At 41.2% G+C, this 245,525-nt stretch overlaps 1 protein-coding gene, 4 long non-coding RNA genes and 2 pseudogenes across 7 annotated transcripts, besides 11 other annotated features; 3 read left to right on the plus strand and 4 right to left on the minus strand.

Annotated features, from left to right (window-relative positions):
- Positions 1-6,272: 6,272 nt before the first annotated feature.
- FRG1-DT (FRG1 divergent transcript) lies at positions 6,273-182,615 on the minus strand. Of its 2 annotated transcripts, NR_149039.1 has the most exons (4): positions 181,541-182,615; positions 179,079-179,215; positions 106,475-106,668; positions 6,273-7,629 (listed from the first exon to the last, which is right to left on the minus strand). It is a non-coding gene; the product is annotated as an FRG1 divergent transcript (long non-coding RNA). The 2 variants fall into 2 exon arrangements; NR_149038.1 differs by lacking the exon at positions 6,273-7,629 and having other exon boundaries at positions 105,341-106,668.
- LOC124900882 (uncharacterized) lies at positions 21,201-29,487 on the minus strand. Its single transcript, XR_007058516.1, has 2 exons — positions 29,423-29,487; positions 21,201-28,903 (listed from the first exon to the last, which is right to left on the minus strand). It is a non-coding gene; the product is annotated as an uncharacterized LOC124900882 (long non-coding RNA).
- On the plus strand, positions 56,827-62,027 carry LOC105377619 (uncharacterized). Its single transcript, XR_001741969.2, has 4 exons — positions 56,827-56,912; positions 59,398-59,509; positions 59,586-59,749; positions 61,948-62,027. It is a non-coding gene; the product is annotated as an uncharacterized LOC105377619 (long non-coding RNA).
- Positions 70,050-70,549: an enhancer, noted in NCBI's record as "H3K4me1 hESC enhancer chr4:190749322-190749822 (GRCh37/hg19 assembly coordinates)". NCBI's record gives its function as "activates a minimal SCP1, AML or CMV promoter by ChIP-STARR-seq in primed H9 embryonic stem cells {active_cell/tissue: H9 hESC(primed)}" and the evidence as "EXISTENCE:reporter gene assay evidence [ECO:0000049][PMID:30033119]".
- Positions 70,550-71,050: an enhancer, noted in NCBI's record as "H3K4me1 hESC enhancer chr4:190749823-190750323 (GRCh37/hg19 assembly coordinates)". NCBI's record gives its function as "activates a minimal SCP1, AML or CMV promoter by ChIP-STARR-seq in primed H9 embryonic stem cells {active_cell/tissue: H9 hESC(primed)}" and the evidence as "EXISTENCE:reporter gene assay evidence [ECO:0000049][PMID:30033119]".
- Positions 87,920-88,633: an enhancer, noted in NCBI's record as "H3K27ac-H3K4me1 hESC enhancer chr4:190767193-190767906 (GRCh37/hg19 assembly coordinates)". NCBI's record gives its function as "activates a minimal SCP1, AML or CMV promoter by ChIP-STARR-seq in naive H9 embryonic stem cells {active_cell/tissue: H9 hESC(naive)}" and the evidence as "EXISTENCE:reporter gene assay evidence [ECO:0000049][PMID:30033119]".
- Positions 88,634-89,347: an enhancer, noted in NCBI's record as "H3K27ac-H3K4me1 hESC enhancer chr4:190767907-190768620 (GRCh37/hg19 assembly coordinates)". NCBI's record gives its function as "activates a minimal SCP1, AML or CMV promoter by ChIP-STARR-seq in naive H9 embryonic stem cells {active_cell/tissue: H9 hESC(naive)}" and the evidence as "EXISTENCE:reporter gene assay evidence [ECO:0000049][PMID:30033119]".
- Positions 122,781-123,289: an enhancer, noted in NCBI's record as "H3K27ac hESC enhancer chr4:190802054-190802562 (GRCh37/hg19 assembly coordinates)". NCBI's record gives its function as "activates a minimal SCP1, AML or CMV promoter by ChIP-STARR-seq in primed H9 embryonic stem cells {active_cell/tissue: H9 hESC(primed)}" and the evidence as "EXISTENCE:reporter gene assay evidence [ECO:0000049][PMID:30033119]".
- Positions 122,781-124,110: a biological region, named in NCBI's record as "BRD4-independent group 4 enhancer GRCh37_chr4:190802184-190803383".
- Positions 122,911-124,110: an enhancer, noted in NCBI's record as "BRD4-independent group 4 enhancer chr4:190802184-190803383 (GRCh37/hg19 assembly coordinates)". NCBI's record gives its function as "activates an origin of replication core promoter dependent on BRD2, P300/CBP, MED14 and CDK7 cofactors, and independent of BRD4, by STARR-seq in HCT116 cells {active_cell/tissue: HCT116}" and the evidence as "EXISTENCE:reporter gene assay evidence [ECO:0000049][PMID:35650434]".
- Positions 123,290-123,798: an enhancer, noted in NCBI's record as "H3K27ac hESC enhancer chr4:190802563-190803071 (GRCh37/hg19 assembly coordinates)". NCBI's record gives its function as "activates a minimal SCP1, AML or CMV promoter by ChIP-STARR-seq in primed H9 embryonic stem cells {active_cell/tissue: H9 hESC(primed)}" and the evidence as "EXISTENCE:reporter gene assay evidence [ECO:0000049][PMID:30033119]".
- Positions 123,397-126,750, plus strand: LINC01596 (long intergenic non-protein coding RNA 1596). The gene is made up of 2 exons (NR_132380.1): positions 123,397-123,779; positions 126,542-126,750. It is a non-coding gene; the product is annotated as a long intergenic non-protein coding RNA 1596 (long non-coding RNA).
- Positions 182,754-205,074, plus strand: FRG1 (FSHD region gene 1). Of its 2 annotated transcripts, NM_004477.3 has the most exons (9): positions 182,754-182,953; positions 185,084-185,154; positions 194,044-194,169; positions 194,950-195,007; positions 196,919-197,033; positions 199,280-199,384; positions 202,630-202,721; positions 203,704-203,814; positions 204,975-205,074. In NM_004477.3, the coding sequence occupies exons 1-9, from the start codon at positions 182,892-182,894 to the stop codon at positions 205,009-205,011; spliced, it is 777 nt and encodes a 258-aa protein (NP_004468.1). In that variant the 5' UTR covers positions 182,754-182,891; the 3' UTR covers positions 205,012-205,074. The 2 variants fall into 2 exon arrangements, with proteins under 2 accessions (NP_004468.1, XP_016863447.1); XM_017007958.2 differs by lacking the exons at positions 182,754-182,953; positions 185,084-185,154; positions 194,950-195,007; positions 196,919-197,033 and having other exon boundaries at positions 194,096-194,169.
- Positions 183,060-183,559: an enhancer, noted in NCBI's record as "H3K27ac hESC enhancer chr4:190862333-190862832 (GRCh37/hg19 assembly coordinates)". NCBI's record gives its function as "activates a minimal SCP1, AML or CMV promoter by ChIP-STARR-seq in naive H9 embryonic stem cells {active_cell/tissue: H9 hESC(naive)}" and the evidence as "EXISTENCE:reporter gene assay evidence [ECO:0000049][PMID:30033119]".
- MLLT10P2 (MLLT10 pseudogene 2) lies at positions 215,481-215,729 on the minus strand (annotated as a pseudogene).
- Positions 217,108-217,278: a silencer, noted in NCBI's record as "fragment chr4:190896381-190896551 (GRCh37/hg19 assembly coordinates)". NCBI's record gives its function as "represses an EF-1alpha promoter that drives an FKBP-Casp9 reporter gene in an ReSE screen in phorbol 12-myristate 13-acetate-treated (for megakaryocytic differentiation) K562 erythroleukemia cells {active_cell/tissue: K562(+PMA)}" and the evidence as "EXISTENCE:reporter gene assay evidence [ECO:0000049][PMID:32094911]".
- On the minus strand, positions 224,217-226,811 carry TUBB7P (tubulin beta 7 pseudogene; annotated as a pseudogene).
- Positions 230,056-230,350: a silencer, noted in NCBI's record as "tiled region #15710; HepG2 Repressive non-DNase unmatched - State 25:Art". NCBI's record gives its function as "represses a minimal TATA promoter and a strong SV40 promoter by Sharpr-MPRA in HepG2 cells {active_cell/tissue: HepG2}" and the evidence as "EXISTENCE:reporter gene assay evidence [ECO:0000049][PMID:27701403]".

Consider the following 245,525-nt stretch of genomic DNA (forward strand, 5'->3'; position numbering starts at 1 on the left):
TTATAACCATATATAAATATCCCAATTAAAACAAACAAATGACTAAAACAGGTGGCAGTGTTAATTGCCGATCTCTCTGTGGTCCACATTCTGTTTCATTCCTTTAGAACGTCACTACCTACCCCTCGATCTGCAATGCTAGTAAAAGGACTTTCATGTCTGTGCACTTTAAGCGTTTTGGGGATGGCATCACAGGAGCAGAAGAGGCCATGGGAAAAGAAACTTTGAATGCAGGGAGCATACTGAGGTAGTCAGTGTGTTCTGCTGCTTGATCCTGACATCGGGCTATTGAAATTGAAGATGGAAAACCCGTATTGAGTCATTTGGCTCTTTCCCTTGAGGGCAGTAGATTATGCTGGACAGTATTTTATTTAGCACCCTGTCCATTTCTATTTTAACTTGCTCTTCCTTGGAGGCCTATTAACTCAAACCCAGCAAGGATTTTATTACAAATGGAAGGCATTCTACTAGTTGGTCATTTCTTCCACAAAACACACATTCTCCTGCTGAGATATTAAAAAACAAAATTTACCAAACAACATGAAAACAGTGCTGGATTGTAGAAGGAGCAATAAGCGGATTGTCGCAAAGTGGCTCCAGACGCTCACTCTGACTTGCCTGAAACACATGCTCACTGAGAATCCTCAACACTGGGTCCCTGGAAATAGGGACCATGTGACACTAAGCGACCTGTAGCACTGATATCCTCATAGCCCCTTTTCCCCACAGGTCCCACGATACCCAGGTTCTGGGCAGTTAGTGTTCCCAGGCAATTCTCATAAACAGCTACACCACATGCAGACTGCTTGGTACTGAGGAAATCTCATTCAACATCGACAAGTTTGCTTTCAGGCTTGCCCTTTGTAAAAGTCAGAGTGGCCCCAGTGGAATGCAAGTCCATGCTACTGGTCAGAAAAATATCTTGGTCCTCGTGTTTTCTCTATGGCAAAGATGAGAGGATGAGGGACACTGGGCTTTTCTCCTCCCGGGTTCTGTAAGCTTCTGCCTTCCTAAAAAGGCTGATTCCCTAACTCATGCCATTCTCCAACCTGGTGCATGAAAGACAGTGTCCCAGATGGCATCTTCCTTGAACAACGAAGAACGAGGACTTCTGGAGCCAAAAGCTGGGTTAAATATGTGCTCTGATGTTCATTCGCTACAGGAGCCTCGGGTTCCGCATCTGTCAACTAGAAATAACACCCTTGCCTTAGGCAGGGGCTGTGGTAACGTGCTGTGGGTACATAGTGACGGTCAGAACAGTAAAGAAATGCAATCAGTGGTAGCTACTACTGTTGGCATAATTACGAACAGCAGGAGGATGAACAGACACCCCCTGAAAACTTAGGAACATTATTTTTAAATCACATGTAGTGTGAAAAGTACACAGTTTGGTTTGTTATACAGAAACAAGAGGTTTAAATCCATGGAGTAGAAGATAACGATAATGCACTGATTGCTGGTTATGAAAGTCAGGAAGAAAATAACCAAGTTCAGTGCTCATCTTGATCTAAGACCATTCATGGCCTGACCTCTCTAATGCGCAGAGGATAAAACACGGGAGTGCATGATGCTCACCAAGGATCAGTCAGAATTTCTCCAAGGATCAGCTCCCAAATCAACCAAAACTTCTCCAAGGTTCAGCTCCCAAATCAACCAGAACTTCTCTAAGGATCAGCTCCCAAATCAACCAGAACTTCTCCAAGGTTCAGCTCCCAAATCAACCAGAACTTCTCCAGGGATCAGCTCCCAAATCAACCAGAAATTTTCCAAGGATCAGCTCCCAAATTAGCCAGAACTTCTCCAGGGATCAGCCCCCAAATCAACCAAAACTTCTCCAAGGATCAGCCCCAAATCAACCAAAATTTCTCCAAGGATCAGCTCCCGAATCAACCAAAACTTCTCCAAGGATCAGCCACCAAATCAACCAGAACTTCTCCAAGGTTCAGCTCCCAAATCAACCAGAACTTCTCCAAGGATCAGCCCCCAAATCAGCCAGAACTTCTCCAGGGATCAGCCCCCAAATCAGTCAGAACTTCTCCAAGGATCAGCTTCCAAATCAACCAGAACTTCTCCAAGGATCAGCTCCCAAATCAACCAGAACTTCTCCAAGGTTCAGCTTCCAAATCAACCAGAACTTCTCCAAGGATCAGCCCCCAAATCAGCCAGAACTTCTCCAGGGATCAGCCCCCAAATCACCCAGAACTTCTCCAAGGATCAGCTCCCAAATTAGTCAGAACTTCTCCAAGGATCAGCTTCCAAATCAACCACAACTTCTTCAGGGATCAGCCCCCAAATCAGCCAGAACTTCTCCAAGGATCAGCTACCAAATCAGTCAGAACTTCTCCAGGGATCAGCTCCCAAATCAGCCAGAACTTCTCCAAGGATCAGCTCCCAAATCAACCAGAACTTCTCCAAGGATCAGCTCCCAAATCAACCAGAACTTCTCCATGCATCGGCTCCCAAATTAATCAGAACTTCTCCAAGGATCAGCCCCCAAATCAACCAGAACTTCTCCAGGGATCAGCCCCCAAATCAGCCAGCACTTCTCCAGGGATCAGCTCCCAAATCAACCAGAACTTCTCCAAGGATTAGCTCCCAAATCAACCAGAACTTCTCCAAGATTCAGCTCCCAAATCAGTCAGAACTTCTCCGAGAATCAGCTCCCAAATCAACCAGAACTTCTCCAAGATTCAGCTCCCAAATCAGTCAGAACTTCTCCAAGGATCAGCTCCCAAATCAGTCAGAACTTCTCCAAGGATGAGCCCCCAAATCAACCAGAACTTCTCCAAGGTTCAGCTCCCACATCAGTCAGAACTTCTCCAAGGTTCAGCCCCCAAGTCACCCGGAACTTCTCCAAGTTTCAGCTCCCAAATCAGTCAGAACTTCTCCAAGGATCAGCCCCCAAATCAACCAGAACTTCTCCAAGTTTCAGCTCCCAAATCAGTCAGAACTTCTCCAAGGATCAGCCCCCAAATCAACCAGAACTTCTCCAAGGATCAGCTCCCAAATCAACCAGAACTTCTCCAAGTTTCAGCTCCCAAATCAGTCAGAACTTCTCCAAGGATCAGCCCCCAAATCACCTGGAACTTCTCCAAGGATCAGCCCCCAAATCAACCAGAACTTCTCCAAGGTTCAGCTCCCAAATCAGCCAGAACTTCCCCAAGGTTCAGCCCCCAATTCACCCAGAACTTCTCCAATGATCAGCCCCCAAATCAACCAGAACTTCTCCAAGGTTCAGCTCCCAAATCAACCAGAACTTCTCCAAGGTTCAGCTCCCACATCAGTCAGAACTTCTCCAAGGTTCAGCCCCCAAGTCACCCGGAACTTCTCCAAGGATCAGCCCCCAAATCAACCAGAACTTCTCCAAGTTTCAGCTCCCAAATCAGTCAGAACTTCTCCAAGGATCAGCCCCCAAATCACCCGGAACTTCTCCAAGGATCAGCCCCCAAGTCAACCAGAACTTCTCCAAGGTTCAGCTCCCAAATCAGCCAGAACTTCCCCAAGGTTCAGCCCCCAAATCACCCAGAACTTCTCCAATGATCAGCCCCCAAATCAACCAGAACTTCTCCAAGTTTCAGCTCCCAAATCAACCAGAACTTCTCCAAGGATCAGCTCCCAAATCAACCAGAACTTCTCCAAGGATCAGCTCGCAAATCAGCCAGAACTTCTCCAAGGATCAGCTCCCAAGTCAGCCAGAACTTCTCCAAGGATCAGCCCCCAAATCAGCCAGAACTTCTCCAAGGTTCAGCTCCCAAATCATTCAGAACTTCTCCAAGGATCAGCTCCCAAATCAACCAGACCTTCTCCAGGGATCAGTTCCCAAATCAGCCAGAAATTCTCCAGGGATCAGCTCCCAAATCAGCCAGAACTTCTCCCAGGGTGGGAGATCTTTTGATCTCATGCAGTCCCTTCATAGTGCTCAGCATTTTACCCAGAAAAGCATCAGTCACCCGTAAAGGCTAAGTTTTAAACACTGTAAAACCAGAAAATGTTATATACACGACTGTGTGAGGCGTGAACGTGGGGAAGTGAGTGTGAAAGTGCATGAATGTGAGCATTCAAGAAGGCATGAGTGTGCGAGGGAACCCCACCAACAAAGCAAGCAAGAGGACCTGGCCTCTTTCTATTTGCGACAACCCTTAATGGGGCTCAGAGATTTCCCACTGCGTTCCTTACCCTCTTAGTGCTGCACACCGGCCTCTACAAAGCCATAAGCAAGGAAAAGAAATAGAGGATCGTGAGTTTAAACAGTTCAGAATAAATTGGTATTGGGTGTTAAGGGCTTAAATTCCACTATCTATGTTTACCGTATCTTAAGTTGAATCAAAACAAAATCCAACAACACAATGTTACAAGATGTTGCTGCCTAGAAACAACCGAAAGCTGGATTAGAGGGTCATAAATTAAGGATTGGGTACATTGTAACTAATTAAATACATACAAAAGAAAAGCAGATTTGGTAATATCATTTCAGGCTATGTAGTATTTAAAGTCTCTTATTGAGTTAAAAGAGCATCGTATTATTTTAAATTGGTAAGCTAATAATAAAGATATGACATGAATAAACTTTAATATACCAAATAAAAAAGCCCAAAAGTATATATATATAAAACAAAAAACAGACAGACGTATGGCTGCAGCTGATAAATTTTTAACTCACCATTATCAACATACAGCAGATACCATATTCAAAAATGAAACAAAATAAGAACTGAAAAAAATAAGTAATAAAATTAATGTGGTGGAACTAATAGAATATGCCAAACTTTTTATCTGAAAGTTAGAAATCTCATCCTCTTTCATACCTTCTGTCCATATACAATCACCAACTGTGAAAACAAAATTATCATCCTATTTCCAGAAATTATTAAGACAAAAAGCTGATAAAAATATTTAGCCAAACGAAGCATTAGAATACCAAATTATAGGGATGTGCGTGATGACTTAACTGTTTCTTGCACGTTTTGCTGGGCGCTGTAATTCAGATAGTTTGTGTTTTAACTTTTACAATCTTCTAGTCTGCAATAATAATTTTATAGTTTGCTGTGGAACTGCACCAAATCCATAAAATCTGCAAAAGTCCTCAAAATTCCACATATGTGGGTTGTCATTGGCCCTAATAATTGTGCTCCAAGTTTTGCACTAAATTCTTCCACAAATTAGAAATGAAAACACCATGTGTTTCAGAGGAATGAATGAAAAACACCTACCAGGACACGGCTGAGCTAACACTCAGCACCTTCCAAAATTCTGCACTTGAGTCTTTTGTAAACAACCCTGCCTTTCAGTTCCTCAGTCAACACATTAAATACACATCCTTTTCAGAAATTATTGTCTATATAGCTTATGAATCTAAAACCAGAACCATTTCACCAGGTTGGTGGGGATCTTTTCCATGTTTGCTGTGAATGGCAAAACCACATAACTCAATGGAACCACAGATGTGCAAATCTGGGTGGACAGCAGGGATGGCAGCCACCCTCAGTATGCAGATAGAGACCATGAAACTAATGTGGCTGTTAACTTGTCCCAGAAAGCAAACTCAAGGGGTTAGCAGCTGTTTTTGTTTCCTCTCTTTCTCTCTCTTCTTTTGTTGCTGACATTTGAAACATATATCTCACCATTGCTGACACCATCCCCCTCACCCCCACCAGTAGGAGTCAGTTCATTGCATGGACTGAGAGAGAGACATCTTGCCACCGGTTTCTTCTCTATCCAGATGTGATTTTTGCAGAGTAGCAGAGCACCGGAAGCTGGCTTCACCATAAAGGCTACTCTGCAGACTATTATCTTCCAGCATACATGAGGGATAGCATATGGTATGAGGGTGGGCGTTCTAATGAGACAAATCAAAGACACCAATGGTTCACAGACTTCTCTAGGAGCAAAGTATTGCCCTATAGGACACAAAGGAATTGATTTAAGAAACCCTTCAGAAAACTGGTATTGCTTTTATTTTCACTACAAAATAAATATTGAAGTAAATACAAAAAGATGTTCTCCATAATGATGTATGAGAACCTGCATGAAGTCAAGCCTGCATTCTGTGGCCACCACAAATTCAAGGCAAGCAGGACGCCACAAACTTCACCCTCCCACTCCCAAGTTTCTGCCAAATTAAGCCCCAAAGTTTAGGGACAGAAAGCAAAATATCCTAGATTCCTGTAACTCCTGGTTTGTTTTTTTTTTTTTTTTTTTTTTTGAGACGGAGTCTTGCTCTCTTGCTCTCTCACCAGGCTGGAGTGCAGTCGCGTGACAGCAACCTCCACCTCCCAGGTTCAAGCTATTCTCCCGCCTCAGCCTCCTGAGTAGCTGGGACTACAGGCATGTGCCACCATGCCTGGCTAATTTTTGTATTTTTAGTAGAGACAGGGTTTCACCATGTTGGCCAGGATGGTCTCAATGTCTTGACCTCATGATCCACCCACCTTGGCCTCCCAAAGTGCTGGGATTACAGGTGTGAACCACTGTGCCCAGCCCCTTTAACTCATTTTGAAATGATTCTCACATAACATATTCACATCAATATTTTCATAACCTAAGAAATTTCCATTGACCTAGTTTCCTTAATTAACTTGTGAGAAAAATTCTTATCATTGGATTTCTTTTAATTTTCAAAATATATAAATTGATGTGCAGATCGATACAAAATAACAATTTATGCTTGTTATAAACCCATCTCTGCTCAGAGTCCTGGAAAGGACATCACAGTGGAAGGCCAAGTGGGCTGCAGGTGGCAGACACAGTTCCTCAGCCTGGACGTCACAGTGGAAGGCCAAGTGGGCTGCAGGCAGTGGACAGAGTTCCTCAGCCTGGTCAGTTGCTCCTGGGATGGTGGGTGAGTCAGAACATGTGTCTTTATTTGTCAAGTGGGGGTTAAGCCAGGCATTGTCTAAGGTGCCTCACAGAGTTAATATTCTTTGCTGTGAACTTGCTGCCAAATAGTTCATAGGACAGTTTTTATGTTCAGCCAATGGGTAGAAATGTAGCCCAAAGACCTACAACATGGGGCAGGGAATCAGGGCAGGGGACCAGGGCAGGGATCCAGGGCAGGGAACCTGCTCTCCCTTGCTGATGGTCTTCACTGTCCTCCTCTCCTTCCTCCCACGTGTCGGGATCAGTGATGAAGTGGAGGCACCTTTCAGAGAATGTATCCAGGATCTCCTTCTCCTCTCCTTCAAAAAACAGAAAGCTCGATGTTGTCTTTTATCACATCTGGTATTTGAAAATTTATGTTCTGATGAGGCACTGTGCGCAGAAGCAGAACCCGCTGCATCCAATGGTATGCTGCTATGCTGACCTCGAAGTCACTCGCCTTGGACACAGGCCGTTAACTTGACATGGTGATTTATTCGCCAATAAGCACATCTCCCATATCACAGATCAGCGAGTGGAGTGTGCTGCAAATGGTGTGGTGGCCTTGAACCCCTGAGATATCCTAGAGACATGATGGATGGGCTGGCCTGGCCTGTTGTGACTGTGGTGAAGGCAAGGGAGGCAGGGGTCTGCACCTGCCCCTGGTACAACCTGCTGCCCCACAAGCACCCAAAGCCTGCTGCCGGCATCGTCTTCCTTTGCTCTGAATCTTAGTTGTTAAGCTTTCCCCCAGAGTAACAGGAGAGTTGCAGCCTGCGGGAAAAGGACAAGATGTGAATTCTGTTTCAGGAATTTGGCCTTAAAAACAATGATGCTTATTTGTGTAGCCCAAGAGAGGAGCTCATTGAACATAAGTCAGATGCCAGGGCTGATGTGGCCTCAGATAGTAATTCTTACCTCACTGCTGTTTCAGGCAGCCAGTTCTTACATTTGCATCCATTAGTGGGAAGAGCGTCTCATCTTTCATAGAAAAGGTCGAGTGACAGCACACAGTCAACCAGGCATTGCCTCAAGAGCTGTGAGACGGTGCTCTAGGGGCACTGAGCCTCGGTGACCTGCCTGGGAGCCTCATGTAGTCCTGGAAAATCACCAGCTCTGCAAATCTCAACCCAAACAGGAAACTCTCTGCCCCGAAGTAGCACAGACATAACTCTCGATACATACGTCGATTTATCTCCACATTATTATTATTATTTAATTTTTTGTAATACAGCCTTGTTTTGACTTACAACTCCCAGAGACATCCTTTCAAGGTAATATAATTCTAGCTTTATTGCAGTTCAGATGAACATTCTTTTTTAAAGCTAAAATAATGTAAGTTGTATCAAGTACTAACACCATTCTTAGGGCTGACATGAATAATCAGATTTTCATTTTGTCCTACAATTTCATACATCCCTAGTCCATGCAAACACTTTAAAGCAACCATTTTCTAGACATAAATGTGCTGCTATATGATGATGAGACTCTGCATGATTTCTGTCTTATTCTTTATGCTTTTCTGTATTTTCCCAGTTTTCTAAAATATTAACAAAATTTGTTGTTAAAATTGTAACAACCTTTTGAAAGAACATGCATTTAAAAACAAAATTATAAATGGGACATTTATAATTATGTGGTACATTGTGATAAAGATGGTAGGCTCAGCTGGCCCTGTGTTTCTATGTTGTACATTCGAAGCACTCACAAGGTGCCCAGAGCGTCGCAAGGGCTCTGAGGCCCCTCAGACAGCAGCCAAGTAAGAAAGTTTAATTCACTAATTACAGTAGGAAAAGCTGAATTACAGAACAAGTGATGATCTGCCTGAGATGCTCATGTAATAACCTAGAACATTCCTGGGGAAAGCTGGGCCTGACTCCCACTATTCTGCTCTCTCCACACATTCCTCCAAGACCTTCTACAGACCCTTTGAGAGCGTGGAAGTTTGGAGTGTGAAGCCACGCTGAAGACGCCTTAACGTCCCAACAGTTTTGCTTCTTAATAAATTGAAGACTTACTTCAACATAATCATGCAACCAACTGAAAGACTTTTAAAAAGTTTTTTACAAAAAGAATTACTACATTTATCCTCGAGACACCAAACAAGAGCCTAACTAACATTTTCATTGAATTGGCGATTGGCTTGAGTTGTTTCCAAATTGACTTTATTTGTCCTTTGGAATCACATAGACACAACCTTAATCTAAAAGTCATTAGCAACTAAATTTAAGATTATTGACTTAGCTGCATAGAAAACCAAAAACTTGACATCCTGATGGAAAAGTTGCATTCAATTTTATAAGAAGAGCTAATATTTAAGGAGAACTTAGTATATGCCAGTGGTATTCCAAGCACCATACCCGTATTAACTTAATTCCTGTAACAACCCTAGGAAGAAGGCTACATTATTATTCTAATCTTAAAGAGGAATAAACTGAGATACCGAGCCATTGAATAACAGTGAATAAGTAAAGAAGCAAAGGATTGATCAGAGGTAATCTCACCTGGATCCTCTTACCCACTGAGCTAGGACTGCATTCTCACCCCACAAATGGTGATGTGGTCAGGGCTACATAGTGGAGTGATCTAGACCACAGGCCTGGTGTCAAACACACTCAGGTTTTCATGCTCAGCCTGCCACTTACTAGCTGAGTATACTTAGGCAAAGCACTTTATTAAATATATCATTTTGCCTCAGTTTTCTTAATCTAGTCCCTAACTTGCATGATTGTCATAAGGCTTAAATTAGAGAATGTTTACAAGTTGGTTAGCTAGTGTCATAACATACTAAGGCTCCTTTAAATGGTACCTACTAGGATTATATCAACTTTCTAACATCTATTTTATCCTCCACAATAGTAGGATGCATTTAGAATGTTTGCAGTCACATGAGAAATTTATAAGGAGGAAGGCAGACAGCCTTATTTCAGAACTGAACAAGACTCAGAAGCCAACGTTTAGCTGTGTTTAGAAAGTTTTGCAGATCTCAAGTGAGTAGCACTTTCATCTAGTGATTCTTTTATTCAAGATCATAGGAAATATCCATTTGGAGCCTTTAAAACTCTTTTATGCCGCGAAAATGCAGACACACAAACAACGCACTATGGGTAATCCTGGCCTCAAGAGATCTGTGAACAAAATAAAGCAACAAAGAACTGGCACAGAGCACTGTGCTGGCTCCGTTCATTTCCACACTGCTCTTGGAGCTGGGAGTGGAAAGGAGCAGGTAATTTCTTCCATGGGAGCAGCCAATGCATATTATTCTGGTGAAAGTACTTAAATACACAGAATAGAGACAGAATATGAAAAAGAGCAAACTGCTTTAAGGAAAAAAATTCACTCCTAAGGGAAAAGAATCATCTAGTTTTGTTTTATACCTGCAGAACAGAGATCAATGCTGAGACCTCGGTGTCTAGCACACAGCCCAGTATGTAACAGGTAAGAAAGTCAATTAACATTTCCTAGATGATTGATAGAAAAACACCTGAAAACTTTCTACCCAACAACCAAAACCATCTTCCAGGAAAGACACCTATTTGCCTGGATTCAGTCCTGAACATATGTACCACCCAACTGTAGTCACAAAGAGGAATTCTGTTTATAGAAAACTATTGTTAATATTTTTAAACCATTTGCTACATTACTATATTTTAAAAGCTTAAAATTTCACAGAGAAAAATAATTTTACCTTTTGGAATTACTACATTTTGGAATTACAAAATTTTGCCGAAAAATTCTTAAGACAGCTGAGTCTGCAGGGTTGAAAGACCAGCGGAGATGATGGTTACAAAGTATGCCAGATGGCTTTTGTCCCATAACACACCATCTTAAACTTGGTCGTTGCAAGGGGCGATTTTGTGCCAACTTGGCTAGGCCATGAACCCAGATATTAGGTCAAACACTCAGTGTAAATATTGCTGTGAAGGTATTTGTTAGATGAGATTAACATTGAAATCAGTGGATATTTAGTGAAGAGGGTTACCCCCATAATGTGAGTGGACTTCACCTAAATGGTTGAAGGCCTTAAGAGAAAGAAAGACAGAGGTCCCGGAGGGAAAGGGAATCCTGCCTCCAGGTGGTCTCTGGGCTCCAGATTCAGCATCATCTCTTCTCTTTTCTTCATCTCTTCTCTGGCTCTCCAGCCTGCAGCCTGCCAGTCCCCACAATCGTGTGGGCCAATTCATTATAATACATCTCTCCCTCTCATGTATCGTATCTTACTTCTTTCTCCGGAGAACCCCGACGACCATAATGGCTTATACAACAACCTTTATTTCACTTACAATTTCCGGGCTCGCAGTTTGAGCTGTCTTCACTGGGGCAGGCCTGATCTTCTGGGCCGGACTCAGCTGATCTGGACTGGGCTCATTTGTGCAATTTGAGCTGGCTTCATTGGGGCAGGCCTGATCTTCTGGGCCAGACTCAGCTGATCTGGACTGGGCTCATTCACACATCTGTAACTGTCATTTGTTAGTCAAACATTTAAACGATTTGCAAAAATGTGAAACAATTTCCCTTTTCTCACCAATTTTTGAGGGGTTTGGAAAATATAATTATTTTTCATAAAATGTTATTTACATTAAAATGTGTTGGTCTTAATATTATTTTAAATGAGTTGATAAATATTTTTTTACATTTCCCATTTTGGTATTCAATAAAGTAAATATAGATAGACATGACCCATGTGAATAAAAGCTGTTAAGTGTCCTCAATAATTTGAACTGTGTAAAGGGGTCCTAAGAATGAAAAGTTTGTGAATCACTGCTCAATACATGTCATCTGGAAGCAGCTAGTGTAGGATCCAGCCTAAATCTCCACGGCGTGAGGAAAGCCATGGCCATCCGGGCCTCCTTTAGCAGTGATCAATGTCATCCATTACGTAAAACCTATTGAGGGTTTGCTATGTGCCAGAAAGGCGAGGTTTGCTGTGTATGCAGGAGCCAGGTCATGGGAAGATTTGCAAACTTCACTAGGGCTTCAGCTTCACTTAGAAAGAAAAAAAAGTGACTGAAGTATTTTAACGAAGAGAATGATGTGTCTCGATTTATATTTTAGGAAGGTGATTACGAGGCTGTGTCTTTGATGGAATGAAGCCAATAAGGCTGCAGCCAAGAAGATCAGTTGGAGCTTTTAGCTGAAATCCAGGTGAGAAGAGATTAAGGCCTCCTAAATTAAGGCAGGAACAGAAGGAAAAGAAAGAAGAGCTTCCAGGAGCGATAAATGAGATAGATCTACTACACTGGGTGACTAAATGGGCACAAAAAAATGAACGGCATTTCCTTTCTCCAAAGGCAATTTTCCTCAAATTATTGACATTATCCGAAAGACATAAACAGGTATTTTTCAAAGGAAGATATACAAATAATCAATGAACATACTAAAATGTGTTCAGAAATCACTAGAATAAAAAAATGCAAGTATAAGCAATAAAATAAATTGTCTTTAACCAAATGGCAGTTTTTTTTTTAGCAACACCTGTTTTCAAAGATAGGAAAAGAGATATGCAAACATGTTTGACAGAAAACTGAATCAGTACAACCATTCTGAAAAGCATTTTAGAAGAATGTTTCAGGACTCTTCTAGGAATTTATCTTAAGAGAACACAGTTCATGTCATTTACCACGTTCTAATATACTATCTAACGGGCTTCTCTATGTTTACTGTAAGTCTCACCTACTGGAATATAAATACTGCAAGAACAAAGATGGAATCCCAAGCACATAGAAGAGTGCACAACACGCTGTAAGTGCTTCCTAACCCCACTGTAAGTGCTTCCTAACCCCACTGTAAGTGCTTCCTAAACCCCACTGTAAGCGTTTCCTAACCGCTTCCTAAATAAATAAAAGATGTAAGTACTTCCTAACCCCTTTCTAAATAAATAAAAGATGTCCACTAGGATTTACTTACCAAAGTGGTCACTATAGCATTACTTACAATGGCTAAACTGGATAAATCTAAATGTTCATCAACGGGATACTGGTTAACAAAATAATGATGCCACTGCCATAGGAGGCAAAATCACATAATCATTAGAAAGCAAGTCATTAAGGATGTTTAAGGCTATGAGAAAACATTCCCAATTTATTAATTGGGTAGAGAAGAATTAAAAAGTGTATATAGAGTAACATAGTAACCGTATTCAGAAATAGTAATAACACTAAAATGTTAACCATGATTACCTCTGGCTAGTGTGTTTATAGTCATTTTTATTTTCTTTTCTATGCTTTCCATATTTTCTATAACCAGGTAAATAAAATTTTGAACCATCCCCATATGCCACAAAACTCCCTGAGTATATTTTATCACACAGCATGGTGTAATAATAATGTTTACAATAATAACATACAGTTATTTTAAAAATATTACATTGTATTCAATATCCTCAATTTATAAAGAAGGAAAATCTCTGTGGTGGAAACATGGGTTTGATTAATCTCTATTTTTCCGTGTTCTTATTTCTAAATTCAGGAAGTGGGCAATGAACTCTTTAATGCTTTCCATCCTGGCAAGTTAAAATTTTAAAATGTTGAAGTTCTCTAAAGGTAACCTTCAATTACTTGTAAAAGTCATGTTTATGAAATACCTAGGTCTCCAATATTGCTGGTTAAATGAAACATTATTGCACATATTACAGAGGAAAAGGTATTTGTTTGACCTTTCGCAGTTTCAACACTGCAATTTAATATTGTATTTCACATACCATTCCAGCTGATCATATATTTTTAAAAATCGCAGTATTTTGAAAAGTCTATCCTGCATTAGTATCCATTTATTGCATCAATTAGCATCAATGCATTATACGCAATACCTGAAAGTTTTATAAATATTTTAATAGTCTTACAACAGGGTTCCAAAATACATTATGAGAGAAAGAGGCTGGGAGTTTGCATGGCTGGCTCAGGCTTGCATAAGGGAGCATGCCCACACTGACACATCCAATGAAAGAAACCGCAGTGCCAAAACCACAAGGCAGGCTCATAACGGTCTGACTGCATGCTGAACTACGTGTTTCTTCATCAATACACTCTGCTGACTAGCTTTTTGTTAAGTTCATGAGAAGTGACAACATTTAATCCTACCATTTCGAGGAAGAGAAGCCATGTCTACCCGTTGATCTTTTAGTTGTCATGAAGGAAATTGAACTTCAGAGCTTCCATCTTGCCTTCATCATGGCTCTTACCACACAGATGCACCTGTGTGAGATGTCTTGAGCCGCAGAGACCAAGACATGCTCAGAATTCAGCCAGAAGCTGACATTATAAACGGCAGTAGACTCAGTCGCTTGATACAGTTGTTAAATTCAGATTTTGACCATCTGGTTCTTTTATTTTACCAGTCTGCGTGTGCTTAAGATATTATTCTACTATTAAATTGAAGGAATACCAGGTTCACAATAAATAATCCAAATAAATTTGTCCATAATGTGTATATTTGGCTCTGTCTGCTGAGCATAGTACTTTGGCCCCGCTGATGCATCATCCAGGCATGTTTTTTGAATGTATTTTCTCCCCGTTTTCCCAGGCATCATGTTGTTCGCTAGCTCAAGGTGCATACCTTATTCTTTTGGTAAGATAATTACAAAGAACCAGTCCTAACTCCTATTTCTGCATGTATGATGACCTACATAGGCAGATTGAAAGTAAAGGTAGACATGGAATACCATGTTTTTAAATCTTTCAAAAATGCATTGATACTCTGGCAAGAAAGTAAGAAATATTAAGAATTATGAATCTAAATCAAGCCAGAAACCTGAAAAGGTAAGCAGAGCACTAAACCTATTTGTCATCATTGGGCATGTGGGAACTTGAGGAGTTTCAGCAACAACTTTTGTGGTCTGATGGGTGGGTGGTGACAAACAAAGACAAAAGCTCAGGCCAGCCCATTAGCCCACCCAGCTCTTCAAAAAGTGGGAAGCCTGAGGTCAGAGCAAAGATTAATCATTGTTTTCTTTCTTTTTTAAAAAAAGTTTAGAGTCAGGGTCACCCTGTTGCCCAGGCTGGAGTGCAGTGGTGCGATCACATCTTACTGCAGCCTCAAACTCCTGGGATCAAGCGATCCTACTGCCTCAGCCTCCTGAGTATCTGGGACTACGGGCACACACCACAACTGCCTATTTTTATGTATTTAGATAAGGGGTCTCAAACTCCTGGCCTCAAGCAATTCTTCGATCTTAGCCCCCTGAATAGCTGGCATTACAGGCATGAGCCACCAGGCCCAGCCATCCAAAAAAAAAGGTACCCACATTTGCTATTTAGAACATTCCAGAGGCCAAATGAAAGGAGACATCTCAACTCTGCTCCCAGGAAGCTAGGGCAGAGGCTTGACCAATCAGAGCTCTGGCCAGCTGTAGAACCTTGGCCAATCAGAGCACTGGCCAGCTCTAGGATCTTGGACAATCAGAGCTCTGGCCAGCTCTAGGATCTTGGCCAATCAGAGCTCTGGCCAGCTCTAGGATCTTGGCCAATCAGTGCTCTGGCCAGCTGTAGGATCTTGGCCAATCAGAGCTCTGGCCAGCTCTAGGATCTTGGCCAATCAGTGCTCTGGCCAGCTCTAGGATCTTGGCCAATCAGAGCTCTGGCCAGCTCTAGGATCTTGGCCAATCAGAGCTCTCGCCAGCTCTAGGCTCTTTGCCAATCAGAGCTCTAGCCAGTTCTAGGATCTTGAGAAAGCAATGCCAAGCTCTGAGGAAAGTAGCGACTGTGTAAAGTCCATGCAGCAGTGGAGTTAAAGCACAGCAGGATCAGGCCAGCGATTGTCCACTAGCAGTGGTGCTAACCATGCGTTCTCAGCTGCCTAATTTCACTTAGTTTCCACACATTTTTTGAGTATGGATCTCCAGACGCGTGATTGATTCTTCCAAATATAGTTCTAATAAATATTGCTTCTTCTGAATTTCTTACTTAAATTAGCCAGACTTTATTTCTGTTGTTTGCAACTGAGCACCTCGCTGATACAGTCTTCCCCCAAACTCTGAAATCTTCCATAACCAAGCCAAAGAATTCCATCGGGGGAGACGTCACCCAGGGAAGCTTAAATCTAAATAAAAGATAATAATCTGGAAGAAAGCTTTCTCACAATTACAGCTGTTATGCACCAGGGACCTATCCAGGGTCCTGACCTTCCTTACAACTCATGGTCTCGAAAGCCTTGTGCTCCTCCACCTCCTGTCACGTATCTTCTTAAATCCTCATCCACACGACTGTGACTCATGACCACTGCAATAACTCATCTTAAACCTTCATGGTCCACTCATACCCTGAGTAATTCACACCAGGAAGAATTATCATGCTCATTTTCCAAATCATAAAGCCAAAATTACTTTAGTGGGTTGACAGTTGACAATGAAGAATGCATCCTAGGAGTTCACAATTAACTTTGTGAAACTGGTAATTTGTTTCACTTTTTTGTCATAGTAGTATCCTCATTCTTTTTTAAAATAAATATATATTAAGCACGTACAGTGATCCCAGCACATTGCTAGGTGCTCTAATTGGCCTGAAGAAGTGGTCCTTGCATCAGGCGGTTCTGTAGTAGAACAAAGGTCTTAATTTGAGATCTAATTGATCCAGTTAATATGTGTGAGTTCAGACAACTCCCTTAATGCTTTAAGGCTCAGCTTCCTCATCTATAAATTAGCGTGATACTCATCTTCCCTGTCTGCCTAAGGGTTGTTGTAAAGATCAAATAATGATTGTTGCCAGTAAAATCATAAAATGTTCTTCCAAGCACTTGGAAGGAAGAAACTTAAGATTACTCTTGAATAATTAGATTGTGAAATCAAGACATAAAGACTCAGAACCAAGCTAGGTAATGTCTCCTTAAGAAAACAGAATGAATTGCACCCAGATCAGCAAAAATGAACAATAATCTCATTAATCACATGAAAAGACCTAATAATTGGATGTGCCAATAGTAAAATGGATTGTCAAAAAGTAAAAATAAAAAAGTCAGAAATGCAAACATTGGAAGAATTCTAGAGAGCTTTAGCTGAATGGCTTCAATAGAATGGTGACCTTAGTAAGGCCATCTGCATTACAGAGATGAAAACTTAGTAATGTTTTTAGCCTTATCTTTGCAAAGCAATCACCTAGAAATTTTTAGACTTCTAAAAAGTTCTGTCTACAGTGTGATGTTCAAATGGAAATTTTGCCAATGTGAGCATTGTGGGTTCACACTGGAAAATCTGTAATTTAAAATTAGTCTTGTAAGCTCAGCTTCTTTGAGCCCAATACTGAGAATGATTTTTTAACAAAATCAGATTTCTGAGCCTACGAGATTGAGAGGAAGACTTAGGAGAGGAAGACTTAGGCAAGGAAGACTTAGGAAAAGAAGCCAACACTCTAAGTCTGACATTTCAGGGCCAACTAATTCCTTATGTGACAACTCTTTTCTTTTGCACACTGAACCTAAACTTGACTTTTTTTTCTTTTGAGACAGGGTCCCACTCTGTCATCCAGGCTGGAGGTCACTGGGGTGGGGCAATCACAGCTCACTGCAGCCTTGATCTCCCAGGCTCAAGTGATCATCCCATCTCAGCCTCCTGAGTAGCTGGGACAATAGCTGAGCTTGACTTTTAAGAGTAGTTAATATTTGGATAAAAGGAGAACATGATAAGTGCAAAGTTATGTCATTGGTAAGCAAATGGAGATAAGAATCTGCTCAATGCATACAAGATTCAAAGAACAGACAACTCTGGCTTTTGCAAAGGAGTCAAAATGATGGAACTAGAAAGTCAGGGTGAGACCAAGTTCTGGAACACCTTAAATAGCAAGAGAAGGTGTTTGAAGTTAATTCAGTAGGTAATAAAAGTGACTGAAAGTTTTAAGCAAAGAATATCGTAATGTAATGGGTCTGGAGAGGTTATTAATATGGCACTGATGGGCAGGAGATGAGAATAACTCAAGGACAAAAGGCCAGTGAAGACATTACTGGAAAAAATCCAGCTGCAAACTTACTTAGGATTTGACTGGGCGTGTTTGTTATTTCTGACCAGTGCCCCATTTTTCCTATGGGAAGAATGCTTTCCTTTATGTGGACACTGCTTCTTCTCACTCTCCAACTGCATCTCCAACCCCATCCCTAGCTTCTGCTCATTGGTCAAAGATTAGACTCATGATCTCCACCAATGCCATCAAAGTCCTCCAGTGAGATTTTTCCATTGATTCCTGTCTAAAAGTGAAGCCAGTCACCTTCTAGTCATACTTGAATGGTGCAGCTTAATTGTATGGAAAACTTATTCCAATACTATTGCAAAATGCTAGTCGCCTACTTTAGGAGCTGTTGTTGCTCCACTAGCTGCTTCGTTCTGCACATCATCCTACAATTTCCTTCTCTTCTCCTCATCCCAATCCAAGGACTCCCAATTATTTCCAATTCTCAACTAGCAGGTCACAACTTGCAACTTTTTATCCATGCTCATTTGAGACATTTTAGTTCAAAACATTGTTTTTCAATTTTATTGTTTTTCAGATGGAGTCTTGTTCTGTTGCCCAGCCTGGAGTGCAGTGGTGCGATCTCGACTCACTGCAGCCTCGGCTTCCCGGGTTCAAGTGATTCTCCTGCCTCAGCCTCCTGAGTAGCTGGGACTACAGCCGCCCACCACCACACCTAGCTAATTTTTGTATTTTTAGTAGAGATGGGGTTTCACCATGTTGGCCAGGCTGGTCTCGAACTCCTGAGCTCGTGATCCACCTGTCTCAGCCTCCCAAAGTGCTGGAATTACAAGCATGAGCCACCATGCCTGGCCTGTTTTTGAATTTTAATTAAGTCTGATACAAATTAATATTCTATTCTAAAATCTCATCAGTGGCAAAATAGTCTAATTACTATACCAAAGGAAAGTGATGAATTAGAATAAGCTTGTTATTAATGCCTTCAAATTCCTTCCTTTTAATTTTCATATTTCTTACTTATTCCCTGCTGCACCTGCAGTCACAGCCATCTTCCTTAATGTTTGTTTTATGTAATAATAGAAAGCTGTTTTCAGCTACTGGGGAGGCAGAGGCCAGGAGATCGCCTGAGCCCAGGAGTTTGAGACTGCAGTGAGCTACAATCACACCACTGCATTCCTGCCTGGGCGACAAAGCAAGATCCTGTCTCTAAAAAGAATTATAAATAAATAAATAAATGTGAGAAAGCTGTTTTAGCAAAACTTCTCTCTCCAACTACATTTGGAGAAGTACGTGCATAGAGGTATTCCCAGGACTTCAATATTCTCAATGCCAGCATTCTCCACAGGCAATTCTTGAATGCCTGACAAATTACAATGAGGAAGGAATCTATTCACCACCTAGATCAGTGGCTGCCAAATACTTGACTCTCAGGACCCCATTAGGCTCAAAAAGTATCCTGGACTTCAAAAAGTTTTGTTGATTTGATTTATATTTATACTTATTAATATTTATCATAGAAAAAACACAAACTAACAATCTAAAAATATTTAGTGATTTATTTTAAAATAGTAATAATAAACCTATTACATGTTAATTAAATAACATTTTTATTTAAAATCTATTTTTTTTTTTTTTTCAGATGGAGTTTTGCTCTTGTTGCCCAGGCTGGAGTGCAATGGCCCGATCTCAGCTCACCTCAACCTCCGCCTCCCGGGTTCAAGCGATTCTCCTGCCTTAGCCTCCCGAGTAGCTGGGATTACAGGCATCCGCCCAGCTAATTTTTGTATTTTTAGTAGTAGCTAGTCTCCAAATGTGATCTGGAGAATAAGACCACATTTGGAGACTGGTTAACCTACAATATGTGTAGACAACACAATCCCAAATTCTTAAGTGGATACAATTTTCTCACTTATTTCTATTCTTTTCTTTTGCTCTTAAAATGCCTAGTGCCCAGGGTCTTCATTCCCCCTTCCGGTTGTGCAAAACCCTTTCCCCACCGTGACACCAGTGTGGGACTGACCTGTCCGTAGTGCCACCCTTTCCCCGCCATGACACCAGAGTGGGGCCGACCTGTCCGTAGTGTCACTTGTTCTCAGTGTGCTAATTTCTGTAAGTCAAAATATATCTATTTTCTGATGGTCCCCTGAGGATCCAAATAAGTAACATGCTAGTTTAATGAACTTGGCTGTTAATTGGTGATAATCATTTAATGGCTCCTCCATTCTTCATACAATATTGTATTTAAACAAATCTTCAGTGTCTCCACCCAGACAAATTACTTATATGTAAATGTACCCAGTGAGAGGACTTTCGTGTCACTTTCCCCAGATGACATCTCTTCTCTCTGTGCAGAGTCCTGACCCTATGCACAAGTGTGCAATGAATATCGTCATGTATAATGCATATATAAGACATTTGAATAAATGCTTAGATTATTTTGGATTCCTTAGTAAATGCCAGTTTTGATCATGAAAAGTAGACAGAACCTAGACAAAAAAAAAAAAATACTGGCAGAAAAACCAAACAGCAACAATACTACAAACTCAGATGCACTGACATCTGAGTAACAATGATAGCCTCAGTTCCTTAAAACCTCAATATAGGCTTAACTTTTTTTTTTGAGACAGAGTTTTGCTTTGTTGTCCACGCTGGGATGCAGTGGCGCAAATTTGGCTCATTGCAACCTCTGCCTTCCAGGTTCAAGCAATTCTTGTGCCTCAGCCTCCTGAGTAGCTGGATTACAGGCACTCACCACCATGCCCAGCTGATTTTTTGTGTTTTAGTGGAGACGGGGTTTCATCATCTTGCCCAGGCTGGTCTCGAACTCCTGAGCTCAGGGAATCCACCTGTCTCGGCCTCCCAGAGTGTTAGGATTACAGGCATGAGCCACCATGCCCGGCCAACTTTTTTTAATAATCGAAAATTAATAGCATTTTTTGGCTGGGCACAGTGGCTCACACCTGTAATCCCAGCACTTTGGGAGGCCGAGGCAGGCAGATCACTTGAGCTCAGGAGTTCAAGACCAGCCTGGACAACATAGCCCCCATCTCAAAAAATAAAATTAATGGCATTTAAAAAATATTTACAATAGAAGAGCTTTTAAAACTATAAGCAGATTCTGGGCATTGGTTGTGAGCATCTTGTCCATCCAAAAAGAGCAGAAAATGGATCTGGGTTGACTTCACTGAGTCGCTTGAAACTCACAGAAAGATGACATGGAGCTACTGAGCCATGGTGTTAATGAGCATCACTTTCCACAGTTGCCTCTAGACAATGAGGCCAGATGCTCGTGGTGCAGGATGGGTAATTAATGCCTCCAGTTGTCCCGTGTTTCCTGAGGAAACAATGTTTAAGAACTGCCACAAACTGCGCCTCACAGATTGGAGTAGCTAAGGAAGAAAACCTCAGAAGATTTTACGTCACTTTTTTTTTTTGAAAAGACACAGACCAATCTATTTAGAAAAATATTTTTATTATATGGGAAGCAAAATATTTTTTTTTCTAAAGCACCAAATGTACAGCATCCACTCAAGGGGAACAAAAGGTCTCCCAAACTCTCCAGCCTCACACTGGGGCTCAGCTCTCCGGTAACTTGATCCATTTGTAACTCCAGGCTCTTTCCACGAGTTGTCCTCTAATTCTATAAAATCCAGTTGTACAGCCAGAGGAAAACTCAGAACAGGCACACAAATTTTTGTACTTTGGTTACTGAAAGGGATTTTGTCTTGTTAATCTTGAAGGATTGGCAGAGCAATTTTATCACATTTTCTGAAAAAAATCTATACAGATTTAAGGTCGCATTCTGGATTTAATTGAAGTAACCTTTTGTACAATCTAGCTTTAATGAAGTGCAATGAAGTTAAACTCCGTGGGGGCCATTAATCTGAAACACTCCATTTAAGAACTACAAGGGGAGTTTTTAATAAACAGTGTGAACTAATGCCCATGTGGAAAGGTAATTGAGAGGGAGCTGGTGTCTGGGCCAGATTGTTATTAAACCCTTATCACAGGTAAAGCTGAAACCCCAATGGCAAGCTGCTCTGTGATTTATCGTGCCCTTCTCATCCTAACTTTAAAGAAAAGGCTACGTTTAATAATGAAAAAATCCTGTGACTAAGCTATAAAATAACTGAGCAATTACTTAGAATAATTTATACAGTGCAATACATTGACCTTGCTTTAAGCATAAAATCTACAAAATAACTTTGGCCATAAAACTGTGAACTACTAAAAGTACTAAAGGTTTTAACCATTTTTATTGGGTGGTGCCTGGGGGGACCATAAATACGTGTTACACTCTAATCACAGGGCTTAAGAAAATTCATAATTTTTTATCTTAAAATGGCTTTTTGAGAAAAGTTTTCTCAATTTGGCCAATTGCAAATCACGAAGTCTAATGCCGTTACTTTAAAAGGATTATATATAACGTCCACAATATTATTTCCCCATGTGTGAGTTCTGCCTCACTCTCTCTTTTGACTCCCAGCCATGGCTGATGAAGGAAAAATGGCAATAACTTTTCTGTATTACCTATTTAAATATTTACTCTTTTGAAAAAAGAAGGCAGTGGGATCTGTTGCAACAGAAAGGATTGATACTATCTCCCAGCCCACTGAGACAAGGATGCGTCTATTTCTGGGTAAGTAAATACATTCCTCCCCTCAGCAACGCACAGTCAATGTTTCCACTTTCCACAGTGGCTTTCAACAGCAAAGTTCAGCCTTTACTCCAAACTGGCATCAGAGCAGGACATAACCAAGCATAACATATGACTCTCATTGCCTTCAATTTTTCAATCACTGCAGCTGAGCAAACACGTTTTCCCTGAAGGCTTTGAATCATGGAATTATCCCCACAGATCGTCTTCCAGTTGACTTTAATTCCACTAAATCCAGTCGATTTCTGCAAGATTGGAATATCAGCACATTGACACCCTGTGGAAACAAATTTTCAAGGCAGCAACTTTTGACACAAAACTATTTATTCCTAAGGTTTATCTTGCTTCACCCCTGATAAAATGAGCCAGTTTAGCTCCCAAAGGAAAACAAAGCCACAGGATGTTGTCCCTGGGTTGGCTAAACAGAGATACTTGCGGGAAACCTCACAGACAAAAATACTGCCTGAATATACCATCTTTGTTACTCGTAGAGCTACAGGCATCAGAAAGTTACTGCATGGAAGCAAAAAGGTTTTATGGTATAATGCAGTAATCCATGATTAAATCTCTTAAATATATCATCTGAAGGTTCATTAAAAGACTGGGGCACAGGATGGGACATAGGAGATGATCTGGGAGTTCCAGTCCCGGTGATGCCCTTCAGAAAATGAGCCCCAGGGACCTCAGGGAGGTGTGGCCTCCATTCAGGTTATCTGAGCTAGGGACTGGCTAGAGTTGCATGCGGTCACAGAAATGGAGGATAGTGTACTGCAAAAAGGAAAAGACAGCACCATTGTTCAGAACATGGCCCTGTTGCTGGGTCTCCAGAAGGCAAAATGAGCTTCAGAGGAACAACACAGCCATGAATAAAAGCCTGATTTTTCACCAGCCCACAGACCAGCCAATCTCCAGCTGGAGCCCAATTCATACAGGAGAAAGCAGCCTTTCTGGTGAGGGACCATGTAGCTGTCTTCTTCTAGGAATGGGGAATTGCCTTAGGAAAGAGACTAAAATTTCAACATTTAGCTCTACACACCCTCACAGAACTCCACTAACACACCATAAAAGTAATTTTTTTAGGTCCTAGACCTGTAAGGATATGGAGAAAGATCAAAGAAACCATAATTAGAAGGCAGAAAGGCAGGTGGTAACTGACTTGGTGGACCAAAGAAAGATGACTCCTCACTCAACCAGCAGTAAGGAAGCCAGTGGCCAGTTGGATTTGAGCCATGAGATTCCCAGAGGTTCAGCAGGGAACCCTGAGGTGCTGGAAGTAGAATGAAGGTGAAGGACGGCTTGGTAGCCACTTTAAAAACAGATAGACTTCCAGATCCACACTCTAGCAAGAAAATGGAAGGCTAGTCATTTGAGAAGATAAATGTAAATGTTCAAGATGTCGTCAGAGATGGTTATGTTGAAAAGGGAAGATGAAGTGAAACTGGATCCTGGATGCTGAGGCCCTCCTTCGACCCCAGCAATCTTCTTCCCTTTAGTTCCCAGATCATTGCTAGACGTTCACCCTCTGCAGAAGATTGTAAGGTTTTCTCTGAGGACTCTGTTCCGCCCAAGAGAAGAGACAAAAGTCACTAACATCAAGGATTCCCCAGTACAACCAGTATAACCAGTATAACCATCAAGGATTCCCCAGTACAATGGCTCAACCAGATCATCCTACATCAGAGCCCATATAGCAACCCACAAATGTGCTCAGGGCTTCCAATCAGCTTCTTCATCTTCTACTTTTAAATACGACCAGAGATACAAGGAAATCTAACCATCTGAAAAAAACATCACTGACCTGAAGGAAAGAAAAAATAAACACAAAAGCATGCTAAACACATTTTGGAGGATACTATAGAAAAACTATTTAGAGAGAATACAATGTTTCCCTCAAAAAGATTATTACTATGCTCAGAAAAGTAAGAGGAAATAGTGCAATCATGAAACAAGAACAAGATGTTATTAAAAATGAACATTGAGAGGACTGAAGCAAGCTCTTGGAAATGTAAAATACGATAGTAAAATGTTGCCTCCCCACAAGAAACTATAGAAGTTTAGAAAAAAGAACTGAATAAACCTCACAGGAAATAGGGCAAAATTTCTAAATTATATAAAATAAAGAAGAAAAGGCCATCAGTGCAGGATGATCATTGTCTGGTAGGAGTTCCAAAATGAGCAAAATGAGAAAATTCCCGCAAGACCAATGTGGGTTGATTGCTACCTTCAAATATATTTTTGTCTGCAGATCCCAGTAACTGCTTCCTTCCCATGACCCCAAACCTAGGTATGGAAAAAGACTTTTGCTCGTACTGGCCCCAAGTTTCTTCAGCCTTCCACATCTTTGTAAACCATCCCTTTATTAAATGCTTCTTGAAGTTTCTTACTAGAGCTTGCCCTCTGAATCCTGACAGATAGAGTCCCATGCATTCTGTACCAGCAAGCTCCTGGAGGAGGTGCATCCCCAAAACAAGGAGGTATTCGAAATCAGAGGAAGGCTCAAGCAAGGAAACAGAGGAGCAAAGTGAGAAGGGAATCCCTACAGTGATGGTGGAGGGAAAGTCCAGGAACATACAGCTGAGCGTGGGGCCTGAAAGCAAGAACCCTGCATTGAATCAGGCCCAAAGTTTCTGGAAAAGGTTTACTCAAGAAGACAGAAGTCTCAGAACACCTAATGTCTGGGAAATTTGAGAAAGGAGATTTGGACAACTAGCAGGGAGTTTGGAGTTAAATTAGTAATCAAAACATACAGACATAAACAATGAAAAAAACAGCTATTAGTCCAGAAAAGACAAAAAGTCATATAGGAAAGGAAAAGCAATCATAATTTGCCACAGGCTCAGCACTGAGTGACAGTTACAAAAGTCAAAATAAATGAAAACAATGAATATTGATCTAACCAAAAGTGTAACCAATGGGGAGGATGCTTGTGGCAGAGGGAGGAGGAAAGAAAGGAAAGCCCTCGCTTCCATAAATAATGCCTGAAATTGAAAATTTCTTGAAAAGTAGCAATAAAAGCACGCTATTTTAAAATATAGAGGCAAACACCAAAAAAAAGAAAAAAAAGGCAGTAAAGTTTAAAGCTATTATATTTCCTCTGGAAAAGATGTAATGGAAGAGGAGGATAGCAGATTACTATTCTGCACAACAGACCCTATGGAATTATTTAATTCTTCACACTATACATATGCAACTTTAAAAAAAAAAAGAATTAAAACTAAATGGAGGTCAGAAGAAAAAGGGTAAGGAAGAGAAGAAAGGGAGAGAAGGAGGAAGAAGATAGGGAGGGAGACTTAGTTGAAAAAAAATTAAACTGGCTCAAATAAAAATGGTAGGGCACAGACAGCAGAATGTGGAGCCACCTCAGCTTCCAGAGCCCGCCTCGCTGCAGCTTCCAGAGCCCGCCTCCCTGCAGCTTCCAGAGTCCGCCTCACTGCTCCCTGGCCCTCTCTCCTGCTGGCTGGCCACATGCACCAAAACTTGCTGTTCAACGGGATATGCTCATAGCTATGGTTTCCAGCAGTCTCTCCTGCCCTCAGCTAAGCCTGGTCCTGGCAACTCCCCACCACACCCCACTGTGCCCGACTGCAATTCTTGGGCACTAAATCCTCCCTGTCTCCTGAAAACACTCATCTGTTCTCCAACAAGGAGCACACAGCACCTGGAACTTTGTGGAGATTCTCCCTGAATTTCATACCACAGTTCTCCACCTTCAACCTTCCCTCCTCTAGGACCCGTGGTTGGTTTTTTAACACTTATGGGGGTGTCTGTTTTATGCAAGTTACTTCCACTGAGCTTAGATTTTGCATATTCAGAAATAGACGTTTAAAAATGAAAATAAACAAAAATAACTTCTAAAAAATATGTGCTAATTGCTTAGCTTGTGCAATTGAACTACTGAACTTACCACTGACATGCACTGTGGAGAAAGAACCATCCTCTCGGCATTGAGCATCAGCTTATCCAAGCCAGCAACGAACCCACACAGCTGTGCCCACCTTGTTCTGTTATACAAGATCCCCACAATGGGAGTTACCTTTCACATTTCATCCAGTATTTTCATCCTCAGCTGGATTTGCAATCATAGATATCAGCTCATTTGACCTTCTGGCAGAATCTCTTTTCTACCTCTCAAGATCTAAGTTGACATTGAATCAAATATCTTATTAACATATGCAGACAAAACTATGGGCCCAACTGAAATAATTTCTCATTTGCCATGCTATAAGTTCACTTGTGCACCTAACAGAGAGAGTCTACATTAGACAGGATGCCAGGTGTGGTATCTGCAGAACAATTGGACCTTAATCTCCCCATTGTCAGACTGACTGATTGCATCATATCCAGGTCCCATCACATAGTTACTGGGCTCACCAATACCACTATTGATAGTCAAATCTCCCTCCTGTAGTCAACCTGAGAAAAATCTATTAAGTGAGACACAGGAAAATCCCTAGACACACCTTACAAGGACTAAGAGTCCTCATAGCATGAGCTGATAAATGAGGAAGCCTAGGAAAGTTCTAGCAAGTGGGGAATCCAATGAGACTGTACAGCTAAGGAGTGTGACCTACCTGCCTTGGAAAATCAGAAAAGATTGCCTCAGAAAAGTCCTTTAGCTTTCCATAGACTTAAATATCAAGGTTATCAAGGTTATGTTGTAAAAAGCAGAAATTACTGCCTACCCTGCAGAAGGGAGTGTAAAGATTGGGTGCTAATGACACTGAAAGGAGGAGTGACCTCTGGGCTGAGTCTCCAGGAAGGACCCCCAGCAACCCTGCAGAGCCATCCAGAGGGATGGCCCAGTCAGGAAGGCAGGAATCCAGAGACAACTGCCTTCTATACCCACCCAAGCTGGTGGCCAGACACTGCACAGGGCTACAGAAAGACCCTCCTTCCCCACCGCAGAGCCTGCCAGCAGGAGGACACCTCCTTCTCTGTTCTGACTTGCAGTCCGTACCTAAGAGAATCTGATTGGTGAGGCCAATTTGCATCCAGAAACTCAGGCAGAAGGGTATCTGGGAAACGTAGTTTTCGGCTCTGCAGCCGCTACAGTCCAGGAAGATGCAACCAAAGGAGGAAACAGGTGCTCAGCCTTCATCTACCACAGATTAGGTAATTAATCTAATGCACCTGATTTACCACACAGGCCTCAAAGCACGGCTTTCCCAACAGCCTCTACCTGTAGTCATATTTCGGGAAGACTTCCTCACCTCTGTCAGCTGAGACATGGAACTGCACCCACAGCTGTTGGTGCAATAAATACAATAGCTGAAACTACTGTGTGTTTGCTTTTACACTACTGTGTGCCCACTTTAAAGTTTAAGAAGCTGAGGAACAGAGAGGTAAAATAGCATGCCCAAGGGCACAGTCACAAGTGGTTGGAGAAAACTGGCTCCGTAATTTCTGATCTTACTCTCTAAACTATATAAACGAAAACCATATAAAAATTTACAGTCCAGACTATCTAGCCTGAGAGATGTAGGAGGCAGGCCTCGGGCTTTTACCAATGGCCCTGTGCCATCTAACTTCAATGATCTGATATCTCACTGAGCCCATATCTTAATCTCCTGCCTGGGGGGACCTAGATGGAAAGAGGAAAAGGGCTTGCTGCCACTGTCCTCTCTCCTTGTTCCCAGAAAGCATTAGACCGCAGAAGGTGGAATGCTAAAGAGAGAGGCAACTGCAGGATCAGCTCCCGAGGAGCCGCAGTTTCACAAGCGGTGTGGTCATCCCCACAGACAATGAATAATGCACCATAAATAAAGACTTGGACACTCCCACAAGATCTAGAGTTGTGCCTTTTTCTATGCCTGGCCCTTTCAAAAGTCCCATCTCAGAAATAGAGGGGTGGAGGAAGACGTGAGCTCCCCACAGTAACAGGGCAGCAGGAGCTCCTGTTCCCACAAGGGAGCCTCAGACCTCCACACCCAGAGCTTGACTCCAAGCTCCACCAGGCTCAACCTCTACCCATTGCTCCGCAAAAACTCTGGTCCCATAGACCTCCGTCCAGAAATCCTGCCTATCCAGACTCATGCTGACTAGATCCTGCCTTTGCCCGACCCCACCCTGACACCAGTGTATTTAATTCAATCTGTGTTCACACTGTTGCCCTTCCAAACCTGCCACAGCCCCTCAAGAACAGGATGTGGGAACGTACAACAGAATTTCTCTCCCCTCTCAATTCTCAGTGTTCAATTCTTGCAGCTTCTATAACTGCAAAGATAGGCGTGCAGACCCTTTAGTGAGCAAAGAAATACAGTTCCCAAGAAGAAATTGATCTTAAAGTGTTTGAGTTAGTTTTCCTCAACAAATGTAATGTTAAAATTTCAGAAAAAACTTTAAGACTTTTCAAAGGCTCATTGGACATCAAATAGTTCTCACATAACTGGCTACAGTGTAAATTAATCAAAATTACATACCTTTAATGTCCCTTAAAATGCAGTATTTCATATTTTTTAGGGGTCCATTGAACCTTCAGAATAAATCTGGGGAGGGAGAACTAAGAAAGGACAAATTAAGGGGATAGAGATTTGGGGAAGAGTGAAGACGGCAATTATGGGGAGAACATAATACAGGGAGAGAACGGAAGAACTTGAATAGTGAGAAGAGGGAATGGAAGCAGAGAGTAAGGATGTGTAAGGAGAGTAAGGAGAGTAAGGCAGGAGGCAGTGAGAAAGGAATGGACAACAAAAGACACTTGCTCACCACCGATCCCCAACACACACACACTCACACACTCCCACACTCACACACTCACACACACTCACACACTCACACGCACTCACACACTCCCACAGACTCACACACTCACACTCTCACACACTCCACACACACACACCCACACACGCTCACGCATACACTCACACACTCACATGCACACTTGCTTGCACACACTTACACGCACACACAATTACACACACTTGCAAACACACACATGCTCGCACGTGCACACACACACACGCACAATCTCACTTTGCCTGTTTCCAAACTTAACGTTTTCCAGCCAGTGGGTCCTCACCGGTTAAGTTAATGTGGAAAAGACTATTCTGTCATCCAGAGAACCCACAGCTCAGTGCCTGTTCTGAGGACACAGGCATGTGACTTTCAGCAAGTTGCTGACAATTTCATCATCTCATCTCTATGTAATCAGGGTGATAGGTTTCCAGACATGAGAGTACTGGGACTCCATGAACAAAGAGAAGAAGACACTGAGGCAGAAAATAAGAACCAAAGTACAAGAAGTGAAGATTAAAGTTCATCTCGCTCATTCAGAATCCTGGCCTCGAGAGAACTGCAGATGGAGTCCAAGGGGCTCCACCACTAGAGTAAGAGTTAACGTTTCTGTTTCCATTAGGAACGGCAGGCTGATGCCCGGGCAGATCATTCTGAGGAGAACACTCGCTACTCTCCTCCAAAAGAAGCCGCCCAAAAAAAGGGGGAGGCAGGAGGCTGACGAGGTCCTGGGTGTCTTCCTCTCCCCCAAGTCTTCTGAACTGCTTTCACCCGTGCCCAGCGGCCTCTTCTTCTGGTCTCCCCTCCAGGTCCTAACTGTTGCTAGCAATCCCCTGCTATGATGGTGAACTCAAAAAACAAAACAAAACAAAACAAAAACAATGTCTGAGACGGGTGTGAATCCATTTAGAGGCTTACTTTGCCAAGGTTGAGGACGTGCCTGGGGAAAAGAGACACAAGTCACAACTGGTCTGTGGCCAGCACTTTTTTTCAAAGAGGATTTTGAGGGCTTCAGTATTTAAAGGGATAAAGTAGGCAGGCGGCAAAGAAGGGAAAAAAAGAGAGGGAAGGTATAGTCACATTTTTTGAGGCTTCGATTAGCAGTCAGTGAACCTACATGTCACACGTGACAAGGAGGAGGTAGAGGAACAATCGATTATGTATTCACCTCGTGCTGAGTAAATCTGCACTTTATGTGAGATAAAATAAACACGGAGTAGAGGAAGAAGACAAATATGCATTCATCTCAGGTGGGCGGAGGGACTGTGCCTCGTCTCCTCTTGTCCAGTACCATGAAGATAAGCTGTTAGTTTACTTTGTCAAGGTGAGGGAGGCCCCCTGGGGAGACACGTGGCCTTCTTTCTCTAGCTGTCTGTTTAGGAACAAAAGGAAAGGCGGGGTTTTTTTTTACATGACTCAGTTTCCAAGTTCAACTTTTCCCTTCAGCATAGTGAGTTTAGGGTCCTGAGATTTTCTTTTCTTTTCACAATAGAGGTCATCATAGGTGATCCTCGGTGATGATGAGGATGATACAATGATGGCGATGACAACCCAAAACTGTAATAACTAGGAGAGAAAAGAGAAAAGGGGACAGAAAAGAGAAGGGAGAAAAGAAGGAAGAATAAGGAGGAGCAGGAAAGAAGATGCTACGCCCCACTAGCAGTGCTGGCTGCTTCGTTTCTTCTTCTTTCCCAAATATTTGTGTCATGCCTGCCTTCCACTTAGCTTCTTGACAGTGGGGTCAAGGCCAACATGACGCGCCCCCCCACCCAGGGAGTTTACAGAGTAGGAAGGATTCCAACACCTCCTGATGCACCGTGGCAGGTGCCGTGATAAAAACGCAGTTACACAGATACACCCGGCCAGGGATGGTGGTCAGGGACCTCACCACATTTGTGTGCTACAACTATGAGTGGATCAGAGGGGAATGAGGTTGTGGAGGCAGGATGACCATGAACAGATTATCATAAGAAACAAGGCGAGAATGTTGGTGGCCCGGGCTGGGGCAGAAAAGGTGAGGAGTTGGTGCTGTACTGATGGAATTTCGTGGTTAAAGAGGTGTGGAGGGCACAGCGGAGGAGGAAGTCAAGGACAAACTCCAAGTGTGTGGATTGGCCTGCCGGGTGGATGGTGATTTCATTTACTAACTTTCAGGGCACACAAGAAATGGTACGTGCTGAGGATGAGTTCAACTTTGGACAGATGAGTTTTAAATACATAGGTGTCAACTGATTGTAAACAACCAACGGGTAAGTGAGCATATAAGGCTGCTGTTGTGAATGGAAAGAGATGCTATCAAGGAAACAGGATTTCTGTGCAGCCTGGAGGGCTCAGGTGCAGTCGGAGATCATAATAGTGGCTCCAGTCTTCACAATGGCCTACATTGTCTCTTCTGATTCTTTTTCAATGCTGGGTGGTATGTATCTTTATCCTCGTTATTAAGAGGAGAAAAGGCTCAGAAAGCTTAAGTAGTGTGCTTCAATTCTCACAGCTTGTCTAGACCGGACTCAAATGCAGATCCGTCACAGCCTAAAGCTGAGGTTCCAGCCACCACACCGAGCTGTCTTCAGTCAAGAGTTAACTCATCTCTCCCCAGAGCCATTGTCCTGAAGATGCGAATATAATGATGATGAAATGTGTCCCTCTCCTTCAAGAAAATCAGAGTCTAGTGGACAGGGAAGGACATATAAGTAGCTACTAACTTGTGATGTGCTGAAAATAAAATAGCGTCATTATAAATAAACAAAATCCTCAACACTACAGCGGAGTGGAGTCCAGGGAGCAGAGAGAAAACTGAGCTGGGATGGATTATTTGAATTGAACTTAAAGAATGAACGGGCCTCGCATATAACCTGGATGATAATTATTTTTTTCACATTTACAAATGAGGTGAAAAGGCTAAACCAAAAACCCCTGCCAACCAACACATGTCTTTCCATAAAGTCCCCAACTGCTGGCTTCAAGAGCAGCCCCACTGGAAGCTTATTTCGGGACGTAACCCACGGTCACTGGTGCTTTGCTTCTTTGGGGCAACACCACGTGGATGGTCACAAGCCAGCTGACTCGGTGAAGTCACACCATCTGAGGCTTGCTGTGCACAACCTTCCCGGGTGAAGGTGCCTTCTGCAAACCTAGTGAGACCATTTGTACATCGAAGGGATGCTCCCCTGAACATTCACCATCATCCTGTTGGAATAACCATCTCTTGCTTCAAACTGAGGTTCTCCCATATTCCATATAGGTCTATTCATTACTTGTTAATGGTTGTCATTTATTACCCCCTTGTTTATTACTGAAATTATGATTCATTAAGTAATAAAAATCTGCTTGGAACATGCAAAAGGAATAAGCTCCTCATTGTTTCAAAGCGTCTTTGCGGATTTTATTGTGCTCTTTTAGGAATAATTTTTTTCTCTTCTATTGAAAAAGAACCATCTCTATGAAACCATGTGGACCAATAAATTATTCATGTATATCCATCATTTTAGGTTAAAAAATAGCTGATTTAGAAGCATTTGTATTGTCAAATTCTATTGCTTTGCAGTTCTGTTCAGTTTCCGTCACCCCCGGCAACTCACACTGCATCACAGCCAAGCTCATCACCTGGAACACTGCCTTTGTGCCGTGCTCCTCCTCACACGGCTCCCTGTTGCTGCCACATCTCATCCAGGCTCCTCCCTGATTACCTTGATGGCAACACCCATCAGCTGCCACACACTCACTTCTGCTACTCTCCACACCAACTCCCTTCTCCAGTCAGCAGGATTTCTTACCAAGCCACATCTCCTCTCCACCCTACACCTACAGGCAAATGCCAGGCTCATCTCCAGCACTTGGCCTCTGCTCCTTTACTCAGCCAGTATTTACTGCCTTGCGACTATTGCCCAGGCCCGGTGAAGGCTGTTCACATATGTAAGACAGGCTCCCTGCTTCTCAATAGCTTATTCCTCTAACAGGCAAGACAGGATACCCAGGTAAATAATTTCCAGAGTATGACAGGTGTTCCAACAGGCATAGGCAAGCTCTACTTCAGCGTCCAAGGAGAACTCTAGCCTGAGTAATACGCCATCTTACCCCTTCTTAGGACTTTCACGTGGGCTGGCATCATCTCCCCATTACATTGCACAATTCAAGGGCAAGGACTCTGTCTCCCAGTTTCTTTGTTTACCTCGCTATACCTAGCATGCTAGGAAATGATTAGACATGTATATTGTATCTAAACTTGTAGTATAATACACCCATTTTATAAAGATTTGAGTTCAGTTTTCTCTCTGTCTTCTTTTTCTGGAGACAGGGTCTCACTCTGTTGCCCAAGATACAGAGCAGTCCTGCAACCATGACTCACTGCAGCCTCGTCCTCCTGTGCTCAAGCCATCCTCCTGCCTCAGCCTCCCCTGTAGGTGAGACTCCAGGCATGTGCCACCATGCCTGGAAAATTTGTAAAGTTTTTTCTAGAGAGGCTTTCTCACTGTTTCCCAGGCTGGTCTCGAATATCTTGCCTCAAGTGATTCTTCCACCTCTGCCTCCCAAAATGTTGGGATTACAGACATGAGTCACCATACCCACATAATTTCTTAAAGAGTAGTACAAATAATAAATAGAATAAAATACATTTTTTAATAAAAATTTCAGTTTTTAATGGGAAAATATGGATTATATGTATCTAATAAAAATAATCTTCAGTTGATACGGTCCTAATTTTTAAAACATGACTATGTGCTTCATTCATTCATTCATTCATGCTCTCAACAATCGTATACTGAAGACTCACTATGATCTAAGTGCTGGCACTTTCTCTACAAGGACAACAAAATGGCCAACTCTGAGGAGCTTCTGTTCTGAGAACTCTCCAAGAGGAACACAATTCTGAACCTTGACCTCCAAGGGCTTTCTGATGTCCCAGAGCCACTGCATCACTAAGTTGGGGCCACCATGCACAGCAGGTTATTCCAAGCATTTCCAAGCTATGGATATATATTTTGTCCATTGTATTTTTTTCTCCCTTTACTTAAAAAAAAATTTGATGTGGTCTGCAATGTGACTGCCCACTGGTCAGCTCCAGCACGGACCACAAACAGCAGGGGGCTTAGAGCACAAACTAAATGGGGTCCACCACACCCTGCTTTCATCTCCCAATATTTTTCATGACTTTTCCCAAAGAGATATAAGCATTAGTGGTTCTGAACTACTATGCCCATAGCATTTTATTACAGTTTGCCCATATAAAGAGTTTTTGTGGCCCGTATAAAGCAGCAACCTCTTTGATAAGTGACATACAGCATTTCCATCCACCCAGATCCAGGGCTGACCTAGAACACAAAGAGAATTCACCAAAGGCTTTCACCAAAATTCTCTATTTTTCTTTCTGCCTTTCGAGAACTAATTTCTCTTAAAAGAAAGAAAATTATCCGTGGTTTCCACTTAAGCCAAACGGCCAGACAGCTCCCAGGAAAAATCTAGAGAGAGGAGGATGATTGGAGAGGCGGAAAGAGAGGACATATACCTCCTTCCTTCTTATCAAGTCCCAATACTCTGCTGCTCAAGGGAATATGGAATCTCAGAAGTACTTGATATGAAAATGACAAAATTCATTTATTGACAGTTGGGTAAAATTGTATCCTAACACAATCACAGAGAGTGCTGTCGTTACTTGAACAAAATAAAGCAACACAAAAACATTTGGCCAATGAGGTTCACAGGACGCAAGAGACTACAAGCTGGTGAGTGACAGGCATACGTTCAAGCCTTGCACTGTCACGGTATGGGGTCAGATCTTCAGAGAAGTTTTGACAAAGGATTTCACTGCCCTCACAATACATTTTATGCCTCTCCTAAGAAACGCTTAATGTCTGCAATTATGTGTCAGCCACCCAAGAGCCTCAGAACGCTATGCAACCGCAGCATGCAAAAGCAAACGTGTCAGAAAGGAAAACTGGGACGCTACTGCCCTCTGCTGGACACACAGGCGAAGGGCGATTCCTGCACCGTCTTTACCGCACCTGGGAGGAGTTCTGGGCATAGCTGCGTGCAGCTGGCGACACTTTACTCAATACAAGAGGTCTTGAGTGCGCAAGGCCTCATCTGGGTCATGGACCCTGCATGACTCTTGTGACTGCTTAGATAAACTACATCTCACCAAGGATGACTCAAAGCAAGGAGTGATATTGAAATATTTTAATTGTTCTTTTTCAGTAGCTGTTATATATTGAAGAAAACGCTTTTGTCAATGTGAAAAATGCCTATTAACGTTTATTCATAACAGTAAACAATTACCACTGCGGTATGTCAAAAGAGATGGGGATGCCAGTATGAACAGGAAAGAGCTGTCCTATCTCACAGGTCAGCGACGTTACACAGTCCAGTGAGGACACGTATGTATGTCTCTTGTGTGTAGATTTGTTTTGTTTTTGAAACCAATACCTTCTTCAAATGTTGCCTTGAAGTACACATTGCAATGGGGTTGACTTAGTTTGAAAATCACTTTGTATTTGGCAAATGCCCAGTCAGGGACCGCAGCCTAGACACACAGAATGCAGCCATGTGAAGGCCATCCAAGTTCAAACACAAACGAAAAAATTAGTGTGTCCAGTTTCCAGTCGTAATAACTTTACCTTACAGACAAGCCGCTGATTCTCGGGAAGTCTGCTTCCCTCCAAATCCAGCTCATTTGGAAGGGAGGAAAACAACATTTAATGAGCCCCTCTCTGTCCTACGCGTCAGCCCATGCAGCCTCACAACTGCACCTTGGGGTACCCAGGATTACGGACATTTTACAGGTGAGATCACGCTCAGAACGCACGTGCAGAAGAGGCAACTGGCAGTCACACATGGCCCACCATGTCTTAGACTTGGAGACATAATCTCACCTGCACATCAGACTCTCTCGACAAGACCCTTCTAAGCTAGGTGGAAAGAGGTAAGTCAAGGAGAGAACACCCAGAGTCTTAGCCCTGATGCTGCACTGACATATCCACGGTCGGGGACACATCCTAATGCTTCCATGCCTCAGCAGCTACATCTGTACAAGGGGACACTCAGTCTCAAACTTGCCTCACTTCATCGTCAGTCAAATGACTCTTTTTTACCCTTGGGTTCTTGGTACTGAGAAGTATTTAAATTAGTCTTTTTTTAAAGTGGTTGCGTGAGCCAGGTGCAGTGGCTCACACCTGTAATCCCAGCACTTTGGGAGGCTGAGGCAGGTGAATCACCTGACGTCAGGAGTTCAAGACCAGGCTGGCCAACATGGTGAAACCCCATCTCTACTAAAAATACAAGTTAGCCAGGTGTGGTGGCAGGCCCCTCTAATCCCAGCTACTTGGGAGGCTGAGGCAGGAGAATCACTAAAACCCGGGAGGCGGAGGCTGCAGTGAGCTGAGATTGAGTCACTGCACTCCAGCCTGGGTGACTGAGAGAGACTCCGTCTCCAAAAATAATTATAATAAAGCAGTTGTGTAGACCAGAGTGAAGAGCTCTGACTCTAGAAGTCCACAAGGCTGGGTGCAAATCCAGGCACTGCCACTCACCAGCTCCACAACCTGTGAAACTCCAAGCCCAAGTTCCCTGCCATCACCCACAAGAGTAACCGGCCTCCTGCAGTGTTGTTCTACGAATCCCAGTAGCCTGCCCCATGGCCAATGCTCAACAAATGCTCATTCATTTCTCTCCCCAGTTACCTTCAAATGTGATGAGTTCTTTATGTAACTTGAGAATTTAAATCCATCTGGGGAAAGAAACTAGATGATTCTCAGGGCCCTTCCAGTCCTGTACTTCTTAAAGTATTACTATGCAAAGTTTTTCTAAGTACTTCTGTAATCCTCGCATGATTACAGAAGCCAGAAGCAGCTTAAAAGGTACCCAGTTCTGTTCTCTTACTTTAGAAATAAATTTTGACCTAATGGGCTCACCCAAGAAGAAACCAAGACTAGAATGTAGCCCAGTGGGCTCCAAAAGACATGATAATGCTGCTTTAACCTACCCCTAACCAGAATGTTCTAGAGCACACACGGCTGCACCCTCTGAGCTATGTGGGGTTGGTAGGGTGAGCCTCACCTCAAATCCCAAAAGGCAGGATGGAAAGCAGGTAGCGCGCCTGATTAGAGAGCTCCTGCAAACCAGCATCATGAGAGGGACTTTTTAATAATCTGGGTAGAAATAAGCCTATAGTCTTAAACACATTTTTAAAAATATGCAGGATTTATCTTGTGTTGGGAATGTGAATAGATTAGCAAAAGCTTCAGCTGAGCACAGTAATGTAAAACCAGCCAACTAAATAAAACCAGAAGGTCTGAAGGAAAGGGAATTACCTGGGCAGAGCTGGGAATTGGAAGATGTTTAACCACAGACATGCCCCACCCCTTGGCTTCCTGTGCTCTGCAACCCCCACCTTTGGGGGACATTTGAGGCAGTGCTCATCCAGTCATAGCGTAGGCCTTTTGCCTCATTTCATTCCTTCCTGAATTCATTATGGTGTTAAACAGGCCTGCCTGTGACCTCGAAAGCGGTGTGACCACAGCTTGGTCCTTGCCCACATCCAGCATCCTCAGCATCCCGTCTCCTGGAATATATCACAAAGATACTTCACTCTCAACTTAGTTTGTCTTTCAGAAATGAATACAAATAGCACCTTGTTTGATGTAATTAGACTGGGCCGGAGCTTGGGTCTGTCTCCCAGGTTTAACAACAGATGACCTGTTATGTGTCACTTCTGTGGCCCTTCCCAGCAGGGACCCCCACCCACCAGGTCTAATTTCACAGGCTTCCTAATTACTTCTTTGTGGTGTGTTTGTTTCCTTGGGTGATTAGTTTTGCAGAATCCCTGCCTGAAGAATGATTGTGGATGTGCTAGCACTGATGTATTCACTTGCCAATGCTCCCACAGCAGTACCAGGCATTTGCATTCACAAGCAGAAGTTATTACAATTTTGTCTTTGGTGTCATGCATGCACATACATATAATTATGAATGAAGATAAATAGCCTTTTAAAAAATCTCTGACAATATTTTTGTAGCACTTGCGTTCATGTGCTGTCTGAACAAATATTAATATAACGCATGACTCTTTTTGGAGTATTGACTTGTCAATATAGCACTGCACAAATCCAGAATTTTAAATACTAACCAAACAAATGTTAAGAAGAAATATTCTACCACAGAGAATCATATATAAATACAAATCTCAGCTTTCCTTTTATCTACCTGACTTAACATATATATACTAGGCATATCGTCTCTTAATTTGTAAAACCAGAAGTCAATTCTACTGGAGAAGTTCATAAACACACAGGCAACCTTCCTGCATGACATATAGCTTAATGGCATATGCATTTGCGTATTTATCTGCATTAGACAAAGATTAACTTTCAAGTCTCCATTAATGCCTAGAAGCAGAAAAATATAGATGTGTCAACCCAAGACTTTTATACAAAGAGGCTCATAGTGCCTTGCTAGTCTCAAAATCTATTCGAAAGACCACCTTAGAGAGGAGGCCCCTTTAATAAAACAGTCACTCAGCCCTTTGGATGGGCTCCCAGGGAAGGTCTCTCAAGCCTCACATTTCACAGCATAGCAAACTTGCTAAATTGGAATACATTTACATCTGTATCTTCTCTTGGTAAGATGGAAAGCCTGGGAAATGGTCTTTGGACTAGCCTCCAGTAGGAAGAAAGCTAGCTTTTCTCCTTCACTTATTTTTAAGCCTATTAAACCTCAATGTGTTGTAGAAATATGGAAATAGTCCATCTTGAATTAATTTTTGTATAAGGTGTAAGGAAGGGATCCAGTTTCAGCTTTCTACATATGGCTAGCCAGTTTTCCCAGCACCATTTATTAAATAGGGAATCCTTTACCCATTGCTTGTTTTTGTCAGGTTTATCAAAGATCAGATGGTTGTAGATATGCGGCATTATTCCTGAGTTCTCTGTTCTGTTCAATTGGTCTATATCTCTGTTTTGGTACCAGTACCATGCTGTTTTGGTTACTGTAGCCTTGTAGTATAGTTTGAAGTCAGGTAGCATGATGCCTCCAGCTTTGTTCTTTTGGCTTAGGATTGACTTGGTGATGCGGGTTCTTTTTTGGTTCCATATGAACTTTAAAGTATTTTTTTCCAATTCTGTGAAGAAACTCGTTGGTAGCTTGATGGGGATGGCATTGAATCTATAAATTACCTTGGGCAGTATGGCCATTTTCACGATATTGATTCTTCCTACCCATGAGCATGGAATGTTCTTCCATTTCTTTGTATCCTCTTTTATTTCATTGAGCAGTGGTTTGTAGTTCTCCTTGAAGAGGTCCTTCACATCCCTTGTAAGTTGGATTCCTAGGTATTTTATTCTCTTTGAAGCAATTGTGAATGGGAGTTCATGCATGATTTGGCTCTCTGTTTGTTACGGTGTATAAGAATGCTTGTGATTTTTGCACATTGATTTTGTATCCTGAGACTTTGCTGAAGTTGCTTATCAGCTTAAGGAGATTTTGGGCTGAGATGATGGGGTTTTCTAGATATACAATCATGTCATCTGCAAACAGGGACAATTTGGCTTCCTCTTTTCCTAATTGAATGCTCTTTATTTCCTTCTCCTGCCTGATTGCCCTGGCCAGAACTTCCAACACTATGTTGAATAGGAGTGGTGAGAGAGGGCATCCCTGTCTTGTGCCAGTTTTCAAAGGGAATGCTTCCAGTTTTTGTCCATTCAGTATGATATTGGCTGTGGGTTTGTCATAGATAGCTCTTATTATTTTGAGATACATCCCATCAATACCTAATTTATTGAGAGTTTTTAGCATGAAGGGTTGTTGAATTTTGTCAAAGGCCTTTTCTGCATCTATTGAGATAATCATGTGGTTTTTGTCTTTGGTTCTGTTTATATGTTGGATTGCGTTACATGTTAGACCTAAAACCATAAAAACCCTAGAAGAAAACCTAGGCAATACCATTCAGGACATAGGCATGGGTAAGGACTTCATGTCTAAAACACCAAAAGCAATGGCAACAAAAGCCAAAATTGACAAATGGGATCTAATTAAACTAAAGAGCTTCCGCACAGCAAAAGAAACCACCATCAGAGTGAACAGGCAACCTACAGAATGGGAGAAAATTTTTGCAACCTACTCATCTGACAAAGGGCTAATATCCAGAATCTACAATGAACTCAAACAAATTTACAAGAAAAAAACAAACAACCCCATCAAAAAGTGGGCAAAGGATATGAACAGACACTTCTCAAAAGAAGACATTTATGCAGCCAAAAAACACATGAAAAAATGCTCATCATCACTGGCCATCAGAGAAATGCAAATCAAAACCACAATGAGATACCATCTCACACCAGTTAGAATGGTGATCATTAAAAAGTCAGGAAACAACAGGTGCTGGAGAGGATGTGGAGAAAGAGGAACACTTTTACACTGTTGGTGGGACTGTAAACTAGTTCAACCATTGTGGAAGTCAGTGTGGTGATTCCTCAGGGATCTAGAACTAGAAATACCATTTGACCCAGCCATCCCATTACTGGGTATATACCCAAAGGATTATAAATCATGCTGCTATAAAGACACATGCACACGTATGTTTATTGCGGTACTATTCACAATAGCAAAGACTTGGAACCAACCCAAATGTCCAACAATGATAGACTGGATTAAGAAAATGTGGCACATATACACCATGGAATACTATGCAGCCATAAAAATGATGAGTTCATGTCCTTTGTAGGGACATGGATGAAGCTGGAAACCATAATTCTCAGCAAACTATCACAAGGACAAAAAACCAAACACTGCATGTTCTCACTCATAGGTGGGAATTGAACAATGAGAACACATGGACACAGGAAGGGGAACATCACACACTGGGGACTGTTGTGGGGTGGGGGGGAGGGGAGAGGGATAGCATTAGGAGATACACCTAATGCTAAACGACGAGTTAGTGAGTGCAGCACACCAACATGGCACATGTATACATATGTAACAAACCTGCACGTTGTGCACATGTACCCTAAAACTTAAAGTATAATAATAATAAAATTAAAAAAAATAAATAAATAAAATTCAAAATTCAAATATTAATGTTATCAAAGGTTTCCGCCATCTATAATTCAAAACTATTAATACTAAACTTTTAGTATATTTGTCTTCTTTTACTTAAAGAAATAAAAGGTGTCAGAGAAAAAAAAGAAATATGATAACAGTCTGGAAAATAAATTATAAGAAGCAGAACTGATGAATCATTTCAACATACTTACCTGAAGAGTATGAATTTTGTCACATTTAAAAATAGATTGGATGGGCCAGGCACAGTGGCTCACATCCCCAAATATCATGGGGAGTTAATTTGCTCTCACAAGAAAACATGGCTTTTCATGGCTTAAGACAATAAAGATGGATTTCTCCCTCAATCGGTCGGGTCAGTAGGGGTTCGGCTCCACCTGGTTATTCAGGATCCCAAGTGATGGACACTGACCTCTCAGCAAGCGGCCCCATTGCCAAGGCGGGGGAACAGCAGAAGTGCAGAACTTCGCCGGGCGCGGGGGCTCACGCCTGGAATCGCAGCACTTTGGGAGGCCGAGGCGGGCGGATCACGAGGTCAGGAGATCGAGACCATCCTGGCTAACACGGTGAAACCCCGTCTCTACTGAAAATACAAAAAAATTAGCTGTGCTTGGTGGCGAAGCCTGTACTTCCAGCTACTGGGGAGGCTGAGGCGGGAGAATGCCGTGAACCCGGGAGGCGGAGCTTGCAGTGAGCCGAGATCGCGCGGCTGAACTCCAGCCTGGGCGACAGTGAGACTCCGTCAAAAAAAAAAAAAAAAAAAAACAGTGCAGAACTTCCAGCCACTGTTCTATGCTTTACCCCAGAGCTCCCACAAATCACACATTCCCCCTCAGCCCCTACAAATGGCTCCTGTCTGACTAGACACAAGCTGTGGCATGTGGGTGAGCACACGGGTATTCAGAGAGCATTAAATGTCTCTGAAACATCTGGAATCCTTTTTCGGAAGGTCAGAAATGCTCACACTGCACTCACTCAAAGTCCGGCTCCAGTTTTAGAGAGAAGACGTACCCTAAGAACCTTGCTCCTCCTACCTACTTCCTGGCTTTAGAATTGAAAGCCATTCATCAAATGTTCTTGTTTTTAAAGAAAAATAGAAGGTAATATTTGATTTCTCATTAAAGAGACATTGATGAGAATAGAAAGAGCTCTTGCTTTAGAATAAACAGAACGATCTGACTCTAGCTCTAACCTTTATTGCCCATGATACTGAACATTTCTGTATTTTGGGATTTTTTTTACATATTAATGAAAAATCAGCTTGTTAGGAAAATTTTCCTAACTAAATTATAATCTCCTTGAAAGCAGAATCCTCAGCCTAATGCATCTCAAGACCTCCTGAAACACCTAGCATGGCCTCCTTCATGAGCCGAGCTGAGTTACAGCTGCGTCAGGAGTCCTTTCTCCTGCTGGGTGTAGCATGTATTTGTTCTCATCAGGGAAAAGAGACAGCATCTGTCTGGTGCTGATTCATATCAAACTGCAGGTTGTAATCATAGTTTTCGACATTTGAGCTTTAGTATTTCTGATTCTGTCAAGTGGCTTCTGGATCAAACAAACTCTTACCTAGATTAGGGCATGAGGCTTTCATTATTAGCATGTTGGTCTGAAAGCTCTCCCACATTAACACTCTCAGAGGATCACTTTGACTGGTGTATTTGATCTTCGGCTTCTTAAAAAGGAGATAAAATGTTCCGTTCATTGTACTTCACACATTATCTCTGAAAATGTAAACCAAGTCTTATTTTCTTATCCAATCACACCCAACTTTCTTCACTTGGCTTTGAGACATTATTTAATCTGTCCTTTCCTTATTTCTCTATCTCCATGTGGTCCAAAGCTTGCAAAGACCTGTATGAAGGGGTAACATGGTTTGGATTAAACATGCTTGTCCTCTCAAGGAAATAATAACTTTTAGAAGTTTTTGCAACACTGCCCACATTGCCCTAACATGTATTGTCATTTTTTCCATCGGGAGGTGGGGTCTGTTCCGCCACCACGACCATCCTGCGAAACTTGACTCTGGAAAGGATTGTGACTGCTTAGACCCATGCATGTGGCAGATGTGGCCTGGGTGACTCCCAAGCTGGGTCATAAAAGAGGATCTGACTTTTGCTTGTACCCTGGAACATTCATGCTTGGTGTCATAAGCCGCCATACAGGAAAGACAATTGCTCCAAAGACACCAAGCTGTGAGGAAACCAAGCCACATGGAAAGGCCACATGTAGGCCCTCCTGGCAGCAGACCTAGTCTTTGCATCATTCCAGCCCAGACCTGGGAGTAAGTGAGACCATTCTATCCAACTATCAGGTCTTTCCAGCTAATGACCCAGATATCATGGATTAGAGATAAGCCATCATCCCTGTGTCCCTTCTGAATGCTACACTTACGGAATCAATGAAGATAACAAAATGATTGTTCTACACCTTGAAGTTTTAGGGACATTTATTGCAAAGCAAAGTAACTGGAACAGAAATCCATGCCTGTAGGCCCTGTATTGATTTGCTGGGGCTACTGTGGAAAAGTACTACAACTGGGCAGCTTACACAACACGAATATACTGTCTCACAGGTCTGAGGCCAGAAGTCCAAAATCGAGGTGTCGACAGGGTTGGTGCCTTCCAAGTGCTGTAAAGAAAAGACCTGTTTCAGGCCTCTCTCCTCAGCTCACTGGTGTCTGTCTTCTCCCTGTGTGTTTACATCACCCTTGCTCTGTATCCGCCTGCATCTACATTTTTTCCTTATTTCTCTGTCTCCAAATGCAGTCACATTCTGAGCTACTGGAGGTTAAGATTTCAAGATGTGAATTATTGGAGAGCACAATTCAACTTGAACAGGTCCCAAAGCAACTTTCATATGGTGTGGTGTCTCTGGTACCATGAAAGAAATTGTTTAAAATGATTGCATGATTTTGGGGCCAAGTTCTATCTTTCGAGTGTACACAGATACGTATATGTATTTCCGACATATGTCTATATACATGTACGTGTGTGTGTATACCTTGAAGATTTTGTGACTATTCTTCTCCTAGGAGCAGTGATGCAAAAGAATCACCCTGGATCTAGGGCGGATGAGTTCACTGTGGGCTACTCTCCACAGATTTGGGAACAGGGACAGTCAGAGCTAAGGAACCTAGATTCAAGGGTGCCTAACACCGAGCTAGCCCCTATTCTGCAGCCATTTTGGAGGGGGTTTGGCCCCTGTTCCCTTGCAATGGAGAGTCAAATTCTGTAATACTCAGACCACCTCATGAGAGGCTGTGAAAGTAAGATTTAGGAAAGTGTCAGACTCAGCTGAGCAGAATCAGACCCAGAAGACTTAATGATAAAGCAAAATTTTCTCCTCAGGAAGAAAAACGAGGAAGAATGAAGAGATCCCTGCAGAAATTCCATCAGTCAGCACCCCCCCTTGAAGCAGCAGCTGGGAACAGCACTCTGCAGGCTGGTGGTCATGACAGAGAAGCCCTCTCAGATGTAGCCAAGTAGACATCTGTTATCAACGCATTTGCAGGATTTTAGGGGCTATAAATTTCAAGAGGCACCTTCCATAGGATGATGAGAGCAAAATGGGCCCCTGGGGCCAAGAAACTGTGTGGACTGGGGAGTGGGCTGACTGTAACAGGAACAGCAAGACTTGTGAGAAAGGAACTTGTACTAGAACCCTGAGTGGATGACGCAAGAACGAGACTCCTGACCACACCTTCTGCCAGAGCTGGTCTGGTTTCCCCGCACAGTTGTGGCAACCTGACCTCCCCACAGGCTCATCCCCAGTCTGGTCTTTCCTAGACTTAATGCTGACCTTAGATAGAAAGTACTGAAGGCGGCTTTGGCCAATATCCTTGGGTTGGGCAGCACTGCCTCCTATTGTCCAGCACAGATATGGCACCGTAGGTTTCACATCTGGGCTTATGCTTCATTCCCAAGATTTATTATTAAGCTTTCACATCACTTGTGTTACCCAGAATCCAAGTCTCTCATTTGGAAACATGTCTCTCTCCTCTAGGCTGAGGTCCTGTCTCTCAGAACTTGGGTACCAGCCCCTGACTTCCCTGGGTGCCAAAACCTTGAGTCTCTCATTCGGAAACATGTCTCTCTCCTTTAGCCTGAGGTCCTGTCTCTCAGAGCTTGGGTACCAACCCCTGACCACCCTGGGTGCCAAAACCCTGAGAAGCGCTGCAAGCCCCCGGCCTGGACGTATTTCTCAACAGAGCCCTTGCTGGGCTTCAATCCTCCTCCACGTCACCTCCATTACTCTGGCAAAACACCTTCCCCTCAGCCACCTCCCACCTAACTCACTGTTCTTGCTCCTTGTCTTCCAGACACTGAGTTCCTCCTGTCAGCCCAGACTCTCGATATGAACATGTAACCAGTATCTGCCCCGTCCTTGTAAGGGGATTTGTCTCTGTTTTAACAGACTCTGGATGTGAACATAGAACCAGTATCTGCCCCGTCCTTGTAAGGGGATTTGTCTCTGTTTTAACAGACTCTGGATGTGAACATAGAACCAGTATCTGCCCCGTCCTTGTAACCGGATTTGTCTCTGTTTTAACAGACTCTGGATGTGAACATATAACGAGTATCTGCCCTGTTCTTGTAAGGGGATTTGTCTGTTTTAAAATGTAGGCTTTATGATTATTCAGATGTGGTGAGGCCAGCAGGTCAGAAGACAATACGACTGAAAAGATGGTTTGTTACTCACAGGTCGCAGGACAAGTGGGCTCTGCACACCAGAGGCCCACATGGAAAAGCACTGGGGTCACTCAGGAGGCAGAGGGAGTGAGAGAAAGACACAGGCAAGAGTCTTCATTACAGTTCCCACAGGAAGGTACATGAGGCAGGATAAGCAGGTTTAGGATTGGCTAGTTTGAATAACCTTGATGGCCCCTGGGGCTGTTCCTAGTTGTCCAGGACCTGGCCTTGAGCAATCAGGGCAGCAGAACAGTGGCCCTGAGTCTGAGAGCTCCTAAAGAAGTGGGTTGGGGGTATGGCTCTGGGTTGGTTGGTTTGCATTTGAAAGACACACTTGAAGGTGAACCCTTTACTATCTCTAGGAATTGGCTAACTCTGGGAGCGGCAGGCAAGATCGCAGATATCAAAGCATCGGAAAGAAAGACCTGGTTAATAAAGCCTCCAAAAGTCTGAGCCACATCCTGCCATGGTGAACTAGGTATACCCTGACCCATCCCAAGAAATTGTTCCTTCTGTCTTATCTGGAATAAAGGCACTAGTGCACCTCTGCAAGGAAGGGCACCAGCAAGTCTATGTATGGCCCTGATGAGGCAGGTCTGATATTGGCCTAAAAGCCCAGGTGAGGGTTTAGGCACCAAACCATCAAAAGTGTGCATTTGTTGCCTGTGTTTTGCCGCTGGAGTTATACTAATTCCTGTCGCTTTCAGTCGCTGCTCTAGCTAGGCTGGTCTCCATGTGCCACAAAACTATCATAATCACTGCTAAATCCAGGCACTTCACTTCTACTTTTTCCTCTTCTAGAGTTCTTTCCTGTCTTCTCTCTGCCTATGCAAAAGCTACCATTTTTTATAATTGGGGTTTCAGAAGAAAAAACAAAAATTAAATTCTAATGGCTCATATCCCTTCTATAAGCTGAGAACTATATGAAGGTCTTCATATATTATTTCCTTTAGTTCCGTTGGCAAGCCTGAAGGTCGAACATCATCGGCACTTTATCCACTAGGACACAGAGGTGTGAAGCCATTTAACTGACATGCTACACCAGGCAAGAGGCAAAGCTGGGAGCTGGCATCTGCCCAGTCTGACAGCAAAGCCCCCGCCCTTTGCATTCAGCAATGCAGACTCCAAGCCTCACCTCCTCCTGGCAGTTGACCTCAGTCGTCACTCCCTTCCTGGAAATCATTCAACTGTTCTTGGCAGGTCACACATTTTAGATTTTAACTATGGGTTTACTAGAAACTATTTGCCATTTAGACCACAAGCTCTTGGGAAGTAGGCATAATGTCCAACATGACTTCTGTTTCCCACAAAGTATCTTAGCGGTTCTTCCTAGATGCCTAAATGATTGACTTTTACATCTGGGACAGTTCAGTTACAATAGTCGCACTATTTTCCTTCCATTAAATGGGCAAATTGAAGACCATAAATTAAGAGATAAAAACAAACTAACCGTTCCGACTTCCGATCTGTGATGTTGAGATCTAGAAAATGCATTGCTCCGGGATCAACTAGAGCTGAGGAGGAGAAACACTCATGAAGGTCACGCCTCTGTGAACCAAGGACGGAGGTGGAGACCGAGGCTGGGTCAGAACAGCAGAGGATGTGTCCAGCACGGTTCCCTGCACTAACAAGCTTCCAGCGTGAGCAGCAAGGTGCCACGGAGCACTGCGGGGAGCAAGGTGCAACACTGCTGGGAGCAAGGTGCCGCGGGCACTGAGGAGCGAGCTATAAGAGACCGGCGCTCTCCACCGCACAGCACAGAGGGAAGGCCCAAAGCTGAGAGTGGAGCAGACTTTGAGAAACACTTTGGGGAACTGTCCCCACATCAAATACACAGGATTGCTAGAGGAATCTGAAGACTGTGGATCATGGAGGATAATTATAGGAACTACAAATCTCAAACCCTTCCCAACTCCTCACTAGATGAACACAAATGCCCACACTAAAGGCCTCGCAGATCACCCACTTCCACACACAAAAACTATCTAGCTTTGTCTCTACTGTCCTGAACAAGATGTCTGACTTTCCAACAAAAAATTACAAGGCATGTGAAAAGACAGAAAAAAAACAATGCGCTGCCAAGAGACAAAGAAATCTGCAGCCAGGTGCCATGGCTCATGCCTGTAATCCCAGCACTTTGGGAGGCTGAGGCGGGTGGATCACCTGAGGTCAGGAGTTTGGGAACACCCTGGCCAACATGGTGAAACCCCGTCTCTACTAAAAATACAACAAAATTAGCTAGGCGTGGTGGTGCATGCCTGTAATCCCAGCAACTTGGGAGGCTGAGGCAGGAGAATCGCTTGAACCCAGGAGGCGGAAGTTGCACTGTGCCCGGAATTGGTGGGTTCTTGGTCTCGCTGACTTCAAGAATGAAGCTGCGGACCCGTGGACCCTGGCGGTGGACCCTCGCGGTGAGTGTTACAGTTCCTGAAGATGGTGTGTCCGGAGTTTGTTCCTTCAGATGTTCAGATGGGTCCAGAGTTTCTTCCTGCTGGTGGGTTCATGGTCTGGCTGACTTCAGGAGTGAAGCTGCAGACCTTTGCGGTGACTGTTACAGCTCAAAAAGGCAGCATGGACCCAAAGAGTGAGCAGCACCAAGATTTACTGCGAACAGCGGAAGAACAAAACTTCCACAGCCTGGAAAGGGACCAGAGCGGGTTGCCACTGGTGGCCCCACCCACATCCTACTGATTGGTCCATTTTACAGAGAGCTGATTGGTCCATTTTATAGAGAGCTGATTGGTCCATTTTACAGAGAGCTGATTGGCCCATTTTGACAAAGCGCTGATTGGTGCTTTTACAAAACTTTAGCTAGACGTAAAAGTTCTCCAAGTCCCCACCAGATGAGCTAGACACAGAGTGCTGATCAGTGTGTTTACAAACCTCTAGCTAGACAGAGTGCTGACTGGTGTGTTTATAAACCTCTAGCTAGACACAGAGTGTTGATTGGTGCATTTACAAAGCTCTAGCTGGACACAGAGTGCTGATTGGTGTGTTTACAATCCTTTAGCTAAACAGAAAATTTCTCCGAGTTCCCACCCTACCCGGAAGCCCAGCTGGCTTCACCTCTCAATGGCACTGGCCATGGGACTTTTCGGCACCCAGCCCGGGCACTCTGGCAGCCCAGAGGGAGCTCGTCCCCGTATCAAGCCCGGTCAAGCCCAGCAGGTGCCGGCCGGCCTCGCGGAGTGCGGGGCCTGCAGAGCCGCGCCCACCTGGAACCCGCGCCCCGCGCCGGCCCGCCAGCAATGCGTGCAGCCCGGGCTCGGCCTGCGCCTCTCCCTCCACACCTCCCCGCGAACAGAGGGAGCCGGCTCCAGCCTCAGCCAGCCCCAGAGAGGGGTCCCCACAGCGCAGCGGCCGGCTGAAGGGCTCCTGGAGCGCGGCCAGAGAGGACACTGAGGCCGAGGAGGCGCCCAGAGCGAGCAAGGGCTGCTAGCACGTTGTCACCTCTCAGCACCATTGCACTCCAGCCTGGGAGACAGGGCGAAACTCCATCTCGAAAAAAAAAATAAAAGGGAATCTGCATAACTAGACTCAGGTGCGACACAGATGTTGGAGCTATCTGATAAAGAGCTTAAAATAATTATGATTAATAAGTTAAAGCCTTCAATAAAGAGGTGGATGATGTTTAAGATCAGACAGATTATTTCAGCATAGAGATGGAAACTGTAACAAATAATGTAGTTCAAATCCCAGAAATAACAGACAGTAATAGAGATGAAAGCATCTTCTACAGCCCCATTGGAAGACTTAACCGAGAAAATAATCAGTAAACTTAAAGACAGGTCCATAGAAAGTACCTAGGCTAAGACACAAATAAAAAAGACTGTACAGCAGCAGACACGGAATAATGCACCCAAGCACCGTGAGAGACTATCAAATGATCTAACACACGTATACGTGGAATCTCTAAAGAGAGAGAGGAGGAGAATAGGACAAAAGAAATAATAGCCAAGAGTGTCACAAACAGACAACAATGACAGACAACAAATCTCTGAGCCAAATAGCTCACAATACCATACAGGAGTAAGTACCAACACACACACACACACACACACACACACACACACACATACATACACACACACACAGACACACACAGAGACACATGCATACTCACAAGACACACAGAGACAAACACACATACACACATACATACACACACACACACAAGCGCATGCGCATGCATGAACGCCTATATATTTTGTATTCAAACTGAAAACAAAACACAAACAGGTAATCCTGAAGTCAGCCAATGAAACACACATTTCTGTTGGGAGCCAGCTTTCCACAGCTCTCTCCTGTTCCCGAACATCTTACAAAGTGTGTCACTGATTGCTCGTTGTCATTTGTTTGTTGTCTCCTGTCTTCTACCAGCTTCTATGAAACTACAGCAGGCTAAATTTTTAGCTTAAAAGTAGAATAAAAGTTCAGACGCTTTATAGCTCTTACAAATTGTATAACAAGGAGCACAGAAAAATTACAGTAGATCTCACATCAGAAATCACGCAATACAGAATGCAATGGGGTGACATCTTGAAAGCGCTGAAAGAAAAAAAAATATCAACTCAGTGTTTTATTCCCTGTGAGAAAATGAAGGAGAAATAAAGACTTTCTCAGACAAATAAAAACGGAGAGAAATCATTGCCAACAGACCTACATGTAAGAAATGTTAAAGGGAGTTCTCTGGGAGGAAGACATATGACACCAGACAGCAACTTGGATTTATACAAAGCAATGAACAGTGTTAGAAACAGAATAAATGAATATTGGATCTCTAGGTCATCAATACCTGTCCCAACCATCCCTAAATTTGGTCACTTGATAGCCAGCCCCCCAAGTGGTATTGAGAAGAGAGGAACAGTCCTACCACCAGGATGAGGAACCAAGACAGTGCATTAATAGTATTGAGGCCAACTGCATCATACAGTTTTAAATGCCTTGACAATAAATAGCACAAAGAATATTCAGAGTTGAAGTAATTCAAATGCAGACATGTTTCTGAGGGCATCAATTCTTGGGGCTACTGCTACTGCAAAAGTTATCCAGACTCTACCTAGAGAGGTGAGCAACATTCCTTTGGCTGAAATGAATGGAATAAGAGAAAATTGGAAAAATGGAAAAGAAAATTCTATGAAAGGGACAATTTATTTAGGGAAACTTCAACACTCTATAGAAATGAGAAATCACAATGGGAGGTGTTTTGCTTTGTTAGTTTGTATAGGTGGCAGCAGACTTAGGGTTTTTTTCTGTTCACTTGGAGCACAGACCATTTGGACTATGCCGGTTTCTGGGAAGCATGATTGGACAACATGCCATTACCAGTGTTCAGCAATATCCAGCTCTCTTCTTCTTTCTGGGCAGATGGGAGACTATGCTTCCCAGACGCTTGCAGTTAGGCAGAGCCATATAACAACTTCTGGCCCAGGAAACGGGAGCAGAAGCAATATGTGTCACTTTCAGGCCAAAGCCGCGAAAAGTCTCTCCACAGCATCTGAGCTTCTCATTCTCTTTGTCAAAGAACCAGGTCTGGTGTGGAGTTGGTAGAGCAACAGGCTAAAGCTGTATGAATTGCTGGATCATTGCATGGAGGACAGCTGCCCTGGAGAGCTGCCTGGACCCACAGAGGATTCCTATACATTTTTTTCACATTAAGCCACTGAAGAAAAAAAATACCACAGGAAATTAACAATTTTCAAAACTGTTCTTTTACCTAAAGCTCTTTTCATATCTTCAGAATATTTTCTTAGACACAACAGAAAAGAAAATTAGGAGGCAAGAATAAAAAAAAACTTCAAGACGGAAAATATTTTTAAAATTTTCATTCAGATTTTTTTTTTACTTTTAATATATCGGCAAGCATAAGGCTATCTTTGGTTTCCATGCAACTGGCATTGATCATGTTCGTGAATATAGCTAGGATACCAGGGCCAAACCGTGTGTGCTCACTTGTTTTCCTGTCTCAGAACAACATGATACTGAAAAGCGGAGTCCCTCGTGTGATGAAAACGTCTCCAGTTCGCAATCAGTTGAAAATGCAGTGGGCCCACAGCCAGAAAGCATTCCTGTGCCGGATCTTTTTTTCAGCACCCTAAATTAACCAGCTGGAATTCCCTTTTAAGTGCCAACCTACTCAGTTTTTCAGAATGCAGAACTTTTCTTTTAATGGGATCTGTCTCTCATCATAAAGGTGGAACCGTGCATTCTTGATGTCTCTCAAAAGCAGTCTTTTTTATACAGTAAGCTCAGGGAGGGTAAACACAGACGCCAGAGCACTGGTTTGAGACGGGGATGTAGCCGCTGTGCAGAGACTCGGGTAGGGCACCGGCTATCGCGGAGTGAAACCCTCAGCACAGTATCCAGGACTGCCTTGTGCAGAACAGGTCAAGATAAAAGAGGCTATTGTAAATAAATATTTAAATTAATTAAATCTATTGATGAGGAAGAGCTCCATGATGTAGGAGCAGAAGAACTGATGCAATATTTCAAAACTGAGGCTGGGCGTATTCCCGCAGTGTTCCAGGCTGAGGCTGGGCGTGTTCCCGCGGTGTCCCGGGCTGAGGCCGGGCGTGTTCTTCCGGTGTTCTTCCGGTGTTCCGAGCTGAGGCCGGGCGTGTTCCCGCGGTGTCCCGGGCTGAGGCCGGGCGTGTTCCCGCGGTGTCCCGGGCTGAGGCCGGGCGTGTTCCCGCGGTGTCCCGGGCTGAGGCCGGGCGTGTTCTTCAGGTGTTCCGGGCTGAGGCCGGGCGTGTTCCCGCGGTGTCCCGGGCTGAGGCCGGGCGTGTTCCCGCGGTGTCCCGGGCTGAGGCCGGGCGTGTTCTTCCGGTGTTCCGGGCTGAGGCCGGGCGTGTTCCCGCGGTGTCCCGGGCTGAGGCCGGGCGTGTTCCCGCGGTGTCCCGGGCTGAGGCCGGGCGTGTTCTTCCGGTGTTCCGGGCTGAGGCCGGGCGTGTTCTTCCGGTGTTCCAGGCTGAGGCCGGGCTTATTCTTCCGGTGTCCCAGGCTGAGGCCGGGCGTATTCCCGCGGTGTTTCGGGCTGAGGCTGGGCGTATTCTTCCGGTGTTTCTCACATTCTTGTTTGGGAAACTATAACGCGCTGCTCAAAGATCATCTTAATTCTGAAATACCCAAAATCAAAACGCAAGATAGTGAAGGCTATAAAACTCTCACCGTATAAAGATTAACTGATGTAATAGAGGCTTTCCATTTATCTATTCAAAACAGATTACTTGCACATCTGTTAGATGCCAGGTCATGGACTCACCTACCTCATTTATGCAGTGCATGGTATCTTGAGATACTAATACTTTGTCCTCCCTGGATTTTTTCTTCTCCCCAGTGTAGCAGAGTGGGGCATGGGCTATGGAGTCAGCCCGCTATGGCATGTTCTACCACTATACCCTCTCCAGCTATTTCACCTGAATGTTACTTAATCTCTTCCTGCTTGAATTTCCTCATCTATAAAATGAAAATCATATCAGTGAGCATTAAAGACTTAAGACATAGAAAGCATTTAGAAAAGTGACATCACAGACCTCAGTGCGACTCATTATGATTTGCTATTATTATTCTCTTCTTAGCCCTGATTCAAACTGATAGCACTTTCTTGTCTTGGAGAAAGTGTATGACAGAGGAGAAAGCGGAAGTGTTTAGGAAAGTCACTCTGAGGTAAGGGGATCATGCACACCAGTGGAAGGCTCTGAGAACATAGCTTGCCAGTGGCTCTGAACCCTCCCAGAAGCCGCCTCCTGCCACAGCCCTGTCCTTGACCAGGAAGGGAACTCTTGCTAAATACCTCATAGGCCCTGGGTTTCCTCAGCCTGCTCTCAGGGGTCTTCCCTCAAAAGCACAGCTTGTTATTCATGCTATCTCTTCCCCAGGCAACCAGAACCAGGGCCCTGTCCTGCTCTCCCTTGGATCAGGCCCCCTAGGCCACCAGGTGCTTGACTCAGCCTTAGACAGCCTCAGCTAGTTCTGGTGCAGAGCAGGTCTTTGACCTGTTCCATAAAGTCCACCGCTTTGCATAAAGTCATTCTCTGTGATCCTACACTCATTTCCCTTCCCGTTACAGGACACGTCCTCACCTGTCAGGAGTAAGCTAGAGCTGGCTTGCACTGGCTAGGGAAGTTGACTATACTAATGCCTTCTAAACTCTGCTCAGTAATGAGATGCTGATAGCTTAAAACTGGCCATGGAGGGAGTATTTACACCTCAGAAATGCAACAGATGTACATTAGAACTTTTTTACCCAGCTACCACTCTGCCTCAGACCTAGAGGCATAGAATTCCCCCACCCTCACTATCTCTGGACCCCTTGGTGTAGACCAGAATCCTGGGCCTTTTGCTTAGTTGGAAAGAAAGGTGGATAATATTCTCCTTAAATGGTCTCCCATGTAATTCCAATTTCTTCTCCACACTGTTGCCAAAGTTTTCTTTATAAAACACATACTCTAATATGCACAGTTTAAACTTTAACATGATATTCACAGTCCTTCTAATCTGGCCCTAACCTTTCTTTTTACTGCTTTTATCTTAACACATATTTATACATTCTCTTCTTGATCCCAGTGATCACTTGCTATTCCCCAAAGATTACCTGCACTTTCAGGCCTCCATGCCTTTACCTACCCATGGGATGCCCAGCCTTTACCTACCCATGGGATGCCCAGTCTTTACCTATCCATGGGATGCTCAGCCTTTACCTATCCATGGGATGCCCAGCCTTTTAGCCTTCTTAGGCCACATTGGAAGAAAAATAATTATCTTGGGCCACACATAAAATATACCAACACTAGTGATAGCAGATAAGCTAAAAGAAAAAGAAATCACACACAAAGAAATCTCATAATGTTTTAAGAAACTTTACCAATTTGTATTGGACTGCATTCAAAGCCATCCTAGGCCCCATGTGGCCTGGGGGCTACGGGCTAGAACAGCTTGACCAATACTGTTTCCTTGTCCTAGAAGGTGCCCTGTTTGAAACTGACCTCTGAGGCCATCTTCCTGCCTGTGGAGAACAGCCCTGGTACATTCCTTCTTCATCCCTTCAGTAGAACATTAGCAACACCTAATTTTAGATGGCTGTGCTCATGTTTCCTCTTCCCTGCTAAGTTTTCTGCTCCCAAATGGGCATCTGTATCTTACCTTTATATCTACTAGACCAAGATAGACCTCAGTAAAATATCCATGCTCAAAACAACATTTGTGACTAAATTAATGAAGGACTGGAAAAGCCATTGAAAGAAAACAATGGAAACAAAAATTCTTCTTTCTCTTCCCTTCCTGAACAATTCATTCCAAAGGCCATTGAGTGGGTTTGGGCAGGAAAGACAACTATGCCACCTATGAGCAGATGGGGACAGAATGAGGTGACCCCCAGCACAGTGGCAGAGCCTGGGTGGGAAAGGAGGGCAACCAAGAGGGGGCCAGGCAGGAAAGATGCCGGTGTCAGAGCCCAAGCAGGGTAAGAAGGGCACCCACACAGAACTATGTCAAAAGATACCAAGCCACCTGAAAGAGGCTCCCATAGCAAAAGCCAGAAAACAAAATCACCATTAAATAAGTAATGGTAACAGGATAAAATTTATTGAATAAAATAGAAAACCACAAATCGTCATGATGTAAATAAATATATGAATCAATTGGAGTTTGATGAGGAACCTCATGTTTTTATAGTCTCAACATACTTCCCACCAAGTATGTGCTAATTGCAAAGGAAAATAAATAACTTTAATGAATAACTTTAACTTTAGTATATTACATACTAGACAATGTTTGTGCAATAGTTTATGAACACAAAGTACTATTATTATGGCAGCACTAAATACTCCATCTGCCTGTGGAGTACACTGGTAGATATTATTTTAATCAAGTGATCCAACTACACATTATCAGTAATGGGACATATCAAAGTTGGGCACCTCCTCTTATGATGCAGTGAGAGAAGAAAGCAAAGTGTCTCTTTTTCACGGTGTTTCCACCATGTTTTTAGTGGCATTTCTACCAGCGATGCGTATCTTGTATATAATCATGAGGAAACATCAAACAAATCCAAATTAATGGGCATTCCACAGGCATTGGCCTGTCCTTTTCAAAGTTGTCAAGATAATGAAGGTCAAGGAGAAAATGAGGCACTTTTCCAGAGTGAAGGAAATGAGAAGGCTGCGGTACTCCCTTGACATGTGGGGATTACAATTTGAGATGAGATTCGGGTGGGGACACAGAGCCAGACCACACCAACATTTAAGTGCAACAGGGGATTCTGAACTTGATACGTTTGCTATGAAGAATAATATTGTTAGGACAATTAGCAAATTTGAATTGACTCTGCAAATTAAATAGTAGAAACATATCAATATTAATTATCTAATGTTGATGATTATATTGAGTACATGTAGGAATATTCTTGCTTATAGGAAACACAGCACAGAATAGAACGATGGCGTATTAGATCAGTAATTTGTTCTCAAAAGGATGACGAAAAATCATTATTTTCATTGTGCTTATAACTTTTAGAATAAAAACTATAAAAATTGTGTTAATGTATAAATTATTTCTAGTAACTGATAATTAGTCTTTTCTGGAGAACCAACTATACTGATTCTCTGTGTAAACTACTTTTACTAAGTATTAGCAATAAGACCTTTTGATTTTCTTTCTTTTTCTCTTGGCATATTTGGTGCATGTTTTTAATTGTAAAAAATCAAATATATGTTTACTTCATAAATATTGTATTTTTTTAAACTTCTGAGTATGAGTATAGAATTTTTATGCTAAGAAAAATAATTGCGTTTTGGTTTGGTTTCAGTGCTTTTTTTAAAAAAATACTAGTAGTAATAGCAAAAATTAATTTCTTTAACAATCTCTTTTCCTAGATCCACATTTGGTTTTCGGATGTTTGTGAATGGATAAAAGTAGTTTGGTCCCTGTTGCCTCAGGGTGTTTTAAAACCGAAATGGAATATATCAAAGCAGTCAACCACAAACACATACACCTGTGCCCTCAGAAGAGGCACATGGAGCTAAGTGATGACCCTACGCCATGCAGGTACAAACCTGACCTCCCAGCTCCTTTGTCCAGCCCATCATCTTCCTGGGAAGCAACATGACTACTTGGGTTTCAGTTGCCCTCTTTTCCTTGATTCTGAGATTTTATGTCTTCATATTTTAACATTTCTGAAATAAAGAGTAATTTTAAAATCTATGTTCAAAGAAATATGATTGCCCGTACATGTATGAGCATAGCTAAATATGTTGGAATAGGTGACAAAATTTTTAGAGCAAGGGGAGGTAAACCCATGAAGAACCATAAGACAGGCTCAAAAATACTATCTATCAACAGCATCAAGCAGTTGACCTCTCAGAGATCCATGAGTCAAACAAGGAAGGCATGAAACAACAAGTGCAGACACAGCTTTTTCGATGTGCATGGAAAGCATAGAAGCCAGTCACTGTCCTAGTGCTGAGGAGGCCTGAGCAGGAACATGGGTTGTAAGATGCAGAAGTCATTGCAATATTGCCATCATGGCAGATACTAGAAAATGATTCAGGAAAAACCTTAGACGTAGGACATGACAAAGGTTTAGACTCAAACTTCAGAACATAGCATAAATTGGCATAAGTAAACAAATGCTATGGTCAGCATTAAAATTTGTCTACATTTCATGCATTTTTAATGCATAAAAGCTGTATATCTTAAAAATGAGGGTGTCATATATTTTTTAAAAAAACACCAATTCCATAGAGTTTTCACTGACACAATGACTAAAATGGCCAATCATTCTTCCTTTTCAAAAGCTAACGATAACATGAACAAGGATGGAGAAATATGGGATTTGAATTCCTAATTCCTTAATGTCTTGAATTAGGACTTAAATCTCCATAAGGAAAGGGTAGCTGAAGCATTTTCTCAAGGCAATGAGCCTGGGAAAACATGGCACTGTGCAAATAGCATGATGTCATCATCAGATGGCTTCATTCTTCAGTTTACGACTTCTCTTTCACTTCCTAATTATTCTCTTCTGTGTGTGCCAGTGGAAGACTAGGTAGGGTTTTCTAATAATGTTGTTATTAGATCTAATTATTAGATCTAATAATGTTGGCATAGAGTCGGCCCTCAATAAATATTTGCTGAGGGCCAACTAAATAGCTGCTAAATAAATATTTGTTTATTCATACTGACTATTTGAATAAAGCAATTGATTGAGTAGAATTAGTTCAACCACACAGAAAAGAGTGTTACTATCCCCTCTGCCCTACACGGCTTCTAACATGGAAAATGTTCTGAGCTCCATTTTCATTCTGTTTATGAGAACTTTAAGTGTCTTACTGTGGGACTGCTGAAGTTCTGTGAAAAAAATACATCTTACAGATCATATTCAACTACAAAAGAAACTTGTCAGAGAGTTTTATTCTTAAAAATGCCAAAACACCTGTTTTGAAAGCTAACCTATAAACCTTTTCCTTTGTAGATTATATTTCATTATGCTGTTTTGATTAGAACTCTGTTTTACTACACCCTAGGGTGTCAGCATGAAGAGTGAGGCTGAGATAAAATTCTGATTCATGGACTAATGAAAGTCTTGATACTTCACTTCCAAGATGACCTTTATCTTCACTCTGGAGCTCTCACTCAAAGAGCTAAAAGGTCTTGCTGGGCTCAGGCATTCTATATTGTCTCTTTCTTCCACAGTCTAGATGCCAACGTTTGTAATTGTGCAGCAGATGGATATCAAAAACATACAAATTAGATACAAATGGGGTCATATTTGGCCTCTCCAACTTGGCCTATTCTTTTTTCATCAACAGCAAAGGTGCCCCGTTTCAGCATACACTTCCCATTTGTCAGTCACTGGCTTCTCTGGTTTTGGTGTCCTCTTTAATAAGGGGGGACAAGCAATCGAATCCGATAAGAAAGGTTTTGGCCCTTATTTTCTCCTGCTGATGAAATTTCCACAAATATTAAAAGAAATATTTTGGCTGTGTGGACACAACACAAAAATGCAGACTTCTTTTTTTTTTTTTTTTTTTTGAAGGACTGTATCTGGTCAAAGTCCACAGGATTGTTTTAACCTAGTCCTTGGATTAGAGAAATCATAAAACTCATACAGGACTCTTAGGTGTTTACTTCATAGTATCATTTGAAATCAGTAAGCATTAAGTCAGAAACGATGGGCGAGGTAAGGTATTATATTAAATTAAGTGGTAAAAACAGCACAGAATGTGGAATTCGAAGATCTGTTCTTGATTTTCAAGCACTGTCCATCAGTTAAAATTAATTAGATGTGTGACTTTTTCAGAAATTTGGCCTCTTCATCCTTAAAACTGAGAATATGTATTTATACCTAATAATATCGAGAACAACATAATCACTATATTTACTTCACAAGATTATTTAGAAATTCAAAGAAGATAAGATTTGTGCAATAATTTATGACCACAGAGTACTATTATTATGGCAGCACTAACTCATAAACAAGAAGCCATCACGTTTGTTGACCCTACAAAAGCACTGTACCTTCCAATAATTCTAGATACCTGGGAACGTGGCATGATTTCAGTATCCATGCTGCAGGATCATACACCAGGGAATGCATACGATCCAAGAAGACATTCTCTTCAGTAGCAAATTCATCATGGTCAGAGGTAAAGCCACTGTTAGAAGCCAACATAGTCATGTGTAACACCATAATTAGATTGCTTGAAACTGACCTATGTCCAGTGCCAATATTTCCTAGGTTCTTTTAGGATTGTCCGTAGTTGATTGCAAATTTGAGAATATGGAATGAAGATAATATGTACCGTACACAACTTATGGGAAATGTAAACCCACAACATGGTACATTTGCTGTGAAGTCGGTCTGGATCACTTTCAAGGACTCAGAGGTGGGTAAGCCTACACAAGCCTATTCTGCATAAGTGAAAACTAACTTCAAGGAGCACCTGGTGAAGTGAGGAAGGCCTAGGGCTTGGGAGTGTTTAAACAGAAACTAAATAACCCTTGGTAAGAAATGTTACAGGAGGGGCTTAATCTTTTGGTAGGAGGTTGGGCCACCTTTGAGGGTTTCGAGTCAGTCTCTGTGACTCAGTGACGTTGCGTGTTTGATCAGTTTGTGTAACTGGACACTGCAACTAATGAAGTAAATAACACATATAAATTTAACTGAAAATTTTTCCAAGATTCAGATGTCAAATTTTATACTGTATAACTTCTCTTAGACCACTTCTGTTGACATTTCTGTAATCTAAAGACAGTATCTGCCTAAATCTTCCCCAAAAACAATAATTCTAAAGTTTGATATCCAAAGTTTAAAAAGATGTAGCAATTATTCTCATGCACTCTTAATATTGGAGGGAAATTAGGAGGCTTGAAAAATGCTCATTCCTTTTTGGCTCGGTACCTCTGGTAATTCTTCTAGGAACTTATTCTAAAAATGGTCAAAACATACACAAAGTTTATATATAAAGATACTCAATTGGGAGTTATATATACTGGTTAAAATGTTTTGTTTTGTTTTGAGATGGAGTTTCACTCTTGTTGCCCAGACTGGAGTGCAATGGCACGATCTTGATTCACTGCAACCTCTGCCTCTGCCTCCTGGGTTCAAGCTATTCTCCCGCCTCAGCCTCCCAAGTAGCTGGGATTACAGGCACCCACCACCACACCTGGCTAATTTTTGAATTTTTAGTAGAGATGGGGTTTCACCATGTTGGTCAGGCTGGTCTCAAACTCCTGACCTCAGGTGATCCACCCACCTCGGCCTCCTAAAATTCTGGGATTACAGGCAGGAGCCACTGCACCCAGCCTAAAATTTTAAAATAACCTTAATGACCAAAAATAAGGGATTAGTTAAATTATGCACATTTATATAATGAAATAATCTGCAGCCCATTAAAAATCATGTTTTATAAAACTTTATTAACAAAAAGAAATGCTCATGATATAAATTTTAAGAATATGTCTAAAAGCAATGTATATTGTGAGATCTCATTTTTGTTTTATATTTGTATAAAAAAATGGCATTTCCTCTGGCTTTTTCTTTGTGTACACACACACATACACACAGATACACACACACACACACACACACACACACACACACAGGCTAGAGAAAATATGCCAAAATATTAGTAGTAATTGCTATCTCTGAATGATAGAATTAGGCATGATTGTTCTTTTATTCCTTATGTTTCCCAGAATTTTCCAATTTTCTACTATGAACAAATACTTTTGTAATAGGGAAAATCATAAGTGTTATTTCTCTTTTAAAGCTCTTCAAATAAGTTCTTCTGAATTCCATGGCTACCATTTAATTCAATAAACACATTCTGAGGATTAAGTTGGGCCAGTGTTTTATCATTACTATCAAAATAAGAGAGACTGATGGAGACAAAAAACTTCATATGATACACTTTGATGTGTTACATAATATATAATATTTAAATATAATTATATTATTAAACATAATATAATACTTAGAATAATTAAATATATAATTATTGCTGAGTTGCTCTGTTTTATTGATTGATTGATTGATTGATTGATTGAGACAGGTCTCACTCTGTTGCCCAGGCTGGAGTGCAGTGGCACAGTCATGGCTCACTGCAGCCTCAATCTCCAGGGCTCAAGTGATCCTCCTTCCTCAGCCTCCCACGTAGCTGGGACTGAAGCCGTGAGCCATCATGCCTGGCTAATTTTTGTACATTTTGTAGAGACAGGGTTTTGCCATGTTGCCCAGGCTAGTCCTGAATTCCTGGGCTCAAGTGATCCACCTGCCTTGGCCTCCCAAAGTGCTGGGATTACAGGCATGAGCCATGACATCAAGGGGCTCTGTTTAATTTATAGTCACAATTTAAAGATTTATACTATGCGATATGTAATAAGGTACTTGTATTGTTTCCCATCATATTCTATTCTTTGTACATAATCAACGTTCAATATTTCTTAAGGAAAGAAAAAAGGAAGGGAAAGAGTAACGATTAAATGTATTCCTTATAAAAATGAGTATAGTTCCCTACTATGCTATTTCTATGAAAAACTTAAATTTGACATCGCTATTTTAGCATTTGTCCTATTTTTTCAGAATATATCCCACAGAACAAGACCGAAAAAAAATGGTGATTCTCCAAAGGCCACCAGTGAAGCAGTGATGGAAGTTTGTAGATATCACCCCAAACACACTTAGGCTCCAGGAGGCCACCTCAACAAATCCTGTGTTCAGTTTGGAGATGGAGACTTTCTTCACCATCCTGACTTGCTCAGTGCGACCTTGGGAAAAGAGAAGGATGCAGCTGAGCTGCTGGTCCTGAGGTGCCTCAACTGCCTGGCCACTGCATGCAAGGATGCGGCTGAGCTGCTGGTCCTGAGGTCCCTCACCTGCCTGGCCACTGCATGCAAGGATGCGGCTGAGCTGCTGGTCCTGAGGTCCCTCACCTGCCTGGCCACTGCATGCAAGGATGCGGCTGAGCTGCTGGTCCTGAGGTCCCTCACCTGCCTGGCCACTGCATGCAAGGATGCGGCTGAGCTGCTGGTCCTGAGGTCCCTCACCTGCCTGGCCACTGCATGCAAGGATGCGGCTGAGCTGCTGGTCCTGAGGTCCCTCACCTGCCTGGCCACTGCATGCAAGGATGCGGCTGAGCTGCTGGTCCTGAGGTCCCTCACCTGCCTGGCCACTGCATGCAAGGATGCGGCTGAGCTGCTGGTCCTGAGGTCCCTCACCTGCCTGGCCACTGCATTCCTCCCGCTGCCTCCCTTGTCTCTGTGGACCCGTCAGACTGCTGCCTCTGCTGATTAGTGACACAAGACCAACAGTGGTTCTGGAGAGACAAACTACCAAATTACACAGATTTAGCACATACGTGTGGAAAACAAAAAATTCAGGGCAGAGTTTGGTTTAGGCAGACTTTTGTTAAACAAATACAGTCAAATCTGTTTCGGATGATTATCTACAGAGTTGGACGCCATGAGAAAGTCAATCCTTTCATAAAAAACATGACTCAAAAGCTCATTAACTATTTTGGAAAAGAAAAACTCAGTAAACTCATAAACTTTAATGAAAAAATTAACATATTAGGTTTTTTTAATTTAATAATATAATGTCCCTGAAGTTCCATGATATTTCTGAAGAAATTGCCTTGTATGAAGTCACACTGTTGGGGCTCAAGCTAAAAGCCATCAGCCAACCTCCATGGAAATCAAACACTGGTTTGAGTGGTGGCTTGGGAGAAATACACACCAACAATCAACATGTCCTGTCTCGGTGTGATGTACCTGAGCGTCCTGTCTCAGTATGATGTACCTGAGTGTTTGTCTCAGTATCATGTACCTGAGTGTCCTGTCTCAGTATGATGTACCTGAGCGTCCTGTCTCAGTCTGATGTACCTGAGTGACCTGAATCTTTAAGAGGCAAGAAGCAACTTAGTATGTGGTTCATGTTTTTAAGGAGAAGGGATGGTTTCTCTCCAGGGCTGACAACAGTTAACAGGCTGAAGATAACACAGAAAATAGGAAAAGCCGCCCTTCTCCTAAATGTTCCATTAAAAGTGAAAAGCTTCATTGCTATATGCAATTGGTTTTGAAATCTCCATGACTGGAAGTCAGAAATGTTAGAAGTTAATACACTGTTCGGGGACCAAGTGGACTTCTGATGTTCAGAGGGGATGTTTTCAAGGTGAATCCAAAGCCTATAAACAAACAAAAAAAAACACTCCATCAGCTATATCAGAAACTTTTTCCATTATCAGAAAACTTATCCGTATAAATTCTTCATTGCTTAAAATGACAGACTGAAAGCAAAGCCACATGTTGCTTGCTTCATTGCCTGTTGTGGCAGCTTTTAAATCCCTGCCTTCCTAGGAAGTGACCTCATAAGAAAATCTTATAAGACTGTCCTGTGGGGAAATCCTCATAACATTTGGGTTAATGCGCTTACACTGCAGGAGAGGTCACCAGGAACATCCAATCATCAGAAAGTCCTACAGGGACGTGATGTTACCTGGGTCATGGAAGGATCTCTCTCAACACACATCTGGGGTGTTTTGTGGCATATTCTATAGCAGGCCATGTGGCTTAATAGTTAAAATATGGGGCTGAAAGTTACGAGGGTTGGGGGATCATATGGCAGCTGAGCTATTGCCTGACACGCTGACCCTACACAACTCATGAGTTCGTGGTACTTCAGTCAGCTTAGCTGTAAAATTGGGCACAAAGGCCAGACTTTACCAAAACCAGATGTTGGACTCCAGCTCTGTTCCTCAACTAATATCTTTTTTTAATGTGGCTGTCAAGTCTCAATTTGTGTGTGTGTATGTGTAGCAATATATATAGAAAGGCAAAGGGAAACTGGAGCTTACTCTCCGAGTAAGACTGGCAGGGATGAGCAAGGTCCAAGAATGCTGGCCCTGACCCATTCCATATCCTAGCCTCTCCCACCTGGCCAGGCTCATGTGTGTCACAGAAGTTGCAGCAGCTTGTGCACATTCAGAGCCTACTGTTTGGAGTAAGTTAATTATAACTAGAGTCATTTTTACGTATCCCTAAGAGAGGCCCTTAATGGGTATGAGTCACGGAAGAGCCACAAATCCCAGCATATAGATTCATACTGACCCTCCTTAGCTCACTACTTTTCTAGGCTGTGGGTCCCTACCACAAAAATAGTTGGTAGACATCAGTTTCCTCCTCTTGAGAACAGTAGAAACTCTTTTAGCTGACTTTCTCTGAGGCCAGCTCCCCCAGTTAGCCAAGCTCCCACTTCCTCTGCAAAGCATGCTGAATAATGCTGCTTCTGGGTCCCAAGCACCCCAGGATACGTGCTCCCCTCTCCCCTCCCAGGTGCTGTTTGGGTACCATGAGTCAGTACCAAGCCCATTTAGGACAGTTGCCATCGTAATTATCTAAAGAACTATTACTGAAACTCGAGTAAGAGTGCACAAAGAAATTTATTGTTTCCTATTCATTAAAAAACCGAAGTGATTATTTTGAAATAGCTCAGAAGGGTGAGTTCCTATTAAAAATAGTTACAAAATTACGTAAAACTCCATAAGGGTTTTGCCTTCAGGACACTCTGCAAGTATCTTTAAATTCTCACTCCATTTGAAAGAAATGGATAATGCATTAGAGTTGTGCTTTCTGGAAGGAAGACAATTAGGATTACAATCAGCCATCCCACCATGACAGAAAAGGCCTTGGCTCCATGTGAAAAGTTAGCAACAATCTATTGTATGTTTCTAATGAGCTGGAAGAGACGACTTGAGATGTTCCTAACACATAGAAATGATAAATATTCAAGGTGGTGGATGCTCTAAATACCCAGACTTGACCATTGCACATTCCATGCATGTAGCAAAATGTCCCAGGTGCCCCATAAATACGTACAAATGTTACATATTAATTTAAAAGATTGGCAAACCAATATATGTGTACACTTTTAAAGTTCAAATAATGGATGTGTATAATAGGTATTTACATGCATAAATATGTATGCCTATATTTATATATATATACATACACACACTAGCACCTACATTTTACGTATCAAGTGACTGTTGATTAATCAACAAATAATCCTAATCTTGTCAATCAAGATAACTTTTGCACTATTTCATTATTTTCCTAATTAGTATTCTCCAATTACTAGTGAAGAAGCAAGTCTGTCGTTTCTGACTTTCTTTCTTTCAAGTGTCTCTGTCATTGGCCCATGCAGATTTCACTTGGGCTGTGAACTGAGGTTTTCAGCCCTCACTGGAGCCAGATGGCAGAAAGATTGTTGGTAGGGCTCTAAGCCAGGCAGAAGGCACCCTGCTCTGAGGCACAGCTTTGTTTAATACAACAGCTCCCCTGTGCCCAACACTCATACTGCCCCAGGAAGTCATGCCAAAGCCCAATCCTGCCAACATTCATGATGCAGAGAAGGAAGCCACAGACTAATCCAACTGGACCAAGCACCCATCTCTCCTTCACTGACTAAAGCAAATCAAGGGCCAACTGTAACATTCAAAACCAGACGGTCGACAATCCTGTCAACTGGAACAGCATATTTTAATAGAAAATATAGTTGATTCCAAAATCCAAGAGCTACCCATCTGTACTCTCAATGAGAAATATAAATAAACAAAAGGATCATGCATTTTATTAATCTTTTTGAAAACTACTGACTCTTGGCTGATGGTGGGTAAGGACTCATATTTTGTCAGTAGTGGCCAAAAAATGACAATATTTTAATAGTAAAAAACTCAGCCTGAGATGTTGTTAGGGAAAGAAAAAGATTGTCTCCCAGTTCTAGTGATCTGTAGGATCCCAGATCTAGTGATCCTATAGGAACGTCTAAGACAGTGAAACATGAAGAGTTAATGGTCACTCTTCATAAGAGGACACACAAGGAAGAAATTCTACAGACAACAGCAAAAAGAAATGCTCTTGTGGGGTGAAACTACACTGTCCATGGACTTTTACCACTGCTTTGTGGAGAATTGTTGTGAAAATATAGAATAAGTAGCTGCAGGAATTCTCTCATCAGACACTATTATGCCACCTCCCAAGTAACATTAGTGTACAGTGCAAAATTTGGAACTAAAGGAAAAAAACACTTATTTGAGAAAACATTGACATTTACAGGTAGTTACATTACATTTAGCAGCTTGTTGTTCCTTTGATCATCTATGAGCTGCCTAAAGCAGTTTGCTGCCGTATGGAAAAATCTAGACCCAGAGAACCAAAGATATTGTAACATGAGCCAGAATGACATTATCACTGAGAACGCAGCAACATGCAATGAGAGGAGTCGGCCTGCCTGAGAAACTCAAGATCTCCTTGGAAATGCCTTCTTTTTCTTTAGACATAGTCACTGACTCTTTCTAGCTTGTCTCAAGGTGAGACTTCATCCCAGGTATTTCCTGTGAAGTAAGATTGTTTCACCAGAACCTGAAACATTTTTCCATCACACATTGCCTCACAGTATGTGACAATAAAATGGACTTCAGTCATGTTATTTACATGGAAGAACTGGGCTTGGCAAATTTGCTATGTTCTGTATGAAACCAAGTATACCTTTTAAACTGCCTAAGAGTTTGATCTATTACAAATATAACAGGACAAACTCTTTTGACCCATGGTTAAACAAGCTCTCCAAGACTGGAATTTAAAAGGACATGGCATAAATTCTGTGGTGAGTTGAGACCTCTAGGTATCAAGTCTCAGCAAAGTCAGGTGTCCTTCTCATTGCCTCCCAGGTGGAGATTCAAGAATGAACATGTTGGCTGGGCACGGTGGCTCATGCCTGTAATCCCAGCACTCTGGGAGGCTGAGATGGGTAGATCACCTGAGGTCAGGAGTTCCAGACCAGCCTGGTCAACATGGTGAAACCCCATCTCTACTAAAAATACAAAAATTCACTGAGTGTGGTGGGGGCAGCACCTGTAATCCCAGCTACCCGGGAGGCTGAGTCAGGAGAATCACTTGAAACCGGGAGGTGGAGGTTGCAGTGAACCAAGATTGTGCCATTGCACTCAAGCCTGGGCAACAAGAGTGAAACTCTGTCTCAAAAAAAAAAAAAAAAAAAAAAAAAGAATGAACATGTTGAGATGACACATTCTAGCATGGACCTCCCATTATGGTAGGTTATTCAATCCAGCTTAGCAACTTATTTTATCCCAGGAACAAGGGACTGAATTCTATGTGGGTCACATTTGTACAGCTAAAACCCCCCGTGATCACTGGATAATAATGCAGCCTTATGTTCTGCACGGTCTAGCTGTATATAGTGGGGACACGTGATCACCTTCTCAGGCTTGGTTTTTTTTCTGTCTAGCCAATGGACTTCAGACTGTCAGAGAGTCTTCACTTTAGACTGACTACAAATCACCTGCAGAGTTTCGTATACATACAGCTGCAGTAGGTCTAGGATGGAGACCAGATCTCCTGTGTTAAAGAATCTTCCAGGCGGTTTGGACACCAACGGGGTGTAAACCACACTGTTGAACCAGAGAGAGACGATGACTTTGAACTCTGAAGGACCATCTCAGTTCTAAAGCATCTAGCACCAGAGTCAGCCCCCAGCAAATTGAGAAACTAGACTTTGGGCTCAGGAAATACCTCCCTGGGTCAAAGTAAACCAAGTTAAGGTGGCAAATTTCCCCCCAAAGTTCTTGTTATTGTCAGCAGCATCAATAGGAATAGGGTATTTGTTCAGCAGCCCTGTTACATTCCCAAAGGCAGATTGCAAAGATCACGTGGCTGTGTCATTTAAATTTCAGAAATACAAGAGACTTGGAGCCATTTATATTAGAGTCAGTTTTGTCAAAACAATTTATGGTACATCTCACACCCTGCATGTTTCATAAAACCCTTTCTATAGAAAGGGAGATTATTGTGGACCAACCTACCACAGCATTGCCTACTACCAGTGACTGCATTTTGTGATATATTAAGTTATCCTGGTTGGAATTCTACTGTTGATTGTCTAGTGCTATATCCAGTAACAAATCACATGTATGTTATAAGACATCCAGACTGATGTGGGCTCAGAAGGCACCTGCATAAAGTTTTTCAAAAGAACAGTCATAAGTTTTACTAGATGTGACAAACCTTATAAAAGTTAAATAATGTCACGCTTTATAAGCATTTCATTTAATACAACTGAACACATGGAGGGCATTGAGGATAATATTTAATTTTTTCCATATGTGGATTTAATACCACATAGAAGTTCTAGTCCCAGATTGCTAATTTTCCACCATGTGGTAGCCATTTAGTTGTATTTTTTAAAATACTTACCAAATTACAGAGTCGAGTTTCAGAGGCAGCAGCTATGAGGAGGTTTAGGGTGCATGGTATCCCTTTGGCTTAGCCCTGGGTCTCATGAGGAGGCAGTAAATCGTGACAGTATTTTCATGGCAGCACTGACTGCTTTTCATAAGAATGAAGGTGAGTTTGCAAAGCCACATGCTAATGCACTTCTAAAAATAGATTTGATGAATGGGACTCCTTCAAATTCTGACCAGTTTTAGCCACCTATTGGAATGCAGACCAGCACGGAAGATTCAGCTTTTTCAGACGTGTCTATGAATTATAAGGCTTTCAAAAAAATTTTTACTCTGGAAAAGTGAGCTGGACCCAGAGTTTTAATTGCTCATTCTTCAAAGTGAGACTTCAGATATGTCATTTAGCCTCTTCTTTGCTTGTGTATATTTATATCTTTAATTGGGACAATAATATTTTCCTTCATTTTCATAGCAAAGAAAAGAACAGTCTTAGATAGTCAGGTTAGAGGAACAGCACCTCCCAATACCAGCTACAGTTTATCTTCTATGACCATAAACAGGGAATTGAATCTTCTAGACAAGAAAGACCAAACGTCTCTCTATTTATTCATTTTCTGTCTTATTCTAAAATAGCTTTGAGTAGCTGAATCAGCTACTCAAAGAATTTGAAGAAATTCTTAGAAAGAGACAAAACCCTATTGGCAGGGTGTTTGGGTCGGCAGGTGAAGGCACATATCATTCATGCCCAGCACCACCATCTAATGTGATCAATGCACAAGAAGGTGCCGTGAAACTTTAACGCTCCATCCAAATGTTAGTAATTATTATTAACCCAGTGAGACTGAGCAGAAACCTGGAACCACTGGTCAGAGCCGACATCTGGATTCGATGGTCAGAAATAAGGACACCACGCTGTATACCTATTTGATGATTCATGTCTGTCTGGCCCAGGATAAGAAATACCCTTTCAAAATCATCAACCCCTGGGCAGACATGTTTTATCTCCCTGAACCAATTACAGTTAATTCTCCCGGGTTCACATAGTTTGGGACCAAGTCTATTTCACACAAAACTGAATACTCCAGACAACGTACCTGGGAAAACTTAAAAATGCATACATGGGACTCTCCACGGAGCCTCGTAACACAGCGTGGGCGATGGGCATAACTGTATGACTTTCGGGTTTGCAAAACTAGCGGGCGCAGCCATCAGAGCCCCAGAGTAGGAGACTGTCCAGTGAGAGAGACTGCCTGCCAGAATTCTGGAGTGATCTCTCGGCCAAAGAGTATTTAATGGAATCAAAAGTCATACACACTTTTACTCAGGCAAAGAAAAAGTGGCATCTCGTTTTCTATGACTAATTGACCCTCTCACCCAGCCTCACGGGGCTGGCTACCAGAGGGAGTTGGAGTGAAACCCTTTCAACTTTCCATTTAATGGTGTCTCATTCTCTTACACTTCAAAAAGTCTCGTAGCAACTGGCTGTGTCTCTTGGGGTAAACATTCTGACTTTCAGGTATCCACAGCAATGGCCCAGGCAACAGGCATATGTGATGTGAGGAAGAGGCTTTGAGTCTGCATGGGTCCTTTGAGTCTTCACTAATTTCTGCTGCAGAGCCACCAGCTGGCCACGTTTCCTGGGACCTGGAAGATTCTGCTAAGGCATGCCTGGTGAGGTTGTCTTTACTTTATTTTCTGGGACAGTGCCTTGTGCGGCTGTGGGCCCTTTCCCCACCACCTCACCCCAGATCTCTTCTGTGGCCATGTCTGTCTCCTGGAGGGCTGTTTGTGGTGTGACCTTTGCAGCAGGGTCACACCCATTTACCACGGTGGCCCCTGCAAGAAAGGCCTCAGCTCCCAGCAGAGCTGGTGACCGGGGACCTCCCCTGTGCCCTCAGGGCCCCAGCAGGCTAACCAGGCTCCCTCTGCCCTGCCATAGCACATTCCCTCTGTGATCACGGCCCCATCCCACCAACGTTCAAAACAGTGCACAGGAGAACAGGCCTCCTGCCACGCGCTGTCCCTCAGCCTCGCCTCCTCTGTGAGATTTCAGCCGGGAGTGGGAGCCACGATGCTCATCCGCTGTCTACCTGCCTCTCTCTACCTTACCTGCTGCATCTACCTGCCTCTCTCTCCCTTACCATGCTGCGATGCCTGGCTGTGTCTACCTGCCTCTCTCTCCCTTACCTGCTGCGATGCCTGGCTGTGTCTACCTGCCTCTCTCTCCCTTACCTGCTGCATCTACCTGCTTCTCTCTCCCTTACCTGCTGCGATGCCTGGCTGTGTCTACCTGCCTTTCTCTCCCTTACCCGGCTGCGATGCTTGTCTGTGTCTACCTGTCTCTCTCTCCCTTACCTGCTGCAATGCCTGGCCATGATGTAAGGGTTCTCCACCTCCTCTGCAGCAGGGAAAGGACTTCCCTAAGATCGGACTCTGGTTCCCTCCATCCTATGACTCACAATACCCCTCTGTGATCCAGGCTGGTCACAGATATGCTAATAAAGTGAAAGAAATTTAGAAAACTCATTTCCACCTCTCTAGCCCCTGGCTTTTCAGCCTGAGGTAGATTCCAAAGCAGGGGCACGTCATGCAGACTCAGGAGGCAGCTGAAAGGTGCTCCTGCAGGCCCAATAGGGGATAATTTGAACACCAAAATAATTAAGGACAGTAACAAATTACAGACCATTTACAAGATCTTGTTAATGAGTCCATGCCAATAATCAATAGGTAAACAAATCAGTGCAGGGAAAAGAAGGATCTCACTAATAGTAGAACGCTAAGCGTCAACTGGGAAACGTGAAGAAGCAACTGTCACTTCGCAGCCACCACGGTAAACTTCAGTTCAGTAACCAACAGAGGCCAAATCTAGGGGGAGATTTTCGTGTGATTTGCATGGTCTCCCAGAGATTAAAGTGATTCAAGTTACCATCAACATTGAAGAACAGATGGACATCCCGTGCCCCTAGAGAAAAACACACATCACTTCTGGCCCAGAATGAGGAGCCTGAATCTAACCACGCAGAGCCGTCGGACAAACACAAACCACGCAGACCCGTCGGACAAACACAAACCACGCAGAGCCGTCGGACAAACACAAACCAGGCAGAGCCGTCGGACAAACACAAACCACGCAGACCCGTCGGACAAACACAAACCATGCAGAGCCGTCGGACAAACACAAACCAGGCAGACCCGTTGGACAAATTCAAAATGAGAAACCGTCTCTCTTTCTGAAACGGACTGTATTCTTCAAAGTGTCCACGTCATAAAAGGCAAAAATAGGCTTCTGAAATGTTCCAGGAGGCTAGAAAAACGCATGACAATCTCTTCCTAGACTGGATCATGTACTGGAGGAAGAAAAAAGGCTGGGAAGGACTTTATGGGGTCAGTTGACAAAAATGGAACGCTGATGGTAGTTGGACAGGATCACTGTAGCAACATTAACTGTTCTAAAGAGATATCCTTATTCTTCAAAAATACACACTGAAGTTTTAGGGCCATGATGAATGCAATTTACTCTGAAATAGTACAGGACAAAAATATCAAGAAAAAATTAAAATATGCATAAAACATACATAAAAATAGAGAGGGCAAAAGTAAAAAGAGAGAGAAAAAAGCAAATAAGAGAGAAAAAGGAAAATAATGCTAAAAGTAGATTAATCTGGGTAATCAGGTGTCCTATGTACTATTCTTATTTTAGTAATTTTTCTTTAAATGTGAAACTATTTCCAAATCAAAGTTGTTGTTGTTGTTTTTAATTTCTGTCTTTCCCTTACATGTGTTGTATAATTTGGTGGTTTTATCGCAACCTGTAATTTCTGAAAATATTAGAGTGGTCTATGAATAAATAAAATAAATTTTATGATGCTTTCAAATAATCTTTAACAAGAAAAAAATACAGGTAAGGAGCAAATTAAACATTTGAAAAATAAACTACAGATTTACATATAAAAGCATGATCACCGATTTGATCAGGAAAAAAGCTAAATAGAACTGTGAAAAATGCAATATTTTTGTCAGTTTAAAATATAAAGGAATATTTTCTTTAGCTAAAATTATGCACAGAGTGAGATTATAAAACATATTTTCACATCATATTTTTTCAAAATTGTGTTTTTAATTCACAGATATTTCTAGACTGTCAAAATAGAACAAAATTTATTTCTATAGAGGATAAAGTTTCTAGCGTAAACACAACACACGATTTTTTTAGGCAGTGGGAATGCTATTGTTTTCTCTGAATTCATAGGCAAGTTATAATAACCTCCTCTTTTCAATTCTATGAAGTTTTAGAGTTTTGTTTCAGGAACTTAAAACTTCTTTTCAGATTTTTGGTGAACCTTTTACTTTCTCTCTTCAGATACCTGGTATCTTTATGTATTTTCAAAAGGGAAGCTGAAGATGTACTGAATTTAATGTTTAAATAAAGAAAATGTCTTACTATTCTAAATCTTGTGTTCTAGCAGGATAAACACTTTAAAGAAATGCAATGGAACTCTTTCAACAGAATTTCCGGGTCCAAAAGGTAGGTGGTGATTATTTTGGGGAGAGGTTTCTTGCAACCTGAAATTATGCCAGGTAAAGCCTACCCCCAATTTCTTAAGGGCTGTCCTGTGGTTATTGCTGTCAGACAGCTGACAAATAAACTGGCTTAAAAGAAAAAACCTAAAATAAAATATGTCAAAAAGCTAAAATATAACATAAACACATAAAATGTAAAACTAACACAAAGCACAAGTTTATAAGTAGCTTTTGGACAAAGCCTGCATTTCTTTGCCACATGAAATAGAACATGAAAGCAGGATAATTCCTGCTTAAACAAAGATCGAGTTTCCTTTAGATCTCTGTGACAAAATCTCACCCACTGTCACTTCCACAAGCAACACCGTTTTCTGCGGAACTGAGGAGATGCCTCCATCTGAGCAACAATGTCTACCTTCTGACCTTCCGCACTTGAACCTCCCTGGCGCCATGTCTCCCTGAGCTGTCAACAGCACAGCACACTCCCAGTCACCCACCAAAAATGCAAAAATCTCTTTTAAAGAAAAATAGGAAGGCACAAGCTCACTGTGAGCTGGTAAACTTTAGATACATAGAATCCTTATCTGGTGACATAACTTGTAACCTGATTTGCTCGAACACCGAGAGCCATGACCAGTCTACAAGGGCCCTTCAGGGAATGAGAAAAGGTTCTCTTTAGAGAGAAGCAATCCTCCAGCACCTTCTCCAATTCTGTGGGTTCTGCTCCATGTGATAGCATCTGAAGCTGTGGTTGTCTGGGGTTCAACTGGGCTGAAATACGCGAAATGCTTCACTCATGTGATTGGCATTGGTGCTGGCCATCAGCTGTGAGCTCATCCAGGGCATCTAAGGGAGCATTTCCATTCGCTTCTACATGGCCTCTCCCTGCGTCTTGGACTTCTTACAGTATGGAGACAGGTTCCCAAGACTGAGGATCTCAAGAGCAAGCATTCCAAGAGAAATGAAGTGGCTGTCACTTAAGGCTTAGGCTTAGGAGCTCCAAATGCCATCTCTGTCACATTCTATCCTAAAGCAGTCACAAGGCCAGCTTGGATTCTAGTGACGGGAAATCTGTTCTGTCTTTTGACAGGATGGGCAGGAAGCATATGCGGAGAGAGGTGGAATGTTGTGGACCGTCTCAGGAGACAAGCTACCACACTGCACAGCTGACATTGGGCAGCCCTGCCCGAGCCCAGCGGCCTTGCTGATACCCATGTCCTCGGATGATCTGTTTTTGGTTTTGCTTTTGTTATTTTTGCTAGGTTCACAGTCAAATCAGGATAAGTCCGAACTGTCCCAAATCACCCGATCCTCAACCTCATTGTTCTGGCAGTCTAAAAAGTAATCATGGTCTGCCTACTCACATTTAAATACACATTTTAAAAATAATTCTTTCCTTAAAGCCGATCTTTAAATCAATCATCCTTCTGCATTTTAGCTGTCTGGATGCCAGTCTTATCTTTCCCCTATGGTCTTCTCATTTCCCAGTCATTATAAATTAGTGTGTCAAAAATTCACGTTGATGTAGCACAACATCATATCCATAATATAATTCATGCCTTCAATGAAAGAGTTTTGCTTCAAAGGTAGACGTCATTAGTAAGTGGTGAAATTTCACATGTGGTTAAAACTTCTTTTTGCCGGTAAAAATAAAACACTCACAAGTAATACTTTAGAGCCATTTTTAACCTCTTATAAAATACAAAAAGTAAGGCAGAAAAGGAGGAAACGATGTTTCCAATCTCTGTTTAATTTATTCCCACTGCGGGCAAATCACTTTTCCTTAGATTTACAAGTTTTCCTATAAATGTGTGACACTGCCTTTGAGTAATTGCTACCTAATAAATAGCTCTAGCTTCCTCCATGTTTTATTACTGAGAGACAAAACCTTCACCAAATAGACTCATTTCTAGTTGGGAGTCATCCTCATGGTGTCTGTGAGGACTTTGCTGGGTGCCAGGTCAGAAATGAATGAGCTTTGGCAGAGACTCTGCAGGTGGCCTAATCTAGTCCGCACGATGCTCCAGGGAAAGACGAAACCCTCTTACAAAGCAACCGTCTGTTCCAGAAAGGGGGACTATCCCCCAGGGTGGCCATGCCAGACACCTAGTGGGCTCGGATGCTCAGAGAGTAATTGGATGTCAACTGCCTGTTTAAGCACCGTCTGCCTCTGACCACCAGATATGACAAGCTGTAATATATTATTCAAAAACTGTAGAGTTAAGAGGGTGATAAGTAGAGAAACAACTACAAAAGGAATATTCTTATAGACAGACCAAGTTCTAAGAAGAGTCACATGGGAAAAAAGACATGGTTGAAGTTAGAAGGTGTCCGTAGAAGTGTAATTAACACAGTCCTGCAATAATTTTTAACATCAGAAGTGGACTATATATGTTGTCATGTTCCTTGTCCTATAGAACGCTCATATACTTCACTCTCTTTAAAGTAAGTCTGAATCTGTGTATTAATTTCATTTTTAAAGCATTTTCATATTTCCATGCAGCCCTGAGAAGACATGAGGACAGGAATTACTACTCCCATTTTACAACGAAGAAAGCTAAAACCAAAAGTCTTCTTAGATTCTGACCTCTAACATTAGCTTCTCCAAATATTCCCTTAAAGGACCAAGTCTAAGCAATTTCACAAGAAAATGAGTTTGCACAGATATTAAATTTGCTTTTTGACTGTTTTATTAAATACTCAAAACAGAATGGAAAAAGACATCTTGAAACAAATTAAAATACGGTCAGCCCTCCCTATGCATGGGTTTCTCATCCTTGGATAGAAACTCACAGACATGGAGGGTCAACTGTACTATTTTCCATCTGGCTTCAACCACCTGCAGATGGGGAGCCTGTGGACACAGAGAGCTGCCTGTATATTTGCCTCATGTGGACACTGGGAACCAGACCTCCTCCCACGTTGAAAGGAAATTATTCCATTTAAGAAGAAAACAGTGTCTTTTAAAATAAATGTAACTATTGAAAAGCACAAGGTGTCATAATTACCAGTAACATCCTTTTATGAGATAAAATGTCTTAACAGGCATCAAGAACGTAGATCAATGTCCAGCTCTCAGTGACTGCAATTATATTCAGTGACAAGATTAAGTGAAGTAACTAATCATTTACTGTATTTAAAATGCTGGCATCACAATTCGGATAATGTATTTTTAAAGGGGGATAATGCACTTTTAAGTTCTAAATTAATATTTGCAAAGAACTTAGAGACCCCTGTGATGTGCAAGTTGGATTTATACAAATGATCTGAAGGACAACGTCCACCCAGCCAAATGAGGGTAACCCTAGGGAAGGAAAGGGGTGCGAGATCGTCCTACGATACAGGGCACCAAACTGATTACTTTTGCTTGATTTTCAGGCAATCTGAATATACCAGCAGGATCCAAACTGCTCTGAAATGTGGTCTCACTGAAACAAATTGGTTTTGCCAGCAAGGTGGAAATGAATTCATCAAGTCTGTGTCACGAGCAGCCACACAGTGTGAAAACAGCCAACACTTCTCCTGTTGACTGACATCACTTCGCGGATTTAACTTCTGTGCTTCCAAGCCCAACCTCTTATATCCTCTCTCCAGGCATTTTACATTTCACTTGCCACTCTCTACTCTCTAAAAGCAGAGAAGCAGCTTTGCGAGAAGTAGTAAAATTATGAGAATAAGCTGGAAGAAATGTTTTGGATAAAGAGCTGGTAACATTTAAGGCAAATTGCTCTGGTATAAATTCAGTCCTGTACTAGCACCATCTCATAGATCACAGAGTAGCCGGTGGGTGAAGTTGATGGGATATTGATTCCAGCAGGAAAATAAAGGGCTATAAAACAAAAGATGATTAACACGAAATCCTTGAGTAAAGCAAAGTCTTAATAGACTGGGAGCTGTTAAATCAAAGAGTGGGTGAGAGGACTGGGCTTTCAGATCACTTACAACTGAATTCTTTTCATTGTGTATTAAAATTCTCCTGTGTGTTTTTACTTTCCTGTATATTATCAATCCATATTCCTCCAGTGAAAAACATCTGAAATTGCATGTGGGGAAAAGGAACCAAATCCGGGACACATCATCAATCAGAAAGAAGGAAACTCACAAAGCAATGGCAATCAGGGCCTTAAAAACCTATAAATACTGTCAGAAAATGAATATTTTTCTATTTCTTTCATTTCATTAAGTCCCACTAATGTTTCTCTACATACCACGTGCACCTCTCTTTTAATAAATTCTGCTGCAATGCACGTTACAGGTTGATTTGTTGCTTAAAATATGCAGTACTCAATGCACAGATGTACTTCTAAAATATTCTTCTAGCAAGTTTCCAGAGCCAAGTAGTTTTTTAGTCAAAATTACTCTACAAAGGAAATGCACCCCTGATTCCCTCCACCCTCTATCAACACACACACACCACCACCACCACATCACCAATACCACAAGCACACACATCACCACCACCACATCACCACTGCACTAGCACACACACCACCATCATCACATCACCACTGCACTAGCACACACACCACCACCACCACATCACCACTGCACTAGTACACACACCACCACCATCACATCACCACTGCACTAGTACACACACCATCACCATCACATCACCACTGCACTAGTACACACACCATCACCACATCACCACTGCACCAGCACACACACCATCACCAACACATCACCACTGCACTAGTACACACACCATCACCACCACATCACCACTGCACTAGTACACACACCATCACCACATCACCACTGCACTAGTACACACACCATCACCACCACATCACCACTGCACCAGTACACACACCATCACCACCACATCACCACTGCACTAGTACACACACCATCACCACCACATCACCACTGCACTAGTACACACACCACCATCACCACATCACCACTGCACTAATACACACACCATCACCACATCACCACTGCACTAGCACACACACCACCATCACCACATCACCACTGCACTAGTACACACACCATCACCATCACATCACCACTGCACTAGTACACACACCATCACCACATCACCACTGCACCAGCACACACACCATCACCAACACATCACCACTGCACTAGTACACACACCATCACCACCACATCACCACTGCACTAGTACACACACCATCACCACATCACCACTGCACTAGTACACACACCATCACCACCACATCACCACTGCACTAGTACACACACCATCACCACATCACCACTGCACTAGTACACACACCATCACCACCACATCACCACTGCACCAGTACACACACCATCACCACCACATCACCACTGCACTAGTACACACACCATCACCACCACATCACCACTGCACTAGTACACACACCACCATCACCACATCACCACTGCACTAATACACACACCATCACCACATCACCACTGCACTAGCACACACACCACCATCACCACATCACCACTGCACTAGTACACACACCACCACCACCACATCACCACTGCACCAGTACACACACCACCACCACATCACCACTGCACTAGCACACACACCATCACCACATCACCACTGCACTAGCACACACACACCATCACCACATCACCACTGCACTAGTACACACACCATCACATCACCACTGCACTAGTACACACACCATCACCACCACATCACCACTGCACTAGCACACACACACCATCACCACATCACCACTGCACTAGTACACACACCATCACATCACCACTGCACTAGTACACACACCATCACCACATCACCACTGCACTAGTACACACACCACCACCACATCACCACTGCACTAGTACACACACCACCATCACCACATCACCACTGCACTAATACACACACCATCACCACATCACCACTGCACTAGCACACACACCACCATCACCACATCACCACTGCACTAGTACACACACCACCACCACCACATCACCACTGCACCAGTACACACACCACCACCACATCACCACTGCACTAGCACACACACCATCACCACCACATCACCACTGCACTAGCACACACACACCATCACCACATCACCACTGCACTAGTACACACACCATCACATCACCACTGCACTAGTACACACACCATCACCACCACATCACCACTGCACTAGCACACACACACCATCACCACATCACCACTGCACTAGTACACACACCATCACATCACCACTGCACTAGTACACACACCATCACCACATCACCACTGCACTAGTACACACACCACCACCACCACATCACCACTGCCGCTAGCACTGCCACTACCTCAATCCCACTAAATATTATTACTCCGGAAGCTCCTTTACCCAGGAAATCAGGCATTCTTCAAGACTTCATGGTTTCATTACACAAGGAAAGAGGCAGCTTTTGTGAAACAGAGTCAGAACTATTAGGGAAGTAACTACAGAGCTTACTGTGTCCAGTCAGCCATGCAGAACTGAGAGTTAAAGGGACAGCATTACGAGTCCATGTGCCTGCGTTCCAGAGCAGAAACGCTCATCACAACTGAAAATTGCAAGTTCCTACTGATGGAAGGACTTTTTTCCATAAGACCTCAAAGGCCCTGCAGTACCCTCAGATAAAAATTAAACATTTGGAAATATTAAAACTAGGTTTGCATTGAGTCTTACCTTGGGGGAGCTTCAGCGGAACTATTGATAAAGACAAAATAATTCTTGCAATGACTCTAATCGTTACCATTCTACACAAAATATCAATGACCGAAAACACCGTTTGACATGGGCAAGATTGTATGAAAAGACTAATTATACAAAGCAAGTCGATTCAACTATTTACTTTCCCAATGTTTCTCTTCTACCCATTTCACGGGAGTTTTCCCTTGACCTCTGTGGAATATCATGAAACGCCAAATCCAAGTTTCGTTCTTTGGACATACACCTCTCTAATTTAATGCAGGGCTGCCCGACACAGCAAATAAAATCATAGACACCTCATTAAATTCTAATTTCAAAAAACAATGAAAAATACTTTAGTGTAAGTATGTCCCATGCAGTATTTAGTAAATACTTACAACTTTTAAAATTATGTGTTGTTTACCTGAAAATCAATTTATCTGATGTTTTGGGTTTTACCTGGTAACTTTAATTTTACTCTCTGATGATTTACATTGTATTTTAGAACTTGCTCCATCATTAAAGAAAATAAAACAGCTGTCAGGGATAGAACAGCTGGAGAAATCACAATTTGTGAATGAGAAAAAGTACATGAAGGCCCTTTACAGCCTTATATGTGTAATACCAGTAATTCCCAATGGGTCATGGCAAAAAAGAGGGAGGGGAGAATTAGAATCATTGAGGAACGTTTACCTGAGACTAAAACCACTGCATTGTACAAATATTATGCAGGTCTTTCCCATTTTTATTTTCATCTTGGAGGGCGGTGGTTATAGGCACCAGCTTTGGAGTGAGACTGACCTGTTGAACCATGGCTCTGCCTCTTCCTAGCTGTTCGATCCTAGACCAGGCATTTAACCTCCCTAAGCCTCTACTTTTTCATATTTAAAATGAAAGCGGTGATACCCATCTCATGTGGTAAGAGAAAGCACTGATAGCGGTAGTCCTCTTTCTAAAGCACTGGAACATGACCCGGCTTAAGGTGAGCCCTCTCTAATCGAATGCTGTCATTCTTGTCATATTGTGCAAATGTTTTCACCATGCCTGTTAGCAACAGATAAAGTTCCCTGGCAATAATCGTCACATAAAATGTTCCACCTACTTTATCTAGGAGTCAGCTGGGGTGCAAATGAGAAGGGCAAGCAGCCACTTGTAACTTGCAGAATATCAGGCTCTACAGGAGCATTTATTCTGAAAAAAGTCAGGACTCCAGGGAAAGTCAAGCTCCATTCACAGCCGTTTCTCTCCTCATCTGTCCTCGTGCTGACTCTCTTTAGAATCTCTCTGGATGGAATTCCTTCCCAACTCCAATGGACAGAAGCAGTGAGTCCGTCCAGTCGGTAAGTCAAACAGTCCTTCGATGACTCCACTCCAGGGTGTGCTCTGTGTGATCAGAACAAGTGCTTCAGCCTAACACACCTACACATTCGAAAAGGTTTCACACAGCCTCGTTCTGCTCTTAGACGCCAACACTCCCCACACCCAATCTACCACAAAATAGAACAACAGAATCAGCCAAACGCCCTCTCCACGGAGGCGAAGGACACAGGGTCAGCCAAACCCCCTCTCCACCGAGGAGAAGGACACAGGATCAGCCAAACCCCCTCTCCACCGAGGAGAAGGACACAGGATCAGCCAAACCCCCTCTCCAGCGAGGAGAAGGACACAGGATCAGCCAAACCCCCTCTCCAGCGAGGAGAAGGACACAGGATCAGCCAAACCCCCTCTCCACAGAGACAAAGGACACAGAATCAGCCAAACTCTCTCTCCACGGAGGCGAAGGACACAGAATCAGCCAAACTCCCTCTCCACGGAGGCGAAGGACACAGAATCAGCCAAACTCCCTCTCCACAGAGACAAAGGACACAGAATCAGCCACATCCCCTCTCCGTGGAGGCGAAGGACACAGAATCAGCCAAACTCCCTCTCCGTGGAGGCGAAGGAGCTGCTGCAACTGACGGAGGGACCGTCCAATTGCTTGGAGGGTCCGTTCAGCCTGTGTGGGCCAAACCTCTCTAATCATTGACCCTGGAGGCTTATATTGCATTTTCAGGCATATTACCTTATTAGAGGAAACAGGACAGCTGCTTCCCTGAAAGAAATACGGGCAAAGCTCAATTTGTGAAGTGTGTTTCATTTCAAAGGCTGTAGCTTACAGGCAACATGGATTTTGCAGGACCAACTTGTAATGCAGTTTCAAACCCACCCAAAATCTGGAGTTTCTCTTGAAGATTTTTACCTTTCTAACATACTTAAGGAAGTGAAGAATTACTCATAATATTCTTTGCTACCTACAGTGCCGGCAGGTGCCAGCACTGTTAAAACTGCTGTAGGTGGCGGGTGCTTTGCCCCCTGTGCCCCAACACCACATGAATATTTTCCAGCTGATCACTTTTAAACTTTTAACAGACACCTAGAATTATGCCGCTGAAGAGCAAATAGATAAGTACACAACCTCTTGAGGTTTCTTACAGAAAGAAAAAATGTTTTCCTAGGACTTAGTAGTGAAAACACTTTTGCAAAAATTTTGACAATGAGAGGACTCTGACACAGAAACATTACGACGCAAAACAAATCTGACCTAATCGGGTCCATCTTGCCTCTAGCCTCCAAGCTGCCCTTGCTCATCCTCGAGTGTAAGCCACACTAACTATGGGATCGAGTCCATCTTGCCTCTAGCCTCCAAGCTGCCCTTGCTCATCCTTGAGTGTAAGCCATGCTAACTTTGGGAGGAATTTAGGTAATAGTTTAACTTTGAAACAAAGATGATAACAGCCTTCCCTGAAACAACCCCCTCCTTGCCTGGGGACCAGATGACCTTTGGAAAATTAACAAATTAGCCACAAGATTAGAAATTATGGCTCAGGAATCATGCAACCGGAGGCCACAAAATCACGGACCTCTCCAGTTGTTCCTGTGGATAACATTACTATTGTAACCCTAAGATTGGTGTTCAAGGTGTTTTCAGACGCTGAATTTTGATGGACCAGCTGGCACCACGTAGAAGGGTAAACTGGCTCATCTGGTATTGTGGCCCCCACCCAGGAACCAACTCAGCACAAGAGGGCAGCTTCAACTCCCTGTCATTTCTTCTCCAACCCAGCCAATCAGCACTCCCCATTCCCTAGCTCCCACCCCACCAAACCAGCTTTCAAAAATCCTAGCCTCTGAATTTTCAGGGAAGTTGATCTGAGTCATAAGAAAGCTCCAGTCTCCCTTTTAGCTGGCTCTACGTGTATTAGACTCTTTCCCAGTTGCAATCCCCCAGTCTTGACAAATGGGCTCTATCTTGGCAGTGGGCAAAAAGAACCCCTTGGGTGGTTACAGTGGTCTGTTTGTTTCAAAGGCACTCTCATTTCCAAACTCACTAGTAGAGAACACCCACACATGGACAGATGCACACCCTTTGTTTTCATGGCATTCCTAAGATGCTCTTTCAGAAACCATCCTTTCCCCTGGTGTTTATGCAGAGAAGGAGATGACTAGATGGTAGACATATTACACCTGCACCTTAGTGGTACCCATCCTTCCATCCTCCACATTCCCCTCCAGAGTGCTCCCTTCCTGGTCCTCTCACTAGTCCTATATTCAATACAGAAACAGGGAGAACTAAGGGTGATGGCAATTCTTGTCCTGTGAATTCTGCCCTCTAGCCCTCTGTCAATGTATCCAGCAGCAATGCTCAGAATGTCTAGGGGACTAATCTATCACCCCTTCAAGTGCACAGGTTAGGAGTTGGATAATAATACTTGTATCCCTTAAAAATTATCAATAATTTTGATTATCTTCAAAATTTAAGGTCAAGAATGCTAAGATCAGAAGGATCTCCCAGGCCCACCACTAGGCAGTGGTGCAGGGCTTTAAATAACATGATCAAGATCCTTGCTCATGAGGCACAGGCACTCCATGTATAAAATGTCTGAATTTTAGATTTTCAAGGTGTGTAAACATGTTAAACCACATACAGGTATTTTTTGGTATGGTGCAATTGAGATTGTAAAATGCCTAATATTTGCTGATTACTTCTTTATATTTAGTGTATCATGCCTTTTAGATGAATGCTGAAATTTAAAAGAATACTTTTGACCAGAGATGGGCAGTGACGCATCTTAAGTAGCATAGAATATCCCTGAATTTAGAAACAAGTAGAGGTGGCTTGTAGCAAGGTCATGTTTTAAAAACAGTGAGGAGCAACAGTCCTTAACCTCTCTGATCAGAAATACAGGTCTTATGTGAAAAGAAAAAAGGAAAACAAAAGGTAAAATCTCCAGAAAGAAGGAAGACGCCGAGAGCATCTGGGACTGCCTTGTTAACACAGCCTTGGGAACGCTGTGATGTACTTTATTGCAGGGATGGCACAGACATCGAATACATCTAACTATAATCACATAGCTACTGGCTCTTTAAGTTCATAGTGGGTAATATTAAAAAGAAAAAACACTCTTCCAAGGAGGTCATTGGCTACAAAGTAGATATTTTATATCCTCCTCAAAAATCAATTCTCCTTCAAAGCAAATTTGTCCACCCAACCCTCTGATCACGTAGTTGGCTCTCCTGGCAACCAGCCCCATTCTGAAGCTATCTAGGGACCCATCAAGGGTCCTTACTGTAAACTCAGGCACGGTTGTCAGTGGTTTATTATGAACAGCAAAAGATGGTCCTCCCACCCCGTCTCCCAGAAAATTACAAGGGCTGTGGGAACTCTGTGCAAAGAACCTGGGACAAAGGTCAAACACATATTTCTTAGGATGCCGCAGATCACACCACCGTTGAGCACTACGGCGACTCGAAGCAAGAAGCTTTCGTCTGAGCCTACTAGGAATGAACACACCTTGTCACGACATTGAGATTCAGGCACCATGTTTAGCCTACGGTGGGAAACGAGAAACTTGGGACCTAAAAGATTGGGTTTCTTTTTATCCTATCCTAACAACAGGCAATCACAGAGTCAGTATGCTGGGCACTGCAATGGCATAACATCAAACAAAACTCGCGTACTCAAGGACCCTGTTCTACTCTGTGGATCAACAGTTGTGGTAAGCAGAAGTACAACAAATTGTAACTTTTTTTTTTTTAGATGGAGTCTCGTTCTTGTTGCCCAGGCTGGAGTGCAGCGGTGCAATCTCGGCTCACTGCAACCTCTGCCTCCCCATTTCAATAGTGCTCCCACCTCAGCCTCCCGAGTAGCGTACACGTCACCACACCTGGCTAATTTTTGTATTTTTAGTAGAGACAGGGTTTCACCATGTTGGCCAGGCTGGTCTCAAACTCCTGGCCTCAAGTGATCCGCCCACCTCAGCCTCCCAAAGTGCTGAGATTACAAGCATCAGCCACCGCACCCAGCCCAAATTTTCTTGATAGATCTAATCTGTCAGTCAGAAAGAGAGTTGTTGAATACTGAACCCACCTTAAACACTAGCAGGGTGGACAACTGTGAGATTCATGTGTTCATTGCTCACATACTCTGAAGTGCCTACGCTGTGTCGCCTACTAGGTGGTGCGTTCTGAAGGGTGGCAACAAAGTCTCCCCTGCAGCCTGGCAATAGCTTGTAGATCCTATACCCAGCCCCAGCTGCAGGAAGCTGTTAAATCCTAGGCCCAGCCGCAGCTGCTGGAAGGTGTCTCACTGCATTTTTCAACATTTGGGCTGCGTCAGCCACCTCCAGCCACACACCCACCAGCACTCACATGTGCAGTCACCTGGAAATCAGAAAAGTATTCTCACTCAGTCCCTGAAACAATTTAAAACTGCGTGACTTGTCTCCAGCGTCGGCCATAATCAAACGGCTAAGTTGGCAGCGTGGTTGTACTTTGTCATGTTTTCCCTTGTCCTCCAGCCTGACCCCCTCCTACCCCACATCACTCCTCCCAAGCTGACCACCAGGGGCCCTGCCAGGTGCAACTATGCCCCCACCTTTTAATATTGTTTTTTGAGACAGGATCTCACTCTGTCGCTCGTGCTGACTTTACATTTTTTAAAACTCTTTCCCTTGCTCATTTCCCTTCTTCCCTCCACTGCATCTGAAACCTGCCCAAGGTAACAGCTAGTTAATTTCAGATGAGATTGAGGAATTCTGCTTGACTTCTTCAGGTCGTATATTTGCATTTGCTGAATGCATTCTCAGCAAACAAGCCTTATGCAGTTTGCTTTAGGTGGTGCCTGTTCCAGCACACACAAGCCATGAGAAGTTCAGAAAGCAAGTGGGGTGGAGGCGGCATGGTCAGCAGTTAGGAGCACCAGCTCCAGAAGCAGGTGATTTGGGTTAGAATCTGCCCCACAGCTTACTAGTTTAGCAATTTCCCCTCTCTGTGCTCAGTCTCTCATCTGCAATTGAGAGCCATAACACCTAACTCAGAGGATTGTTACAAATATTAGATGAACTGATACAGGTAAGAAGCTTAAAACAGTTCCTGCTAAGAACACAATCAATGTCACTTATTATGTTACTATCAGTAAGACGGACGACATAATTTGCGAGGCCCAGTACAAAATGAAAATGCAAGGCCCCTTGTTCAAACTTCGTTAAGAATTTCAAGACCAAAGCCACAAACCATTAAATCAGGTGCAGGGTCCTGCTAAGCATAGAGCACTTTTGAGCGCACGGCCACACATTCACAGCACCAATCCTGCCTCCCAGCTTTAGAACAAAAGCACCTTATTGCCCTAAGATCCAGGGAGTCTTCTGGGTGATCATTGAGAAAAAAATCCTGGAAACGCATCTTTTGTTTGCCTCTGGGAGAGTGGGGACTGGCAGGAAAACATAGGTAGCACTTTCCAAAAATACAAATAAAATTGGCCCAGTGCAGTGGCTTAGGTCTGTAATCCCATCACTTTGGGAGGCCAAGGTGGGTGGATCACCTGAGGTCAGGAGTTCAAGACCAGCCTGGCCAACATGGCGAAACCCCGTCTCTACTAAAAATACAAAAATTAGCCGGGCGTGGTGGCGGGCATCTGTAATCCCAGCTACTTGGGAGGCTGAGGCAGGAGAATGGCGTGAACCCGGGAGGCGGAGCTTGCAGTGAGCTGAGATGGCGCCACTGCACTCCAGCCTGGGCGACAGAGCGAGACTCCGTCTCAAAATAAATAAATTAATTAATTTAATTAAATGTAAAACCCCCCAACCCCCAAAACATCCCACAGTAGGTTCTGCAAGTGGCTATCTCTTGCACAGCTTTTTGATGGAAGATCAGGAACAAAAATCACTTCGCATATTTCACTAAAACTGCTCCTTCAGTGATGAAATCTTACAAGAAATCCATGTTGGTCATTCACCATAACCTCCTGCAAACAAAAGCTTTTACTACATAAAAGGAATGTTGGGACAAGAAAGTAGATTTGTAATAAGTTTGCATTGCATGTGAGATTAAAAGAAAAGATGGCTCTTTAGATTAATTTATTGCTAAAGGCATAACCTTTACTGTTTAATGTTGTGTTTCAATTGCCTGTCAAACTGTCAGAAAATAGAGCCTGAGTCCACAGCTACATAAACCAGTTTTACTTTCACCAGCAATTACAGTTTTTTAATCTTTTTTACCAGTTCATTTTCAACCTCTTTTTATTTTATCACTTGCAGTCAAATCTCAGCAATTTACTAATACAAATGTGATCAAATGCCTTCCATTTATCTTAAAGATCTAAATTCTGATGAAATAAGACTATGTGATCAATACGAATAGCATCCTGTATCCAGTCCCAGACCCTTGGTTGTAAATCATGATAGGACAGTGTCTTCCCAGAGGCTGAATCACCGGAACCAGTTCACATTGCTTAGTACCAGATCACAAAATCTTCATGAGTCATATTACTTTTTCCTTTTTTCTTCACTTCACATCTTAGTAAAAACACATTCATTTTCCAAACTCATCATTTCCAGCAGCATTCATTTCAACCATAATTTCCTGGACAATCTATTCATTCAGGTCCCTTTTTTGGAGTTTGTATTTGACTACGCTGCACTAAAGCCTGCCTTTTTTTAGAACTGTGCTCATCGGCTACATAACCCCTGAGAAAAGGTTAATATATCCCCTTAAACATTCTTAAGTGCCAAATCTCTCCTATTCCATGAGCTTAAAACCATATCAGGTAATTTCAGATCACTTGAACTATGGTTCCGTGCTGTGTCCCTCGGCTCTCTCCCATTCTCCTTGCCGTGTCTCTCGGCTCTCTCCTATTCTCCGTGCCGTGTCCCTCGGCTCTCTCCCATTCTCCGTGCCGTGTCCCTCGGCTCTCTCCCATTCTCCTTGCGTGTCTCTCGGCTCTCTCCCATTCTCCGTGCCCTGTCCCTCGGCTCTCTCCCATTCTCCGTGCCGTGTCCCTCGGCTCTCGCCCATTCTCCGTGCCGTGTCCCTCGGCTCTCTCCCATTCTCCTTGCGTGTCCCTCGGCTCTCTCCCATTCTCCGTGCCCTGTCCCTCGGCTCTCTCCCATTCTCCGTGCCGTGTCCCTCGGCTCTCTCCTATTCTCTGTGCCGTGTCCCTCGGCTCTCTCCTATTCTCCGTGCCGTGTCCCTCGGCTCTCTCCCATTCTCCGTGCCGTGTCCCTCGGCTCTCTCCTATTCTCCGTGCCCTGTCCCTCGGCTCTCTCCCATTCTCTGTGCCCTGTCCCTCGGCTCTCTCCTATTCTCCGTGCCCTGTCCCTCGGCTCTCTCCCATTCTCCGTGCCGTGTCCCTCGGCTCTCTCCCATTCTCCGTGCCGTGTCCCTCGGCTCTCTCCTATTCTCCTTGCGTGTCCCTCGGCTCTCTCCCATTCTCCGTGCCGTGTCCCTCGGCTCTCTCCTATTCTCTGTGCCGTGTCCCTCGGCTCTCTCCCATTCTCCGTGCCCTGTCCCTCGGCTCTCTCCTATTCTCTGTGCCCTGTCCCTCGGCTCTCTCCCATTCTCCGTGCCGTGTCCCTCGGCTCTCTCCCATTCTCCGTGCCCTGTCCCTCGGCTCTCTCCCATTCTCCGTGCCCTGTCCCTCGGCTCTCTCCCATTCTCTGTGCCGTGTCCCTCGGCTCTCTCCTATTCTCTGTGCCGTGTCCCTCGGCTCTCTCCCATTCTCCGTGCCCTGTCCCTCGGCTCTCTCCCATTCTCCGTGCCGTGTCCCTCGGCTCTCTCCCATTCTCCGTGCCGTGTCCCTCGGCTCTCTCCCATTCTCCGTGCCGTGTCCCTCGGCTCTCTCCCATTCTCTGTGCCGTGTCCCTCGGCTCTCTCCCATTCTCCGTGCCGTGTCCCTCGGCTCTCTCCCATTCTCCGTGCCGTGTCCCTCGGCTCTCTCCCATTCTCTGTGCCGTGTCCCTCGGCTCTCTCCTATTCTCCTTGCATGTCCCTCGGTTCTCTCCTATTTTCATATTCTCCATCCTGTGTCCCTCAGCTCTTTCATGTTTTCCATGCTGTGTCCCTCAGCTCTCTCCTATTTTGGTTGACAAGAATAGCATTAGATTAATTTTCAGCTTTCAAAAAAAAGAGACAAACTTAAAATTTTTTAATATACCTCTTATAATTCTCAAAAACTACATTTTTTAAAAAATGTGCCTCTGGAATCAAATGATTTAAAAGTCTAATTTTTACACTTTTAGTAAATAAAACTAGTAAAGAAATGTACTCTTCTGTGGTCTTTAAAACTCCTCTTAGCAAGCTATTTTTATAAATAGGCTGTCCTGACTAATGATTCTTGGGCTATAAGGTGGCGTGCCCACCTCCCTCCCATTCAGTTCTTGGGCACCTTGTCTCTGATGAGAAGATCAATAATAATTAGGAGATGATTTTTAAGTTTACTTAAGTGCACTGCAATTCCTCTGGCTTCTTTACATAACTGTGAATGATGGTGACCCTGAGACAGGACGCTGGGGTTCACTAGGAGAAGTGACACCTGCCGTATAGTCACACATGCCCGCCCTACCCCAGTTTCATGCAGTGCTATCACAATGGCTGTGAGGGGGTGTATATCCTTAATTCCAGACCACAACTACTAGCAAAGCGACTGGGGGTCCACAGTCATGCAGGGGAAAGCACAGGACTTGGAGAAGTGGTGGCCAAATGACTAACTCAAGGCTGGTGGCCCACAAATCTGTCTTCAAATCCATGACAGGGACCCTTAAGGGGAATAGAAAAGACAATTGTCAATGAGAGTTGTATGCCTATCCCCCAGCACCCTGTGGACTTGCTGAGAACAAGGGCCTTGTTTTCCTCGCCCTTTGTGGCTGACACGGTGCTGGACACAGCTGCAGCCTATAACTTAGGGTGATTCGATCAACGATCTTGTCTAGAGTGGGAGATAGCTGGGAGCAGTGGTGAAATAAGAACATGAAAACGAAGGTTTTGTTAGCAGAGAAAGGTATGGAAGACAGGCCTTAATGGGAATAACAACAGGAGATTGCTGATATCTGAGGGATTGATGGGAGTGACAAGAAAAAAGAAGTAAACAAGCGGAGTCATGGGAAAGGCACCAAGGACAGGTTTCTTAAAAAGAGCTCTGAAGCTCACCAGTAGCAACAAAATGGTGGCATATTAAAAGCTGAGACAGTTTCAACCAAGGGGGTGTTTAATCATCATATATGGGAAGTGCTAGAATAGTTTCTGGTGGGGAATCCATTTTTTAGTTCAAAATTGATGTTGACCTCTGAACATCTAGTCCCAATCAACAACCCTTGAAGCTTCAGCAGACACTATGTCAAAGGCTGCTTAGAGAAGACATCCAGGAGACACTATGTCAGAGGCTGTTCAGAGGAGACACCCAGCAGACACTATGTCAGAGGCTGTTCAGAGGAGACACCCAGCAGACACTATGTCAGAGGCTGCTCAGAGAAGACACCCAGCAGACACTACGTCAGAGGCTGCTCAGAGGAGACACCCAGCAGACACTACGTCAGAGCCTGTTCAGAGGAGACACCCAGCAGACACTATGTCAGAGGCTGCTCAGAGAAGACACCCAGCAGACACTATGTCAGAGGCTGCTCAGAGGAGACACCCAGCAGACACTATGTCAGAGGCTGCTCAGAGAAGGGACCCAGCAGACACTATGTCAGAGGCTGCTCAGAGAAGGGACCCAGCAGACACTATGTCAGAGGCTGCTCAGAGAAGACACCCAGCAGACACTACGTCAGAGGCTGTTCAGAGGAGACACCCAGCAGACCCTATGTCAGAGGCTGCTCAGAGAAGAGACCTAGCAGACACTATGTCAGAGGCTGCTCAGAGAAGAGACCCAGAAGACACTATGTCAGAGGCTGCTCAGAGAAGGGACCCAGCAGACGCTATGTCAGAAGCTGCTCAGAGAAGAGACCCAGAAGACACTATGTCAGAGGTTGCTTAGAGAAGGGACCCAGCAGACGCTATGTCAGAGGCTGTTCAGAGGAGACACCCAGCAGACACCATGTCAGAGGCTGTTTAGAGAAGACACCCAGCAGACACTATGTCAGAGGCTGTTCAGAGGAGACACCCAGCAGACACCATGTCAGAGGCTGTTTAGAGAAGACACCCAGCAGACACTATGTCAGAGGCTGCTTAGGCAAGAGACCCAGCAGACACTATTTCAGAGGATGTGTAGGGAAGACACGCAGCCAGAAGGGTTTGGTTATTGACAAGATAAAATGACCAACCTGTGTTTTTAGGATGCATTGTATGAAATCACCTTCCTTAGAAATATTTGATAAAATATGCCATCTTTTATGCTGAGCAAAAGATATCAGACACAAATGAATACATATTGTGTGATTCCACTTATATGAAGTTTGAAAACCAGCAAAACCAATCTATAGGGACACAGAGCAATTGGTGGTTTTCTGGGGCTGAAAAATTACTGGTGAAGACTGACTGACAAGGGGCAAGAGGGAACTTCTAGAGTTACAGAAATGTTCTACACCTTGGGTACACCAACACATACATTTGTCAAAACACACTGTACTTGATCTTTAAAATGTAGGCCTTTTGTTGTATATAAATTATATACCTCTTAAGTTGATTTTAAAAAAAACTGTCTTTACTTAAATTTAGACTTTGAAACCCTTCAGAAAGTCCTAAAAATTCTGTACAATTAGTATTGAACACTAGGATACACATGGGCAACCAATCCTAGACAGCTCAGCACAGGACAAACAGAAAGGTCATCCTGCAACATGCAATCTAGATGACGAAGAAAGATAACTCAAATGAGACACCTCAGAGACCTCTGTTCTCCAGTTCTGGCTCTGATTTTCATGAATTACAAAGTAAGGAAGATTCAGAGTTAATAGCATAGCCACAATGTAAAATATATTTAGTTTGTTGAATATTAACATTTTACCATAACTATAATGTACATTTAGTTTGTTGATCATTAATGTTTGTTTCCTGTATGAAAAAAATGTATGCATATATAATTCTCGTTCTACATCTAGGTTCATTCATTCTATCTACTAATCCTTTTATGGCCTTTTAAAAGCTGGTTAAGGAATTTATAAGATGACTGTCTAGACCAGAGGAACTCAACTGACAATGGAAGTGATGATTCTGGCAGCTAAGCTGGGTAGATCTTACTCTTTACAGACTGGTGTTTCAAAAGGTCTTGCTCCTGTCGAGGGGTGAGTTACTTCACCTCTAGTACAAGCCCAAGGTATCCTAAACCAAACAGCACTAACAGGGCCCACCCGTCTCTGGGCAGCAAAATATTTTTGTTTGTTGGTGTTGCTATTTTTGTTTATAAATGTGTCGATTTTGTCTAATCTGTAGACCATTCTTTACTGAACATGAGGAACAAGGCATCTTTCAGATGTAGCAGAGTTCAGTGCAAAAGCACTGAGCTGACTAATAATTTGGAGACTTGGGTTCCAATACTGGTTCATCATTAACCAGAGGCATTGCTTCAGGCAAGTCAAGGGACCTCTTTAGATCTAATCTATAAACTAGGGGAAAAAGAATAAATGAAATATAAGAAAAGATTCCTTTAGCTATAAAAGTTTATGATTCTATATGTCAAAACCACCAGAAAATCTTAGACCTCACCTGGAACTTTAAAGACCAGAGTTCCCTACGAAGGGATTCAGGACCCTTCAGGACACATATAAACTCACAACAATGGACCTCATATGCCTGGAGGCTTAATTGACCTAGGTTGTTGCAAACGACCAAGCTTCTTTCTCTTATAAGGCTGAATAGAATTTCATTGTATGTGTATAGACCATGTTTTATTTATCCAATCATCTGATGGTCACTTAAGTTGATACCGTAACTTGGCTATTGTGAACAGAGCTGCAATGAACACGGGAGTGCAGACATCTCTCTGGCATAGATATGGGTTTTGTGTCAATACACACAAGCGGGATTGCCAGGTCATATGGTAATTCTATTTTTAGTTTTTTGAGGAACCTCCATACAGTTTTCCATAAAAGTTGTACTAATTTACATTCCCAAGAACAGAGTACAAAAGTTCTCTTTTCTCCACATTCTCACCAAAACTTTTTAATCCCTTCTCTCTTTTTTTTTAAATAGCCATGTTGAGAGGTGTGAGGTGCTGTCTCATTGTGGTTTTAACTTGCATTTCCCTAATGATTAGTGATATTGAGTTTTTTCTTTTTACATATATTTGTAGGTAATTTGTATATCTTCTCCTGAAAAATGTTTATTCAGGTCCTATGCCCATTTTTTAAATTAGTCTTATTTGTTTTCTAGAGTTGTTTGAGTTCCGCATGCATTTTGGATATTAGCTTCTTATCAGATATGTGGCTTGCAAATATTTTCTCCTAATTTGTAGGTTGTTTCTGTTGTTTCCTTTGTTATACAGAAGCTTTCATATTTCATGAAATCCCATTCATCTCTTTTTGCTTTTGTTGCCTGTGGTTGTAGAGTAAAATTGAAAATGTAATTGCCCAAACCAATTTCATGTAGTTTTCTCCCTATGTTTTTTTCTAGTAGTTTTACAGTTTCAGATTTTATGCTTAAGTCTTCGACCCATTTTGAGTTAATTTTTTCACATGATATGAGAAAAGGTTTCAATTTAATTCTTCTATATATAGATATCCAATTTTCTCAAAAACATTTATTAAAGATATCCATTTTATATTGTGTATTCTTGGCACACTTACGATCTTTTGTAATTTAGTTTTATAATTGATCCTTTGCAGAACCTGGAGAGGTGCTTGTGGTTTTGACTTGGCTGATTGCCTATTTAGAGTACAATTCAGTATGTTCTTCCAAACTCTGCTTCTGCTGCAAATTGTTAACTGAATCCAGAGGTTTATTTGACAAGACTATACCTGCTAGCATGTTCTCCCATCAGGAATCACATACTATCTAGTTGACTCTATCTCTTTTATGTTGGCAGTCTTTAATGCTCAATGCCTAGATCAGGGGTCAGTAAACTCCAGCCACTGGCCAAATTCTGACAATCAACTGTTTTATTTGTCCTATGAATGCAGCCAGACTCATTTATTTAATAATTATCTATGGATGCCTTATTGAAAATCAATTGTTCATACATGTGTTGGTTCCTTTCTTGGCTCTCTATCCTAATCCATTCATTGATGTGTCTGTTTTTCTTTTTTTGTTTGTTTTTTGATGTGTTTATTTTTATGGCAGCACTAAGCTGATGTAGTAGTATAGTTTGAAATGAGTAGTGTGATGCTTACAGCTTTGTTCTTTTTGCCCACGATTGCCTTGGCTATTCAAGGTTTTTTGCAATTCCATGTGAATTTTAGTTGTCTTTTTATTTCTGTGAAAATGGCATTGAAGTTTTGAAAGAGATTATATTGAATTTGCATATTGCTTTTGGTAGTATGTACATTTTAGCAATATTAATTCTTCCAATTCACAAGCATGGGATATCTTTTTCCATCTCTTCACTTTTAGTCTATATGTGATATATATATATATTTATTATACTTTAAGTTCTAGAGCACATGCGCACAACGTGCAGGTTTGTTACGCATGCCTATATGTGTTTTTAAAAGTAAGATGAGTATCTTGTAGGTAGCATATAACTGGGTCTTGTTTTTAATCCATTCAGCCACTCTGTCTTTTTATTGGAGCATTTACATTCAAGGTAATTATGAATGTTAAGGACTTACTACCTCCATTTTGTGAATTGGTTTCTGATTGTTTTGTAGATACTTTGTTTCCATCTTCCTTTCTTTCTGTCTTCTTTTGTGGCTTGATGATTTTCTTTAGTGGTATACTTTGAATTCTTTCTATTTTTGTTTTGTGTGTCTACTGTAGATTTTTGCTTTGTGATTAGTATGAAGCTTACATAAAACATTTTACAAGTGTAACAGTCTATTTTGACAGTTCATATAATTGTTATGCTATAACAGTTGTAGGTAGTCAAAGTCACACAACTCTCCACTGTTATCTCCCTGATATTTTACGTTTTTGATGTACGAATTTACATTTTATAATATCTATCCCTTGAAAATGTATTTAGCTAAGTTTTATTAATAATTTTGTCTTTTAACCCCCATACTAGGAATAAAATTGCCTTACACATCATCATTACAGTCCTAGAGCATTCCACATATGATTCTTTATTATGCCATTGAGTTTTGTGCATTTGTACATTTTCTGTTAATAATTATTGGCCTTTTATTTCAGCTTAAGAAACTCCCTTTAGCAATTCCTGTAAGGCAGGCCCAGTGATGATGACCTCCTTTGGCTTTGGTTTGTCTGGGAAAATTTTTATTTCTTCCTCATTTCACAAAGACGGATTTTCTGAGTAAAATATTCTTGGTTGGCTATTTTTATTTTCCTTCAACATTTTGAATCTATCATCCCATTATCTCCTGGCCTTCAGGGTTTCCATTGAAAAATCTGGTGAGAGTCTATTGAGACTATTCTAGGTGCTGTGTGGCTTTTTATCTCTTGCCACTCTCAGAATTTTTTCTTTGTCTTTTATTTGTGATAGTTTATTATGTGTCTTGGTAAACTCCTCTCTGGGTTGAATTTGACTGGAGACCTCTGTGCTTCCTATACCTTGATATTGGTATATATCCTCATATTAGGAAAATTCTCAGCCATTATTTTTTAAATATGCTTTCTTACCCTTTTTTGTCTTTCTTCTCTTTCTGGAATTTATATTATGTGTATATTCAGTCTCTTGAGGGTGGCACATATTTCTGCAGGCTTTCTTCATTCTTAAATTTATTTTTTTTAATTTTTGCTACTCTGATTGGATAATATCAAATGTTCTATCTTCCAGTTCACTGATTCTTCTTTTAGCTTGATCAAACCTGCTGTGGGAGCTTTCAGTTGCATCTTTTCAGTTCAGTCATTGTATTCTTCAACTCTTGAATTTCTGTTGGTTTTTAAGAATTATTTCTATTTCATCGAAGTTCTCATTTTGTTCATGTATTGTTTTCCAAATTTCATTTAATTTTCTATCCCTATATTATTGTAGTTCATGATCTTCTTTAAGAGGATTTTTCTAAACTCATTGTCTGTCATTTTATAAATTGTCCTTTCCTTGGGGTTCATTGTTAAATCTATTTTAGTTGATTTTTCTTTTTAGGGGTGTCATGATTTCCTGAGTCTTTGTTACCCTTGTAAGGACGTTATCCTTCTATCCTTACATTAGTGTCTGCATATTTGAGGTGATAGCCACCTTTTCCAGTTTTTGCAGGTATTCTTTGGCAGGAATAATTGTCACAGTGTAGTGTAGCCTGTGGTTCTGAACACATCAGCTCATAACAACCCTGAATATGTAGAGCTTATTTGGGGGTTCTTTCATTGATGGTGTGCTGCCTTTTCTGTGAGTTTGAATGGGGCAGCTGGCTGGGATCTGCTACCCAAGCAAGAGCTCAGCAAGACCACTAAGCTGAACTCTCCAGTGAGGATGGACTGCTGGATGGGCACTGCAATTTGCCTCTGATTAGACTGGGCCATGAAGTGTAGTATTCTCTGGCCAGTTGGTACCTCAATTTAAAGTCAGCAGTTAAACAGGGTTGCAGAAAGCACTCTGAGGTTAGGTGGAGTCACTGACTAGGATGGATGGGACCAGCTACTATGCTCGGTAAAAATGCACAGTTGAGGTTTGCCTACCTGCTTAAGTGAGGTCTTGGGGTGGGCTTTGAGACTAGGCTGAGCATTATTTAAACTCCTGGGTGTGCTAGGTCAAGTCCTAGCTCTTTGCTGAAATTTGCTGCGGTGGTTGTCCCCTTCCTTGGGTGGGATATGTGTGTGGGCTTTGAGGCCATGCAAAGTACTATTTAAACACTCCTCGGTGTGGCCAGGCATGGTGGCTCACCCCTATAATCCCAGTACTTTGGAAAGCTGGGACAACAAGATTGCTTGAGCCCAGGAGTTAAAGACCAGGCTGGGCAACATAGTGGGACCCCGTGTTTACAAAAAGTTTAAAAATTAGCTAGGTGTGGTGGCATGCACCTGTAGTCCAAGCTGCTTGGGAGGCTGAGGCTGGAGGATCACTTGAGCCCAGGAAGTCGAAGCTACAGTGAGCTGTGATCACGCCACTGCACTCCAGCTGAGGTGACAGAGTGAGACCCTATCTCAAATGAAAGTGATAATAGTAATAAACTCCTGAGTGTGACAACACTAGCCCTGGATCTTTGCCAAAATTTGCTGTAGTGGTTATCTCCCTCCCTGGACATGTTCTCAGGGTAGGGTCTGAGGCTGGTCATCTAAGGATTCAAGCCAGGTAGAACTTCCCACCGCTTCTGAGGGTGACCAGCTCAGATTTGCAGGTGGGTATGGTGTTAGCTGGTACTATTGATTGGGTGCTACTGCTGGCAGGTGTGCAGAGCTACAGCCAGGATCTGTCTGCTTGTCACTGTGGACTCTGCCTCCTCGCTTTGCTTCTATCTCACCCAAGGTGGTCTAGCCATGCCATTTCCCCTCTGTTCCTCCTGAGGTGAGACCAGAGTGGGCTTCCTGGGAAGCATCTCAGAATGCTAGGGAAGCTTCATGTCTGCCTCTGATTCTCCTTTTGCTCTGTAGGAACTGTAGTTTCTGGGGAATTCCATCTGCGAGGTGCTGTGCTGACTTAGGGGAGGAGGAGGAGAGACATGGTCAACATGGGATTGTTTTTCTTACCCTTTAATGTAGTGTTTATTCCTTTCTGGACCACACAGCTGACTCTGGCTTATTCCCACATGTTAGGGTTTTCACCAAGGTATTCTTGTCTGCAGGTGTTTGCTAGCTGAACTTTCTGTGTGTGGCAGGCGGCAGGAGATGGTAGTGAAGCCAGGGTCCTCTTATTCTGCCATCTTGCTGACATCACTCCAAATCACAATTATCAATTTTGCTGAATGCAAGTTACAACTGTAAAAACATTTCCAGAATTTTGAGAGCACATAACATTATTAGACCATCTAACGGATTTAAGGACCATCCACAGTATTCCATAAGCAATAGATCAAAATGTCATTTTAGCAAAGTGGCATTTCCACGTGGGGTCGCCTATGTGTTTTCTTACTTTCTTCAACACTGTTGCAAAGTTTACCTACTAAATGAGGTTAGCTAGAATGAGTTCTTTTTTTAATGGAGTGGCAAACATAGTAGCTGTTTCTTCCATTATATTCTCTCATAACTCTTTGGGCCCTGGGGCCACAATTATTTGTGACATGTTTGGATTTATAGAATTGTACTCTTCATAATTTAACTGTCTCAGGGCACAAGCACAGAGAACGCAGTCAGGAAATAAACATAGTCTAAAAGATGAATTTGTGATCTGCTCTGAGGGTCAGTAAGCTAGCCCTCTGCCAAACCAAGGCAGGTAGAGAATTCCGTGATGAGGCCTGAAGAACCACATACTAGAAGAAATTTTGTACATTGTTACCTCGAAGATCCCAAATGACCCTAAATATTGCCTGTAATTCAGCACGAAATGACAAGTTTATGCTAATTTTTTAAAGAAAGCACATGCTTTAGAATACGTTTAGTGAATGTTTCTGCTCTCTTGGTATAAACAGAGTACTGAGTTTGAACACTGAACCAACCTAGTCATTAAGCATTTCAGCAGTACCTGCTATAAGTAACCGGTGAAATAACACTGACTGTACTAACATATGACATTTCAAGTGTATTTCAAGGTGTGGCTCTGCTTGAATGACGGGTGATTGCTCTTTTAACACTGTGGCATTTATTACTAACCTGTCAGAAAGCTGCTTAAATAAGAATGATTGGAGCAGCATGTCTAACACTCTGGCCTTAATATAAAAACAACTTGAAAATAGGCATTTCTCTTTTTGTATCCATCCTTCTAATTACAAGCCTAAAAAGGTGTTTTCCTTTCTTCAAAAATATTTATGGCATACCCACCTCTGTGCTGGTAGTTGGGAAACAGAGAAGAGTGAAACAGGCACCTCACTACCTAATGGGGTTATAGTCTGGCAGAGAAGACAGACATTTCAAAATCATCTTACAAACAAGTCATAATCTGTGATAAATGCTATGAAGGCAAAGAAAGTGCAGAAACAAAAATAAGGGGCGTAGTTTAGAGACGGATGGGGGAAACTGTTATGAAAGAGATCTTCGAGGAAGTGAGATCTGATAAGCAGTAGTTATTCAAGCAAAACTCAGGTGAGTCTCTTAGGCAGAGGGATCAGCATGTACAATACTCCTGGGTCAGACAAGAGCTTGTTCAAGAAACTGTAAAAAGGCCAGTGAAAGCAATGACAGCAACCTGAAGCTCGAAAGTAGAGTGGAAAGATGAAACAGACACCACCAGCAACGCTAATGATCTTTTACTTTATACTAATTATAAGGGGAAGTGTATTTGCTCTGCAACATCAATCAGCTCGCTTCCAGGCCTCCCTGTGAGAGCACTTGCGTTTCCGTTCCCTCTGGTCTGCTGTACCAGTTTTCTTCACTAGCTCATTCATTTACCAGTGGGCAACCATAGCAAAACTATCACAAACTGGGTGACTTAAACAACAGGAATTTATTCTGTCTCAGTTCTGGAGGTCAGAAGTCTGGAAGCAAGATGACAGCATGGTCGATTCCTACTTGGGGACTCAGAGAGAGGAGCCGTCTCACGCTTTCCTCCCAGCTTCTGGTGGTTGCCGCCAGTCCCTGGCATCCCCTGGCTTGTGGCGTTGTCAATCCAGCCTCTGCCTTCACGGTCGCATGGCTTCTCCTGGAGTGCCTCTGTCTCTGTGTACACGTTTCCCTCATAGAATACCACTGTGGGCTAGGGCTCACCCTAAGTCAGTATGAGCTCATGTTACCTTGATGATATCTGCAAAAATCCTATTTCCAAACAACGCCATAGTCAAGGTACCAGGGGTTAGGATTTAAACAAGTCTTTTTGAGGGATACAATTTAACCAATAACAGAAGGCTATTGAAGGATTTTTACCAAGGGAGTGATATCGAGGCAGGAAAACAGGGTCTGGAACTTAAGGCCAATTTGTGCTGAATCGAGGAAAAACACCAGGGTCTGGGGGCCAATTGGTGCTGACTTCTCAAAGCTGGATCAAAAGGAGGACACCTGGGTCTGGGGGTAGGGAACCTAAGGCCAATTAACACGAACTTCCTAAAACTAAACCAGAAGGGGAAATCCCATCTCCCCACGCCGAGCAGCAAAGGATCAAATCTCCCTACAGCCCTCCCGCTTCCAGCACATCTCAGATGGAAAGAGAGAGTGCCCTGATTGGCCAAGCATGGGCCACCCCTTCCTCTGCATAGGGCACCAATTCACCTCAGCCTTTAATTAGCCAGGAACCAAATCCTTCATCCAGACAAGAGGTAACTTATAGGAGCCTCAAAAGGGGTACTTAAAACCCGGAAAACTGGCTCCTTCCCCCGCCCTGTGGAGTGCTGTCTTGCTTCAGTGACTCCAGCTTTCACACCTTGTGGAGGGCTGTCTTGCTTCAGTGAATTCAGCTTTCGCTGCTTTGTTCTTGTGTCTCGTTCCTTTGTTGCTTTGTGGGTTTTGTCCAATTCTTTGTTCAAAACACCAAAGAACCTGGACAACTGACACTCAAGGCCCTCCTTCCAGTAACAATATGATCCTATTTTCACTTAACATCACTTTAGCTACTTGACAGAAAACGGATCGGAAAGAGTCAAAGAAGAAGGGTGAGATGGATTGAGAGGCTATTTTGGATTCCATTTTGGTAGACGTGTTCTGAAAAATTTTCGTCATATTTATAAATATTATATAAATAAATATTTCTAAATATTTAAAACATTTAGCAAGGCAAGAAATAATAATAATATAATTAACTTTAAAGGGCATAAAAATATTCACAGGCCAAAAAATAAAAAGAAGACTTAAACCCCGAACGGTGAGCTATCACTGCGGCTGTGGAGTGATCAGGCAGCAGCCTCTGGGCCTGAAGGCTTGCATTTTGCATGATACACAGGACAGGAGGAGAGGCATGATCTCAGCCCAAAGAGGAAGTTACAAATAAGGTCTCCAAATAAAGCCAGCGCCCACAACATTGATGTAAATGTTTATATACTTTCTATAGATTATATAGAAAGACATAAAAATATATCTCTCTATATATATCCATCCACTGGTTTAAAAAGATGACAAAAGGTGACCAAAAAATGTCATCCTTAGTTTGGACTCAAAGTGACAAAAATAGATGTTTTTCATGACAACATCTGTACAGTTGACACGCTCTGGAGTTGGGTTTAAAATCATACCACGCAGTAACTCCAGGAAAGTTCAAACCGAGAAACTATTTTACACAACCTTGAGTCAGGAATGCCCAAGAAACAAAAACACAAATTCTCTGCGGAAGGTGCACCCTCAACATAAACCTTGACAGATTCTTGCACGTAAAGTCCAAACACTTAAATGTGAGCTTAATCCAAAATATGTTTTTGAAAAAGCAAAATACAAGAGTTAACGGAAACAACCAACAGCAGAAAAAACCACCAAAGACTTTCAAGTATAAAAATATTGGATACAAATTATAAAATAAGTATTTTTAAATTATCCAAAAAAGAAATTGAAATTATGAACTAGAAACAAAATGCTATACCAAAGAAAACAGGCTATTTGAAAAAAGAACCAAAAAGAACCTCTCAAACAGAAAATGTAATCACTCAAATTAAAAATTCAGTAGGTAAGATAAACAAAAGATTAATGTAGCTAAGAAAATGACTTATACAGAAACTACTAGAATGAAGCTCAGAGACATAATGGAGATAATGAAATGCAAAATATGAAAGAAGGTGAAGATACAAAAAGATCAGCCCTCAAAGACACAACAGGTTCTGAAGAGTGGCCAGAAGGCGAGGATTGGCCAAGCGTGGTGGCTCGCACCTGTAATTCCAGCAGTTTGGGAGGCCAAGGCAAGTGGATTGCTTGAGCCCAGCAGTTCAAGACCAGCCCAGGCAACATAGCAAAACCCCATCTCTATAAAATTAAAAATTAAAAATGAAAAAAATAGGAGGTGAAGATAGGGAAATAAGAGAAACCAAACATTTCTAAGCAGATTAGATGAAAAGAAACCCACATCTGGGCACAAACTTCAACTTCGGGCCACCAAAATTAAAAAAAAAAAAGACCTTAAAAATAGCCAGAGTAAAAAGTTTACCTTCAGTGAAATAACCGTTATATGAAAAACAATTTTTTCCAACAGTATCAGTGGATCCAGAACAAAGCACTAGCCTAAAATTCTGACAGAAGATAGCATCCATCTCAAGATGTTTGCTCAGCAAACTATTGTGTCATAATTAGGACAAAATAAACACATTTTAGGCAAACAGAATCTATGTTTAATATAATCAGACTCTTGCTAAAAGAATTGCTAAAGGAAGGCCGGGCGCGGTGGCTCACGCCTGTAATCCCAGCACTTTGGGAGGCCGAGGTGGGTGGATCACGAGGTCAGGAGATCGAGACCATCTTGGCTAACACGGTGAAACCCCGTCTCTACCAAAAATACAAAAATTTAGCCGGGCGCGGTGGCGGGCGCCTGTGGTCCCAGCTACTCGGGAGGCTGAGGCAGGAGAATGGCGGGAACCCGGGAGGCGGAGCTTGCAGTGAGCCGAGATCGCGCCCCTGCACTCCAGCCTGGGCGACAGAGCGAGACTCCGTCTCAAAAAAAAAAAAAAAAAAAAAAAAAAAAAAAAAAAAGAATTGCTAATGGAAATACTTCAGATAGAGTAAAATGATTCCATAAAAAGGGTCTGGGATGAAAAAAGGAACAATAAACCAAGAAACTGGTATAAATGAAATAATAAAAACACTGTAAATATGTGGAGGCAGAATCTAAATAACACACAAAAATACAATGTAAAGCAGGTGGCAATTGATGAGAATTAAGATACAGCATTGCTAGGAAGGAGAACAGATTCATTTTGGATTTTATTAAGATTAAGAGCAGCCACAGAATGATTTAAAAAAGGGTTTATGGCTTCCAAACCAGTAGAGAGGGTAAAAATAATTTTAAAATCAAAATTCAGTCAAAAAGGAGAGAAAGAAAGAGAGAAACAGAGAAAGAAAGAAGGAAGGAAGGCAGGCAGGAAGGGAGAGAAAGAGGGAGAAAGAGGGAAGGAGGGAGAGAGGGAGGAGAGAAAGAAAGAAAGGGAAAAAGAAAGAAAAAAGGAAAGAAAAGGACAACATAGTAACAGGAGGAAAATGTAAAGCACAAAACTAGATGATGACAATAAATCCAACTCTAAAAGAAATCATACAAAATATGTGGATCAAAATCATCAATTTAAAAACAAAATTTTAGACATAGTCTTTAATTCAGTAGTAAATTATATATAAGTGACATATTTGAAACACACAAGCTCCCTCTCTCTTCCAAACAAACTAGATTAGATGATAAGAGGCAGGAAAGAGAATGAACCTTTGCTTATAACCTACTGTAATGTACCCCCTCGTAATTTAAATTATGTCTCAGAGTTAGATTTTATTATTTCCATATTACAGACAGGGGATTGGGGTGCAGTGCTTAACGGCTGTACCCAGAGTCACACTTGGTAGTAATTTGCAGAGCAAAGATCTGCAAAGACTGGCTCTTGTGGACATCACAACAGTGCCATGTGAAACAAAGTGGCTTTCAGACCAGGACAGTGGTACTGAGATATTCTTATGATGCCCAAGTCACAGGTGAAAAGGAAACAGAGCTAATCTCTGCTGATGGTCCCATTAACGGGTTCTCAGTGTTTTCTGTTTTCATTTCTTTGGGGCAGTGAACACCCAGACCACTGAATTCAGAAATCTTTATATTGTAAACCACTTTGTTCATTCTCTACTAAATTCACCTGGTCTGTATAATTTGAAAAGCTGCATATTTTATTCTTTTTGATCAATTGTTTTTATTCAAAATGTTTCTTATTCTTTTTGATCAATTGTTTTTATTCAAAATGTTTTACGTAAGGAGTTCAACGTTTTCGTAAGAATGAGCTACCCATGCAGGCATCTACCTGCTCACTGGTGGGAGAGTGAACATAAATATTGTCCAGGGAAATTGAGAAGAAGGCAGCTGACATGTTTCTGCTAAGAAGAAGCCATCTCTTTCTTTCCATCTCTCTCTCTTCCTAAGAAAGGCAGATCAGGCCTAAAGCCCTAGCAGGTTAGCCGTGTTTCTTCTAGAAGTCAGGCCTACGATGGAGCGGTAGAAGCCAAAGGCAAGAGGAAAGAACTGGAACAGAGCTGGGCGCAGGGTGGCTAAGTCCACAACGTAAAAAGTTGAGGTCGTGTGATGTTTTTATTTCAATAGCTGACACCCTGCATTTTAAATAAGGCTTAACTTTTTAGGTACAAATTGTTAACCTAATACATTTTAATCTTTTTAAGATGATGCATAGTTTGATCTTGTACATATAAAATTTTACTTTTTGCCTGTCTCTAACTCGCTGACTAGCGGTTCTTCACCCTCTCCATATGTGTGTGTCCACGCACCTGTCTGTGAGTAGATACACGGAGAGAAACAATAAGATGTCTGACATGACGTTCACCTAATTTAATAATCAGAATTTCTAAGTAGTAGATTTTAGTTGGTATCTGTTTTCACTTTCACTTTGTTTTTTTTTTTTGAGCCGGAGTCTCGCTGTGTCGCCCAGGCTGGAGTGCAGTGGTGCCATCTCGGCTCACTGCAAGCTCCGCCTCCCGGGTTCACGCCATTCTCCTGCCTGGAGAATTCTCCTGCTGGGACCACAGGTGCACGCCACTGCCCCGGGCTAATTTTTTGTATATTTAGTAGACATGGGGTTTCATCGTGTTTGCCAGGATGGTCTCAATCTCCTGACCTCGTGATCCACCTGCCTCGGCCTCCCAAAGTGCTGGAATTACAGGTGTGAGCCACCGCACCCAAATGAAAATGCACCTTAATAAAATTTTAAAAAATAATTCATGCTTATTGTAGAACATTTAGAAAATGTTAAAAAGTATAAAAGAGCAAAATAGGTATCACGGCTAATTCTATGACTGTTAACATTTTAGTGAGTTTTCATTACAATCAACTTGAATGTTCAATTTGGACTCCTACTTTTTTTACATAATGTGTTTTTCTGTGTCTTTAATTATTTGGAGGCATGGAGAATGGGACTATATTCCAGGAGTCCGGAGAGTGAGGAATGATGGTGATCTGGGACTCTGGTTGTGGGAGTAGAAATGAAAGTCAATGAAGAAACTTGAGAAATATTTAGAGATAAGATTGACAGAACACAGTGATGGACTTGATGTGTATTTGAAATAACTTTACGTGTTTTATTTCCACAAATGTAAAGGTCTCATAATTTTGTCATAAATCACGCACAAAGAACACAAGGGCAACAATATCTTCACTGGAGACACATGCAAATTTCTTACAAAGTCAGCGTTTTAAATTGTGAATTCATGTGCCAACATATTTACTTAAAGGGTATAAAGAACCATGTTATGGGTATTATATTTTCTAATAATTTTACTCAACACTCTGAATGTGCATAGTCTATCCTAAAGATCAGGTAGAAATGACGGGATCTGAAATGATACAGGAGAAAAAGTCTTGGCTCTTAACCAGAGACTTTTATGGCATATTTCTATCTTTACTACATAACAGTGAAGTCTATTAAAAGTCCAAAACTGAAGCAAATTCACCTTTTTATAATGCTTCAATAATTGTGTTTTGAGGGTCTTTGCTACATACTTGAAATATATTTTCAAAGCTATCTGACTGATTTATGAAGAAATACACATGTGTTTTGTGCTTCACAAAAGCACATTTGGATATTATTAAACAGAAAAGATAAAATATTACATAGGTCTGAAGAATTAATTTTAAAATGTTTCTTTAAGATAAACAGTGTATCAACTATATCTTAAATGTCATCACTTTGGATGACCAACTAAGCAGATTTACAGACAACCGCATGGCTAAACAGGAATTATTTTGGTCTCTTTGTCATAAACTATTATGTCCAAAGACAGCAGCAGCATCTCCATCGACCCTGCAGTGGGAAATCTGCCCTGTCACAGTGGAATCTCCACGGGCAACAAGGGAAAGAATATACTTCACACTATGCATAATTCCTCAAAAGTTTTCTCATTTTGAGATTGGCTCAAAAACGATGTGCTAAATAAAATTCTAGCCATCACAGGTAAGGAAGAAGGAACTGTCAGCATTCCATCCTACGGGCTGTAATTCAGAGCTGCTGTACAAGTCACACGCTGTTCTTATCAGAAATCTGCTTTCTTAGCTTTTCTTTACACATTCCAACCTATCTTCACATATGCTGAGATTTCTGTGAGGAAGGGAGCACTCTAACATAAAATTATTGGTTGCTATTTTATGACTTGTCAGGTCTATGGCATTCAGAAATGCAGGCATGCATGCTGTGTGTCTTACCTGGCCAAGGCCCAAGTCAGCCAGACATGTGTCCCTGGGAATGGCCCCTCTGCTGATTGGCATTTGTCTGCAGGATGGATGCAGCCACCCCAAGACCTTCTGAATTCTCAAGGTTCCTTGAAGAACTGCAGGGAACTTTGCTTCTTTGATTACTGAAACTGGAAGATGCAGCAAACTCTTCCCAGGACAAAGAGCTGGAATAGAAAGGCAACCATGGCACTCACTGGCAACACTGTCTCCCCATGTGAAGGTCATTGGAGGTCAAGCTCCAGTAAACCCATCCAATAAACCTATTTCATGGAGGATTCATTCATTCATTAATTCTATAAATATTTCCTGAGGTTCTACTGTGTGCCAAGCACTATTCCCCACATCAGGACAGAATAGCCAACGAAAGAGTCAAAAACACCTTTGCTCGGAGCCTACATTTCCCATTTTGGAAGGCTTCTTGGGCCAAAAGAACCCAGAGAGAAGGACTCCATCCCTTCTCCTGCAGCACCAGAGAAGACCCTGCTGCACTCTACAATGGTCAAGTCCAGGAAAGAAAATTCAAGCTCCTGGTTATAAATGATAACTAACAACAAAGACTACAGCAACTGAGATGTTATGTTCCTTCTGCAAAGCTGAATTTCTCTAGTCTTAGTAAACATAAAGCTGCACTTTTCTTAGAAAAGCCAAGGGGAAATCAGAGGATGAATAATCGGAACCCTTGGAGTGAAGTGTAAGCCATCCGATATTTGGCTTATGTTTCACTGTCTGTTTCTTAAGAGGAGTTACCTTGTGTTCATTACCTTAGAGAAGAGAAAGACAGACAGAAAAAGAAAACTGTCACAGATGCTGGGAAAGTAAGCACTTGTATTAGTAACAGAAAACCACAGTAACGTGAGGAGTCACTCTCAGAAAGACTTTAAATCCTCTCTCACTCTCCAGCACATAGGAGGCCTAGGGATCTTTAGAGAAATCAGGGAGAAGGATAGATAATATCTCAGCACCATGACTCTCCCAGGAACATAAGATAGAATGTGAGGCAGGGGCCCCATCTTTCACCAGTTTCTACTCATTGGTAAGAAAACAAGGCTTGCTTTCTTATTTAAAGAACAAATCCTGTATCCACCATCTGAATTATTCTTGGCATCTGATGAGGGATGGAGACTACAGAGGCAAATTTGAAAGAAGAAATATTTTATTTTACAAGCTTGATTTGAATATAAGCCTTAAATTTATGTTGACCAAATCCAAGAATAAGATTATACAACCAAAACATAGCAAGGGGCAGGGGAAGTTTTGAGTTTTTTTCCTAATTACAAAGCCTACTAGGAGACTAATAATGGGGAAAACTTTCTCATGGAGCTGAATCCTGCAAAACCTAGTGATAAAGAACAAGAAAATAAGAATTGCAGTTTATTTCCATTCTCTTTTTCTTTCGTTATTTTATCTTTCTTAACCTATAATATATATGATTTTGCTTGTTCTAAAAGTGAGCTCACTAAAAGTGAGCCTTCGTTTTATGACAATTGTAGCCCAGATATATCTATTGGGAAATTTTTTATATGAATGCAGTGTCTATATCTATATAATATTCATTTTTGTAGTCTGTAGATCTGAATGGGTGACTAAATTAATGTTATGAACGGCTCACTTGAAATAACAAAGAGATAATTCCTTAATATATAAGCACAAAAATTAAAATCAATTTGCAATCTTGATCAAAGATATCAATAGTCACAAACAAGGCTGATTAAGAAAGCAACGTGAACATTCTGTAACTTGATCACAACCCATAATGAGTGTTGTCCAGAGGAGAGCCTTTTAGCAATTCACAAGGCCCTGTGTGCCTAACAGTTAATTCCTGCTTAGCCAGATTGTGCAGATTCATTCTCAGGCACAACATATAAAATGCTGGGAAATACCCCGATTTTTGGCTGCAGAACTGCAATTGAGCCATGAGGAAGACAGTCTCCGAGAAGACATAGGAGGGCACAGCTCTCCCATGAGGAAGACAGCCTCAGAGGAGACATAGGAGGGCACAGCTCTCCCATGAGGAAGACAGCCTCAGAGAAGACATAGGAGGGCACAGCTCTCTCATGAGGTAGACAGCCTCAGAGGAGACATAGGAGAGCACAGCTCTCCCACGAGGAAGACAGCCTCAGAGAAGACATAGGAGGGCACAGCTCTCTCATGAGGTAGACAGCCTCAGAGGAGATATAGGAGGGCACAGCTCTCCCATGAGGAAGACAGCCTCAGAGGAGACATAGGAGGGCACAGCTCTCTCATGAGGAAGACAGCCTCCGAGGAGACATAGGAGGGCACAGCTCTCCCATGAGGAAGACAGCCTCAGAGGAGACATAGGAGGGCACAGCTCTCCCATGAGGAAGAGAGCCTCAGAGAAGACATAAGAGGGCACAGCTCTCCCATGAGGAAGACAGCCTCAGAGGAGACATAAGAGGGCACAGCTCTCCCATGAGGAAGAGAGCCTCAGAGAAGACATAGGAGGGCACAGCTCTCCCATGAGGAAGAGAGCCTCAGAGAAGACATAGGAGGGCACAGCTCTCTCATAAGGAAGACAGCCTCAGAGGAGGCGTAGGAGGGCACAGCTTTCCCATGAGGAAGACAGCCTCAGAGGAGACATAGGAGGGCACAGCTTTCCCATGGCAAAGGGCTCAAGAAGACCTGGACTCTGCTGTGAAGAAGGAAATTGTCCCAGAAAGTCCAGAGCAAGAGTCCTCCCAAATTCTTTATCAGCTCATCCTAAGAGCTCACTGGATGGCTTCACGGGGGTCATTAATTCTTCTCCTCACTCAGGAGCTCTAGTCCACAAGTATCCAGTTTCACACACAGCTGCAAGACACTCCATTCTAGGGCCACAGTCCAGGATGCAGTCTTCACAGATTTTTTGATCAAATGGATCAAGAGTAGAGGGTCTGTCCATGAATAATAAAACATAGGGAGGAAATAAGACACATAGAATGGAATTCTCTCTTTGGGTTGAGAATATATATACCCAATAATTCTTTTTTTATTCCTTTGTAGGGGAAGAAAGGTTTCTTTTCCTCACCCATCACTAGGACTATGGCCGATGCCCCTGTAACAAAGTACAGATTGAGAGAAAAGTGTACACATGTATTTAAAAAGCTTTATGTGGCACAGGAGTCTTCATAAGAAAATGACCCAAAGAAACAGGAAATCTTGTGTATCATAGTGCTTAGTTAGGTTGGATGAACAGTGGACTCAGGTATTGGTACAATTGGACAGAGTGAGTATGCTCTCATGGAGATAAACTGGGGGAACTTAGCAAGGCCTGTGTGTTCAAATTCTTCTCTGTGTCCCTGTGTCTTCAGAGATAAGGATGTTTCTTTCTTCTGGGTATAAGGACTCTTCCTCTCAAATGAGGTCTTATGATCTGCTCCTGGGGGGTCAGAGAGTGACCTGCCTGCATCTGCTTCTTCTCAAATGCCACTTGTGATGCCCTTCCTGGGAGACAAAGCCATCTTTGAGTATTTCAGGATTCCAAAATAGACTCCATTCCTTGGATTTACCAAAAGCACCAGCCTAAAGGGCCTGTCAGGAAGTTCACCAGAAAGAGAAACCTATTTCCCTGTAAGGGAAGTGGCTGGATGGTCCCGCCCCAGATTCTCTGATGTGGACCTCACTTGGGATGCAACCCTGGTACAGCTCCTCCATCTCAGTCATTAGAAGTAAGTTCATTGAAAATGGTCTTCTGATACAGTCATTGCTGAATTGCAGTTTCAACTAATTATACCCCTCAGAATCTCCTTGAATTCTAACAACTAAGTAACTAAATGTCTACTAAGTACCTATAATTGTGCTGTCAAGAGTAATAAGTGAGGCCAGGCACGGTGGCTCTCGCCTGTAATCCTGGCACTCTGGGAGGCCAAGGCGAGTGGATCACTTGAGGTCAGGAGTTTGAGACCAGCCTGGCCAACATGGTGAAACGCTGTCTCTACTAAAATTACAAAAATTAGCTGGGCGTGGTGGAGGGTGCCTGTAGTCCCAGCTGTTAGGGAGGCTGAGGCAGGAGAATCACTTGCACCCAGGAGGCGGAGGTTGCAGTGAGCCAAGATTGCGCCATTGCACCCCAGCCTGGGCGACAGAGCGAGACTCTGTGTCATTTAAAAAAAAAAAAAGAGTAATAAGTGAATAATATGCAACATTATTCTTTCTACAGCTTCATATGCGTTGCATTTACACATGTTCTTATGTTTTTTATGAGACTTATATAGTGTGCAATGTGTATTTTCAACAGTGAAACTAAAAACTTCTCATGTGTCTTTCTTCTTTGGCCTTAAAAATTATTTTTTATGCTAACTAAATCATCTACATTATTACTCTGTGCTAACTAACATAAATAAACTAGTACACTATTCTCATTTACCCAACTTTTTTATACCGTTCCTACCAACAGTTCCAAATATAAGCTGTATTCATCATCAGTTAGTTCTAAAGAGTTTAGGTGCTCCCCCAATGTGCTCCTACAGCACCCTGAACCTCCTGCGTATGAGCTTTGATCATCCTGTATTGAAATGAGAAAATCCTGCATTTCCACTTTGTGCTAACCCCAGCATACCACGTCTGCAGAGTAGAGACTGTGTGTATCTTACTCATCCTTGAAGTTGCAGTGCCTGGGACCCCAGCATACCACGTCTGCAGAGTAGAGACCGTGTGTATCTTACTCACCCTTGTAGTCGCAGTGCCTGGGACCCCAGCATAACACATCTGCAGAGTAGGGACTGTGTGTATCTTACTCATTTGCAGTCACAGTGCCTGGGACCCCAGCATAACACATCTGCAGAGTAGGGACTGTGTGTATCTTACTCATCTGCAGTCGCAGTGCCTGGGACCCCAGCATAACACGTCTGCAGAGTAGGGAGTGTGTATCTTACTCATCCTTGCAGTCGCAGTGCCTGGGATAGGTGCTCAGTTGCTGAATGGCCACAGCCCGTGTGTTCTTTCTGTAGTGTGTGTCTCATTCAGAGGCTCAGCTGCAGACACAGGCTGAACTTTACACAAACTTCTTTCCCACCAGTCTGTTTCAAAGGAGCTCAACCATGCCCCAACATACTTTGACCCTTTTCAGTATCAATTTTCAACTGCTGTTTTCTACTCCTTGAAAGCATAACAAATAAAAGAACTTTTCTTTTTCAGTAAATTCTGAAACATAATTACCTTACCAGTCATGCCAAGTGAATCTCATTAAGCTCTTTTGATTAAGATAATGCTAATTCATAAAAGAAAGTATCCTAAATTTAACAAACAGGAAAAATCAGGGACTTGTCTAATTCAACTCACAAAATTGAGCCACGTTTCTTTTACCATGAACATGGTGAAAGGGATTCAACTAACTAAATAAAAGAAAACAAAAGGTAAGGTTAAGTAATAGCATATTACATTTGGGGATGAAGGAGAGTCTCTAATGCTGTAACAGAGGGATTACTTTTGAACTTATTTTCCCCGTCTTTATTACTGACTTTGTAGAGGAGTAAATTGCATATTTTTTTTCTTTTTTTGAGACAGTCTCATTCTGTTGCCCAGGCTGGAGTGCAATGGCACGATCTCAGCTCACTGTAGCCTCCGTCTCCTGGGTTCAAGAGATTTTCCTGCCTCAGCCTCCTGAGTAGCTGGGACTATAGGCATGCACCACCACACCTGGCTAATTTTTGTATTTTCAGTAGAGACAGTGTGTCACCATCTTGGCCAGGCTGGTCTCCAACTCCTGGCCTCAAGTGATCCACCTGTCTCAGCCTCCCAAATCGTTGAGATTACAGGGGAAGCTGAGATAGCAAATTTGTTAAGGCTTTTGGAGTTGTTGTTGGATTCTGTAGGAGTAATATCACAAAGGGTGCCCATGTAGAAGGAGCCCCTTTACTCACAGCATTTATCATGACCTGGGTAACAGGCCTATTCAGCTGGGGAATATCCCAGTCATCATAAAGTCAGCCCCACACGGCTCACATACAAAGCATATCGGCTGGGTCATCTGGGGTGCTCCGACACACAAAGCATATCAGCTGGGTCATCTGGGGTGCCCCAACATACAAAGCATATCAGCTGGGTCATCTAGGGTGCTCTGCTTGGCATTTATAGGTGGAGTTGGACCATCTGCTTATCACGGAAAACAGACCTTCCTGTGGCTTTTCTCTAGTCCACTCGTCTGGCTGTTCCTGCATGAATAACCTCCTGTGTGTCTGGATCACATATACCCATCTGTGGTTGTTCAATAGTGAGTGTGGGTCCTGCACCAGCCCAAACAACTCTTCCACTCTGCAGCATTTAAAACCAGAGACGCTGCTCCTAAATTAGTCACTCTCGATCTGTTTTAGTAAAAGTTCCTCGAGAAGTTAATGATATCAATGTTCAAAATGGAGCAGTTCCTTCACAGGACACCCTCTGGTTTCAACAGTAGTTGGATTTTCCCTTCTCCCACATTCACTGCCTTCTTGGTGACCACAGTTCTGAAGGTACTTTCTGGTGTCCAGGCTTAATGTTCCCCTTTCTGGGTGGCTTTGAGGCTGGTGGCCTGAGTTGAGACAGACCCACATCTGAGTTTATTCCAGCCTCAAGGCCTTACCCAGCACCGTCTTTAACTTTCATTTTAGCCATTATAGATAACAATAACCAAGGGACTGAATCTTTTGCTTTTTTCTTGTTAGTTTGCATTTCCTTATGCATCCAGTGAACTAATTCCTGGGAGGTTGGATCCATCTCTAAATTCGGCTGATAACTTTTACCTTTAGTAACTGATCTCAACATAGCTGCAGCTTCATACCATGAGTGACCACGTGGCCACCTGGGAATCGAAGATTCTTCATCCTCCCACCCTTTAATCCTTTCTCTTTTCAAAGCACATGCTTCCATCAGTCAGGGCCATTTAAGCAAATCCCACTTCACTGACAATTATGTAGGGAAAAACTCTCTCAAACCTTGTTTTTTTTCCCTCTACTCTCACACCACAAAAATCATCAGCACAGAAGAAGACTTCTATGACCAAATGTATGGGGGTCTTTTCCCCATGCATCAAGCGCAGACACAAGTTTGGTGTCCTCGAATTCAGTTCTGACACTGTCTACCCTGAGATAGCATCAGGTCCCATAGATTGGGGGCTCAGTACCCAAGATTCTCCCCAGACTCCCAGACACGAGTTGCAAGTCTGGGCTTCCAGAACATCTGACTGACTGGCTTCAGGTTGAAGTTCCCATGATCCCCGCATTGAGTTTGATTAATTTGCTGGAACAGCTCATAGAACTCAGAGAAACACGTTTACCAGCTTATCACAAAAGATGCTACAACAGATACAGGTGAAAAGACACATAAGGCACGGTATGGGGGATGTGGCATGGCACTTCCTCACCTCCCTGGACACTACCCTCCTCTACGAACCTCCACGTGTTCAGCTAACCAGAAGCTTTGGTGCCATTTTCAAATGCCATAGCCTCACTTTGTGTCTGTGTCACATTTTGGTAATTCTAGCAATATTTCAAAATGTATTAGTATACTTGTTATGGTGCTCCGTGATCAGTGACCTTTGACGTTACTGCTATGTTCTGGGGCACCATGAGCTGCAACCATGTACGATGGCATACTTAATTGATACATACTGTATGGACTCTGACTGCCTCACCAACCCGCTGTTTTCCCATCTCTCTTCCTCTCCTTGGGCCTCCCTATTTTCTGAGACTCAACAATATGAAAATTAGGCCAATTAATAATCCTACAAGCCAAATAATAATCCTACAGTGGCCTATAACTGTTCGTGTAAAAGGAAGAGTCTCATGCATTTCTCACTTAAAATCTAACGCTAGAAATGATTAAGCTTAGTGAGGAAGGCATGTCAAAACATGAGACGGGCTGAAAGCTAGGCCTCTTGGATGAAACAGCCAAACTGTGAATGCAAAGGCAAAGTTCTTGAAGGATGTTAATCCAGTGAGCACACCATGCTAAGAAAGTGAAACAGCATTACTGTTGGTATGTGGAGTTTAATGGTCTGGATAGAAGGCCCAACCAGCCAGAACATTCCTTTATGCCAAATCCTAATTCAGAGGAAGGCCCTGACTCTCTTCGGTTCCTTAAAGGCTGAGAGAAGTGTGGACGCTGCAGAAGAAAAGTTTGAAGCTAGCAGAGATTGGTTCATGAGGTTTAAGGAAAGAAGTGCTCTTCATAGCATAACAGTGCAAGGTGAAGCAAGAAGTGTGATGGAGAAGCTGCAGCAAGTTACCCAGAAGATCTAGCTGAGATCACTGATGAAGGTAGCCACACTACACAATAGACTTTCAGTGTAGATAAAACAGCCTTCTCTACTGGAGGTACATGTCATCTAGGACTTTCACAGTTAGAGAGAAGAAGTCAATGCCTGGCTTCAAAATTTCAAAGGACAGGCTGAGTCTCATGACGGGTTAATGCATCTGGCAACTTTCAGTTAAAGCCAATGTGCCCTTACCATTCTGAAAATTCCAGGGCCCTTAAAACTTACGCTAAACCTACTCTGCCTGTGCTCTACAAATGGAACAACAAAGCCTGAATGACAGCACGTCTATTTATACTATGGTTTACTCAATATTTTAAGCTCACTGTTGATACCTACTGCTCAGAGAAAAAGTTTTCTTTCAAAATATTAGTACTCCATGACACCTAAGAGCTCTGATGGGGATATACAAGGAAATCAACTTTGTTTCCATGCCTGCTAATACAAGATCATTCTGAAGCTCAGGGATGAAGGAGTAATTTCAACTTCCAAGTCTTATTCTTTAAGAAATACATTTCATAGGGTTATCGCTGTCATATAATTCCTCTGATGGATTTGGGCAAAGTAAACTAAAAACCTTATGGAAGGTATTCACCATTCTAGATGCCATTGAGAACATTCATGATTCATGGGAGGGGGGCAAAATATCAACATTGACAGGAGTTTGTAAGAAGTTGATTAAAATTGTCATGGATAACTTTAAGGAATTCAAGACTTCAGTGGAAGAAATAACTGCAGATGTGGTAGAAAGAGCAAGAGCAAAAGAACTAGAATTAGAAGTGGAGCCTGAAGATGTGACTGAATTCCTGCATCTCATGATCAAACTTGATGAAATGAGGACTTGCTTTTTATGGATGAGCAAAAAGAAAAGTGGTGTTTTTTTTTTGGGAGGGATGAAATCTCCTCCTGGTGAAGATACTATGAACATTGTTGAAACAGCAATAAAGGACTTGGAATATTCAATAAACTTAGTTGATCAAGAAGCAGCAGGCTTTGAGAGGATGGACTCTAATTCTGAAAGAAGTTTCACTGTGGGTAAAATGCTATTAAACAGCATCACATGCCACAGAGAAATTTTTCATCAAAGGAAGGGTCAATTGATGTAGCACACTTCACTGTCGTCTTATTTTAAGAAATTGCTGGCCAGGCGCCATTTCTGATGCCTGTAATTCCACAACTTTAGGAGGCTGAGGCTGGTGGATCACCTGAGGTCAGGAGTTTGAGACCAACCTGGCTGACATGGTGAAACCCCGTCTCTACTAGAAATACAAAAATTAGCCAGGCATGGTGTTGGGTGCCTATAATCCCAGCTACTTGGAAGGCTGAGGCAAGAGAAATCACTTGAACCCTGGAGGCAGAGGTTTCAGTGAGCCGAGATCCTGCCACTGCACTCCAGCCTGGGAAACAGACTGAGACTCCATCTCAAAAAAAAAAAAAAAAAGAAATTGTCACAGGCACTCCAACCTTCAGTGCCCACCACCCTGATCTGTTGGCAGCAATCAACATAGAGGCAGGACCCCCATCATCAAAAAGATTACAACTTGCTGAAGGCTCAGATGATCAATAGCATTTTTATCAATAAATTATTTTAAATTAAGGCATGTACATTGGTATTTTCAGACATATTGAAATTGTACTCTTAATAGACTACAATATAGTGTTCACATGACTTTCATGCATTGCAAAACCAAAAAATATGTGTGGCTCACTTTATTGCAGTGTAGTCTGGAACCGAACTCACAATATTTCCAACGTGTGTCTGTAAATAGGACAGAGATACAGTGAGTCGTTAATGGTCAAGAAACCCAGAAACCTGATGAGAGTAAACTAGCCTCAAGACTGAGGAAAAACTTTCCAGAAGAATTTGGGCCTGTTATTGTCCTCATTCATGCATGCAATACTAACCTGCATGCCTACTTATGCCAAGAACTATTTTAAGAGATAGAGATTCAGCAATTAACAAAACAGTCTCTGCTCTCATGGAGCTTGCATAGGGCAAAGTGGGAGCAACCAGTGAAGAAATTTGAAAATGTGTATACAAGATAGGTCAGATGATAAGAAGTGCTTTAAAGAAGAATAAAGTAAAATAAGAGAATAGAGAGTAAGAAGGTGCCATTTTAAGTGAAATGGTCAGAAAAGATTCTTCTTATGACAGAGTAATAATTAATAATTAAGCAAAGGCCTGGATAAGAGAGGAAGTAAGCCATGCTGATTCCTGATGAGAAAGCATTCCAGGCAAAGGGGACCACACATGCAAAGGCCCTGAGGCAGAAGCACATCTGCCTGGTGTCTTTGAAGATTGCAATAATAGAGGGGAGACTGATGGGACTAGAGATCAGAGAAGTGTCAGGGGACAAGATGGTTTAAGACATTCCTAGCCATGGAAGGTTTTAAGCAGATGAAAATATTATTTGCCTTATGCTTTAAAAAGACTTACTCTGGATCACCTGAGGTCAGGGGTTCGAGACCAGCCTGGCCAACATGGCAAAACCCCGTCTCTATTAAAAATACAAAAATTAGCCAGGCTTGGTGATGCATGCCTGTAGTCCCAGCTACTTGGGAGGCTGAGGCAGGAGAATCGCTTGAACCCAGGAGGTAGAGGTTGTAGTGAGCCCAGATTGCACCACTGCACTCCAGCCTGGGTGACAGAGGAGACTCTGTCTCAAAAAACAAAAATAAATACTTACTCTGGTTGCTCAGTGAAGAACAAAGTGCAGGGAGAAAGAGAAAGTGGGAGAGGAGTTAGGAGGCTATTTTGATAATCCATGAAAGCAATGACGTAAAGTGAAGCAGGGTGTACACAATGGGTGTGGCAAGGGAAGCTCAGATTCTGAATACAGTTCAACAGTGTATGCTGATATGAAGTGCAAGAAACAAAGAAGGGTCAGGGCAAGTTTTCTGGCCTAACGGCTGGTATGCTGGAGGTGCTATTTACTGAGACGGAGAAGACTGAGGAGTGTTGGGCCCAGGGGTTGAAGGTGGAGGATCAAGAATTCCCTTATGGATGTGTGATAGTTGTCTATTAGTCTTCCAAGTGGTGATAACTGGCAGATAATTAGATATGAGTCTAAATTTTAGAGGAGAGGTAGGAGCTGGAAATATGTATTCATGGACCGTGCACACACACATGGAATTTAATGCCATTGGGCTTCATGAGATCACAGAGGCATGAGTGCACCTAGAAAAACGGTTGAGAACTGAGACCCGGGATACTCCCTTGTTAAAAGGTAAATGTTCCTTTTACATTTTGAACTTATAGAAATAATGACACAGTAGCCAGCCAGTTGCTGAAACTCTACTCAGTTCAGAGTAAAACAAAATTCCTATTTTATCGAATCACTGAATGCCATTTAAAATTCAGAATACTTGCAGAGATCCCAAATATCTTAATAAAGATGAATGCCTAAGTTCAGATTGGTGGCCTAGACTCTGCCTTCCCTGATTGTCTATTTAAAAATAACAATAATGATAATAATAAGAAGAAAATATTTATGGATCACTAGATATGTTGAAATACACTCAAAGGTAGATTCATTTCTTTTCTACTATACCCTTGTAACTATCAGTCTATAAAATAGTTTTATTAGAAAGTCACAGTCACCCTCAAGCCAATAGCAGCTTATAAATACAGGGCAAGGAGCCTGGTGTGGGGAGGCTGAGAAATAATTGAGAGAGCCAGTAGATATGAAGCTAACAAATAACACTGTCAACCAGAATTAGGCAGATAAGCCAGAGGCAGTGCAAGTGGCGGGTCAAGACAAGTAGACAGACAGAAGCCAGGAGTGAGAGACGGGAGGTCCAAAGTGCAATAAAACACTCAAGAACCAGTCAATCCATGGGAGCTTACAGCTGGAGGGGCGGCTGAAGGGAGGAGCATCCAGGTAGAGGGGAAGGAATGGTGGTATGAACAGGAGGCAGGAGGGCTCAAGCTATTTGATATGTTTGAGAGTGAGGTGCTTTTTTGAGGCTGAGAAAATAACTGGAAGCCAGAATCTGGAGGACTGGGTAGACCATGTTAAACAGCAAGCACTTGATTCTGCATGTGTTGGAAGCCAGTGCAGGGCTTCTAAGCAAGGCAGTGACATGATCACATCACATTTTAGGAAGGTTACAAATTAGGCATGGCCACAGGCAGGAAGACCTGAGGGATCTCTTACAGTCAGGGATAAGAGTCTAACCAACAAGGTGGCCATGAACATTCAAAGAAAGAAGACCGAAGAGACTTTAGAAGGCAGCCTCCACGGGACCTGACTGAAGGGGTTTGGGAGACTCACAGCTTTCTGCTGTGAAGTCAAGGATATCACAAACTATTGGAATAAAAGAAACAGTCCTAGGGCTGGGGGTAGGTAGGTGAATGCAGTTCCTTTTTGAACGGAGGAGAAAATTCAGGTAATTCATTTTGATTGATCAAGCAAAATAATTTGAAGCTGAACATTATAGAAGCAACAACAATTCTTATGATGTTGGGGTATAGGAAACAGGCCCAAGAAAGCACAGTATTTCCTGTTTCTCTTCTGATTCAATAAATAATAAGAATATTTTCTGTTAAAGTTTTTGATAACGTGTTGTTTTAATTAATCAAAAGGAGACAAGATACATTTGAACTTAAAAGCATAAGAAAATCAGTTGTCTTTTTAGAAAAGGTGAGTCAGCATGGGTAGGAAGAATCAATATCGTGAAAATGGCCACACTACCCAAGGTAAATTATAGATTCAATGCCATCCCCATCAAGCTACCAATGATTTTCTTCACAGAATTGGAAAAAACTACTTTAAAGTTCATATGGAACCAAAAAAGAGCCCGCATTGCCAAGTCAATCCTAAGCCAAAAGAACAAAGCTGGAGGCATCATGCTACCTGACGTCAAACTATACTACAAGGCTACAGTAAGCAAAACAGCATGGTACTGGTACCAAAACAGAGATATAGACCAATGGAACAGAACAGAGCCCTCAGAAATAATGCCGCATATCTACAACTATCTGATCTTTCACAAACTGACAAAAACAAGAAATGGGGAAAGGATTCCCTATTTAATAAATGGTGCTGGGAAAACTGGCTAGCCATATGTAGAAAGCTGAAACTGGATCCCTTCCTTACACCTTACACAAAAATTAATTCAAGATGGATTAAAGACTTACATGTTAGACCTAAAACCATAAAAACCCTAGAAGAAAACCTAGGCAATACCATTCAGGACATAGGCATGGACAAGGACTTCATGTCTAAAACACCAAAAGCAATGGCAAGAAAAGACAAAATTGACAAATGGGATCTAATTAAACTAAAGAGCTTCTGCACAGCAAAAGAAACCACCATCAGAGTGAACAGGCAACCTACAGAATGGGAGAAAATTTTTGCAACCTACTCATCTGACAAAGGGCTAATATCCAGAATCTACAATGAACTCAAACAAATTTACAAGAAAAAAACAAACAACCCCATCAAAAAGTGGGCAAAGGATATGAACAGATACTTCTGAAAAGAAGACATTTATGCAGCCAAAAAACACATGAAAAAATCCTCATCATCACTGGCCATCAGAGAAATGCAAATCAAAACCACAGTGAGATACCATCTCACACCAGTTAGAATGGTGATCATTAAAAAGTCAGGAAACAACAGGTGCTGGAGAGGATGTGGAGAAAGAGGAACACTTTTACACTGTTGGTGGGACTGTAAACTAGTTCAACCATTGTGGAAGTCAGTGTGGCAATTCCTAAGGGATCTAGAACTAGAAATACCATTTTACTCAGCCATCCCATTACTGGGTATATACCCAAAGGATTATAAATCATGCTGCTATAAAGACACATGCACACGTATGTTTATTGCGGCACTATTCACAATAGCAAAGACCTGGAACCAACCCAAATGTCCAACAATGATAGACTGGATTAAGAAAATGTGGCACATATACACCATGAAATACTATGCAGCCATAAAAAAGGATGAGTTGATGTCCTTTGTAGGGACATGGATGAAGCTGGAAACTATCATTCTCAGCAAACTATCACAAGGACAAAAAACCAAACACTGCATGTTCTCACTCATAGGTGGGAATTGAACAATGAGAACACATGGACACAGGAAAGGGAACATCACACTCCGGGGACTGTTGTGGGGTGGGGGGAGGGGGGAGGATAGCATTAGGAGATATACCTAATGCTAAATGACCAGTTAATGGGTGCAGCACACCAACATGGCACATGTATACATATGTAACAAACCTGCACGTTGTGCACATGTACCCTAAAACTTAAAGTATAATAATAATAAAAAAAAGAAAATAATAAGACTAAAGTCAAACTGTCCATTAAAATTTATATAATTCAATTTTGAGATTTTCTTAGTATATAATTTACATACATGACATACATGTGGATGTTTGGAGGTATATCCACATACATTCACCCATTTATTCTTTTATTTATTAATTTGTTTATTTGCTCATTAAAAAAATACTAAGTGATTACTCCAGGGATTGGGGTCTAAACATGTATAAGCCTTGGGGCCTCTCCTTAAAATCCACTGAGGCAAAGATGGGCAAATAAGTGGCTATAATGTATCCTGAAAAAAAAAGGAAAAGGAGAGTCAGTATTTCCTATGGTCTGAAATCATCTTTCAAATAATGGGATGTGAGACAAATGAGATGCTACTTATCTAGCCCTTTCCTTGATAGATTAAAAACGATATCAAAATCTTACTACATTGCAAAGACAGTAATTCACTCAGTTGAGAATCCACAGTATACAAACATATAAATCAAGGGAATTTTAAAAACAATCATTGTGTTCAAAATGGGAAGAGTATTTCAAATTTTTTCTACATATTTCAGAATAATTTCACAGTTAAAAACCCTGTACTTTATGAAATCATTATCCAGTATTTAATAAAGTATATCTATGACAATATCAACGTTGGAATTTAACAGTTTACAAAGCACTTTTGATACATCACATTTAAATGAAGGCGGCAACGAGTTCAGTACATTCACGCAGATTAGAAAACAGTTTTTGAAGATTGCATTTGTTCATGTAAGTCAGAAGGTTTGAACTATTTCCTACCCCTGCTATAGGTTTAAACCTAAGAATTGTTATTCATTACGATTTGGTCTTTAAATAAATCACGAAGGTAGAGGGTAGAGCACACCCCTTCAATGCACTGAGGTGCCGTAAGGCTCCAACGCCAGAGGCGGCCGGTTGGAATTTAGTTCAATCACGCGTTTGTTATGAAAACTCTGACAAGCTTCAGCTCTAAAGTAAGCTTGGAAACACAAAGAAACTCTGAGAAAAATACCAAACACACACACACAAACACACACACACACACTCACTCCTCTCTTTTTAGCTGGGCATAGAAAATGTAAGTGTACCAACAAGCAACCTCCAAAGAGCAAATGACACAGAAAATTCAAACGAGCGCCTGGTAGGAGTTGTAACTTCAACAAAGTGCCTCTCATATCTGCCTCATAAACCCGTACTCATTTTTCACAACTAACTCACATAGCACCTCCTCAGTGACACCTTTCCTGTTCTGCCCACCAGATATACCTGCGGACCAAGCGTAGTCTCTCACCCAGAACACAGGGCACCTTATACAGGGGGCTCTGTCTACAGGGGGCTCTATGCTTTGACAGGAACTGTGGACCTATGGGCAGCGGTTTTTCAAATCATGTTTGTGGCTCTCATTACAATTGTCCTGCCTCAGGCACCCAGCAGGCGGTAATAAATGCTGGTTGAACACTAAAACCTTGGAATGCTACATCATTGTTCTAAAGGATAGTCATTTTTTAAAACATTTTGGAAGTTCTTTTGAAACTGACTTTTTAGATTATGAAAATATCTCAGTGATAGGTTTTGGTTTTCCAAGTTAGACCTTATTTTATTTTAGAAACTGTCAAAAGTTATACAAAACCAAGCATGTATCTCTGTGCGTTTTGTTTTCTCTTCTCCCTTACTGCTAAGGAAGGGTTTCTTCTCTTTTCTAGGCCAAATGCTCCACAAATGAATGTGTTAACAAATGAACAAATTAATAAATGACACGAATGGGAGCTCAAACTGCATAAAAGTATATTTACTCAAAAATGGGAGGTGACGATTGCTAACATGTCATAACCAGACTCTGTCATGACCTCGGCAAGCCACAACATTGACAATAAAGAGGAAAGAGGATCAAGTCCCTAAATACCCAGGTGAACTAAGACCTTCCCACGTGCCCGAAGAAGATACACTTGCAGAGGAGAAATGATGATGCAGGGGCCTGCTCCGAGATGCAGGAGGAAGTTTAATTGCCTGTGAATTTCACTGGGAAGGAAGGGATGAAACGAGGTTTGAAAGGAAATAGAGATTGTTAAACTCCTGACTAGGCGATAACTGCCGTCCTTCTCTTCTATCTGCCCCTGTGACTAGGCGGTAACTGCCGTCCTTCTCTAATATCTGCCCCTGTGACCAGGCGATAACTGCCGTCCTTCTCTAATATCTGCCCCTGTGACTAGGCGATAACTGCCGTCCTTCTCTTCCATCTGCCCCTGTGACTAGGCGATAACTGCCGTCCTTCTCTTCCATCTGCCCCTGTGACTAGGCGATAACTGCCGTCCTTCTCTAATATCTGCCCCTGTGACTAGGCGATAACTGCCATCCTTCTCTTCCATCTGCCCCTGTGACTAGGCGATAACTGCCGTCCTTCTCTGCTGTCTGCCCCTACCTTGGGCCCCAAATGGCTCAGCACTAAAGTGCCTTGAGCAGGCTCCAGCCCAAAGGTGGCCTCCATGGTTACCACTTCCCACTCTGCTGCCCTGCCTCGCTTTCCTCCTCGGCCTTCCCGGATGGATGACCGATGTCATTCCCAGGTTCCCTAACACTCAAGCCTAGCCCCTCAGTTTCTAGCAAGCATCAAGCTTCACTGTGTGTCTAGCCTCTCAGGAGTCAGACCTGAGAAGTATAGCTTGGTGGAAATTCAGTGGCAGGGAAGAAAGAAGGAAGGAAAGAAGACTCTGAGCTGGATTCATACACATCATCGCAATTCATCCACACCACAGTCCTGTAAGGTATGTGCCATTGTACTCAGAAAACTGAGGCTCAAAGAGATTGAGCAACTTATCTAAGCCTTCGCAGGTCCTGAGAGCAGAGCTTGGATTTTAAACACCTGGGAGACTCTGAAATCCATGTTAGCTCTTCTATACATGAGCCCAAAACGCAGCTGTACACCAAGACTGACTTCCTCTTACAGCTTATCACTAGCTCTGAATACAAGAGTCCTCAAAATGCTTTATAAGCAACAGTAGCATCATGGGAATAAGTTGGCAAGTTCCCAGCATTACTGCTTTAGAGGCACTTGAACTTTTTCTCCATGTATAGAGTCAAGAATAAGAAAAAGGATCCAAAGGAGAAGGAGAGAAATAAAACGGGACTGAGCCTTATACTTCTTGACCCAGAACAGACAATGGTGGGATTTTCCTTACTTTTTTTCCAGGCAAATCCAATAAAGACGTCTGTTTCTGTTACCTAAAACCAACTTGAAAAGTTTGCTCCCTCCCACCTTAAGTGTCTTTGAATAGAGCCCACAGTTGAACATTGGTTCCTACGGCAAAGATTCATTTCAAAGTGTTTATAGTATTATTCGAAGCACGTTTGATTTCAGCCTGGGCAACCATGGCAGAATGTCAGCAATGCTCCCCGTATTAGCTGTCGGAGAGAAAACACTGTGAAACCCAAACACCTTGGTTATTGGGCCAATGAAACATTTATGCCCTGATCAGATGGAGCAAAGCTTCGGCAGGGTTAGTGAGCCACCTTCCAAGTGTACCAATGAAGCTCTTGCCTGCTGTTTCAGATAAATGACTTTCATTTCACTGTTGGCTTGTGCTTGAGAAGGTTATTCAATTGATTCCAGTTGTTTGCAATGCCTTGAAGGCAAGTAATGTTGTAGCATCCACTGTCCTCATAACACACTGTTTCTTTTCTAAGGAAGGTTGTTGTCATAATACCCTAGATATCCACAGAAAATATTCTACTTCTTATCATATATTAATTTTGCTCTGGAATAAGTAAATGTAACTACCAGAATGCTAATGAGGATGTTACACTGTTGTTTATTTGTGTGTTCTAATCTGTAGATAAACAGCAAGATCTCTTTTATTTCATGATTCCAAGTCTCAGGCCACAGCAGGACAAGTATCAAAACATCTATTCTCAATTCGGAGTTGAGATTTCTAATAAGAATTCTATTTTCTCCATAATCATAAAATAGCACCAGGAAAAGTCAATATCTATCTTAAAATACAGACCATTGAAAAGTAGATCTTTCTGCCCTTAACATAAACAAACTGTAAAATCTGAAGTTAAAATTATTCCTTGTACCAGCCTCCTAATTTACCCAGAGTTAACAGAAAAGTTATAGCAGTGCAGGAAGCTCTGAGGCTTTGATGGGTGTAGATATAGACATACAAACCTATCATTTCACACTAGTCAGAATACCAGTCATAGAAATCCCCGCAGGGAAAAATCTGAAGGTATCTGGTCTTATGGACTGTATAATTAAACTTTCTTATCATTGTACCTAAACCAAAATATGCTTCCTATACAAAGAAGGTTTCTTTCAAGAGTTAAGACTGCCTCCTGCCATCCTCCTTAACACACACACACACACATGCACACACACACACACACACACACACAGAGAGAGAGAGAGAGAATTGAGAGCATTAGTCCTTTTCTCCCTTAGACTGATTTTTTCTTACTGTTATTTTCAGCCACTTTGTTAACGGTGGGGTTAAAGGGCAGGATAGATGTAACACCCATTTCACATACATATTGCAACATCAGAGATGCTGGTTTTCATTAAAAACACCAGATCTAAATTCCTTCTAAAATATATTTTAAAAAATCAGTACACTTGGCACCTTGGAAATGCTGAAATGTTATCATGAATGCTCGTTATTTGTTATGAGTCAATTGAATATTATCTTCAATATAAACTATAATTTACTGGTCTGATAGCTCTTCCTATCTTACCTGTATATACTCAAAGGGAGCGATTTCTCATGTTTAGCAAATTGTTCTTTAGGTAATTTGTTCTTTAGGTTTTTTGTACAAAAGTACAAAATAGTTATCACAGCAAACTTTCCAGTATTTGTTATTTTGAAGCTATATGGTTTTTTTTTTTTTTTTTGCCATGTCAGGCTTGAGCAGGATAGCAAATATATAAATTGAGCTCTCTAATTATAATCTCAATATATGAATTCTTGCTAATTAAAATACTTTGCACCAGCAAAAACAATTTTCATGTATGTGTTTAGGAGGTAGTTAAGTAACTCTATATAAAAATAAGTGCACTTTCCCCTCCTTTCTTCAGTGACTAGAAAACGTCCATATTTTTAAAATAATCAAATAATAATTTTAGAGAGCAACAGCCCTCAACTCTTTGCTGGTGCTTATCACACTGCCTTTCTTCACTCCATTCTTAGCTCTGCTAGTTTCTTCTTGTCTGTAATGATAATAAGGGAATGTGGGTGGGTCAGCACTTCTGTGTAGGTCCCCTTTCCAAATTTACCTTCCAAAAAGCCAACCAAATAAACAACCAAAAAATTGTGCAACAAAACACAAATAGCGTTCCAATAGCAAGTGATGCATTCACCTGAGATTAAGTGGTTTTAGGTGGTCAGTAACAAAATGCTGCTTTGCTGTCATAGTAGAAAGGCAACAAATTCTTCAAAGAAACCAAGAAGGTTACAACCTTGACAAAGTCTCTCATTACCTTCCTCCTCTTGTGTCTTTTTTCTCCACATTATCTGTTGCGTATCTACTATAGAAGGCTGCAAAACATACAGCAGAAAGGATGGCTTGAAGGCAATTGATGTTTGTAAAAAAATCCACAACAGGATCCAAGCTGAAGAGGTGAACACGTCAGCCTGGTGGGACAATTCTCAGCATGTGCAAACATAGGTAAATTCTAGCCTATGTTACATTAAAAACAATGTCAGTGCATTTTTTCATGTTAAAGTTTTTTTCAAAGCTAAAGTGTGTTCCTTGTTGTGCTGACCACAAACGAGTTTTAAGAGTTTTGAAAGTCTGGCAAAAATAGAAAAAAAAAAAAAGCTGTAGTGACATTGAACTGCTCAATGTAAGCATTGGGCATGCACAAATTTTCAAAACAAAGGAAGGAAATCATCCCTCTTACAACATGGTTAGGCTGATCTTTAAGAAATAAAATGTAAGAAATTAGAAAAGCAAATGTTTGGCACCTACATATCCAATATCTGGCACCGTGCAGAGTAGAAGAGTGAAAGAAATAACGAAGAACAAAGTGGTTACTTTGCTTCAGGAGTTCATGATCTGTAGTTAGAAACCAATATAAACATTGTGAGTATATTTCAAAGAAAGAGAAAAGCAGGCCGGGCATGGTGGCTTGCACCTGTAGTAATAACGCTTTGGGAGGCCAAGGTGGGAAAATTGCTTGAGCTCATGAGTTTGATACCAGCCTGAGAAATATAGTAAAACCTCATCTCTATAAAAAAAATTAATTAAAAAAAAGGCAGAGCAAAAACAAATATGAAAGAAAACATTAGAAATCAGAGCTTGGGCAAAGAGTTAAATGTGAGCAAAGCATCTCTGCCTTGGGGGGCCTCTGGAGCATCCCGGCTTCCTGTAGAGGCCCCACCACATGGCCCTTTCCCATCACTGGGAACTGTCTTCTGTATCGTGCCAGGATTTTCCCCCAAACTTCTCAACCTAATTTATTCAGCCAAAACATATATATTTCTTGAATCCTTGCTAAGAGCAAGGCACTGTTCTACATAATGAAAATATGGCAATGATATAAAACAAAAATATTTACCCTCAGGCAAATTACATTCCAGTGAGAAAAGACAGATCATTAATAAAATAAATATGTAAAATATAGAATATGCCAGAAGGTAATAAGTGGTACAGAGAAAAATTAAGCATGGAAGGGAGCTCAGGAATGCTGGGAGTGGGTAGATGTGAAGGTAGTTAGAATGCTCAAGGAGGGAGTAATAGGCAGAAGAATGGCCTTTCTACATGTCCATATCCCTATATGGCAAAAAGGACTTGTGGATGTGATGAAGTTATGGATCATGAGATGAGGAGATTATTCTGGATTACCCAGGTTGGCTCAATGTCATCACAAGAGTACTTAAAAGCAAAAGAGGGAGGCAGGAGAGTCCGAGGCAAGAGGCGTGACAGCTAGGGTCAGAATGACGTGGTGGCTGCCTGGAAGGGGGCCAGGAGCCAAGGGATGCAGGCATCCTCTCAAAGCTGCAGAAGGTAAGAAAGTGGTCTCTCTCCCCTAGAGAGAGTGTGTGTTCTCTTAGCCTACTAGAGGTGTGTTAATTTATTCCTGCAGTCATAGAAAACATATAGAAGGTCTCACTGAGAAGACAACATTTGAACAAAGATTCCAAGGAGGCGAGGGCACCAGCTATGCAGATATCTGGGGAAGAGCACTCGAGGAAGAAAAGGCAGGCAAACAGCAGGGTGCACACCTAGCCCAGGTGCATGAAGTAGAGAACACTGGGAGTCAGAAGGCTAACAGGAGACAAGTCAGAGAGAGGGACTGGGGTGGGTCAACTCACACTCAGCCTCACTGGCTACTGTAAGAACTTCAAGTTATTCTGAGACACTCAGTATAGGAGAGTCTATGAATATTTATAGAAATTCTGAATGTTTACAAGACGAATAAAAGTGGTATGCTAGTAAACTTATTGGTTGGGTGGGGAGAAGCCCAGATTTGTAGCATTTGCTGATTTCCATTGTGTAAATATTTCTACTGATGGTTTGACAAACACTTCATAAAATTCCTGGGTACTTAATTATCAGCTCCAGTAGAGCACTGCATGTATGACATCCCATTTGCCAATTCCACACTAGATTCTGTTGGGGACAAGCTGTATGAGAGTCAACTAGCAACAGAAATAAGGAAGTCCTCAATAAAAATCAGCATTTACTTTTGACAGATGTGAGATTCTGGAATGTATTTCTCTTTACTTGCTCTGCCTGGTGATTAAATTATGATTTTAAAAGAAATAGTTTTAATTCCTTATCAGAATGCTGCCACCAAATAAATAAAATACGTACTTTAACTATATGCAATCTTGTCTATATTATACTGTTGTCAACGGAAACATTATCAGGGGCCAGCTTCATGAAAGGAGATATGTGATAGAAGCTGGAGTTGTTGGAGTGAAAAAAAAAGTCAAATTTTACTTTGGATTAATCAGAGGGAAGAAAGCAGACAGATAGGAAAGGAAAGGCAGGCTTAGCCAAGTTGAAGAAAGAGGCTGAACTCAGGAGGCAGTGGGAGAATAGGATCATAGTTTGAAGAGAGCTGCAAGGCTGTTTAGTCCAGGTGAGGATCATAATCCCAGAAGACCCAGTCACAAACACCATAACCCTGAATGTTGAAATCCTGAAAGATCAAAATTCCTAAGGTCTAAATTCATTTCTTTTTAGTAGAGATGGAGTGAATTAGTTCATTCTTGTGCTCCCAATAAAGACATACATGAGCCTGGGTAATTTATAAAAGAAAGAGGTTTAATTGACTCACAGTTTGGCATGGCTGGGAAGGCTTCAGAAAACTTACAATCATGGTGAATGCAAACAAGAAGCAAGGCACTTTTTCACAAGGCAGCAGGAGGTGCTGAGCAAAAGGGGAAAAGCCCCTTGTAAAACCTTCAGGTATTGCTCACTGTCATGAGAACAGCATGGGGGTAACCACCCCCCTGATTCAATTACCTCCGACTGGGTTCCTCCCACAACATGTAGGGATTATGGAAACTAAAATTCAAGGTGAGATTTGGTTGGCAACACAGCCAAACCATATCATTCTGCCCCCAGCCCCTTCCAAATCTCATGTCCTTACATTTTAAAACATGATCATGCCTTTCTAACAGTCCCCCAAAGTCTTAGCTCATTCCAGCATTAACCCAAATGTCCAAGTCCAAATTCTTATCTTAGACAAGGCAAGGCCCTTCTGCCTATGAGCCTGTAAAATCAAAATCAAGTTAGTTACTTCATAGATACAATGAGGGTATAGGCATTGGGTAAATACACCTGTTCCAGATGGGAGAAATTGGCCCAAAATGAAGGGACTGCAGGCCCCATGCAAGTCCAAAATTCAATGGGTCAGTCAAATCTTGAAGCTCTGAAATGATTTCCTTTGACTTCATGTCTCACATCCAGGTCACGCCGAAGCAAGAGTTGGGCTCTCATGGCCTTGGGCAACAGGGGTGCCTGTTGATTTGCAGGGTACAGCCCTTCTCCTGGCTGCTTTCACAGGCTGGTGCTGAGTGTCTGTGGCTTTTCCAGGCATACGGTGCAAGCTGTCAGTGGATCAACCATTCTGGAGTCTGGAGGATGGTGGCCGTCTTCTCTCAGCTCCACTAGGCAGTGCCCCAGTGGGGATGGTGTGGGGGCCCACATTTCCCTTCTGCACACATTGCCCTAGCAGAGGTTCCCCATGAGGGCTCTGTCCCCGTCACAAATTTGTGCCTGAACACCCAGGCATTTCCATGCATCCTCTGAAATTTAGGCGTAGATTCTCAAACCTCAATTCTTGACTTCTGTGCACCCACAGGCCCAACACCTCGTGTAAGCTGCCAAGGCTTGGGGCTTGTACCCTCTGAAGCCATGGCCTGAGTTGTACATTGGCCCTTTAGCCATGATTGGGACACACGGCACCAAGTCCTGAGACTGCACAGAGCAGCAAGGCCCTGCACCGGGCCCATGAAACCATTTTTTCCTCCTAGGCCTCCTGTCCTGTGATGCCTTGAGCTACTGTGAAGGTCTCTGACATACCCTGAAGACATTTTCCCATTGTCTTGGTGATTAACATTCAGCTCCTCGTTACTTATGCAAATTTCTACAGCTGGCTTGAATTTCTCTCCAGAAAATGGGTTTTCCTTTTCTGTCTCATCATCAAGCTGCAAAATTTTTTAAACCTTTATGCTCTGCTTCCTCTTGAACACTTTGCTACTTAGGAATTTCTTCTGCCAGATACCCTAAATCATCTATCTCAAGTTCATAGTTCCACAGACTTCTAGGGCAGGGGCAAAATGCCGTCAGTCTCTTTGCATAGTAAGAGTCACCTTTACTACAGTTCCCAAAAAGTTCTTCATCTCCATATGAGACCACCTCAGCCTGGACTTCATTGTCCATGTCACTATCAGCATTTTCCTCAAAACCAATCTGCAAGGCTCTAGGAAGTTCCAAACTTCCTCACATTTTTCTGTCTTCTTTCAAACCCTCCAAACTGTTCAAACTCTGCCTGTTACCCAGTTCCAAATTCACTTCCACATTTTTAGGTATCCTTATAGCAACACCCCACTACCTCAGTGCCAATTTACTGTATCAGTCCATTCTCATGCTGCTAATAAAGACATACCCAAGCTGGGTAATTTATAAAGGAAAGAGGTTTAACTGACTCACAGTTCATCATGGCTGGGGAGGCCTCAGGAAACTTACAAGCATGGCAGAATGCAAAGGAGAAGCAAGTCACCTTCTTCACAAGGCGGCAGGAAGGAGAAGTGCAAGCAAAGGGGGAAAAGCTCCTCATAAAACCATCAGATCTTGTGAGAACTCACTCACTATCATGAGAACAGCATGGGGGTAACTGCCTCCATGATTCAATTACCTCCCACTGGGTCCCCATCATGATATGTGAGGATTATGGGAACTACAATTCAAGATGAGATTTGGTTGGGGACACAGCCAAACCATATCATGGGGTCTCACTTTATTGCCCTGGCTGATTTCAAACTCCTGGGCTCAAGTGACCCTCCTGACTTGGCCTGCCAAAGTGTTGGGAATACAGACATGAGCTACCATGCCCAGTCCTAAAGTCTAAATTCTTAACATCTAAAATCCAGAAAATCACAATCACAGGAGAGTTGTACCACGTTAGTTGCATCATGTTAGGTACAACTCTTGCTTTGTTTTCTTCTTATTTGGAAATTATGTATGGTTTAAGGGGGTCCATATGGGTGCCAAATCTACAAGGGGTGGACTTGCAGACTTAATTTCAGGTGTCAACTTGACTGGATTAAGGAATCCCTGGAAAGCTGGGAAAGTATTATTTTGGGTATGTCTGTGATGGTTTTCTCAGAAGAGATCAGTGTGTGGGTCTGAGCGGACTAGGTGGGGAAGATCTGCTGTCAATGTTTTGAATGTCTTGAATATCACAGAAGTGAAAATGAAAGTAAAAAATGCACAAAATCTTGTCTGCCAAATTATGTAATCATGTACCAAGCACCTCTACACGTAGCACCATGCTTGTCTTCACAAAATGCCTTTTGTCAGATAATAAAAAGAGTTCAACAAATTCAGTGGCCTTCTGAACCAGACACCTGCTGGCACAGAGCTTCCTCCAGTGCTACAAGACATATTAAATCATGAACTATTCTTGATTAGGGATTTGACTGTCAAAAAAGATAAACATATTTATTTACCACTAAGTCTAACATAACAAAACTGGTGCATTTTTCACTTTGGCTGATGAATGGCACTTTCAAAACTGTCCCCAGTGGGTTTTTATAATCAACTTTATACAGTTTATGCCCCCAATGAATTACAAAATTCTATAATTTAATCTTCATGTTTATGGTTTAATAACTGGAAAAAGTGAAGTACTTTATAAAAGCTTATTTGAAGATTTGGAGGGCTTTGCAGAAGAAAATAGATTTCAATCAGATCCCCAAATTATAATGACAAGTTTTTAATTAGGTGTGATCAAGGCTTCTAAAAGTGAATTGCAAGTTGTTACCAGTAAAGTTTGTATCTTCCATTCAGCCCAGTTCATTTGCCAGAAAATTCAGGTGAGTGGATTGGCCAGGCCATATGGCAATGATGAAAATTTTAGTTTTAAAATGTGCCATTTGTCTGTATTGGCATTCCTTCCACCTGATAAAACTCCAGGAGCTTTTGATAAATTAAAACCACAATTGCCTGAAGAAGCCAGAAAAATTACATACTAGTTTGAAAATAATGATGTGCAAGGTGGGATAAGAAGTCATTCAGGCAACGGTGTTGCTGTTCAATCAAGAGTATTGTTTCTGCCAAATGAGTGGCCTGTATATGAGGGCCTGCAAAATGGATTTCCACATACTCAAAACAATAGACAAGAATGGCATAGAAGATTGGAAAATATAATAGGAAATGCTCATGTCAGTGTGTATCAAATTATAGAATTTCAAAAAGAGCAGTGCCACATAGAAAATGAATGTGAACATATTTTATGAGGAGAGTCAAATCCTAAAAACAAAAAAGGCATCATGATGAAAGACTTCAAAATACAGTTAATGATAATGAGAGTCAGCCAGCTATTATGAACTCTGCAATTGCCCATAATCTATCCATGTAATATACTTTTTATATGTCAATTTTCGTTTTAGTTGTTTCTTTTTCCATTTTTTCCACTATTTTAAATTGTCAGCATTTTTTACAACTTGGTATGCTATGTATTTCATCTTAGTATCATTTCCAATACTGGAGGTATAAATTTTGCAAAGACTTTTAGAGAGTTCTAATTTGTTTTATGCTTTTATTTTTGCAAATTTGACTCCACAAGAGTGCATTATCACAACACTGACTTTGTGTGTAAGCATTGTACCTGTACATAAAAACATTAAAGCTTCCTCAATAAATGAGAAGATATCCTTTTTGCACATTTGTATTTGGGAAAGAGAAAATTTCTCAAGATCTCAGCTCTTTGACTGCATATTAGATGGTGACCCATCCCAGCTTTTGATGAATCTGGTCAAAAGACTTAGGTTGTCTGTCACAGTATTCCAGATGACCTAAGTTATAAAGCTGAGTGCACCCAGTTACCAACCATGCTTTTATACATTTTGCTTTTTGACCCATTTCTTTACGAGTACAACTCATCTGCTCATTACTGTTATACCCATAAGACGCTCTTTAGCATACCTGAGTTTTATGCTTGCAAATATATGTATGTTATTATTGCCTATTGATTGTGTAAAGTAGCCTAGGAAGTGTTCTGTTGTGTTTTTATACGTTTATCAAATAAATTCCATCTTAAAAATATAAATAAATGCTTTTTTGTTGTTTTTAGACAGAGTCTCACTGTGTCACCCAGGCTGGAGTGCAGTGGTGCGATCTCAGCTCACTGTAACCTCCACCTCCTGGGTTCAAGTGAATCTCCTGCCTCAGCCTCCCAAGTAGCTGGGACTACAGGCACCCATCACGATGCCTGGCTAATTTTTTGTATTTTTAGTAAAGATGGGGTTTCACCGTGTTGGCCAGGATGGTCTCGATCTCCTGACTTTTTGATCCACCCGCTTTGGCCTCCAAAAGTGCTGGGATTAAAGGTGTGAGCCACCACGTCCTGCCCAATAAATGCTTTTTAAAGAATGTGTTAATAATTTTTTTCCAGAATTGTATTTTCAGAATTTTGTTTTTTGAGGATTGTAATTTTCAGGATTTTAGACTGTACAGATTTAGATCTTTTGGGACTTCAACATTTGGGATTATGACGTTCAGGATTGTGTCTTCCTGGGCTGTGACCCAAACCCATGTGGTCCAACGCTATTTCACATGAGAGGAAAGCAAACCACGTGCACAGATGCAATGAAGGCTTAAATAGGCGTCATGTATTGATTATATCCCTGGAAAACATGATTAAGATGATACGTAGCGACTTTTTTTTTCCCCAGTGAAAAAGATCCACATTCTTTTTCTTGTGTGGAACTAAACACAATTTCTGAATCAATGTAAGTGAATGTGAATCACCATGTTCACTTAGCTGATGCTCCTTTATTAACGGGGATAGAAGGGACGTGATTCAAAGAGATGGCGGCACAGGACCCATGACCTAAGGAAGCTGCAGTGGGTGAAGGGGAGAAACAGAGGAGCAGGGGCTGGAGAAAGAGTGGGGAGTCATCAACTACCCTCCTTGCTCCCGGCATCTGGTGTTTGGAGCCCAGAGGTCTTCTCTAAGGCCTCGGAGAAGCTTCCAAGTCTGTTCATTTCTCTTTCCCCACCCCTGCTTGTATCACAAATAAAGAAATTATTGACAACTGAGTTCCTGACTAGGTGGCAGGATTTTAGGGATCCTTCACCTCGTCCAAACCTCATGAAGGTAGTGGGAGTCCCATGGGTTAGTTAGCAATAGTCCTTGAGATTATTTGTTCATATAAATAATCACAATACTCATAGTCATCTTGCTTTTCTCATAATGCCCAGCTGGGGGACGGTGGGGGCAGAGAGGACTGGAGTGAGAAGAGATAGAACAAGAGCTGGCTTTCATGTATGGGGCTCTCCAGAGCAATCAGGCCTAAGGACAATCAAGAGGGATCTTGAAGCAGCTCTGGCAAGGGCAGCCTGGACTCAGGCCCCAGCTTGCACCAAGCACGTCACCTGTCCAACTGGGAAGCCTAAGCAATGTGTTTCTGTTTTTGTTTTGTTTTCTGGTAAAGAATTCAATGTCGTTAGCTACATTCACAATGCTGTGCAATCATCACCACTATCCATTTCCAGAACATTCTATCATCCCAGACAGGAACTCTGTGCCCATTAGACACTAACCTCCTGCCAGCCCTGAAAACCTCTATTCTACTTTCTGTCTCTGTTAATTTGCCTGTTCCAGGTTCTTCATATAGATGGAATCACGTAGTCTGTGTCTGATGTCTCACTTAGCATAATGTTTTTAAGTTTTATCTATGTGGTAGCAAGTATCAGAATTTCCTCCCTTTTCAAAGATCACTAATATTCCATTTTATGTCTATACCACATTTTGTTTATCCATCTATCCCTCAATAGACTTTTTAGGTTGTTTCCACCTTGTGGTTGCTGTAAATAAGGCTGCTGTGATGCTGCAATGAACACAGGTGTAGCAGCCAGGTGTGGTGGCATGCGCCTGTAGTTCCTGCTACTCAGGCTTCTGAGGCAGGAAGATCCCTTGAGCCCAGGAGTTCTGGGCTGCAGTGTGCTGTGTTGATCAGATGTCTGCATGAAATTAGACATTAGTACAGTGACCTCCCGGGATAGGGGACTACCAGGTTGCCTAAGGAGTGGCGAACCGGCCAACAGGGGGGTCGCGCCCGTGGACAGCCCTGCAGAGGGGGTGGGGGGGAGGCGGGGTTGTCGCACCCGTGGACAGCCCCGCAGCAGGGGGCTCGTGCCCGTGGACAGGCCTGCAGCGCGGGGCGGGGGGGCGGGGCTCGCGCCCGTGGACAGCCCCGCAGCAGGGGATCATGCCTATAAACAGCCCCTGCACTCCGGCCTAGGAAACATAGTGAGACCCCATCTATTAAAAAAAAAAAGGGTACGGAGAGAACACAGGTGTACAAGTATCTATTTGAGTAACTGCTTTCCATTCTTTTGAAGATAGGTATAGGTAGATATAGATACAGATATAGAGATTTACAGATATGAGTGGGATTACTGAATCATATGGTAATTCTATGTCTAAATTTTTGAGGAACCATATGTTTTCCACAGCTGATGTACTATTTTTCATACCCACCCTCAATGCACAAGAGTTACAATTTTTCCACATCCTTGTCAGCACTTGTTATTTTCTGGGTGTTTTTGCTTTGTTTTGAGGCCAAATCTCCTTCTGTCTGCAGGCTGGAGTGCAGTGGCGTGATCTCGGCTCACTGCAACCTGTGCCTCCCAGGTTCAAGCGATTCTCGTGCCTCAGCCTCTCAATTAGCTGGGATTACACATGTGTGCCACCATGCCCGACTAATTGTGTGTGTGTGTGTTTTGTTTTGTTTTGTTTTTTGGTACAGATGAGGTTTCACCATGTTGGCCAGGTTGCTGTCAAACTCCCGACCTCAGGTGATCCACCTGCCTAGGCCTCCCAAAGGGCTGGGATTACAGGTGTGAACCAGCATGCCCAGCCCCTGATTTTTTTGTTTTTTCTTTTTTGATAGCAGCCATCTTAATGGGTGTGCAGGTGTGTGTGTGTGTGTGTGTGTGTGTGTGTGTGTGTGTTTTAATGTCACATTGGTGATTCTAATGTGTAACCAGCAAAGAAAAGCATGGATTCTGGGTCTCAATTTTTCATCTAGGTAAACCAGAGCAAATAAAACCTATCGAAGAGTCCTCCTGATGATTGAATGAGTTCCCCCATAGAAGGCAAAATTTACAAATGTTGGTTCCTCTCTTATTCCCTTGGAATTCTACTAAACTTCCTGCCTCAACATACAGAGAAACTCCCTGAAGCCTAAAACTATGCAGATTTGACATAGGGCTGATTTTAACTTCTGTTTTGCTTTTACCATATAGCTAGCTGCAGAGGTCACATGTGTCCTCCATGACATCTAAATAGCACTACACCTGCACCAGCTTTCCTCTCAAATTAACTACTCATCAGTTCTATTATTAAATAAACAGGGAGCAGCTGTAATACTCAAGGAGTGTGTGGGATTGTGCTTTAAAATTACATCTCTGCCAACACTTTGTTTGCTTGTTGAATAACTACAAGTTTTCCAGTTAAATTAATAGAATACATTATACCCATAAAATCCTGACATATTTGGCAATACACACAACAAAATATTTACAAGTAGAGAATATAATAAATGTATGACACTTTAGAAATGCATTGAGATAAGTTTAAACAGTGTTTACTTTTAATTGGTGTGCTTTCTTTCATCTCACAGTAATAAGCTATGGTTTAGTTTATCGGCTGAATACTCACTATGCAGTCCTTTGTAAAATTTTGGAGGTCCGCAGTAATGTGATTATTGAGCTTCAACAGAATACACAGAAGATCCCAGGAACCACAGACTAATCCATCCACTATGCAGTATCTAAAGTATTTGCAAAAATAAAAACAAACAACAACAAAAAAACACCTGAACAATTGACTCGTAGCAAAACTATCAGGTTAGTGCAAAAGTAATTGTGGTTTTGCCATTGAAAGTAATGAAAGTAATTGAAAGAATAGGTGTTCTAGCTGGACATTCTACAATGCATGCCACAACCATGGATCAATTGTGTATTGAAAACCCAAACCAACTGAGGATCACTGCTGTGCATTATTCCCATCGTGTCATAATGTGGCAAACTAAAACTAAGGACCCATAACAAGGGATTTTCAGAGGGAAAGCAAACATATTGGTTAAAGCAAACAAAACTGGCAATTTTCAATTTGCTCAAACTATTCACATAGTTTGTATGCTTCTCTACAAAATACAGAATTTTGATATAATTACCCTTAGGTAAAACTCTAAAGTGAGCAGCTTCTGATCAATAGGCCTCAACTCCTTTTCCCTTCTGTATCACAGACTGTGTGGGTGAATCCAACACATGACCTAATACGATTTGGCCAGTTGGGAAAGGTCTCTTTAAAGAACTAACCCTCAGGCTGGGATCTAGAGCAAAGCACCGTAAACTTGAATGTGCATAGGAACCACCTGGGGACCTTGTCAACATGCAGATTCTGATTCATTGGATCTAGGGTGGTGCCTGAGCTCTAGCAAGCTCCCAGGGATGCCTATGTGACTGCCTTGGACATCAGTTACAGTAGCAAGAATATAAGCAGATACCAGCCAACAAAGCAGGAGTGAACGCATCACGGCCCAGGCAGCCCTGGACCAGGCCAGCTCAGGGATCTGAGAAAAGAGTAACTGGACTGAGGTCTATGAGTGCTGCCATGAGAGGTGAGGCTGAGAAGGTGGACAAGATCTAGGTCAATGTGTTAAGTTCCTACTAAATGCAAGGCTAGGCTCTGCATAAACAGAAACAAATAAGGCAAACCTACTCCTTGCATCTTTAGAGCTTGTGGTCTAGCAGAATTACTTCATGGGTAGAAAATCATTAAAGATTTTTAAATGAAGGAGAGACATGATCTAATTGAAATTTTTGATGAACCTCTCTGGGTGTGCCATAGAGAAGGTATTGGAGAGGCAAAAAGTTGGAAAGAGGAGTATATGTTTGCAGACCAGGTGAAACATGCGGATGACAGAAGTGGATAATTTTAGCACATATTTTGAAGGTGAAATAACAGGACTTGGTTGCAAGTTGTGATGGTAGGGGGGTGGCAGGAAGAAGAAAGCATCAAGGATGATGATGCTTTCTGGAAGAAGCAAATGGGTAAATGGAGATAATTTTTACGAAGAATGGTAAGGCTGAAGAAGAAATAAACTAACAAAAGGGAAATGATTGAGGAAGTGGCATAGATTTGGGGGCAGAACTCAAGAGTTTTGAATTCTGATTTTAGGAATGCCTATGAAAATCCCAGTGGAGATTTCAAGATGGCAGGTGCACATAATGTTTTGGAGCTTGGGAGGAGAGCTCTGTAGGAGCCATATGCATATAAACAGTATCTAAAGCCATAGGAATTAATAAAACCTTGTCTAGAGTCTGTGTAGGCACGGGCGTCCAATCTTTTGGCTTCCCTGGGCTGCACTGGAAGAAGAATTGTCTTGGGCCACACATAAAATATACTAACATTAACAATAGCTGATGAGCTAAAAAAAAAAACATAAAAAAATCTATAATGCTTGACGAATGTTTACAAATTTGTGTTGGGCTGCATTCAAAGCTGTCCTGGGCCACACGTGGCCCACAGGCCACAGGTTGGACAAGCTTAGTATGGAATAAGAACAGAAGAGGACCCAGGATTTAGGAACTTCAACATTTAAAGTTTGGGCAAAGAGGCAGGAGCTGATAAGAAAATAGTTCAAGCTAGAGGAAGAGATCAGGGGTCTACTCTACTGAATGTTTCTGAGACGCCATTGGACTTATATATTACATAATATGTACAATATATGTTACTTGGGTGATGGATACCCTAATAGCTTTGAACTGACCACTATGCACGGAACAAAACTGCACCTGTATCCCGTAAATTTTATATAAACAAAAGTAAATAAATAGAAGGCAGGAAGGGAGAAGGAGAAGGAAGGAAGGAAGGATGGAAGGAAGGAAAGAAGGAAGGAAGAAAGGAAGGAAGGAAAGAAAGAAGGAAGGGAGAGCGAGGAAAGGAAAGGAAAGGGAAGGGAAGGAAAGAAGGAAGGGAGAGTGAGGAAAGGGAAGGAAAGAAGGAAGGGAGAGCGAGGAAAGGAAAGGAAAGAAAGGAAAGGAAAGGAAAATAAATGAAAGGGAGGGAAGGAAGGAAGGAAGAAAGGAAGGAAGGAAGGGGGAAGAGAGAGAAAGAAAGAGAGAGAAAGAAAGAAAGAAAGAGAAAGGAAAGAAGGAAGGAAGGAAAGAAAGAGAAAGAAAGAAAAGAAAGAAAGGAAAGAAAGAAAGAAAAGAAAAGAAAGAAAGAAAGAAAGAAAGAAAGAGAAAGAAAAAGAAAGAAAGAAAGAAAGAAAGAGAAAGAAAGGGAGAAAGAGGAATAGTGTTCATGATGTTTATGAATCACCAATTCTGGGGGCACTGAATTGTGTCCCCCAAGATTCCTATGTTGAAGAGCTGATCCCCACTGCCTCAGAGGGGACTGATTTAGAGAAGGCCTTCAAAGAGGTAAGTGAGGTCAAATGAAGCCGTATGGGTGGACCCTAAACCAATATGGCAGGTGTCCATCTAAAAAGAGATTGAGACACAGGCAACACAGCCTGAGGACACAGCAGGAAGGGAGCCGTCTGCAAGGCAGCAGTTCTCAGAAGAAGGCAAACCTGCTGACATTCCATCCTGGATTTCCAGTCTTCAGAGCTGTGAGAAGATAAACCACTCAATCTGTGGCAGCTTGTGATGGAAGCCCCTAGCACTCTTATATGGTGACCTTAGCACAAGCAGTTTAACAGGCTTGGTGAAAGTGAAAGCCAAACTGACCTGAATAAAGAGTGAAAGGAAAAGGAGCAAAAGGAGACAGTAAGTGTGGAAAATCCTTGAGGAAAATTTGCCAAGAAAGGAGGAGATGGCTTGATAGCTAGAAAGACATAGAGAGTCAAAGGTAAGGTTTCTCCAAGATAGAAGATTTTTTTAAATGAAAAATTTATATTTAAATGCTGACAGAAGGCATCAAGGAGGAGAGAGATTGAAGATGCAGTTGACAAATGGAAAAGCAATGAACAGAATCCCTGAAAAGTCAGGAAAAGAAGGGAGATTATTAGAGGGATGTCCTTTTACAGTAAGAAGAATACTTCCTCCACCGCCCCAGGATTTAAAAAGCTTATAAATGACAGGTAACATTCTACCTAATTATAGAGCTTTACACTTTTCAATAAATTTTGTTGTACATGATACAGTCACTCTGTGAATTCAGTGAGACAGACAGTTATCCACATTTTACATAAAAAGAAAGAAAAGGCAGAAAAGAAGTGATTTGCTTGAAGTGACACAGAAACGGCTGGTAGAACCATGCACTGTGTAGATGGCAGGGCTCCTGACTTCTCATTTCACACCACAAATGTAGACAGAATTAGATATAATGACAGTTATTATATTTTTAAACCTTTCAAATAAGAATATCCTTAGATTTTCATTCATTAACAAAGCACGTGATTAGCATCTGAAAATGTTTTATTATACGATCACTAGACACCAAAAGAGGTTTCCATTTTCCTGTGTATTTGAAAGAGTTCAACAGCCCTAAGTCACACAGTTGGAGGAAACTCAAACAAGAGAAGGTTCGTTTGAAGTGATGAAATTAGCATGATGAAGTTTACAATACAAAGATTTTTGTTTCAAGACTCTGAGGTTTGGTAGGGAGGAAGGGGAAAGGCAGATGACACCAAATAGGACTGGTTGGAGAGGGGATGAGAAGCATCAATTAGAAAGCTCTTCAAATTCAAATGGACTGTTCAAACCATCCTAGGACTAGACTCCAATTGGGAAAGACTCTGAAGAAAATGATCTCCTACTCCCACGAGATGGCTAACGTGATTTAGGTAAAAAGCTTTTAGTTTTATGGCTGGGGAGGTAGCAATAAAGAAAATGAACTTCCTGCCAGTGATTCTTTGTCAAGCCCTGCCAATTTCTGTGTCTGGGGAAGCTATAAAGAATGTCCAGCCTCATGTCAAAAGAATTGCCACAGATCTCCAGCCTGCCTGCATTCAAGCATCGAAACATCCCTAAGCCTGTTCCCAGGCCAGCCTGGAATTGAGAATCCAGGAGAGTCTTTTCTGTTCTGCTGCTGCAGCTACACTATCTGCTTGTTAGCATAACCAGGGCCACCAGCAATAGATGCTAGAGAAATACACAGAGAAAAAATCAACAGCTGATGAAAAGCAGAATCTTTTCTTTTTGGCAGCAATACCAATAGCATGAAGCACATCCCTTTTGGAGCTTTCCAAACCACTTCAAAAGCGAGTTTTCTGGTGTGGATCAAGAAAGCTAGGCAAATTGCCCCTGAGGGCATAGCCACTGGCCAAGATATTGATGAGTGTAGGCAGCTCAGGACCCATCCTCGGCCCCGGTGCTGTCTTTCTCAGAGCTCTGTTTAATTCCATCAGGCATGGGCAGCGTTTGGAGAAAGCTGTGTTCATTTTTGTGATCTTCAGCCAGCACGGAGGTGGCCAGTTCCCTAGCCTCCCAGCACCGTCCTCCTCCTGCCCTGCCCCTTCATGGCCTGCCTGGGCTCACTGGACCCACACTTGCCTTTCACCCCTGTCAAAGCCTCACAGTCCTGTGTGTCTGTTTCCCTTTGAACTACACAAACTAACTAATTTGGTGAACCCATTAAGTGAACTTCTTTATACTCATGGTCTAGAGTGCATTGAACGCTAAAGGGTTTGCTAGAGATTGTCAAAATCAATTCTGTCTTCTTCCAACTGGACCAAGGCTTCTTTGAGTTAACAAAACTGAGAAATCTGAGTTGATTTTTCGTAGTACCTCTTTCTATTCTTTTGGGGTTTTTTTGTTTGTTTTTTACTTATCATGGAGATTTTCCTTAATTTAACCCAAAAGATATACCCATATGACATTTGAACTAATATGAAAGAGGTAGTAGGACAAAGAATTTGAAGACAGCCTTTCAGAGCCCCACAAAGTACTTGAAGTTTATCAATAAACCCCTCCCAGTGTTTCCCACCATGTTCCACATTCCATCTCCATTTTTAGCCATGCAGCTTCAAGTGGCATCTCCTCCTGTGAAACCTACAGTTTGGAGATAAATTATTGATGACTAATGACTTAGAAGAACCAAAGAAAGGATCCTCTAGTGGAGACACAGCATAGAAATGGTGGTCCAGGGTGAGACAGAACTGCTTCCAATCCCAGTGCCACCTGTGTGGTTCCAGCTGTGTGCTGCTCTTCCTCTAATCTTGTTTACTCGTCTCCAATACGGGACTAATAACATATACATCAGACTATTGTGAGGGTTGAATGTAACAATATTCCAAATTGTTGCATGTGTCCAGTACTTAACACAGTGCCAAGAACAAAGCATGTATCAGTAAGTATGAATGGCCTTCCCAGCGCACACCTCCAAACAGTGGATTCTGGCCGATGACAGGCAATGGTTCCCCGCGGTCCTACAGGCCACGGTTTAACTTACCACTAGCCAATCAGTAAGTTTGCCTCAGACCACATCACGATTCTTTTGCAAGCCTGGAGCTTGGTGAAAAACAAGGGGGAAAATAATCCATGTCCCTAAGGCAGATGCTGAAAGATTTACCTCATAACATAATTCTCTCACCAGACTTGTTTCCTGAATGTCCATTTAAATTTTAATTCTGCAAATAAAATAAAATTGGTAATAATGAAAGTGATTAAGATGGTATTTGTCCAGGGAACCAATCTCCCCACAAGATACCTAAGAAAGAGATATATGTACAGAAAATGAAGCACAGTAAAATACCACTTCATTACTATCTGGAGATTTTCCCCAAACACAGAGAAAGCTCTACAGAGCTGAGCTTAAGGCAGAAGAACTCTGTTATTTACTTGGTCTAATGCCAAAACAGGCCAGAGACCCCTCTCACTTACTTCTCTTTAATCCCAAACCCATGTCTCAATTTGGTCTAAGAAAGAGCCGAACACCCAGGAGGCACCAGGGTAGAGAAAAGCAGCCAGCCAGAGAGTGACCTCCATGCCAGGGGAGTGTGTCTGAGCTTTGTTTTATTTTTCTTATTTGTCTGTAGTTGTGTGATTGGTAGAAGAGAGTAGATATGAAGTCTACTGACACAGGATTGGTCTTCAGGCATGTCTTACCAAGCATAGGGGTTCCACAAATAAGAGAGCAATGATCAGACTTTCTTCTAAAAGGAGCAGCCACAAGCTACCTTAACTCTCCAACTTGCCCATAAATCTTCACCTACAGTTAGGAAGATTTCACCATTAGCTGTGGCCCATAAAAGATCCTTAAGCTTGACCAACCACAGAGGTCCATCTCCTTGAGGAGGAAGTGAAAGGGGTATGGACAGAAGCTGTGAGCTTTCTGTCCTCCACAGGCCCCCAGCTGTGTCTTCTACTTCTTGTACAAGATAGTCTCCAAATGATGTTTTCTGGCAGACAATGCCACAGAACTGATCCTTATCTCACTATGGAAATGAAAGATTTCAAAGAATTTGTTGCCTGAAATATGGTGCCCTAATCACATATTAATAAAGCTGCTATCCAGGAAGAAGGCAGATTTCAAAAGAAAGGCTGTTAGCCTTCTCAGGGACCTAAAAAGTACATATTGTAGAACAATGGTAAATAGATCTTGGAATCAGGTAGACTTTAATTCAAGCCCCAGCTATGCCAGTTATTAACTTATGTGACATTGGGAAAGGCTCTCAAATTTAGTTTTGCAAAATCAGAATAATATAGGTAGCCAACAAATAGGGTTTAATGGAGGTAATAATGAAGGTGATTAAGATGATAAAATTAAATAATGAATATAAAGTGCTTAGCATGTAATAAATTTTATTGTATGATTTCAAAGCACATGCTTTACCTACAGTGCTATAAAGCTGCTTGCAATAGTCAAAGCTAATAGAAGCTCTAGTCAGAGCTAATAGAAGCCTTGTGTATATAATTATTTAAGAATTCTGTAAATATACATAATAGGGTAGGAATGAGAAAATCTTTAGAGGAAATATTCAAATATGCTTGGTTTCTAGCAAATCCAGATAGACCGTTTTGGCAACAACCAAGTCATAATTTTAAGTCTTGTTATAGGAGCTAGAATTTTATTCAAGGGGCAACTGATTTGATTAGATAAGATGCTGTGGACTGCATGTTTGCATCAACAAATGCACATGTTGAAACTCTAACAATAGAATGGCATTAGAAGGAGGACCTTTGGGAAGTAATTTGGTTTTGATGAGGATGGAGTTCCCACGATGGGGTTAGCATCCTAATAAGAAGAGAAGGAGACTAGAGCCCTCTTCTCTCAGCCATGTGAAGATACAACAAGAACACCTGCAAACCAGTAAGAAGGCCTTCACCAGACACTGGCTCTGCTGGCCCAGATTTTAATCTTTGATTTCTCAGAACTGTGAGAAACAAGTATGTGCTGTTTAAGCCACTCAGTCTACAGTTGTTTGTAACAGCAGCCTGAGCAGACAAAGACATAGGGTTCCTTTTATTTTCAGAATTCGGTTTAGCTGTAATCACCTACCATCCTGAAATGCTGTTTCCTCCTTCTGCCCTTGAAATATAAGCTCTGGGACTACAGCTTCATGGACAAATTCTGAAGAATTTGTCTCTGCTCCTGTGGGATGCTAACCTAATCAATCAAGGAATGTTTGCTCAATGGAATGAAACATCTTAATGCAGCTTGCCAGCCAATATCTGCAGAGCACACCTCATGGGTTCTGGCTGGCTTGGATTTCTGAGACTACTTCATCCTACCCATCAGACTGTGGACTCAGATTCAGCCAGAAGGCCTGATTCTAGCGTCAGTTTTGCCTTTGGGATATAAATGCATGCCCTACTTCACTGAACATGAAACCCTGAATATTTGGCCATTACTCTGGCAATTGCCCTCCCTCCCTGTGCCAATTGCCAGTCAACCCAACTCCCAGGCAGCCTTGGCAGTTATGTCTGCTCGGCCTGCTGTAGCAGCCAATGACTTAGTAAAAGTCAGAACATAGATCTGCTAGCTCCCAGTCCAGGATTTCCCCTTAACTCATCCATGTATATATTAAACAACTAGGCTTGCTTTTAAATTCTTTTTCATTTAGCCTCTTCTTAGAACTGATCATTTTGAGAATCCTGACCTGCCAATATTCCATAATCTTTCTAAAAGTGACACAGCAAATACGACGCATGCACAGTGCTAACTGCAGCTGATTTCATTTTTCCATCATCTATAAAGCACATAAGGTAATTTCTAAACCAGCAGTAAAATCTATTTATAAAGAATGCTGATTTGTTTTCTGCACTTTCCAACACAGAGCTTCAATTTATTTCCTTACCATAAAAAAACCATTACTTTTTAAAACAATCATAGTTAGTATATTTTATAAATGTTTTAATTTTTGTAAAGTCCAACTTGCAAATTGGAGTGTAAATAGCTTTCTTAAAATGGAAGGAACCGTGTTAGACCCAGTATGCTGACTGATTTCACTGTGCTTCAAAGCAGACGATTTCACAGTCATTCGGTAATGAGTTTTTATAAAGCAATTGATATCACTAAAAATATAATTATAATAAATAAAATTATAGGAAAAAGGAAATCTTCATTCAGACAATGCCAAATTTTTTAACTCATTGCTAAAAGATTATGTTTGTACATGAAAAATTTTACACATTCTTTCTATGAGATAAACCTGATAACACCTTGAAAACTTAATAGTTATGGAAAAGGAACTACTGTGATATTTTTTAGAGAATGTCGTGTTCTTGATGTTCTTGAGTGAGCTGTCTCATGTTATTAGAAGGGAAACAGCACCACCTTGTGGGGAAACAACACCACCTTGTGGACAAACAAAGAAAGTGAATGAAATTTTAGGGCCGGGTGCTTAATCCCAGCACTTTTGGGAGACCTGGGAGGAGGGTAACTTGAGCCCAAGAGTTCAAGACCAGCCTGGGCAACACAATGACACACCCATCTTTACCAAAAATTTGAAAAATTCGCTGGGCTTGGTGGCTCACACCTCAGGTCCCAGCTACTTGGAAGGCTGAGGTGGGAGGATCGCTTAAGCCCTGGAGGTCAAGGCTGCAGTGAGTGTGATCATACCACTGCATTCCAGCCTGGGTGACACGGCAAGACCCTAGCTCAAAAAAATTATGTTTATGTAGCACTTCCTACAAGGAATATAGTATCTTGTTTGTATTTAAATGACATCGGGACCAGCATGGTGGCTTACAGCTGTAATCTCAGCTCTTCAGAAGGCAGAAGGCAGGAGGATCACTTGAGGCCAGGAGTTGGAAGACCAGCCTGGGCAGCATAATGAAATAATAATAATAGTAATAAAAAGCTAGGCGTGCTGGCACACACCTGCAGACCTAGCTACTGTGGAGGCTGAGTGGCAGGATCGCTTTGAGACCAGGAGTTTGATTGTACTGCGTATTGTGAGCTACGATCGAGCCACTCCAGTCCAGACAACACGGCAAGACCCAGTCTCTAAGCAAAATAAAGGGACATCAGAGCATTGCTTACAGAGATTTATAAATGATCCCAAAATGTCTTCAGGGAGATAAATTATCTAAATATAGCTATATGGACTCTTCCTAAATTCCAAATTTGGGTGGAAAAATAAATGAGATAGAAGACTTCTTGAAATGTATCAAGACTCAGAAAGACAAAACAAAAACTTTCATTAGGCAGCTAAAGAGGAAATCCCAGCGACAAGAAGCCAAAGGAAAGGGAAAAGAAATGACAACAATGACCATACTTTCTACACATCCAACCTCTTCTCTACCACCACTCAGCAAGACCTCCCACAGCCAATCACTGCCTTCTCTTGTGGACTTACCCTCTACTCTGTGAACACATGAGCCAGAGAACCCTGAGAAGTCCCTGGGTCCCTTCCAGGGGCTCTGCAAGGTCAAAACTCTTTTCATAAAAATACACAGGTTTTGTTGACCTTTTCCAATTTCATTCTCTCACAAGTATAATTGGAGTTTCCCAGAGGCTACCTGACGTGGGATGTCACAAGAAATTAAATGTAGAAGCAGAAAGGAGAACGAAGTTTTCTTCTATTAAACCAGACATTAAAGACATACTTAAAAATATAAAACAATGTCAATGTTCTCACCAACTTTACTGTTTAAAAATGATAACTTTAAATAAAAATGTGATTTATGTAAACATATAAGTATATTTTTTTAATTTCTCAGCTTTAATGTTTAATATGATAAATATAGATAGATATAATCCAAGTAAATAAAAGCTCTTTGGGGTCCTCAATAACTTTTAAATGTAAAGTGGTCCTGAAACCAAAAATTTGAGGACAGATGCTCTAAAGCTCATACTCTCTGATGTAGCTTCCACCCAGGTCATTTCTTAAATACTTGATCAATCATTTCCCATGTCCCTCACCCTATCCTTGTTGCAAAATTCCATTTTCCTACTCTAGCCCTCCCTGTCATGAGAAAGTTCCCAGGTTGTAGACATTATTTACTAAATATTTCTTAACAGCTTTATGATGATAACATGACATATAAAAATTGTGTAAATTTAAGGTAACTTAATGTTTTGATATTTTATACTTTTTGAAATGATCACCACAATCAAGCAAATTAGCATATTTATTATCTCTACATATTTACCATTGTGTGTGTTGACAGTAATTAATTTATGATCTAGTCCTTTAGCAGAACACAAGAATATGACACAGTGTTGTTCCATGTTGTACATTATATCTCCAGAAATTATTATAACTTGAACTTTGTACAATTTAACCAACATCACCCCGTTTCCCCTCCCTGAGCCCCTGGCAACCACTGTCCTATTCTCTGTTTTTATGAATTTGACTGTTGTAGATTCCTCATGTAAGTGAGATCATGAAGTATTTTTCTCTGTGTCTTGCATTTTTGCTTGGTGCAATATCTTCCAGCTCCATCCATGTTTTCACAAATAGAAGGATTTCCTTCTTTTTTAAGGTCGGATAATATTTCATTTTATATATACATGCCACATTTTCTTTACCCATTCATCTGTTCCTCTGCCAAAGGACATTTAGGTTATTTTCATATTTTGGTCATTGTGTGTCATGCTGCAATGAACAGGGGATGACAGACACCTCTCTAAGACTCTTATGTCAATTTCATTGGACATATATCCAGAAGTGAAATTATTGGATTGTGGCAGTTCTTTTTTTTATTTTTGAAATGGGGTCTCACTCTGTCATCCAGGGTAAAGTCCAGTGGCAAGATCATAGCTCACTGCAGCCTTGAACTCCTGGGCTCAAGGGATCCTCCTACCTCAGCCTCCCAAGTAGCTGGGACTACAGGTGTACAACACCATGTCTGGCTAATTTTAAATTTTTTCAGAGATGGGGTCTTGCTATGTTACCCAGGCTGGTCTGGAGCTCCTGGACTCCTGCCTTAGCTTCCCCAAATCCTGGGGTTACAGGTGTGAGCCACCACACCAGGCCAGTGCTAGTTTCAATTTTCTTTGGAGGAACCTCAATACTGTTTTCTGTGTTTTACTAATTTGCATTCCCATCAATAGTGTATAAGGGTTTCCTTTTCTCCACATTCTCACCAACACTTATCTTTGGCCTTTTTGATAATAGCCATTTTGACAGGTGTGACCTGATATCTCATTGTGGTTTTGATTTGCATTTCTCTGAAGTTTAGAGATGTTGAGCACATTTTCATATACCTGTTAGCCATTTGAATTCCTTCTTTTGAGATATATTTATTTAGATTCTTTGCCTTAAAATAAAATTAGGTTATTTGTAATTTTGGAATTGATGTGTATGTGTCCTTATTTTTTGAACTCCTTATAAGAGATATGGTTTACAAACTTTTTCCCCATTTCATAGGTTGCCTTATCATTTCATTAGTTGTTTTCTTTGCTGTGCAGAAGCTTTTTAGTTTGATGTAATTCATTTACCTATTTTGCCTTTGTTGCCTGTGCTTTTGGCATCATATCTAAACAAATTATTGCCAAGACCAATGTCAAGAATGTTTTCTCCTGTCTTCTTCTAGGAGTTTTATGGTTTCAGGTATTGCATTTAAATGTTTAATCCATTTTGAGTTAATTTTTATGTATGATGTGAGCTAGGGATCCGATTTCATTGTTTTGCATGTGGACATCCAGCTTTCCTAACACCATTTGTTCAAGAGCATATCCTCCCCCTATTGTGTCTCCTTGTCACCCTCCAGGGTGATCAATTGCTGCAAATGTGTGGGTTATACCTAGGTTCTCTATTTTGTTCCACTGGTTTATGTGTCTGTTTTTATGCCAGTACCACAGTGTTTTCCTTTCTACAGCTTTGTAATTTAATTTGAAGTCAGGAAGTGTGATACCTGTAGCTTTGTTCTTGCTCAAAATTGCTTTGGCTACTCAGGGTTTTTTGTGATTCTATATGAATTTTAGGATTATTTTTTCTATTTCTGCGAGAGACACCATTGGGATTTTGATATGGATTACATTAAATGTGTAGATTGCTTTGAGTAATATGGACACTTTAATAATACAGTACTCACTCTTTCAATCCATGGGTTGTCTTTCAATTTACTTCAAATTTCCATCATCAATCTTTTGTAATTTGTAGTGTTTAAGTCTTTCACTTCTTTGGTTAGTTAATTCCAAAGTAGTTTATTTGATATTGTTTTTTAAATTTCCCTTTCAGACAATTCATTGTTAGTGTTTAGAAATAGCAATGATTTTTGTATGTCTATTGTATATCCTACAACTTTAATAAATTTATTATATAGTCAGTCCTTCATATTCATGGGTTCTGCAACCATGAACTCAACCAACCATGAACCAAACTTGTACATATTTTCCATCTGTGGTGGTTTGAATCCACAGATGTGGACCCATGGATACACAGGGCCAACTGTACATGATTTTACATGAGGGAGTTGATCATCACAGATTTTGTTATCTGAGGGGGTCCTGAAACAAATCCCTGGCAGATATGAAAGACTGACTGTATTATTTCTAACCAATTATTTCTAACCATTTTCTGTGGAGTCTTTAGAGTTTTCAATGTATAATAATCATGTCTTCTGTTAACAGAGATAACTACATCTTTCCTTTCAATTTTGATGCCTTTTATTTCTCTTGCCTGATTTCTCTGGCTAGGACTTCCAGTACTATGTTGAATAGGAGTGGTGAGAGTAGGCATCCTTGTCTTGTTCCAGATATTAAAGAAAAAGCTTTCATTTTTCCCCATTGATTATTATATTAGATACAGGTTTTTCATATACAGCCTTTATAGTGTTGAGGTAAGTTTCTTCTATACCTATTTTGTTGAGAGTTTTATCATGAAAGTATGTTGAATTTTGTCAAATGTGTTTTCTGCATCTATTGGAATGTTATTTTTGTCTTTCATTCTGTTAATGTGGTATATCACATTATTAATTTTTACACATTGAACCATCCTTGCATCCCATAGATAAATTCCAATTAGTAGTTTATTGAGAATTTTTGCATCTATATTCATTAAGGATACTGGTCTGTAATTATTTTTTCTTGTGTTGTTTTCATCTAGCTTTTAAGTCATGGTAACATTGGCCTCATGAAATGAGTTTGGGAGTATTCTCTCTTCTATTTTTTCTAAAGAGCTTAAGAAGTTTTGGTGTTAGTTCTTCTTTGACTGTTTGGTAGAAGTTGCCCATGAAAGCATCTGCACCTGGGCTTTTCTTTGTTGGGAAATTTTTTATTACTGATTGAATCTCTTTGCTTGCTTTTGGTCTGTTCTATTTCTTTTTTGTTCCAACTTGGTAGATTGCATCTTTCTAAGAATTTATCCATTTCTTCTAGGTTATCCAATTTATTGGCATATAATTGCTTAATTGTCCTTTATAATCATTTGTATTCCTGTACATTTGTTATAATGTCTCCATTTTCATTTCTGATTATATTTACTTGAGTCTCTCTTTTTTTCTTAATGTAGCTAGGGGTTTGTTATTTTTGTTTTTATTTCCAAAAATACAACTCTAGCTTTGTTGATTTTTATATTGTTTTTTATTTTAAAGTTATTTTATTTATATTCTAATCTTTATTATTTACTTCATTATGCTAACTTTGGGCTTAGTTAGTTCTTCTTTTTCTAACTGTTTATTTGTAAAGTTAGGTTGTTCAATTGAGATCTTTCTTATTTTTTAATGTAGGTGTTTATCACTATAACATTTCCCTCTTAGCACTTCTTTTGCTGCATCCTGTAAGTTTTGTTGAGTTGTATGTTCATTTTTGTTTGTCTCAAGATACTTTTAAAATTCCCTTTTGATTTCTCCTTTTACCCAATGGTTGTTCAAGAGTGTGTTGTTTAGTTTCTGCATTTTTGTAAATGTTTCTGTTTTCTTTGTTATTGATTTCTAATTTTATTCCATTGTGGTCTGAGAAGATACTTGGCATTATATCAAACTTCTTAAATTTGTAGGATGCCTTGTGACCTAAGATTTGATCTATCTCAGAGAATGTTCTGTGTGCACTTGAGAAGAATGTATATTCTGATGCTGTTGGATGGAAAGTTCTGTATATGTCAGTGTTTAATGTACCATGTTGTTCAAGTCAGCTGTTTCCTCTTTTTTTTCTTTTTTTTCCTGCCTAGATGTTCTATCCATTATTGCATTTGGGGTACTGAAGTTAGCTACTATTCTTTTATTGTTACTGATTTCTCCCCTTAGCTTTGTTGATATTAACTTTATATATTTAGGTGTTCTAATGTTGGGTGGATACATAATCTTCCTGTTGAAGCGAACTTTTATCATTACATAATGACCTTCTTAGTCTCTAGTGACAGTTTTTGATTTCAAGTCTATTTTTTCTGATCTAAGTATAGATACCCTTGCTCCTTTTTGGTTACCATTTGTGTAGAGTGTCTGTTCCCATCCCTTCACTTTGAGCCTCTATGTATCTTTATATCTAAAGTGACTCCCTTATAAATATGTACTGATGAGTATCTTTTATGCATTGTGCCACTCTATGTCTTTTAATTAGATAGTTTAATCCTTTCACATTTAAAGTCATTGTTGATAGGTAAGGAGTAACTTGCATTTTGTTAATTGTTTTTCATATGTTTTGCAGTTCTTTTTTTTTTCCTCTCTTGCTGTCTTCTTATGTTTGGTTATTTCTTGTAGTGGTTTGGTTTCTTTTCTTCTTCTTCACATTTTGTGTATCTCCTATAAGTTTTTAATTTGTGGTTGCAAATTAACATCTTCTATTAAAAGCTGTCTTAATGTTATCAGCTTTTTTGGAATCATTTTCTTTCTCTTCCCTCTTCAGACATATTTGCAAATAGTCTGTTTTTCAAGACACGAGTAAATAGGGCTCTGGTTAGAAATTTATCAATATGGAAAAAAAAAGATCCTCTGAGTCTTTTGATAAGTTAGAAAATAATGATAGACTGTGGCAGAATGTCATGTATTTCAAGTATTTCATCTGTGTTACTCTGCAATATATTTTCTGTGTGCATTTGTCAATGTTATATATTTATAAGGTAAATCCATAAAGCATACATTCTAGAATCTCCTAACTTAGGTCCTTAAGAGATATGCTCCTTATAACCTTCTTGGCACTCTTGAAGTGTTAAATATTTCCATTGAAGAAGGTTGCATATGGTTTCTGAGATGAAGTCTAGACAGGTTACGATTATTTTTTGTTCCTTTTGCCCACACAGCACCCACTGTCCCCTCCCTTTGTTATTAGCCTTTATCTGATACCCTAGATGAAGCCACCTTCTGTCCTTCAGTTTTGGCGTGGGGGCTGATTTCACCCCCAGTTTCAGGAATAAGCACAGGACAGCTACTAACAAGTATGTTGTTCACTCAAGGAAGAAACCCAGCTAAGGGAGAAAGGGGGGCTGAAATCCGGCCTACATGCTCTTCTCCAAGCCACATGCCCCGATACAGGGCTGCATCTAACTGCAGAAAGGGTAGCCATTTTCTAATACTTGCAAAGGCACTGTGTGGACAGTGCAAACTCTGTATGAGCTCATGACACAGGCCTGGCCAATAAATATACTTCTAATCCTGGCACAGATCAGACTAGAGACGGACATGAAATCCAAGCGTCACACCCAAAGTCAATCTCTAGTCTCTTATTGAGACTATTAGAAGTGTTTCTGTGTTTGCTTTATTCTGGGGCTGTGGAACTAAGGAAGTGTAAACTGGAGGAGTGATGATGGCCACATTGCAGAACAAAGGGAAAACTTGTCTGAGAATAAAGTCAATGGGGAAGAAAAAAGCAAGAAAGCTGAGAAGAGCTAAGTCCTGAGTCCCTACGTTCAGCCATTCTGAAGCTACACCCTGGATTTTTCCATTATACGAGTCCACAAATTAATATTTTTTTTTTGGCTTAGACCAGTTTGAGTTTGAATTCTATTATTTATAACCAAAGGAGTCCTACCATATTATCATAGCTGGATTTTCATAAACACGGTATATGTTGATCAACAAACTTCCTAGATGTTTCAAGTTCACTCCGAAGAGTGAGGGGAAAAAGAAAAGAAGGGAAGAAAATGGTTACTTATCATCCACAGTAGTCAAGGAAGCTACAGAAGCATCAAGCAAAAGCAGCGGAAGTTAGCTTTGTACTCCCACAAACCCTGCTCTGAAGTACTCCGCCTAGTGGCCCACAGCAGAAGCTGCATTTCTAAAATCTTTAAAAAGATAGAACAGGAATCACCACTTACCCTGGGAACCCTAATAGGTGAGCAGGCCACATGGGAATATGTCCCATTGGTTTGAGGTAGATAAGTCCATTTTCAAAGCGGTAGTAATTCCGGAAACAAGAACATATTAATTTTACTTTGATCACACAATGCCTAGTTATATTAAAAGTAAAGAGACATTCAATAAATACCTTTTATGGAAATAAAAACAGACAATTTAGGAGAGAATTAACTATCAATGCGTTATTTTCAAAGGTAAAGAAAAAAGAAATTATTCTGAATGCACAAAACTATTTTATCAAATATCATGGTAAATTATCATTATATACTAGGTCACTTAATAAATTTCCAGAGATGATTGTAAACAGTTTCCACAATAGATTTTGTTTCACCCCAGGAAGTTTCACAAAAAGTTAGTTACTTATCTCCATTGTTACTAGTGCCAACTAATCCTATCATTCTGAGTCAAATTAAAAATAACATCCACACTTTTCTCCAGTGAGATCACAGGAGATGCCTAAGTGGAGTGTGTTTTAATGTGAGGGGATAATTGGTTTATATTTTTCACTGACAATAACAAATAAATTCTAGACAACTTAAGCAAAATAGGAATTCAATGAAAGGATACTGAATAGTTCACAAAATCACTGAAGATGCTGGAGAAGCAAGGTAAGAGCTGAGGGAAACTTGGCACAGCCAAGTTCATCCTACGGAAGCAGATCTTGGGATGCCACAACTAGGATGTTGCCATTTGACACTCATCACCATGTAGCTGGGCTCTGCTGAACTTAGGCACTTCCTGCCACATTCCTGGACCTGCATCTCTGCTCAGTTGCTCAGAATCATCTCTGATTCTTTCAGGTCTTTTGCATCATTTCGTCGGGTTCCAAGTTCTAATAAAGAGACATCCATTGGCTGGGCCTAGATATGTGCCCACACTTGAGTGGCCAAGAAACTGGAAAAAGGATCATGCACTCCCTTTCAGCTTTTGTAATGGAAGGTGGGGCCTGTCCTCATACTTTGCTTGGGGTTCAAAAAACTAGGAAGGGTGTTTTGTTGAAATGAAACCCAAAACTATAGCTATCCATTTATAGCACCTTATTAGTACAGGAAAAAACCATGAGACAAAATGTATAAAAGTGCATGGGAGGTCTAAACATATGAGGGGGTTTCTGAGGAGAGGAAGATCATACTTGATTGGTGCTGTGGTTTCACTGTGCCTCCTCCGAGATTCAGCGTTGACAATGTGATAGTGTTGAGGTGGAGCCTACAGGAAGTGATTAGGCCATCAGGACTCCTACCTCAGGAATGGGTTTAGGAGCCCTCATGAAAGGGCTTCATGGAGGGAGTTCATTCCTCTTGCCCTCCCACCTTCCACCATGTGAGGACACAGTGTTCCTTGACTCTGGAGGATGCAGCATAAAGACACCATCTTGAAAGGAGAGAACAGCCCTTACCAAACATCAGACCTGCCAGCACCTTGATCTTGGACTTCCTAGTCTCCAGAACTGTGAGAGATAAATGTCTGGTTTTCATAAATTGCCTAGTCTCTGTTATTTCACTATAAGAGCATAAATTGACTAAGACAACTGGGGATTAGAAAAAGTAATATGAAGCGGCATTTGAGAAGGGCTTGATAGATAAGATCTCTACAAATAGAAATAGAGAGATGGTTTCACATCACCCAGGTGAAGGGAATAACATAGCCATGTTCAGTCTGAATGCAAAATGGAGATGGTAAAAAAAGTACATAGGATTCCACCACCAGTGGGAGGACAGAATTGCAATGTGGCAGCAATCTGTAAATTAAAATATTTATCACTCATTCCCATTTATTTAGAGTCTAATGTGTTCTAGGCTCTGAAATTAAGCAAAGAAAATCTAGATATGAGTAAGTCCAAGACTTTGCCTTTGTGACAGTCAAAATAATGACCCCATAAAGATGTTCTAGTCCCTGGAATCTGTGACCATATTACTTTACATGGGGCAAAATGGATTCTGTAGATGTGATTAATCCTTGAGTTAGGGGGATTATCCTTGATTATCTTGGGGGCCAATCTAATTGCATGTGTCTATAAAATCAGAGAATCTTTCCTAGCTGCAGTCAGAAGGTGACATGACCACAGAATATAAAATCAGAGAATCTTTCCTAGCTGCAGTCAGAAGGTGACATGACCACAGAACAATGGTCACAGATATCCCACATTACTGGCTTTGAAGATAGAGGGATGGTCCTATGATCCAAGGAATGGGGACAGCATCTACAAGTTGGAAAAGGAAATGGATTCTCTCTAGAGCCTCCAGAAAGCAATACAGCCCTGACAATACCTTGAGTTAAGCCCAGTAAGACCACGGTCAGAGGTTTGCCCTACAGAACTATAGGGTCGTAAGTCTTTGATTTAAGCCACAAAGTTGTGGTAATTTGTTATGGCAGCAATAGAAAATTGATTTTAAGGAGTTTATTGTTTGGAAGATAGGCAGACCAGAAAATCCAAATTATAATATAATTCGATTAAAACCTATGGAGATTTGGGCTAGGTGTTTTAGAAAAGAACTGAGTATTAACAAGACTAACAGAAGAAATTGTTCTAAAATTTACACACTAAGTACATCACATTTTTCTAATGATCACATTGATAGAGCAACTTAGAATCCATGCTTTCAACAAACCAACAGGCTTATATACATATATATATAATTTTATATATATATAATTTTATATATATATAATTTTATATATATAATATATAATATATGGAATAGCCCCACGGGCATGGGCAGCCCTGGGCCACAGGGCAGCACTGTACTAGCAGCCTACACCCCACCTTACCTGCCTACCCTGAGCTGACTTGTCTGCTAAATGCTAAATAAACCTGTCAACCTGTCGGGTTTAACTCAGAAGGGCCTGGATGCAACAAGCCTGAGGGCTGTGACTGGGGTAAGAGAGAGCACAGACGGAGCTCCTCCTCCTTCCACCACTGCCCACCAGCTGAAAACCACCAACTGAAGTTTGCTAAGATTCTCAGCCTACACCTTGTTCCCAACAAAACTCATGCAATACTTTGGCCCCCACTACAATCTCTTGAATAAAATATTCTACGGATCTGCTTTTTGAGCTGCAAGTTATCTTACTAAATTCCAAGAAGCTCATGTAAGAGAAAACCACCACATAATATAAGATTTTCAATGTGATCATCATTGCTACTTTTAACTAGAAAATATCCAGTAAATGTATTGTGAACTGCTTTGTGACTATGGTGATTTATTTAGTCTTTCTGATCCTTGGTTTGATTATCTCAAATATATAAGTATCACCAATTTTATAAAGTTGCTCTAAAAATTAAATGAGAGAAAAATAATTCTCCTTCTCCACATACTGAACACTTACAAAATTATAGGCATTGTGTCCAGGTTTTTACATACTTACCTGATGGAAGTCTCCTAACAACCCTCTCTTTTAAATTACAAGCATTTTGCCACGATTTTTACACATGTATGTTATGGAGGCCTCGCAACAATCACATCTTTTATAGGTGAGCAAACTGAGGCTCAGACGAGTTAAAAACACATTCACCATCAAATCATAATGAGGGACGGAACTGGGATTCAAATCCAGTTCTCTCTGATGCCAAAAATGGTGCAATTTAACAAGGACCAAGTTACACCCAGAACATGGAGGGATCATAACATGTGGATTCCCTTTTCTGCCCCCTCATGTGGGAATTTCAATAGCTTTCACTGCCTCAGAGCAATCCTAAACTCCCTCCCAGGTGCCTTGCAATGGCCCCCTTATTCGTGGGGGTGATTAGGAATCTGCATTTTTGGACCACGAGCATCCATAAACAGTTGTGTTGATCAAGAAATAAAATTTTCTAGGCCATAGGTTACTGTGAATTGTCTAGCTTCTCTGCAAAAAATAAAGGGGCTATTCCATGTAAAAAAATCACAGGATCCACTGAATTTGTGCAGAAAAACTTAGAACTATACCGCAGGAGGATCTTACTGACAGCTGTGCCTGAAGACCAGCCCAACCACACAAAGCAATAGCACCTCCAATGGCCAGGTGTGGTGGTTCTTGCCTGTCATCCCAACAGTGTGGGAGGCCAAGGTGGGTGAATCACTTAAGGCCAGGGGTTTGAGACCAGCTTGGGCAACACAGTGAGACCTTGTCCCTACAAAAAAATCATTTTTTATTATTAGAATCAAGAAGAGTACCTCTAACCCCCTGTCATTGCTTTAGGGTAGAGAGCTCTGGTCTAGAACTCAAGATATGAAATTGTGAATCCCAGTGTAGCTACTTAAGCTTAAATTCAAGAGCTGCCAGACATTTCCTCTACAGCAACGAAATCTGTAGCATCCATTTTGTATTTTGAAAACTTAGTTTTTGGCCAGCCTCTGGGAACAAAAGGACCCAGAATTGGGCATTTGGGTAGGGAGGGAAAAAGAAACCGGCTGGATGCAAAAGGGGAAGACGAAGGGGTGGGGACGCCAGGCAGAGCCAGTCCTCATGCTTGGGGCCTGGACCTAGGAAAGGAACTAGGTGAAGAAGGGAGGAGCCCCAGGCTGTGGATGTCTCTGGGGGAACCTTGGTTCAGCAATGGCCAGAGGAGGTCCTGAGGCCAAGCGGTATCTGTCGCCTCCTTACCTTTGGGTGTCTTCTGGTCGCCAATGTGCTGCAGGTCATGGCTCCGGAATCAAATTGGGCTCAAACGGGGCAAGCTCCAACACAGTGGAGCCTGGCGCTACTCCCACCTCCACCTTGCGGATCTCAGAGCTGCAGGATGGCTCTGCCCACCGCACCCTGAGCTGGCCCCGCTTGGGGCTGGCATTGGGGGACAGTGTGTTCTGGGCGTCTCTGCTCCTCTCTGCTGGTGCCTGTGCCTCTGCTGGCCGCCCACTCATAGATGTCAGAGCCACAGGACGGCCCCGCAGAATCCCTGCGCTGACCCTGCCGGGGGCTGGCTTTGGTGCACATGCAACTCGTCATCGTGGTCCCCATGGGGCACCTCTGCTCTTCTCGAGGCAGCTTGGGCCTTCGCTTGCCCCCACGTCTGCAGAGCTGAGCACCTGCCACCTCTCCCCAGGAAAGGCAACCAAATGCCACCAACTTAAGGCACCCACTGAAGGCACTAACTGAAGGCCACCAACGGAAGGCCGGTTGCCCTGCCAGCCAGATCGCGTACTGCTTAGGAAGAACCAATCAGGCCTTGAGTTCCCTCCACGTGCTGCCCTTCCATTTGTGATGTGGAAGTCCAGGCACTGGCTCACAAAACCGCGCCCCCCAGTGATGCCGCCCCACCTTTCATTTATTGGTAGCTGGTAGCAACTTTCAGGTTTCCTCACTGTGAATTATGAATATGAATTATGATTAAATTACTGTATGCTAATGTACCTCATGCACTATCTGACAGTCAAAGTCCCCTCTTCCCCCATGGCCTCTGAGTTTTTTGGAAACTAGAAAGAAGACACATTTCTGCAGGTGCTTTCAGAAAAAAACATTGCCACGACCTAATGTTACTCTGTGACGTCAAGTCATATTTCATATATCATACATATTCATATTTATATTCATAATTCAAAATGCACATATTCAATCAAATTAACAGGACTAACAAAGGAAATTTTCTAAAACTTATACACTAAGTACATTATATTTTTCTAATGATCACTTTAATAGAGCAACTTAGAATCTATGGTTTGAACAAATGAAGAGGCTTATGCAAGAGAAAACCACCACCTAACACAAGATTTTCAATGTGATCATCATTGCTACTTTTCACTAGCAATTGTCCAGTCAATATATTGTGAACTGCTTTGTGACTATGGTGATTTATTTAAACTTACTGATCCTTTATCTCAAAAATATGAATAATACCAATTTTATAAACTTGTTCTAAAAATTAAATGAGAGAAAAATAATCCTCCTTCTCTATATATTGAAAACCTACAAAATTAATAACATTGTGTCCAGATTTTTACACACTTACCTTATTGAAGCCTCATCACAACCCCGTCTATTAAATTATAGGCATTATTCCCAGATTTTTATACACTTACCTTATGCAAGCCTCGTAACAATCCCATCTTTTATAGATGAGCAAACTGAGGCTCAGACGAGTTAAAAACACATTGACCATCAAATCATAGTGAGTGATGGAACTGGGATTCAAATCCAGTTCTCTCTGACACCAAAGGTGGTGCAATGTAATGAAGACCAAGTTATATCCAGCACATGGAGGGACCAAAACATGTGAATTCCCTTTCTCTACCCTCTTACGTGTGAATTTCAATGGCTTTCACTGCCTCAGAACCATCCCAAACTCCCTCCCAGGTTGCCTTGCAGTGGATCCTTTCTTCTTGGGGATGATTAGGAATCCGCATTTTTGGACCACAGGCATCTATAAAGAGTTGTGTTGATCAAGAAATAAAATTGTCTAGGCCATAAGTTACTGTGAATTGTCTAGCTTCTCTGCAATAAATAAAGGGGCTATTCTCTTTATTTTTTATTATTCCACTATTCACAATAGCCTAGAATCAACCTAAGTGTCCAAGAAGACTCGGTTTAACCCTGGGGATTACTAATGTTTTCATTGTGGTCAATGTGGTAGATTATATTACCATTCTCCCATTATCTGGTCTTCCTACTGCAGTGGCCCTATCTCCTAGAAGATTATACATTTCTGTCCTATTGAAGTAAGGGTCAGATTTAGACATGTGACCGGTTTGGCCAGTGAAATGTAGGTAGAAGTGGCATGTGTAACTTGTTAGCAGAAAATTTCCTTTTTCAAGGATCTGGGAGCCATCCCTTTCAAATGTAATCCTCCAGAAAGATAATACCTTATTTCCCAGTCTCTATGAGAGAGTAAGAGCCTAATCTTGCTCCAAGTTGTAAAAATTACCTTATATTATAAAGATAAAAGAAAGTTTATTTTTCCTTTGAGAAAAGACAGTTAGCAAAGACAGGTGGCCTATGATCACCCCCTTACTCTCGCTTTCAAAAACTCCACTGCCCTTTGTATCAGGGGAGCTGAGTTCAGACTAGGTTCTGGCCTCTCTCCCCTGTTGAATAATATCTTCCTTACTTATTTAACTTTTTCCAGTGCAATTTTTTCTTTGACTCTTTCCTCCCTCTCTGAAACTTGCATTGAAATTTTAGTAGGATACAAGGCAGGCAATCTCGACCCTTGAATATATAAAAGAACCCTTTAGGATTAAAAAACCCATGTTCTCTTCCATAAGTTATTTCTTCAGACTATTGCCTTATTAAAAGTTTCTAGTTCTTATTTTTGCATTGAAAAGGAGAATGATGATTTTTAAATAAGTTCCTACTCACTTTTAATTTCTACTATCACAATTTTATTGCTTTTCATGGCAATAGATTTCTCTGGTTCAACAAGAAGGCCAGAACAAGGAAGTACAGAAACATCTCAATATATCTTAAAAAGTTATTTAACATGGACAGTGTCATTTAATATCTTTAACATCCCTATCAAATGGATGCTATTATTATCCCCCTTTTACAGGATATTAAAACTTACATACTGTAAATAACCAGCTGAAAGTCATATAGCATGGAAAATACAATAAGCATACAAAGAAGCAATGGCATTAGAAGTGGAGGAGAGTTAAGGATTAAAAGGCTAAACTTAGTTTGGTTAAGAAAAAAGAAAACTAGGAGGTGGCAAACTCTTGTTGGAAAGGGGAAGGATTTGGGCAGAGCAAGGTAGTGGAGTCGATCTCTCCAGTAATCTTACCCCTACGGACACATCTATATGAACAACTATCCACATATAAAATTACCTTTACAAGAGCTAACGAACCCTGAATACATGAGTCAGTCTATGAAGCCCCTTTGGACTGCAAAGAGTAGAACCATGCTTGGACAGTAAGGGAACCAGTACTCTGTGACTGTGATACTCCTCCCCCAGGCCATAATGGTATTATATGCAGAAAGTCCTCCTTACAGTTCTTACACTGAATAAAGTGAGCAGAAGTTGAATATTTTTTTCCACCATACTGAGTCCCTTCACAGTAGACTCCTGCATCAGCCCACAAGCAGCACCATGAGTGTCAACAGAGCTGAACCGCCCGAGGCATGCTAGGGACATAGAGAAGGGGTTGGGTTAGCAATACTCATTATATGAAACTTAGCAGTGGCTAGCCATTCCTACCAGAGGAAACACTACACCAGAGAGGTTGTTTATGGGCACCATGCTGTGGGAAACATGATACACAGACTGTCCAGATTTGATAGCCTGACTTGTTCTCCCCCACAGCCAGGAGCCTTTCTGTGGATCACCCATGGGCCCATTCAGTTACATTGCATCAGTGGTGAAGCCCCATTGTGAGACTTATGTCTAACCTTTGCTTTGGGCACCTCCTAATGCTAAAATGGAATATAATGGAAATCCACACCGAATTTCTAAACAAGCCCACTGAGAAACAGTCAAAAACAAACCCAGACTGAGAAGACTGAAATAAATATTTAATTCATCAATGTGTAGACAGAGATATACATCTACAAAAAATAAGAATAGCCTAGGAAAAACTGCCTCACCAAATGGAGAAAATAAGGTGTCAGCAACTGAACCTAAAGACATGCAAATGAATGATGTGGCAGACAAAAAAAATTCAAATAGCTGATTTTAAAAAAAAAATCGGTGAACTTCAACAAAGTACAGAGAAACAATATGGAAATTTATAAGAAATTCAACAAAGAATTTAAAATAATGGGAAAAAATCAAGTGGAAATCCTGGAGTTGGAAAGTTCAGTAAACAAATTGAAAAATGCACTAGAGGGCATCAAAAGCAGAACTGATCAAGTAGAAGAAAAAAACAGTGAGCTCAAAGACAGGCTCTTTGAAAATACACTGTCAAGAGTAGAAAAGAGAAAAAAATGAGAAGAAACAAAGAAAACTTATGAGATCCATGGGACACCATCAAAAAAAAAAAATCTACAGTGTTAAAGTGGAACTGAGAATGAAAAAGAGTTAGAAAATTATTCAGAGAAATAACAGAAAACTTTTTAAACTTAGAGAAACATTAAGATGTTTAGGATGGCCAAAGCGCACTAATCTGATTTAATCTGAATAAGACAACCACAAGATATATTATAATTGAACTTTCAAAGGTCAAAAACAAAGAGTAGGTCCTGAAAGCACTAAGAAAAAGGAAGCATATAATACATAATGTGCCTGGCAGCAGACTTCTCAGCAGAAGCAATGTGGGCCAGGAGAGAGTAGGATAATAGAATCAAGTGCTGAAGAAAAAAACTGTCAACCATGAATGTAGTATCCAGAACAGCTCTCATTTGAAATGAAGGAGAGATTAAAACGTTCTAAGACAAACAAAAGATGAAGGAATTCATTGTAACCATACCTGCCTTAAAAAAAATGTTAAAGAACCGTCTTCAAAGTGAAAGAAAAGGGCACTAATATGTAATGCAAAAAATTGGAAGGTATAAATCCACAGGTAAAAATAAATATTCAGACAAATTCAGAATGCTCTAATATAGTAATAATTGAATGTAAACCACTTACATATTTTTAGTAAGAAGGTTAAAATACAAAACAAAAATAATAACAACTACAATAATTTGTTAAGGGATAAGTGATATAAAAGATGTAAATTCAGACATCAAAAATGCAAAATGTGGGGGAGTGATTGAGTTAAAGAGCAGAGTGATTGTTTTTCCCCATTTCTTATTATCAAAATTAAGTTGTTATCCATTCAAATTACCTGTTGAAACCATAAAATATTCTTCACATGCCTCATAGAAACCAAAAGGCAAAAATATTTAATAGATACACTAAAAATAAAAGAACAAGAAACAAAAACACACAGAAAAAATCACTTAACTACAAAGGAAGACAATAAAGGAACAAAAAGGTACAAAAATTCTAAAAGACAACAAGAAAACCACGTACGGCAGTACAAGTCCTTATCTATCAATAATTACCTTGAATGTAAATAGATTAAATTATCCAGTAAGAAGACAGAGAATGGGTAAATGGATTAAAAACAAGACCTAACTATATTCTTTCTACAAGAGACTCCCATCACCTTTAAATACACGCATAAATTGAAAGTGATCAGATGGAAAAATATATTTTACGACAATGGAAATCAAAAGAATGCAGGAGTAGGTATATTTATATCAAATAAAATATACTTCAAGTAAAAAAACTATAAACACAGACAAACAAGGCCATTATGTAATAATAAAGGGGTCAGTACAACAAGAGAATACAATAATTGTAAATACATAATGCACTCAACATTGGAGAACCTAAATATATAAAGCAAACATTAATAGTTCTAAAAGGAGAGACAAAAAACTGTGCAATAATAGTAAAAAACCTTGACATCCCATTTTCAGTAATGAACAGATCATTGAGAGAGAATGTCAACAAGGAAACATTTAAACTGCACTCTAGGTCAAAAGAATTTAACAGTTATTTACATAACATTTCATCCAACAATTGAATAATTCAGTCTTTTCATCTGCACATGGAATATTGTCCATGATAGATATGTTAGACCACAAAACAAGTCTTAGCTAATCAAAAAATCAAATCATATCACATATTTTTTCTGACCATATGGAATAAAGCTAGAAATAAACAATAAGAGAAACTTCAGAAATTGTGCAAATACATATAAATTAAACAATATATCCCTAAACAACCAACGGGTCAATGAAAAAAAAAATTTTTTTAAATGTCTTAAGACAAATAAAAATGAAATCAGAACATATGAAAACTTATGAGATACAGCAAAACAGTCCTTAGAGGGAAGTTTATAGCAATACATTTCTACATCAATAAAGAAGAAAGATAATGAATAAACCCTCTAATTATGTATTTCAAGGAACTATAAAATCAAGAACAAACTAAGACCCAAATTAGCAAAAGAATATAAAGATCAGAGCACAAATATACAAAATGAAGACAAAAAATACAAATGATTAATTAAAGAATCTTTTTTGAAAAGGTAAAATTGACAAACGTTTTGTCAGACTAAGAAAAAAAGAGAAAATTCACATAAAGTCAGAAATGAAAAAGGATATGCTATGATGGACACTACAGAAATACAAGGAATCATGAGTAAGTACTACAAACAATTATACACCAATAAATTGAAAAACTTAGAAGAAATACATATGCTCTGGACACATATAACCTATCAAAATTGAAGATAGAAGAAATGGAAAATGTGAACACACCAATGACAAATAATGAGATTGAAGGAGTGATTTAGTCTGTCAGTCAAGGAAAATCCAAAAGACTTCACACAGTAGCTCCCACCTGTAATCTCACATTTTAGGATCCCAAGGCAGGAGAATCACTAGAGGCCAGGAGTTCAAGATTAGCCTGGGCAACACAACGGGACTCCATCTCTAAAAATAAAAATAAAAATTCCCCAGGTATAGTGGTGTGTACTTATACTCAGGAGGCTGAGGCAGGAGGATCACTTAAGACCAGGAGTTTGAGGCTGCAGTCAGCTACGACTGCACCACTGTATGCCAGCCTCAGTGATAGAGTGAGACTCTGTCTCTAAAAAAATAGAAGAAGAAAGAAAAGTTCATGACTTGATGGTTTTCACTGACAAATTCTACAAAATATTTTAAAAACTTATACAGATTATTTACAAACTATTTCAAAAAAATGAAAAGGAGGGAACTCTTGCAAACTCATTCTATGAAGACAGCATTACCTGAATCCAAAATGAGACAAGAACAGCAAATAAAACTCCAGGCCAATATCATTGATAAACATACATGCAAACATTCAAAACCAGCAGTGCTAGCAATGATAATTCAAAAGCACATTAAAAAGATTATTCACCATAATCAAGTGGTATTTACCCGGGGAGGTAAGGATGGTCTAACACATGTAAATCAATAACTGTGATACATCACATTAAACAATGAAGGATAAAAAACATATAATCATTTCAATAGATGCAGAAAAAGCATATGACAAAATTAGACATCCTTTTATGATCAAATCTTTTGACAAATTAGTTATAAAAGAACATAATAAAATAAAGACCATATGTGATAACCCACAGGCAACATTATACTGAATGGTGAAAAGTTGAAAGCTTTGCCTCTAGGATCTGGAACAAGACAAGGATGTTCACTTTAATCACTTTTTTCAACATAGTACTGGAAGTCCTAGTCAGAACAATTAGGTAAGAGAAAGAAATAAAAGGCATCCAAATTGGAAAAAAAAGTCTAATTGTCCCTCTTTGCAGATGACATGATCATATATGTAAAAAACCCTAAATACCCCACTGAGAATCAGAAATAGTAAATGAATACAATAAGGTTTCAAGATACAAAAGCAACATAAAAAATCAGTAACATCTCTATTCACCAATAGCAGACTATCTGAAAAAGGAATCAAGAAAGTAATCCCATTTAAAATAGCTATTAAAAAAAACAAAATACCTACAAGCAAATTAAGCCACGGAAAGATGAAAATTATTAAACATTGATAAAAGCAATTGAAAAAAATTAAAATAAATAGAAAGATACCCCATATTCATGGACTAGAAGAATTAATATTGTTGAAATGACCACACTACTCAAATCAATCTATAGATCCAATATAATCTCTATCAAATTTCCAATTTCATTCTTCACAGATATTAAAAAAGATCTTAAAATCCATGTGAAACTACAAAACACCCCAAATAGCCAAATAAATCTTAAGCAAAAAGAGCAATGCTAGAGGTATTACACTATCTAATTTCAAAATGTATTGCAAAGCTATCCTAACTAAAACGCATGGTATTGGCATAAAAACAGGGACACAGACCAGTGGAACAAAAATAGAGAGCCCAGGCATAAATCCACACGTTTACATGCAACTTATTTTTGACAAAGATGCAAACATTCAATGGGGAAAAGACAGTATTTTCAACAAATGGTGCTGGGAAAAGTGGATATCCCCATACAAAAGAATGAAAGTAGACCCCTATCTCTCATCATATCCAAAAACCAACTCAAAATAAATTAAATATTTAAATGTAAGACCCCAAACTATGAAACTAGTAGAAGAAAACATAGGTGAAATGTTATATGTCATTGGTCTGGGCAAGGACTTTTTAGAAAAGACATCGAAAGACATGCACAACAAAAGCAAAAATAAACAAATGGGATTACACCAAATAAAAACTTCTGCACTGCATAGGAAACAATCACAAGAGTAAGCAGACAACCTACAAAATGGGAGAAAATATCTGCAAACTATTCACTTGATAAGGGGTTAATATCCCAAATTTATAGAAAACTCAAACAACTCAATAGCAAAAATACAAATAATTGGATTAGAAAATAGTCAAGAGAGCTGAATAGACATTTCTCCAAATAAGACATAAAAATCACCAACAGGTATATGAAAAAAATGCTCACCATCACTAATAATCAGAGAAATGCAAGTCAAACCTGTCAGGCCTCTGGGCCCAAGCTAAGCCATCATATCCCCTGTGACCTGCACGTACACATCCAGATGGTTGGTTCCTGCCTTAACTGATGACATTCCACCACAAAAGAAGTGAAAATGGCCTGTTCCTACCTTAACTGATGACAATATCTTGTGAAATTCCTTCTCCTGGCTCAAAAGCTCCCCTACTGAGCACCTTGTGATCCCCACTCCTGCCCACCAGAGAACAACCCCCCTTTTTCCTTTACCTACCCAAATCCTATAAAATGGCCCCACCCCTATCTTCTTTCACTGGCTCTCTTTTCGGACTCAGCCCACCTGTACCCAGGTGAAATAAACAGCTTTATTGCTCACACAAAGCCTGTTTGATGGTCTCTTCACATGGACGCGAGTGAAATTTGGTACCGTGACTCAGATCGGGGGACCTCCCTTAGGAGATCAATCCCCTGTCCTCCTGTTCTTTGCTCCGTGAGAAAGATCCACCTATAACCTCAGGTCCTCAGACCAACCAGCCCAAGAAACATCTCACCAATTTCAAATCCGGTAAGTAGCCTCTTTTTACTCTCTTCTCCAACCTCCCTCACTATCCCTCAACCTCTTTCTCCTTTCAATCTTGGTGCCACACTTCAATCTCTCTCTTCTCTTAATTTCAATTCATTTCATTTTCTGGTAGAGACAAAGGAGACACGTTTTATCCATGGACCCAAAACCCTGGTGCTGGTCACAGACTAGGGAAGGCAGCCTTCCATTGGTGTTTAATCATTGCAGGGACGCCTCTCTGATTATTCACCCAGGTTTCAGAGGTGTCAGACCACACAGGGATGCCTGCCTTGGTCTTTCACCCTTAGTGGCAAGTCCCACTTTTCTGGGGGAGGGGCAAGAACCCCAATCCCTTCTCTCCATGTCTCTACCCCTTCTCCACTTTTCTGGGGGAGGGGAAAGAACCCCTCAACCCCTTCTCCTTCACCCTTAATGGCAAGTTCTGCTTTTCTGGAGGAGGGGCAGGAACCCCAACCTCTTATCTCTGTGCCCCGATCCCTTATTTCCGTGCCCCGACCTCTTATCTCTGTGCCCCAGCTCCTTATTTCCACGCCCCAACCCCTTCTCTGCTTTTCTGGAGGGCAAGAACCCCCCACCCCTTCTCCGTGTCTCTACTCTCTTTTCTCTAGGCTTGCCTCCTTCACTATGGGAAAGCTTCCACCTTCCATTCCTCCTTCTCCCTTAGCCTGTGTTCTTGAGAACTTAAAACCTCTTCAACTCTCACCTGACCTAAAATCTAAGCATCTTGCATCTTATTTTCTTCTGCAATGCCACTTGACACCAATACAAACTCAACAGTAGTTCCAAATAGCTGGAAAACGGCACTTTCAATTTTTCCATCCTACAAGATCTAAATAATTCTTGTCATAAAATAGACAAACGGTCTGAGGTGCCTGATGTCCAGGCATTCTTTTACACATCAGTCCCTCCCTAGTCTCTGTTCCCAATGTAACTCATCCCAAATCTTCCTTCTTTCCCTCCCACCTGTCCCCTCAGTCCCAACCCCAAGCATTGCTGAGTCTTTCTAATCTTCCTTTTCTACAGACCCATCTGACCTCTCCCCTCCTCACCAGGCTGAGCTAGGTCCCAATTCTTCCTCAGCCTCTGCTCCTCCACCCTATAATCCTTTTATCACCTCGCCTCCTCACACCCGGTCTGGCTTTCAGTTTCATTCTGTGACTAGCCCTCCCCCACCTGCCCAGCAATTTACTCTTAAAAAGGTGGCTGGAGCTAAAGGCATAGTCAAGGTTAATGCTCCTTTTTCTTTATCCCAAATCAGATAGCGTTTAGGCTCTTTTTCATCAAATATAAAAATCCAGCCCAGTTCATGGCTCGTTTGGCAGCAACCCTGAGATGTTTTACAGCCCTAAGAGCCTAAAAGATCAAAAGGCCGTCTTATTCTCAACATACATTTTATTACCCAATCTGCTCCCGACATTAAATAAAACTCCTAAAATGAAATTCTGGCCCTGAAACCCCACAACAGGACTTAATTAACCTCACCTTCAAGGTGTACAATAATAGAGTAGAGGCAGCCAAGTAGCAACATATTTCTGAGTTGCAATTCTTTCCCTCCACTGTGAGACAAACCCCAGCCACATCTCCAGCACACAAGAACTTCCAAATGCCTAAACCGCAGTGGCCATGCATTCCTACAGAACCGCCCCCACTAGGAGCTTGCTACAAGTGCCAGAAATCTGGCCACCAGGCCAAGAAATGCCCACAGCCCTAAGCCATGTCCTCCTAAGCCATGTCCCATCTGTGCAGGACCCCATTGGAAATTGGACTGTCCAACTCACCTGGCAGCCACTCCCAGAGCCCCTGGAACTCTGGCTCAAGGCTGTCTGACTGACTCCTTCCCAGATCTTCTTGGCTTAGCGGCTGAAGACTGACACTGCCTGATCACCTCGGAAGCCCCACAGACCATCACAGATGCTGAGCTTTAGGTAACTCTCACAGTGGAAGGTAAGTCCATCCCCTTCTTAATCAATATGGAGGCTACCCACTCCACATTACCTTCTTTTCAAGGGCCTGTTTCCCTTGCCTCCATAACTGTTGTAAGTATTGACAGCCAGGCTTCTAAACCTCTTAAAACTCCCCAACTCTGGTGCCAATTTAGACAATACTCTTTTAAGCACTCCTTTTTAGTTATCCCCACCTGCCCAGTTCTCTTATTAGGCCGAGACACTTTAACTAAATTATCTGCTTCCCTGACTATTCCTGGACTACAGCTACATCTCATTTCTGCCCTTCTTCCCAATCCAAAGCCTCCTTTGCATCCTCCTCTTGTATCCCCCGACCTTAACCCACAAGTATAAGATACCTCTACTCGCTCCTTGGCAACTCATCATGCACCCCTTACCATCTCATTAAAACCTAATCACCCTTACCCCTCTCAATGCCAATATCCCATCCCACAGCATGCTTTGAAAGGATTAAAGCCTGTTATCACTCGCCTGCTACAGCATGGCCTTTTAAAGCCTATAAACTCTCCTTACAATTCCCCCATTTTACCTGTCCTAAAGCCAGACAAGCCTTACAAGTTAGTTCAGGATCTATGCCTTATCAACCAAATTGTTTTGCCTATGAACCCCATGGTGCCAAACCCATATACTCTCCTATCCTCAATACCTCCCTCCACAATCCATTAGTCTGTTCTGGATCTCAAACATGCTTTCTTTACTATTCCTTTTCACCCTTCATCCCAGCCTTCTTCACTTTCACTTGGACTGACCCTGACACCCATCAGGCTCAGCAAATTACCTAGGCTGTACTGCTGTAAAGCTTCACAGACAGCCTCCATTACTTCAGTCAAGCCCACATTTCTTCCTTATCCGTTACCCATCTCAGCATAATTCTCATAAAAACACATGTGCTATCCCTGCCAATCATGTCTGACCAATCTCTCAAACCCCAAACCCTTCTACAAAACAACAACTCCTTTCCTTCCTGGGCATGGTTAGATACTTTCGCCTTTAGATACCTGGTTTTGCCATCCTAACAAAACCATTACATAAACTCACAAAAGGAAACCTACATGACCCCATAGATCCTAAATCCTTTCCCCACTCCTCTTTCTGTTCCTTGAAGACAGCTTTAGAGACTGCCCCCACTCTAGCTCTCCCTGACTCATCCCAACCCTTTTCATTACACACAGCTGAAGTGCAGGGCTGTGCAGTCAGAATTCTTACACAAGGACTGGGATCGCGTCCTGTAGCCTTTTTGTCCAAACAACTTGACCTTACTGTTTTAGACTGGCCATCATGTCTCCATGCAGCGGCTGCTGCCACCCTAATACTTTTAGAGGCCCTTAAAATCACAAACTATGCTCAACTCACTCTCTACAGCTCTCATAATTTCCAAGATCTATTTTCTTCCTCACACCTGACGCATATACTTTCTGCTTCCCAGCTCCTTCAGCTGTACTCACTCTTTGTTGAGTCTCCCACAATTACCATTTTTCCTGGCCCAACTTCAATCTGGCCTCCCACATTATTTCTGATACCACACCTGACCCCCATGACTGCATCTCTCTGATCCACCTGACATTCACTCCATTTCCCCACATTTCCTTCTTCCCTGTTTCTCACCCTGATCACACTTGGTTTATTGATGGCAGTTCCACCAGGCCTAATCACCACACACCAGCAAAGGCAGGCTATGCTATAGTACAAGCCACTAACCCGCCTCTTAGAACCTCTCATTTCCTTTCCATCGTGGAAATCTATCCTCAAGGAAATAACTTCTCAGTGTTCCATCTGCTATTCTACTACTCCTCAGGGATTATTCAGGCCCTCTCCCTTCCCTACACATCAAGTTCAAGGATTTGCTCCTGCCCAGGACAGGCAAATTTGCTATTCTACTACTTCTCAGGGATTATTCAGGCCCCCTCCCTTCCCTACACATCAAGCTTAAGGATTTGACCCCACCCAGGACTGGCAAATTAGCTTTACTCAACATGCCCCGAGTCAGGAAACTAAAATACCTCTTGGTCTAGGTAAGACACTTTCACTAGATAGGTAAAGGCCTTTTCCACAGGGTCGAAGAAGGCCACCACGGTCATTTCCTCCCTTCTGTCAGACATAATTCCTTGGTTTGGCTTCCCACCTCTATACAGTCTGATAGCAGACCGGCCTTTATTAGTCAAATCAGCCAAGCATTTTTTCAGGCTCTTAGTATTCAGTGAAACCTTTATATCCCTTACAGTCCTCAGTCTTCAGGAAAAGTAGAACAGACTAATAGTCTTTTAAAAACACACCTCACCAAGCTCAGCCACTAACTTAAAAAGGACTGGACAATACTTTTACCACTTTCCCTTCTCAGAATTCAGGCCTGTCCTCAGAATACTACAAGGTATAGCCCATTTGAGCTCCTGTATAGACGCTCCTTTTTATTAGGCCCCAGTCTCATTCCAGACACCAGATCAACTTGGACTATGCCCCAAAAAACTTGTCATCCCTACTATCTTCTGTCTACTCATACTCCTATTCACCATTCTCAACTACTCATACATGCCCTGCTCTTGTTTACACTGCCAGTTTACACTGTTTCTCCAAGCCATCACAGCTGATATCTCCTGGTGCTACCCTCAAACCGTCACTCTTAACTCTTAAAGTAAATAAAAAATCTTTGCTGGCAAAGCTATGCTGAACCTCCTTAGGCACTCTCTAATTAGATGTCCTAGGTCCTCCCAATTGTTAGTCCTTTAATACCTGTTTTTCTCCTTGTCTTATTCCGTTTAGTTTTTCAATTCATACAAAACTGTATCCAGGCCATCGCCAATAATTCTAAATGACAAATGTTTCCTCTAACAACCCCACAATATCACCCCTTACCACAAAATCTTCCTTCAGCTTAATCTCTCCCACTCTAAGTTCCCACGCCGCCCCTAATCCCGCTCGAAGCAGCCCTGAGAAACATCACCCATTATCTCTCCATACCACCCCTAAAAAATTTTCACTGTCCCAACACTTTACCACTAATTCATTTTATTTTTCTTATTAATATAAGAAGACAGGAATGTCAGGCCTCTGAGCCCAAGCTAAGGCATCATATCCCCTGTGACCTGCACGTACACATCCAGATGGCCGGTTCCTGACTTAACTGATGACATTCCACCATAAAAGAAGTGAAAATGCCCTGTTCGTACCTTAACTGATGACATTATCTTGTGAAATTCCTTTTCCTCGCTCATCCTGGCTCAAAAGCTCCCCTACTGAGCACCTTGTGACCCCCACTCCTGCCCGCCAGAGAACAACCCCCCTTTTGCCTTTACCTACCCAAATCCTATAAAATGGCCCCACCCCATCTCCCTTCACTGACTCTTTTCGGACTCAGCCCACCTGCACCCAGGTGAAATAAACAGCTTTATTGCTCACACAAAGCCTGTTTAGTTTAGTGGTCTCTTCACACAGATGCAAGTGAAAAAACCCACAGTGAGATATCATCTCACCCTGCTTAGAATGCCTTTTATGAAAAAGCCAAAAAATAACAAATGCTGGCAAGGATGTGAAGAAAGGGGAATGTTCATACACTGTTGGTGGAAATGTAAATTAGAGCAATTGTTATGGAAAACAATATAACTTCCAAAAACATTAAAAATAGACTTACCACATAATCCAGCAATCCCCCTACTGGGTGTATATTCAAAGAAAATTAAATCAGTATGTCAAAGAGATTTCTGCACTCTCATGTTTATTACAGCACTATTCACAATAGCCTAGAATCAACCTAAGTGTCCATCAATGAATGAATGGATAAAGAAAATGTGGCATATATGCTGTATTTGGCCATTCTTGCATTGCTATAAAGAAATAACTGAGATTGGATAATTTATAAGAAAAGAGACTTAATTGGCTCCTGGTTCTGTGGGCTCTACAGGAAGCATAGTGCCAACATCTGCTTCTGGGGCCTCAGGAAGCTTGAGAACTTGTTCACTATCATGAGGATAGCACCAAGCCATGAGGGATCCACCTCCATGACCCAAACACCTCCTACCAGGCCCCATTTCTAACAGTGGGGATTACAATATAACATGAGATATGGGTCAGGACAAATATCCAAACTATATCATATGCACACTTGGCCATAAAAAAAGGATAAAATCGTGTCATTTGTGACAACATGAATGAGTAGAGAGGACATTGTGGTAAGTGAAATAAGCTAACCACAGAAAGACAAATATCACATGATCTCATTCATATGTGAAATCTAAAAACACTGATCTAATAGAGAGTAGAAGAGTGGTTACCAGACTGGGAAAGTTAGGGAGAAGAGGTTTTAACAATGTATCATGTATCAAAATACCACATTGTACCCCATCAACATGTGAAATTATCATGTGTCCACTTAATAAAAAAAAAGAAAATGGAAGAGTCAAGATACTGGGGCACTTGAAGAGATAGAAGGTGAATTGGCAGTAAGGAAGAGAGAGTCTGAAAGAGCAGGTCACAGAGTGGAACATTAAAGTTTATAACATTAGAAATCAATTTTTAAGTTATTGAAAAGTTTATAGCCATGAAAGTGAGTAGCTCAATTGAAGTGAAAGTAAAAGTCAATGAAAGATTAAATTAGAAAATATATTGCTTGGCATTTAGTAGTTACTTCAGAAATATTAATAAATCTTAAGAAAATTAAGAACGCCAAAGCATTCATAGTGGGCCATTATCATAATACAAATGTATGTGGTAATATTTTATTCTTTCTAGTGAAGGGAGTAATTCAACAGTCTTGATTATAGGTTAGAAAATGATTCTCCAGGTGTGACCCACTGACCACATTCATTGTATTTGAATTGCTTGAGCAACTTGTTTCAGAAGAAAATGGAAAGATTTTAAGATGGACCAATGAAATTACCACTGAGTGTCTTCAAGAAATCTCAGCCTTGCCTAGAATAACCTGGGTTATCTGTTTCTATGGGGTCTTTTTGCCTTTTGTTTTCTTTGTTATTTGCAATCCTGTTAGTCATAGATTACTGATAGTAATGCAAATATTCTTGTCCATAGACATGCAAATGACTGATTTGGGTGGAAGTATAATTAATTTTCCTTTTTTCACCTTCCATCAAGAAGTCAGTTTTGAACCTATCAAGAAAATTTATTTCAGTGTTCCTTAGTGCATAGAGATGTGTGGCTCTTTTAATTTTCCATAAAACTCATTATAACATCTTACTGACTCCCTCATTAAATAAATGAGTTAAACAAAAATCTTAGACAAATGTTCATTTTATATTTGTAAGTCATAATTTATCCTACTTGAAGCAATTTTCCTTTAACATTCCTAAAAATACAGATTCCTATGCCCCATGCTAGACCTACTGAATCAAAATCTCAGGCCTAAGGCACAAGAATTTGCATTGTTAGTAAGCTTTTCAAGTGATTTTTAGGCATACTATATTATATTAACCATTACCATTCTAATTCTTTAAACTTGAATTATTGTGTTTATAATTCCAACTTCATCAAAGTAAACTTTTTGTTAGCAAAAACGGTAGAAACCCCCTTATTCAATAAGATTGGGACCAGTAATAAATAGATTAATAACAAATTTAAGTTAGATGGAGGAATCATAAGAAGTATTAGATGTAAGTCCTTAAAACAACTTTAATTTAAAAGACATGTGTAAATAAATTTGCCACTATTTTGATGACAAGGTCAAAGCCTTGCACGGATTCAATGAGTGGAGTTTCTTGTGGAAACTATGCCAATGATATGTTGTCATTCATTTCTCGTTCACTTTCTGTGAAGACAACTGGGGTAAAGCAATCTGAAATCCTAGAGTATACAATTTTTCCCATTTGTTTCTAGTTGTCTTGCCCACTGTTAAGTTGGCAGCAACTGTTTGAGTGTCTCATTTTCCCAACACATTTGGTTTATTTCTCAAAGAAACAACAATACTACTCTTGTTGTACTCATTTTCTCAGTTTACATAATATTTATTTTTTATTTTATTTATTTTTTTTTTGAGATGGAGTCTCGCTCTGTTGCCCAGGCTGGAGTGCAGTGGTGCCATCTCTACTCACTGCAAGCTCCGCCTCTCAGGTTCACCTCATTCTCCTGCCTCAGCCTCCCAAGTAGCTGGGAGTACAGGCGCCCGCCACCACGCCCTGCTAATTTTTTTGTATTTTCAGTAGAGACCGGGTTTCACCATGTTAGCCAGGATGGTCTCGATCTCTTGACCTAGTTATCCGCCCTCCTTAGCCTCCCAATATAATATTTAATTAAATTGCATAACTACAAGAGCAAGAACAAATGGTGTAAACATATTTAGGAATGAACACAGCTTCCTCTTAGAAACTATATAATTTCTGTGATGGAAGGAGAAATGTACAGGCATTAAAAGTAGCTCAAAGGCTTTCAGTTTGCAATGGACATCAGTCAATAAGTTGTACAGGGGTACCAGAAAGTGCTAATTGTAAATCAGTTAAGTGGAGGTCAGTTAAGGCAGCATCCACTGTATCTTAATTTGTGAAGTGAATGTTCTAAAACTGGGTTCACTTTTGCTATAAAGGACCAGATGATAAATATTTTAAGCTTTGCAAACCATACGGTCTCTATAGCAACCATTCAACTCTACCATTGTAGCAGGAAAGCACCATAGATCCATGGATGTGCTCCAATAAAACTTTATTAAAACAGGCAGCTGGTCTGAGGTCCATGTATATATCTTGCTGTTTTCATACAATTTTCTAAGTTAGTAGTTTCCTGCCTTTTTAACAATCACGGATTACTTTTAATCCTCTCCTCTGATTTTATGTTTCAAAAGCCTTAAGAAAAACCCACAAAATATATTTATTTTGTAATTTTGGGGGTGGTTCTTATTTTATTAATAAGTAATCAATGATATATAAAGGCTACCCATTAGGTCAGTATGAAATAATCAACATTACTAACTCTAATGACTTAGTTCTGGATAGAAATAAAATATATTCAACTATATATACATAACTTAAAACCTGTATAGCTGTTTCTGGTGTAAATATATAACTTTTCGAGATTTTTTCAAGTATTAAATACAACTTTTGGGAATCCCCACACCTGGCTCCCTATGATGACGTTCAAGAATTCCTTAGGATTCTGGGAATCTTAGAATGAAAGTCACTGCTCTGTAGGAATGAATGAATGAATGAAAAAGAAAACGAAGGAAGAAGACAGAGCATGTCTACTAATTATAAATTAATCATCAATGAATGTTTATTTTATAAATAAATTTGTCAACTTTAGGTTGCCAAATCTAACAAGATACCAACATGGCATTCATGGTGATCACACCTCTAGTCAAATTTTATTTTAGTTCATTGACTATACTATTAATATCCTGAAATACTCAAAACTTCTGTCTCAATTCGGTGAATAATTCACTTATTAATCACCGTATACACTACTTAATGAATGGAATGGTGCTTGGAATAAAGATAATTACAGGGCTAAAAGGTTTTTCTCTGGAGGCAGGGCATAGAATTTTGTTGTCTGACTGGAATAAAACAAAATTAATCAATATTTTCTGCAACCAGTGGCTTTTGACTTAGTCGTCTATTAATATCTATCAATCACTATAATCTCAGTCCTATTTCCTCCATTTTTCTTTTTGCTATCATAAAAACTTGTCCATTTTTTTCCTGTTAGATCTATATGTTTCTCCTCTTTTCTTTTCATCCAAACAACTGGACATCAACTTAGTACACATAGTCCAATTTATCCGAACCTTACAGAACTCACTGTTTCCATTTACATAACTTACATAACTGTCAAGCTGAAATCACTCTCAAATTTTTTTAATTCAAAATTTTAATTTAATTTAATAATATTTATTTATTCATTAATTAATTTATTTTGAAAATAATTTTAACTTGTATTTTACATTCAGGGGTACATGTGCCAGTTTGTTACATGGGTATATCTCATAATGCTGAGTTTTGGGGTATGAATGATCCCATCATCCAGATGCTGATTTGGTATGATTTGACTCTGTGTCCCCACCCAAATCTCATGTTGAATTGTAATTCCCAATGTAGGGGGAATGACATGGTGGGAGGTGATTAGCTCATGAGGGCAGATTTCCCCCTTGTTGTTCTTAGATGGTAAGTGAGTTCTCATGACATCTGATGGTTTAAACATATGGCAAATCCCCCCTGGCTCACTTGCTCTCCTTCCGCCATGGTAGAACGTGCCTTGCTTCCCCCTTCACCATCTGCCATGATTATAAGTTTCCTGAAGCCTCCCAGCCATGCTTCCTGTACAGCCTGTGGAATTGTGAGTCAGTTAAACCTCTTTTCTTTATAAATTACCCAGTCTCAGGTAGTTCTCTACAGCAGTGTGAGAACAGATTAATACATGAGCATAATACCCAATAGGTAGTTTTTCAAACCTTGCCTTCCTCCTTCTCCCCTCTAGTAGTCCCGGTGTTTATTCTTTCCATCTTTATGTCCATGAGTACCCAGTGTTTAGCTCCCACTTATAAGTGGGATCATGTGGTATTTTGTTTTATGTTCCTGCATTAATTCACTTAGGATAATGGCCTCCGGCTGCATCCATGTTGTTTCAAAGGACATGATTTTGTTATTTTTATGGCTGCATAGTATTCCGTGGTGTATGAAATGGTTTGGAAGGTGGCCCCTATAAATCTCATGATGAAATGTAATCCTCAGTGTTGGAGGTGGGGCCTGGTAGGGTCATGGGGATGGATCTCTCATGGCCTGATGCCGTCCTTGTGATAGTGAATTCTTTCAAGATCTGGTTGTGTAAGGGTGTGTGGTACTTACCCCCACTCCCATTTTCTCTTGCTCCTCCTCGGACCATGTGATGTGCCTACTCCCTCTGTGCCTTCCATCATGAGTAAAAGCTCCCTGGGGCCTCCACAGGCGCCATGCAGATGCCATCACCATGCTTCCTGTACAGCCTGCAGAGATGTGAGCCAATTAAATCTCTTTTCCTTATAAATTACCCAGCCTCAGGTATTTCTTCATAGCAATGCAAGAATGGCCTAATCATACTGTGTAGATGTACCACATTTTATTGATCCAATCCACTGTCGATGGGCACCTAGGCTGACTCCATGTCTTTGCTATTGTGAATAGTGCTGCGATGAACATGCAAGTGCATATGTCTTTTTGGTAGAATAACTGATTCTCTTTGGGTTATATACCAGTAATGGAATTGTTGGCTTGAATGGTAATTCTATTTTAAATGCTTTGAGAAATTTCCAAACCGCTTTGAACAGTGGCTGAACTAATTTACATTTGCACCAATTATGTGTAAATGTTCCCCTTTCTCCACAGCCTCCCAAGATCTGTTGTTTTTCAATTTTTGAATAGTAGCTATTCTGACTGGTGTAGGATGGTATCTCGTTTTGGTTTTGATTTGCATTTCTCTGATGATTAGTGATGTTAAGACTAATCTTTGCCACCAAAAAACTAGGAAAATACAGTGTCACTTGTCAAAATAAATTGTTTTACTTTGCTTTAAAAATAATCAATTGAGTAGTATATTTCTTCCAGCAAAATTAAGAAGTAAACATTTAGAATTGTACAGTACCTTGCTGTTAAGTCTTCGCACAAGTATACCAATCGAACATAAAGGCCACCTTAAACTTTCATTTGAAATGAAAGACAATTTTTAAGAGGTTAAGGGCTAGTAATTTCTTAAAGTCCTGAAGTTAAATTAGCTCAAGTAAATGCAAAGACTTTCCTTTAATTAAAGACTTTTAAATGAACACTTTAAAGCATAGTTGGTTTCTCCCTCAAATCTTGTCCAAAGCCACTGTTTACAACTCAGCATATCAAAGAAGGCTTCAGACATGATTGTGAAGCTCCCTCAACTTACAGTGTGCTATTTGCAACCTTAGATGCTATCATTCTGGCTTTTCTAACTTTTAGCAACAATAAGCACACCCTTCTCATTTCTCCCCCACCCTGACTTACCCCTCTTTTCATTTAATATACAATTTTTCTCAGAGTGTTCTTACACATCTTTAACTGTAAATATGACAAAAGCACACAGTATAGTACATTTATCACATGTATAAATGCTGTATCTAGTCATACAATTTTCCTTTTAAAAAAGAAATATTTTATTTTCAAAAAGCAAAGACTCTAGGAATCTTTTCTAGCTGCCAGTCATAAAAACATAAATTCCTGGTTAGTTTCCCAAATTTGCCTGACCATAAGAACCACTTGTGATACTTGTCAAACACATGTATGCTGAGTCCCATCCATGATCTCCTGAATCAGAATCACCAGGTGAGAGGCCTGGGAATACACATTTTAAACAAATGTCCACAGTGATTATGATTAGTAAAGCTTGAAAAACATTTCACTAGGATCTTTATGACTGAATAACCTCACAAACATAGGAAAGTTACTGGAAAAAAATATGAGCAGAATTTCAGAATTCTGCCTTTGCTGAAAGTGTTTGTTCCCTCCTCCTCTACTCATCAAGACCTGACTGCTTATGCAACTCCCCCAAACCATCAATGGGAAGAGCTGAAAATGATTTTAATGAAGAAGAAAAGCTGATGTTTAATTTCAAAACTGACGGTTTGAATAGAAGGGAGAGGCATGAATTTATCTTGATTCTAACAGAAAGCATTGTATTTGGGTCTACAAACGAAATTGGTTTCATTTTTATTTTTTGTAAGTTTTCGCCAAACTCTGTGCATATATAGAGGCTGGGCAAGAAAGAAAGAAATCCAGAAATACGGCATATGCCATCCCTTATTTATTTCCCCATGCGACCAGCCAACAGCTTCTTCACCTAGTCCCTGCTTCAAGCTGACTTTCAGTCTACTTCTCTATCGGAAATGGAGCTTCCCCAAAGACTGCCTCAATGTCAGTTACCCAGAGGCCTTTTTTCCATCTTGGGCTCCTAAACTTCTATGATATTAAATGATACTACCCTTTCTGGAAATTCTCCTTAGCTTTGATTTCTATAATTTAACTCTGTTTCATTCCTTCTTTTATAGCCTTTCTTTTCTCTATCCCTTTACTGTAGACATATTGTACGACTTTGTTCTTGACCTTCTGATCTCTCCACATTCATTCCTTCAGAGCATGTATCCATTTTCTTGGTGTCAGGCTTCCTGACTATCTGATTATTACCATCATATAACGATGTTGGTGATGAGCATAGCTAACATATCCTAGGCATTTTCCATGTAGGTTATAATAAGCACCCTATATAACTCGTACCATTTAATTCTTCAACCCTAAATGATACTATTACTAACCACATTGTATGAGACGAGGAAACAGATTTTCATCAAAACCCTGGAAAGCCAACGTGAGGAGCCCCTGTGTGTCTCCTTTGTTAATGACTCCGGGCATCATGGCATGTGGATTGCCATGGAATGGGGATTAGGAAGCGCAGCACTGTGAAAACACCAGAAAATACGTTGATAGCGGTAAGGACGCTCATCTCTGCACATTGTGACGGTTTTGTTTCTGAGTCAGGTTTGAGATGAGCCAATCCTGACTCCATGGTGCCACCAGGGATCACGAATTTAATAAGATCTTCGTGGATGCTTGGAACCCAACTGGTCTCGGTTTTCTACTTTAGGGAAAGAGCCACAGCTTGAGTGGGGTGGTTTTGGTGTCACATACGCGATTAATAACACCCACCGCTGCAGAGGAATCACCGTGGACTACTCCTCCTTTCATCCCATGCTCTTGCGATGGATCCCTCTCACCTGTTTACTGATTTCATTCAAATTCTTCAGCGACCACAGGACCCCGACTTGCCTTCTCTATCCTGGTTCCCTCACTCTGCTTTACAGGCCTGGCCTGCTCGCTGCTCCTCACACCAGCGCTGCACGGCTCCCTCCACGCCTCCGCCCTGTTTCCTCCATCAGACAGGACTAGCTTCCTCCATCTCTGTCGGGCAAATGCCTGCCCAGCCTTCAAGACCCTCCTCAGATGCCGCCTCCACGATTAGGCTTCTTTCAGACCCCTGAGCCTGTAACACGGGCTACCATAACTCTCCACCTCAGCCCACATTCCCACAGCACTCGCGACGTCCGCGACCCTCAACATGGCGCTTCATTCTCTTTTAGGGTATTTCCTGCTTGTTTCCTGCACACACAGTCGCGCGAGGCGCAGTCCTGAGTGACCCACGCACGAGTGGCCCGCGCTTCCAGCCGCGCCGCCGCAGGCCAGCGAGGGCAGCCTGAGCCGCTTCCCGCCCCGGCGAGGACCGTCGCCAGCCCGCTGCTCTAGCAGGAGGCGGTTCCACAGCGCACCCGGCAGCCCAGCCACCGTCAGCACCGCGCCTCGGGCGGGCTTTTCTCCCTTCCGGGAGGCGCGAATCCTCAGGGGCTCCTTGAGAGGGCGCCAGGGAGCAGCTGCGCGCGGATGCCTTTTGGCCCTCTGCGGCCGCCGTAGCTCCCCGGCAGAAACCCGGAAGTGGAACTCTGAGCCATTCAGCGTTTGGGTGAAGACGGAGGCGGGTTCTACAGAGACGTAGGCTGTCAGGGAGTGTTTATTTCGCGTCCGCTTCTGTTTCTCCGCGCCCCTGTGCTGCCCCGACTCACATACTCGTCCAGAACCGGCCTCAGCCTCTCCGCGCAGAAGTTTCCCGGAGCCATGGCCGAGTACTCCTACGTGAAGTCTACCAAGCTCGTGCTCAAGGGAACCAAGACGAAGAGGTGGGTCCTGCAGCTTGGGCGGGAGCCTCCTCCGTTCTTTTCGGACGCACTCCACCCCCGCAACTCCGGTGGAAGCCGTGGCGCGGAGAGCCGGCTTTGTGGCCTCCCAGGCTTCGCCCTGGCCCCTGTCCGGGCTGGACGGAGGCCGGGCCGCGGTTCCCGGCGTCTGTGCAGAGAGGGGCAGCCTCCCGCGCGGACGACCCTGGAAACAGGATAGACGGGCAGGTGACCCGTGACCCCGTACCCACGAGTTTGGGTCCCCTGAGGCATCTCTCCAGGCCTCTGCCTGGGGGGTCTGCATTAGTCTGATCTCGTAGTTCATGATAATTTCCTTTATTAGGGATTATTATTTTCTCCATTGTCTCTTTTCTTTCTAGAAAACTTATTAATTTTTTCTAATCTAATATGTACAGTGAAACCAGGATGAATCACACAGTGGTTGAGGTGTATATGGGCTTTAGGGATATGGGCTCGAACCTGCACTCTTGTCATTTACTAGTTTTGTAATTTGTGGCAAATTGGTTAATATGTCTGAACTTCCATTTACTCATTAAGAGATCAAATATCTGAACCTCCGTTTACACATTTATACTTTCAGACGTTTTTTATACTTTTAGAAGACTGTGAGGATTAAATGAGAGAACATATATGCAGAAAATAAATTGAGCCAAATGTGAGGAGGAGGTCGTAATGGTAATTTATTAGCTTTTTAGGAAAAAATACCTGTGCACTCATATCCCCGCTTCTTTTTTAACTGGCAGATTTGCCCGAGGTACATACAAATGTCGAGTATTTCCTCCTGGTCTCCGTGATAAACAGAGGTTTTGATATTTTTAGGCGAGATAGAAAGTATCAAGGAGTGAGTTGAAGCCACTGGCCTTGAGAACCCTCTCGAGGAGTCTGGCCTCATGAAGATGCCAGAATAAATGGCAGGTTTATCCTGAATGAATGTGAGATTTTTACTCTGTGAATTTCCTGGGAGGAGAGGAGAGTTATCTTCTGAAAACTTTATAATGAAAATGCAGACACGGGTGTCTTAAGATCATCGTAATAATCATAATTAATGCTCATATAGCACTGTCAATGTGCCAAGAAATTGTTGTAGGCACTTTGCACATTAACTTTTTTTCAAATCACTCTTGGTTTTTTATTTTTTTATTGAGATATAATTCATAATTATAAAATTCACCCTTTTGTACAGTCAGGGGTTTTTAGTATATATTCAAGAGGTTCACCACTGTCTAGTTGCTCAGCATTTTCATCATCTCAGAAGGAAATCTCCCCCTACCCATTAAAGCAGTCACATCCCATCCTCCCCCTCTCCTAGTCCTTGGCAACCACTAATCCGCTCTCTATGTGAAATCGCCTATTCTGAATATTTCCTAAGAAATCATGCAACATGTGGCCTTTTGTATCTGGCTCCTTTCACTTATAACATTATTGAGGTTCATCATTGTTGTAGCGCCTGTTCCTTTTTATGGCTGCATAGTATTCCATTGTATGGATGTATCATTTTGTTCATCCATTCATCAACTGATGAACATTTGGGTTGTTTCCCCTTTTTGGCTATTGTGACTAATGCTAGTGTGAATATTCTTATGTAAGTATTTTTGTGGGTGTATGTTTTCATTTCCCTTGGGTATACATACTTAGGAGTAAAATTGCTGGGTCATGTGGTAACTTTAACTTTTTGAGGAACCCCAAACTGTTTCCTGTAGATGCTGCACCATTTTACATTTCCACCAGGAATGTGTGAAGGTACATATTACCTCTTAATCCTCACAATAGCCTTAAGAGTTAGGTTAAGTTACTATCCTAATTTTTTAAGTGGGGAAACTGACTCAGAGAGATTCAGTACCTTTTCCAAAAATCACGGAGCTAAGAAGTGAAAGAATCAGGATTTAAAATCTGGCAGTGTGGCTCTACAATCTGCTTTGAACTCTAACGTAATATGTGCAAAGCCTGAAGCAACTTCTCAGTACTGTATTTAAGAGGGCATATCAATGTAAGTCTTCCTAAATCAATAATTTATAAATGAAACAGCTTAAAAGACTTTCAAGTTTCAATCTTACAATATTTATCGTACAAATCAATATACCTAAACTCGTCTATATAAATTATGTCCTGTAGTAAGAAGAAAAAGAGCAAAGATAAGAAAAGAAAAAGAGAAGAAGATGAAGAAACCCAGCTTGATATTGTTGGTGAGTCAGTTTTCAGTGCTCTATTCTGAAAAAAGTTAATGTTTCTTGAGATCTCCTTGAAAGTGTTTTCCTAGTTAGAAATTTATGATGTATTCATATTTGTCTTAAAGTGCTTAAATATTACCTACAGTTATAAATTCCATTTATTCTTTAACACAGTAGATGCTACTGATGCCTTTACTTCATTATCAGGAGAGAAAAATTATAACTCTCTGACTTAGTAGGCACCATTAGACTGCTTAATAGCCAGAGATTCTAATACATAATTTTAAAGGCCTAATGTAAATGTTATTCAACCAAATATCTTTTACAAGTTATTTTCTTTGCACATGTATGCATTTTAATTGTAGAAGTCGGTTGTCTCTTAAAGGAAGTATCTTCACAGGAAAAATCATTATTTTGTGAACTCTGAAATGAATGAAAATTTTAAATACAACATCAGGGTAGCCTGTAAATGATACTAGAAATAAACTGACCTAAACACACTTAACCAGCCTGTTTTCCGTTTAGTTCTTTTCCATACATATTTTTTTCTCTTTTAAAACTTGGCAAGTTGCATTTTGAATCTTCATAAATTATGGTAACTTAATATATAAAATATGGAATGGTATAAAGCTAATGTTCTGGAAGAATCATTGCTTTCAAAATGGCAAATCAACAATTCTAAAATTAGGGTAAATATCTAGGGTAGATATGTAGATGTGGAATTGCTGTGTCAAAGGATAGGTGAATGTTTAACTATATAAGAAAATGCCAAAAGTTTTCTAAAGTGGTTGTGCCATTTTACCCTCCTACCAAGAATGAATTAGTGCTCCAGTTACATCCTTGCCAAGAGTTGATGGTGTTATCAGTCTTTTCTCCCAGTCTGAGTTTTACCTTTTCAGTTTCTTAATGGTGGTTTTTGGATGAGCAGCTTTTTTTTGAGACAAATTCTCACTCTGTCTCCCAAGCTGGAATGCAGTGATGCGATCTCGGTTCACTGCAAGCTCCACCTCCCGGGTTCATGCCATTCTGCTGCCTCAGCCTCCCGAGTAGCTGGGAGTGCAGGTGCCTGCCACCACACCCGGCTAATTTTTTGTGTTTTTAGTAGCAACAGGGTTTCACCATGTTAGCCAGGATGGTCAGAAGCTTTTAATTTTTATAAAGCTCAGTTTATTTTTTTTTTCTTTTATGGTTACTGTCTTATGTCTTTGATCTAAGAGATCTTTGCTTACCCCAAAGTCAGGAAAATATTCTACATTGTCTTTTAGAGGCATCATAGTTTTAGTTTTTACATTAAATCTGTCATTCATCTCAAATTAAATTTTGGCATGATGTTGTGAGTTCGGTTTCAAGATTTACTTTTTTTTTTTAAACATCTTGATAGCCAGTTGTGCCAGCACCACTGGTGTTTCCTTTTTCCATTAATCCACTTTGGTATCTTCATAAAAAATCAATTAACTTTCTATGTATTGGTCTGTTTCTGGACTCTGTTCTATCGATACGTTTGTCTGTTTTTCTGTTGGTATATTTCTCTTGATTGCTATAATTTCATGAAGTCTTGAGATCAGGTAGTGTGAGTCCTCCGACTTTGTACTTATTAACTGTTAATTTATTAATTTCTGCAGTGAAGTTTGTTGGATTTTCTCGAGAACTGTATTGAGTCCAGATCATTTGGGGGAGATCAACATCTTAATATTGGGCCTCAATATTTCATAATTTTCAATGTAGCCATCTTGCATGCCTGTTTAAACATTTATTCTTAAGTATTTTATAATTTTACATTACTGTCAATAGAACCTTTGAATTTGATTTTCCAGTTGTTTGCTGTCAGTATGTAGATATACAATTGATTTTTGTATAGTGACTTTGTAGTCTAAGTCTGTTTCACTTATTACTTCTAGTGGTTTGCTTATATAGAAAACTAAGAAATTTGCAATTATGTTTCCTGTGACTATCGTTTTACTTCTTTCTTTCTAATCCTTTTGTCTTGTCTTTCTTTTTATTGGTTTATTATACTGTCCAGGACTTCTATAGCATTGAACAGAAGTCATGAGAATGGGCATAATTGCATTGCTCTCAAGCTTAGGCAGAAAGCTTTCAGTAGTCCACCATATGGTATGACGTCTGTAGGATCTGCAGAGAAAACTTTTATCAAAATGAGGACATTCCTTTTAAAACTTTGTTTCTTGGGAGTTTTTATCATAACGATGTTTAATGCTGTCAGATGCCTCTTTCTGTATCTGTTGAGATGATTATACAGCTTTCTTCATTCTGCCAGTGGATTATATTGGTTTCATTTTCAACTTTTAAACTAACTTTACATCCCTGAGATAAACCCCACTTGGTTGTGGTGCGTTGTCCTTTGGGATATTGCTAGATTTGATTTCTAGGTGTTTGTGTTTTTTGTTTTTTTTTAAGATTTCTATATTGGTGTTGATGGGAGATATTGGACTTTTGTATCCTTTTCTTGTAATGTCTTTTTTTGATTTTGGTGTCAAGGTGATACTGGGTGTCACAAAATTAGATGGAAAGTGCTGTCTCCTTTCCTATTTTTGGAAATAGCTGTGTAGAGATGGGTATGAGTTGTTCTTTACATGTTTGATAGAATTCACCAGTGAAGTCAGCTGAACCCGGAGGGTTTTGTTTGGTTTGGTTTTAGTTTTTTGTGGGAAAATTAAAATTTTTTAAGAGATATTTTCAGATTTTTCTGTTGTGTCAGTTTTGGCAATTTGTGTCTTTTAAGAAAATTTCATCTAAGTTGTTGGATTTATTGGCATAGAATTGTTCAGAATATTCCTTTAATATGCTTTTAATGTCCGTAGAATCTCATCTGTATTGCAGTCTCTTCATATTGGTAATTTGTGTTTTTGCTATGTTTTCCTGGATCAGTCAGTCTAGCTGGAGGTTTCTCAATTCTTTACAAGATCATTTATTTTAGATCGTTAATGATCGTTTAGTACAGGTGTATTCAATCTTTTAGCTTCCCTGGGCCACAATGAAAGGAGAGGAATTGTCTTGGGCCACACATAAAATACACTAACGATAAGCTGATAAGCCAAAAAAAAAAAAAAAGCAAAAAAATCTCATAATATTTCAAGAAAGTTTATGAATTTGTGTTGGGCTGCATTCACAGCTGGCCTGGGCCACATGTGGCCCTCAGGTTGGACAAGCCTGTTTCAATATTACTTATTTTCTCTTTTTTTCATTTTCTATTTCATTTATTTTCAGTCTTTTATTTTTTTCCTCCCTTTAACTTATTTTCAGTTTACTTTGCTCTTGTTTTATTGCTTCTTAGGAAGGGAGTTAGATCTCTTCATTCCACTTTAGTTTCAGTTATAGTCAACACATTTTGTTTTCATTTTCATTCCATTCAAAATATCATCTAGTTTTCCTTGTGATTTTTCTTTTCATGGACACGTGAGTTATTTAAAAGTATATTGTTTTTAATTTCTACTACATAGAGATATTATAGGTATGTTATTGTTGCTGATTTCTAATTCATTTATAGTATAGTTGGAGAACATACTTTCTTAGTGAATTTCCATGTAGACTTGAATGTGTATTCTGCAGATGTTGGTTCAGGGTTTTTTGTTTGTTTGTTTGTTTGTTTTTTTGGAGATGGAGTCTCGCTGTTGCCCAACAGGCTGGAGTGCAGTGGTGCAATCTCGGCTCACTGCAACCTCCGCCTCCCAGGTTCAAGTGAATCTCCTGCCTCAGCCTCCGGAGTAACTGGAATTACAGGCACCTGCCACCACACCCGGCTAATTTTTTAAATATTTTTAGTAGAGACAGGGTTTCACCACGTTGACCAAGCTGGTCTCAAACTCCTGACCTCAGGTGATCCTCCCGCCTCGGCGGGATCCAGGCGTGAGCCGCGGTGCCCGGCCAGTTCAGTGTTCTTTAGATGTCTGTTAGATCAACTGGTAGAGCTTGTGACTATGCATATCTTCTGTGTCCTTACTGATTTTTTACTAATGCTACAGTGTATTGATAGTTATGTTAAAATCTCCAGCGGTAATTCTAGATCTGTCTACTTGAGCAGTTTTTGCTTAAAGTATTTTGAAGCCGTCATGTGTACACATTTAGGATTGTTAAGTCTTCCTTATAAATTCAGTCTTTCATTTTCATAACATTTTAACCTTATTTCTGTTAAATGTCTTGATGCCTAGTCAAATTATTTGACCACCCTTTTGCTCCTGTCAAGCCTGGGCCTTTGTTAGTTTGTGCTTATTTATTAGGGTTTTGCTCGTAGACTTAGACAGTGACTCTTAGTCTAGGAAAGGTTCATCCTCATGGGCCTCAGCCACATGTTCTAGGTATACTTAGTGAGTTCTCTCCACTCTGCTGTGTCCCAAATTTGTGTGATCTCTGGCATCTCCAGTCAGCCCTCAGAAGTGCCAGCCACTCTGCAGAGGCCTTGTGGAGCCTGCCTGCTGCATGCACTCCCCCCAGCCCTTGGCCACAGACCTGCAGAGAACTTTTGCGTACTCTTTTGAGGCCTCACCTGTATGTAGTTCCCTCTTCTCCAGTACCTTATTCTATAAACTCCCAACATGTTAGCACTGTAAGACTCTCAGCTTAGTGACAGTGACATTGCCTCATTTCTGGAGGTCTCTACCTCTCTCCGTGTGGTCAAGAAACTGCCATTGGGCAGAAAACACAAGTGTGTATGAGATTTGCCTCCAGTGTTTTCCTGTTCTCAAATATCACAGTCCTGTTCTGCCTGTGTTCCAATCTCTGAAAACAGTTTTCTCAAATATTCTATCCAGTTTCAGTTTTCTCGTTGGTCATGGTGGGAGGGCAAGTCCATCTTGGCTGGAAGAGGAAGTCCTTCTGCGTCTTTTTCTCTTTGTCCTTCCACATGGTTTTGCATTGTGGATTTTCTAAACTTGCCGTATAAGTAAGCATGTGCCTATTTGTGAAGGGAAAGAAAAAAAACCTTTTAATTTTTTAAAGCTGTTCTGTTGGTTCCTCACAAGGATCTGAAGGGATTGGTAAATAGGATGAAAGAAATTCTGTCTTTCACATGGAGAAAACCAAGTGTGACATTAATAAAAACGAGCATGTCTGTAGGCAAAGAGTTTCACTGAGCTCTGCTAGATTCAGAAGCAGTTGGACTTACAACATCGTACTTTGCAAAACACATATATTTTATTTACCCAGGAACTAAAGCTAAGTCAGCTGTGGATTAATAGAAGGTCTGTGAAGGGTACTTAGACTACAGTAAGATTGGGGAAGAAAATTCCATTTCCAAATCTAAGATATATCATTCCTTTGTGCCAAGCACATAATGATAGTAGAGATTTAAGGGGGCCCTTAGCACGGAAGCACTGGGTTAGTCAGAAGGTGAGGTGAGCTGTCACACAGCCTTGATGCTAGAATGAGGGTGCCCTGGTACTATCTTATCAGCCATGACACTGGTGCATTGGGCCATTTTTTTGTTTTGTTTTTTTTGAGACAGGCTCTTGCTTTGTTGCTCAGGCTGGAGTGCAGTGACATGATCGTGGCTCAGTGCACCCTCGACCTCGTAGGCTCAAGCAATCCTCTCACCTCCGACTCCCGAGTAGCTGGGACCACAGGCTCGTACCACCACACCCAGCTAATTTCTTAATTTTTTTGTAGAGATGGGGGTCTCCTTTTGTTGCCTAGGCTGATTTTGAACTCCTGGGCTAAAGTGATTCTCCTGCTTCCACCTCTCAAAGTGCTGGATTACAGGCATGCCAGACATATGTAAACATTCTAAACTATGTGACAATATGTGTAAAGCTTTCTCATGCATTGTGAGACAACACAGCAGGAATATTTCACCATCTGCCTAAGGTTTAAAAGGAAATAACTTTAAGCATGTGTCTAAATAGCAAGTAATGTTTTAGAGCGGATTCTCTTAAATTCAGCTTGGGCATCTGCACCATATACACAGCTTGAGCTGTCACCTGACGTAGAGACAGGCAACTTCAGTGCCCGTGTTCATAGGATCCACTGCTTTCTCACAGCTAAAACCCCAGAGTGGCACCATTAAGTATTATGTTATGTTACTTTAGTCGATAAACATATAAGCATACCTCCAAAGGTTGAATGTAGGCCACTTGCAGAAAGTAGGCAGAATGCTCACATTTAATTCTTGATGATACTGTGTTTATATTTCTTATTCTTTGAAATTGCATTGAGAAAAAATACTGGCATCTGCTCAAAGTAATTTCTTTTTCAGTTGACAATATTAAAGTAACGTTATTGTATCATTTCCCTACTTGGACAGAGTGTGAAAATTTTAAGGAGCTTGTCTGCCAGAAATTTCTTCTTCATTTGCAAAACATTAATGAGTTATTATATTTAAATGATTTTATTTAATATTAAGTGTACTTGGTCAATGTGGCATAGAACATACAAAATAAATCTAATTTAAAATCATTAACTATTATATTTATAAGAAAGACTTGCTAATCATAACACTGTTGATAATGATTCTGAATAAAGCATTATTTCTTTTCCTGAAAACAATTGTAGCTATAATTCAATCATCTAAATTGCTTATTAGTTTTATTTCTTTTTAATTGTCTTTAGCTGAAATTTTAATTTTGATTAATTTTCTTTTTCTCCATTGGTTTTGTGTGTGTGTGGAGGTAAAATATACAGAATATAGAATTTGCCAGTTTTTCTATTTTTACGTGTATGCTTCAGTGGCATTTAAATACATGCACCATTTTACCTTCCCACCAGCATTGCACAGGGTTTCCGTTTCTCCACATCCTGCCCAACATTTGTTTTTCTGGCTTTCTTGGTTTCTGTTTTTTGTTTGTTTGTTTGTTTTGATAATAGCTATTCTAATGGGTGTGAAGTGGTATTGCATTATGGTTTTGATTTATATTTCCCTAGTGACTAGTGATGTTGAGCGTCTTTTCAAGTGCTTATTGGCCATTTGTATATCATCTTTGGAGCAATGTCCGTGTATATCCTTTGCCCAGTTTTGAATTGTGGTATTTGTCTTTTTGGAGTTCTCTATATAGTCTGGATATTAATTCCTTATAATGTATGTAGTTTACAAATATTTTCTCCATTCCCTGGGTTGCCTTTTACTCTGTTGATGGCGGTTCTTGATGCACAAAAGTTTTTAATTCTGATGAAGTCCAGTTTGTCCACGTTTTCTTTTGTTGCCTGTGCCTTTGATGTTCTACATAAGAAATCATTGCCAAATTCATGTCGTGAAGCTTTTCCCATTTTCTTCTAAAAGTTTTCTAACTTTAGCTCTTACATTTAGGTCTTTGGTCTGTTTTAAGTTACTTTTTGTATTTGGCATTAGATAAGGGTCCAACTTCATTTTAGCTAAAATTTTATGTATTTTAAAATTTATTATGGAAAGCATGAAATGTTTAGTTGAATAGAAAATTTTGTGCAGTGGAATTAACTGAATCTTTAAAACCTTTTTATTATGGAAATATCCAAACTATTCCATACATAGAAGAATATAATGAGTCCCCCATGTGCCCAGGCCCCAGCATTAATTATCAATATTTTGCCAATCTCATTTCATTTACACACATGCCCCCACACACATTTTTTCTTAGAAAATTTTAAGTAAAATCACAGATGTTATGTCATTTTACCCATGAGTACATAAACGTACATTTCTTAACGTGGTATGTCTTTCTGTCATCACCTGTTTTGTTCTTTATTTTTATATATTATACTATGTCATTATCAGACCTTGTAAAATTAACAAGAATTCCTTAATATGTCATATCCAGTTAATGATTGACTCATTTCTACTCTAGCTAAAGTACAATTTAGGAGGAGGTTTGAGGATATTTTTTAACATTAAGATATAAACTTTTATAACAACGGCTTAAATAATTGTTCCTAGAGTCTAATATTTCTATTGGCAAATTGGAAATTAGTATACATAGACATAGATTCTGCTCATTTTACTTTCAATCTAAAATCATAGTTAAGATTACTGGCCAGGCGCGGTGGCTCACACCTGTAATCCCAGCACTTTGGGAGGCAGAGGCGGGTGGATCACGAGGTCGGGAGTTTGAGACCAGCCTGGCCAATGTGGTGAAACCCCGTGTCTACTAAAAATACAAAAAAAATTATTCAGGCATGGTGATAGGCGCCTGTAACCCCAGCTACTCGGGAAGCTGAGGCAGAGAATTGTTTGAACCCGGGAGGCAGAGGTCGCAGTGAGCCGAGATCGCATCACTGCACTCCAGCCTGGGCGACAGAGCGAGTCTCCGTCTCAAAAAAAAAAAAAAAAAGATTGCTATGCTAGAAAGTCTTCCTGTAGAGGCATTTTTAAGAAACATTATGATAGGCATTGGCTCTGGAAAGCAGGCATGAAATAGATGACTGGGGTCTATCATGAGAGAGACCATTCTCTATATGTCACTTTGTACCTTCACATGTTGCCTCTTGTTTTGTTTTGGTCTTTTTTTGAGACAGGACCTTGCTCTGTCACTCAGGCTAGAGTGCAGTGGCATGATCATAGCTCACTATAACGTTGAACTCTGGGCTCAAGTGATCCTCTTTCCCCAGCTCCCCGAGTAGCTGAGATTACAGGCATGCACCCCCATGCCTGGCTGTATGTTGCTATTTTATGTTTTAAAAACCTAATCCTGACTGTGCTGGTAGTCGCATGAATCTCTGCACATACATGCAAACAAGTACATGTAAAACTGGTGAAATCTGAATAAGCTTCATGGATTATATCAATTTCAGTTTCCTGATTCTGACAGTGTATGATACTTATGCAAGATTTAATCGAGACAAAGTGAGTAAAGAATATGTGAGATCTTTGTATTATTTCTTACAACTGCAAAATAAGAAGTTTTTAAAATTAAGTTATAATAACAAAAAAAAGAACTCTGTGTCAAAACTAAAATATAAAGTTGAAATATTGATTTTATTTTTTAGGAATCTGGTGGACAGTAACAAACTTTGGTGAAATTTCAGGAACCATAGCCATTGAAATGGATAAGGGAACCTATATACATGCACTCGACAATGGTCTTTTTACCCTGGGAGCTCCACACAAAGAAGGTTTGTGTCTGGAAGGGAAGAGGCTGCCACAAGTGTAGATTTTAGGACATTCATTCACTTAGGCCAAACTCTAACTAGTCTCAAACATTTTCCAAAGGAATGGAACCATTGCATTTGACTCTTCCATTTTTTTTTAATTCCTTAATATTTACCAGCCATTGGCAAGTCCCTCTTTCTAATATAAGCATTTGAAAACATTCCGTATAGTTCCAGAAGAGTATCTTTGGAAATCAAAATAACATGAATAATTAAAATAGTAAGTGGAAAGAAAAAAGAAAACCTATTTGAGTCAAAATGTTTGAATTTCTTTTTTATTCAGACCTATTGCCAAAACTAACCTGGGTGCGTTTAACAGTTTGAAGTTTCCTCATTTTCTTTAGCCCATTAGAGGAAGCACTAATGAGATATGAAGTAATTAGAAGATAAAAAGCAGTATCATTTGGTCAGCAAGGCCATCCCTTGAATAAGTGAAAGCATTTAGCTTTTTAAATAAGTGCTTATTTATGACTGTATTTTAAAACATAAAGAGAAGCTATCTCAAAAGTTATTAAATAAGCATTATATCACCCTGTCTTACTCAGTGTATAAAATTAACACTGTAGTTAAAAGAAGGTAAAATAGATCTTGATTCCAAAGATACAGTATTACAGTGACATCAGTATATCTGAATATTCTTACATTTAATTGCAGAAGAAAATAGCCACATTTTTTAAAACAAAATAATGTCTTTATATTTATAGCAAATGTCAAATTTATTTTCAAATGTTTTTTCTCCAATAGTTGATGAGGGCCCTAGTCCTCCAGAGCAGTTTACGGCTGTCAAATTATCTGATTCCAGGTGAGCTTATGTTGTAATATAATTAGTAACCAGTTATTTTAAAAATTTAATTGTATTCATTAAAAATTTTAGTATCTGTCTTAAGCCCACAGGGTAATTTTGATGTAAAAAACAAAATAGCTTTTTTGAAAAGTAGATTTTGTGATCTACTTTTAATGGATTTCCTATCAATATATAATGCTAGGCTGGAAAAAAAATAAGTTAAAAAGTGAAGATTAATAATTTCACATACCGAATAAGATAGATTAAAAAATGAATCAAATAGTACAAAACCTGGTTCACTGTTGCTGTGATATTTAAACTCACTGTTTGGAAGTCCAAAGGCAAACAGGAAGACTAAAAAAAGGAATATTGTTGAAACCAGCAGAGAATGTTACAGAATCATAACGACCAAAAGAATATTTTTACTCACTATTTTTACAGTCATTTTATAAAGTAACCTTTTTTATTCTCACCTTGTGCAAAAGTATAGAACGATTCTTTGGGCAGAAGATACTGAAAGTGAATTTACATATTTTAGTAATTGGTTACATCAATATGATAATGATTTCTGTTATATAATCATTAATGTATAAAGGAGTAAAAGTCAATTCTGGCATCCCAGGAGATTCTCGGTAAGGTAAAAGATTAGAAATCATAATTTTAAAAAATCACATTAAGATGATTATTTCTGTACTTTCTTTGAAAGTCTGATAAGTATGGTGAAAGACAGAATAAAAGCAGAGGAAGAAAAAATTCAATAGTTTTAAACTGCTTTACAATTATAAACAAAAAAGGATTATAAAGAAAATTAACTGACAAATGAGGAAAATATTTGCAACAATCTTAATAGGCAGTGAGTTCTTACTCTTCATATGTATCTTGTATAGAATTCATAGCACTGATGACCCCAGTAGAAAAACTGCGAACAATCAGATCTCAATAGAAAAATGGACAAGGGACATTACCAGATAATCTAAAAACTAAAAAGGAAAGGAAAAGAAAAACAATTGTTATTCTAGTTAACTACTAAAATGCAAATTTATAGGATACTGTTTTTTCCATATCAGGTTTTCAAGTATTTTTTTAAAGTCATAATGTTTAAAAAAAAATGCGTGATACAAAACATACTCTGTTAATTTGAGGTAAGAATGTAAATGGAAGCAGCATTTTCTGGAAAACAGTTTGATGACATAAGAACTTTATACTCTTCGATCCAGTTATTTCTAGGAATTTTTTCTAAGGATAAAGCAGTTTTATGTACAGAATAGATGTACATAGAACTATTTATAATAAGAGAAAAAGTAAGTTTTAGTAATTTATTCTTGAACTTTATAACTAAAGAGGTATAATTGAAGAATGATGAATTTCAAAAATATTTGTTATGTAATATATAAGGTACAATGTTTATATTAAAAAAGCACAATATAAAACTAAATTTAAAACTGCACTGTCCAACATGGCAGCAACTAGTCACATGTAGCTTTTTTCTTTTTTTTTTTTTTAAAGGCACAGAGTCTCACTCTGTCACCCAGGCTGGAGTGCAGTGGTGTGACCGTATCTCACTATAACCTCAAATTTCTGGGCTCAAGCAATCCTCCTGCGTCAGCCTCCCAAGTAGCTGGTATCACATGTGCATGCCGCCATGCCCAGCTAACTTTTTAAATTTTTTGTAGAGATGGGGTCTCACTGTGTTGTCCAGGCTGATCTTGAACTTCTTGCCTCAAGCAATTCTCCCGTTGGCTTCCCAAAGCACAGAGATTACAGGAGTGAGTCACCACTCAGCCACATGCAGCTTTTGAAGACTTGGAATATGTGCAGTCTGAAATTTTAGATATGTACACAGCCACACACATACGCATGTCCTGTTTTGATGTCCTATAATTAATTTTCTCTCAGTCTTTAACTTTTATCTATGTTATTAATGTACAGAATCGCCCTGAAGTCTGGCTATGGAAAATATCTTGGTATAAATTCAGATGGACTTGTTGTTGGGCGTTCAGATGCAATTGGACCAAGAGAACAATGGGAACCAGTCTTTCAAAATGTAAGTGCTGTTATTGTTTATAAAAACTTCCTGTCAGTTTAACAGAAAGTCTGTTAACAGTCAATCATAATATATTTAAAAAGAAAAAGTAGGATGCAATAGTGTAATACATTAAATAGGAATAAATCAATAAGAACATAGAGCCTTAAAGAGATCTCAAAATATAGTGCAACAAAAATCGCATTAGTCCTTTTGCCCACAATTATTTCTGTATACCCTTAGTGCCTAGATATGGATCTCATTTCCATTGAAGAACCAGTCAATTTTAGGTCTCAGAGTAGGAAAACAGAGTAGTTCCTAAGTATCTTTGTAGCAGAAATCATGGATGCTTTCAGAAACATTAGAGACTGTAAGCGAACAGTGGAGCTTGCTAAGACCAAGTTGTGACAATTTGTGCATAAAATAAATAATAATAGTTCATTGAAGTAAATTATCTCTAAAAGACTTTCAGTTCATAAGCTTAAAATAGCATACGAAAAGATAGTTTTAATATAAGAAGAAAAAAGATAATATACTAATTCTTAATTTTAGTAAGTAGACAGTTGTATATGGATGTTTTGTTAAATCTTTGTTGACACAGAATACATAATTTCCTTTTTCTGTTTGTGTGAGAAGTAAAGATTGAACAAAAATATGTGAGTGCTAAACAGTCTTTAAAAAGTAGATAACTTTATCAAAAACAGTAAGGACCAATGGGCACCACGCAGAGCAAGCAAATAGAAGATAAGCTTAGCCTTTGAGTAGCAGCTTTGGTAGTATACACTAATGAATTGAAAATAGGAACTCAGCAGTGTTTTCTAAGATGACAGATTAAACAAACATCCCTCCAGAAAGAGGTAATCACTTAGACTAATTTCCTCATCCCCTAGGATAAAATCTTAACTCAGTGACTTGAAAACTATTTTGGCCCAACCCATTGAGAAATGCATTTTTACATTGCAGCCCAGCACACATGTATAACTGAAGCAAGAGTTGTACTTAACAATACTTACTTATCCATGTGTTATGCACCTTGATATTTCTTATTCTCTTTTACCCCTTCCTCTGTGAGTCTGTGTGTATTCCTTCCCCCGCCCCCCATACCGTACAGGAAACAACACTACATTGATTTCATGACCCGCTAATGTGTTGCAACCCCTTTGAGATGATCCTACTAGTTAGGATGAGATACTTCTAATAAAAGTTACACCGGTAGAAAAGGCCAATATATCATAAGGCCTTAGATGATGACTTAGATAGTACTAATAATACAACACTTTAGGAAAGTTCGTTTCATTTTATTTTTAGGAAGGACACTAAGTTTCAAAAATTTAAATTTAAATGAAAGAGGGTCTTAAAACTATTGCAAAAGGGACTCAGCTGAATAATCTGTGGCACAGGTTTAAATCGTCTTGGACCACACCACCATGTTCCAGGGCTCACCAGGAGCCATCCAGATGAGAGACCACCCAGCCCTTGTGACCTTGACTAAGAAATTAAATCCATGTTATCAGCACTTTTTTAACTTGATGTGATATAAGGTTAACATATTTTGTAATCATTGTATTTATAAATATTTTGTCTAAATGTTATGGTATTCCAAGTTTTCCAAAAGAATCAACCAAATACAAGTTATAAATAAACATTATATTTGTTAAGGGAGTTAAGCTAACCAAATTTATAACCCAGATTTAGATACACAAGAAAATCAGTCTTTAAAGTTTTAATAGAAAGCAGTGTAATATATCAAACATTAAACAACTAAAAAAGTATATGAATATTTATTTTCACACACAAAAGTCCCTCAGACATTGATTCTTAAATTCAAAACACCAAAGCATTGTATGTACCTTTTCATGTTTTCTAATTGTGAAGAAAATAAATTTTACTTAAAATGCTAATATTTGAATAAAGTATGCATTCATAATTATGTTCTTGTCTTTAAAGTTAATTTTTCAAACTGAACTAAATCAGTTATGTCTTCAGTAGATCTTTTAGAAAGGAAGCAATCCTACCTCATCTACTTAGAATTTAGTCCTACTAGGAAGATACACTACAAATGTTTATTGTGGTAATCTTTGAATAGTAAAATGATAGGTGATTTTGGTTTCTTTTCTATATGTTCTTGTATTATATTTTTCAGGTTTTTCTCTAAGTTCTTTTCTGTGATTTTTAAATCAGGGAGGAAAAATTAATTCAGTCTAAACACTTAATGTTTCTCCCACAAGAAGTATCCTCATGGCTATTTTGTTATTTGTTTCACTTAGGGGAAAATGGCTTTGTTGGCCTCAAATAGCTGCTTTATTAGATGCAATGAAGCAGGGGACATAGAAGCAAAAAGTAAAACAGCAGGAGAAGAAGAAATGATCAAGGTAATGATGACATTTTATACAGATGACTGCATTCACACATGCGATGTGACTGTATCTCTTTAAAATGTTAAATGGTCATTTACTGTCACTTTAAAGATTTACTTAATAGCTTTTTATAATGTGGTGTTTCAAATAGACTCATTTTTAATTATAAATCCCATAGTTGATGTCTTGTTTATACAATGTGGTAGAGAAATGAGTGCATCTAGGAGCTACCTTGCCATTATCTCCATGGATTAGTATCTTCTTCTGGTAGTTCCACATGCTCTTTTTAAGCTTTCATTTTCTTGTTTTCTTGCTTGTATTTTAAAATCTAATTTTTAAAATAGATAACATGTACACGTGGTCCAACATTTTCAAATAAAAGCATGTGAAGACGTATGCCTGCCATGCGTCTTACTCACCTGTGTCCCAGCACCTGTTCGTCTTTCCCTTTGTTTTTTTATAGCCTCCTAAAATTTCTTTATAAACATATGAATATGTTTATAATTTTCAACTGTTTTACGCTAAAGGTAGCCTCCTCTATAGTCTAGACTTCAATTTTTTTTTTTCCTTAAAATTGTATCTTGGAGAGTTTTCTACTATGAGTTTGAATGTAGAAAGTTTTCTCTTTTTCTTGCTTTTCCTCTCTTTCTCTCTCTCTCAACAGCCACATAATATTCCATTTCAGGGATGTACCTTAATTTATTTAGTCTTTTATAGATGGAAATTTAGGCTGTTTCCAGTCTTTTGCTCTTATAAACAGTGCTGCAGTACATAACATTGAATATGCATCAGTTTGTAGATGTGCGGGTGGACCTGAAGGTAAATTTCCAGAAGCAGAATTACCAGGTCGGGGTATATGCGTTTGTATTTACGTAATGCTTGAGCTTCTGTGATGATAATCACTCTATGAAACATAAAAAATCATAGCAGAACTTCTGGGGCCTTAGCCCTCAGATTTTAAAAATATTTTTATTAATAGTACCCGTCTTCTTTGCATTAGGAGAAACATGAATCACATAAAACATGATTTTTATTTTATTTTTAAAATTTGTGTGCGTCACTAAGCTGGAAATAAAAGTTCCTTATTCCAGGCTAAATTCCCTCATCCGTAGTCAGACGCGTTATCCATTGCACCAGTGGCCTGTGCCCTCTCTAATCCTACTCTTTGTTTTACATCATTGTAAAAGTTACACAGACATCTTCATATCAAGGTGAAATTCTAAATAATACTGTTAATATAACCTAGATAAATCAAGTAGTTAATTGGAATCTGATGAAAACATTTAAGGCTTAATTTTTTAGACTCACAGAAGCCACTGATCTTTAATGATAAACATATACCAGGATGTGTCTAAAGAATAACTCCCCACTTCTTGACACATGGCTTTTCTGTGTCTTGGCATTCCATCTCAGTACTGAGCATCCTGAACCTTGCTTTGTTTGTCTCTGTTGGGAATCACAGGTTGCATCCAGTCTGACCCAGATTTCCTCTGTAAGGCATTGTGGGGGCCAGAGTGGAAGGCTCTAAGAGAGGGGGCAAGTGCCTTTTCTAAAATGCCCTTCGTTCTTATAATTAGAGCATAAAAATTTATGTTACATTTTTCTCTACTACCAGTGCAATTTAAAAGCATCTATCAAATCTCTGTACATACTTCATGTTAGATTTCCTGTCATAAGTTTGATTTTCTTTTTAGAATAGTCTTGATTTCAAATAATTTCAAATCTAAAGCTCAAACAATTTCAATCTAAAATGTAGGTATTTTCTTACAGAAGGGAAATGTTATATTTTTTCATTGCATGCACCCAGCACATGCGTTGTAGTCTTGAATTTCCATAATGCCCCTGTGAGGTGGATGTGAGCTCAGCATTACAGACAAGAAGACAGCCTCTGACCCTCCTTACATCCTCGTGGTTTTTGTCAGTCAGTTCATGGAAATCACAGTGATTTCAAGGTGTGGTAAGACAGGATGTGTACCCAGGCCCAGCTGACTCCAGAGGCCACTCTCAATATTTCATAGCACATTGCTTCTCAGGAAACAGGTCATTGGGGAAATGCAGATGGGTTTGTGACTTACATTTAATTTTATTTATTTATATTTTATTGTATCATGTTTAAATTATTTTGCATCTGGATATCATCACAAAAGTGTTACTGAAGGCAACAATTGCAAATATATGTGCAGTGCTTTGCACTTATACAAAGATACAAAGATACTTACACAAAGATTGCCTTTTTCACTATTTAAAGCAATTTTCAGACGAAATACAAAGTTTTCTGGGTCTCTTTGGTTAGTCAAGTACCTGGAAGCTCTGAACAGTGATTATTTAGGACTCTTTTCCTTTACCATTTAATTGCAGGCTCTCCTAATCTCTGTCAGCCCTTCACCTTTATGACCTTGCCTTATCTACCAGAACACAGATCCCTCTTACTAAAGGTAGCCTTGTGTTACCTCTGTCAGCCCTTCAGCTTTATGACCAGAACACAGATCCCTCTTACTAAAGGTAGCCTTGTGTTACAGGCCCTAGCAGGGAATGTTTTCAGGTCTGGGACCCCTCTAATCAGAACTGTCACAAAGATGTCATTTGCACAAACACGTTATTTGTCATCACTTTCTAAGCAGCCCTGGAACTGGACTCTGGCCACAGAGATCCCTTAGGAGACATGAGTCCTTACCATTGCTAATTGCCTGTTCTGTGGGTGATCCTAATTGTTGAATGCAGATTAATTAACTTATGACATGTGGTAGTAAACATCTATCCAAACTTAGGAGGATATAAGAAGCTAGTAAAAGAGGTGGGTTCCAATTAGTTAAAAACAAGTTGTGTAATGTTAAAAGTTTTAATACTTTGGTAATAGTCTGTGCAACATAAAATAGCTATTAAGCTTTCAATCCGATCAAATGAACACTTGTCTACTAGGGATAATTTGATCCTAGTGTATTCACTTGGAGGACAAAATTAAATTAGTTAATGATCGCTTTATTTCCTAGCAGGATCTGATGTGTAAAATGTTTCTGAAATAATTTTGTCTGTAGTGTTTCTGACACAATGCTGTGGAGGAAGCATGTGATAGCACTTACTCATATAGATTATATATATGAAGTAAAAACACATAGCCAGAACCTTTTTCTGAATATAGTTGCTCAGTTAATTTTTTCTTCTGCATAAGAAATCATCTCGAATGTTCTTATGTGATACGTAAAGTGGGGAAGGTGGAAGATAAACATATAACCCATTGGATTCTCTTTTCCAATATCTAGATTAGATCCTGTGCTGAAAGAGAAACCAAGAAAAAAGATGACATTCCAGAAGAAGACAAAGGAAATGTAAAACAATGTGAAATCAATTATGTGTATGTATTCTTTTCCTTTTAGACCTACAGATTTGACAGTGAAGTGCTTCTCAAAGTGCTTTCAAAATAAATTACCTACTTAGCTGGGCATGGTGGTACATGCCTATAGGCCCAGCTACTCGGGAGGCTGAGACAGGAGGATTGTTTGAGCCCAGGAGTTCAAGGCTGCAGTGAGCTCTGATCACCACTGCCTTCCAGCCTGGGTGGCAGAGCAAGACCGTGTCTGAAAAAATGAAACTGATGGACAAGAAGAGACGACACAATGTAGCCTCTAGGACAGAGCACTGAGCTAAATGCTTTTCTTTTCTTGAGGCTTCAGTTTTCCTAATCATCCTACCACCTCCCAAAGCTAGTCACTCAGGTTAGTCAATCTCTCTATTCATTCATAGAATGGGTGTGATGCCAGTCAAAGGCTGTGCTATGGCCAGGACACAGGGGACTCTAGCCAGCATGCCCTAATAGAAGTGGGGCCTTGTGCTACCCAGTCAATGAGTGGCCCTCCTCTTGAGAGGTCATGAAGGTCATCTTTGTTGAAAAGCTCCAGCTTATTTAAAAAAATACAATTAGACCTTTTTTTTTCTCCCCCAAGATGGAGTCTCGCTCTCTCCCCCAGACTAGAGTGCCATGGCGCGATCTCGGCTCATCGCAACCTCCGCTTCCCAGGTTCATGTGATTCTCCTGCCTCAGCCTCCCGAGTAGCTGGGACTACAGGCGCGTGCCACTATGCTCGGCTAATTTTTGTATTTTTGGTAGAGATGGGGTTTCACCATGTTGGCCAGGCTGTTCTCGAACTCCTGACCTTGAGCGATGTGCCTGCCTTGGCCTCCCAAAGTGCTGGGATTGCAGGCATGAGCCACTGCGCCTGGCCTACAATTAGACTTTTTTACAAGTGAAAAAGAAATTAACAGTATTTATAAATTTAATAGTAAATATGTATAATCAGAGTTTGAGGTATTTTTCAATGAAGACATTTTCTTTACAGAAAGAAATTTCAGAGCTTCCAAGACCACAAACTTAAAATAAGTAAAGAAGACAGTAAAATTCTTAAAAAGGCTCGGAAAGATGGATTTTTGCATGAGACGCTTCTGGACAGGTAGCTATTTATTTACTTATTTCCACTATTTTCAGTAGCCAATAGAAATGGCATGTAGAAAACCTACATTCTCTTAAATTACTGTAGTTTTTCACATTTTTGTCTTTATTTCTAATTTATGAGTGTGGCAATATTACCTAAAGAGGACATCGTAAGTTTGGGAAAAGACTGTCATGAAAGAATATCTAAAAATTATAACCGATTCTAAGTATATACTTGAAGAAATTCAGGTTTGACTGTATCTACTTCATAAATTTATCATCTTTTTATAACTATTAGAACCAGAGTTAGAAGCAGTTTGACTAATATAAAAATTATGTGGATTCTGTTAGAGTAGTTCAGGTTCCTTAAAATAAGAATAGATCAACTAAAAAACTAAGTATAAAAGCTAAACAAGTGAAATTGAAGCAGTTTTATTATAAGATTTGGAAGAGTGCAGGATGTTTATCATACCACATTATTAATATTTATTACTCTTCCTAGGTAGATAAGTAATGTCCTAGATTTATGACATAGAAAAACAGAGACGTTTAGCTGTGAGTGTACAAGTATAAATCAATTAAGTGCCAGATTTTGATAATCACCAGCCGCTCATTCAAGTCGTATGTTGCAAAGTTACTCTTACCCTTTTTTTTACATTACTTGATAAAGGCAATGTTTAATTACGTATTTCCTGTTAACTAGCTGGTAGTGTTCATACCTAAAGTCAGTAAATAATGTTAAGAATTTTTTCCAGCTGAGCAAATGAATATGTATCTCATTGTAAGAAATCAAGAAGAGGATATAAAATATAATCAGGATGTGGACTCTAAAACGGAATAAGCTCTATGTCCTGTAACTTTTATCACTTGTAATAATACAGCATTCTCACCCTGTTAAATGGAAATTTAGAGCAGCCTTAAATTCCGGAATAATTAAAATTGCTATTTGGATTGAAAAAGCCCTTAGGCAACATTTATTGAATATTAGGAAATAACTTTTATAAGATTAGAATCCATTTTTTATAGAAACCAAATTTAAAAGTATACATATTTTAATAAAAGTGTTGTGGTAATAACCAAAATTGAACACACAGTTTTAAAGCTTTTTATATTTAGTAGCAGTTGAATATATATGGCATGTTTTACATAGATTAATTTTATTTTTCTTTGTTTAAACAGGAGAGCCAAATTGAAAGCCGACAGATACTGCAAGTGACTGGGATTTTTGTTTCTGCCTTATCTTTCTGTGTTTTTTTCTGAATAAAATATTCAGAGGAAATGCTTTTACAGAGTTCTTGAGTTGTGAAATTATTGTTTAGCTAGTTTAACCAGGATTAAACAAGTTTAATCAGGATTCTTCATGGATGTACTTTTTAGCTAACTACAGTTTTTCACATGGAAATGAAACTTACAGTTCACACTTAATGTACCACAGAATTTTTTTCTGGATTTCCTGTCCTGAAGCATGAAGTGTACTAGAAACCAATTCTTCCTGCGCTACTTGTGGAATCTGTCTTACTGGATCATAATCTTACTTTACTTTATATAATAGATGCTTAATCAGTGCCTTTAATAGAAGTTAGAAACTCCCAATCCAATCAACAAGGCTTTGGTTCTACCTTCTAAGTACTACCCAGATCACAGACAATCCAAATATCAGAACTAGGGGGCTGGGCAGAGAGGACAAATCATCTATTAGGGAGTGGGACAGAAAGCAGAAACATTACAAAGGAGCAAGTAGGCTCAGAACAGAGGGGAGAGTAGTACTGGGGAAACTCCCTGCTGAGGACAGGTTAGCCACAGTGGATATGTATGTGATGCCTTTGTCCTTGTGGGCTGGAATGGAAGCTGGTAAGGGAATAGGAACAGCTCCAGTCTACAGCTCCCAGCGTGAGCGATGCAGAAGACGTGTGATTTCTTCATTTCCAACTGAGGTACCAGGTTCATCTCACTGGGGAGTGTCAGGCAGTGGGTGCAGGACAGTGGGTACAGTGCACCGAGCATGAGCCAAAGCAGGGCGAGGCATCACCTTACCCAGGAAGAACAAGGGGTCAGGGAATTCCCTTTCCTAGTCAAAGAAAGGGGTGACAGACGGCACCTGGAAAATTGGGCCACTCCCACCCTAATACTGCGCTTTTCCAACACTCTTAGCAAACGGCACACCAGGAGATTATATCCTGCGCCCGGCTTGGAGGGTCCTGCGCCCAAGGAGCCTCGCTCATTGCTAGCACAGCAGTCTGAGATCAAACTGCAAGGCGGCAGCGAGGCTGGGAGAGGGGCACCTGCCATTGCCGAGGCTTGAGTAGGTAAAGTGGCTGGGAAGCTCAAACTGGGTGGAGCCCACTGCAGCGCAAGGAGGCCTGCCTGCCTCTGTAGACTCCACCTCTAGGGGCAGGGCATAGCCAAACAAAAGGCAGCAGAAAACTCTGCAGACTTAAATGTCCCTGTCTGACAGCTTTGAATAGAGTAGTGGTTCTCCCAGCAAGCAGCTGGAGATCTGAGAACAGACAGACTGCCTCCTCAAGTGGGTCCCTGACCCCCGAGTAGCCTAACTGGGAGGCATCCCCCAGTAGGGGAAGACTGACACCTCACATGGCCGGGTACTCCTCTGAGACAAAACTTTCAGAGGAACAATCAGGCAGCAACATTTGCTGTTCACCAATATCTGTTGTTCTGCAGCCTCCACTGCTGATACCTGGGCAAACGGTCTGGAGTGGACCTCCAGTAAACTCCAACAGACCTGCAGCTGAGGGTCCTGACTGTTAGAAGGAAAACTAACAGAAAGGACATTCACACCAAAACTCCATCTGTACATCACCATCATCAAAGACCAAAGGTAGATAAAACCACAAAGATGGGGAAAAAACAGAGCAGAAAAACTGGAAACTAAAAATCAGAGCACCTCTCCTCCTCCAAAGGAACACAGCTCCTCACCAGCAACGGAACAAAGCTGGACGGAGAATCATTGACGAGTTGAGAGAAGGCAGCTTCAGACAAACTACTCCGAGCTACAGGAGGAAATTCAAACCAATGGCAAAGAAGTTAAAAGCTTTGAAAAAAAATTAGACAAATGGATAACTAGAATAACCAATGCAGAGAAGTCCTTAAAGGACCTGATGGAGCTGAAAACCACGGCATGAGAACTACGTGATGAATGCACAAGCCTCAGTAGCCGATTTGATCAACTGGAAGAAAGGGTATCAGTGATGGAAGATCAAATGAATGAAATGAAGCGAGAAGTTTAGAGAAAAAAGAATAAAAAGAAACGAACAAAGCCTCCAAGAAATACGGGACTATGTGAAAAGACCAAATCTATGTCTGATTGGTGTACCTTAAAGTGATGGGGAGAATGAAACCAAGTTGGAAAACACTCTGCAGGATATTATCCAGGAGAACTTCCCCAATCTAGCAAGGCAGGCCAATATTTAAATTCAGGAAATACAGAGAATGCCACAAAGATACTCCTTGAGAAGAGCAACTCCAAGACACATAATTATCAGATTCACCAAAGTTGAAGGAAAAAATGTTAAGGGCAGCCAGAGAGAAAGGTTGGGTTACCCACAAAGGGAAGCCCATCAGACGAACAGCTGATCTCTCCGCAGAAACTCTACAAGCCAGAAGAGAGTGGGGGCCAATATTCAACATTCTTAAAAGAATTTTCAACCCAGAATTTCATATCTAGCCAAACTAAGCTTCATAAGTGAAAGAGAAATAAAATCTACAGACAAGCAAATGCTGAGAGATTTTGTCACCAGCAGGCCTGCCCTAACAGAGCTCCTGAAGGAAGCACTAAACATGGAAAGGAACAACCTGTACAAGCCACTGCAAAAACATGCCAAATTGTAAAGAACATCGAGGCTAGGAAGAAACTGCATCAACTAATGAGCAAAATAACCAGCTAATATCATAATGACAGGATCAAATTCACACATAACAATATTAACCTTAAATGTAAATGGGCTAAATGCTCCAATTAAAAGAGAGAGACTGGCAAATTGGATAGAGTCAAGACCCATCAGTGTGCTGTACTCAGGAAACCCATCTCACATGCAGAGACACACATAGGCTCAAAATAAAGGGATGGAGGAAGATCTACCAAGCAAATGGAAAAAAAAAGGCAGGGGTTGCAATCCTAGTATCTGATAAAACAGACTTTAAACCAACAAAGATCAAAAGAGACAAGGCCATTACATAATGGTAAAGGGATCAATTCAACAAGAAGAACTAACTATCCTAAATATATATGCACCCAATACAGGAGCACCCAGATTCATAAAGCAAGTCCTTAGAGACCTACAAAGAGACTTAGACTCCCACACAATAATAATGGGAGACTTTAACACCCCACTGTCAACATTAGACAGATCAACAAGACAGAAAGTTCACAAGGATATCCAGGAATTGAACCCAGCTCTGCACCAAGCAGATCTAGTAGACATCTACAGATCTCTCCACCCCAAATCAACAGAATATACATTCTTTTCAGCACCACACCACACCTCTTCCAAAATTGACCACATAGTTGGAAGTAAAGCACTCCTTAGCAAATGTAAAAGAACGGAAATTATAACAAACTGTCTCTCAGACCACAGTACAATCAAACTAGAACTCAGGATTAAGAAACTCACTCAAAACTGCTCAACTACATGGAAACTGAACAACCTGCTCCTGAATGACTACTGGGTACATAACGAAATGAAGGCAGAAATAAAGATGTTCTTTGAAACCAACGAGAACAAAGACACAACATACCAGAATCTCTGAGACACATTCAAAGCAGTGTGTAGAGGGAAATTTATAGCACTAAATGCCCACAAGAGAAAGCAGGAAAGATCTAAAATTGACACCCTAACATCACAATTAAAAGAACTAGAGAAGAGCAAACACATACAAAAGCTAGCAGAAGGCAAGAAATAACTAAGATCAGAGCAGAACTGAAGGAAATAGACACAAAAAACCCTTCAAAAACTCAATGAATCCAGGAGCTGGTTTTTTGAAAAGATCAACAAAATTGATAGACTGCTAGCAAGACTAATGAAGAAAAGAGAGAAGAATCAAATAGGTGCAATAAAAAATGATAAAGGGGATATCACCACTGATCCCACAGAAATACAAACTACCATCAGAGAATACTATAAACACCTCTACGCAAATCAACTAGACAATCTAGAAGAAATGGATAAATTCCTGGACACATACACCCTCCCAAGACTAAACCAGGAAGAACTTGAATCTCTGAATAGACCAATAACAGGCTCTGTAATTGAGGCAATAATTAACAGCTTACCAACCGAAGAAAGGCCAGGACCAGATGGATTCACAGCCTAATTCTACCAGAGGTACAAGGAGGAGCTCATACCATTCCTTCTGAAACTATTCCAATCAATAGAAAAAGAGGGAATCCTCCCTAACTCATTTTATGAGGCCAGCATCATCCTGATACCAAAGCCTGGCAGAGACACAACAAAAAAAGAGAATTTTAGACCAATATCCCTGATAAACATCGATGCAAAAATCCTCAATAAAATACTGGCAAACCGAATCCAGCAGCACATCAAAAAGCTTATCCACCATGATCAAGTGGGCTTCATCCCTGGGATGCAAGGCTGGCTCAACATATGCAAATCAATAAATGTAATCCAGCATATAAACAGAACCAATGACAAAAACCACATGATTATCTCAATAGATGCAGAAAAGGCCTTTGACAAAATTCAACAAACCTTCATGCTAAAAACTCTCAAAAAATTAGGTATTGATGGGACATATCTCAAAATAGTAAGAGCTATCTATGACAAACCCACAGCCAATAGCATACTGAATGGGCAAAAACTGGAAGCATTCCCTTTGAAAACCAGCACAAGACAGGGATGCCCTCTCTCACCACTCCTATTCAACATAGTGTTGGAAGTTCTGGCCAGGGCAATCAGGCAGGAGAAGGAAATAAAGGGTATTCAATTATGAAAAGAGGAAGTCAAATTGTCCCTGTTTGCAGATGACATGATTGTGTATCTAGAAAACCCCATCATCTCAGCCCAAAATCTGCTTAAGCTGATAAGCAACTTCAGCAAAGTCTCAGGATACAAAATCAATGTGCAAAAATCACAAGCATTCTTATACACCAATAATAGACTAACAGAGAGCCAAATCATGAGTGAACTCCCATTCACAACTGCTTCAAAGAGAATAAAATACCTAGGACTCCAACTTACAAGGGACATGAAGGACCTCTTTAAGGAGAAATACAAACCACTGCTCAATGAAATAAAAGAGGATACAAACAAATGGAAGAACATTCCATGCTCATTGGTAGGAAGAATCAATACCGTGAAAATGGCCATACTGCCCAAGGTAATTTATAGATTCAATGCCATCCCCATCAAGCTACCAATGACTTTCTGCACAGAAATAGAAAAAAATACTTTAAAGTTCATATGGAATCAAAAAAGAGCCTGCATTGCCAAGTCAATCCTAAGCCAAAAGAACAAAGCTGGAGGCATCATGCTACCTGACTTCGAACTATACTACAAGGCTACAGTAACCAAAACAGCATGGTACTGGTACCAAAACAGAGATATAGAACAATGGAACAGAATAGAGCCCTCAGAAATAATGCCACATGTCTACAACCATCTGATCTTTGACAAACCTGACAAAAACAAGCAATGGGGAAAGGATTCCTTATTTAACAAATGGTGCTGGGAAAACTGGCCAGACATATGTAGAAAGCTGAAACTGGATCCCTTCCTTACACCTTATACAAAAATTAATTCAAGATGGATTAAAGACTTAAATGTTAGACCTAAAACCATAAAAACCCTAGAAGAAAACCTAGGCAATACCATTCAGGACATAGGCATAGGCAAGGACTTCATGTCTAAAACACCAAAAGCAATGGCAACAAAAGCCAAGATTGACAAATGGGATCTAATTAAACTAAAGAGCTTCTGCACAGCAAAAGAAACTACCATCAGAGTGAACAGGCAACCTACAGAATGGGAGAAAATTTTTGCAATCTACTCATCTGACAAAGGGCTAATATCCCGAATCTACAATGAACTCAAATTTACAAGAAAAAAAACAAACAATCCCATCAAAAAGTGGGCAAAGGATATGAACAGACACTTCTCAAAAGAAGACATTTATGCAGCCAACAGACACATGAAAAAATGCTCATCATCACTGGCCATCAGAGAAATGCAAATCAAAACCACAATGAGATACCATCTCACACCAGTTAGAATGGTGATCATTAAAAAGTCAGGAAACAACAGGTGCTGGAGAGGATGTGGAGAAATAGGAACACTTTTACACTGTTGGTGGGACTGTAAACTAGTTCAACCATTGTGGAAGTCCGTGTGGTGGTTCCTCAGGGATCTAGAACTAGAAATACCATTTGACCCAGCCATCCCATTACTGGGTATATACCCAAAGGATTATAAAACATGCTGCTATAAAGACACATGCACACATATGTTTATTGTGGCACTATTCACAATAGCAAAGACTTGGAACCAACCCAAATGTCTAACAATGATTGACTGGATTGAGAAAATGTGGCACATATACACCATGGAATACTATGCAGCCACGAAAAATGATGAGTTCATGTCCTTTGTAGGGACATGGATGAAGCTGGAAACCATCATTCTCAGCCAACTATTGCAAGGACAAAAAACCAAACACAGCATGTTCTCACTCATTGGTGGGAATTGAACAATGAGAACACTTGGACACAGGAAGGGGAACATCACACACCAGGGCCTGCTGTGGGGTCAGGGGAGGGGGGAGAGATAGCGATATGAGATATAACTAATGTTAAATGAAGAGTTAATGTGTGCAGCACACCAACATGGCACATGTATACGTATGTAACAAACCTGCCCGTTGTGCACATGTACCCTAAAACTTAAAGTACAATAAAGAAAAAAAAAATTCCATAGTGGCGATATAGAACAGTTTGTTTAACCATTCAGTCATTGGAGGATATCTGGGTTGTTTCTAGTTCTAGGCTATTACAAATAAAGGTGCTCTGAACATTTCTGTTAAAAAAAAAAAAAAGTTAAGACGCTACGTGTTGCTTAGGTCTGCTTTGTTGAAGCCTGTCTCTTTCAGAGTTCCTAAACACAATATTCCCATGGCATCTAATCCTAGTGAGTGCTCCAAATCCAGGCTGTGTATCAGATGCCACGGGAAATTCTGCCTCAGGACTGAGTTTGGTTCAAGCATCTGGATGTTGTCAAAAGTCCACGTTGTGTGCTGGCCTAATCTGAAAGACCCTAACTAGTTCTAGCCTTTAAATGCCTTCTGTCATCAAATCTAGAGTTACATGGCATTTGTACAAGCTAGGTAGCTGAGGCACGGAATCAGCCCTATAAAGGAGCTTTTGGTGCTTTTGTTGTAGGTCTAGCTCCAACTTGGCACTCCAGTTCCCATAGCTAGACTTTCTCTCATCGTGTGTTCTGATCCTTGGATTAGGAACAAAGTAACTACTCTGATACAAAGCAGTGGTTTCGGTTCCCAACTAGTGACTATTTTGCCTCCCAGGGGACATTTTTGGTTTTCACAACTGGGATACGGTGTTAGAGGGTAGAGGCTAGGGATGCTGCGAAGCATGTGGCAGAATCCTCTTCCGCCCCGAATGCTAATAGTGCCAACGTTGTGGAGGCTTCCCACCCAAGGGCTTGGTCTATTCCTTGCTTTTGCCAGCTCCCTAAACCTTAAACACATTTCAAATTTATATGCATAAGCATCTCCTAGGGACCTGCCCGTTTCCAATATCGACTACTGAGACCCATCCGTAGAGATGCAGGCTTAGGAGGTCTAGGATTGGGCTGAAAATTTGCATTTTAACAAGTACTCCAGGTCATTCTGAAGCAAGTGATACAAACCACACACTGAGGAACACGCCTTCAAGAGACTGAATCTTGCTTCCCAACACTAGCTTGCTATCTGAGACCATCTGCCTGCTGCTGGCTTTCCTGGCACAAACATTCTGCATGTAGGCACAGTGTGCTCCTGGACTCCATGTCACCTCGTTCACCCTCATGTTCCCTCGGTTCCTGTCCCCAGTCCAGCAAGCAGAACTGATTACAGATCTTAACAGAAGATACAGATTGAAAATAACTTGCCTGTTCCCGTGGACTTTATCCACTAGTCAAGGAGGACAAGTGGACAAGGGGAGAGGGTAGGTGGGGGCTCCTTCCCTGTTCCTCCCATTCCACTTTATACAAACCCCAGCTAGACCACTGGGAGAGCAACAGAGGTTAAGAATGACTGCATCTAAATATTTAATTTGGCCCACTCTTCTTCTGTCTTGAACACAAGGGTATCATGAGTTTTGTTTAAAGCACTACTGAAACCAAGATAAATTCTGGCTTAGCATGCCCCTGACAGATCAATCTAGTAATCTTATCAAAAAGATTGAGAAATCGGATGGTTGCTGTGTCTGGGTAGAAAGAAGTAGACATGGGAGACTTTTCATTTTGTTCTGCACTAAGAAAAATTCTTCTGCCTTGGGATCCTGTTGATCTGTGACCTTACCCCCAACCCCTTGCTCTCTGAAACATGTGCTGTGTCCACTCAGGGTTGAATGGATTAAGGGCGGTGCAAGATGTGCTTTGTTAAACAGATGCTTGAAGGCAGCATGCTCGTTAAGAGTCATCACCACTCCCTACTCTCAAGTACCCAGGGACGCAAACACTGCGGAAGGCCGCAGGGTCCTCTGCCTAGGAAAACCAGAGACCTTTGTTCACTTGTTTATCTGCTGACCTTCCCTCCACTATTGTCCTGTGACCCGGCCAAATCCCCCTCTGCGAGAAACACCCAAGAATGATCAATAAAAAAAAAAAAAAAACCAAGATTACCTAAAAGCACTAACCAAAGGAAAACTCCCTCACCTCAACCCGTGACTGCTCACATTTTTCAGATTGAATAATTTCAATTGTATTTTAAGGTTGACTCTTTACCACCTCCAAGCTGCTCCTGAACACAACTATTATTTTTTAATTTTGAAAAATTTTTCACTTCTAGAATTTCCACTTGAGGCTTTGTTATTACTGTAGTTTCTTCTTCTCTGCTGTGATTTTCTATCCATTTATTATAAGAGTTTTTGGGGTTTTGATTTTAGTAAGAATTATAATAACTACTTTAAAAAATCCATACTAATTCCAACATCTCGGTCGTCTCGAGGTCAGTCTCGATTGATTGCCTTTTTCTTTGAATATGTTTCTTGGTATGTTTGATATAATGGGATTGAATCCTGAAGATTGTAAAAACTGGATATTTTTTGTTCCTCTGAAAATTGATAATTTTTTGTATTTTTTTTTCTATTGTATACTTTACATTTTCCTCCAAGGGTTTTAACATTTCTAGTTCTCAAAACATTTACATTTATGTTAAAAATTATACAAAGTAGCTTGGTACAGTGGCTCCCATCTGTAATCCCAGCACTTTGAGAGGCCAAGGCAGGAGGGTCACTCGAGTCCAGGACTTGGAAACCAGCCTAGACAACAGGACAAGACCTTGTCTCCACAAAAAATTATTAGGGTGATACAAAAAGTAATTGCAGGTTTTGCCATTACTTTCAATGGCAAAACCCACAATTCCTCTTGCACCAACCTGATAAAAAATAAGCTGGGTATGGTGGTGGTATGTGCCGGTGGTCTCAGCTATTTGGGAAGTGAAGGCAGAGGTGGGAGGATTGCTTGAGCCCAGGAGTTCCAGACCACCCTGAGACCCTGTCTCTACGGGGAAAAAAAAAAAAAAAAAAAAAAATTAGCTGGGCCCACGTACCTGTGGTACTAGCTACTTGGGAGGCAAAGGCAGAGGTGCCAGAATCACTTGAGCCCAGAAGCTCAAGGCTGCAGGGCACTGTGATTGTGCCACTGCACTCCAGCCTAAGTGATGGAGCATGACCCTGACTCCAGATAATAATAATAATTACAAAAAGGAAAGACCTAGAACACCAGGTTAAAGTATTCTAAAATTTAGCTGACTTACTCTGCTCTCTATAAAACAGGGTTGCCACAGAAAATATAGCATGCCCAGTTAATTTTAAATTTCAGATAAACAAATACTTTTTTCAGTGTAAGTATACCCCATGCAATATTTGGGATATGCTTATACTAAAACTTATTCTTTGTTTATCTGAAATTGAAATTTAACTGGGTATTACATAATTATAGCAGCCTGACCATAAAAGATATGTAGGCTGAGCAAAATTCTACTTTAAACTTCAAGCTTTATAATAAATGCATTATTAATCAACAACTATTATTTACTGAGACCTGTGTAGATCCCCATATTTATTTTTAAATGTGGAACTAGGAAATCTATATAAAGAACATTTATAGAAATGAATGACTGTTCTATAGAGCTGAAAGGAAAACTCTAGCTTTTATTTTTCTCCCCAAACTTAAGCTTTATTTTACATTTGTATAAACAATAAAATTACCACTCAACTTTGGAAGCACAGATCATAATATGAAAATAAAGCAAAGATCCCAGAAACATTTAACAGGCAACAAATCTTTGACATCATCTTACTATAGCAACTAAACGTATAATAATTTAGAACGATCCATTAATTATAAGAATAAATTCTTTTACAAAGCATAACTATTAATATTATTTGACCATCATAAGAACAAACATTTTAACTAAAACACCATGAATACTTTACAGAAAGGGGCGAGTTGCAGACACAGTCCTTCTTGGATTTCTTTTAACACCAGGCTTTCTTCCCTTTTGACCTGAGCTGGGAGTTGAATATTTCCTCTCTTTGCCCTCTGACCCTCTAGTCTCTGAAGCATCTTTTGTACTAGAGGTGTGTGCAGAGACTTCCTGGAAATTTGGATCTGTAAATTGTGCTGTTGTATCTTCTAAGCACTGCAGTGATCTGGATATAGAGCTGTTGCTCTTGCTTGTATAAGTGTAATATTCTGATTCAAAAAAGGAAGTGAAAGGAAGGGAGTTGATTACATTTGGCTACAGAAAAAAAAAGATGACACTAATAATAAAAATAAATAATAATTGTACTTGTAATATAAACATCTGAAAGTTTTAGTTCTAAGAATGGCAGTCCACATAAGAAAATTAGGTAAAAATAATTAATATCTATTATAATTATTTTTCTTTAACCAAAGAAAAAGTATAATTTAAAGATGGCTGTTTAAGCATCAAATTGCAGCCATTGGTAAAAGTAGATATTAGTCATATTTATTAAGTGACACACAGTGATACTGAAGGCACTTGTTTCTCAGCAACATCATTTTTTCCCCAATAAGAACGTACTGCATCCTAGACGTGAAATGAAAATAAGCTTTAATTTTCACCACAGGAGGGCGACAACCAGAGAACTGAGGGGGTACAGATCCATTAGAGGACCATATCCATGAGCTTAAAATGCTCTACTGTAAGAGCAAGAATTTTTAAAGAATCTCGGTGAAGGCTCCTTTTCAAAAAAGCACAAAGATTAAAGCCTTTGAAATGTAAATTATTTTTTGCAGTTATTACATTGAGGACAAAGTTATAGTCGCAAAGTTAAGATTTTTATAACTATCCCTAAAATTGATCCTCAGTGACTCCTTGATCTACATATGTTAAGGAAAAAGGCAAGACACAGATATGTTTAAATAGTTTCCAATTTTCAGTAATCAGCTTCAATATAAGGTATACCCAAATAATGGTGAATTAAATGACCATGAAAGCACGTTATAGCAGATGCCCGCTCATCAATATGCCTTGAAATTAAAGGTTTATAAGGTGCATAAGGGCAAAGGTTTTGATGTTGCCATTACATTCGCAAAAGTATGTGAGGCACGTACAGCATGAAGTTCACTAAGTGCTTGCAACATAACCAGCACTAAATTTTGTTGAATAAATAAATGAATACTTTTGTATAGCATCTGTTCAAAATCTGATGTAAAAATGAAAATAATCTGAAAATATGCAAAACTGAAATTTCCCACAGACGGCTGCCAATTCATACAAACCATAAGATGAATTTCAAAATGAGAACGTGACAATAAAATCAAGTTTCAAAATGGCTGGCCTTTTTTTTTTTTAGCAAAACCCATGTTCAAAAAAAGGAATAAGACATCAAATGTTTTGAGAACCAAAATTTTACTGCTGCTTTTCTAACACCCTGTTGCTAACCTGAGCCCCCATCCTCTTACTGTCAATAACAGATTTTCATCATCAAACACAAGAAACACGCTGGGCACAGTGGCTCACACCTGTAATCCCAGCACTTTGGGAGACTGAGGCGGGTGGATCACTTGAGGTCAGGAGTTTGAGACCAGCCTGGCCGACAGGGTGAAACCTCATCTCTACTGAAAATACAAAAATTAGCTGGGTGTGGTGGTGGGCGCCTGTAATCCCAGCTACTCGGGAGGCTGAGGCAGGAGAATCGCTTGAACCTGGGAGGTGGAGGTTGCAGTGAACTGAGATCGAGCCACTGTACTCCAGCCTGGGTGACAGAGCAAGACTCTGCCTTAAAAAAAAAAGATAAAAATACAATAAACATCTCATAAAAACAAAATAATCACTATTCTAACAAACCACAGTCCACAAATAAGAAGTTTCAAAAAGTAAGTTTAAAAGAAAAAAATTTTTACCAACCACTCACTTTTAAGCTGATAAAACTGCATGGCTTCCTTAAGAAACAAGAATCCCTTCGATGCTGAGCAGGTCAGTTTGGAAACCACCCCACCTCATTTTTCAGTACTTTTTTCCAAATACTTGAGTTGATCCTGAGGTTCTCTATTTCTCTCACATTTGATCCTTGCATGACTTACTGAAGTTGAAAAGTTATTTAAGAAGACACAGTGGTGTTCTTCACTCATGTAATTTGTTCATGTATCAAATAAAGGATGGAGAGAAAACTGGATGAAATACCAGAAGTTAAGAGATACATCAAAAACAGTACCATGAGGGAAAAATTTATAGCTATAAATGATTATAAAACATAAGATACTGAATCAACAACTTTACTCCTAAGGAACTAAAAACAGAGGGAAAAAGAGGGACAACTAAAAGCTAGCAAAATTTTAAAAATGATAAAGATAGCAGTGGAAATAAGTGAAATAGAGAACAGAAAAGCAATATCAAAAATCAACAAAACCAAGTTTATTCTCTGGAAAAGATCAAAACTGACAAAAATTTTATCTAGATTGACTAAGAAAAAAAGGGAATACTCAAATTACGAAACTCAGAAGAAAAATGGGTACATTACTAACAAATTTTTGGAGTAAAAAAAGGATGTAGGAGAGTACCATAAGGAACTATACACTAAAAAATTGAATAACCTAAATAAAATGAACAAATTCCTAGAAACAAAAAACCTACTAAGACTGAATCAGAAAAGTTGAATAAACCTATTCAGCAAGGAGATTCAGCAGGAAGATGGCATAAGTAATCAAAAACCCAGCAACAAAGAAAAGCCTGGACCAGATGGCTTCACTGTTGAATTCTACCCAACGTTTAAAGCAGAATTAACACCAGTTTTTCTCAAACTTTTTCAAAACGTTGAAGAGGAGGTAATGTTTTCTAACTTATTCTATGAGGCCAGTATTACCTTGACACCAAGCCAGACAAAGGCACCATAAGAAAACTACAAACAAACATCCCTTACAAATGCTGATGCAAAAATCCTCAACAAAATACCAGCAACTCAAACTTAGCAGTACACTAAAAGGATTATACACTATGAATGAGTATAATTGACTCCTGAAATAAAAGTATATTCCAACACATGAAAATCAGCGTAATATCACATTAACATAAAGAAGGAAAAAAGCCTCATGTGATCACATTTTAATCAAAGAAGAAAAAGCATTTGTCAAAATTTAACCCACATTCATGATAAAATGTACTTAATAAACTATAAAAAGAAAGAAAACACTTTAACATAATGTCATACAAAAAACAAAAACACAGCTAATGTGGTGAAAGACTGAAAGCTTTTACCCTAAGAGCAAAAACAAGGATGCCTGCTTTTACTACTTCTGTTTAATATAGTACTGAGGATTCTAGTTAGTTAAAACATGAGTAAAAGAATAAAAGATATTCCAATTTTTTTAAAAGTAAAATTATCTGTTTGCAGATGACATAACCTTATATATTAAAAATCTTTTGGTTTCTGTGAAATAAACTGTCAGATACAATAAACAAAATTCAGCAAAGCTGCAGGATACAAAATCAATACACAAAAATCAGTTGTATTTCTACAATAACAATAAACTATCTGAAGAAGAAATCAAGACAACAGTATCATGTATGATAGCATCAAAAGAATAAAATACTTAGAAACCCACTTAACCAAGAAAATGAAAAACCTGTACAGCAAAAACTATAAACATGGCATGAACGTATTAAAGATGACAAATAAATGAAAAGACATCATGTGTTTATGGACTGGAAGACAAAACCTTGTCAAGATGCCATTGTTATCTATAGTCATCTACAGATTCAATAAAATCACTATAAAAATTCCAATATTTGCAAAAATAGAAAAACCTATTCTAAAATTCAGATGAAATCTCAAAAAATCCCAAGTAGCCAAATCAATCTTAAAAACTAACAAAGTTAGAGGACTAACACCTCCTGGTTTCAAACTTACTGCAATGCTTCAGTACCCAAAACTTGTACCAGCATAGAGACAGAGACAAAGACCAATGCGATAGAAATAAAGAACCAAAAAATATGGTCATGATTTTTAACACAGGAGTCAACACTATTCAATGGGAAACGATGGTATTTTTTGAATGGTGTTTAAAATGGATATTTACATATACCCATATGTATGTATATATCCCAAATTAGCTTTTTGTCTGTCATGTATGTGGCAGATCTATTTCCCCAGTCTGTTGACTTTTGACTTAGAGGCATTTTTCTCTCACACAAAGTTTCAATTTTTATGGAGTCAAATACATCAGTCTTCTATTCAGTGACTTCTTCATGGGAATGGTGTTTGATTTTAGGATGATAAAGAAGTTGTAGATATGGATAAATTAGATAAACTAGATGGTTGGACAACACTGAATATACTGGATGCCACAGAACTGTACATTTAAACATGGTTAAAATGGTAAGTTTTATGTTGTGTATATTTTACCACCAAAAAAGGGCCAGGCTTAGATGTTTACATGTTAGGGGTTTGGAGTACCTCTAACATTTATTCCCCTCCAGGGGAATAATTTATAAACACCCACACAAGAAAAGTAGATACTGACTTCACAAATCTCCTTACAAGTCCCACAGCAAGGGCTGTCTGGGAAAGCAGAGATGGAAAAAGTCACATAAACTTGAGGTCAGTGTGAGACCTCCCATCCCCTACTCTGGAATCAGATGGAGGAAGGCAGGTATGCAGGCTGAGCTGGAGAGATGAGCTGGGGTGGGCAGAACTGTCCTCCCATGAGCCCAGACCTTAACTGCTCCCACATGCTCCCAGGCATGTATCAAACCAAGAAAGCGGCTAGGAGGGTAACACAGCTACCTGTATACAGGGAGCCATGAAATATCTGAGCTGCGCAAGTGATGCACAAGGAGATGGAAGCAGTCTGACCTTTACACAGTGACCTGGCTCAAATAATTTCAGGCTCTCAATCAGGCGAGCTCCACTTTCTCTCTGAGGTAGGTAAACTTGAGGGGTTTAAGTGGGAGTTGAGGATAATGGAAAAGAAAGCCTGGTAGTATTTCTTCTAATTCTGTTATAAATAAAAAGTAAAACAAATGCCTTTTCTCAGGGCCCAAATGTTAGGTGAAAAAATGTCATCTCAGTCATGTGATGTGGACTTCAGCAGAGCAGTACCCTCATGGTCATTTATCCTTTCCCTCTGCATGTTGTGTGCTTTTTCAGTTTACAATGTACCTGATCCACTTGTCTCATCACACTAGCTGCAAACAAGGCCACTGCATGTCACACCAGGTGGCCAGCATGTCTGTGAAGGGCAGAAACGGGGGCAGCCAAACAGCTGGCAGAGGCCAGCTAGTAAGTACCTGATGCCCACTCCATAGAGGACTCCACACTTAAAAGACAAGATAAGCAAGTGTCAGGCTGCCTCACTAGTTATCCCCCCAAATAAAAAAATAAAAGTAACCCCTCCAGGGAACATGTTTGTGTGTACACAAAGTACATGCACACAGCTACATGCAAACGGGAAAGGCTGGGAAGGAACCAAATCCACCTCTGAACACCAGTTACTTGTGGGGAAGGGGCACGTGAAGCCAACTGTCAGCATTACTCACCTTTTCAACTGATGAGCTTGCATCAATTTTGGCAATTTCTCATAAAAAGACAATTTTCACTCCTTGGGTGATCACCCAGGTCCTGCAAAACTGAGCCACCAACAACCACCTGCACCACTTCCCATGAGGCCAAATAATGGCTTCCCTCAAAGCTCAGCCCTCCCACCCACCTCCCAGTCCTGTACCGTGCAGGGGGGCTGCCGGCCTCCTGGGGTGCAGGGGGGCTGCCGGCCTCCTGGGGTGCAGGGGTCCAGGCCAAACCCAACCTACAGATGGTTGGTGAAACCAGCACGTATCCAAGGGCCTTTTCCCCACCTGTGCCATGTGCCGACTGCATAGATAGGCCTGTGCTTGCTCCCCCTAGGACAGAGATTCCCTTTTCTTCCATTGGAATGAGGGGTGGGGAGATTTGATGGTATTCTGTACAGGTTGGATGTTAATCTGATGTGGTGCTCTTGGAAAAGCTTGCCTGAGTTCGGCGCTTTCTCAGCACATGGTGTGTGCTGCCCCTTCAAGCTGCAGAAACCCCAGAAGGTAAGTGCTAACTGCAACCCCCATTTACTGGTGAGCAGAGGTCAGGTGATCTGCAGCCAGCCAAGCAGCTGCTAAGTGGCCAACAGGCTGGATCTGCATCTCACTTGCAGAGGCCCTGCCTGGCTGCTGGGACTGCCCTGAGACTCCCTCCTCCTCCTCCTCTTCCCTCCACAGCTCTCCCAGCTTCTATCCACAGCTGTGCTCCAGGTGGGGAACACCTATGGCTGCACCAGGGTGCAACTACTCAGACTCCAGCGTGCAGAAAGGCCCCGGCTCCATGCTGTTTCCATATCCCAGCCCAAGCTCGTCTAGAGCTTCAGCAAATCCAAGCTTCCCTGAATTCCCTGCAAGACTAAACCAAGCCCTACAACCCCCACTACACTGGTTAGCTGCCAGTCCGAGCCCCTGCTGCCTCCTGGGCCCCTGTCTGTACAGTTCTGGAGTCCTACAAGAATGCTGAGATCGTAAGCCGACTCTCACCCAAAGAGGTAAACAACCAGGGACCTCCAGGGGTGGAGAACATACCCAGACAGGTTCTGCTGCCTGTAGGCTTCATGTCCTTCCCCTACAACACGCCATGCTTGCCAGGCTGGAAGAGGGGCTCCAGAAACTTGGGAAACCTGGGCCTGTAGCTGGCATGTGGAAAAGAGGCCTGGAAAAGCACCACTCCTGTCCATGAAGCCCCCACATGGAACCAGGTAATTGGGAAATACATGGGCACCAAGCCTGACGCCCTCCTCAGACCCAGGTGGGAACTGCAGCAGTGACTTGCCCCCTCTGCCTCTGGCTGTACCACTATGAGAGGGAGGAACATCCAGGTCCACACGTGAGTGGAGACACCAGGTGTGGGCAGGTTCCAGTGATTGCTGCAGCTGAACCTTCCCAAGCAGGTCCATGCAAGACCATCTCAGATGGGTGTGCACCTGGATTGGGCAAGGACACCCCTCAGAGAGTGAGGGCCACTGAGGGGGGCTGTCACAGAGTCCCCTTTTCCTGCTCCTAGAACAGGCTGGGGGAGTGTGGGGGAGTGTGGGGGAGTGTGGGGGAGTGTGGGGGAGGTTGGGGGAGGTTGGGGAAGTGTGGGGGAGTGTGGGGGAGGTTGGGGGAGGTTGGGGGAGGTTGGGGAAGTGTGGGGGAGTGTGGGGGAGGTTGGGGGAGTGTGGGGGAGTGTGGGGGAGTGTGGGGAAGTGTGGGGGAGGAGTGTGGGGGAGTGTGGGGGAGTGTGGGGGAGTGTGGGGGAGTGTGGGGGAGGTTGGGGGAGGTTGGGGGAGGTTGGGGAAGTGTGGGGGAGGTTGGGGGAGTGTGGGGGAGGTTGGGGGAGTGTGGGGAACCTCTCCCACCTCCCAGCTGCTTCCAGGAGCCACTTCTTTCGAGATGAGACACTCTGCTGCCTGTCTGTTCCCATTTGGCTGCAATAGACCATTGACAACATTCAGAGAACAAGAAGGGGCCTCACCTGTTTTCCCTGACACGTCGGAGGCAGATGGACATTCCCAGGGGACCTGGGGTAGAACCTGTTCATCTGCCCACCCCCAGGCTGTGCTGGCTTCATCTTATCTGTGTGATGGTGGCGGTGGGAATTACCAAGGGGTCATCACACAGACCATGGACAAGTTCTACAAGAGCCAGGGAGAAGAGCCCTGTCCGTGCTTGCTGCCCAGCACCCAGCTCACACACACACCTCTTATTTGACAGCTTCCCCAAAGCGGGCTTTGCAGTCCAGGCTCCCCGAGAAGCTTGGGGAGGAGACTCTGCCAGTCTGAAGGGCCTATCCCTAAAAAGGTGCCACCCTCACCAGGCTCATCCTGGCAATCTTGGATTATCTTTGCTCTGAGGTTTTGGAGTGGGGGACAGGGAGACAGCAGACACTGCACATCACCCATCTTTCCAGAGAGCATCAGCCCTCCAGACTGGGGCAGGTCAGACCTCCACTTGGGCGTTTTTCTCACTGGTTGCCAGTTGGGGGAAGCAGCATTTGTGAGCACCTGCCTGTCTTCCCAGGTCCTGTTCAGAAACCCCATCTGTGCCTTTGGAGAGACTGCCCTGAGCACACAGGCCCAGCAACCACCATATACGACCCCCAGGACCTAATCCCCCTCTACATAGGGTTCAGTGCATGTTAGCAGACACTGGGCTCGATTCCTGCCTAGTCCCTGCCAGATACCCCATGCCCACCTCGTGAAGAGAATGAGGCCACACAAACACACCCAGACCGTCTTGGTGATGGAGTGCCTGGGGTCCCACTTGCCCACCCTTCATTGCTGGTTCAGAGCCAGCTGTCTGACCACATTCCTACCCCGAGATGGGACTTTGGGGACATTGTCCACCAGGGTCGCTGAGCCCTTTTAAAGTTCCAGACACATGGCCAACTGGTCCCCTAAAAGTTTGGTACATGGGATAAGCCAAGGCTTTTCTTCAGGAACAGGCTTTCCACCACGTCGCTGCCCAAGGCCCAGGGCATCCCCAAGTTCATGTGGCGCCTGCCTGCCATGTCCACAGCCCATGCCGAGCCCTCCTAGAGCCACTGGAATGCTTGTTCCTGGGCATGTGATGAACCCAGACAGCTTCCGCCTTGCAGGACAACTGTGCACATCTGGCAGCAGTAGCCAGAGGGCCCATAGAAGTTGGAGGTGAAACCAGATGCTGTGAGAATACTTTATTAGGCAAAACCGCATACTATAAAAATGCTTTAAAATGCAGCAGGAGATGTGAAGACACAAATGAACGAGCGCATAGTGACACATGGCTGTCAGAACACAGTGAAGGATCCACACTGCTTCCCCCCTTTACCTAGAAAAGGAGAGTTCTAGGCCACCTCCTCCTCCTCATACTCCTCCTCCCTCGGCCGTGGCATCCTGATATTGCTGATATTCAGACACCAAGTCGTTCATGTTGCTCTCGGCCTCAGTGAATTCCATCTCATCCATGCCCTCGCCCGTGTACCAGTGGAGGAAGGCCTTGCGCCTGAACGTTGCTGTAAACTGCTCTGAGACCCGCTTGAGTTCCTGGACGGCTGTGTTGTTCCCAGTGAAGGTGACTGACATTTTTAGCCCCCAGGGTGGGATGTCACAGACGGCTGTTTTTACGTTGTTGGGGAACCAGTCAGCAAAGTAGCTGCTGTTCTTATCTTGAATGTTGAACATCTGTTCATCCACCTCCCTCATGGGCATGCGACCCTGGAAAATGGCAGCCGCCGTTAGGTAGCGGCCGTGACGGGGGTCACGGGCAGCCATCATGTTCTTAGCATCAAACATCTGCTGGGTGAGCTCAGCCACAGTCAAGGCCCGGTACTGCTGGCTGCCCCGGCTGGTCAGTGGGGCAAAGCCGGGCATGAAGAAATGCAGCCGGGGAAACGGGACCATGTTCATGGCCAGCTTCCGCAGGTCAGCATTCAGCTGGTCGGGGAAGCACAGGCACGTGGTGACCCCACTCATGGTAGCAGACACCAGGTGGTTCAGGTCACCATAGGTGGGTGTGGGCAGTTTTAGGGTCCTGGAACATATGTCATATAGCGCTTCGTTATCTATGCAGAAGGTCTCATCTGCGTTTTCTATGAGCTGGTGGACTGAGAGGGTGGCGTTGTAGGGCTCCACCACGGTGTCTGACACCTTGGGCAAGAGCAGGATGCTCAATGTGTTTATAATCCTGTCTGGGTACTCCTCCCAGATCTTACTAATGAGAAGGGTACCCATCCCAGACCCAGTCCCCCCACCCAGGGAGTGGGTCAGCTGGAAACCCTGCAGGCAGTCACAGCTCTCAGCCTCCTTTCTGACAACGTCCATCACTGACTCCGTCAGCTCCGCGCCTTCGGTGTAGCGTCCCTTGGCCCAGTTGTTTCCGGCCCCACACTGACCTGTAAGACAGCACAGCCGGTCACTCGACGGCCAGGTATACGGTCATCAGTGGTCACCACCATAATGCAGAAAGGGCCAAGTGTCACGTGTGAGGTGAGAGCACCATTCGCCCTGCAGGTGGAGCAGATGAAACCCCCTCCCCCGGAGTTACAGGACAGCAGCTTCCCCTCTCTTAGGAATTAAGTCAGGAGTCAAACCTGAGAGGGGCTAACCTCACTGCAGGTGGAACAAATGAAAACCCCTCCCCCGGAGTTACAGGACAGCAGCTTCCCCCGTTAGGAATTAAGACAGGAGTCAAACCTGAGACGGGCTCACAGAACTCGCTGCAGGTGGAACAAATGAAACCCCCTCCCCAGGAGTTACAGGACAGCAGCTTCCCCTGTTAGGAATTAAGTCAGGAGTCGAACCTGAGACGGGTTCACAGACCTCGCTGCAGGTGGCCCATTCTCAGGGAAGGCAGTAGCCACGGCCCCAGCTCAGGTCCTTGCAGGGAGTTTACATCAGTAGCTCCTCACCTTGAGGAGACACGCGGGCCTTCCTCCCGAAGCCCGTTTAGGAGGCAGATGGAGCGACTCGACTCGGAGGACAGGAGGGTGTTCAGGGGCCCTGGCGCCACAGTTCCCACAGGATGACCTTGGAGCGTTCCTGGATTTCGAGCTGCCCTGGCTAAGGAGCCGCACCCCAGTCCTCGCCCGCAGCTCACGGGAAATGAAGTTGTCTGGCCTGAAGACCTGCCCGAAGGGCCCCGAGCGCACAGAGTCCATGGTGCCCGGCTCCAGATCCACGAGCACAGCGCGGGACACGTACCTGCCACCTGCGTGGGGCGGGAGGGCATGAGCGAGGGGAGGGCCGCGTTCCCAGGAGGGCGGTGGGGGAAGGACGGGGGTCGCACCGCTGGCCTCGTGGTGGTGCACGTTGATGCGCTCCAGCTGCAGGTGGCTGTCCCCGTGGTAGGTGCCAGCGGAGTCGATGGCATGTTCATCAGAGATCACCTCCCAGAACTGCGGAGACGGGAGGGGCCAGACAGGCCGGGGCTGAGTCACGGAGGCGCCCCAGCCGCTCTCCCACCCCCATCCGCACCCCCATCCCCAGGCCGCCCTGTCCCTGGGGTCCACCCCCGCCGCCTCGCCAGCCACCCGGTTCCACCGTCCCCGGCAGGGAGCCCAGGGGCCGCAATGCAGGGGCACCGCCCCCGCCGCTGCCAACATCTTCCCCGGCCACCCGGCAGGCCCGGGCTGGGCCCTCAGAGCCCCGGCTGCCAACCTTGGCGCCGATCTGGTTCCCGCACTGCCCGGTCTGCGTGAGCACAAGCTCCCTCGTGGCCAAGGCAGGATTAGGGCGGCAGGAGAAGCGCGAGAAGGAGGAGCAGACGCACAGCGACCCAGCCCGGCCTCCGCCAACGCTTAAACAGCCCCGCGCCCACCTCCCTCAGCCTAGGATTGGGCTCCCAGAATAAGCAACAGCTTTACTTCCACACAGGTGCACCCACCTGTGACTCCCCTGGCGTTGAACGTCTGTTGGAGAACTCAGGTGTCCTTGCGTGGTCCCTTCCACGTTGGGGAAAGCTGCTCAGCTGGAGAACTTCCTCCCACGTCTTTAGTAAGACTAAATCCCTAGCTGAGCTGAAACTGAATTTTCCTCCCATGTGGGAGGGGAAGACGCTTGTTTCCATATGCACGGAGTGCCTTTGCACCTGTCCTAGATTGATGACATATTTTTGTAATTGATGAATCTTTTCATCTATTAGGAGATCTGTCGTTAGGAAAGGCCTTCCACATGTTAACAGGACTTAATTATACGTTTTACTTTGGAGCAGTTCAAATCTGCAGTAAGCTATGGGTGTTAGAGATAGTCAGGCCTCTGATTTAGCTAGAGTCTTCTTTAGGATTAGCCCTTTCACCTTTCCAGAGGACTGCGGTCTCCACACAGAGTGAAGGTAATATTGGATTCTTAAAGCTGAGGATAGGTGTTGGGTTACGCCTGCTGTGAAAGATGGGCCATTGTCACTTTGCAGGCTTTTAGATTACCCAAACTGAGGAGTTATTTCTTCTGGTAAACATTTTTCAGATGGGGTGGGGAATGCCTCGATCTAACCAGTGAAGGTATCAGTAAGCATTAGCAAATATTTGAATCTCTTGCAGAAAGTCATTGGGGTACATTAGAGTTGCCAGTTCTCACCTGGATAGGTTCCTTAATTTTGGACAGGTTTAACTGGAGGAGAAAATTGCTGGCCGTTTGGGTCATGTCAGGCACAGAGCTCACAGTGCTGAGTCACCTGTTTTAGTGTCTTGAAAAGATTTACCCCTATAAACAAGTGAGACATTAACAGAAACAAAGAATCCCTTCTAGGGTGAAAAGAATCATGAAAGTGCTGAGTTATACTCTTGTGATTGGTACTTGGCATTAGTAATTTATTACCATCATTCAGCCAGCCCGAGGGGCCCTGGACTGAAATGCAATCCCTGGCCCATTTCTGTTCTTCTTCAGAGTGTTCCGGCCCAGTTCTATGTATGCTGACCAGCACGCCCATAAGCTTCATTGGCCCTTTCAGTGCAGGGGCCTTGGCTGCAGCTACAAGGTCATTTCCTTTTACATGGTCAGTCTCTCTTTTGATGTCCTCTGCAATTAATTATAGTCACTTTCTGGCAGCAAAGCAGTATTCTAACAAGCTCAAAATCTGAATGATGTTGTATGGAAAAGCCCTTGGGGTCAGGAGTCCCCACCCATTCCAAATTGCAGCATAAGCATGAAGCACTAAAAAATCATACTTGGAATCAGTGTAAATGTTAACTTTTAAATCCTTTCCAACTGCAGGGGCCTAGTAAGTTCAATTAACTCAGCTTTTTGAGCTGAGGTCGAGGCCAGCAAGGCTTGTGCCTTGATTCTCTTGTGCTGACTACTAATAGCATATCTAGACCTCCTGTTTTCCTGATGCATAAAACAACTTGCATCTGTTAACCACTCTGCCTTGGGATGGTCAAGGAGCTCATCTCTCCTACGTCTGGCCTGCTAGATCAATTTGTTTCATAACCTGTGACATGCTTTGGCTGTGCCCCCAGTCAAGTCTTATCTTGAATTGTAGCTCCCATAATTCCCATATATCGTGGGAGGGACCCAGTGGGAGGTAATTGAATCAGGGGATGGGTCTTTCCCATGCTGTTCTCGTGACAGTGAATAAGCCTCATGAGATCTGATAGTTTATTTATTTATTTATTTTTGATACATAGTCTTGCTCTGTTGCTCAGGCTGGAGTGCATTATCGTGATCTTGGCTCACTGCAAACTCTGACTCCTGGGTTCAAGCGATTCTCCTGTCTCAGCTTCCCGAGTAGCTGGGATTACAGGTGCCCACAACCATGCCTGTTTAATTTTTGCACTTTTAGTATAGACAGGGTTTCACCATGTTGGCCAGGCTGGCCTCCATCTCCTCACCTCAGGTCATCCACTGCCTTGGCCTCCCAAAGTGCTGGATTACAGCTGATGGTTTTATAAAGGGGAGTTTCCCTACACAAGCTCTTTTGCCTGCTGCCACGTAAGAGATGTGACTTTGTTCCTCACCTGCCTTCTGCCATGAGTGTGAGGCCTCTCCGACCATGTGGAACTGTGAGTCAATTAAACCTCTTTTCTTTATAAATTTCCCAGCCTCAGATATGTCTTTATTAGCAGCGTGAGAACAGACTAATACAGCCTGTATGCCAGAAAGGCTGGGAGCACCTGTGGACTCTGACAGCTAAGTAGCTGGGTTTGTGGTTTGGCAGGCTTTAAGGGTTGTGTCTGGAGGGTCTAGCAATAAGGCCTGACACTTTCATAAATGTTCTCCTATTATCCACTGCTGCCCTTTAGCTTCCAGGACCACCTTCCCTTGGTGTGGGGTCAAAAACCTGTAGGTGCTGTTCTAATGTTAGTTTATTAGCTTTGCCTGCTAGAAAAGTGGTAGCAGCAATAGCTCTAAGACATCAAGGCCACCCTGAGGCCGCCTGGTCTATCTGCTTAGAAAATTAGGCTACTGGCCTTGGAATGTCCCCCAGTTTTGAGACAAGATTACCCAAGGCCTATGCCTTGCTTTTTGGTCACATAAAGAAAAAATGGTTCATCCAACTTGGGGACTCCCATGGCTGCAGCAGAGCTCAATTTCTCCTTGAGAGTATTGAAGGTTTGCTTGCAGTTCTCATTACGTTCTAGGAGCTCTAAATCTTTCCCTTTAGTGTATCATATAAAGGCTTGGCTACATGTCCAAATCTGGGCAACCATAAGCAGCAGTACCCAGCCATCTCCTAAAAGAGCCCACAGTCATTTGTTGGACTGGGACCCTTCGGTGACTAAAATAACTTTTTTATCTTCTAGGGTTGTTGATCAGTTCCAGTGGTTAAGACAGATTCCAAATATTTAAGTCTTTGAGTCAAAATCTGAGCCCTGTATGGGGATACCGTATATCTGCAACTTCCCAGGAAACTTACCAACTTAACAGTATTATTATTTGAGTCTTCTTTAGTTGGGCTAGCAATGAGCAAGTCACCTACATACTGAATAATTGTGTCCCTTTCCAGTTGTAGATTTCTTAAGTCCTTAGCTAGAGCATTTTCAAATAAGTGGGGGCTATCCCAGAACCCTTCAGAGACGACTGTCCAGGTTAGTTTTGAGGCTGAATGTGTATCTGGATTAGTCCATTCAAAGGCAAACATATTGTGAATCTGGATGCATTGAGATGCAGAAAAATGCGTCTTTCAGATTTAAGAATGTAAACCAGCTTGCATCCCCTGGGACTTGGTAAGTATTGGGGACAATGAGGTGTATGGAGACAACTGCATTTCTTAGCGCTCTAAGGGTTCTGACAAATCTGTACTTGCCATTAGGCTTTTTATCTGGTAACATGCGAGTATTGTAAGGAGACTCTCATGGGCTTCATAACTCATATGGCAAGAATTTGGCAATAAGGGGTTGAATTTCCCCTCATGCTTCTTGCCTTAAAATGTATTGTCTCTTCTGAGGGCGAGGAGCACTAGGCTGAAGTTGGATTTGAATCGGGGAGGTGTTTAGTGCATTTCCCAGAGCCTGTGTGGCCCAAACTTCAAGATTTACTTGAGACAATACCTCAGGTGGTAAATGTGACAGCTCATTCTTAACTTCTTTTTTTTCCCCTGAGGGGTCAGGAACAAAAGTAACACTTTCTATGATTTATGATCTGTGAAGGTGACCATGACTTGGTCTCCTGAGTCAATAAACTTCTCCCCAGTAAGAGATCAGGCATTCAGACCGTACTAAAAAGGTAGGTGAGAAGCCCAGAGGCCCTGGAGGACAACTTAGAAGATACAAAAAGCAGTTATTTTGGGCTTGTCCATCATGAAGAGACAGGAGCCCACTGTATTGAATCAGGACAGAGTCATCTGCTCCCACACCTAATAAGAAGTTAATACTCCTACCTGCCACTACAAGAGTCACCTGAGGCTTCTCCATCTCTGGATACCTAATAGTCCAATGGGAGTGGAGGCAGGAAGTAACAGGCCCTCCCACTTTCAAGTCTGCTGGGCTCTGAGGTTGGCTCCCTTGAAAGCACAGTGCATTTCCTTCAGCAGTGGCTGACCTTCTTACAGAAGGCACATTGATTTATATCCACGACACAGTGGCCCAGAGGCACAGACTGGGACTTTCACCTTCTCACTTCCTCTGTGAGGGCCAGGGTTAACGGGCTGCCTCTGAAGTGGTGGAGAGCACAAGGCTGCAGCTAGAAGCTGGGCCTTTTGGGACATTTGGTTTATTTTATGTTTTCTCTGCCCTATTCCTGTGATGGAAAACTGCAAAATCCAAATCTAAAATCTGATCCATGGGAGTCTGGAAGCCTAAGGCTGCTTTTGGCGGCTTCCTGCAGATATCAGAAGCAGGCTGGGCTATAAAGTAAACTCCTAGCAATGCCTATCCCTTCTTGGAGTAAGGGTCAGTGTTAGTGTATTTTCTCAAGGTCTAAATTATCCACCCTTGTAATAAGGCTAGGTTTTCATCTTTTCCGAGTAATTTTCCAGACTTTATAAAAATTAAAAAGCTTTATCACAATTTTTTTTATTCCTTCAAGGAGTCAAATGATCATAATTTTTTCTCTCTATATCCCACTTTCTTCCTAATTCATTCATCTTTTCTAGATTCTAGTTCTCTTTTGAGTCCTAATCAGGCACTTCTGTGCCTCCCACTTGATAGGTGTCATGTCCCTGGTTGCAGGCTGCCACCCTATTAGCATGTGCTCTACCACTCCCATAACACACTGCTTTTCTTTTTTCTTTTTTTTTTAATTATACTTTAAGTTTTAGGGTACATGTGCACCACGTGCAGGTTAGTTACATATGTATACATGTGCCATGTTGGTGTGCTGCACCCATTAACTCGTCATTTAACATTAGGTATATCTCCTAATGCTATCCCTCCCCCCTCCCCCCACCCCACAACAGGCCCCGGTGTGTGATGTTCCCCTTCCTGTGTCCGTGTGTTCTCACTGTTCAATTCCCACCTATGAGTGAGAACATGCTGTGTTTGGTTTTTTGTCCTTGTAATTGTTTGCTGAGAATGATGGTTTCCAGCTTCATCCATGTCCCTACAAAGAACATCAACTCATCCTTTTTTATGGCTGCATAGTATTCCATGGTATATATGTACCATATTTTCTTAAACCAGTCTATCATTGATGGACACTTGGGTTGGTTTGAAGTCTTTGCTATTGTGAATAGTGCCACAATAAACATACGTGTGCATGTGTCTTTATAGCAGCATGTTTTATAATCCTTTGGGCATATACCCAGTAATAGGATGCCTGGGTCAAATGGTATTTCTAGTTCTAGATCCCTGAGGAATCACCACACTGTCTTCCACAATGGTTGAACTAAATTACACTCCCACCAACAGTGTAAAAGCGTTCCTATTTCTCCACATCCTCTCCAGCACCTGTTGTTTCCTGACTTTTTAATGATTGCCATTCTAACTGGTGTAAGATGGTATCTCATTGTGGTTTTGATTTGCATTTCTCTGATGGCCAGTGATGGTGAGCATTTTTTCATGTGTCTGTTGGCTGCATAAATGTCTTCTTTTGAGAAGTGTCTGTTCATATCCTTTGCCCACTTTTTGATGGGGTTATTTGTTGTTTTCTGGTAAATTTGTTTGAGTTCATTATAGATTCTGGATATTAGCCCTTTGTCAGATGAGTAGGTTGCAAAAATTTTCTCCCACACTGTAGGTTGCCTGTTCACTCTGACAGTAGTTTCTTTTGCTGTGCAGAAGCTCTTTAGTTTAATTAGATCCCATTTGTCAATTTTGGCTTTGCTTGCCATTGCTTTTGGTGTTTTAGACATGAAGTCCTTGCCCATGCCTATGTCCTGAATGGTATTGCCTAGGTTTTCTTCTAGGGTTTTTATGGTTTTAGGTCTAACATTTAAGTCTTTAATCCATCTTGAATTAATTTTTGTGTAAGGTGTAGGGAAGGGATCCAGTTTCAGCTTTCTACATATGTCTGGCCAGTTTTCCCAGCACCATTTATTAAATAGGGAATCTTTTCCCCATTTCTTGTTTTTTGTCAGGTTTGTCAAAGATCAGATAGTTGTAGATATGTGGCGTTATTTCTGAGGGCTCTGTTCTGTTCCATTGGTCTACATCTCTGTTTTGGTATCAGCACCATGCCGTTTTGGTTACTGTAGCCTTATAGTATAGTTTGAAGTCAGGTAGCATGATGCCTCCAGCTTTGTTCTTTTGGCTTAGGATTGACTTGGCGATGCAGGTTCTTTTTTGGTTCCATATGAACTTTAAAGTAGCTTTTTCCAATTTTGTGAAGAAAGTCATCGGTAGCTTGATAGAGATAGCATTGAATCTATAAATTACCTTGGGCAGTATGGCCATTTTCACAATATTGGTTCTTCCTACCCATGAGCATGGAATGTTCTTCCATTTGTTTGTATCCTCTTTTATTTCATTGAGCAGTGGTTTGTAGTTCTCCTTGAAGAGGTCCTTCACATCCCTTTTAAGTTGGATTCCTAGGTATTTTATCAACCAAAGAAAGTCCAGGACCAGATGGATTCACAGCCTAATTCTACCAGAGGTACAAGGAGGAGCTGGTACCATTCCTTCTGAAACTATTCCAATCAATAGAAAAAGAGGGAACCCTCCCTAACTCATTTTATGAGGCCAGCATCATCGTGATACCAAAGCCTGGCAGAGACACAACAAAAAAAGAGAATTTTAGACCAATATCTCTGATGAACATCAATGCAGAAATCCTCAATAAAGTACTGGCAAACCGAATCCAGCACCACATCAAAAAGCTTATCCACCATGATCAAGTGGGCTTCATCCCTGGGATGCAAGGCTGGCTCAACATATGCAAATCAATAAATGTAATCCAGCATATAAACAGAACCAACGACAAAAACCACATGATTATCTCAATAGATGCAGAAAAGGCCTTTGACAAAATTCAACAAACCTTCATGCTAAAAACTCTCAAAAAATTAGGTATTGATGGGACGTATCTCAAAATAATAAGAGCTATCTATGACAAACCCACAGTCAATATCATACTGAATGGGCAAAAACTGGAAGCATTCCCTTTGAAAACCGGCACAAGACAGGGATGCCCTCTCTCACCACTCCTATTCAACATAGTGTTGGAAGTTCTGACCAAGGCATTCAGGAAGGAGAAGGAAATAAAGGATATTCAATCAGGAAAAGAGGAAGTCTAATTTTCCCTGTTTGCAGATGACATGATTGTATATCTAGAAACCCCATCATCTCAGCCCAAAATCTCCTTAAGCTGATAAGCAACTTCAGCAAAGTCTCAGGATACAAAATCAATGTGCAAATATCACAAGCATTCTTATACACCAATAACAGACAAACAGAGAGCCAAATCATGAGTGAACTCCCATTCACAACTGCTTCAAAGAGAATAACACACTGCCTTTCTGCCATGCAGCAGGAAAACATAAACATATGCAAGTCCTGCCTGGCCAGATCGTAAACAAGGTTAGCCTCTTAAATTTGTCTACAAATTTTCAGGCACCTCTGAAAACTGTTTTAGCTTTTCCTTGTATATGGCTAGTTCAGACATAGAAAAGGGTACATATACCTATATAGTGTCCTTTTTATCATCTGTCACTTCCCAGAGAGGGCAAACATTCAAGTTTGCCAGCTGATAAGAGGCCCCACTGCATGTTGTTCTGGTGAAGCTCACGTGTTCCGACAGTGGGGTGTGTACTTAAGACAGGACTCGAAGGGCAGGGAGAAGACGATGACCAGACACTAGATAACCCTGGAAAACTAGAAGAAATTAATAACATGTTGCACACCTCACCAGAACTGGAAGGAGTCTGACTGTGTTCTCATGGGGTTGTCGGACTGGCAGGGGGAGTTCAGCCCCAGCTAAGAAAAGCCTAATATTAAGAGGCACTTGCATTAAAAGGGTAATCAATTACGTGCCATCCCTATTTTGTCTTTTCCTCCATCAAACATATAGAAGCCCATTTTAATTTTTTATCCTGACCAAGCATCAGAGAAGCCTATATGTAAAGTATTTCCTCCCATTTAGTTTCTCTTCTATAAAACAAATTAAGCTGCAAAAAAAGGAGTCAGACTGAACAGGGGAAATGGGAAGGCTGTAACTTGTATATTGTAATGTACTAGTCCATTTTCACACTGCTATGACAAAACTGATAAAACTCTGTCAGGAAAAAAGTGGGATACTGGGTTTAGAAAGTAGGGTCCAGCTGCCCTATACCAGCTCATCAAAGATGGCGTTATGGTTAAGAAATGAGAGAAAACTGTTAAGAAAAAGTCCCATGTTCTCCATCTTGAGGCTAATTGTTTGCAGAGGGTTGTCATAAAAGAGGCTGTCACTAAACAGGTATATCTGATCTTATCATGTAGGGCTGTTAAATACCACATTTCAACTTCTAGTCATAATGATGGAGAGGTTATTGCTGATTTTTTTTCTGATAATTAAGGTACAAAAATACTAGGTTCCAAGACATCTCTCTTTTTTCAGTGTCACTTGGACCAGTGGCAAATTAAACAAGCAATCAGCTAAAAGTCAGAGGATCGCTGAGGAAAGCAAAAGCTAAACTGTTTGGGGCCTCTTTCCTGGGGCAGCCTCCAGGCTACTACAAAACAGAGGAGGTGAGCAGAAAGGTGACAAGATACAGAGCACTCAGGTGAGGGACAGAGAGCACAAGGTGGACAGTCCAAAAAGAGAAAGTGGCAAACATCTTGTTTAGCCAAATCCATTCTTCTCAATATTCCCAAGGGCCTCTAACCCTGTGAGCTTGGCCTCTAATCTGAGTATGATGCCCCCGGGCCTCTAATTTTTGGGGCTGAGTGTCTCACCCTAACATTATGCCCTAGGGCCTCTTGCTTAAGTAGTAGTGGATCATCATTCTTGCCCACCAGAATGGCTTCACGACTCTAAAAGACGGCCCACTTGCCAGGTGTCAGCTGACTGATTCTGTGTGGATTGTTTTCCTTGGAGTGGGGGTCTTGTCTTGGTGTCCCTTCATGGTGTTGCTGAAAGATGTTGCTGGAAAAGAGGGTCCTGATACAGACCACAAAGTAGGATTCTTAGATCTTGTGCAGGAAAAAAATTGAGGTGAGTCAGAGAGCACAGTGAAAGAAGCAAGTTTACTAGAAATGACTCCATTAGAGTTGGACACCCTCAGCAAACAAGAGCAGGAATGCATTGTCTTTTGTTAGTGTCTCTTCTTATAAGTAACTATAAAGACAAAGAGTTATAATTAAACTTGGAAGGTGCAAATGTACTCACTAAAGTCGGGGCTATTGGTTTTAACAATGACCATTAACCCATTGACCTAAGCAAGCTCATTAATATTATCCTTACAAAAAAAATGCTGCACTCCTAGGACATGTATACGTTTTTCAGGCTTGGTGGAATATGTCTTGTATGACCACAAATATTCTCCAGTTATAATTTGTGGCCAGCTAAAAAATGTGGCTATTTTCAGACCATGAGCATTAATCTTCTAGATGCCTTGTGAGTACCTAGCTACTCATATTAAGATAGAGTATTCTAGTCATGTTTACTAAACTAGAAGCTTGTTATTCATGAGTTCCTCTAACACAATAAGTCTACTGCTCAAGGAGAAAATGTATTTCTCAGGAATTCTGTGCATTTTGTTTGATGGAATTTGGTATGTTTACCAAAATGGCAGAAAAGAGTGAAATTAGTCCTCAAAGATTTCTCAAGATTGGATATAAAGTAAGCAAAATGATTATAGGTAATATGCAAGTTGATACAGTTGATATTCAAGAGAAATTTGAAACACAATGACATTTTTATTTTTACTTATTTATTATTATTATTATTTTGAGACAGAGTCTTCTCTGTTGCCCAGGGTGGATTGTAGTGTACCATCCTGGCTCACTGAAACCTCCACCTCCCGGGTTCAAGCAATTCTCCTGCCTCAGCTTCCCAAGTAGCTGCGATTACAGGCATGCATCAACACACCCAGCTAATTTTTGTATCTTTAGTAGAGATGGGATTTCACTCTGTTGGCTGGGCTTGTCTCAAACCCCTGACAACAGGCGATCTGCCCACCTGGGCCTCCCAAATTGCTGGGATTACAGGCATGAGCCACCACTCCCAGCCACAATGAGATTTTTAAATAATTCTAACTGATTTCCTGCTGTTGAGCAGGGAGCTGAGCAAATTCAACAGATCATGGGCCTAAAGTAGGAGAAGACTAAGGACAAACTCTAGAATGCATGTGATTAAATTAATTACAATTGAAACCAAATCAAATTTAATAAGGCTGTACCTCTTAGTTTCAAGATGTTTCCCCTCACTTTGAAATGTGGTGTTATTCAGTGGAAAATAACAGGGTTCCCTGCAGGGATTGATTGACTGAGAGCTATGGCTCAGGATTAAAAATCCTTTTTTCCACTTATAAATGAAAAATAAATTTTGTCATAAAGTAGGCTGTCACTAAACAGGCATATCTGATCTTATCATGTAGGGTTGTTAAATACCACATTTCAACTTCTAGTCATAATGATGGAGAGGTTATTGCTATAAACTAAACTAAAAATAAATAAACTAAAAATAAATTTCTAAGCCCCTATTGACTAAATGGACACCTCTTCTTGGATAAGGACATTCCAAAGTTAACATGAAAAGCTAGTTCAAGCCATGGGTCACACAGGCCTCATTATACTCTCCTCCCTTTGGTTTTAATTTTGATTTCAATTTTTAATTTATTTTTGTGGGTACATAGTTGGTGTATATATTTATGGGGATACATGACATACTTTGATACAGGCATGCAATGAGTAATGCATAATAAAAAAATGGGGTGTCCATCCCCTCAAGCATGTATAGCTTGTGTTATAAACAATCCAATTATACTTTTAGTTTTTTAAAATGTATAGTTAAATTATTTTTGACTATAGTCACCCTGTTGTGCTATCAAATGCTGTCTTATTCATTCTTTCTAACAATTTTTTGTACCCATTTCACATCCCCACTAACACCCTGTTCCCTCACTGCCCTTCCCAGCCTCTGGTAACCATCCTTATACTCTCTATCTCTATGACACCAATTGTTTCGAATTTTAGCACACACAAATAAGTGAGAACATGTGACATTTGTCTTTCTGTGCCTGACTTATTTCACTTAACATAAAGACTTTCAGTTCCATTTATGTTATTGCAAATGGCAGACTCTCATTCTTTCTTATAGCTGAATAGTACTCCACCGTGTATATGTACCATATTTTCTCTATCCAGTCAGCTGTTGAGGGACATTTAAGTTCCTTCCAAATCTTGGCTATTATAAACCCTGCTGTAGCAAATATGAGAGTGCCAATATGTCTTTGATCTACCAATTTTATTTCTTTTAGGCATATACTGAGCAGTGGGATTGCTAGACCTTATAGTAGCTCTATTTTTAGTTATATCAGGAACATCCAAACTGTCCTTAATTGTGCTCCCAACAACAGTGTACAAGGGTTCCCTTCACTCCACATACTCACCAGCATTGGTTTTTGACTGACTTCTGGATAAAAGCCACCTTAACTGGGGTGAAATGATATCTCATTTTGGGTTTGATTTGCATTTCTATGATGATCAGTAATGTGTAGCACCTTTTCATTTGCCTGCTTGACATTTGTATGTCTTCTTTTCATAAATGTCTATTTAAATTTTTTGTCCATTCTTTAATTGGATTATTATATTTTTATAGAATTTTTTGAACTCAATATATTGTAGTGTATTAGTCTGTTTCAGCACTGCTATAAAAAAATACTCGGCCGGGCGCGGTGGCTCACGCCTGTAATCCCAGCACTTTGGGAGGCCGAGGCGGGCGGATCACGAGGTCAGGAGATCGAGACCATCCCGGCTAAAAACGGTGAAACCCCGTCTCTACTAAAAATACAAAAATTAGCCGGGCGTAGTGGCGGGCGCCTGTAGTCCCAGCTACTTGGGAGGCTGAGGCAGGAGAATGGCGTGAACCCGGGAGGCGGAGCTTGCAGTGAGCCGAGATCCCGCCACTGCACTCCAGCCTGGGCGACAGAGCGAGACTCCGTCTCAAAAAAAAAAAAAAAAAAAAAAAAAATACTCAAGACTGGGTTATCTATTTATTTAACGAGATGAAGTCTTGATCTGTTACCCAGGCTGAAGTGCAGTGGTGCAATCTCGGCTCACTGCAAACTCCACCTCCTGGTTCAAGCAATTCTCTGTCTCAGCCTCCTGAGTAGCTGGGATTACAGGCACCTGCCACCATGCCTGGCTAATTTTTGTATTTTTAGTAGAGACAGGGTTTCACCATCTTGGCCAGGCTGGTCTTGAACTCCTGACCTCGTGATCCACCCCCCACTTGGCCTCCCAAAGTGGTGAGATTACAGGCATGAACCACTGCACCTGGCAAGACTGAGTAATTTATAAAGGAAATGGGTTTAATTGACTCACAGTTCCACATGGCTTGGCAGGCTTCAGGAAACTTACAATCATGGCAGATGGGGAAGCAGTCACCTCTTACATGACAGCAGGCGAGACAGCATGTATGTGAAGCAAAGGGGGAAGAGTCCCTTATAAAACCATCAGATCTCATGAGAACTCACTCACTATCAGAAGAACAGCCTGGGGGAAACCACCCCCATGATCCAATCACCTTCTGCCGGGTCTCTCCCCCAAAACCTGGGAATTACAATTCAATATGAGATTTGGGTGGGGACACAAAGCCTAACCATATCATGTAGCTATTAATTGCCTTTCAGATGGATAACTTACAAATATTTTCTCCCATTCTGTGGATTTTCTCTTCACTTTGTTTATTGTTTCCTTCACTTTAAAAAGGCTTTCTGATTTGCTGTAATCCCATTTGCCCGTGTTTGTTTTGGTTGTCTGTGCTTATGGGGCACTATTTAAGAAATTTTTGCCCAAACCAATGCCCTAAAGGGTTTCCCCAATGTTTTATTGTAAAAATGTGATAGTTTGAGATGTTAGGTTTAAGTCTTTAATTCATTTTAATTTGATTTTTTATGTGGCAAGAAATAGGGTTCTAGTTTTATTCTTCTGCCTATGACCTGCCACTTTTCCCAGCCCTATTTATTACAAAAACTGTCTTATTTTTTGTTGTATATTCTTGGCACTTTTGTTGAAAATAAGTTTAGCTTAGCTGTATGAGTTTGTTTCTAAGGTCTCTATTTTGTTCCATTTGGCTTTATGTCTGTTTTTATGCTAGTGTCATGCTGTTTTAATTACTATAACTTAGTAGTATAATTTAAAACCAGGTAATGGAATTCCTCCAGTTTTGTTTTATATACTCAGCACAGCTTTGACTATTATGGTGTTTTGTGACAGTTCCATATAAATTTCAGAATTTTTTTTCTGTTTCTGTGAGGAATGTCTTTTTTTTTTTTTTTTTTTTTAGATGGCATCTCGCTCTGTCACCTAGACTGGAGTGCAGTGATGCAATCTCGGCTTACTGCAACCTCTGCCTCCTGGGCTCAAGCAATTACCTACCTCAGCCTCCTGAGTAGCTGGGAAGGCACCCGCCACCATGCCCAGCTAATTTTTTTGTATTTTTAGTAGAGATGGGGTTTCACAAATTTGGCCAGGCTGGTCTTGAACTCCTGACCTCATGGTCCACCCACCTCGGCCTCCCAAAGTGCTGGGATTACAGGCATGAGCCACTGCCCCTGGCCTGTTATTTTGATAGAGATGGCATGAAATGTATAGATTTCTTTGGATTGTATGGACATTTTAGAAAAATACTGATTCTTCCAATCTGTGAACATAAAAATATCTTTCCAATTTTTGGGTCCTTTTTCATTTCTTTTATCAGTGTTTTACAGTTTTAATTGTTGAGAACTTTTATTTCTTTGGTAAGTTCCCACACATTGTGTTTTATTTGTGGCTATTGCAAATAGTGTTACATTTTTGAATTCTTTTTCACTTTGTTGACTGTTGGCATATAGCATTCCTACTGATTTGTATATGTTGATTTTGTATTCTGCAAATTTACTCAAGTTATTACTTCTAATAGTTTTTTTGGTGGATGTATTAGGCCATTCTCACATTGCTATAAAAAAAAATCAGTGACCGGTTAATTTGTAAAGGAAATAGATTTAATTGGTTCATGGTTCTACAGGCTGTACAGAAAGCATAGCACTGGCTTCTGCTTCTGGGGAAGCCTCTGGCAACTGACAAGGTGAAAAATAAATCCGATGCTTGCACATCACATGGTAAGTGCGAGGGCAGAGTGTAAGTGCTACACACTTGTAGATAACCAGCTCTCGTGAAAACTTACTATTGTGGGAATGGCACCAAAGGAAATGATGCTAAACTCTTCATGGAAATCCTGCCCTCTTGATTCAATCACCTCCCCACTAGGCCCACTTCCAACATTGAGGATTACATTTCAGTATAAGATTTTGGTGGGAACACACACCCAAACTATATCATTTTGCCCTGGCCATTCCAAATCTCATATCCTTCTCATATTTCAAAATACAATCATGACTTCCCAATAATTCCCAAAGTCTTAACTCATTTCAGCCTTAACTCAAAAGTCAAAAGTCTCATCTAAGACAAAGCTAGTTTATTCCTCCTATAAGCCTGTAAAATAAAAAAACAAGTTAGGTACTTCCAAGATACAAATGGGGCAGAGGCATTGGGTAAATACTCCTATTCTAAAAGGAAGAAATCAGCCAAAAGAAAGGGGCCACAGGACCCACGAAAGTCTGAAACCCAGAAGGGCAGTTACTGAATTATAAGGCTCTAAAATAATTATTTTTGACTCTGTGTCCCATTTCCAGGGCACACTAATGCCTTGGGAAGGTTCAACCTTGTGACTTTGCATGGTTCCGCCCCCATAGCTGCTCTCATGGGCTGGCATTGTGTACCTCTGGCTGGTATTGTGTGTCTCTGGCTTTTCCAGGTGCAAGGTGCAAGCTGTAGCTAGATCTACCATTATGCGGTCTGGAGGACAGTGACCTTCTCCTCACAGATCTACTAGGCCATGCCCCAGTGGGGAGCCTGCATGGGGACTGTCACCCCACATTTCTTTTCTCCATTGTTTTAGTAGAGGTTCTCCATGAATGCTCCACCCCTGCAGCATGCTTCTGTCTGCACACCCTGGCTTGTTCACACATCCTTTGAAACAAAGGTGGAAGATCCCAAGTCTCAACTCTTGCATTTTGTAAACCCACAGGCCTAACACCACATGGAAGCTACCAAGGCTTATGGCTTGCACCCTCTGAAGCAGTGACTGGAGTTGTAACTGGATCAATTTGACCTACACCTGGAGCTGAAGCAATGGTCAGGATGCAGGGAGCCATGTTCCAAAGCTACCCAAGGCAGCAGATCCTGGGCCTGATCCCAGAAACTATTCTCTTCTTTTAGGCCTCAAGGCCTGTGATTGGGGGCTGCCTTTCAGATTTCTAAAATGCCTTCAATTCCTCTTTCCCATTGTCTTGGCTATCAACACTTGCTTTTTTTTTAGGTTATACAAATACCTCTAACAAGTCGTTGCTCCATAGCGTGCTTGAGTTCCTCTCTTATAAAATCTTTTTATTTTTTAGGCACAGGACTAGGCTGCAAAGTTTTTAAGCTTTTACACTATGCTTCCCTTGTAAGTATAAGTTACAACTTATATATTTTTTTTGCTAGATCATGTGAGCATAGGTTGTTAGAAGCAGCCAGGCAACATCTCAAATGCTTTGCTGCTTAGACATTTTTCCAACAGAAAACTTAAATCATCAATTTCAAAATCAAAGTTTTATATATCCCTAGGGCATGACAGAAATTCAGCCAGCCACTTTGCTAAGACAACATGCATGACTTTTGTTTCGGTCCTAATAAGTTTCTAATTTTATCTGAGACCTCCTCAGCTTGGCCTTCACTGTCCAGATCACTAACAGCATTTTGGTCACAGCCATTCAACCAGTCTCTAAGAAAATCTCAACTTTCCCTTATTTTTCTGTCTTCCTCTGAATCCTACAAACTCTTCCAACCTCTGCCTGTTTATCCAACTACAAAGCTAATTTCACATTTTCAGGTATTCTTATAACAATTTCTCACTCCTTGGTGCCAATTTTCTGTATTAAGCTATTTTTGCATCACTATAAGAGTGGGACTGGATAATTTATTTTTAAAAAAGGAGGTTTAAGTGGCTCATGGTTCTACAGGCTGTAGAGAAGACATAGCACTGGCATATGCTTCTGGGGTGGCCTGTAGAAGTTTACAGTCATGGCAGAAGTTGAAGCAGAATCTTGCACATCAAAGGGCAAAAAGCTGGAGCAAAAAACAGAGGGGCGAGTTGTTACACACTTTTAAATAACCAGATCTTGTAGGAACTCACTCACTATTATGAGGATAGTACCAAGTGGGACGGTGCTGAGCCATTTCTGAGTAATCCACCCCAATGGTTAAATCACCTGGCCCACCTCCAACATGGAGAATTACATTTAAATATGAGATTTGGGAGGGGACACACGTTCAAACCCTATCAGAGGAGTCTTTATGTTTTTTCAAATATAAGACTATGTCATTGGCAAAAAAAGATAATTTGACTTCTTTTCCAACTGGGGTGCCTTTTATTGCTTTCTGTTGTCTGATTGCTCCAGATAGGACTTTCAGAATTATGTTGAATAACAGTGGTAAAAGTGGACATTCTTGTCATCTTCCAGATTTTAGAGGAAAGGCTTTTAGTTTTTCCCCACTTAGTATGATACTAGCTGTGGGTCTGTCATATATGACTTTTATTATGTTGAGGTATGTTCATTCCATACCGAGTTTTCAAAGAGTTTTTTATAATTAAAGAATATTAAGTTTTATCAAATAATTTTTTAGCATAATTGAAATGATTATATGGATTTTGTCCTTTTATTTATTTATTTATTTTTGAGATGAAGTCTCCCTCTGTCACCCAGGCTGGAGTGCATTGGTGTGATCTCAGCTCACTGCAACCTCTGCCTCCTGGGTTCAAGTGATTTTCCTTCTTTAGCCTCCCGAGTAGCTGGGATTACAGGCACCCACCACCGTGCCTGCTTAATTTTTGTATTTTTAGTAGAGACGGGGTTTTGCCATGTTGGCCAGACTGGTTTCAAACTCCTAAACCCAGGTGATCTGCCAGCCTCAGCTTCCCAAAGTGCTGGGATTACAGGCATGAGCCACTGTGCCTGACCCCTTCATTCTGTTTATGTGATGTATCACATTGATTAATTTGAATGTTGAACCATCTTTGCATCCCTGGGATAAATCCCACTTGGTCATTATGACTTACCTATTTATGTATTGTTTAATTGAGTTTGCTAGGTGTTTTGCAAATTTTTGCACCAATATTCTCAGATATGGGCCTGTAGTTTGCCTTTTTAATGTGTCTTTGTCTGGTTTTGATATCAGGGTAATACTAGCCTCAAAGAATGAGTTTGGAAATGTTCTTTCCTTCTCTATTTTTCAGTCTGGTCCTACTGACTTTTTTATTAAGGCTTTAATTTTGTTAATTGTTATTGGTCTGTTCAGGTTTTAGATTTTTTCCTAGTTCAATCTGGGTAAGCTGTGTGTATCTAAGAATTAATTTCCTCTAGGTTTTCTAATTTGTTGGCATACAATTGCTGATAGTAGCCACTAATGACCTTTTGATTTTCTGAAGCGTTACTTGTAATGTCTCCTTTTTCACCTCTGATTTTACTAATTTCTATCTTCTCTGTTTTTTAGTTAGCCTGTCTAAATATTTGTCAACTGTTTTACTTTTCAAAAAATCAACTTTTTGTTTCATTAATCTTTTGCATTGTTTTCTTCATTTTATCTTTATTTACTTCCACTGTAATCTTTATTATTTCTTTCCTTCTAATTTTGGGTTTGGTTTGGCCTTTTCATTCTAGTTAATTAAGATGTATTGTTAGGTTATTTATTTGAAGCTTTTCTGTTTTTTATGTAGGCACTTACAGTTATAAATTTTCCTTTTATAATAGTACCTCTTTTACTATATTCCATAGGTTTTGCTATGCTATGTTTCCATTATCATTTGTTTCAAGAAATTTTTCTGTGTTCTTCTTAACTTTTTTATCGACCTACTAATCATTCAGGATCATATTGTTTAATGTCCACGTGTGTGTATAGTTTCTGAAATTCCTTTTTAAATTGATTTCTAGTTTTATTCCCTGTCGTCAGAGAAAATGCTTGATATTACTTCAATTTTTTGGAATGTTTTTAGACTTGTTACTTAACATATGGTCTATCCTTGAGAATAACCCATGTGCTGAGGAGAAGAATGTTTATTCTGCAGCTGTTGCATGAAATTTTCTGTAAATATCTATTAGGTTCATTTGTTCTATAGTGCAGATTGTCTGATGTTTCTTTGTTGATTTTCTGTCTGCAAGGTCTATCCAATGCCTAAAGTGGGGTATTGAAGTGTCCAGCCATTATTGTATTGAGGTCTCTTTCTTTAGCTCTTATAATATTTGCTTCATTTATCTAGGTGCTTTAGTGTTGAGTGCATATATATTTTCAATTATTATATCCTCTTGATGAATTGATCTGTTTATTATTATATAATGACCTTTTTAATCTCTTTCTACAGTCTTCTGTTGAAATCTATTTTTGTCTGGTATAAG

Source organism: Homo sapiens, chromosome 4, assembly GCF_000001405.40.
Source record: "Homo sapiens chromosome 4, GRCh38.p14 Primary Assembly".
NCBI lineage: Eukaryota > Metazoa > Chordata > Mammalia > Primates > Hominidae > Homo > Homo sapiens.

What these genes read in the sequence shown, in the direction of transcription:
- FRG1 (NM_004477.3), top strand. Translation starts at nt 182,892, where the DNA reads ATGGCCGAGTACTCCTACGTGAAGTCTACCAAGCTCGTGCTCAAGGGA. An exon ending in AACCCAGCTTGATATTGTTG is followed by an intron (nt 185,155 to 194,043) that starts GTGAGTCAGTTT and finishes TTTATTTTTTAG; the next exon opens with GAATCTGGTGGACAGTAACA. An exon ending in CAATGTGAAATCAATTATGT is followed by an intron (nt 202,722 to 203,703) that starts GTATGTATTCTT and finishes TTTTCTTTACAG; the next exon opens with AAAGAAATTTCAGAGCTTCC.